This window comes from Furipterus horrens, unplaced genomic scaffold, assembly GCF_987537825.1.
Source record: "Furipterus horrens unplaced genomic scaffold, mFurHor1.1.pri manual_scaffold_4, whole genome shotgun sequence".
NCBI lineage: Eukaryota > Metazoa > Chordata > Mammalia > Chiroptera > Furipteridae > Furipterus > Furipterus horrens.
Window position 1 is genome coordinate 4,900,975 of NW_028327174.1, and position 216,642 is coordinate 5,117,616.

Genomic DNA, 216,642 nt, shown 5'->3' on the forward strand with positions numbered 1-216,642 from the left:
TTTAAAATGACCTTCCAACTTCCGGCCAAGATGGAGGCTTAGACGGACACGTTCGATCTCCCTCTACAACTAGAGAGGAATACAACTACTTCAAAACAAAAGATAACTAGAAATTCCAGAAAATAAAGCTACACGGAAGCCCAACGTACAAAGTTATAAACCAGCAGCGCCCTTTGGGCAGGTAAGAGCGAAAGGGGGCAGAGCAGTTTGTGGTAGCACCAGGGACAGCGGCAGGGAGAGCAGTCTCAGCTGCAGTCTAACCCCGGCAGCTTGCGACCCCAACGCTCGGAAAAGCAGCCACCACATCGCCCCGAACAGTGAGGTTCAGAGGGCGGGAAGACGGATCCCAGTCTCCTAGCAGAATAACTGCGGGAATCCATCTTGGACCCCCGCCCCCACACAAAGCGCCACAGTGCTGCGAAATAGGTTGCGGGTAGCCACTGGTTGCTGGGCAGTGACGACAAAGTGCCACAGCGCGGTGAGAAAGGTTGCTGGACCACCGCCGGTCGCTGGGTTGTGACGACAAAGGGCCACAGAGCGGCGAAAAAGGTTGCGGATCGCCACCGGTCACTGGGCCGGTCGCTGGGTTGTGATGAGTACACAGGCACTGCCCCCTATAGCCGACCCAAGAAAGCAAAACGCATCTGTCAAAATGAGGCAGACAACTATAGAAATCCCGGTGGCGCAGCTCACCAGGCAACAGATGAAGAACCTGACAGATGAACAAATAAGAAACCTGTCAGAGGCTCAGTTCAGGGCCATTGTTATCAGGTGGCTTACAGAATTAACAAAAGATCTGGAAAAAGATGAAAAAGAATTGAAAAACACTCATACTGAAAGGAACAAAACCTCATACGAGACAGATGGTGAGGAAATAAAATCCAGAGTTCAAATCAACAAACCAGAACATAGAGAAGGAACAAACAGTGAACGAGTGCAGAGAGGAAATGGGAAGCAAGGATGAGAGGATCAGAAACCTCTGGGACAGCTATAAGAGATCGAATATACGGATCATAGGATTGCCAGAGGGCAAAGAAGAAGAACTAGAAATTGAAAAATTAAGTGAAAATATAATAAAGCAGAACTTCCCAAACTTGGGGAAGGAAATAGACTTACAGGTCCAGGAAGCACAGAGAGTTCCAAAACAATTGGACCCAGGGAGAACCACTCCGAGACACATTATAATCAAAAAGTCAAAAGTTAAAGAGAGAATCTTAAAAGCAGCTAGAGAAGAAAAGAATCATGTACAAAGGGGTCCCAATTAGACTATCAGCTGACTTCTCAAGGGAGACCCTGCAGGCAAGAAGGGACTGGCAAGAAATATTCAAAGCAATGAAAATCCAAAACCTACAACCACGAATACTTTATCCAGCGAAGCTGTCATTCAGAATAGAAGGGCAGAGAAAGTGTTTCCAGGACAAAGTAAAACTGAAGGAGTTCATTAGATCCAAACCACTGTTACATGAAATATTAAAGGGACTGGTTTAGAAAAGGGAGGATCAAAACAACGAACACTAAAATGAAAACTGCATCACAAGAAACAACAACAGAAGCCAGGGAACTGAAACAAAGGAAAACTAAATAGGCAATGAGAGTGGAAAAAGAATTATAGGTATGGGGAGCATATTGGGGGGGAGGTCAGCAGGGAGGGGGAAGGGGGGAGAGGGAGGGAAATGGTATAGGAATTAAGAAACATCATAGGAGGGAATGGAATAGACAGGTTGAGAAGAACTATATGTACAACCAATGGACATGGACTAAAAGGGGGGGACAAGGGGAGGGAGGGGGGTCACCGGGTTGGGGGGAGCAGAGGGAAGGGAAATTGGAACAAATGTAACACTGTAATCAATAAAACACATTAAAAAAAATAAATAAAATAAACTATTAACTACTAAAAAAATAAAATAAAATAATAAAATAAAATGACCTTCCAGCCTCAGTTGAGCTTTCAGATGACTGCAGCCCTAGCCAACATCTTGAATGCCATCTCACGACTGACTCCAAGCCAGAACTACTCAGCCTATTCCTTCCCAAATTTCTTATCCACAGAAATGGTTAGTTCGTAACTGTTCATTGTTTTCAAGCCAATTGTCTTGGGGGTAATTTGTTATACAGCAGTAGACAACTAAAGTTGGGGGTAGGTGAGCAAAAGGTAAGGCTGTCTTGTCAAAACAGCAATAAATGGCCAGGTCAAAATTGCAGGGCCTCGAAGAATGCGGGAAGTGCTGGCAGGCCCACAGGTGAGCCGCCCCCTGCTGCTTCAGCGCACCCAGAAGTAAACCCATGTAGGACTGGCGGGCTTTCACGGGATGAAGTTGTAATAAGGTTAATGACATATTCAGGGACAGTCTGGGCTCAGACCTTGAAAGCTGAACAGTCATTGTGGCTCCTGCTGGAGTGTAACAGGTGTGTCTCCCCCCAACCCCGCCGTACCGGTTTGAGCTCCTGGTTCTGCCTGGTCCTGTGTTTTAATAAGACACGAAAACAAGACATTACAGAGGTTCCCCCTGCACCTGGCCTGGAGGTGTACACATATTGTGCACGTTTGTGTAATTTTGGTGAAATGAATTCCTGATTCGCGCTGTCCAGCTGTTGCCCAACATTCCCACCAGCAGCCCAGGCCGCAGGCCGCTGGGGCACCCAAGAGCCTCTGCCCCACCCCCGCCCCTTTAGCGACCTTGTGCCACTCCCAGGGCCACCCTTATTGAGGCACACATGTGCGGTCCGTTTCTCCACTCCCCGCGGCAGGTCACTGCGACCTGGCGGACTGAAGCGTGTGCGCAGCAGAAGTTAAAGGATCAGAGCTGGTACCTGTTCAGCACCATGTCCGTTTACATGTTTTCTCGTTTTCACCATTCCACGTTATTTTGCTTGTTATCTATTCCCCTTTATTGTTTTTAAAGTACTTGTTTGTTTTTGGAGAGGAGGGGAGGGAGGGAGGGAGAAAGAGAGGGAGAGAAACATCCACGTGAGAAACACTGATCCAGCCCATCCAATCGGTTGCCTCCCGTGCGCTAGCCCTGAGCTACCCAGGCAGGTATCCTTGGCCAGAATCAACCTGGGGAACTTCTGCTTTGCAACCAGCTGAGCCACACTGGTTAGGGCTTTTGTTTTTTTTTTAATTACATTTATTGGGGTGACATTGGTTAATAAGATCATACAGGTTTCAAGTGTACATTTCTATGATTGATACATGATCTATATATTGCATTTTGTGCCCACCGCCCAGAGTTAAATCATCTTCTGTCACCACATATGTGGCCCCCTTATAAATATGAGGAAACTGAGGTTTGAAAATGCCAGGTCCACTTCCCAGTCACTTGACGTGTGTGATGGAGTCAAGATGCAAATTTACTAAATCTGACTTGTGAGCTTACAAAGGCCAAACCAAATTACGTTTGGACGTGGTGTGGCTTCCCCTGGGCAGTTCAACAGCACAGAAGGCAAGCGTCACAGACTCCCTGGTAATTTTCTACCACCATTTACATTACGGTAGGCGTTTGTTATTTGACCCTCGAACTCTCATTCTCTCCGTTCTGAACAGGAGAACAGAGGAGAGGAGCCCAGGCTTGGGTGAGGGCCCTCGGGAGCACAAAGAACGGCTGGCCCTCAGCCTGGGGCTCCCCCTGGTTCGCAGGGGAATCCAGGGATGGAAACAAAGGTCCCCGGAGGACTTGGCTCACCTTCCCACGCGACTAGCCTGAGTCTAAGCTACCCTGGTAGTAACCAGGCTAGAACTCAGTTTCCAAGCTCGTTTCATTTAGGAGGGATGGTCTCCTTTCTCAACGTGACTGAGCACTTAACTCTGTTAAATGGTTTTGCATTATCCTGCAATTCAGTTTTTTACTGAATTGGTAGTCAATAAAAAGCATCTTTAAAAAAAATATTTTATGTTATTGGTTGTCCCCATTTTTGCCCTTTTTCCCATTCCCCCTAGCCCCCCCAGCAGCTAATTAGAGAATTATCTTCCCTCTCCCCCAGATAAGAAATCCAAACAAGAATATACATCTTTCCAAAAACAAAGCTAAAACAAGTTTAAGTAAAAAAAACTTATAAAGCTCAGAGGAAAGAACTCAAAACTGAAAATATCTTACAAGAGTCATTAGACGCTCCCTCCGCCCCCCGACTCTCCTCCTGAGATGCTCACTCTAGTCCTGAAAGACACAGGACCTAAAAACCCAGCATCTGAAGCCCTTCCCTCAAGCGAATTTTTCAAAAGCTGTAGCAGAAAGAGCAGGAATGGGGCAGGGAGGAAGAAGGGATGTGGGTAGCAACACAGAGACACTCCCCTCCAGTCCCCTTCTAATACCGGACCTCGCCTCATCTTCTTGGACTTGCCACAGCTCCCCTGAAAAATAACTGATTCCACTTACACTGGAACGCAAATTCTCAGGACGACAGAAACCGTGTATTGCTGTACACTCGAAGGAATGCACATTAAGAGGAATGCACCACGAGGGGACGGTACTTACTCATGAAGCGACTGGTGCCAGTATTGGAAACGTTACGTTCTTACTGCTTCTGAAATCTGACCTTTAGACCTTAATGTGACACAAAGGCAAGCAGGGGGGAGGGTCTTGCTTGGGCTTGTCATTCCTGAAGTATGTCCTCTGTCCTTATCCATCACATTCTCCCTGCCTTCACTGGTATTTATTTTGTTCACGTTGCGATGATTTGTGGTCCAAGTGGGAGAAAAAATTAAGCGAACAGCCAGTAGCAAGTGATATCTGGATGCGAGGCAGACGCATCTTTCTCTTTCACACGGAAGATCAGTGCATAGTACAAAATTAGGGCCCTTTATGCAGACAACAGAATAAGGCACTGCAAAGGGGGAGGACTATGACATCTCCACGGCAACAGAAAGTACCATAAATACAAACTTCTGGCTTCTGTCAGGCAGACTAGACTCTTCCTGGCTCAGGAGGAACGTTTTCACTGGATGAGAAGAAAACCAGGCGGCCTGGCTACAGGGCGGACAGGCGTCCGGGTGTCCGGGCTCGGGTCAGTCCTTCTGGAAGTGCCTGATGAGCGTATCCAGCAGTTCCTGCTTCCTCATCCCGCTCTTCAGTCCATACACCCTGCAGGCTTCCTTCAGCATGGGCACCGTGAGCTTGCCCAGCGTGCCATTGCTGACGTGGGCCTTCAGTTCCTCTTCGGAAAAATCCACCTTGGGCCTTTTGCTTCCAGAACCTTCATCATCTGGGGGGAAAGGTCAGGAGGGAATGATTGGAAATGCTACCAGTGAGTGGCATCCCAGCTACAGTGCATAGGACCCTCATAAGATCTGGCTGCAGCCAGCCATTTTCCATAAAGCTGGGACGCCCACTTAGAACACCACAGAAAAGACAGGTGTCTTGATAACGTAGCTTCATTTAAGCATAAAATCAAAACTGTATCTACCTAGGGGGGAGATAGGAGTAGTCTGAGTGCTGTCAGTTCACCTGAGAAACCTGCTCACTTGACATGAGCAAGTCATTCATTCCTTCCCTCCTGCCTTCCAAAACCATTCACAGAGCACCAGGTAAGTACCAAGGCACCACGCTAGGTGACAAGAATGTGCAGGCTGAACAAGATATACAAGTATATCATGCCCTGACCAGGTAGCTCAGTTGTTTAGAGCATCGTCCCGATATGCCAAGACTGCAGGTTCAGTCCCCGGTCAGGACACATACAAAAATCAACCAGTGATGCATAAATAAGTGAAACAACACATCGGTGTCCCTTCCTTGCTCTCTCCCTCCCCACCCCGCTCAAATCAACAAAAATAAAAAGTGAAAAAAAACAAATGCATCGCTAGGGCATGCAGAGATATGACAAGCTATGTTCACACGGGGCACTAGAGTCCCTCCAGATGCAAAAAGGGGGAAGCACCACAGCCACACCTGCCCTCTCACAGCTCCACTGTCCTCACTGGTCTTTCAGGCGAGCAAGGCCCAAATCTGACTTTATGTGACAAAGGTAGCCAAGAGGATTACAACCTAAGCCAGAACTATTCCCAAGTGGCAAGGAACTCACAATGGGTTCTCCGGAAAACTGAGTCATGCATGTACAGTACTTTGGATCCGGCAGTAAGGAAAAGGACAGTCCTGGCTGGTGTGGCTCAGTGGGATGAGCAGAGGTCTGCGAACTGAAAGGTCACCAGCTCGATTCCCAGCCAGGGCATGTGCCTGGGTTGCAGGCTGGACCCCCAGTAGGGGCATATGAGAGGCAACCAATTGATGTTTCTTTCTCACATAGGTATTTCCCTTTCTCTCCCTCCCTTCCTCTCTCTCTAAGAATAAAAAAATAAAATAACAATCTTTAAAAAAAAAGAAAGAAAGAAAGAAAGAAAAAGAAAAAGGACAGCCAATATGAAAAAGGGTTAAGGCCAAAAACTGGAAGTTCATAGAAAAAAAAAAAGAGTTGAAGAAAACTACATTTTACTCATAATAGGAGAACAGTAAATCAAAACAGAATATAGCCCTGGCTGGTGTGGCTCAGTGGACTGAGTGCTGGCCTGCAGACCAAAAGGTCACCGATTCAATCCCATCAGGGCACATGCCTGGGTTGTGGGCCAGGTCCAAGCTGGGGGCACATGAGAGGCAACCAATCGCTGTTTCTCTCACACATCATGTTTCTCTCTTACTCCCTCCTTTCCCCTCTCTAAAAATAAATACATAAAATCATAAAAATATATATATAATTTTCCTTTTATTGTTTTTTGCAAAAAATATTTTAAAGTATATAAAGTCTAGGATCGGTGAGAGTGTAAAGAAATGCACTCATTCCTTCTTGGAAAGGGTATAAATTATATCACTTTTTTGGAGGCGAACTGGCAACTCTTACCAGAACTTTAAATGTTTACCCCTTGACCCAGCAATTCCAGTGCTAAGAATTTATCCTGGTACACAGTGTCTGTGTTTACTGCAGCATATCCATCAGTAAAGGTCTGTAGCCTTATTTTTTTAATGATGTAGATATGTAACTGTGGATATAAATAACTCTCCAACCTATACAGCTAAGTAACAAACTAGAAAGGTGAATACTATTCCATTTATGCTGAAATATATTTTTGTATAAGTAAATACATAGGTTTGTATAGACATTTCAGAAGGTGGATAATCCTCTGTTACAGAACCATAAAGAGAAGTTTTCGAAATTACCAAAAGGACGGCCACACCCAGCTCTCACCGTGTTTTCGCCTGGGAACTTTTCTCTCAGGATTGTAATCTGGCGGGTAGACAAGCTCCTTAAACTCATCCACAAGGGAACCCAGTCTTTTATCCATTTCTTCCAGCTTAGGCACTAGAAAATCAAAAAATAGGAAAAGTGACCTGGTGATCACAAACCCTGGCTTCCGGTCAGCACCTAATGGGGCTGGGAGAAAGTGGGGACAGGGATCCACAAGGAAGACAGCTGACCTGGCCATGAAAACATCTAACGAAGTTTGTCTGCCACTTACCAAGTGCCTTCTAACAACTGCATTTAATGTGCACTTATTACAGCCAAGCACCCTTCTAAATGCTTTGTTAATTTCTGGGGTAGGTAAATTTGTCTCCCTGTTTTACAGAGGAAAAGAGATTAAATCAGGGGTCCCCAAGCCCAGGTCCGTGGCCTCTTAGGAACCAAGCTGCACAGCAGGAGGTGAGTGGCAGGCTCCCACCAGACAGCTCCCTGATGCCAAAAAGGTTGGGGACTGCTGGGTTAAATGACTTTCCTGAGGTCAAACAGCTGGGAAGTGGTAGAGTTGTAAACTGGGTTGGATTCTGGAGACTCCAAGAAGCCTGTGTCCTCAGCAGGCTTACAGCTGAGCAGGGAAAGGAGGTGGGCAAGACATCGATGCGATACGCAGGGCAATGCCATGACGCAGGGCCGGGTTGGGGGTGGGGGTCAGGGAGGACTTTCTGGAAAGCTGACTGCTCTTCCTCAGGCAGACACCATTCCAAGCAGGAAAAGGCATGGGGGTGAGAAACAGCAGGTAGCTTTCAGTGTGAAAACAGGGTGTGAGCAAGGAGGCTGGGAAGGCAAGCAGAAACCTGGGCCACCCGCCCAGGAACTAAAGCCCATCCTGAGAACAGTGGGAAAACACGAAGGGCTCCGTGCAGGGGGGCGGCACGGTCAGGCCTGCATTTTGCCAAGATCACCCTGACGGCTGTGTGGAGCAGGAACTGAAGGCAGGCAAGACAGGCTGACGCAGTGTGTGTGTGTGTGTGTGTGGTGGCGGGGGCAGGACTGGACTGTAAACATGAAAAGTGATGGAGCGACAGAGCTGACAGTACCTACTGATGGAACGAGGTGTGGGAGCAGGTGGGGGGAGGGGCTGGGGAGCCAGGAGCACTCAAGACAAATACAGGGCCTGGCTCACAGTTACAAGGATGAACTGGGTGAGCACACAGGCCCGTGCCTGGCACACAGCAAGCACTCAATAAGTGGTACAGATTTTGTTTTCTAAACGTTTACCCTCATGGAGCCACAGGGAGGCCTAGTTCAGAGGTGGGCCTCACAAACCTGGCACGTTCTCCTCCTCCTCCCACTGCAGGACTAGCCACATCTGTCCCCAGGCAGTCTACGCTAGTCTAGAAATCTCTCAGACAGAGACGGGCTGGACAACCAGGTTCAGTCTGGAGAGGGTCCTGGGAAATACATGCACGTTGCTTTCCAGGGTGAAATCAGTAAGAAAGGCTCCCGTGTCAAGAACTTCTCAGCTCAGTCACAGCCTCCTTACATGTCACATCCACCGCTTGTTCAGGCTCTGTCAAATCCAAGGCCAAGGCCTCCAGGTTCCTGAAGTGCTGCTGCAGCACCGGGTTCTCAAAGCTGTCACTTCTGTTAAAACAGTAATAATGGTTAATGTACATGAATTTTAAAATAAAAATGTAAACATTTTAAAAATTATTAATAAACTATCAACTCAACCCAGGTCCAAGGTCAGCTGAGAAACACACCCCAAATAAAGAGTTGGGAATCTTGTCTCTTGAATCAACTTCTCTTTCTCCACTTTTCAATCTATTGTCTGATACTAGAGACCCAAAAGCTAATTTAAAAGCAGACAACACCTGCCCTCCGTCGTCACTAGAAGCTTTCGGCAGAGACAGAAGTGGAGGAGGCAGGGCTAAGTAAGTACAGAGGAAAGATGGAGGGCAGACGACCGAAGATGAGGAGGTAACAGACAAAGGACTCTCCCCCGGTCCTCAGTCGCAGCATGGGAGTAAAAAGAGAAAGAATGTAGAGTCAGAAAGACCCAGCTCCTTCCAAGCAGCCTCACTCCGCCGGGCCTCAGTGTCTTCGGCTATAAAACAGGCGTGAGACCCAGCTTTCAGGGTTCTTACGAAGAACAAACGAGGTCACGTTAGGGTTGTATCTAGAACAGCGGCTGGCGCAGCACAGCGCCTTAGTAATGCCTCCACGTCCCAGTAAAGGCCCACATTTGGGGGGGAGGTATTACTTCGCCCAGAGGTCAGCGGAGATAGGGAAGTAGCCTAGAAACAAAGGTAGAATGTAAAATAAAAAATGTCTGGTACCTGTCACATTATGCAGGTTCTGAGAGATGGTCTATGTGTGTATGAAAGGGAATGACTTGAGATATACACTCATCCTAAAAGGATTAAAAATCCTGTGACCATGTACACTGGATTTACTTACTTTTACTCACTGTATGAGTAAGCCAGGGAAAAGGCCAACTAAGCACCCTCTCCTCGCTGCTGCTTTTTGAACTTGCCCCTCACCTGGCTTTCTAAGTGCAGCGCGACAGGTCACCCAGCTGTACGCATTTAGCACAATTCCAGGCTTCTGAACAGGCCGCGGCAAGAGCAGGGTCACAGCTGTTCGTATGGCACATTACGCACTAATTAATAAACAATGATCCAACAATAAACTGTGCTTGCACAGTCAGGACTGTAAACCTACTTCTGCCCCATCCTGCACAGTAAGACCTTCCAGGCCCTAGACTGCTTTTAAAAAGTAATCACCTATCAGTGAACTGAAAAGAGTAAAATCTCACCCTCTTGGTGTGCGCTTAACTCGAATTTCCACCAAGAGCTTCAGCTCCGGAGACAGGTCCGGAGGGAAGCCTGTGCCGGACCCACTCCTCACCTGTACTTGAAGCGGAGCTTCTGAACAACAGCCTTCATCTTGTCTACCTGCTCGGGGTTTGCCACGACCTTCTCCGTAAAGGGTACCTTCCGCTTATCTTCAGCATAGGGTAAGAAGATAAGATGGAAGCCTGAAGAAGGGAGATAAGATTTCTGAGATCTGACTTCACAAAAGGTGTCAAGTGACTAAGTGGCCCTTTGTCCCTCAGCTCCAGACTCACCCTTCTCAGTCCTCTGACACGGGCTGGGACCACTGATTTCTGTTCTCATCCGCCTAAGGAGATTCCCTCCAGAGGCGACCGCAGGCAGCAGAGGGCCTCCCCACACACTTCCTGCTCCTGTCACCCTGTCCCAGCCTGGGCGCTCACCCGGCAGCAGGAGCTGGCTCCCCCTCCAGCTTTCCTGATGTACCAGGGCCAGCCGGACAGCGCGCGCTCCCCGGAAGGCTAAGTCCCAGCTCCATCAGGCCCCCCTCTCGGCCCCCCTTTGTTTCCCACCCTCCACCACCCTCCACCACACGCTGAAAGGGAAGAGGTACGGGATTCCGATCATGGGATGGTTCTAGAAAGACTGAAAAATCTGGAGACTGGAACCAGCCGCTGCAAGGCCCCTCGTCCCCGCCGCCCTGCCGTCTCCCCCAGCCCCGGCTCTTAACAGAGCCAGCTTCCCCCAAAGAAAAACTGGGTTTGGAGCGTCTCAGCCTCAGAGCATTAAAGGGTGAATTGGGAGCTGAGCGATAACAGCTGAGTAACTGACACACAAAGCTATTCCTGAGCACTGTGAAGACCGGGGTTAGAAATGTAACATGTTCAAAGAGTTACTTTACAGAGTCAATATTTATCAGCATGGCTAAAGAAAAGGGAAAACCACTGTCCGGAGGCTACTCTTCCTAGGCACTTGTATGTTTATTAACGTATTTCAACGTGAAAGCACCTTGTGAGAAAGGCGTTCCAGAACTCTCATCTTTGCAGGTAAGGAGTGTACAAACAGAAAGGTTACATTATCTGCCCACACTGGCCGGCTAACAAGGGGCAGAAATGGGCCCCAAACCAAAGAAAGGAAGTAAGCTTTCAGATACATAGCACAGACAGGCTGCCTTCAAAACCCATGGTCCTCCCACGATGCCCTTCACTGCTTTCGTGTACAGCGATCCCCCACTTACCGCGGGTGTTACGTGCTAGACCCCCCGCAGTAGGTGAAAGTCTGCGAAGTAGGAACCTTTCATTTATTTTAGTATTTACTATACAGGACCGCAAAATCCTGCAATATAGCAAAAAATCCGCGATAATTAAATATAGTATTTTTTAAAATCCCGCGATACAGTGAGGCCGCGATAAGTGAACCGCGATATAGCGAGGGACTGCTGTAAACAGGAGATAAACCAGACATTAAAGCATTACAAGGGCGCCGAACAATGGCTTTCAGCAAAGAAAGTCACCAGCAGTGAGACCCCGTGACTTGTGCCGGGAACCTGCAGAGGCCCCCGCACAGCCAGCGCTCACCCCGGGCCGCGCACCGCGCGTCAGACTCACCGTGAACCCTTCCCGACACGCACCCCCAGGCCCCACGCCTGGAGACTCCCGCACAGCAGGCCTGAGCTGGAGGCCCGTGAGTGATTCCACAGCCTGAGCAAGGTTCCGGAGCACTGAAAATCTCTCTCACATACCTGGGGGAGTCACCTGAATGTTCTGGTCATCCAGCTCCTCTTCCTGGGGCATCAAAGCCACAAAGCACGGGGGGGTGTTCTGGCGGCAGGTGTACCTACACACTGCCACGACCTCCTTCTCCAGACACTTGGTGAGGAGGGCACAGAACAGGGTTGCGCTCCCTGGAAAACAAACATCCCAGGGTCCACACCTGCAGGGGTCTCCTCCGCTCTTCCCTCTCAGCCCATGCTGTAAGCCTACGATTTGTCTTCCTTTTTTTTTAAAGGGCTCATGATACCTCAGTAGGAACGGGTGATGACCCCGGGCAGAGGGGAAAGTGGGGGTGGCAGATGCGTGGAAAGAAATGAGATTGGATGCCTCAAAGACTTCATTTGGGAGCGTGAATTATTAATGCCACTTTACTTTTACTATCTTTAGGCTAATAACAAGAGCCCCGGTTGCTAGTGAAAACCAATCAGGTTAAATCAGGGGGTTCATTAGCTATAGTACAGAGGATAGACAGCAAAATACACACAATGGCTGAGTTCATATCATCTTTAACTGCCAACACTAGGGAAGAAGTTTTGCTTTGTTTTTTCAAACTCTATCTGATGCCTCAAATAAAGGAGTCCATAGAAAGTAAGTTTTTAAAATACTAATTCTGTATCCCCTTCTGGACATTCCCAACGCATGCCAGTGTATTACAAGTGCAAAGGAAAGCTCTCTCACTTACTATCGTCTAGCCCCCCGTTTCCAAACTTCACTCACGCACTGACACTTTCAAACCACCGCAGTAACACTGCTCACTCAGCAAGCGGCCCTCGGCGCTCCTCCCACACTGTCCTCGGCCTGTGTCACTTACCGTGCACCAGGGGCTCCTCGGGGTACACAAACAGCGAGGGCCTCACGTGGTGGTGCTTCTTCAGCATCACCAAGGGCTTGAAGCCGATGAGAACCAAACCGGGCTCGTCAAACCGTTTCAGCTGTTCCGTCTCCTCTTTCTCTAGTACGATCTGACGACTCCCATAGACCTAAAGACGGGGAACAAGGAGGGCCACATGGACAGGCTGCCGGAGATGCGGAATGGCTGCCACATGACACTAGCGAGTCAAAGCCGGCTTTCCTGCCACCAGACAGTAACATTTCCTGAGTGCCCGGCAGGCCCTGTACATCTGTCACCCAGCGTACCTTCTGTGACAGTCGTTGGTGGGAGACGTTGAAGGCAGAGTTACAGATAGCGAGCCGAGGCTCAGTGGTTGGTACCTTGCTCCACGTTATACAGCTGAGTTGGGCGTTAAACCCAGACCTGTCTGGTACCAAAGACCATGCTCCTCAAGCATTTATTCCTTCCCTCACTTAACATGTATGGCATGCTCATCCCTGACACATGTAGGATACTCAAACCACACCTGTTTTTAAAAAAGAAAGAAAGAAAAAAGAAAAGCCCACACCCACTTATTGAGAGAACGTGGGTTAGGGAGTGTGCTGGGTCTCAGTTAGTGTGGGAGGCAGATGCACACACACATGTAAGCGCTATGTCCGAACTTCAATGTTTGTCTTTTTGATCCTAGATATGCGATTAGTAACAGAACTTAGTAACAGAGTCAAATTTGAGTTTTATGAAAAACAGAGCCCCCAATTTTTTTTTAGTGACACTGACTCAAGAAAGAAACTCAGTGCCCTGGCTGGTATGGCTCTGTGGACTGAGCGCCGGCCTGCAAACCAAACAGTCGCCAGTTTGATTCCTAGTCAGGGCACAAGGCTGAGTTTTGGACCAGGTCCCTAGTTGGGGGCGTGTGAAAGGCAACCGATCAATGTAGTCATATTGATGTTTCTCTCCCTCTCTTTCTTCCTCCCTTCCCCTCTCTCTAAAAGTAGATAAAATCTTTTTATTTTTAAAGACTTATTTATTTATTTATTTATTTTTGAGCGAGGGGAAGGGAGGGAGAAAGAGAGAGAGAGAGAGAAACATCAGTGTGTGGTTGCCTCTCACGCGCCCCCAACTGGGGACCCGGCCTGGAACTCAAGTATGTGCCGTGACTGGGAATTGAACTGGCGACACTTTGGTTTGCAGGCCGGCGCTCAATCCACTGAGCCACACCAGCCAGGGCTAAAAATCTTTTTTTAAAAAAGCGAAAAAAGAAAAGAAAGAAACTCAGTGACTAGAAGAGCTTCCTATGAATAAACCAACATGGAAAACTACCAGGAATTACTTCCAAAATGGAAAAGAAAATTTCTTCTCTCCTTCAGAAAGCAGGGCACAACACAGAAAAACATCTCACCGGCTGGATCAAAATATCTAGTTTTAGTCACTTAGTTGCTCTTTCTAGGTCCTGAACTTATATAAAATTTCAGATTTTTTCCCCACATTTTTTTGCATAATCAAAAAAGGAGGAATGATTCATTTGATTTTAATTTCAGATATCAAACCCTTCCAAAGACTGACCAAAGGCGAGAGGATGAGGGAAGATATGTTCTAGTTCTAAGTTTGCCTTTCAGATTAAGAAAGGCATATGTGTATCGTTTCAAAGCACAAGAAAAATCTGGTTAGTTTGGCCAAACAAAAAAATTCTCTCCCTAAAAAAAAAGTACACTTGACAACTAACACACTTTCCCCAGCTCCCCACCTCCTTGGTTAACTATAAGCACTCTCTGCTATTGTACCCGAGCAAGGAATTAACCTGTTAAGACCCAGAGCGGCCTGTGCTCAGTGGTCAGGGGCTGAAGTTGCCACTGACACCCCTTTCAAACACTAGCTCTAGCTTTCCGCCTCTCAAGGTATCACATTGATCTAGATGCCACAGTTGCAAAGTTTTAACACTTGGCTAGAAAGATGCGCACATGAAAGTTAACTGGTTAGGCTGATCAGTGTCTCCTCTCCCTGGTAACCCTCCAATGGGACAACATCCGGTAAGCAGGCAGGCTTACCTGAGCCATCTTGGTATCGCTTGGCAGAAGCAAACCGCCTGTATCTACATTAAATGTCCGTGTCTTGGTTTTCACTGGTTCATTAGTTTCCCGATAAAGTCTGATTGGAGAAGGTTTGACAGCCTTCTGGACTATATTATAAATGCCGACAGCAAATGCTATATCTTTGTTGAGCTTAAACTTCAACCTGGAGGAGAGAGAAATAAAAAAGCACAGACTGAAAGATTATAGTTTCCTATCTAAAAATCCTTAATGGCACCCAAGCCTTAACTTGTTTTATTCTCTCTTCTAACCCTAAACAAGCTCAGAGTATAAATATATCTCATTTTAATAATACAATGGAGTCTGCTGTAATATCATCTCAGGGTCTATACCACAAAAAGTAGTTCCAGAATATATTAACTATTCAAAATGATGGTAAGGAAAATGCTTAATGGAAATAATGATTTTTTAAATTGAGCCCAACACTATTCCAATCCCTCTACAGCTATTCACTCACTTAATCGTCATAATAACTCTGTAAGTAGTGTATTGATTATCTGTTGTTTCTGCTGGTCTAGTATCCCTTTCCCCTTCTTTTAACAATAAATCCCAGTTTTTCTTTGGGAATCACCTTCCCACCACTGGCTGAGTGGGCGGCATATCGGACCCAGGCTCAAGCCATCATCCCTATTCTCTTCAGCATCTAGGTCTTACACAGGGACCCAGAAAGGACATGCTCAGAGGAAGGCTTTCTGACAGCGGCACCCCGAAGACACTGTCGTTAGTTCTTGCTGTCTAGATTTCTGGAGCCACTCTGGTTCCTAGACTATCCACCCTGTTCGGAATTTTGCTTAATTATACTGAAATTAGTCAAGAGTCAGTTTCTATTGCTTACCAACCATAAACCTTATTGTTATCCTTATTATAGATGAAAATGTTGAGGCTCAGAGATGTTATCTAACTTGTTTAAGGGTAGACAACATAAAAACTGGTGTTCAGACTCTGCTATATCTGATCCAAAATGCATGTACATATCTATTGTGACATGTTGCTCCAGAACATTCATACCAACATCTTAAGAAGCACTAGGACCTCTAAAAAAATGTGTTCTTTAAAAAAAAAAAAAAAGATTATATTTACTTATTTTCAGAGAGAGAAGAAGAAAGAAAGAGGGGGAAACATCGATGTGTGAGGGAAACATCAGTTGCTTGTCTCTTGCCCACCCCCAATTGGGGACCTGGCCCATCACCCAGGCACGTGCCCTGACTGCAAATCGACCTGTGACCTTTTGGTTCACAGATGGGTACTCAATCCACTGAGCCACACCAGCCAGGGCAAAAATGTTTTCTATAATAATGAGAATGTGTAAAATATTTACAATACAATACTGTAAAAAAAAGGCACAACACAAAAATAACCCACATTATGCATTCTTCTCAAGCACACGTGGGACATTTTCTAGGACAGACCATACTCTGGGGCCCAAAACACGTCTAAATACATCCAAAAGGACTGAAGTCATGCAAAGTATGTTCTTTAACCACAACAGGAAGAATTCTGGGAAAACCCCAAATGTTTGGAAATTAGACAATTTACTTCTAAATAACTGAGGAGGTCAAAAATGAAATCACCAGGAAGATTTAAATTATTTGAACGACATGAAAGTGAAAATACAACATATCAAAGGTATAGGATGCAGCTAAAATCTGTGTTCAGAGGGAAATTTATGGCTTGAAACACCTTTACCAGAAAGAAGAAAAGTGTCAGATTAATAACCTGATCTTTTCTGTTGTGGAATGTTTGGGAGCAAATATTGACTTTAGAGCAGAGAACATTTTAAACAAGTTACGACTAGTTCAAAGGTATATTGGTTCACACAGTGGAAAGAACACTGCTTTGGGACAGAGCCCTAACTAGAAATGTCGGCTCCTGGCACAAGCACCTAATATGTCTCTAGATCAATCTGATATTGCACGATGTAGCCCCCAGGTGAATACTAGTAACAGATGTATTACTAACAACACCAACCATTGGGTGGCTTCCTATTTTAACTTGTTCTGGCTGCCTCAGTTAAACTCAGTTGTGTAAAGGCTGCTGAAGGAGAGAGCTGAGAATAAGTGTAACCAATTGAAAACTGCACAATCTTCAAAAGTAATTTTAAAAAATTGTTGCCCCTGGCTGGTGTCACTCAGTGGATTGAGCACCAGCCTGAGAACCAAAGAGATGCCAGTTCGATTCCCAGTCAGGGCACATGGCTGGGTTCCCAGTTGGGGGTGTGTGAGAAGCAAACGATCACTGTTTCTCTCTCTCTTTTTCTCCCTCCCATCCCATCTCTCTAAAAATAAATAAATAAAATCTTTAAAAAATAAAAATAAAAATTGCTGTATCCTGCGGAAAAGCACTGGCCAATGTAGTCAGTCCACTATGACCTCAGGTCGCAAGTGACCTTGGTTCTATTTCTAACTCAAAAGAGTAAATCCAGTACTCTTCCCGCCCAGTCTTAAATGTCCTTCCTGCCTTGAAAATGTCCTAACTCTACGTTAACATAAAGTTACAGTATAACACCACAGTTTATATCACGGTTTTTGTCAGAACTTGCCAGGGAAAATGTGGAAGCCCAGAGTGCAAAACAAGATGCTTGATATGTTTAACTTCATTTGAAATGTCTCTAATGTTATTAATAGATATGTTTCAACCCACTTGAAAGGACTGTCATTAAAGATAAAATAAGTTAATATGTTCACAAAGAACTTAGGGCAGTGCCTGGCACACAATAACCATGCAATAAAGTAATTTTATTATTTGGTTATAGCAAGAACAAGTGCAATAATTTTCTAGGTCTTCCACCTAAGGCATTGTTAGTTCTCGAACAGCTCCAATGTGTTATTATTCATATCAAGTACCTCAGAATGACTTCCACAGAACAGTGAGAATAGCTAACGTTTATAAAGACTCATCATGTGCCGAGCACTGTGCTGAGATTATGCCATTTAATCATCGCAGCAGTCCCACCAGGAGCGCTCAGTTTTGCTCCCATTTTCCTGAGGCTCAGAGAAGTTACATGCCTTACCTCAGGCCACACAGCAGAAGGGCCAAGACTGGAATCCAAGCAATCTGCCTCAATGTTAGGCTCCCTGCCACCCTCACCAAAATGTGCAGCTTTCCACACTGTCATAGTAACAATACATCATCATTTCAGGAAGAGAGAAGAGGGGACTGGGGGCTTGTCTGAGGAAAGAAGAACAGCTCCGAAGGGGGAGAGCAATGACAGCGGCAGCGAAGAGCCGGGTCATGGTTCCCTTACAGTAATGTCACGGATCTTCAAGCGGAATACCAGTCATTCTCTTGGAAATTGCTCAACACCCACCGATGGCCACACTCCTCTCTATGGAGGAAACTACTCTAAAATGAAAGCCGGATGCTCTTTGGGAGGAAACACTGAGGAGCCCTGAGGAGCCCAACGCCAAAGTTCTCTGAAAGAACATAATCGAACCATCTGGTGCCTATGGGACTCCAGTTTATAAGCAGTCAGGATAACCCAATTTTAGCAACAATGATAATAACTAACATTTATTGAGTTTTTGCTCTATATCCAGTACTACTATTATCCCAAATTTATAGAGAAGAAAGCAGACAATAAACTAGTGAGGGCAACTGAGGATGCTATTTGGCCACAACTGTTTACCTCCGGAAAGTGGGAGGGCTGTGCTATTTTGAAGAAATACACAAGCTCTTTCCAGGGAAGGGAGGCACATAACTCATGCTGCCCTGAAATCCAGCAGGTTTTCAGAGCAGCACAGTGAAGCAGAGGCACAGCCCGGAATCAGGCAGCCAGGGAGGCCAGAGCCATGCATGGTTTTTGTTCCTGTATTTCCTTTTTATTGTTGTTGTTATTCTTTTTTTTTTTTAATCTAATGCATTGATTTTAGAGAGAGAGAGAGAAACATCAGTGTGCTGTTCCACTCATTTCTGCACTGATTGGTTGAGTCTTATATGTGTCCTGACTGGGGATCGAACCTGCAACCTTGGCCTATCAGGACAATGCTCCAACTGAGCTACCCAGCCAGGGCCACACACTGTTTATGATGTTCGGAGACCCGTGGGCAGTTGGCCCGGGCTCAATGCCCACCTGACGAGCGCACGCTTCTTGGTCTCCTTGGCGCGGACCCTCCTCAGCAGGTCCTCCAGCTTGCTTGATTCCTGCAGGTGGACCTGTAGGTCCTCATCTTCGGCTACGCTGATGATATCTCTGTAGAATAAGGAGACGTCAAAGCCCCCCCGTTTCTTCAGGTGTATCAAGTCAAGGAAGATACCTGAGGCAAGGACAGAGAAAAGTGAGGGGAAACAATTTCCAGCAAGAGTTTTCTTCTGTTAAGCTCAAGGATGCTTTTTAAAGCTCCCAAAGAAGTAGACTGATCAGTAGCATTTCAGGAATCAGAGAAAGTAGCTAAAGGAATCCGCCACTGTAATGACTTCAGATAACATATTCAAATAACCACCATTCGAATACAGGAGCATTAAAATCAAGAAAATCTTGCTCTAGTGAAGTCCTTCAGGCTAGCAGCGGCCTGGCCATGTTCACAGGGGATGTTACCCAGGTGTCTACTCCGGCTTCGCTTCATTCTTTCATTTAACTCTGAATGCTGAAAAGCAAATGTTTCACACCAGCTATAAAGAAGCAATAACATTAAGTAACAATTTAAAAGAGCAGGGAAAATGCCGACCTGTGTCACGGAGATCCCCAGCTTTGGTCCTGGCCCGACTGGCTTTGGCACTGTCACTGCCATGGGGGTCATCTTCGTTGGTGAACAGCATGATCCTCTTATGGCTCATCTTGACCTGGACATCACTAAAGAGGTTGGCACAGACCCACAGCACCTCACTTAGTGAGTAGTCGCAGCCACAGCCAATCTGGTCTTGGAAATGCTTCTGCCCCTGCGGCCCCTTAAACTGCGCAAGCTCTAACACCCGTTTAGCACCTGATCGGAGACAGGGGGTCAGAGGAACAGAGAAGTCAGAGCAGTGTCAGCAGACGCCTCAAAAGGGCGACAGGAGAGCCTAAGGTCCTGTTCTCACCCAGAGCTGTTTAACCCGCAGAGCAAAGTCCACATCCCAGTAAGAACCCCCTGGTGGAAGAAAGCATACTCTTAGTCAAGGTGGCACCTGCTTCCTTCGCCACATCTCTTTGTTCAGGGTTGTAACCTTCTCATTTGAGGGAAAAGTTAACCTTAGCCCTGACTGGTGTGGTTGAGCATCGTCCTGCAAAGTGAAAGGTCGCCAGTTCGATTCCCAGTCAGGGCACACGCCTGGGTTGCAGGCCAGGTCCCTGGCTGGGATGCATGCAAGAGGCAACCAATCAATGTTTCTCTCACACATTGGTGTTTCTGTCCCTCTCTTTCTCTCTCCCTACCCTCTCTCTAAAAATAAATAAAATCTTTTTTTAAGTTAATCTTAGAATACTACTGACCTGGATTATCCAACTCCTGTAAGACATAAATATTTTTGAAATTCACTGAGTTTTTGTCCTTCTCAGTACCATAGAACACCACTGCCAATAGATCACGATCACTGCTTATGATTTTATTGGTGTACACACTCTGGATACACTAGAAAAAGAAGAACAAAAATTCAATTAATGTTTAACTACTTGCAACTAAATTTAAACTCTGTTAAGTGTCTGGCACGTAGCAGGTGCTTGATATATACTTCCTGAATGTGTACATGGCATGAGAATAAGGTATGACCCCTACCTTCAGGAAATTCATTAATCAGTGAGGGTGATGGTCATATGTATTACGCTACAACAAAAAGCAGTGTGGTTAAGTATATAACAGAAGTATAAGTGGTCCTCACTATTAGATTAGAAAACTAAAAACATGTATATACTCTGAGAGGAAACTCTGCTATCCAAGAAAAGCCCAGTAAGGGAATGAGAAAACCTGGATATGAGTCTCATTGTCACTTACTTAATTGGCTAGGTTTGGACAGGTTCCTTCCTCAAGTAGCTTGATAGTAAGAACCAGAATTTACATTCATGAAATAATTACGTGTAGAAAAGGTTTAAGCTGCCCTGGCCAGGTGACTCAGTTGGTTGGAGCATCATCCATACACCAAAAGGCTGCGGATTCTGGTTGCAGTTTGATCCCTGGTCAGGATGCATACACGAGGCAACCAATCGAGGCTTCTCTCTTTGTCTCTCTCTCTACCTCGCTCTTTTCCTCTCTCTCTAAAATCAGTAGATATATCCTCGGATGAAGATTTAAAAAAAAAAAAATTTAAGCTAACGATAAGTATAAGTGACCTGAAAATAAATCTATAACTACTAACAGCATCTTAACAAAATTTACTTAATTATATAATTAAAGACATCAATATTCCAAGAAAGGTCTAGCTGCCTGTTTAAATTAATGCCAGCATCTGGTAAATCAGTGTCTCATAAGAACTAGTCGGTCCTGGCAGCCTATTTAATTCTGGGGACACTGACAAAATTCAGTTTCTGAAATCTGCAAGTTGAGAATAAACCACCCATGGTGACCCCCTCCATGTCCTGCCTGAGCTTCTGACCGGCCTTCCTGCATAGCAATCCTCTAATTAAATGCAGAACTTACAGTATGTTACTCATTGAATAATCTGTATGGCAAGTATTCTATCGTGGTTCAATCTAGTTTGGTAACTATAAATAGTTACCAAAAAATGGTGAAGGCTTCTTTTAGATTCCAAGAAATAAAAATGCACACAAAAGAAAACTAAATTAGAATTTGAAAAAAAATTTTTTCATGGCTACTTATCAAATACATGAGCTCATCTGTGAGTGTCTCACTTACTCACTACATAATACAACATTTTCCTCTGGGTTCTTTAGACATCGTGGTTCTAGGAATCCTTTGAAACTGCATGTAGAACTGTTTTGGGGAGAGGGTACATAGCTTTCATCACATTCTAAAGAGAGGCTCATGATCCCCAAAAGTTTAAACAGTGCTCCTTCAAAAGTGACCTCCAAACCAGCAATATCAACATCACTGGGGAACTTGCTGGAAATGCAAACTCTTGGTCCCGGCCCTAGACCTACAGAATCTGAGGAACAGCCCTGCAGCCTGTGTTAATAAGCCTCTGCCGGTGAGTCTTATGTAGGTTAAAGTTTGAAAACCACTCTTTTAGTCTACAGTCACACCACTTTGAATGCGCCTTATCTCGTTTTATCTCTGAAAACCACTCTTTTAAAGTAAAGGATTAGCCCTGCCTGGTGTGGCTCAGTGGGTTGAGCACCAGCCTATAAACCAAAGGGTTGCTGGTTTGATTCCCAGTCAGGGCACATGCCTGGGTTATAGGCCAGGTCCCCAGTTGGGGATGCAGGAGAGACAACCACACATCGATGTTTCTCTCCTCTTTCTCCCTTTCTTCCTCTCTAAAAAGAAATAAATAAAATCTTTTTTTTTTAAAGGAAAGGATTGTGCTTATTAATTCAGTTTTTAGATGCAAGATATTCTGATTTGCCAGCTCCAAGAACTGTCTGTATACAAATTAAAACATGAGAAGTTTGTTGGGTTTCAACTGTAAAAATAGGACACCTGAGATATACGATAAATCTTTAAAAATTCTTCACTATAAATAGTGATCTTAATTGAGGTGAAATTCACGTAACAAAATTAATCATTTTATTATTTAAAAAAAAATTTTTAATATGCTTTATTGATTATGCTGTTACAGTTGTCCCAATTTATTTTCCCTTTGTTCCCCTCAACCCAGTAACTCCCCCCTCCAGTTGTCCCCCCACCCTTAGTGCATGCCCATTGGTTGTGCATATAGTTCTTCCCAACATCTCCCTGTCTACTCCACTCCCTCCTACTATGCTTCTTAATTCCTGCACCATCTCCCTCCCTTTCCCCCTTCCCCCTCACTGCTGACCTCCCCCCATCATGTTCCCCATACCTACAATTCTTTTCCCACTCTCGTAGCCTTCTTAGTTATTCTTTGTTTCAGTTCCCTAGCTTCTGTTGTTGGTTGTTGTGATGCAGTTTTCATTTTAATGTTCATAGTTTTGATCCTTTTTCTCCTAAACAAGTCCCTTTAATATCTCATAACAGTGGTTTACATCTAACGAACTCCTTCAGTTTTACTCTATCCTGGAAGCACTTTCTCTGCCCTTCTATTCTGAATGACAGCTTCGCTGGATAGAGTAATCATGGTTGTAGGTTTTTGCTTTTCATTACTTTGAATATTTCTTGCCAGTCCCTTCTTGCCTGCAGAGTTTCTTTTGAGAAAACAGCTGATAGTTTTATTGGGACCCCTTTGTACATAATTCTCTTCTTCTCTCTTGCTGCTTTTAAGATTCTCTCTTTATCCTTAATTTTTGACATTTTGATTTTAATGTGTCTTGGTGTGGTTCTCCCTGGGTCCAGCTTTTTTGGAACTCTCTGTGCTTCCTGGACCTGTAAATCTATTTTCTTCCCAAAGTTAGGAAACTTCTGCTTCATTATTTTTTCACATAATTTTTCAATTTCTAATTCTTCTTCTTCACCTTCTGGCAACCCAATGATTCGGAAACTGGCCCACTTATAGCTGTCCCATAGGTTTCTGAGCCTCTCCTCACTTTCCTCACTTTTTGTTTTCTCTTTCTGCACTGGTTGACTGTTTGTTCCTTCCCTATGTTCTGATTTGTTGATTTGACCCCTGGTTTTCTTTCCCTCACCACTTGTTTCGTATGTGTTTTTGTTCATTTCAGCAGGACTAGCCTTCATTCCTTCCCTGTCTTGTTTAAGATCTGCTGTTAGGTCTGTAAGCATTTTTATAACCAGAGTTCTGAACTGAGCCTCAGAAAGATTTCCTATCTGCTGCTTCGTTAGATTAGATATTTGCTGTCTGGTCAACTATGTCCCCAGGATCTCTATCATGATCTGTGCCATCCTGACAGTTTTGTGTTTACCTTTGCTTCCTGGGCGGGGCTGTCACACCTCCTATGCTAGGGAGCAGAGCACCGTGTACTCGTCACAACCGGGCGACCCTTCTCACCACGCTGTGGCATTTTCTGTGGGGGTGGGGGTCCAAGATGGATTCCTGCCGTTCACTCTCCACCGAGAGACTGGAAGTCTCCTCCACCATCCCCACCCCCTCCGGGCCTCACAGTCCAAAGCAATAAGGGTCCGCCTTCCCCAACATTGGAATCACAAGCTGATGGGTTTGGTCTGCAGCTGGGGGTGCTCCCCAGGCACTTCTTGCCTCCCTTTAAATACAGGTGTCTGTGATTCCTGCTGTCCCACCGCCGTTGATGCCGGAAGCACAGCTTGACCTCTACTCCCCGGCCTCGCCCCTCCTACCCGTCCAGGTGAGCACCACTTGTTTATAACTTCATACACTGGACTTCCATTTATTTTCTGTTCCATTTATTTTCTGGAACTTCTGGTTATTTCTGGTTTTGCGGTAGTTGTATTCCTTCTTAGTTGTGGAGGGAGACGGAGCATGTCAATCTAGGCCTCCATCTTGGCCGGAAGTCACAAAATTAATCATTTTAAAGTAAACAATTCAGCCTGGCCAGGTAACTCAGCTGGTTAGAAGATTGTCCCAATATACCAAGGTTGTGGATTCAGTCCCTGGTTAGGGCACATATAAGAATCTACCAATGAATGCCTCAATAAGTGGAACAAAAAGTCAATGTTTCTCTCTCTCAGCCTCCTTCCTCTCTCTCTAAAATCAATAATAAAAATAAATAAAAAGTAGAGAATTCAGTGGTATTTAATAAATTCACAATGTTGTGTAATGACCACCTCTATCTAGTTCCAAAACATCTTCCCCCCACCCCAAAAGCAAATCCCAACCCATTCAGCCATCGCTCCCCGTTCCTCCCTCTCCCCTGCCCGTAGGAACCACCACCCTGCATTGTCTACGGATTATCAATTCTATATTTCATATAAATGTAATCACATGAGACTGTTTGTCCGGCTTCTTTCACTCAATATAAGGTTTACAATGTTCATTCACCTTGTGGCATGGATCGGTACTTCATTCCTATCTGAGTAATATTCCAACTATAGGGATAAATAGAATGTTTATCCCTTCAAAATGCTCTGGAATGAGACAGAGGTGGTTGTTACACAACACTGTGGATGACTAAATACCTTCGAATTGTGCACTTTAAAATGGTTAATTTTGTTATGTGAATTACACCTCAATTAAAAAACAAAATTATTTAATATTCACAACAACCTACGGGGAAGAAACGGTTGGGGACCCCTGACCTACAGAGATCCTCCAGGTGTCACGGATGAAATGAAGACTTCCCAGGCAACTTGTGCTTCAAAGAGTCCATACTTTTTTAAGTGGCATTAATACTTCAGGGTTTTTTTGTTTGTTTGTTTTAAATAAAAAGGTAATCTTACCTGGATGCTCAGGTCAAAAGGAGTCAATTCATCTTCACCCTCAGATTTAAACATGGCCTTAGAAGCATCAAGCAAAAAAATCAAACTGTCTCTTCCTGAATATGTATATTCTCCTACAGGGGAAAAAAATGGAAGAAAATGTTTGCCCTTGTGTTCATATTTATTATTTATATAAAACAGAGGGAAGCCATTAAGCAAAACTATAACCTGATGAATTATAAGGTGAACACCCTTAAAACCACCACCCATGTCAAATTTGGCAGTCACCCCAGAAGCCTTCTCCACATACCCTCTCCCAGTTAGAACGCCCACCCTCCTCCCAAGAGTAAGCACTATCCTGGACACTTCACTTCCTTTTTTAAAAATAGTTTTCTTACCCAAGGGAACACTACTCAACATTACTCTTTTGTTTTTTTATCTTCACCTGAGGACATGCTTACTGATTAGAGAGTCAGGGGAAGGGAGGGAGAAAAAGGAGAGAAACATCGATGTGAGAGAGACATCTATCAGCTGCCTCTCACACGCACTCCGAATGGGGCCAGAACCTAGGCATATGCCATGACTGGAAGTTGGACCTGTGACCTTTCAGTTTACGGGACAACACTTCAACCGAGCCACACCAGCCAGGGCAACGCAAGTTTTTATTTATATTTTTAATGTTTTGAAGTCTCTTAATCTATAGATAACCCCCTCGATCTTTTGTCTCGTAATTTATTTGTTGAAGAACCAGGATGTTGTGTCATGCATGGTTTTCCACCTTCTGGAGGTTGCTGTGCTCTTTTGGTGCAGATTAACAGAGTCCTTTGTGTTTCCTACTAAGGACCCAGAAAGGCTTCATCAGATTCAGGTTTTCTTTTATTGGCATGATTACATCATGGGTAATGTATTTTTCATATCTATTTTTTTTTCTCTTTTCTTACATGACTTTTTAATAAAATTTTATTTATTTACTTTTAGAGAGAGGGGAAGAAAGAGAGAAAGAGAGAGAGAAACACTGATGGGGACCTGGCCCACAACCTAGGCATGTACCCTGACCGGGAATCAAACCAGCGACCTTTAGGTTCACAGGGCAATGCTCAATCCACTGAGTCACACCAGCCAGGGTTGGTTATCTCCCTTTTTGAAACTGCTGCTTAATATAACAAATTTAAATACCCACCTCCTATTAAAACAATATAACCGTATGTGTCAAGAGCCTTAAACAAAATTCTACCTTGATCCAGCAAATCCTACAGCTTAAAAACCTATCTTCAGAAAGTAAGATATAGAAAAACCCTTATACAAAACTTTTCACAATGTCGTTTATTAAAGTAAGAAATTAAAGCCCTGACTGGTGTGACTCAGTTGGTTGGGCATCGTTCGGCAAAGTGAAAGGCCGCCTGCCTGTTCATACCCAGTCAGAGCACATGACGGGGTTGCAGGTTCAGTCCCCAGTTGGGGTGCGTATGAGGCAACCAATTGATGTTTCTCTCACATCAATGTTTCTCTCCCTCCTTTTCTCCCTCCTTTCCTCTCTCCCTAAAAATAAATAAAATCTTTTTAAAAAAAGAAGAAGAATGCTCTGGCATATTTCAAAAGTTTACTTTTCCCCTCCCCCAGCCAGGAGCAGGAGTGGAGTTTTTCAATATTCACTGTGAGAACCTGATATAGTCCCTGGAAGTAAAACTTTTAGTAGTGTGGGACCCTTTCTGTAACTCTGTAACTAGGTCTCTCTGGAATTTTGGGGGAAAAAAAAATCTTAAAAAGAAAAAGATACATGTAGTTAGGAAATATACAGAATGAAGTTGTACTAGTGTGGCAGATTATATAGATTACAGTAAACTTCCTCTAGCTTCAATATTTCCTATATGTTTCTCAATTTTAATAAAAACGCTTTAAAGTTTTTGACCCAAGACTTCAATTAACCAGTATGTCGAGTACTTCTGTTCATTCTTTGTCCTACGTGTTCCTATGGTGGCGGAACATAATACTTCTCACTAGGAGGTTATGGTGAGGAGCTGACACCTGTAACTGTGTGGCTAATGTTTACTCTTTGGTCGCTGCAATTATTGTTGAGTGAAGGTACTTTTATACTGAGGTCCTAAAGTGAGTAAAACTACTTTCCTGGGTGAGGAAGAGGCTTACCTGAGCCATCTACGGTGACCGACGATACCACTGTCAGGGTCATTTATTGGAGCCCCCACAGATGTCCATCTACTAGTGCCCAGCAAGTTTAAGGCTAGAAATGTCCCACAGACAAGAGCAGGACACGAATAAAAGAGACTAGGTGACCGCAAAGTGCAAAGGGAGAAAGCTATTGGAGGTCCTCTGGGGAGAGAAGGGCAGGCTTCGAGGGCTAATGAGACTGCAAAGGACAACCGGCAGAGACAGGCGGGGAACAGAACATGTTAACTGTCACCTACCACCTGCTTCGCCGCCCTCCTCCTGTTCTTCTTCTTCATCGCCCTCGTTTTTGTAATAGGACTCCCACTCTGACATGGTGGTAACTGCTCACTAGGTGAAAGAAAGTTAAACATCAGTAACAAGCAAATTTAAACCTAAACGTGTCGACTGCTTTGAGACCTGTCCTAAGGGCTCGCGGTTATCGAGAGGAATGGGTGTGCTGGGCACTGCCGCTTCGGGAGCTCTGGGGAATTGGAGACCCAGAGGTAAATGCGCCCAGGGGTCGTTCCAGCAGCCCCACCTTAGCTACCCCTTAGGAGAGGCTGCAGGGCCCGTGGGGGTCCAGGGTGGCCGCTCTAATCGGTTTAGAGGTCCCATTCCACCTTCAGCACCATCTAGACCTACGGGATTCCCGCTCCAGATATTCCGTCCTCTAGCGGACCCATTTGTCCTCATCCCGCCCCCAAAACTCCCTCGATTCCTCAGCCGGTCATGTCCAGTGGGGTCTCCAAAGCCGGGTGCGAGGAAGGAAGGGGAACCAGAGGCTGTCCCTACCCTCGGGCCGACACTCCTGACTGACGCTGCCCTGCAACGAGGTTAGGGGGACGCGCAAGGCTGAGTGGGCGACGCAGGGCCTGCCCAGCCCTTCCGGGCTAGCAACACACACAGCACCCAGCCGGTCTCTGCCTACCTCCCGCGCAGTGAAAAGACCAATTTGGACTGAACGTACAATTCCTCGCACGAGCGTGTTCCGGTTCTCGCTCCCCATCAACGTCCTACGTCATCACGCACAACGCGCACTCTTCCTGTCAAGCCGACACGCCCACTCCCACAACCTGCTTTCTATACAAGTCCCTACCACCACCCTGCCCGCGAAAGCTCCGCCCCCTCCGGCGAAACCCCTCCCCTCGCCGCCGTCCGGATAGTAGGCACATGCGCGAAAGTGCATCCCCGCCCCCGCCTCTCTTCCGCTCGGACCCTGCTGGCCCTGACTCTGTCACCTCACAGTAGTCGTTGTCAGTGGCGGGCGTGGGGGCGCGAGCGACGTGGGGGCTCGAGCAGCTCAGGGCGGCCTCTCTCCCGCCCATCTGGCCGGGCCCAGGCTCGGTTCCCCCACGCTCCTTTCGCTCCCCACCCGGGTCGGGTACGGGAAGGTCCAAGCCGCTGCCTGGTGCCAGAGGGACTTTGTGGCCGCCGCCGCCACAGGTCCCGATGGAGCCGCCGAATCTCTATCCGGTGAAGCTCTACGTGTACGACCTGTCCAAGGGCCTGGCCCGGCGGCTCAGCCCCATCATGCTGGGTGAGAGGGTTGGGGGCGGGCAGGAAGGAGGACCGGGACGGTCGGCCGAGGTGGGGAGGCCTGGGCCACGGCGCGGGGAGACGTGGGGCCCGGAAGACGGGGGAAAGCCCGGGCAGAGAAGGGAGGGGTCTGAGGCTTGGGCCCCTATGCCCCACTTCGCCGTTTGAATACTGGGGGAAGGGATGGAGAGGAATCGCGCCCTCATCCCTTCAGAGCCCCTTAAGCTGGGAGGTGGGGCGAGCCGGCCCTGGGTCCGGGGGGGTTCCCTGCCTCGCTTGGCGAGCCCTGTAGCTCCTTCCACGGCACGGAGGTGAGGATGCCTGCCGCGTGGTGCGCCGCGTGGTGAGAGGGACACTGCGGAGGTTATTCCCAGGTGGCCCTCGGAGAGCCTGCCCTCCGTGCCGGAAGGAAGCTCTGTCTGCAGTCGCTGGGGTGGGCGGGAGGAGGGAGCTCGAGCTGCACAGGGACCCGCCGCGGCCCCGAGATGGAGACGCAGCCGGGGCTGCGGAAGCCCGAACTCGGGAATTCTCCGAGTTCGGCCTGCCGCTGCGGGGTTGCTTTTGCCGTTCCGGGGGAGGGCTGGGTACTGCTGTGTCGGTGAGGATTAGTCAGGGAAGTGTTCCAGGTGTGCTCCACTAAACGGCTTACCTGCCAGGGTCAGACGTCAGTATAACCCAAATACCAAATGCCTTGTGTAACCGGGGTTTTCAGGTTTGGGATTTCAGGTGATCTTGGGCAGGAAGGGATTCCAGGAACTGAAAGTCGAACAGCTTTGGCAACAGCCATTTGAGTGACTGGTTTTGCCTGGTTTATGGAGACATTAGAGAATGTGTTGGTTCATGTGCATAAGACAAGGGGGCAGAGGTCAAGTCAGCAAGGCTGCTTTTGAGGGCATCTCTTCAATATCCTTGAGTTTCTAATGTGCTGTGGGGAGTTGAACTTCACCTCTTAACCCTGGGCCAGTGAGGGTTGCATACATTCAGCTTCACCTCAGAACCGCCTAGGGTGCTTGGTCATCTTCAGCATATATTGTGAAATGGGAATAGAGAAAACAAAATTGGAACAGTGCTTGCAATATGCAAGTGTGTCTTTAAAGCACAGGATGTGTTACATACTTGCTTAGGCAAATAATTATCTGGAAGAATACAAAAGAAATGGTAACAGTGATAGCTCATGGAAAAGTGACCTTGCCCTGACTGGTGTGTCTCTGTGGCTTGGGCGTCATCCTGCAAACCCAAAGGTTGAGGGTCAGGGCACAGGCCTGGGTTGTGGTCAGGGTCCCCAGTTGCGGGCGTGCGAGATGTTTCTCTCCTCTTTCTCCCTCTCTCCTCTCTAAAAATAAATAAATAAAATATATTTTTAATTGAACTTGAAGCTGAAAGGCAGGAGAATTGTATAGTATATACATGTATTTATTCCAAATAAACAAAGTTTTAAACATTCGGATTTTTTTTTTCTTTTAAGATTTTATTTACTTTTAGAGAAAGGGGAAGGGAGGGAGAAAGTGAGTGAGAGAAACAGCAATAGATGGATTTTAGTGGCCCATTACATGAATACTACATAAAACTTTTCTGGAATTTTGGTCCCAAAATCTGTATTTTTACAAAGCTCCTCGGAGAATTCGGTGTAGCCGATCCATTATTGGACAGAAGTTGGATCTAAACTGTTACAATTAATAAGGCAAATCTGAAAGCAAAACTTAGGAAGTCACTGTCTGGGGAAGGTGTAGTTCCTAAGAGATTATATCAGCAAGTTCTAACTAAACTTGGAATGGAGCCATTTGGCTAGTTTGATAATAGTGAGGCATTAAAGATTTCCTAGACCCAAAAATAAAAGCCTCCCCCTTTATAGTAGGTTTTTTTTTCTTTTCTATTACTTAATAGTTACTGATTTTAGCTGAAAGGGGCCTTATATATCATTATCCCATGATTCATTCAGCAGCTGTTTATCGAGTGCCTACTATGTGCTGTCCATGTGTTAAGCTTAGCTAAGGATGATATATTGAACAAAGATACTCTGTGCCTGGTGTGGCTCAGTGGATTGAGTGCTGGCCTGTGAACCAAAGGGTCGCTGGTTCAATTCCCAGCCAGGGCACGTGCCTGGGTTGCCCACCAGGTCCACAGTTGGGGGCGTGCGAGAGGCAACCACACATTGATGTTTCTGTCCCAGTCTCCTTCCCTTCCCCTCTCTCTAAAAGTAAGTAAATAAAATTTTAAAAAAATAAAAAAAAAGATACTCTGTGCCATCATGGACCTATTTAGTGTGGAAGACATTAAAAATAAATAAGCAGCCCTGACTGGTGTGGCTCTGTTGGTTGGGTGTCATCCTGCAATGCGAAAGGTCACTGGTGCAATCCCCAGTCAGAGCATGTGCCTGGGTTGCAAGTTGCTGGTTCGGTCCCCATTCTGATGGGAAGCAACCAATCGATTTTTCTCTCTCACATGATGTTTCTCTCCTTCCCTTCCTTCCCCTCTTTCTAAAAATAGATAAAAATCTTTAAAAAATAAGCTAATAAAATAATTGCAAATTGTGGTAAGTGCTGGGCTGTACAGGAAGCAAACTGCGTGCTGGAAAAGAAAATAATGAGACCTACTTTAAATAAGGGTGTGGCTTTTAAGTTGGGAATTTAAAGATGAGGAAGAAGAAGCCAAATCTAATTCTCCCTTCTCTCCACCCTTTTCCATGTTGCTTTTATGCCTTTTGCAAAAGTAATGAAGACTGTTATCAAAGCTAATAGTCATTACTTTCTAGAGTTGAAACTTACGAAACACAGGCATTGCCTTACTGGAGCGCCCCATCCAGACATCACTAACCCAATTCTGTTAATAGTTATTCCCATTCCTAAATATATTTGAACCCTTAAAAAACTTGTTTCCTGATTTTTCCAGTGACTTCTAGGAGCATATTAATAGCTAGCATCCATTGAAAGCTTACCATGTACCAGATCCTTTTTATTTTTCTGAGAACTTTGCATATGTTACCATCCTCACCACAGTTTTGTGAGGTGGGTCCTCATATTACCTCTGATCTTCAGCTGAGGTGGAGCTGGGTTATGAACAAAGACAGTCTGACCTCCAGAGCTCACATTCTGAGCCATTTTGCTACACCACCTCTACTGTGTAATGTGTTCCTCTACAGTTGATGCAAAGGAGGTGCCTTGTTGATGTTTGTAAAGGCATCTTTGGCCAAGTATTTCGTGTTTGGATGAGATAAAAATCTGGGCTTAACATGTATGTGCCACTTAAAATCATAGAGTTATGATCACCCCTCTTAGCCTTCATTTTCGCAAATTAAATTAGTGGGACCTCGTCTACCATATCCTCTTATTATTAAGGCAGTTCCTCACGATAAGACCCCATCTAGTTCTATTGCAGTCCTGATTGGACTATATAAAGCCCAAACCTCTTCTCCTCCAAAACAACGTAGACTCTACTGTTATACCCTGTCTCCTAGAACGCCTCCCATGAAGGTGTTCCAGTCCCCCGATCACCATGAAAATGGTCCCCAAACTGTCCTTATTGTTCTAATCTAGCAGTCAGCCTTATTGTACCTTTTTTTTCATAGGTACCATTTGCCTAAGATAATTAGCTATTATAATTGTCCTTCGATTCTTCCTCTTAATAATTTTGGCTGCTCTTTAAATTTCTTGACCTCTTTCTATGCTAAAGTACATAGAGATCAATGCAGAGGGTTTGGATTTTTTTAAGTTATAGTAAGAGATACGTTTATATTTGCTGATTGTCCTCTGATTTCACTTTTTTTGTACATGCATATATCCTGAGATTATCTAACTGAGTGCAATCTAATGAGTATTTGAGAGTTTACCCTATGCTCGGCTCACTTAATTCTATCATGCACGTAGTAACGAAACGGAAGACATGGACCCTGTTCTCCAGGAGTTCATTTCACTGAAAATAATGTACGTACGCATGTAACAGCATAAAAGAGATTATGGTCAGATGCCAAAATGAGTGGCGAAGCAATTATTTTAAGCCTTGAGAAAGGGGGGGCCCTGGGCAGGTAGCTCAGTTGGTTGGAGCGTCGTCCCGTACATCAAAAGGTTGCAGGTTCGATTCCCAATCAGGACACATGCCTGGGTTGCGGGCCTGGTTGGGGGCATGTGTGAGGCAGCCCAATGTTTCTCTCCCTCTCTCTCTCCCTCCTTTCCACTCTAAAAATTAATTAATTAAATATTTTTAAAAATATTATTATACGAATGATTGAGAGTTGACAATTCAGTAGCATTTATTTGAAGCTGAGGGTTTTTTTTTAATGTTTTAATGCCATCAATTGTGCTTTGTTTTAGGTTTTTATTGTTCATTGTGTAAACTGTTCTATATCCAACTAATGAATTAATTTAGTGATCATGCAGTTTCTTTATGACAAAATGAAAACTGATGTGGCTTACGAGGCCCTCTGTGATCCAGCTCCTGCTTTTTTTTCTGCCCTCACCTGTCTCCATGTACTGACATGATCCCTTCTCAAGAGAATTAAGCCCTAGGGAAGATGATCTGAGTCCCTGTTTTCTCCTTCCCCCAATAGCTTTTTGGGGCATTCGGGCTTGATTCTCTTGCAGAACCCCAGTGGAGAAGGGCTGCTATGCTCTGTGCCAGACCAAACCCGGTCAGGTCCTTTTTCACCTCTAGGCTTTCTGAAGGCTGTGCCCCTGCCAGGGGTACTTCCTCTCCTCGTTTCTTGGCCTCGCTGACTTCTCCTCAGGTCCCACCTGAAGTGTCACTTCCTCTGGCAAACTTTCCTTGAACCCCACTCCCCCAAATCTCAGCTGTGCGTTCCTATTCTGTGCTGGCAGCATCCTCCACTCTCCTTTAATAGCATCCGTCGTTCTGTTTTATACTTTCTCATTTTCTCGTCTGTCGTCCACACCTACCCCAACTGGACTGGAAGCTCCACTGGGGGAAGAACTCTCGATTGCACCCCCAGAGGTTAGCAGTGCTTTGCATTCAGTAAATACAAGCCGAGTGAGTGAGGGGGTGTTACACACCTACCTCAGAGCATTGCTACGAGGCCTGACCTATGAGAACAAGCAGCTATCAAGAGGGAACCCTCTCAGTGCTGAGGAAGAGAACTCACTCTTCGGGTAGTTTTACGCTAGGAAAGAATCCTATACTGACTCCAAGAAATCTTAGAGTATTAGAATATTAGGTATCAAAGTTTTAAATCTTTTTTTTTTTTTTAGGATTAAAGTTTCCTCTCAGTTTTCAACACTGTATTGCATTTTGATTTTGTGATAACCTTTCTCTGCCTAAAGGGCAAGACCCCTGCCAATAGGGTTTTTCGACAGTATTGTTACAGTGACCCACTTATGGTATACATGAACCCTTTTACTTTTCCCCACCTAGATGCAGTATTTATCCAGTGGTCCCAGAGAGGAATAAGCTGATTTTTTTTAAAGTTAACATTAATCCTTTCACATTGCTGGTAATCTGGCAAATGACTGAGCCAAACAGCAGATTAAAATACTTTCAGTTAAAAACACTTTGTCACTAGGGGAGGAGTCTGTGAGGCGAGCTGGGGCTACATTTGATTTGTACCGATGAGCTGATGGTGCCTGACCAGAGGCCCCGGCCCCTGGAGCCCCATCACTATCGTCCACGTTATGCTTATTAACAGACATTTATTTAGCACCAGCAGTGTAACAGCTGCAGATCTTGAGCACATCTTACAACCAGCATAAATGTCTATCTGCACAAGCTCCATCTGTCTTTTCTTTTTAAGATTTTATTTTTAGAGAGAGGGGAAGAGAGGGAGAAACAGAGGGAGAGAAACATCAATGCGTGGTTGCCTCTCATGCACCCCCAACTGGGGACCTGGCCTGTAACCCAATCGTGTGCCCTGACTGGGAATTGAACAGGCGACCCTTTGGTTTGCAGGCCAGCACCCAATCCACTGAGCCACACGAGCCAGGTCCGCCTGTCTTAATGGATGAGGAGGTAGATGGAGTATTTTCTCCTTGGCTTTTATATACTCGTTTTACTCTTACAGTCAGTGGAAAGCTGACTAATGTGGACCTCACTTTTTTGTTATTCATGATGGAAAACAAGGCTGATACGATATCTGTGTTTTCCGTTTTTATGTCCTTATTTCACAGACCTCAAAATCAGTTCATTGGATACACTGACAAGCTTGGAGACAGGCGGCCTTCTGACCGACATGCTCTCCAGCTTGCTGAGGAAATCCTGGTGGGAAAATAATCTGCTTCTGTACTGTGCTGATATCCACTGAGCCTACTTCATTGTCCCAAAATGGCCTTGTGCCCTAATTCAATCCCAAACCACCACCTCCTACTCACCTACTCTCACCCCAGCCCAGCCGGAAACATTTAAGGGTCAATTCAGTCCCACCTTCCATTGCCTGTCACCCTGTGCGGGAGGCCATGGCCCTCACTCTTCGCCTCTTCGGCACAGGCTGTCCGGCAGCCACCCTCACGTTTCTGCCTGAGCTGCTCCAACAAGCACCTCGTCATAGCTTGCCTTGGCTTGTGTTTATGCTGGACAGAACCCTGTGTCTTTACTTGTAAAATGATGCGAGTAAATATTTGCCCTACTCTACCGTGTGCGGAGGTATGAGAATCAGGATGGCTATGAAGCACCTTAACTTAAGAAAAAGAAATGTACATCCACTCAGTCCTCGTGTTTGGGCCTTTTTCCTCTGGTCCCTGTCGCCGCCCTATGAATGCTTGAGACCTGAGTGTCCCTTGATGTAGCTGAGTACGGAGGAAGCATCATGCCCAGCTTACAGCAAATTTAGTGATAAGTACAGTGGCTCCCAAGCGAGTAAAGCAGGGTTTGTCTCTTGCAACTTGTGACTCGTTTTTCAGGTGTAAAGTAACCGACAGGGTGGCCTCTGAGGCCCCTTCCCAAAACTCCATTCTTTTGGCAGGGCTGGGTTGGAGCTGCCGCACCTGCCCAGCTGCCTTCCCGGGTCACTGCGCGTGGGCGTCTGGGAGGGCAGTCGCAGACTCAGAGCGCAGTGTGCCCAGGTTGCAGAGTCAAACGAACAACAGGGCAGGGCAGCTAAGGTTGCTGTTAAGGACTTTGGCCTCAATAGCACTGTGTGTCAACCAACAAAGCTAATGAAACAGAATACCTCGCCCTGGCTGCTGTGGCTCAGTGGATTGAGCGCCGGCCTGTGAACCAAAGGGCTGCTGGTTCGATTCCCAGTCAGGGCACAGGCCTGGGCTGCAAGCCAGACTCCGCAGTTGAGGGCATGCAAGACGCAACCACTCATTGATGTTTCTTTCCCTCTCCTTCTCCCTCCCCTCCCCTCTTCTCTAAGAAGTAAATAAGTAAAATCTTTAAAAAAAAAAAAAAAAAGCAGAATACCTCATCTCAACAGATAGGGATGTAGCATCTCTGTTCCAGGTACTTTGCTAGGTGCTGGGATTACAAAGATGCATAAGAAACCGCCCTTGTCTTTGAGCCTCTTGTAGTCTACTGGGGGGAAAAGACACCAAAATAGGCAGTTCTGATACCAAGGTACTATGAGAGCAGCCATAAAACCTTCAAAGTCTAAAGCCTGAAAGAAAAGAACTAGAAAGCTTTTTTAGACATGTGTTACATGCCAGGCACTGTGCTGGGCATATTTCGTGTTATCTCTTTTAATCTTGGAAATGTTACGGAGTAGACACTATAATTATGGGTGGTAGTTGTTGTTGTTTTAACAGAATAGGAAACTAAGGTTTATCCGGCACCGTCCCGTAGAACTTTCTGCAATGCTGGAAGTGTTCTGCGCCAGCACCGCCCTGTCAGTAACCCCTAGCCACGTGTGGCTCTTGTGTCCTTGAAACCTGGTGGTGCAACTGGGGAAAGAACTTGTTCTTTTAATCATAACTTAATAATCACATGTGGCCTATTAGTGGACAGTCAAGCGATATTATATGTGTTATTATTACTTATTGACTGTCCCCTCCTGCCACCCCATGAGTGCCATAAAGATCTTTTTGTTACCTTTGTTTACTGATATATCCCTAGTGCCAGGAATAGTGCATGAAGTATAGTAGTTACTCAATAAACATTAGTTCACTGATAGGACTGGTACGACCCAGACCTGGACTGTCCACACCAGACCCTGTGTTCTTATTCACTGCTCTGTATCTTCTCTTACGAGCATAGTGTTCCTCCCAAAGTGAATGAGGAAAGGAACAGACAAAAGAAAGCAGTATCCCTAATCTGTCCAATTTCACTGCATTATTACATGTCTTCAGGGAAATAAAACAACAAATTGCTGCCATTTAGACAACAAGCTGTCTTATAAAGGCAGTCTAGAAGAGCGCAACAGCTCTATTTATTTTTTTTTTTTTATCCTCACCCAAGGATGTTTTTTCATTGCTTGTAGAGAGAGAGGGAAGGAGAAGATGGGAAAGCGAGAAACATCTGTGTGAGAGAGAAGCATCGACTGGTTGCCTCCCATGTGCGCCTGGACTGGAGATCGAACCTGCAACGTAGGCATGTGCCCTAATCAGAAATCAAACCCACACCTTCGGGTTACAGGAGGACATTCCAACCAGTGGAGCTACACTGGCCAGGGCCATCAGCTCTATTTAAAACATAATGTTATTCTCCCCATTTTACACTTAGTAAACAGGAAGGAGGAGACTTGGTGGTCTAGAGTCAGCTGGAAAGATGAGAATCCAAGCCAATTTATGTTCTAGCCCCGTAAGCCAGTATTTGAAGATTCTTGTCCTATGTGAGTTACCTCTCCCTTTTGGCAACCAGTCCGTTTCTGATCCACCTCTGTGGGATTTAGGCTCAACTTGGATAAGGGCAGAGTCTGCCCCACAGTCTCTGGGGGCTATCCCAGGAATCCCAGGCCAGAACCTCTCTTTCCATTTGCCATCTTGTGGGCCAGAGCAGCAGATCTATACATGGAAAGCAGACTGGCTTCTGGAGCTGGAAGAGTGGCAGAACTCTGCTACATTTATTGTCCTTTGTTATTTCATTTAGCCTTACTGCACTAACCGCAGAGAAGGAAACTGTTTATGTGTAAAACAGATACAGCATTTCATATTAATTTGTTGATGAGTCTGTTAGGTCTCATCCACCAATCCTGAAGTCAGATTTCATTTCTCTTTTGGAGGTTTTAACCCTTCTCCCCAAGGAGAGCATTGTACCTGATAGTAGTCTCAATTTATCACGCTTCTGTGTTCCACAACTGTGATGCCTTTATGCATTATCACTACTGGCCACAACAACTCTGCTGAAGAAACTGAGGCTCAGAGTGGTTGGGTAAACTTGCCCAAGATCTACCACTAGCAAGGGGAGAAGCCAGGATCTGAACCTATTGTACTTCTGACGACACTATCCTGAGGGGCCATGTTTTCTGTCCCATTTAAAAGGTTTTCTTAAAGGGACAATAAACATATTCCTAGGTAAGTTCCATACTTGTGTAACTTACACAAAGGGAGAAGCACAAGGATATCACTTCTTCCACATGGTGCTTGGAGTTCCATCCTTTAGAAAGTCACAAGGCTGGTATGACGGTAGCATTTAGCAATCACTAAACAATTAATGTGAGATTCTGACCAAAGGCGAGTGAGTGGGGTTGATGATGTTCTCACGTCTCTCGCTGCCCTTCCTTCCCATCCTTGGCACTGTTGTGTAGTAGCTCCCATGGGCCCCGCAGAGACCTCACTCTGGTCTGTTAGCTCCACTCTCTTCTGCCCAACTCATCTTCTATACCTGGAGTTATCTTTTTTAATTTCTATTTTATTTTTAGATGGAGAGAAACATCAATGTGAGAAACCTTGATCGGTTGCCCCTTGTACGTGCCCCAATCAGGACCGAACCCACAACTCAGGCATGTGCCCTGACAGGGAATCGAACCAGCGGCCTCTTGCTCTGCGGGATGATTCCCAACCAACTGAGCCACACCAGTCAGAGCTACAGTTATCTTTGCAAAACATGGGGATGATGCAGGCACTCTGCTGCCTACAGCCTGCAGCACCGCCACCGTGTGGGATGGCCTTCAGTGCAGGCTCACCCAGCTTTGCTAGTGCCCTGGCTGCCCACTTGTCCTCTGTCACCATCACTGTGCCCCTCGCTCTAACCTGCAAGGAATTCTTTTCCATAACTGTGCATTTGCACATGCTGCTCCCTCTGGCGGAAACAGCCCTCCTGCCCCTCTTTGTCCACTGGTTGAATTGCAGCTTATGAAGGTAGTTCTCTATCTTCATTATAGGCAGTCCCTTATTTTCAACACGTCCGAAAACCTAGCACTGTGTTTTAGTTGGTTGTGTGTGTCTCCCTTTCCATTTGACCTCGGGCTCCTTAAAGGCGGGATCGTGATCTCTTTCACATTTGCATTGTCACAACTGACATTGTTTCTCGCATCTACAGTTACAGAAGATACTGGCATTGGCTGTTTAAGTGAATGGCATTTGCGAAGTTTTGCTCTCTCCTTTCTGAAGGACTTTATCTCACATGTGCCCAGTGGAGAAGTGGATAATAGCTTCTGTATGCTATTATTTCATTACAGTCTCTGTAGATGAGACAAATTAGAAAGGCAAAGCTGAACTGACCCCAGAAGGGACAGAAAGGCAGGTGTAAAATCGGAGCACATCTATACCGGTGTTTTCATCTTGCATTCTAGTGGATTCTGATCGCTTTTCAACTTACTGAACACGGCCTACCTCTGTCGCGACCCCAGGACCTTCCTGGAGGAGACGTGCACTCCTAGACGGTCCCTCGGGAGAGTTGTTATGGGCTCCTCTGGGTTGGAGTGATGTTCTGAGTTGACTCAGGCTGGGAGGCCATTTAGTCCTGTCCTAGTCGCTAAATCTCTTTTTTTCTCCACAGGGAAACAACTGGAAGGCATCTGGTAAGTTGGGTGGGACTCCTACAGAGACTGGTTTATGAAACAAAGCTGTACCCGTGCATTTCAGGTTCCAGTCTGTGGCTTCCAGCCTGAAACCTGGCTCTCTGTATCAAATCTTCGAGCTGCAATGCCGAGGTTCTCAGCCAGGGGTTATTTGGGCCCCGGCCCCAGCCCAGGACGTTTGGCCGAGGCATTTTGGGTGGGTGGCTGGAGGCGGGGAATGCTGCTATAAACATGCTCCAGTGCACAGGCAGCCCTCCACAGCACGGAATTCTTCAGCCCCCAGTGGCAGCGGTGCCGAGACTTGAGGAAACCCCGTCCTAAAGAAAGGCAGAGCGATGAGCTGCCCACCCTGACCGAGGTTTCTAACTACAGAAGCCTCAAGGCCCCGCATGTCTGTCCTAAAACACGTCTACCTTGGTCTCTCCCCATGGAGCCATCCGTGTCAGACAAGACGATGGCTGAGCTCTCAGGTCCATTTATAAGGAAATCATGGGTCATTATTAGGTCTTGACTCCCAGACCCTGCTGACACTGGATTGACCAGAATGACCCTCTGCTTGTTTGACTCAAACCAAATAACGTGAACACTGTCACCTGAAACGGGCCCACCTTGACATCACCTGCCCGTGCCTCAGCATGCGCAGGTGCTCTGCTCCTGTTGGTGCACAAAGCCTGGGGACTTACCTTGGTCTGAAGTCTTTATTTCAGTAATTGATTTGTCAACATCAGGGTGAATCTCTAGGGGCTCCCCTCTGCTCACATGATCTCCAGCTGTGGTTCTCAACCGGGGACAGCTCTGAGACATTTGCCAACAACTGAGGGGACCAGGGGTGCCACTGGCTGGCATCCAGCAGGTGGAGACCAGGACGCTGCTAAACATCCTGTACTGCACAGGACAGCCCCCCACAGCCATGATCTAGCCCCCAATGTCTGTAGTGCCAAAGCTAAGAAATTCCCACGCTTTAGCTTGCCTTTGTTTGGGTAGTTTTATAAGGCTGTTGACCACAGTCATGTCCTGGGGAAGAAACGATTCTCACTGCAGCGTGTGGCTGCTTTTGCTCTTGGTGTTACGTTCTGGCTTATTCTGTCTCTCCTCTGCACTGCAGGCACACCTCCATAGTTGTACACAAGGATGAGTTCTTCTTTGGCAGTGGTGGTATCTCCAGCTGTCCCCCGGTGAGTGTCTTCCCCACACCCTCTCCTGCAGTCCCGGGTTCCTGGGGATTCCCAGAGACCAGGAACTTGGCTGACACTCTTATAATGTTCTGGCTTCTAGCCCAGTGTATGTGGGCCTGTGGCATAGTTTTCATAACTACCTTAACGCTCAGCTCGAGCCCTGGCTGCTGTGGCTCAGTGGATTGAGTGTTGACCTGTGAACCAAATGGTCGCCAGTTCAATTCCCAGTCAGGGCACAAGCTGGGTTGCAGGCCAGGTCCCCAATTGGGGCGCGCGAGAGGCAACCACACAGTGATATTTCTCTGCCTCTCTTTCTCCCTCCCTTCCTCTCTCTCTACAAATAAATAAATAAAATCTTTTTAAAAAAAGAGGCCCAGCTCAAGAAAACCCTCCTCAGACCCTCCCGCCAGTCACTCTCTGCTCCCGTGGCAGTTCCGGGTCCCTCTGTGTCACACGGAGCAGGTCATGGTGGAATGAGCTGTTCTTGGGTCTCCGCGAGGAGCTACGTGCAGGCCCCTCGGGAGCCGGGACCGCGTCTCCCCCTTCTGTCGCCAGGGCCAGCTCAGGGCCCGGCCCGTAGTGTGAGCGCAGCCAGCGTGAGGCTCATTGAAGGCTCCGAGGGGCACTGAGCTGCCCGAAGTTACAGGCCAGTGATGTGGTGCCGGGACTGAAACTCAGGCCTTGACCCGAAAGCCCATGCCATTTTCCAAAGTGTTTCTGCCTGAGCTCTCCGAGGCTCGTCCCCAGCTGCGCTCGGAGACCGCACAGCCATTCCCGGTGATACTAACGAAGGGGACGTCATTCCCAGTTTCTTCTCGCCGGTCCCCCGCCGCCTCTCCCGCGTCCCTCACTAAGCCCAGTCAGTGCCGCCTTGTAAACGCGACTTAAATCGGTCTCACTCCTCACCCAGCCCCGTTTCTCCAGAGCTTTCACCCTAATCCAGGCCGTGCTCGGGTCTAGGCTGGATTGCAGCAATGCGTCCCCTCTTCTCTGTCAGTCAGTTCTCCCCACGGGAGGCAAAGTGACCTTTTCAAAATGAAAATCTGATCGTGGCATTCCCCTGCTTAAGTCAGAGCTCTCCCCATGGCTCTTGAAGTAAAACCCAGAAAGCTCCAGGTGACCGCCAAGGCCGCAGCCGGTATCGGTCGCCCTCCATGGATGGCCTCTCTTCAAGTCCTGCCTTTGCCTGCGTCTCTCTCTCCTCACTCCTTGAACACGCCTTGGATCTTTAAACCTTTCCTCTGACTTCACTCCACCTCCCTGATCCCTCACCTTGTTATGCCTCTCCATCCTTCATATCTGAGCTCGACGTCACTTTCTCTGGCAAGGCTTCCCTGACCCTTTGGATTGGGACAGTCCCCTGTCGTATGTACTGACAGCAGAACATATGTAGTAGTTTTCCAGCAAGACCCTTATTGCAACACATAATAATACACTGGTTTATGGAATTATTTTTGTCTGCCTTCCCCTGAGGGCAAGAATTGATCTGTCTTGTCCACATCATACCCCCGGTGCCTAGCATAAGGCCTGGCACATAGTAAGTTCTCAATACGTATTTGTTGTATGAGTGAATAATACGGGGTTAGACAGTGACCTTTAGGCTCTCGTAACTCTGAGATAATTTTTCTCTGGCTACCGTGATTATCCTGCTCACCATGCCTTCCCCAGGGCCTGGAACAGTGTCAGGCACGTAGTAGGTGCTCCTTAGCTCGTGCATAAATGCATGGTCTTCGCAGGGAGCCCTGCTCTGGAGTACTCTCCCTTTTCCCCAGCTCATTCCCAGCTCTGCCCTCCCCAGTGACCCTGCTGCTTCCCTCTCGGCTGGTTTCCCCACTGGGCTCAGTCTCCCCCTTGGTCTGCTGGGCAGTCTGGTAAGCCATGGCCAAGGGTTTCCTGTAGGTCTCTCAGGGGCCATTAACTCCCTTGCCTGGGGAGCCCTCTTAGCCTCATTAGATTATCCTCACAGATTATAAAAGAACTGAATTGTGGAAATATTTGCCAGCCTGCCAGATTTCTCACAATCCTTCATGTTTCCCCAGTGTTCGAGTGATACCGAGTGTGTCGCTAGAAACACTGACTGCTTACCTTATGAACACAGGCACAGAAAGACGGCCTGTCAAGTGGGAGCCGTTTCCAGATGTCCCGTTCCGCCCTCATGATCAGGCATGTTGGGGACAAAGGGAGACTTCAGATTCTGGGTTCCTATCTTTATCAACTCAACGAGTGGACAGCATCCGGAGTCTGATCTGCATGAGGCTCGGCTTCCCAGAGCCCCCCAGAAACTAGAAGCCCGACTTCTTAGCCATCTCTCTAGCATGGCAATGGAAAGTCTCCAGGAAGCTCTAAGCTATTGTAGCCCTGATGCAGAGAGGAAATAACACTCTTCATCTGCCCTCAGTGCTATGCAAGTTAAAAAGTTGTTGGAACAGAGCATTTGTGGTCTTCCATGGAAAGCCACTTTAAAAAATTCCATGGAAATGGTAATTTAATGACTTTCTTTGGGTTGGCTCTTCTAGGGAGGGACACTGCTCGGGCCCCCAGACTCTGTGGTGGATGTGGGGAACACAGAAGTCACAGAAGAAATCTTTCTGGAGTACCTGTCCTCCCTGGGGGAATCTCAGTTCCGGTGAGTGGAGACGGGGTGGTGGTAAGTCGCGTCTGTCACCCCACTGGGTAGCCAGCCCCCAGAGCACTGAGCACGGGTCTGGCCCAGCACTGGCTGAGTAGCTGTGAAGAGAGGGCAGGTGCCGTCCCACAGAAGAGCTCGCCGTTGCTCTGAGGCTGATGCTCCGTCCCAGCAGACCTCCTGCCCACTCTTGGTGGAAGGGATGGGCTATTGATTCTTTCTGAATAAAGCCAGATGCTGCTGTTTTAGCAGATGCTTCTCTCAGTCCACACTGGCCAAGCATTTTGTCCTGAAAATCAAAAACAGGATTCGTAGAGGGGTTGGGATAAAATACAAACTTCTTCTCTTAAAGAAGCTTTAATTTCAATAAGTGCTAAACTCTAACCCTATAGCTCTGCTTCTGTGAATGTAAAGATCCTCCTAAAATTGTAGGGGAGCCTCATGTTCCTATTTCATCCTTCCCTTCAAAACCAGTTTTCAGTGGACCAGGGAGGCAAACTGAGCCGTCCCTTAAAGAGAAGGGAAACCACAGTGCCCCCCACCCCGCTGCCTGGCGTGACCTACCCCACACGCTGCTTGCTGACCACCCCCTCTCTGCTCCCCGACCCCCTCTCACAACGCACAGAGGCGAGGCCTACAACCTCTTCGAGCACAACTGTAACACGTTCAGCAACGAGGTGGCCCAGTTCCTGACCGGGCGGAAGATCCCGTCCTACATCACTGACCTTCCCTCTGAGGTTCTCTCCACGTAAGTGGCCCCTGCCCCTGCCTTTGAAGCCCCCTTCATAGTCAGCGCCACTGCTGTGCCCACGTCTGCCTGCCCCTGGTCTCGGCAGACTCCCCCCAGCCGGCCGGGCCCCGTCACGAGGGCAGCTGCGAGCATGGAAGGCCACCGTTTCCTCTGCTCAGAGATGCTCACCTGTCACCTTCGCCCTACCCTGCCCTGAGCGCAGTCACAGGACTGAGAGACCCCCTCGTACAGCCTAGCCCATTGCACGTGAAGCATACCACTCCCCAGGGGTGCCTACTTAAAACGCAGGGGTTTCAGCCCCGGCCAGGTAGTCAGTCAGTCAGAGTGTCACCCTAAGACGCCAGGGCTGCGGGTGTGACCCGTGGTCGGCACACATACAGAAATCAAACATTGGTGCATAAGCAAGCAGAACAACAAACAGATGTATCTCTCCCTTCCCGCCCCCACACCTCTCTCTCTAAAATCAATAGAAAATAAAATAAAAGGACACACACACACCCAAAGCCATCGCACCCCTCCCTGCCTTTGCTGTTGACTGCGTTCAAGCAGCCTCTTCCCACTCCAGGACCGTGTCCATTTGCTGATTGACTCAGTTTCTCCTGAACTGGGGCCCTGGCCAGTCAGGGATGCTGGCAGGTTGGGCAGGCTCAGCAAGGTGGGCTGCTCCGCCCTGCGTAGGAGCCCCTCAGGACAGGCTTGCGGAGGAAACAAGGCTGTCCTGTCCGGTCGGAGAGGAAAGCCCCATCCCCCGCCCTGGCCCGCCGCCTCCACGGGTGTGCTGGACGGCACCGCCTGACCAAAGGATCTAGGCTATGGGGCCTGGGGCAGACTTCAGCGGCTGGAATGTTCTTGCTGTTGTCATGTGACGGGCGGAGTCCCTGAGCTTGTCTAAGTGCAGGTTAATATTTCTCAGTTTCATCTGTGTGTGCTTCGGAATATTTCATTCCCGTTGAGCTTAAGGGACAATTTTCAAAAGTGGCGGTATCCACCAAAGGAAACAAAGCCCGGTAACGAGATGTGTTGTGGGCAGCCTGTTTTCAGAGTGAAATAATCCTGGAAAGGCTCTAAGATAGTGTCTGCAGTGTTTCTTCCAGCCAAGCTCCTTTGCACAGATAGGGAGCCCTTACGCAGTGTCACTAACACCTTCTGACAAGCTGCATTTGTCATTTTTCCTGACTCTCCCCGTGTCCCTAGCAGACCTCAGTTCCTGAAGGAATCTCACGCCCGACTCTACCTTTCTTGTGTCTTTTTTTTTTAAACTCAGCTTCCTCATTAAACTTTATTTTTATCTTCTTATACCATGAGAATTCAAGATACAAGTACAGAAAGTACAGGAAGCTCTAGTTCCTATATGTAGCCAGCCTGTTCAAGCCACAGCTAGCCAGGATCTAGAAGCAAACATAGTGAGATAGTAGCATCTACTGAGGAGGGGACCCCAGGAGTCAAAATGCAGAGCAGGCTATCTAGAGATTCCCCTCCCCTGCGCGTGAAAAACCACATGGGAGGGAGGTGAGAAACTGGAATGAGGTGATGGAGCCCTTCCAGGTGTGGGGTCAGCCGCAGCAGTCTGTGCCAAGAGCCCCCCGCAGCTCCTGCGTCTGTTTTCTCCGCAGCCCCTTCGGACAGGCCCTGCGGCCCCTCCTGGACTCCATCCAGATCCAGCCTCCTGGAGGGAGCACCGTTGGCCGACCCAATGGCCAGAGCTAACAGGACTGCATGGACCGCCCTGTCTCGCCAGGGCTTTTTCTTTTTAAACGAAACAAACCCTACCAGATTTCTATTTTATAATTTTACATCAGAGCTAACAACCAGGGGACAGCTTTTTAAATTTCCCAGGGAAGGAGATCATCAGGCTGCGTATAGGACAATGCTGCTAAGGAACAGCACAAAACGCCGCCCCTTCTAATAGTATTACACTAATTTATTAAGGCTGTCTTGTCTGTGAGTTCACTTGTGACCCTGCTTCCTAAGCGTCCTCCACGCTCGAGAAAGGGAGTGGGCTTGTTTAAGCAGAGGTGGAAGCACAGTTTGGGGGAGCCCCACCCTAGAACCTCTTTCGAGAACGTCCATGCTCTCTACCCAGGTGAGTTTACAACAGCCATGACCTGGAAGCAGTCACACCCTAGTGCTGAACAAACCAAAGGAGCTGGTGCACGCGGAACCAGTTTGAGGATGACTCACCCAATCTAAGTGAACTCTAGCCACAACCTGTGTCACCTTCCCTCCTGTACACCAAGCAAGGCCATGGGGCCAGAGCTGGAGCAGCCAGAAGCCTCAGAGTCGAGGGAGAGGGACAGCAAGTGTCAGGCAGAGGAAACAGCATAAAGCCACTCCTTCCTCCCAGACTGATGGCCAATCCTGACATCAGTTTTGGAGAACCTGCCTTGCTGCCTACAGGCTGCGCTTCCTCAGCGTAGCTGACCTGTCGTAATTAATGAAGGTCTGGGTGGAGCAGCAGAGACCCAGGCGTTTTGTCTGCAAGTGATGTAGGTTATGTGCAGTCACTGTACTCGGACCAATATGCAGCCTTCAGCCAGCGACCAAGGGGAAATGACTCCCTGCTCCAGGAAAATACCCCTGATGTAGAAAGAATAATCACAGTCAAGGTGGCAAGGACATTTAGAGTTGTTGCTGATGGGAATTTTTACGTTATCCTAGATGTGTTCTGAAGACACGTTTCCATTGTCATGCTGACTTGAAGGAAGCATGGCGTGTATGGGCATTTTTCTTACGAGCTACTGCTAAGAGCTTACAGGCAGGGGACAATCTGGAAGTTATCTAGGGAAGCTTTACGATTCCTTTTCTTTACTTGAGTCCCCCCTTAAGTTAGCTTTTAGGGAAGTGAGGGTGGGGAGAGGACTCAGCTGCCAGGGATCTGAGTCCCAGCTCTGGCATTCCTGGGCCCCTCTTGCCCCTCCTCCTGTCACTTCTCAGACTTGAATTATGTTGTCTTTCCTGGGGGTTGGCCTGCGGCAGGTGCCTTTCCTCTCCACAAAGCTGCTGCTCGCCCCTGGCCGCCTCTCCTCCTCTCTGTCCTATCAGCCATAGCAGTTGGCATCATCAGGGTCTCAGCTAAAGGAAAAGCTGTCATTCTGCCTTAGTGTTTGCCTGTGACCTGAGCAGGGGCATGTGCATGATGACCAGCTGTGATGTCAAGTGACATTTTGGAACTTTTAAGATTGGAGGCCAAACCAATGAGCAGTTTAGTTCTAATCAAGACCCACTGATTTGCCAGAGTGCAGGGTAATGATACATTAGAGCAGAAACTGGTGGGGACTCCTCTTCAATGTTGACCAACTGGCAGAACGGCCCACAGAGAATGAGGTGCAGTCTGGGTGCCTCCCAGGAGGGCAGCATATTGGTCCCTGCCTGTTCCAGCTTGCTTAGCCCAGGCCCCTCTCCCCACCCGGCTCTTGCTCCAGACCTCACCGCACAGAGCTGTAGCCAGAGGCGGGGCTTCACAGGCCCCTCTCCTCCCCTCCCCATCTCCAGGGCTGTACTGAGAAATGGCTCCCCTGAGAGACTTTGAGTCACTTGGTTCCTTGAAAGTCCCTTTCATGTCCAGCAGCCATTTGTGCCAATGCCTGTGCCCTGGGGGAGAGACAGAGGGCTCAGTAAATTGTCTCCTCTGAGCCCAGCGGGAAAGCAAGCTCTCCCTCCCTACGCCACCCAAGTCCCACCGGCACGGATTTGGAAGCCCAGGATCCGGCTTGGCGGCCCCCACAACCCACCCTTGCATTCTCTGTCTCCTGGCCCCTGGGGAGCGTGTTCATTGTGCCCAGCTAGCGCCACATGGGCCTGCACAGGCGAGCAGAGTGACAAGTGAGCCATGTGCTTAATTGTGGCGCACAGTGGACACCTCCTTAGAGGCTCAGCGGTTCAAAGGAGCAGGGAAGGAAGAGGGATGAGACCAGTGCCCCTCCCAGAAATAAAGCTTGTACCTTTGAGAGTCCTTTTTGCCCTTGAAGTCAAACTAATAACTGTTTAGTACGGAGGTGTTTGCTGGTTTTCTTTGATGTTTTTTCTAATGCAATAAACTCACTTCTGCCTGCTGCATTGTGTCACGCTTGAAGTTCTGGGGGTGTGGCCAACATGAAGAAGCCCCGGCTTCTCCATCTGTCTGCCCTGAGCTTGACTTTGGTGAGTGTGTGTATGCCGCCTTTGCTTGGTTGTAAGCCTTACAGGTAAGAAATGGAAATAGCAGCGACGAGTGTATGGCTTTTTCACTGTTGGTTTATAAAGAGACAGGGCCCAGAGAGAAAACCACTTGCCCTAGGTCACCTCAGCTGGTGGTGGCGTAAGACCCCAAAGCCTGGCCTGAGATCAGCTCCTAGAGGGCCTTGGCCATCCGGATGTCTGATCTCACCAACACTATTCACTTCTGGTTTCAGTGTGGCCCCAGGGATTCCCCCCACCCCCCCGCCCGTTACCATAACCTCATTGAACAAGTGCTGGGGTGAATGACAGCTCTCCAAGTGTCGTCTGCTGCTACCAGACACCCCAGCTTGACTGCAGGTGTCTGCATGTTCAGTCACCCTCCTTTGAGCAAGCACCTTCCATGGGCCCGGACTGTGCTGTGCGTGTTCACATGGACGAGAGATGTGGGTACTGGTCCCACTCACGGGCAGGGGCCTGAGCCCCTGAATCAAGGCCACGTTCTCACCACCTCCCCTCTGAAGCAGTGTGTCTTTCCACTGTGCTAGTTTAAGAGTAAAATGAGCTTCTGTCTCCAGAGTATAGGGCAGGTGGCTTTGACATGATAAGGCAAGAACCGCAGGGAACACTGACTGGTGTGGCTCAGTGGATTGAGCATCGTCCCACAAACCAAAGGGTCACTGGTTTGATCCCTGGTAGGGGCACATGCCTGGGTTACAGGCTAGGTCCCCGGATGGAGGGGTGGGGGGGTTACTGATTGGTGTTTCTCTCGCACATCAATGTTTTGCTCCCTCTCTCCCTTCCCCTCTAAAAATAAATAGAATCTTTATAAAAAAGAGCTACAGGGACTGCAGGGCCAGTCAGCCACTTCCCTGCTTCCATGAGCTTTTGCTGGGCTACTCCAGCTCTGATTTGGGGTGTACTTAGATTTCTTTTTTTTTTTTTTTAAATTAGGGCAGGTGCGGGGGGCGGGGGGAGGCAACTCCAGCAGTAGGAACAAGGGGAAATGGGGGAAGGGTGACTCCCGGTCCACCTTGTGGGCCTGTAGGAGCAACTGGAAAGGGGAGAGAGGGAAAGAGGGAAAGAAGAAAGGAGGAAGGAAGGGGGAGTGGAGACTCCCAGTCACCCATGCAGGCCCATAAGAATCACCTTCTTAGATTTCTTAATTTGTTCCAAAATGAAAATAAGTTTTTGGTTATATAAGTATAGATTACATATACTTAGAAAATAGAAGCACCCAATAATAATACAAAGATGAAAGGAAAAAGTCACCTAAACTTCTGTCATCCTGAGAGATGTTAGCATCTTGTGAACATCTTTACAGATGTTCCTGTGGATTTGAAGTCACACACGGTAAGCGTGCTGTGCGGTACCTGGCTTTGTCTTCTCAACATGTAGCGAGGCCCCAGCAAGGTGAGAGTAGGCTGCCCCTCACAGATGTGTGCACGGAAGCAGGACGCCTGTGGAGTGTGAGATGGTGTGGTAGGGCGCTGTCTGCCCAGGCTGGCCGGTTGCACCCCGAGATCCATGTGCCCTCGGGCTCCCTCACATAGGGGCTGTGGCCTGAGAGGGCCGGCAAAGAACCCAGTACGGGTCTGTCATGTTCCTGATTGTGTGCCCTTGGCTGCTTTGGAAGGAGACTGAACCCCTGGCCTGCAAGGCTGACCGGGAACGCGAAGTCGCCTGCAGAGAGCCCTGTCCCACGGTTTCCCCCGCTGGTGAGAGCCGCGCAAAGCCACGCTGCAGTGAGAGAGGTGGACGCCAGGTGGCGCTGTGGCACCCAGCGGCCCCGCCCGCCGCCAAACTCCGCTTGCCTCGGGGTACGGAGGTCCAATGAGCATGGCCTGCCCCCACACACCTCTACACTTCGTCGGTCCCCAAAGAGCCCGTGGGGCGACACATTTATCAAGGCCTTTCTCGAACTTGTCCCTGGACCTCTCCTACCCCCACACCCTGCAGCAAAAGCAGGTTCCTATCACGGCAGGCGGTTTCCACTTCTGGCCTCAATTCACCATTTGCAGGACCTGGATTCCCGCCCCCACCACCTCCGTCCCCGTCCTCAGAGCACCCCTTTCCCTGGTGGCAAAGGCCCTGCACCAGCACTTCCTCCGCAAAGCCTTCCTGCCCTCTGCTCGCCCACAGCAGCACCTTTCCTCCTGCGGGTGCCTCCCGGAGCACTCCCACTAGCTGGGGCAGGGCCTGGCACAGAGCTGCCATCATGCAGTGAAGCAGTCCACCAGCTCAGCCCTGGCAGGCCCACACTGAGGGGGAGGAGTGGGTCATGAAAAAAATCCTGACCTGCAGTTCCTGGGGCCTGGATTGAGCCTCCGCTTCAGATACCTTGATTTAAGCTTCCCCTTCACTGGGCTTCAGTTGACAACTATGGATCAGATCGTCTCTAAGGTCCCTCCTACAGGGACTGCTCCCCACCCCGGGCATGACAGGTGAGGCCTGACGTGCCAAGGTCTCAGTCCTCAGGACTCAGGCCTGAGCCATAGAGATCACTAACCCCAGGTGTCAAGTGGCTGCTGTCCCTGTTCTTCACCCCCAGGTGGAGCAGTGCTGGGGCCATCTGTCCCCACTGGCTTTGGCGGAGGGAGCCCCAAGGGAGCTCCAAGGCAGCAACAGCTTCCACCCCCTCCGCAAACCACCTCTGAACATGCGCACTGCAGCTTGTTTAAATCTAACACACTTGTTTACTGTGAAAACGGTGTAAGCTCTCCGGGCATTTTGGAAAATGAAGGAAAAACAGCTGACACCCGCAATCTCCCCAGCTGCCTACTGCTCAGAACCGGGATGGAATTAAAACCAGCAACAGCCCTCACCTGCTCTTTGCAGAGCCTCCTTAAGCACATCTCCTCTCCATCACCCTCATGGTAACAGCCCAGAGGCGGTAGTGGAGGTCCTAATTATAGATTAGGAACAGGCTCAGAGAGTGGGAGGGATCTGCCCAAGGTCACCCGGCTGGGAGAGGCAGCCCCAGGAATCATCAGTCTGACTGTACACCCACTACACCTGGGCTGCCCCCTCGGGCTGGGACTGCCCACCTTCAGAAGGTCACACAGGAGCTGGGGAAAAGAGGGTTAACACCCCTGTATTCGCTCAGCAACATGCTGACATTTGGCCTTCCACCAAGGGGCCAGGGACAAGTGTGGGCTTTAGGGGACTGGGACTGAATGTGAACCCTGACTGTTCTGTGTGACCCAGGAAGGCCACTTCACCTCTCTGGTGTCACTAACTACGTCTGGAAACTGAGTATAAGGGTCCTCACCTCAGGGCATTCTGGCAGAAGTAAATGAAACGCCCAAGGTATGCACTATACTTGCCCAAAGCAAACATGGAACTCACTGACCTGCAAACCTTAGCCAACGCCTGGCCCGGAAGAGCCCAATCTTCCTTCTTGAGCAAAATCCTGCCCGGATGGGGTCTCAGGCCTCCCTCTTTTCAGGCCTGGCTTCCTTTGGTGCTCTGGAAACATCCTTCTGGCCAGTCCTCCCAGTCCCAGTTCCCCCAGTCCTGCTCCTCGCTTTCCCCAGGGTCTCCCAAGGGCCCCACCTGAACGCCAGTTGCTAGGGATGAGCCTCCCTCTTAAAGGGACATACTGGTGGCTATACAGGCCACCCCATCTGGTTTTCCTGGGTCTATGTCTCAGGGCAGTTCATGTCCCCTCTCTAGGTTTTAGTGTCACATGACTGAAATGGGTTGTAGTGAGACTGAAACTGGAAAAGCTGGTGTTCACACTGCCTGTCACCTACCAGACCCAACAAACAGAGACAGGGACTGAATCTTTATGGACACTTTATTCAAATGGTCAGCGATCTGAAAAGATGGGGTGGGGTGTTGTACCCTAATAGACCATCTTAAATTCCATTTTAAGCGGGCCCTTTTTATAAGGAGAAGAAAAGTGTAGGTAAGGGGTTTGGAATTCAGGGGAAAAGTTAATCAGATAAAAGTTGCAGCATTCTTTCCTCTGTGTCCTGGGTGGTGGTCTTTGTGCCCTGGGCGGTGGTCCTTGTGTCCTGGACAGTGGTCACCCTGGAGTACAGTGGCTCAGATACCGTCTGGATTCCTTGCAGTCCTCCTGAGGCACAAAGGTCGAACTGCTTATGGTCTGGCCTCAATAGCTTTTTACATACATTGATTACTCAGCTTATTAGCTATTACCTGAAACTAAAGTTTTTCCAATGTTTGAGTTTTCCCTTCAGGGAGAGACTGTGAAAGATATTTGTAAGGAAACTGATTCGCTACAGGGCTATTGTTGAGAGCTTATCGTGGCTTGTCTGAAAAATTTGACCGGACCATGGGAGACAAACACTTGTCCTGCCCTACAGGCCCCATCCTACAGCTTCCGGATTCCAGTAACGGGTGGAGCCCAGGTATTTGAGTTTAACAATTCCCTAGGAATTCATACGCAATGGAACAGGTGTCAGATGTGAGATAGAGACTCAGTTACAGCACCGCCCACAGGTGGACCCTGGGGAGGGGTTTGCCAGTGGCCAGAGTCTTAGAGGCCAGAGTCTTAGAGACCAGATCCGGGCAGAGCAAGAGGTGCAGGGCAGAGTTCGGTCTTCTCTCCCATGGAGATGGTTCTGTTTCCAACAGAAAACAAAAGCTTCCTGTTTTTCTGGTGTTCCCAGGACTCACAACAGTGTCTGGCACAACACATCTGTCTAATGAATGCACCAAACTCTGATGCAGGGCCTGGAAAGAAAGATGTCTCCTTTTGCCTCTGGCTCCCGTATGACTCTTCAGCAGGAGTATTGATCCTGTCTTTTACATTTTTTGATACTTTGCCCATCACAAATTCTTAAGACAATTTTATTTATTTATTTTTAGAGAAAAGGGAAGGGAGGAAGGGAGAAATATTGATGTGAGAAGCATCAATCGGTTGGGTGCCTCTCCTACACACTCCAGCCAGGGACCAAACCTGCAACCCAAGCAAGTGCACTAAACCAGGAATTGAACCAGTGACTACTTGCTTTGCAGGACAACACCCAACCAGCTGAGCCACATCGGTCAGCCCTCATCACTAACTTCTTTGCATAAATTTTTATTTTTAAAAAATATTACATTAGCCCTGGCTGGTATGGCTTACTGAATTGAGTGCTGGCCTGCAAACCAGAAGGTTGCCGGTTTGATTCCCAGTCAGGGTGAAACAGAACCCACGATCTGCCTCAATTGAAGCAGGACCTATGGGCTGTTCAGTTATGAGAGACTCGATTACCTGCCGCCAAAAGCATAACTCTCAATACCAGAATTCGGTGAAAAGAAAAGGAGTTGTTTATTTAAAGGTTATACAGATTTAGGGTAATGGTGGATTTCTGCCGTTAAGTCTTACTTTCTTTAAAACACCCACAGACCCATAGCTCTGCCTCCCCCTGCCAAACCAGACGAGTTTTAGAATAGAAAAGTCAGAGGCACCGTCTCCCTACTTCCCAGACGCAGTTCAGTTTACCAGCAGCTTCCAATCATTCCAGCCTGATTGGGGAGGTTTTGCCTGTGTCTCAGCGCCCTCCCACTCTTAATTCAGAGTCATATGGTTCTCTTTCAACCACGTGCAGTTCCCAGCCTCCTTGCAAACCACGTGGCCTTCTCCTTTTCCCTTTCAAACCACATGGTTCTCCTTCCCATTAATGGCTGCCACTTTATTTTTAAATGCCTGACTATGGCCTATGATGCAGGCCCCATAAGCTTTTCATCACCATTCTATGGTCATAGCCACTCGCATCTCCTTGGGGGCCCCACTTGTAACAAGGGCACATGCCTGCATTGTGGGCCAGGTCCCCAGTTGGGGGCGTGTGAGAAGCAACTGATCAACGAATCTCTTGCACATGTTTATCTCCCTGTCTTTCTCCCTCCCTTCCCTTCTCTCTAAAAATAAATAAATAGAATCTTAAAAAAAATTTTTTTTAATATTACATTAAAACACTATCTTGATTACTGAGCTCTTTGGTGCCCGCTTAAATTTTGTGCCCACGACCTCATTCACCCACCTCACCCTGGTCTCAGCCCTGTCACCTGCTAAGTGCTCTGTGCAGCCAAGGGCACAACCCTTTCCTTTTTCTTCAGCAAGTGGAGACAAAAGTACCTTCTAGAGCTGCTTTGAGAGTAAATGAAGATGTGTGGTCAAGTATCCAGTAAGATGGCTGGCACATCGTAAGAGTGTCTCTGAGACACTCTCGCTCTCTGACTCGGGCTCTCACTCGCGCGCTGGCTCTGGCGCTCAGACTCTCTCTGGCTCTCGCTCGTGCTCTCACTCTGGGACTCTCTCAAGCTCTCCTTCGGGCTCTGGCTCTCACTGGCGCTCTGGCTCTCGCTCTGGCGCTCTGACTCGGGCTCTCGCTCTCTCGCTCTCCCGTGTGCTCCCTCCACGTGGCTTGGTGAAGGGGCCTTCTCCATGTGGCTTGGAGAAGGGGTCTCCAGGCTGCTTTAAGAGGCTCTCGCCATGTGGTTTTGAGGAGAGGAGATCCATGCGATTTGCAGGAAGAAGGCAGTTTGCAAGGAGGCTGAGAATCCAGGCGATCCTGCATTGAGAGCTGGAGGGCACCACAGCACAGAAAGGACCTCCCCAATCAGATTGAATGATTGGCAGCTGCTGGTAAAGCTGAACTGTGTTGGGAAAGTAGGGAAACGGTTTCTCTGGCTTCCCTAAAACTAGCCTGGTTTGGAAGTGGGGGAGGCAAGGATATGTGTTTGTGGGTATTTTAAAGAGCATAAGACTTAACAACAGAAATCCGCAAATAACTAAATCTATATAACTGTTAAATCCCTGGCTGGTTTGGCTCAGTGGATTGAGTGTCGGCCTGCGAGCTAAGTGTCGCTGGTTCGATCTTCCAGTCAGGGCACATCAGAGAAGGAAAACTCTGACTCCAAAAAACCTCCGCTGCCTTGCGGCCTACCTCTTCAGGGAAAGGCTAAGGGAGTAAACCCCGACAGAAAATCCGGAGCCGGAGTCCCTAAGGCGGTTCGACGTTGTAGTCAACACCGGCAACTCCTGCGGCGCACCTGAAGCCAAGCTGTATTGACTCCGTCTTTCCCTTGGACCCTTCAGCTGCGAAGAGAGGGGGGGTCTGCTGCATGGGCAACAGCAGACCCTCCATATCACCCTGCCCAGGCTCTGTAGCTTCAGCTTCACTGGAGAGGACACTCCAGCGTCATCGCAAGATGTCGATTCAACACGGGAGGAGACAGATACCGTGTCACTCCCGAGTCGGACTGCACAGCCATTCTCGGCGGTGCAGATAGACTCTTAAGAAGCTATACCATCGTCTCTCGAGATGGACGGCTGCCGACGACGCCGACGACTATCTCATCTTTATAGTCCTGTCAAAACCATAAAAGCCAGTGTTCGTGTTGCCTGTCAGAGACAGGGGTTGAATCTCTATGGGCGCGTTATTCAGATGGTTGGAGAGCTGAGAAGATGATGGGTATGTACCCTAACAGACCCTCTTACATTCCATTTTTAAACCAACTCTTTTTGTAAGTGTAGGAAAAGGGTTTGGAATTCAGGGAAAATGTTATTCAGATAAAAGCTGCACCGTTCTTTCATCTGTGTCCTGGGTGGTGGTCTTTGTGTTCTAGGTCATAGTCTTTGTGTCCTGGGTGATGGTCCTCTTACCCTGGAGCAAAATGGCTCAGTTATCATCTTGATTGTTTGCAGTCCTCCTAAGGAGTCAAGGTGGGTTATACCTTCCATTCCTGAAACAATAGCTTCTTACACATATTGATTATTAAGCTTATTAGCTATTACCTAAAACGAATTTTTTTTCAACATTTGAGTCCCCCATTACTATCAGGTGGGGATTATGTCCCCATTATATAGATGAAGAAACTGAGGCCCAGTGAGGGAAGGTGATCTGTTCACCCCCTATTGAGAGTCGGGATCAAACTGCAGTTTCCTGGACTCTGACTCCAGTGGTTTCCTCAGGGCAGCTACAAAGACAAAACAAAAAACAAAAAAACAGGCCATCAGAAACGTGGTGCACGGTGGTGCCACTCATAGGTACATGGATGAGTGTGTCTCTATATGACCAAAGCTGCCAAAGTTGATCACTAGAATCAGGGCAAGGGTGGCAAAGGCAGTGAAAATCCCTTCCCAAGCACAGCCTCAAGCTGAAGAGCAACCCCTGGGGGCAAAGAGGGACGTGGAGGTAGGCTTTTGGTTCTGGGATGTGGAAGGAGAAAGAAATAGAGAGCCCTGGAGAAGAGGAACCTGCAGTCAACACATTTCCAAGGGAGGGAAGTGTCTTTGAAATTCATGGTGATACTGACACCCAGGGACAGTCTGCTACTTTCCTGTAACAAAAATGGGATCACGCTTTTTCCATATTAAATTTTCTATAATACAGATTTTATGGCTTCATTTATAGATGGATCATAGTTAATTTAACAAATCCCCAATTTATTTTCCCTTTCCTTATTTTCTAAAAGTTGAATTGCTGGCTCAGAAGGTTTGCACATCAAAAAAAAAAAGTTTTATTTGTTTATTTTTAGAGAGAGGGGAAGGAAGGGAGAGAGGGAGAGAAACATCAGTGTGTGGTTGCCTCTCCCACGCCCCCAGGATCAAGCACATCTATACAAATTCTCCTTTGGAGTGAGCCTGCTGTGTGCCAGGTGTTTTGTGTGTTCTTTTACACTAAATTCTTTTTATGTCAAAGCAACCCTTTAAAGTAAGTGTTCTTCCATTCTTCAGATGGAAACACAAAGCTTCAGAGAAGTGGAATGATTTGTCCCAAGTCACATAGTAGTGGAGGTGGGAAGACAACCTAGAACTGACTCCAGAGTCAATGTGATGATTAAATAGTTGTGAATGAGAGATCTAAGAAGGCTTCTTGAAGGAGGTAGATCGTGCACTGAGCTTTATGGAGCGGACAGAATGACAGCAGGAGAAGAGAGGGGAAAGCCACCTGGCAAGGTCCAGAGCCTGAGCAAAGGCCATCAGATTTCAAGCTCAAGATTTTTAGGGCAAAGGCGTTAACAGGGAGGGGCGAATCATAGAGTGATTTATGGTGGGCGGGGTACAGTTAGGACAGCCCCGCCCTCGCCTCGCCCAGCCCTGCGGACTCGAGGCCCTGCCCACATCCAGCCCCTCCACCGCCAGATGATATCCGACGAATCACCCCACTAGGGTGCAACTCGGGCACAGCCCGTCTTCCAGGTTCTATCCCTCACTCCGCTCCGGGCCCAGGCACCGCCTCCGTATGGGCTGCAACAATCCGACTGTTTCTGCCGCGCTCTGCTCCGCCCCATTTTACGCCCCTTCTTCACCATGTGCAATCAGAATCATCTTGACGAGTCCCCTCAGGCCCCGCCCATGCCGCGTCCGGCCCCCACCTTCCGCCGAGACCACGCCCCGGACACGCCCCTTTCTAGTTTGGCGCAACCGGGCCTGCCTGGGGCCCCGCCCCTCTTAGCCCCGCCTTGTTTAGCCTCCGCGGCGCGGCTCCGGCCGCCACATCCCGCGACCCTACCGGGAGCGCGGAGCTGCAGCCATGGCTGTGACCACTGAGGGCGCCCGCAGGAAGGAGCGCGTGCTCTGCCTGTTTGACGTGGACGGAACCCTCACGCCGGCTCGCCAGGTAGGGCGCCAACGTAAGGAAGCTCGGGTCGGGAGTGTCACGCGGACACCCGGAGGCCGAATAGGAACCTGCAACGGCGTGACCCGGACCTCAGAGGCTGAGTGCGGGATGCAGCGATACTCGGTCCCTGGCACCGCTCACCGCCGCTAGGGATGATGGACACCCGGGCCCTTACGTCACAACCCGCGAGCGTCGGGGATGGGTCTATTACGGAGGCAGGAGGCTGCGTGAGAGAGCCTAGCCTCCCTCCCTGCCCCTCGGCCAGGCTTCCCCACGCCGAGGTTTGGCTCCCGGAGACCCCGGTCTCCCCTGCCGAGGCTCACCCCAGCTCGGTCCTAGGACGCACCGGTAGCCGGAAGCGCACCCAAGCGCCAGAGTCGCCATCTGGTGGGCGGTAAGGGGGTTTCGGAACCTTCCCATCCGACCTTCGCGGGCTGGGGCCTGGGTCTCCGTTCTCCAGCCCCTCTTCCACTTCCCACCCCAGCCGTGGAGGGCAGGAGGGAGAGCTTACTATGCCTTTTCGGCTGACTCTGGGCTCTGCCCACCTGGAGGTGGGAGTTCTCAGGCCTAACCTGGTCCCACCGGGGCTACGGTGGCACTGGGAAGCTGGGAGTGCCTTTCTTCTAAAGGCATCTCTCCATGCTGATCCTCCAACCTCCGCTCCACACCGCCTTTCTCCCTTTGGACTTCACCCTGGATGAGCCACCAGACCATGCTCAGTCGGATAAACAGGCCTCTTTCTTGCCTGCCCTGAGTGTACTCCACCTTCCAGTCTGGGGCCACAAGGACCAACTGAAAGATCTCCTAGAGCCAGGAGCCAGTAGGGCTGGGTTACAGGGCAGAGGCTGATGGAAACACACGTCTTCGCGTCCCCTCTGAGGTCCTGCATGCCCCATCCTCTCCCCTGGGGGGGGGGGGGGGCTGCATAGGCCTCCCTGCCCTCCAGCAGCTCCCACAGTCCTCAGGGATGGGAGAACGATGACACTGGGAACAGCCCCTTTCCTCTGCCTCCGTTTCTCTGACCCAACAGCCTGTACAAGAACAGTGTGTTAATGCTGCCCACCGATGCTATTGCCGGGCCCTGCCCTTGGTGCTTCTTAAAAGTTAATTTTTTAAAGATCTTATTTATTTATTTATTTATTTTTGATCTTATTTATTTTAAGAGAGAGGGGAAGCGAGGGAGAAAGAGAGGGAGAGAAACATTAACCAGTCGCCTCTCGAACACCCCCAGCAGGGGACCTGGCTGGAAACCCAGGCATGTGACCTGACCAGGGATCAAACTGGCGATCCTTTAAGGTTTGCGGGCCAGGGCAAAAGTTAATTTTTAATTATACAAGCATAATTTATGAATACTTCTGTAATTAAATATACATTCTCTTGTAATAAATAAAAACAACAGAGAAGGCTAATTCTCTTACTAGGTCAGGATCCAGTCCCCTTCTCTGAGTAACTTGGCTGCCTGTTGCGTGGCTTCCTTCCAGATTTGTATCCGGGTCTCTGTTTGCCCAGAGGAAATATTAAGCATTGTTTTATGAGGCTTTTAAAAAAATAAGCGGTATAATACATCATACTGTGTGGGCCTTTCTGCAACTTGTTTTTGTCAATTTGCATGTCTGGGGACTCTCCCATGTCAGAAGCACAGGCCTGACTTTTTCTGTGTAGCCAGTATGTGCCATTTTCTGATTGACGAGCATGTAAATTTGAAGTTTTCCACGGTTACAAATCCCAGTGAACCTCTATATACACATGGGCAAGAGAAGTGGAACTTCTGGGTGGCAGGACACGTCCATTTTAAGGCTTAATAGATTTTGCCACATTGCCCTCCAGAACGGCTATACCAATGTGCACTCTCACCAGCAGCCCTTGAGGGTGCCCGTTTCCCCTGCATCGTCGTCCACTTGACATTGTCAGCTTTGGATATCGGAATATTTGAAAACAGGGATTATAACTCGTTAGTTTACATTTCCTTAGTGGGGAGTCACCAGTTAATTGCTTGTTCATCTCGGAGCACTTCCTAACAGTGACAACGCCCCTCCCCCAGGTGTTTCGACTATGATCTCCATTTTATAGAATGGATAAAGAAAGCAAAGAAAGGCAAAGCCATTGACTCAAGGTCATCCTGCTATTGAGGGACTTGAGCAAGAGTTTGAACTCTAGTGCATCTGATTTTTTTTTAACATTTTATTTTTATTTATTTTTAGAGAGAGGGAGGGAGAAGGAGAAGGAGAGAAACATTGATATGTTAGAGAAACATCAATCAATTGCCTCTTGTATGCTCTCAACTGGGGACCTGGTCTGCAGCCCAGGCACATCCCCTGACCTGGAATTGAACTGGTGACCCTTCAGTTCACAGGCTGGTGTTCAATCCACTGAGCCACACCAGCCAGAGCTGATATTTTAAGACCTGTGTTCTGAACCTTGAACTGCCTCAGATCCAGGTGGAACATGGGCTCCCTGAGTGCAGGCTGAGTGGATGCCCCAGACATGCTGACAGCCAGAACCCTTTGCTTCCCTGCCCGCTGCAGAAAATTGACCCTGAGGTGGCTGCCTTCCTGCAGAAGCTGCGAAGTAGGGTGCAGATCGGTGTGGTGGGCGGCTCCGACTACTCCAAGATTGCTGAGCAACTGGGAGAGGGCGACGAAGGTAGAAGGGGCAGGCCAGAGCCAGCTCCACAGTTGGGCTGAAGGGTGGGGGTGAGTTTGGTAGACCCCTGGATCAGTGTGCCTTCAAAGACCCAGCCCTGCTTCTGTGGGGCAAAGGAAGTAGAGGGAACAGCCAGATGTCTCCCTCACTGTTTCAGCAGCCATTCAGGTGGGCACCAACCTGTGCCAGGCACTGGTTTTTGAAGAAACAGCAGGGAACAAAGCAGGTTGAATCCTGCCCTTTTGTAGTTTACATTCTCAGTTTTCCCTGCTGAGTCTCAATTTCCTCATCTTTAAAATGGGCATAATCAATAATGGCTACCATTTGTTGAAAATGACCGTGTGTTAACTTCTTTATTTTTAAGTATATTTCATTGATTATGCTATTACAGTTGTCCTAATTTTTCCCTCTTTGCCCCCCTCCACCTGGTACGCCCCTCCCCTCCAGCAATCCCCCACTTAGTTCTTGCCCATGGGTCGTGCATATAAGTTCTTTGGCTTCTCCCTTTCCTATATTATTCTTAACTTCCCGCTGTCTATTTTGTACGAACCAATTATGCTTCTTAGTCCCTGCACCATTTCCCCATTTCTCCCCCTTCCCCCTCCCAGCTGATAACCCTCCAAGTGATCCCCATACCTATGATTCTGTTCCTGTTCTGGCTTAGTTTGTTTTAACTTTTTTTCATTTAATTCTCACAACTGTGCTTCAGGGTAGACCTGATTATCCCATTTTACAGAGGAGGATTCTGAAGTCACCCAGATTCCCTGTTCTCAGCTGAGTTCCTGATCCTAGCTCAGGCAGATGCTTCAGCTCCTCAGACCAGAAATTTCCTTGAATTTCCCTTTTCCCCATCCCCTTGTTCATTCCATCAGCCAGTCCAGAAATATCTCCCTGTGCATCCATGTCTCCATCTCCACAGCTGCACCTTTGTCCAGGTGATCACCTCCCACTGGACCGTGCATCAGCCGCTGGCTGTGTTCCCTGTGCCTCCCCACTCCTGCCCACTCCAGTCACTTCTCAGGGCAGCCAGAGGTGAAAACTCCCTCATGCAGCCGGCCCTGACAGCAGTGATGGATGCTGTAAAACAGAACGGAAGACCCCGGTGCAGGACTGTGGGAGCACCGATGGCCAATGACGCCCTCTGCTGGGCAGTCCTGGAAGGGCTTCCAGAGGAGTGTAGGGGGAAAGGAGGGTGTCGTCCCAGGTAGAAGGACCCGCGTGACCGAAGGCCTAGAGGTGTGGCTGGCTTGTTGGCTTGTCTGGAAAAAAACAAAACTGCAGAAGGAGAGAAGTACAGAAAAGCAGGTTCAGGATGGAACAGATGGGCTTTGAATCCAAACCAAGAAGTGCAGGTCCCCTCTCCTTGGCTCTGGGTACCTGGTCTCACTCTCTCTTTCCCCTCTGGCTTCTCCGTGTCCCTGAAGTCATCGAGAAGTTTGATTACGTGTTTGCAGAGAATGGGACTGTGCAGTATAAGCATGGACGACTGCTCTCCAAGCAGGTCAGTGCCTCCTCAGGACCTTAGCCCAGGGACCCTTTTCCACAGTGAGTCGGACAGTTTCATGGTGCCCTCTGTCCTGGGTTGGGGGAGGGGCGCCATGCCCACCACGCCCAGAGCCCTGTGTTCTTTGCCCAGACCATCCAGAACCACCTAGGGGAGGAACTGCTGCAGGACTTGATCAACTTCTGCCTCCGCTACATGGCCCTGCTCAGGCTGCCCAAGAAGCGGTAAGACCCTGCCCAGTCTTGTGTCCATCCCCGCCTCCCAGTTCTGGGCCTGAGGAGGAGAGGGGCGGTGTCTGGTGGGACCTGGGGGCGCTCCAGCCCTGACTCACTGGTGGGTGGATTCTTGTCCCCTGTGCAGTCCAGATGGGGCTGGATTGAATTCAGGGCCTTTGTCTCCTTCTCTCTTGTTCCCGCCCTCCCTCCCACCCCCCTCACTACCAGCGGAACATTCATCGAGTTCCGGAACGGCATGCTGAACATCTCGCCCATCGGCCGGAGCTGCACCCTGGAAGAGCGAATCGAGTTCTCTGAACTGGACAAGGTGCCACCTTAGGCTGTAGGACCTCAGTCACTCAGCCTCTCTGAGCCTCTATTTTCTCGTCAGTGAAATGGATTGGCAGGGGAGTGTTCTCCTAAACCAGTACCCTTTTGGACACCTACCATGTGCCACGGTGGTGGGCATGTGTGCATTTTCCCAGCACTGCTGGTTTCCCTTGTCTGGTGACCGACACCACCAACCGCCTACTTACCTGAGCGCACACCTCGGGCGTCCTTTACAGCTTCCCCCACACGTGGGGTCCAGCAATCATTCCTGCTGATCCAGCCTCCAGAGCTGGTCTCAGATCTGTTCACCTGTGTTTCCCCTGCCCACCCCCTCAAACTAGTCTGCTCTCCAGCAGTTCCATTGAAAAGCACATCTGTGCTGTCTGTTCTCTGCTTACAGTCCTTCCGTGGCACCCCTTGCCAGCTGGACGCTGTCCCTGGCTCAGGCCCACCTCTTCAGCCTTCTCTCTGCATCTGTGCTTAGAACTGACCAAGGCCCCTCTCGCCTTTGGATGTGCTGCCTCTACTAAACCTTGACTTGCATTTTGCTTGTCATCCTCACCTGCTGCCCTCTTCCTCTTGGGGACAGACCGAGTCCATCCACCCAAGCCTTTTCGTGCTGGCTGGTCCCTGTCTCTCTCTCACCTGGTCTGCTCTCCCCCTTGTACCTTCTACTCTGGCCACGTCCTCTTTGCTGATTGTAGGATAGCAGGCTCCCACTCCAGGGCTGTGCCCTCAGAATCAGCTCATCCTTTCACCTCCTTCACATCTGCTCAGATGTCGCCTTCTCAGTGGGGCCTTCCCGCAGCACGACTCATAATGTTGCCTCCCCTTGTACTTCCTACTCCTCTGTTTGATTTCTCCCCAAGCAGCCATCACCACCCTCTTAACACACTCTCACCTGCTTTTTAAATCTTGGCTGTTGTCTGGTTCCCCCACCAAAGCTGTAAGGGCTAGGATTTTTGTGGCCAAATCCCCTATGCCCAGGACATGCCTGGCACATAGCAGGTGCTCAAGAAACTTTTTGAATGAATGAAATAGGTGGTATTACCCTCATTTTATGAATGAGAAAGCTGAGGCCCAGAGATGGCAAGTGACTTGCCCAAGGTCACCAAGGGAATTGGTTGCAGAGCAAAGATTTGAACTTGAGACCCGCTTACTGTCCTCTGATGCTTCCCTGAGGGTAGCTGTGACGTGGGACTCTCAGTGATGCTTCCCAGCTTTGTGAACCCCACCCCACTCTGTCCAGAGGCTTAGGAGACTTTTCCCACCAGCATGGAGACTTTTCTTGTTGAAGGAGTTAAGACTGACCATTGACAAAAGAACCCCCTCCCACACACACAGTGAGAGGTGGCACCTTCTCAGGCCATGCAGGTTTCCAATCCCAGCTCCACCTTCTATTTGATTAATTAGTTACCTGGAAAGGTGACTTCAGTACTATATGCCTCTGTTTTCTCTCTCTTTTTTTTTTTTCTAAGATTTTACTTATTTTTTTAATATGCTTTATTGTTTATGCTATTACAGTTGTCCCAATTTCTTTTCCCTTTGTTCTCCTCCACCCAGTGACCTCCCTCAAGTTGTCTCCCCGCTTAGTCCATGTCCATTGGTTGTGCATATAGTTCTTCAAGATTTTACTTATTTTTTAGAGAGAGGGAAGGGAGGGAAAAAGAGGGAGCAAAACATCAATTGGTTGCTTTACATGCCCCTAACTGACCTGTAACCCAGGCACGTGCCCTGACCGGGAATCAAACCAGCGACCTTTCGGTTCGCAGTCTGATCCTCAGCCCAGTGAACCACACCGGCCAGGGCTTATTTTCTCGTCTTTAAAGTTCCCATCTTGTGGGATGTAATGCGGACTGGGCAGGATGGAGGTCTAGCCATGCTCACTGTCCCCAAGACCCCAAGGAGGACCTTCTTTCATCTCTTTGGCTCTCGCTCACCTGCTTCTGGTGTTGCAGAGGGACGTGGGCCACCTGGCCTCCTGTGTGCCCGGCACTGGCCCAGATCTGATACGCTCTACTCTCCTTTGGTCCCTCAGACCCTGAAGACAAATAGTCTCCTTCTTTAGATGAGGTTACGGAGGCCAGAGGTCACAGTGCTAGTCCCTGCTGAGGCTGGACTTGGCACATGTGGCTGTTCAGGACCAGCCTGGTTCTCCAGACAGAAGGTACAGCCAGCTGGAGTCAGCTGGGAACATTCATACACGTTAGGTGACTTGCCTGTGGCCACACAGCCAGGAAGCAAAGCAGCCGGGCCTGGAACCCTAGCAGCTGCCTTGATCTCATAGGCTGGGTCAGCTCTGGCCTTACAGCTCAGGGCCTCCCGGGACCACTTTCTCAGCTCCATGTCCTGGCCATCGCCTGCCTCCCTTTCCTTTCTAGCTCCACCCAGGGCTGTGACTGGAGACAGCACAGTATGAGGCACCCCACTCCTGTGCTCTGAACCCCCCAGCGGCTTTTGGTCCCCAGGATGTGTCCAAATTCTCCATACCAGGCCTCGAGGCTCCCTCTGAGCTGATCATCCTGCCGAGCTGCTTGAGCCACATGGGGACGGCCCCGCTCCGTTGTGGCCAAGGGAGCCGCTCCTCCCATGGCGCTGGCTGCTATTAGTGCGGCAGCCCAGGCGGCCGCCCCTCTGGGCTCGGCATGGCTGTTGCCCTCTGTGGCCCCAGCAGGGCCAGGTTGGTGAGTGCAAGTCCCCTGACCGCATGTTTGTAGATACGCTGCTCAGGGGGCGGGGACTGGGGCCTCCGGGGCACTGCCAACCCCCCCAGCCCGCAGCACTCAGGGGCACCCAGCAAAGGAATGCTGCCTGGCCGGTGCTCCAGTCGCGCCCCGCGTCCGGCTGACCTCCCCGCGCGCCCACTGCCACTCATCCACAGGCTCTCGCGTGCTCCCCACTCCCGCCGCTCCCGCCGGCTGTCTGGGCCAGGGCTCGCTTCGTTGAACTGGGCAGAGCGCTGCCCTGAGGTGGACTCCGTGGCTTGAGACTCAGACTGCCCTTTCCCCTCAGCCTTCCTCCTTTAGCCTCTACTCCACGGTGTCCTTTAGAATACCTCCCACCGCCCCTGGCAGGCCCTGGCCCTGCCGCTGAGGCTGGGTGAGTTAGAACAGGCGCACCCCCCTGAGCCTCAGTCCCTGTAGGCCAAGAGGGGCCGCATCGTCCACCTGGGAGACTCGGCTAGTCCACGTGGGTTGTGCGCAGACAGCCCGCTGAGCTGTGGTCTGCTTTCTTCCCTCCTGCAGAAGGAGAGGATCCGCGAGAAGTTTGTGGAAGCTCTGAAAACTGAGTTTGCCGGCAAAGGGCTGAGGTTCTCCCGAGGTACGTCCGCCCGCTGGGCAGAGCGGGGGCGCTCGGCCCACACAGCCAGGGACTCCACGCCTTACGGCCTCCCAGCCCTCCCCACCCGAGCCCAGCCAGCCCCCGCCGCCGAGTTGCTCAGGCCAAAAGCTGGAGCGTCCCCTTTGAGTTTCGCCCTCACCCCTTCCCAAGCCCGGTCTGCTGGCAAGTCCCAGGGCGCTCTGCCCGGCGTGGCGTGCGTCTGGAATCTGACCTGCCAACAGCCCGGGGAGCCTGGCTCCCTCCTGTGCAGCCGCCCCCACTGCCGCCTCACCTTCGGCCCAGCCCTGCCGTGGCCGGAGGGGTCCTCCTGGACAAAGAGCAGTCACACCCCAGCGCAGTCCTCTCCTGGCCTCTGTTGCTGGGACACTCCATGCCTTGGGGACTGTACTTTGTTCCCCAGGGGTCGCCACTCCTTACATCTCAGCTCAGCGTCACCTCCTCAGAGAGGTCTCCCCTGGCCATGCTAGCTAGAGGTCCCACTGCCACCCCATTGACTCACCTGGACCCCAAGTCAGTCTGTCCCATGCCCTGTGCCTGGGCCTCCAGAGTCACTCAAGGGTGGTCGAATGAAATAACAAAGGGCCTTGCCCAAGCTCGCTGTGAGCCACCCCCTGCTGGCTCTGTCTTCCCTGCCCCTGCAGGAGGCATGATCAGCTTTGATGTCTTCCCTGAGGGCTGGGACAAACGGTACTGCCTGGACAGCCTGGACCAGGAGAGCTTCGACACCATCCATTTCTTTGGGAACGAGACCAGCCCCGTGAGTGCGGCTCAGCCCAGGTCCCTCCCACTCCAAGTCAGCCCCCAGGTCAAGGCCAGGACACAAGGTGACAGGACAGATCTGGGGGGACTCCCAGAGAACAGCTCGTGCTCACCAGCCCATGACCCATATGGGAAGGCTGGGGCCCAGAGCTGGCTGGACGCTTGCTCCATGTCAGTCACACAAGAACTCAGGGCAGACCTGGGAAAGGTGGAGGAGGAGGGTTTCCTGGGTGTTCTGAGGGGCCGTCCAGAGGAGGCGGGTCTGCAAGAGCCAGTGTGGGGGGAGACCCCATGCCAGGGTGGGCGCTGGTCCCCAACCTTGAGGCACCACCTCCTCTGTCCTCTCTGTGTGCAGGGTGGGAACGACTTTGAGATCTACGCTGACCCCCGTACTGTGGGTCACAGCGTGAGCTCCCCTCAGGACACAGTGCAGCGATGTCGTGAGATCTTTTTCCCAGAGACAGCCCATGAGGCATGACCGTGACTTCCGGAGACCTCTACCCAGGCTGAAAGGGCACCCCTGGCCCTGGTGCTGGGTGGGTGGCCCAGGATGCCTGTCTCACGTTACCTGCTGCAAGGCCCACCGTGACAGGGCCAGGGTCTGTGTGATTACTGTCCCCAGCAGTCAGCTCCTAGTGGGACTATCCCCAACCTCCACCCTGATGGCCCAGGCCCCAGCTGCTGCTTATACTTCTGAACAGAAGTTTCTGTCCACACTGGTAGGAGGTGTGCGTGTCTGGACGAGATAGCCCGCCCTGCCTCCTGTCCCCAGCGGGGTGTGGGGAGTGGGGAGTGTGTATATTTGCTAGACTTTACACAAATATTAAAGTTCCCAGGACAAGGCATGGCGTCAGTTCTGTCTGAATGGCTAATTGGTGCCAGTCACAGGTGCTGTTACAGTCACCTCTGCAGACAAAACAGGTGGCAGGGACTCCCCCGAGGTCACACAGGAAGTCTTTGATCCAGTCAAGGAGGGTGGTGTGGGGTGTCCTTCCCGAGCCCCTCCCCCAGGACCCAGACAGACAGGCAGCTCTGGGCCAGGCTGAGTCACAGTTGAAGGTTTATTGCCAGTGTTAGGAAGGATGGGGGAGTCCGGGTGCCTGAGGGGCTCGGGAGGGTTTGTGACGACACTGCAGGGCCGTGAGTGACAGGAGGGCTGCTGTCCCTGTCACCCAAGGTGGCCCCAGGGCTGACGTCCCCACATCCTGCCTCCTCGCCAGTGCCTGGAAAGGGGTCTACTCACAGGACAGGCGTTTGGGGGGCTCCCAGGAGTTAGCCTGTGCCAGTAAACCTACCAAGGCACACCCCAGCAGCCCTGGGCTCCCGGCCTCTGGTGGGGACTGAGGGCAGGGGCGGGACACACATCCCAGCAGATCTCTACCCCGGAGCCTTGGGGCATCTTCAGAGCTGGGGATCCTAGGCAGTCACTGACCCTTCACCTTGGACACTTGAATCCCCATGTAGCACAGACTGGGTCTCCTAAGGGTCACTGTCCTGGCAGCCCCTCCCTGAAGCCCCATTTCAATCTGCATCAGATCATGCGCTCTGGAAGGGGGTGGGGGTGGGGGAAAGCCCTCCTTCCTGGCCTCTGAGGCCAGGCCAACCCCTGACTGAGAGTGAATGCACACCACACACACACACACATGCACGCACATCCTTAAGGGACAGACAACAAAGGGATCACAACACACACACACTTAAGGGACAGACAACAAAGTGACCACAACTCAGCCACCAGCTTGTTGGGGGCCAGCGGAAGCCGCCGTCCCACAGCTTTGGGAAGAGGGGCCAGTAAGGGGTTTGCTGGGCTACTGGTCTCCCAGGCTGAGGGCCATCCTTGTGGGGACCGCACCGGGCCCTGCCTGAAGGGACATGTGTCCATCCGTGGCTGGGTCCTCAGCAGCCGTGAACAGGTAGAGCATCAGTGCAGCTCGTGGGTCAGGACAAAGGGGAGGCCTCCATCAAGGCTGGGGGAGACATGTTCCACCCACCCCCGCCCCTGAGACCCATGGCTCCTGGGGAGGTGGAGGCAGCCTGACTAAGCGTGGCCCAGGGAAGAAGATGTGACTTCAGTTTGGGGGTCAGAGAGCCATTGCCAGGCTGAGGAGGAGGGACAGGCAAAACAAGGGCCCCATACTCCCTCCAGTGTGTGCTGAGAGCGCGGGGAAGGCAGGCCGGGCCGGGGCTCCGAGGGGGGCCTGCCTGCCTCCACCTTTCACCCTCGCTACTTGCCACAGGCTGGGAGGCCCCCCAAAGTGCTCTCAGGCCTGGCTTCTGAGGGTGGGGTCCAGGCCACTGTGGGAGATGCCGGCCCAGGGGGAGGTGTATCACAAGCAGACCTGGCCTCAGGCAGAGGCAGGGCCCAGGGCCCCTGTGCCAACGTGGCAGGGAGGGGAGCAAGGAGAGAGAGGACAAGCAGAGAAGGCAGGTCTGGTGGCCGCCCCCTCGGTCCAGCTCACATAACAGTCATGGGTCACGGGGCTGGATAGAGGCACACGCTCACAGCCATAAGCACAGATAGACAGGCAGACAGACAGACAGACGAGCACACCGAGGCCGCCCAGGGGACTGAGTCAGCCAGTGCAGTGGGGCATGGATCCGGCTGCTGCCTGCCCTCCCCGGGGGGGGGCCCCCCATCCAGCCTAGGAGCCCACAACCTGGCCGGACCATGTCTCGTGGGGAGTGTGTGGGACCAACTGGGTGAGCACCACCTCCACAGCCTGGAACTTCTGGTTCTTGGGCGGGATGGGGCACATCTTGAAGGTCACCTCATCGCCCTCCACCGGGACGTACTCTCCCTCGATGCTGGAGGCAGGAAAGGGTCGTCAGCCCAGCAGCAGGCCCCACTCCCTCTGAGAACCTCAGCCCTCTAAGTGTAAAGTGGGAAGCACACACTTCCTTTCCTGTGTTGTTCCAGGATTAAGTGAGATGTGAGGGGCACAGGGACGTCCCTGAGGCTTTAGAGGATCTGTGACCTCCCTAGGTCATGCCTGGACTTAAGGCTGGGACACAGGCCTAGACACACCCGTCCCCTCCTAGCCTACCTGCCTGAAGGCCCCTTCCAGGCAGAAGGGCCCAGAGGCTGGCCCAGCCCTCCCAGCGCCGCTGATGCTGAGACAGGATCCCAGGGCTCAGCTGGTGGTTCCTGGAGCTCCAGGGGTCCGAGTGTCCCCCTCTAGCCAGCTGCAGCCCTCCTCCTCCTCCTGCCCTGTACCCCAGCCCTGGAGAGGAGAACGATGCCGGAGCACAGACCTCAGCCATGAGGGGAGAGAGCTGGGAGGCATTTCTTGAGGCCCTGCTGGGACGCTGCAGCCAAGAACCGGGAGATGGGGGAGACTCACTGAGAGGGGGTGGGGGGCAGGACTCACTCCGATACATGCACGAAGATGTCCTCGGATCCGTTCTCAGGGGTGATGAAGCCGTGGCCTTGTGAGCGCGAGAACTGCTTGCAGACGCCCTTGAACACGGGGCCAGCCGAGGCACGGGCTGTCCTAAGGACGGGGTAGGGACATTGGAGCTGCGGCCTAGGGTCACCCCCCAACCCCGAGACCCCCACAGCCCTCCTGGGCCTGCCAGGGGAGCCCGCCTCAGGAAACCCTCCCCAGGCCAGAAGCCACCTGCAGTTAACACTACTTCGGTCCTCTGTCCCACTGCAGAAAAGGAGACTGAGGCCCGGAGAGGGGAGCTGGCTCTCCTGGGGCGCACAGCAAGTGGGGCTCCTGATTCCCGGCCAGTGTCCCTCTCTGCACAGCACCTGCCCCTCCTCACTATCTCCTGGAGCAGTGGTATCCTATTCGTTCGTCTGTCACTCACTCATTCACTCTTCTTTACTTATTTATGTTTCAAATTATAAGGAGAAGTTTATTTAGAAAGTTACAGGGGAAGCAGAAGTGAGCCAGCTGGGCTGTGTGGACTTGGAAAGCAAGTTACAGAAGCAAACAAAGGGCCCTTGCCCTGGCTGATGTGGCCCAGTGAATTGAGTGCCAATCTGTGAACCAAAGGGTCACCGGTTCAATTCCCAGTCAGGGCACGTGCCTGGGTTTCGGGCCTGGTCCCCAGATGGGGGCACATGAGAGGCAACCAATTGATGCAGCTCTTACACATGGATATTTCTTTCTCCCTTTCTTCCCCTCTCTCGAAAAATAAATAAAAATAAAAATATTTTTTAAAAAAGGAATGCTTAGAGCTTAGAAGAGGGAAAGGCACAGGTAACGCACCTAGCAGGAAGGTGAGGGGGAAGGGAAAGGCGCGTGCTCTTTATTGTTTATTAAGCACCTGCTCTGTGCCTAGCCTCCGGTCAGACACAAGGGATACTCAGCACTTGCCATCAAAAAAAGCTAAGTCAGCCCTGGCTGGTGTGGCTCAGTGGATTGAGTGCTGACCTGCAAACCAAAGGGTCACCGGTTCTATTCCCAGTCAGGGCATAGGCCTGGGTTGTGGGCCAGGTCCCCAGTTGGGGATGCAGGAGAGGCAACCACACATTGATGTTTCTCTCCCTCTCTTTCTCTCTCCCTTCCCCTCTCTCTAAAAAATAAATAGAATCTTTAAAAAATAATATAAAAGCCAAGTCAATCTCCCTGTGAATCTCAGAAAACCCCTCCCCCTTTTGCCCCCACCCAGTGACTGTCCCCAAAGGCCCACCCCACTCCAACAGTCAATCCCATGCCTCCATTTTTGCCCAAGCTATTCATCTTCCAACTTCACCCTCCACCTAAGGTATCTTCCAAACCCAGCTAAGACGTCGCCGTCCCTAATGCCGGGTCCTCACTCCCACCGCTGCCGGAGGGAGTGAATGGTGGACAAATTCCCTCGGAATAGCATGCAGCTCGTGAGCTGAGGCTTTGTATAATTCACCACTGGACCCCACGGTCAGGAGCTCAATGAGTCTTCGTGGAATGAATGAATGAGTGAGTGCACACCAGCAGTTACTGAAGAGTTCATCCACAGCTCTCCTGCCCTTAGGGAAGGACGGCAGGGGCTGGAAGGGGCGGGCCTGAAGCCTGGGCGGGGAGCAGGTACTCACGCTGAGTATGTCCTGGTCCGTTTGGTGGGCAGGGGACTGGGCAGGTCCCGAGAGGAGACACTGCCCCGCTCCCAGACCCTGCTGCCCTCCCGGTGGAAGGGGAAGGTGGGCCAGACCGGGGACTTGGGGGAGTGCAGTGGGGGCACGACCGGGGACGATGTGGGCTCCGAAGTCATGGTGGGGCCAGCAGGAGAGCCTGGTGGGCTCCCGGGCACAGGGGCCGGTGAAGGGCTTGGGCGTCCTTGTGGGCAGGGCCCGGCCTGGCCCTGCTCAGAGGCCTCTCCAGCCACAGGCTCCGTCTAGAAGGGAAGAGAGAGGAAGAAGTGAATGTGGTCCAGGATCGGCAGCTCTGGACACTGAGCACCAACCAGTCTGGAGGGCTGGGCCTGCCTGCCCCACCTCCCAGAGTGGTATCAGACCATTCATGACCCTTCTCTGACTCAGTGTTCTTACCAAGAAGACAAAGCAATCATAGAACCTTGCTGTGGGCTGAACTGTATTCTCCTAAAATTCACGTGTTGAAATCCTAGCCCCAGGGGGATGGTATGAGATGGGCCTTTGGGAGGCAACTAGGTTTAGATGGGGTCAGGAAGGTGAGGCCCCATGAAAAGATTAGTGTCTTTAGCAGAGACCTTGGAGAGCTTGCTTCCTCTCCCCCTGGCCTGTGAGGCCACAGCAAGAAGGGGGCCATCTGCAGATCAGAACCAGACCATGCTGGCACCATGAGCTTGGACTTCTAGCCTCAGAACTATAAAATGCAATGTCTGTTGTTTAAGCCCCTGTCTGTGGTATTTTGTTATGGTGGTCCACACCAAGGAAAACTAACGTCAAAGTCCTTCCGGCTTCAAGTTCAATTCCTAACTCCCGGGGCCAGGGAGGGGGGATGGGTGAAGTGGCCGATGATGGTCAGGAACAGTTTGGCCCAAGTGTCAGCAGTTTCAAATCCACAGATCTGGGTTTGAACGTCAGCTTTGTCATTTGTAACTTGGTGACCTCCGTTCCAATGTGGTGGGTGGGTGAGTGGGCTCTGGGCCCAACCTGGGTTTGCATCCTGGCTTCTGTACCCAAAGGCCCACCAATTGGAGAATGGATGAGCAAAATGTAATACAGCCATATAGTAGAATATTATTCGGCCAGAAAGAGGAACGAAGCCCTGACACATGCTAACACAGAGGACCCTGAAACCATCATGTGAGGGGAAGAAGCCAGTCACAGGAGACCACACAGCACCTGCCTGGTTCCATTCACGAGAAATGACCAGAATAGGCACATCCGTAGAGACAGAAAGCAGGTTACTCTTTACCAGGGGCTGGGGGAGGGCAAAATGGGGAGTGACTTCTAATGGGTACAGAGTTTCTTTTGGGGGTGATGAAAAGGTCCTAAAATTGACATACACAACTCTGTGAATGTACCCAAAACCATGGACTTGTCCACCTTAATTAAGCAGGTGAATTACATGGCATGTGAATTATATCTCAATAAAGCTGTCACCAAAAAGGAATACAGGCAGCAAAGCCCCCCAAGATGACAGCCAGGAAAACACGAGATGGCATGCTGGGTGTCCCCTACCCCTCCTGGGTGGGGAGAGAAGCTCTGCCTTCCTCTCTCCAGGAAGCAGGGAGGCCCTGCCCACTGCAGTTTTCCAGGCCTGGTACTGTGCTTGGTGGTGGCAGTCAAGGCAGGGAGGTCCTGGGGTGGAGGGGAGAGGAGATGGCGGAGGGGCAGAGGCAGTCTGCAGTGGTTACCAGGGAGACGCAGCTGAGCTGGCCCAGGCTCTGGCCAGCCAGGCCTCCCAAGTCAAGGCCAAGGGAGCAAGGCTCCCAGGCAGTGGGACGAGGAAAAGATGCAGTGATTATCCAGGGTTAACACTGAAAACAGAGCAGCCCTCTTCCCCTCCCGCAAAAGGGCTCCCCAAATGGACCAGCAGCATCCAGCCTCCGCAGGAGTAAGTTGAGGCTGCCCCCCCCCCCTACATTCCCCCAGCGGGGGCAGGGCATCCTTGGGAGAAAGCAGGGAGTCTGCCTTTGGTCAGGAGGGGCAGCCTCCACAGTGGTGCGGCTCTGGGCCCCACCCCCGTTTCTTTCCTCTCCTGGAAACAAGACGCCCTCCTTGGAGAGCTCCTAGGAGGAAGAAGTGGGATGGAATGTGGGAAGCACAGAATAGGTGCTGGGTCAGAGGTTGCTCCTCCCAGGCAGGGCTGCTAAGTTGGGCATGGGGGGAGGAGGGAGCAAGGGGAAGGAGAGACCCAGCTGAGCTAAGCCAAGTCCACCCTTCGCTCCTTTTGTTAAATTTCTGCAACAGACCTTTGAGGCTGATACTATTATTACGTCAACCTGTAGAAGAGAAAACTGAGGCTCAGAGAGGCTAAGTCACTCACACAAGGCCACACAGCAATCAATGTCTGAGCCAGGACTCAAACTTGGGCAATCTAACTCTGCAGCCTGGAGTGGGAAGTCAGGGGTCCTGGGTTCAGGCCTTGCATTGTTACTGAATTGCTCTGTGACTTTGGACAGAGTCTTTCCCTCTCTGAGCCCTGCCAGAGCCCTGGACTTGAAGAAGCTGCACCATGCCCAGCAGCCTAGGCGGCCAAGGAGAAGTGATGCACAGAAAGGGGCGAGTAGGGACAGGCGTTTACTGTCTTTATGCCATAGATCCACAAAAGTCTTTTCAGAGATGACTTTTCATTTTTCAACCTCTCAGTTGCCCTGAGAGGCTGAAATTGGAATTGTCTCCAGTTTATAGATGAAGCTGAGACTCAGAGAGGACAAGTGATAGAACTCAGACTTGTCTGCAGGGAAACGGTGCTCTTCCTGCGAGATAAATTCTGTTCCTCGTTCAGCCAAGAGGAGGCTGGAGTTTTCCCAAAAGAATTTTCCCTGAGAAACCGAAGGGGAACATAAACTCCTCTGAGAGCAGAGGGACAGATGTGTCTGGGGAACATTCGCTTCACCTCAAACAGACCTGAAGCGCAGCTCCCGAAGGCCTCGGCACGCAGGTGTGGGGGCCTGGGCTGCCCGGAATAACGCCCTTCAGCATCGGCAGTCTAGCCGGAGAGGACAGCTCAGGCCCCAGACTTCCTGGCTCCACAGCGCCCTGGCTGATGACCGCCACCCCCCCTTTCTGAGCCTCAGATCCCTCATTTGTCAAATAGGCCTAATGGGAGCACCCTGTCCGGGTTGCTGGGGGAGCTGGGAGTGGGAGTGGGCCAGCCTGGGAGTGGGCAGCTCCCTGGCCACGTGTTCGCCTGTGACCCTCCCAGCTAAGCTCCTCTTCATCTGCCTTCCCGAAGGCCTAACCCCCGCTGACCCGTGATCCTGCAGATCAAAGGGACCCGGGAGCAAAAAAAAAACAGCAGAGCTGTTGGGAGATAGCATGAGGGAGGCCCTTGTGAGACAGCCAGCCTTAGGGGACCTCCGGACGGTGACTCAGTCCTGTCAGCAGGTGGCCACTGCCCTGCCGCTGGGGCTCCTCCGCAGGCCAGGACAGGAAGCGGCGGCCCGAGTCCTCTCCTGACCACGCAAACAGCCTCTCCTTCTGGGCAGATCAGAGGAAGCACACTGGCTCAGCCACCCGCGCTGTGTGACCAGGCCAGCGCCTGAGCCGGCTACCTCAGCTGCACGAATAACGGGGGGCCGTCCGGCTGTCCTCTGAAGTTGTCGAAAATACATGCATAAGTGACAGAAAACGGAGTGCCAGGCACCAGAGGGACAAACATGAGGGAGGAGCCCTGCCCTCAGAGAGGCCCCAGTCCAGTGTGGGGAAAAGACAGATGACCAGAACACAATGTGGGATGTCCCAATATGGAAGGTCAGGGCCACTACTACGCTATTGATTATTAACCATGTGCCAGGCGGGATGCCAGGCCCTTTGCCTCACTTCCTCATTCAGTCTTCTCAACAACACTGTGGGATATCGCCACCGGTACCCCCATTCTTCAGAAGAGTAAACTGAGGCTCAGAGAGGTGAAGAGCCTTGCTGGGGTCACACAGCCAGTCAGGGGCAGCACTTCCACAACCTGGAGATGTTTGGGGGGTGTAGATTCAACTCCCGCGGGAGGGGAGGGAGGGCCAGCAAGCCCCTGGAGAAGGAGGGACGGGGGTGTGGGAGAACTGGGGACTCAGGGCTCGGGGCTCTATTCCTGGCTCTGTGCTGACTCAGACCATGACCTTGGGTGAGTCACTTGCCAACTCTGACAAGCTTAAAAACAACTCCCCCAACAAATGCATCCCAGCCCAAGCCCCCACTGCGAAGAAGCAGACAGGGGAGGGAGGGTATGGTGGCCTAAACACGGGAAGGACAGGGGACACAGGGTGACAGTGAAAGGGCTTTCTGAATGTTGAGGTCTTGTCCCCGGTGAGCCCCAGGACAGTGGGGAAACAGCCCCAGGACCACCCAGCAGAAGCAGGCACTTTCCCGGCCCCTCCCCCACCCCGGCCTCCCAGACACTCCTTAAAATACATCAGTGCCAAAGCTGCTCCAGCGGCGGGAGGTGACCTAATTAAGCTTGGTTCTTTCCCCCTCCCCGCAGTGGGGGCAGGGACAGGGGGCTGCCCCAGCCAATATTAAGGTTAATTGAGACCCCTTCTGTCTGGTCCTTGTCAGATGCACACGCTGCCTGGGGGCCGCTGTGATCAGGCCTTTGGGCATCATTGGTATCAGTGGGAGCGGGATGCCAGGCTGGGCACGGTGAGAGCCACGCTCACATCTCGGCTCTGCCTGGCTCTGTAACCCTGGGAACGTCACTTTCCCACTGAGTCCCCCTAGAGAGGAACAGAGGAACAGACTGGTCAAAGTAACATGTAAAGTGGCTGAGCTTGAACTCCAATCAGCATGACTCAGAGCCCTTGACCTTCCCAGCGCCCCCTGCCACCTGTCATGGTGACCAGCATTTCACTGGTTTGGGAGCAGACGAAAAGACCCCCACTGCTTTTTGCCCCCCATACTGCATGAACAAAGGTCCCAACAGCCTTTCTACCAGGCCCTGGATCCTTCCTGGTCCTGCTGGTTGTGACTAGTGAACGTGACCTACTCAGCCAGGCCCTGAGCGCCCTCTGCTGGTGCCACTCTTGGGTATCTACCTCCAGACCAGCCTCCAGGTGTCCCCTCCCCACTGACCAGCTGTGTGGGACCCCCCAGAGCTCCCTAGCGAGCCCCCCTCCATGGCCAGTGGGCACCCCTGAACACACCTGTCCCTCTCCAGGCCTGGAACTGTCCTCTGGCCTCTCCCAGGCCAGTGTGCAGGCAGTTCCGGCTTCCATCTGTCCTTTTGTTGGAGGGTGGGTCAGACAGATCCAGAGGGGCGGGGCAGGTATGGGAACAGATGTTTTAGGGAAAGGCTTGAAAGAAATGGTAGCGGGGAGGCTGGGAGGAGGACCCAGAGGCCTCTGGGATGGAGGCAGATTTGGGGAACTGGCTCCCCATCCCCCAGGGGGCTGGAGAAAGCCCCTTCCCAGAGAGAGGCCTCTGCTGGAACGCAGCCAGGCTGGCCCGGTGCCAGGCTCCCAGAGGTTGCCCACCCCCCACTGGGGGGCACTTCCGCCTCCCCTCCCCCCTCCCAGCGGATGCAGCAGTTCACACTCAGTGTTTATTATTGTTCTCACTCTGCACCCCCCTCCCCTCTCCTTGGGAAGAGCCTGCAGCCTGGCAGCCTGGCAGCCTGGCAGGAACCTGCTGTCTCCCTCGGTGCAGCATCAGCACCCTTACCTCCGCCTGGGCTCCTTGTGCCAGGGTCTGGCCGCTCGGGCACTTGGCTGCAGCTGAGGCTGCCCTAGTCCCTGCGTCCCACTGCGGGGGGCCCAGAAGCCCCTGGCTTATCAGCCCTGCCCTGCAGGGGCTGCACTCCCGCAAGCGTGGAGGTCAGAGCAGGGGAGAGGAGTGGCCTCAGGTGAGGGAAAACTACGGGGCGGGGGCTCCAAGGTAAAAATAACAGCGGAGCTGCCTCTCCACGCCGGTGAACACACTTATCCCCATCACACGGGGCAGAAACAGTCAGGACAACACAGCTGATCCATTAGCTCCAGACAGTCCCTCCCCAGCCCCAGTCCCAGGCACCCGGGGACAAGGTCTGTTATGTCCCCTCCTGCACTTTACTTTCAGCATCTGGCAGGAGCACGATTATTTAGATGATCTCTCCAGTCATTTCTCTCCCCCTGGTTCCCAGACAGGAGGCTGCGGCTTGGCAGGTGCCTGCTCTTCTCCGCTCCTTGAGCCAGACACAAGTCCCAGACACGTACACGCAGACTCACGCTGTCTCACGGGGAGCCGCACAGCCTCAGCTTCCCCTGGGGGCCAGGGAGAGGGAGGGAGGCGCGTGGGCAGGGTGGGCTCCCCCCCACGCCCTCCCACATCCCCTCTGTAAGCTGGATGGCGCTGCACCAGCCCCGGGGGAGGTACCCACCTTCCCAGCCTCCTCGTATCTTCCCTCCCTCCCTCGCCCCTGCCAGAGCCGGTTTCTAGAGCCGCTGTGGCCTCGGTCCCCTCCAGCCCCTTACCTCTCCCCGCAGCTGAGGTCGGGGACTGCCTCCTGCAGCCGGCGTGGGCGCTCTGCCGCTCCCGGGTGCTCGGAGCGGGGCGCAGGGGAGGGTCTGAGAGGTGTGTTGTGCGTGTGAGCGCGTGCCTCCGGGTGTGTGTTTGTATGTGTGTGTGTGCGAGAGCGAGCGCGCGTGCGGCCCCTCGGCCCCCCACTCCCACACACCTCCCCCCTGACGTCAGGAGGAGCAGGAGGGAGGGGCTGCGGGGGGAATGTGTGCTCCCCGCTTAAAGGCACACGGGGCCCCGACGCCACCTCCGGAGTCAGGCACAGACCGGGGGAGAGTGTCAGCTGCGTCTCTCTGGGCCCTAAAGCTTCTGTTTTTGAAAAGCAGCTTTTATTGCCAGGCCAGGGTATAATTTGCCCCGCCGGGTGGGAGTAACCGCTGAGGAATGCAGGCGAGGAAGGGGGGGGGGGGGGCGGCGGCTTGCATTCCTGCCAATTAGCGAGTGGGATGGTGAGTGAGCCGGCGTGCGTATACCTGTGAGTGTGCGTGCTGGGGGGTTGGGGGTGGCGGCGAGTCTGGAGGGTGGAGGTTCCAGACGAGGGTAGGGGCGGGGTGAGCCGGACCCCCAAGGGCTCTCGTACTTCAGACCTTCAGAGTGTCCCCGCTTTCCATCAGCTCCGACACTGCTCAGGTCTGCCCCTCACTTGGCTCTGAGACCCTTGTGAGTGAATGAACGTTGGCAGGGCACAAGAACTCACCTCTTAATCAGGAAGCCCTTGAAATATTTGTACTGAGTTGAAGAGGACCCTAAGGGAGTGATAAGCTTGCTACCCGCCCCCGCCCCCCCCCCCCCCAGCCTGGGAGTCTCTCCCCACCCCTTCTGAAGAGATTCTGGGTTTCCATAGCAGATCAGCCCTGGGTGTGAGTCTCAGCCCAGCACTTTCAGGCTGTGCGACCTTGGGCAAGCCTCGTACAACTCTGATCCTCCACGGCCTCCTCTGCAAAGGAGGACAGAGGGCTGCTGGGGTTCAGGTGCAGTCGGTGCATAAGCTGTATATAAGTGGGGGGGCCATACGGAGGGGGCCTCTGCAAAGGGTTCCTCCTCCTCCTTCCCAGCCCTCTCCTCAGCCTCAGCTTGGGAAGAAGGAAGTCTTTCCCCATATACCCTTAGTACTGCTGAGGCAGGCTGGCATTTTCCAAAGAAGTCTTATTAACATAAAAAGAGGGGGATTTAAAAGGAAAACGCATGAAACATACGAATAATGAATAAGACAGCTAGTAAGGTGCATTGAGGGCGTCCCGCTTGTCAGGCAACCTGCTTTGCCCTCATTTAAAGCTCACAGCAGCCCGGCGCTTTATTATCCTCACCCCAGTTCTGCTGGCGAGGAAATGGCGGCTCAGACGGAGGAGTGACGGGCCTGCGCTCCTTACCTGGTGAGAGGGGGTATTTGAACCCAGAGCACCCAAAGCTCCCACATACCCTGCCCTTCCAGAACCTCCCAGATCCGGCTCACACAGCCCGGGTTTCTGATTCTACAAGAGAGATGGGGAGACTCGCTGCCTGCTGTTACCCCAGGCCCAGAGCTCTGACTCTATTTCACCCGTCAGAGGACCCTGCCCAGAGGAATCTTCCCCTTTAATTTTTTTTTAAAGATTTTATTTATTTATTTTTAGAGAGAGGGGAAGGGAGGGAGGAAGAGAGCAAGAGAAACATCCATGTGGGGTTGCCTCTTGCGTGCCCCCAACCAGGAACCTGGCTGGCAACCCAGGCGTGTGCCCTGATTGGGAATCAAACTGGAGACCCTTTGGTTCGCAGGCCGGTGCTCAGTCCACTGAGCCACAACAGCCAGGGCAATTTTTTCCTTCTTTGCCTTCCTCTCTTTCAAAGATAATAGTTTTCATCATCTCATCAGCTTCTTATAACAAGTCTATAAGGTTTACCTGGATGAGGAAACAGCAGACCCTCCATATCACCCTGCCCAGGCTCTGTAGCTTCAGCTTCACTGGAGAGGACACTCCAGCGTCATCGCAAGATGTCGATTCAACACGGGAGGAGACAGATACCGTGTCACTCCCGAGTTGGACTGCACAGCCATTCTCGGCGGTGCAGATAGACTCTTAAGAAGCTACACCATCGTCTCTCGAGATGGACGGCTGCCGACTCGAACCTAGTGGGGAAACAGGCTGGGAGAGAGGGTGGGGCTCCATGGAATGTCACTGGGCTCAGAAGTGACCATGACAGACCAGGGGCCTGAGTCGGGGGCTCCAGACCTGGCTGTGGTGGAGCCCTGCTGTTTTCACTGCCCACCACCCGCTGTCCCTTCTGCTGGGAACTACCTCCTGGGCTCGCCTGGGGACTCCCCTCTCCTCTTAGTCCACAGGCCCCCTGGCCCAGGCCTGACCGGGGAGAACCGCCGTCAGGACTTGGGCTGGAATCTCGATGAGAGGCTGGCTCTTTGCCCAATGGCTCCTGCGACAGTGCAGCGTTGGCCTGGGGCTGTTGGTGGCCGAGTGATGGATTACAGACGATGGGCCGGCCAAGGGGAGCAGCCAGGGAGGACTTCTCTGAGGTGGTGATGTTTAAGCCGAGCCCCGGCTGACCAGAAGGAACCAGCTTTGCCAGAATCTAGACTGAAGACATGGTGGGAAGGGGATGGTGGGTCGCAAGGCCCTCCTCCGATGGGCATGAGCTCCCATGTGCCAGAGGAGGAGGAAGGAGGCTGGTGCCGCAGGGAGGCCTGGTGCGCGTGAATATGAGGCCCAGGCAAGGGCAGGGGCGACCCTCCCTGCCCCTCCGCCATCCAGCCTTCCTCCTCCAAGGCTCCACCCCGCCAGCTGGCGAGCATGTGCTGCGGCTGCCAGGCAGCCTGAGAACCGTGAATGGAGGAGGCTGGGCCGAGGTTTGAAGTAGTGTTATGATTATTCTCGACAACGAGGAGAGGGCACAGCTGTTCATTCAGGAAATGAGCAGCCGGTGGCACAACCCACCCACCCACACGCAGTGAGTGACAAAGAAATTGTCTGCTTCAAACCAGGGGCTGTGCTGTAGAGGCTATTTTTGTGAAAAGCTGAGAATTCAAAAGCTCGTCTCCTTGAAAGCTTCCCTCATCTTGGAGAAGCCAAAGACGTGGGTCAGAGCCCAGCAGCCCCTGAATCGTATTCATTCCACCTGGATTATAATTCCCACTCCATTAGTGACTGTCGGCCCACCAACGGGGGCCAGTCCTGGACAACCATGGCTTTGATCCACATAACCATTTAAAGAACATACATCCCTAAGGTGTCAGTGCCACTAGACAGATGCAGAAACAGCCTCAGAGAGGTTAAGAAACTTGCCCAGCATCACACAGCTGGTAATGGAGCTGGGATTGAAACACAGGAATTCTGGCTTCCATTTAAAGAATAATTGCACTATTATTCTTTCTGCTACAGCACACTGCCTTTGAAATGGCTTTTCAGGTCCCTAGGTGCCCGTCTCCTCCACTGTGGCATTTGTCTCCAGCCTGTACTAATGCAGCTCTGAACACATGATCTGTTCATTTGTTTATACATGTGACATATTTTTTGATGACCTACTGTGTACCAGATGGTCTAGGTTTAAACACAGCAGTGAATAAGACAAACACCCTCCGCAAGTTTACAAAAATGTCTCATCTAGGAAGAGACGTAGTACCAAGTTCACAAACAAATAAATGTATAATCACAAATTTGAAGACAGCAAATCTGAGACCAAGGAGACTAGTAGGGCCGAGTCCAGCTGCTGAAATAGAGGGCTAGGAGGCACATGCTCCGAGAGGGGGTCCTATAAGCTAAACCCAAAGGATGGCGAGGATCCAGCCTTGTAAAAAGCAGGGAAAAGCATTTCCTGAGGAGGGAACAGCATGGGTGAACTCCCAGAGGCAGGAAAGAACTCTGCATTTTCCAGGAATGGAAAGTCACTGATGTGGCCAGAGCAGGGAGGAGAAGAGCTGGGACCATCCTGCGTAGCACACTCCTCATCCGAAATGAGATATGGAGGCATGACAGCCCTGTCTAGGGTAATGATCCATGTGGACAGGAGAATGAGGGGCCCCCTGGCCTGGGCCCCCCCTGCATCCTGCCCTGAGGACCTGGGGCTGGAGCAGCCAGGCTGACCCCCAGCTGACGCAGGACTGGGATGGGCTGTGAGCCAGGCCTCCACCAGCCATCTTTGTGTGTGCACGTGAGCACTCACACACGTACACTCCTGAACACCCCGGGCTGTGTGCTTCCACTTTCCTAACCTCCATCCTCACCTCCTGAGAGAGGCTGTCTCTGAGCTGCCTTGGCTAAAATGGCAGTCCCCGGTCACACGCTATCACTTCCATGTGACCTTTCTTGATAGCGATGCCTGAAATGACCTCCTCCATCTGTCTGTTCCCCATTTTCTGTTGGTCCCCCTTTCTGCTCCCCCAGAGTGGGGCCTTATGCACAGCAGCCCCAGCAAATATCTGTTGACTCTACCCTTTGTTTTGGCTCAAGACGAAACAGAGAACAATATCCTGGGACACTGTTTAGGTTCCTTCTAGAATCCCCGTTGCGTTCCCAATGGCACTTCAGCTGTGCCTTTGCCCCTATGGAGGGGCGTTTAAAAGTGTCCCAATGGGAACAGTTCCTGGGCCTGTGCAGACACCATCCAGGGCACCCTTCCGTCCCTCAGAGCCCACACTCCTTGCGAACCTGGAGAGGTCTCTGAGGGTCCAGAGTCAAGGAAATCTGGTTAATTTCCATTTGTAATTGAAATGTTTTTCTCTTTGCTTTGGACTCTAGAAAGCTTAGAGCCAAATTCTTCTTCTACCTCCGGCAAGTTTACAGGACCGTGAGTATCGCAGGTCCTGTCATCTGCTCTTTTCATCTTTTTGTTTAACCATCCAAGAAATATTTACCCTGGCCTACCTGTGTGCCTGGCACTGGGGAGTCAACAGGGAACAAAGCAGGCGAACCCCCTGTTTTCATGGCGCTCACAGTCAGGAGGGAGTGGCAATAAAACAGCCTAATAAGTACCTATGCCACATGTTGGAGGGCAATAAATGCTACAGAAAATTATTAAGTAAGGAAGGGGAGAGGGGGGCAGGGAGAGGGGGCTCGTTTGCAATTTAAAAAGGGGGTATGGGTGTCAGGGAAAACGTCACCTTCACCGAGGTGACATTAAAACAAGGACTTGGAGGAGGTGAGGGATTAGGCCATGAGGATGGTGAGAGGAAGAGTGTCTGCCTCAGGAGAGGGAGCAGCACCAGGCAGAGACTCTGAGTGCAGGGTCAGAACAGCCATCAGGCAGGGGAATGGGGCCTGTGGTCAGAGGGGTAATGGGGTGCGGGCCCCCAGGGCTACGAAGGCTCTTCCCCGAGTAAGACAAAGCTGGGCGGGGTCTGGAGGGGAGGACTGAGAATTTCTGAGCAATATTATGACAGCGTCTCTCTCTCTGGGCTCCGTGTCGAGTGTAGATGATGGGAGAGGGGGCGGGTGGGGGGCAATGAAGGGGGAGATGAGGACAGGACACGGGGCGGGGGGCAGGGAAGCTGCTGCAAAGACCCAGGGGAGGGGGGCTGAGACAGGCATAGCAGAGGAGGTGCTAGGGAGGCCTTGGGGTCCGGATGTGTCTCGGAGGTGGAAACAGCAGGGTTTGTTCAAGGGTTCCCACGGGTGTAAGACAAAGAAAGTCAAGGATGCCTCCCAGGTTTGGGGCTCAGCACCCGGAATAACGGAGAAGCCATTTTCCAGGGTGGGACTACTGTGATGGACGCGGGTTTGGGGCTGGGGGTGACCAGCGGGTCCGTTTTGGCCCGGGTTAAGCTTGAGTTGGCAAAGGGGCATTTGGCGCGGGCAGGATGCGTGAACCTGGTGCTCAGGGAGGGGGCTGGCCCGAGGTGGGCACAGGAGCCAGCGGCCTTGGATGCTGCTGAAAGGGGCGAGGCCCCGAGAGCTCAGCAGGCAGGAGGGGCACAGACCCTGGGAAGGCGTGTGAGAAACGCTCACAGGAAAACACTGGGACACAGTGTTTATTCACAGGTCTGCGGAGCTGGACGCACCGCCATATCAGGGACACGCGTGTGTGCCTGGAAGCAGACAGGCAAACTGGTTTGATACTAACGCGAGGAGCCCCCCCTTACCCCTTCTCCCTTCTCCCCTGTTTCTGCACTTGCTGGATAATTCAGAGTTACAATCTAATGCGATTAATTAAATTAACTGAAGGTAGTGATTAACTGAGGGTAATCTGGGTATAGGTCTGGCTCCAGCTCCCCTTTGACGTTTCCCTAACTCGTCTGCTGGGCTGCCCAGCTACATGTTCCCATTCCCCTGTGTTTGGTGATGACTATCTCCCCGCTTTGATCTCAGAGGCGCTTGTGCTGAGCTGTGGAATGCCCCCTTCCTGACTGGGACGTGTGCTAGGACTGCTGACTCTGGCTCGGAGGCCCCCTGATTCAAGATGTAATTACACTTGTCCTTTGCTGCTAATTATTTTTTACTGGTTTGAGAGTCACCAGTTTCTTGGTCCCTTAGAGGCAGGACCCGCCCACGTTCCCAGGTGCCCGGGGAAGCCAGGTGAGAGGAGCGTGGCGGTGGGAGCGAGCAGATGCTGCGGTTGAGGACTGAGAAGGAGCCCTGCGCACCGCGGCGTGGGGTGGGCAGGCAGGGCCCTGGCCTGACCGGGGCGGACCGGAGAGAGGACGGGAAGAGAGGGGCTGGGAGCAGCAAGCACTGACCGCTCCTTCAAGCAGTTTTGCCCGCCAAGGGAGCAGAAAGTAGGGTGGTCGCTGGAGGAGAAGGGGGCCAAGAGGTGTTTTTTTTAAGATTTAAAAAATATTTAATTGCTTTTTAAAATGTAAATTTTATTCATTTTTGAGTAGGTAGCATATTCCCATGATACCAAACATCAAAGATTCCATTTGGTATTTGGTTAAAAACTTTTTCCTCCTACCCTTGTCCTTCTCCCAAGCCCCACCCTGGGGACAACCGATGTCATCAGGTGTTTGGTTCATCCCGCAGAGCAAGCCTGGCGCACACACGGTATTGTTTTTCTCCCTTTTTGACACAAATAGTTACATCCCATACACACTGCTCTGTGCTTTTCTTTTTTTATAGTTAACGATATAATCTGAATATCATTGTATATCAATACACAAAGAGCATTCTCTTCTTTTTAAAAAAGATTTTTATTTTTATTTTTTAAAGATTTTATTTACTTTTAGAGAGAGGGGAAGAGAGCGAGAAAAGGAGGGAGAAATAGCAATGTGCAAGAGATACAGGGATCGGTTGCCTTTCACGCGCCCCCAGTTGGGGAACCTGGCCCACAACCCAGGCATGTGCCCCAAATGGGAATAAAACAGGTGACCCCTCAGTTTGCAGGCCAGTGCTCAGTACACTGAGTCACACCCACCAGGGTGAAAGAAGATTTTATTTCTTTTTAGAGAGAGAGGTGTGAGAGAAACTTTGATTAGTTGCCCCTCACATGCCCCCAGCCAGGACCTGGCAACCCAGACATGTACCCTGACCAGTAATCGAACCAGCAACCTTTCAGTTTGCAGGATGCCCAACCCACTGAGCTATACCAGTCAGGGTCATTCTCATCCTTTCTTTATGGCTTCATATTATTCCATTCTATGATATACTGTGTATTTTCATCCAGTCCCCCCAGTGGTGGACAGTCATTTGAGGTTGCTTCTATTATTATCCCTGTTTTACAGAGAAGCAGCTGAGGTGCTGAGAGGCTCATCGGCTTCCCCACGAGGTCTCAGCTAGCAGGCTGGCGTGGGAACTCCATGCCCTTAACCACACACTTGGCTCTCCTCTGCCTCCTGCATTAATTTCCAACCCTTATTTCTCCCTCACTCCTACACTCTTAGCAATTATTTTGCTATCCTTTTGTTCATGCAAATAACACATATTTACAAGCCCTGACCATGTGCCAGGCACAGGGTGAGGCCCAGAGGATGTGGAGGGACATGACAGAGAGGCCCTCTGCCTCCCAGGAGCTTGAAGTCTTTGTGTGTTTTTGTAAGCCACCTCCAATTTTCCATGAGTGACACAGAGAATTAATAAAGAAGCCTGGTCCCTGTTTCTCACTAATGAGGAAACCAAACATGCCAACAAATGACGGTGACAGCCCTGTGAGCTGAACACCATAAAAGAAGCCTGGGAACCCAAAACACCGAACTCTGCCATGCTGGCCCCAGCCTGGCCCTCCTCCACTTTCCCATCTCTGTGAAAGCCCCACCACCCAGCCAGTGGCTAAAGCCCTCTGGGATTGGCCCCTCCCACCTCTGTCCTCAGGTCATCCATGCTCTCTTGGGACCACTCGCAGTAGACCTCTGGACTCTGCCAAGCTTCCCTCTGCAGGGCTACCAAGCCTTGCCAGGGGCTTTCTCTGAAGGAGTCACCCAATAACTTCCTCTCTGGTCTTCTCATCTCCACGCCAGCCCCTTCCCATCCACTGTCCACCAGCTGGTGTCACTGTGTCATTTCCTGGTTCTAACCTTCTAGTGTCCTGCCCTAGGGCTAATGTCCTGGAGCAAGAGCCCAGAGTGTAGGAAAGTGGACTCTGGAGCCTGAAACCCAGCTCCGCAACTTATCAGTTGTGAGACCTTGGGCGACCTACTTAACCTCTCTGATGAGGCAAATTTTGAGATACTGTAATGACATTAACAAGAATGATAAATGATAATGATAAATTAGGTGATGATAATAATCACCCCGACCTTTTATAGCTGTTGTGAGGATTAAGTTAATGAGGCCCCTTCCCCCCTCCCACCATGCCCATGTCTTTCTTCCCTCCCAGGTGTGCATCTCCTAAACCCTAAGGGTCCCCAGGAGACTTGCAACCAGGAGTGCCATAGGTGGAGGCAACTTCTTCCGGCTCGCCCCCAGAACCTGACTCCAAGGCCCCCTTTTCTCTAGCTTTCCAGTGAATCATAGCAGCCCTCCTAGGCTCATTTCTTTCCTATATAACATTTCTAGGGGCCAAAGGAGCCCCACCTAGGTTCTCTCCTGTTCCTCCTATCCTAAGCCCTTCCCTGTTTCACTGTCCCCAGCCTTAATAAACATATTCTCAAAATAAAATAAAATAATTAATGGCCCTGACTGGTGTGGCTCAGTGGATTGAGTGTCGGGCCTACAAACCAAGGGGTCTCTGGTTTCATTCTTGGTCGGGGCACATGCCTGCGTGTGGGCCAGGTCCCCAGTTTAGGGCGTGCTAGAGGCAACTGATTATTCTCTCACACATCAATGTTTCTCCCTCTCTTTCTCCCTTTCCCCCCTCTTTCCAAAAGTAAATTTTAAAAAGTTAATAAATATTAGAATGATAAAGCCCTTGTGAACTGGACCATGTCCAGGTCTACAATCTCATCAGTCCTCATCTCTATAATCAGCTGAAATACTTTTGATTTTCTGAAAGCATCAAATTCTCTCTGTCCTCTCTCCAACCCCTCTGAGTTGAAACCAGAGGCCTAGTTCTTTCCCATTGGGTCTACAACAGCTAAGCACACAGTATGCTGAAAAAAACCAGTGAATGAGAAAAGCATTGGATTTGCATTCTAATGGCTATAAATAGGAGTTTTCCAGGTGAAGAGTGATGGAGGCAGGGCTATAAAAGGACTTGTTCCAGCCTTGGGGCTGAAGGCTCCCAGTGCCTGGAGAACAGAGGGGAGATGTGGTTGGAGAGGAAGGCTGAGTTCAATCCAGACCTTTCTGTGTGGGCAAAGCATATTCCTGAGGGAAGGCTTTTGTGACAGTGGCAGTTGTTTGCAGGAGAGACTGAGTCTGGAGCTGGATATGTTGCTAAGCTCCCAGGGAACAATGCAGAGCTCTGAACCAGGACAGTAGCTATGGGAATAGAGTAAAGATTTGAGAGAAAGAATATAATTTCCGAAACACTTTTACTGAATGCCTCCTAAGAAAGATGTTAGGGAACTAAGGGAATAAAGAGCAGAACTAGCATATTCTCCTGTCTTCAAGTAGCTCAAATACTAGGAGAGGCAAACAGACCTATAAATAAAATTACGGATGCAGGGAAGGTCAGAATCAGTACCAGTGCAGCCAGTCTCATAGAGAGATCTCTATATGTGTAAAATCAGCAAATTAAAGCATCGTCCATTTTTGAGTGCCTCTGTCGCCTACCCCAAGGCTCTTTTTAAGTTCTCAAATTTTTGTTAAAACACGCTATAGTATATTTTCACAACCCACCAACTTTTAGAGGCAGTGTAGTGTAGAGGTTTAGACCTAGCAGCCCCTGATCTTGGACAAGTTACCGAATTCTCTCAGCCCACGTTAGCTCTCGTATCAAGCTGAATGAGACTGGAGGACAGGGCAGAGAACGTGAAGGTGTGGGTATAGGGCAAGACCCTGCAGGGCCTTGTGAGCTACCATAAAGGCTTTGGGCTTTATTATTAGTCCAGTGGGAAGCTACTGCGCTGGTTTTTTTGGTCCCTACTTATTACCACGTTTCAATTGAGACGTAATCTGCCTACAGTAAGTGCAAAGATCCTAAGTGTTGAGTTCCATGAGTTTTGAGAATTTATACATTTGTGCAACCATCCCCACAAAAGCAGATACAGAACATTTCTATCACCCCGGAAAGGTCCTGCCTGTTCGTTTCCAGTCAATTCTCGGGTGTCCGGAATACTGAAGGGTTTAAGTACTATATTGTGTTTGCGTTTTGAAGGGGTCACTCTAGTTGCGGCGGGGGCAGAGGACACCCTGAAAGCAGCAAGGAGAGAAAGTCACAGCCTAGGTCGCCTAGCAACCAAAAAGCGTTGTCCGAGGATTGACATCTCCGCGACGGGGAAGGCCATCCAGGCCCCGCCCCACCAGTTCCGCAAAGGAGCCAGTAGGCAGCGTCTTCCCGCAAAGCGGGGCGGAAAGAGGCTTCTTATTGGTCAGTTTTCCGGAAGCGATAGGATTCGGAATCTTGCCCAAAGTCGCGCGTCTGCCGGCTGCGTGTGGGTGCGCGGTGCGTGGAGGCGGTACGTAGCGTGGGGGGACTTGGCCGGTCCACGCGGCGCGCGCTCGCGCTCAGTTAACGGTGCACTAAGATTCCCCTTGAGTTGAGCCTCAGTTTCCCCCGTTTGCAGGAGCGGAGCATGTCCCTCACGGGGCACCGCAGGCCCTACCGCGCAGCCCCTCTGCCGGCCAGAGGGGTGTCTCAGCTATCGGGACGAGACGGAGCGAGCTCGGGGATCCCTGCAACCCCAGGCCCCGGTGCGTGACCGATCCTCCCGTTCCCAGAGCGCCCAGCGCAGGCCAGGATGTTCGTCTTGGTGGAGATGGTGGACACTGTGCGGATACCCCCGTGGCAGTTTCAGAGGAAGCTCAACGACTCCATCGCCGAGGAGCTGAATAAGAAGTTGGCCAACAAGGTACCGGGCCCGTCGGATCGCGGGAAAGCCTTGGCACGGGAGGGCCCCGCACTGCCCACCCTCATGGTGCGGGCCGGGCCTGGGCCTGGGCCTTGGCCTTGGGCAAGTAGCTTATTTCCGAAATTGGTTTTCTCACCTGTACGTGGTAATCCTTATCCCACAAGGATGCTGGATGGAGTCGAAAGGGAAACAGGGTTTGAGAAAGGCCCTTGTAACTGCGAAGTGCTGGATTCCATACTTCGAGATTGCTCTGCAGTCTTGGGGAAGCATTTAATGCTGTCCAGCCACGCGCTGTTTTTGTGACGATGGCCGGTCAGCAGGTTTATCCATTCATTCCTGCAGAAAAAGTGCTCGCGCCCCTTCTGCGTGCCAGGCCTATCCCACTGCCTTTTCTGTAGTAACCCTCCCTCCCCAGTTACCCTGGGACATTTCACTCGTTCCTCCTTAGCGCTTCACTTACTATGCTCTATTTTCTTACTTGTTTCCTGGGTTACTGCTTTTCTCTTTCCCTCTCCACGAGGGCAGGGACCTTTGTCCATATTAGGCAGAGCCTGGCCCAGAGTAGATGTCCCATAACTGTCTGTTGATTGAATGAATGACACAGGAGGTTCGGCCCTGTAGTGTGGTGGGAAGAGCAGGTATGAATGAGAAGTCCCACAGTTGAGTGTGATGGCAGGTTGAGGTAAAGGCTTTGTATTTGAAGGACAGGTGTTCACAAGCCTGTGGAAGAAAGGAACTTCACCTACAGTGAAGGAGACAAGCTGCTTTGTTAGGGCCAGGAGGAGCTAGCTAGCTTTAGTTTTTTGTGGTGGGAAGGGCTAGGCAGAGAGAAGAGCTGTGCAGGCAGAGGTCACAGCATTTGCAAAGGCCCTGTGGCCTTTGGAGAGAATCTTGCACCTTCATGGCCGGGAGGAGGCTGGTTTGGCCTGGCAGGCTGACAAGGTGTGTGTGTGTGGGGGGGGGGGGTGCGGGCCACACAGGGCCTGCAGGACGTCCTGGGGTGTTGATCTGCATTCTTAGAACAGCAGGAGGTGACAGGTGGGAGGAGCCAGCACGGGGAAGATTGCTGGCTTTAGAGAGTAGGCAGGTCCCTTCCATAGAGGCTGAGCTTATTTGAGGGTGGAGTCCTTGGCAGATGGCTTCTGGTTACTTTGTGATGTAGAAAGCAAGGGGGCCTGTGGGGGGGGGGTGATGTGTCACTGGCATGGAGGGAGAAGGTGTGCAAAGGCCAAGGAAGGAATGTCGAGGCAAGTCTTTCAGTATCTGAGTCATTGAGTCATTTGAGAGGAGGCCGCACAGAGAGGTCCATGGTCCGGCTAAGGGCATAGAACTTGTGCCGGACTTCGTCTCTCCACGGTGAGGTCTGGCCAGGACTCTTGAGTTCTCTGAGCTTCTCACTAATCCCTGAGCAGCCGTACAAGGCCTCTAACTGGGAGGTGATGACTCTGGTTGCAGATTAGCAGACACCAAGCAAGCGGCCAGTTGTTTGGAGCACCATGGGGTGGGGGTGGGGCATGGGATGTTCTCTGCCCAGTCTTGGGACTTTGGCCATGTGTCACCCTGCCAGCCTCAGTCCCTGTGGCCATGTCTGTGTGTCTGAGACTTTGTGAGCAGAATGGAGATTACTTATGGTTCTGATGTTCACAGAGCTGTGAGCTCTAGCATGGACTTGGGGACCTTGGAAAGTGTAGGTTTAACCAGCGGTTCCCCTACCACTGATCCTTACTAGTAATAATAGTGATCTTTCATTGATTATTATTATTTCTAGCATGTGAGTCAGGTACTGGGATAGTGGCTTCCCATCCATCCATTCTCTTGTTCTACTTAACAATTCTGCAACCTGGTATGTCCATTTTTGCAGATAGGGAAACTGAGGCTCAGAGAGGTGACCTTGGAGTTGGAGGTCACACAGTTAGTGGCAGAGCTGGTATATAATCTAGATCTGCCTTGTCATCAAAGGCCCTGTCCTTTCCAGAGCTCTACTCCTTCTGAGGTTCTTCACCTGTGGTTCCTCTAGGCAGCGCCCCAGCTCATTTCTCGCTGTGCAATGGGGTGATCATACCTGCCCTGAGGTGATAGGTCTCAAGAGAGACTGCCTGGGAGCTGGGCCTCGGGGTCACCGTGTCTGTGTACACAGGTCGTGTACAACGTGGGACTCTGCATCTGTCTGTTCGACATCACGAAGCTGGAGGACTCCTATGTGTTTCCCGGGGATGGCGCATCACACACCAAAGGTGGGTACCTTCTTCCCCTGGGGCATTGGATGTTTGAGGCTCTGTTTTCAGTGGTGAGAGTCCTGGTCTGGGGGTTAGGAGACCTGGAGCCTAGTGCTGACTCTGTCAGGAATTGACTGGGTGACAATGGGCAGGATCTTCTCTCTGAGCCTCAGTTTCCTCATCTATAATAAATGGGAGGTGGCCCTGGCCTGGTAGCTCAGTTGGTTAGAACATAATCCCGATACGCCCAGGTTGCGGGTTCAGTCCCCAGTCAGGGCACATACAAGAAGCAACCAATGATGCATAAATAACTGGAACAACAAATCGGTGTCTCTCTCTCTCTCTCCCTCACCTCCTCTCTAAAATCAATCAAAACTTTTTTAAAAAAGAAAGAAATGGGTGGTGACAAGGCCGCTCCAGCTCTGAGATTGTGGCTCTGCGTCTGCTCCTGAGCCCTGCTCTGTGCTTGGCCCTCAGGCTGATCAGGCTGGGACCCTGGGGCGCTGGGGGCTGGGGCGGAGGAGGGAGCAGGCTACACAGCTTAAGACACTTAAGGAGCTTAAGTGTGGAGAGCGGAGGGGAGCGCAGCTGCCCCTTCTGGGGGAAGGCTGGTTGGGGGGAGGGATTTTGAGGGCCACTAGGACATAATGGTTAATAGTGTGGCCCCTGGATTCAAGTCCCAACTCTGCCACTTCCTCCCTGTGTGCCCTGAGCAGTGTGCCGCGTCTCCGCGCCTGTGAAGGGCATTTAACAGTGCTCGGTGCTCATTGATTTGAACTTCTCTCCCTGAGTCTGTGGGCCAGCCCTGCGGTTTCTTCCGCACCAGCCTGGGCAGGGCTGGGTGGTGTAGGGCGGCCGCACACGCCTGCTCGGCGGTGCGCTGGGGGCTTCCGTGGGAATGGCAGGCACACCGCTGCTGCGTGTGGTCTCGCCTTTCAGTAGGCGAGGCTTGGGGGGGCTGCTCATATCCCATTGGTCAGAGCAGGCCACGTGGCGGAGGGCCGCTTCCGGCGCAGCACTAGGCTCCGCCCCCCGTGCGGCCACACCGCCGAGGGTGTGCGCTAGGGGCGGGCGGCAGGGCCAGCAGCCCTGGGGGAGGACAGAGATGCCGAGGAAGGGCCGCCCTGCGCAGAGCTCTCAGGCGGGCGGGGAGCGCGCCGTCCCTGCCGGGCCCCAGCCAAATCAGCCGCGGGGGCAAGGGCGCCCCTGAGGTGGTTCCGGGCTGGTCAGTCTGGGCGCGAGGCCTGCCGTGTCTGCCCCAGACCCGCTGAGTCGCGGTCTCCGGGGGTGGAGCCCGACGACCGGGAGATCCTCGCACGGGGCCACGTCCGAGGGGCCCTGCCCTCGCCCGTACTGCTCAGCCGCGGCCCGGGCACAGGGCTGTCAGGCATTCCAGAACGTGCCGCGGGGCTGCCTGGTGGCCGTGTCCTGGGACCTGGACACTTAACTGGCTCCCACGGATGCCGCCGTGCGCTGCTGTCTGCAGGGACCAGGAGCAGTTTCATTAGCAGAAAAAGAAGACAGCGCCGCGAGGGCCTGTGTCTGCAGGGAAGGGTGGTGTTGGGGTGAGCCCAGTCTCTGACTCTGGGTGGGGGCCTTGGTTGTCCAGGAGACGAGTAGTAAGAGGCACTAGAACTTCAAGAAAAACTGGGAGAAAGAAGTTAAATTTGAAAAAATCTTGTTCATTCATTTGGTGGTTCTGCCACTGCCACGGGGTGTGAGGTTTCACTTGGTTTTCATCGTGCCCCTCCAGTCCCCCGGCCCCCAGTTTTCCTGGGAGTGAGGTAGGAGGAGTAAAGCACTGGGTTGGGCCCCTCATGCACCCAGATTTGAATTCTGGCTCTGGACCCGCTGCGTGGGGACCTTGGACAAGTAACTCCGCCTCTCAGCCTCGGTTTCTCCATCTGTAAAATGGGCAGCTGTAAAGCTCCTTGTGGCCCATTGATTTGTGGTGGGGATCAGTCACTCTGCTTCTGTGCTGACCCCCAGCTGGCCTCCGGCCCCCGTGTCCCTCCCTGTCCCGGGGCTGTGGCCGCGAGTGTGCCGAGGGACAGCTCAGCACCACGGCTGTACCTTTGCTTTGAAGGTTCATTTGCCAGTTGCTCTTCCTTCCGCTTCTGCTTCTGCGCGAGCCAGACTGCGTTACCTCCATGAGGCTCGGGTCCCACGCCTGGGAAATAGTATAGTCATCGTAGTAGCGGTCCCCATCTCCTAAATGGGTGTGAGGGGTGAATGGGAAAACCACGTGCGGCCTTTGGCACAGAGGAGGTGCGCACAAGGTGTCGGCCATTGTGATTTGTGGCAGTGGCCGATTGGCTGGCCTTCTCGCTTGTCACTTAGGGTATTTTTGCTTGGCACCAGCCCTGTGTCTCCCTGGTAACACATGGCCGCCCCTGGGAAGCCCCTCTTGCCCCAGGCTGGATTGGGGTCTAGGCTGAGCTCCACAGCGGCCTGTTGTCTTCATGCCTGCCCATTTGCTTTGTTCTTTTCTTTTTGAAGTTGTGGTAAAATATCGTCGTCGGCAGCCGTCCGTCTCGAGAGACGATGGTGTAGCTTCTTAAGAGTCTATCTGCACCGCCGAGAATGGCTGTGCAGTCCGACTCGGGAGTGACACGGTATCTGTCTCCTCCCGTGTTGAATCGACATCTTGCGATGACGCTGGAGTGTCCTCTCCAGTGAAGCTGAAGCTACAGAGCCTGGGCAGGGTGATATGGAGGGTCTGCTGTTGCCCATGCAGCAGACCCCCCCTCTCTTCGCAGCTGAAGGATCCAAGGGAAAGACGGAGTCAATACAGCTTGGCTTCAGGTGCGCCGCAGGAGTTGCCGGTGTTGACTACAACGTCAAACCGCCTTAGGGACTCCGGCTCCGGATTTTCTGTCGGGGTTTACTCCTTTAGCCTTTCCCCTGAAGAGGTATGCCGCAAGGCAGCGGAGGTTTTTTGGAGTCAGAGTTTTCCTTCTCTGAGTGGTAAAATATATATAACATAAAATTTATCACTTTAACCACGAGTAAATGTGCTATCGCCATCACCCAGCCCCAGAGCCTTTTTGTCATCGCAAACAGAAACTGCCCCCCAAGCTACTCCTGTCTCCCGTGCCCCCCGCCCTGGCAGCCTCCCCGCTCCTTTCTGTGTCCATGCGTCTGTCCTGGGTGCCTCACGAAGGTGGAGTCACGTGGCTTTTGTCCTTTGCAGAAACAGGCATCCTGAGGCGGCCCTGCCTCTCCTGAGAAAATTTTGCCCAAGCTCACAACTAAGAACAGGTCTTCCTTCTCTCGGTGGCCTTTCAGACCTGTCTTTTTTGACTTTCCAGACCTCCCATCTGCAGGCTAAACATTCCAGAACATCAGGTGGGCAGCCCCCAACGCAGCACTGCCCTGGCTGGTCCTCCAGCTGGTCTGTGGCCTCCTTTTTGTTTTTTAATTGAGATACAATTCACATACCATAAAGTTTATCCTTTTAAAGCACACAATTCAGTGACTTTTAGTATTTTCACAGAGCTGTGCAATCATCACCACTAACTCCAGAACATTCTCATCACCCCAAAAGAAACCCAGGGATCATTAACAGTTACTCATTTAGTTCACTCAGCCCCTGGCAATCACGATCTACTTCTGTCTCTGGATTTGTCTATTCTGGACATTTCATAGAGGTAGAATCACACAGTGGCCTTTGTAAGTGGTTTCTGTCAGGTAGCATGATGTCCACTTCGGAGCATGCGCCAGCACTTCATTCCTTTGAGACGGAATACTGTCCCATTGCATAGACAGACCGTGTCTTCACCAGTCACTTGTCAGCCTCCTGGATGGCTCGCCACGTGCTTTCAGGTGTGATGTGGTTGCTCCAGACTGGTGCGCCCCGGACACAGGATCCTGTTGTCCTGCCCTCTTCCCCGTAAGTCCAGGGCCTAACCCGGCCTGGCACAGACTTGGTAGAGGTTCTGTGGGGATTTCTTAAACTGAACTGATGTGTCATATGGGGGACAGGGTTTTTCCATCCTATGAGTGGGTGACCCTTGGCTGCCCTTGTCTACTTGCCCTCTGTGAGGTCAGATGAGGACCTGTCGTCTTCATGATGGCTTAGATGGTTCTCTTCTCCCCTGACTTCCTGCCCAGTGGGATCACAAGGATGCAGCCTGGCAGGAAGCTGGGGGCCATATGGGCCTTGCTGCCCCTTGGCAGACCAGGCAGCTGAGGGTGCTGGTGGCAGAGGCCTGTGTTTGGGGAGTAAACCTGTCTGAGGAAGGCAGATTCAGCCCCATGGTCCTGTCTGGTGGTTCAGAAAGACCTGGAGTCTCCCCGTGGCAGAACAGGGCATAGAACAGCTGTGTGTCGGTGAGCAGGTTACCCAGTCTCTGTGCTGTAGTGGCACGACAGCTGACGTGGTTAGATCAAGACAGTCGCTTGGCGGCTGGCAGGGGGCAGCCTCACCGTTTCTAGCCCTGGTGGTATTCGGGCCAGTGGTGGGCCTCCCCACCTTCAGTGCTTTAGGCAGGGGGCAGGAGTGACAGGTGATGACTTCTATCAGGCCTTGGGGTCCGAGTCTGTGATGTGGGCAGAGACCTCACTTGTTACTTTCCTTGGAGTCCAGCGAATGGGGGCCACCTAGGGCAGGGCCCCAGGACCCACAGAAGCATTTTTGCTAGGTTATCAGCTTGGTCCCCCTTAATTTCAGGGCATTTTTAGCGGGATTCTGTTCAGAGCCATGCCTGGGGACAGCTTCACCAACCAGTGGGATTCTTTGCCAGGTGCTGCTGCCCTTTTTAGAATTTAAAGGAGAGCCTGGAGGAAGGTTGGAAGTGACTTTGGAGTCATTGATGGCCCAGCATATGGGCTCAGGTGTGACTTGGCTGATGGATTTGGGAGCCAGCCCTCAGTTCTGGGGCGTTGCTGCTGGCCTCTTATGAGGGCCAAGCTGTGGCCTTGCAGGGGATGGCGTGAAGGTCCCTCTGGCTCAGCCGCTGGGTCTGGGCCCACAGAGGGACTCTGCCAGGCGGGCTCCGGAGCAGCCACGGGGCCTCTGGGTCAGCGTGCTGGCCAGCGAGGACCGCCCTGGCGCAAGCACCGGTTCCTCGCGTGCCTGCTCATCACTGACGTGCCTTCTTCGTTTCCAGTCCATTTTCGCTATGTGGTGTTCCATCCGTTCCTGGACGAGATCCTGATTGGGAAGATCAAAGGCTGCAGCCCCGAGGGAGTGCACGGTAATGGCGGCCCTGACTCCGCAGAGGAAACCTGGGAGCACGGTGGGACCAGTGGTTGGGGCAGTGGTGGTCAGGCCGCCTCCCTTCCGCTTCTGTGCGGGGTCCCGTGGTCAGGGGAGGGGTCTGATACAGAAGCGGGATCCCCCTCTCGTGTTCCTGTAACAGTGAGGACGTCAGCCAGTGTGGGGCTTCATGAGGCTGGACCTCAGGGCGGGCCCCGGAGCTGGTCGAGGTGACTCGCGGTCCATGGTGTGTGCAGTGTCCACCTCAGGTTTTGGGTGGCTGCTCAGGCTGTGTGAGTGGCATAGGCAGAGGCCCACGTGGGACTCCGAGGTTGACATCTGCCCCACAGGCGGCACGTGTTAAGGGGCCTGCCCCTTGAGTATCCAGGCCCCTCGTTGTTGAACTGACCACTGTGAGCCCGTCCCATGCCGGCACTTTCTTCCAGTCTCTCTAGGGTTCTTCGATGACATTCTCATCCCCCCAGAATCACTGCAGCAGCCAGCCAAGTTGTATCCTCTCAAGGTTAAAGTGGGCCACAGAGGGGCTCGGGCCTGTGCCAGGGCTGGTCCTGTCTCCTTGGGGTGGCCCTGGGTCCTGCGATCGGATGCCGCTGGCCTCTGTGCCCACCCTGGCCATGGTGTCCACATGCCTGTCTGCGGCCCGCAGGCAGGGTGCTGGTCCCTTCCGGCTCACTTAGCTCAGGGTGTCCCCGCAGGCGTCCTCTCAAAGATGACTTCCCTGAGAGCTCTGCCCCGACTGTCTCCCCGCCTCCCGGGTCTGCAGATGGAGGCAGCATCAAGCGTCGGAGGGCTTGGCCGTGCGGGTCCTGGGCTGGGTTGGTGCCCTCTGCCCGTCCCCCCGCCCCCGTCCCAGCCCTGCGCTTGCGCACTGGGGTTGTCTGTTGCTGCGCATCCTGAGACTGCTCGCTGGGGGGGGACCCCATCCCCCAGTGACTGTGCCCAGGGTGCCCGCCACAGGACCTGGCACAGGAGAGGCGGTGCCACTAGAGGGCAGTGGCTCCTCAGCGTGGGCTCTGCAGGGAGACCTCGCCGGTTCCACAGGCGGCTCTGGCCTGTGTGGGGCCAGGGCCGCCGCCTGTGCGAGTCCACAATTGGTCAGAAAACCTGACCCCGCCCTGCCGGTCCTCTTGCCAGCTGTGGGCCTGAGGCACGTGACCGCCCACCCCGCCATCAGCCCCTTGGGAACTGGGAACGTCCTTGCGCTGACTGGTCAGGGTCGGGGACGGGGACCCGCACTGTGCACGGGAGCAGGCCAGCTTCAGCTAACGTTGGCGGGCCGGCCACAGCCCTGCCAGGGGGGCCTTGCTGCAGTCCCTGTTTGACACACGGGGACCCTGAGGCACTGAGGTTGGGCCTGGCCCCAGGTCACAGCTGGCAGGTGATGGAGCTGATCTGCACTTGGCTTCTGAGAAGACCCACAGGCGGAGTCAGACCTGGCAGGGAGGGGACCCCAGGCAGCAACAGGCTGGGGTCACTCCCACCTTGAGAAGCGAACTTGAGCTCCGTCCTTGAGCCGCCCTCCTGCTTTTATGCGCTGAGGAAGCCTGTGCATGCCTGGCGGGGCCCCTGTGTCCCCAGCCTGGGCCCTGCCCCCCGGGAGCTCTTGCTCCTTTCTGGGGGACCTGGGCCTGGCCCAGCCTCACCACTGGCACATGGGCCCGCTTTCCCTGTGACTTCCCAGCCAAAGGGAGGGTGGGCGCTGGGGGAGGGGCCCCCATCCTCAGGAGCTCACCCGTGGCCTGACTGTTGCCTTGACGTGGTCCCCGCCCAGCGACGAGGCCGAGCAGATGTGGGTGTGGGAGTACGAGACAGAGGAAGGCGCGCACGACCTGTACATGGACATCGGCGAGGAGGTCCGCTTCCGGGTGGTGGACGAGAGCTTTGTGGACACCTCCCCCACCGGGCCCAGTTCTGCCGAGGCCGCCTCTACCAGCGACGAGCCGCCAAAGAAGGAGGCCCCATACACGCTTGTGGTGAGGTGTCCTGGTGTGCTGCCGACACCATGGGGACCCTGTGGTGGCAGAACCCAGCTGCGGAGTGGGAGCGGGGGGCAGAGCTGCTTCCTTGTGTGGTGGCCTGTGTCCTGCTCCTAGAACCCGCTCTCCCAGCAGGTCAGGGTATGGGTCCTGCGTGCTCTCGGGCAGTCACTTGTCCCTGGGGAGCCTTGGTTTCAGAAGGCTGGGGCAGAATCTTCGTGGTGAGGTGACAAACACCTGGTGAGGTCAGGAGTCAGTCCCAAGAGCAAGGATAGGGCTTCAGGGAAGGGGACCCTCATGGCACTCCCCAGCCAGATCAGACTTGGGTTGTTTCTTTTATTTTCATGAACTCAGACCATGACACGTGACAAAAGTGGGGTTTCAGAAGCCTTCTAATAGGGGTTTCTGGCGTAATGTGGCCCGGACGCCCCTCCCCCACGTTATTTGGTGGCTGGGCCTTTTTGGCAGGGAGGTGACAGGTGGCTTGGGAGGGCATGCTCAAAACGCCTGGGGGTGAGGAAGGACGCCTGTCCCCGAGGCATTGGGACCAGGGGCTGTGTCTTAGTAAACCAGCACTTCCCTTAAGAGGCCTGAAGAGGGGAGCAGGCTGTGTGCTCACACGCGCCAGCTGGGAGCGCCGGGCCTGCGCCGTACCTGCAGCAAAGGGCCCCCTTTGCCTCCCGTCCCACTTGGCCCAAGCCCTGAAGGTAGGTGAAACGGGCCTGTCCTCTCCCTTCCTGCCAGGGGTCCATCAGCGAGCCGGGCCTGGGCCTTCTCTCCTGGTGGACTAGCAGCTAGCCCTGGGGCTTGACGGTGGGCCAGCCGTGCCCAGACCACCCCCCAGCCGCGTGGAAGGTGCTCGGAGACAGCAGCAGCCTCTCAGATGCCGAAGAGCTGAGTCTGTGCCTAAGGGGACGCAGGGCGGGGCCCGCAGTGTCCTGCCAGCCTGGCCTCACTCCTTTTCCCGGAAGTCCTGTTCTCGGTGACAGCAAAGACATTTAATAAAAAATGGCAGCATCCATTGAGGACCAACCTGCGTCCCAGGCTGCTGTTGTGACCTGGGTCACCTAATTGCCACAGCTGGGACAGCACGTCCTTCCTCTCTTCAAATCACTGTGGAGAGGCGCCCCCTACTCACCCCTCCCACACCCCCCAAATAGCAGACCTTGGGGCCTGGGAGATCCAGGCTGCCTCAGGCCCGGCTTTGGGCTGACTGGCCGAGCGGCTCCCTAAGGTAATACTGGGAGTGAGACGTGGCCTGGGGTGGCTGCCTCGGGCCGTGGAAGCTGTCAGATGCCGAGGAGCCTGAGGGTTAAGGGACAGGCACCTTCCCTCCCCCCAGCATGTGGGAGGCAGAGGCTGTGGCATTCCCCTTCTCAGCAGAGCAGGAAGCCTGGGGACAGCTGTCACTCTCAGACCATGGTTACATCAGGAACTCCCTGCGGGTCTGCTGTGGACCTCCAGATCCTGGCATGTGGGCAAGCACCCCATTATTTATTCAACAGAATGGCCGTGCCAGGCTCCTCTGGCCCTTTGACTCAGTTCTGCTAGGCCCAGGACACTGGTTTTGCAGTAAGTCTTGTCTGGAGGAAGGGGCCCCCTGCCCTGGCCTTTTTGGCCTACGCCTGGCACCGGAGCATGGAGGTGTGGGTACCGCCAGTGGGTGTAGCTCCAGGGGTGCGAGCAGCTGTGGATCGTGCCTGCCACTGCCTCGTGCTGAGGGCCGGGGGCAGTGTGCATCGTGGACTAGCTGTGACCCTGGACAGGGTGGCCTGTGTGGAATTTGGGGCTGTGCCCACTTGAGTTTGGAGGACTGGGTGCCCAGAAGGAGGAGAGGCAGCATGAGGGTCCTGGTTTTAGCTGCACAGGAAGGGGAAAGCCTTCCCCTTGGAGGCTCCACCTGGGGCCCAGCAGACAGAAGTGGGTTAGGGCAGGGGAGGGGCTGAGAAGTGGGGGGTCGGCCAGCTCACATCTCCACTGCAGTATTGGGTCCAGCTGTGGCGTGGGCATCCAGGGCCTCCACCAACTTTTAGATTCCCCCGAACCCTGGAGCTGATACCAGCCCAGACACCACCACTGACACACGGGAGCAGTCTCTGAATGTGGATTCTTATTTTCCTTGCCAAGACCAAAAGGTTCTTTAAAATCCTTCAGCCACCAGTGAAATGATCAGACAGCAGAAAAACTTTAGATGGAAGTCTTATCATCAAAAGCACAGTTGCACGCAGCTGCTCAAGGTCTGAGCCAAACTGAAACGGGAAGGCAGAGCGACAGCCCTCCAGCCGTAGGTCACTCTGCGCCAAGGTAGGGGAGGGCAGAGGCCCGGCCGCACCACCTCAGTGCTGGAAGCCACGGACGGGCCGGATCAGCTGTGATTCTGATGACGGGCCAGAGGGTGCCCATGGCGCCCGAGCGGAGTCTAGAGGAGCAGGGCGGGCCCTCACTGCTGCAGCTCCTTCATCCGGTTGAGCGCGCTGCCGGCACGGAACCATTCGATCTGCGTCTCGTTGAAGGTGTGGTTCAGGAGGATGGTCTCCTGGGTCCCGTTGGGGTGCTTGATGATGCATTTCAGGGGCTGCAAGAGAGAGGGCGGATGTGGGGGGAATGGCCCTTAGGAGCATGACCCTGGGTTCTGCTGCAGGGTCAGGAAGGCAGGGTACCACCGAGGCCTCGGGGGCCGGCAGGGGAACCGAATTCTAGGCCAGGTCAGGTGCCAAGGCCTGGATAGTGTAACCCATGAGGCCAGGGGCGACCTGCTGGGCATGAGCTGTAGGTCTCAGTGCCAAGCCTGGGCCAGTGAGTGCACAGCAGGGGGGCCTGAGCTGGCTTCACACTCATCTCTGAGAAGGCACTTCCCACCCTCTGGCGGTTGCCTGGAAAATTCTAAGTATCCTTCCAGCTGAAACAAAGGCTCACAGGAAGAGGTGCAAGTGGGGCCGGGTGTAGAAGGGGAAGCAAGGTGGCTGTCCACTGTAACCCCCTCAGGAGGGCCCTTGGGGAGTTGGGAGAGCCAGCCAGCCTGCCCCTCCTTCCCTGGTTCCCTGACCTTGCCAGGAGCAAAGTCCTTCAGGCCCTGGATGGTCAGTTTGTCCACAGGGTGAATCTTGTTGTAGTCGGCTGGGTCAGCGAAGGTGAGGGGCAGCAGGCCCTGCTTCTTCAGGTTGGTTTCTGAAAGGCAGAGGGCACACTCAGTCCTTAGTTGGCAGGGCCCACCCCCTCCCCTGTGCAGAAACTCACCAGGCCCGAGAGCTTCCTGTCTTAAGTTTCGGTTATGGCTCTGGAGACACCCTAGTCCTACCACCCGAGACAGACCTGGGGTGGTGACTACAAGGCCTAGATCGGCTGCACTTCCAGTGACACACTGCCTTCCACTAGGGCCCTACACCAGTGTGCACTGGTGCTTGTGCCTTTGGAAGCACGATCAGGGCTTGCTAGAGACAGGATGCTATTCAGCACAGAGCTGGGGGCAGAGGCTGGTGAGTATGGAAGACAGGAGTTGTGGGCATGGCCTGGAAACGAGGCACGTGGCCCCAGCTCACCGTGGATCCTGGCGAAGCTCTTGGTGATGATGGCCCGACCCCCAAGGTGGCGGGGCTCCAGAGCTGCGTGCTCCCGGCTCGAGCCCTCGCCGTAGTTCTCATCTCCAATCACCACCCACTGGATGCCATGTTTCTGTCAGGCAAAGGAGGAGTGAGGTATGAGCGAGAGGAAGGCTCGTGCTCCTGGGCTTCCTGAGGTTCACAGGACAAGGGCTGCAGAGTCCCTCCCCACCAGCTCTCCAAAGGCAGGTAAAGTCAGAGGTGAATGAGGCCCAAATTAGGCCCCGAGCAGACAGGTGATGAGGCGCGGGCCCTGTGTGTTGTGGGCAAGGGAAGGTGCACCCCACCCATGGGTGCTCAGCATAGAGGCTGGCTGGTGTGGAGGACCACAGGGTGGGAGCAGAACCCAGAGCAGTGGGTGTACAATGGAGGGGACACACACAGGGCTGCATGTGTGGCACCAGACAGCATTCAAGTGCAGAGCTTCCGGAGTGGGCTCTGGGGTGGAGAGCACCCCTTCCCTGGACTACCCACCCTGCCCCACCTAGCCCCCAGGAGGTGCCAGAGGATCCCACCCCTGTCCCCACTGACTGACCCACCTTGTAGTAGCGGGCAGTGTCAGGGACAGGACCAAACTCCTGGGTGACGGCATTGCGCACGGAGTTGGCCTTGCCGTTTTCGATGTTGATGGCACCGATGAGCAGGTTGTTGGAGATATTGTCCAGGTGCCCACGGAACTTAAGCCAGGGGCCTGCAGCCGAGATGTGGTCAGTGGTACACTTCCCTTTGACCTTGGGTGGTAGGCAGAGAGGACAGAGGTTAGGGCCTGGCCCTGACTGGTGGATGAGGCGAGAAGCCCTCTAGAGGCAGGCAGCAGGCCAGCGGCTGGGACCCAGGAGGGGTGACAAGATAAGCAGGTGCGAGACCAGTCTACAGTCCTGGCATTGTCACCTCTGGTCAGAAGGGCTCAGGCAAGGCCGTCACCCACCCCTCAAAGGCCATGGGAGTGAGATCTCCAGGAAAGGACACTCAAAGTGGGCAGCAGCGAGACAGGGGACAGGTATGTCTGCTCACTCATCCGTCAGGCCTCCACCCCCAGTAAGAGAAGCCCAGGCCTGAAGGCCAGTGACAGACTTCATGCTGGACACAGAGGAACGAGGGGCGTGTCTGGGTCCTGGCAGGCAACTGATCAGTTTTGTCTATCATGTGGGCTTAATATTGGCAATGTTACTGCTTGGAGACCCCTTAGTCAACAGGACACGTTCATGTCCAAAATGGATCTGAGGCTTTTGGCCACATCACAGAGGCTTCTGTCGGCTCAGCTCCCAAACACATGCCACACCACTAATGCCCAACTGTGGGAACAGCCGTCGGTGGCTTCTGGGGCCTCTTTGGTCAAGCCTGAGGGGTGGGGAGCCCTGCTGTGCTGGGCCACACATGCCTTTCCTGCCCTCCCGGTGGTGCAGTCACTGCCCACACCCTCTGGAGGCAGCGCTCACCAGCCGCAGCTAGATGGCTGAGAGCCCTGACAGTAGCTGGCACGGGGCAGTGAAGAAGGGGACATTGGGCTATAGACACCCTGGCTCCCCCCTCCCGTCCCCCCCACCCCCTTAACTGCGCCCTGCTCCGTCCCCTGTGCCCAGAAGAGACCACGTGGTTTCTCGGCCTCCCCGGTGATCTGGGAGGGGCCCTAGAAGGCAGGGGTGTTCTCTCTCGTCCCCATGTTGCTGACCTTGATGAGGATTTGTAGGTCCTCCAAGTCTTTGCCATTCCATTTGTCAAAAGGCTCAAGAAGCTGCAGGCGCTGGCTGGTGGGGCTCACATCCACTCGCTGCCCACTGCTGTCCTTGGGGGGGTGCTGGTAGGTGTTCTGCCCAGGGTCGAACTCCTGCAGGGAGACAGACATGTCGGGCACTGAGTCCTCAGTCCCCTCTCACACAGAAGGCAAGCTCCCCAGGCCCCAGGCGCCCCCTCCCAGTGAATATAGCTGCTTCCTTCTCACGAAAGCAGGGCCGAGATGCGCAGATGTTGGGAAGCAAGTGTCTTGGCCACACAGCACCTGGCAGTAGCCAGAGGCACCCAGGCCAAGGCAGGCCTGCAGCGCCTGCTCACCGCGTGGGGGAGCTCATCCGCATCCGGAGCCTCCAATTTGAACTTCTTGCCATCCTTGCCTGTCAGGAAGTCAGTCTCTGGGTTAAACTTGAGGGTGCCAGCGATGGCCAGGGCTGTGACAATCTGAAATGGAGGTGGCCAGTTTGTTGGTTAGCACAGACCACCACTCCCATCCCCCAACCCCAGCCAAAGCCTAGATGAAAACTGGGAGGGAAGCCCAGGACATGTCCGAGCTCTCTGCGGAGGCCGGAGTGGGCAGGCAGAGCACAGCGGGGTACACTCCTCTCCTAAAGGGGTGCCACCCTGGACTGGGAGAGGCCCTGGCACAGAAATGCTGCTGTGATGAAAATGTCCCTAAGTGGGTAGCACACTAGAAACATGGAATGCCACCTCTTCACTCATTTTTAGCAAACAGAAGTATTTCTGAAAAAAAATTAAGTCAAGAAAGACTGGCTGTGTACTGAACCGCGGCCGAGGCTGAACCCCCAGTAAGTGCCTGGGCCGCTGGGCTCACTCCCTGTTCATCACAACAACGAGGCCTCCGCCCGGCTCAGGGACGGCGCCAGTGCTTTCTGCGCTCGTTTGCGTAGTCCTGACAGTCCTGGGGCCCGGGAAAGGGACCCGGCCGAGCCCACGTGGCTGCGTAGAGGCAGGGCTGGCTTTTGTCTCGGGTGCTGACTCTGAAGCTCCTGCTGGTGATCACAACTGTGCTGCACAAGCCCCCCTGACCCCTGGGGTGTGCTGGGCCAGGCGGGGGCCGGGCAGGGAGCACGGTGCTGGGTGCTGGCGAGGCCCGTGGCTCCTGGTCTCTGCTCCCATGGCCCCTTGCTGTGCAACGCAACCCTCCCAGAGCAGGCCCGCGGGGCAGACGCCCGTGCCCCAAGCCCCATCTGCCCCTACCTCCCCTGACTGGCCAAGGGCACTCCCAGGCTAGGGCCTGGCCAGGCCACCTCACCTCTGGGGACGTGACAAAGGCATGGGTCTCAGGGTTTGCATCGTTGCGACCCGTGAAGTTCCTGTTGTAGGAGGTAACGATTGTGTTCTTCTCCCCCTTCTTGATGTCCTTTCTGCCAGGTCAGAGGATTAGGGTTAGGGATGTCTGGCCTTGTCCCCGGGCCCATTCTGCCTAGCTCTTGAGAGAAAGGCTAACAGAAAGAGCCAGAGACGGGCCTCCACTGGGGGACTCACACAGGCAAAACAGGAAGGAACCCTGCGGATCACTGAGGTTCCCTTGAGACCACATGCAAGACCGAGGCAGCGCCCAGACCAAGGCCTGACTCGGCTGACCTGGGCCACCGCTCCCTTCAAATGGCTCTGTGGGAGCCCCTGCTATGTCCATTGCGATGAGGCCTACGTGGCTTCCTCCCACCAGCCGAGGCTTCAGCCAGGTGGCCGCTCGGCCCTGCTGTAGTGCCCTTCCACTTCACATCCGGCCCAGCCTCCCAGTCCTGCCTGAAGCTCGGGGTCTCCATTCTCAAGGGGCTGTCCCATCAAAGATGCGCCTCTCACCTGTCCCACTGGCCGATGCAGGGGCCACAGGCATTGGCCAGGATGACTCCACCCACGTCCCTCAGGACCTGTGCCTGCAGCGGAGTAAAGAGGACAGGGAACTGTCAGGGGCAGGGAAGGGCCGTTCAGCCGCCCAAGGGACAAAGAGCTGTACGGGAAGCCTGGGGCAGCTGCAGAGCCCTGCACGGGCCTGAAGCCACATTCCTCAGCAGGCGGGAGCCAGGCACAGGGGCACTCACGTAGCCATCACGCTCAATGGTGGCACGGATCTGCTCAGAGCCTGGTGTGATGGTGAACTGGGACTTGCACTTGAGTCCACGCGCCAGCGCCTGCTTGGCCACAGCTGCCGAACGCCCCATGTCCTCATAGCTGGAGTTGGTGCAGCTGCCGATCAGGCCTGGTGCATTATGGGGCGGTAGGGAGGAGGCAGGAGTCAGGAAGAGACAGTGACCAGAGGTCTCCACCCGACCTCAAATTATCCAGTCTTGGTCAAGTGTTCACCCTTCGTGCTAGGTCACGGGTCATTCTTAACAGAGACAAGGTGGAAGCAACCTAACTGTCCAACAGTAAAGACTAGGCCATGCGTGACCCAGCCAGGAAGGGAAGGCAGCGTGGCCACCGAACATGCCGCCACTCTTACACTAACAGAATCAGGGTGCGCACGCGCGTCAGCGGGCTCACTAAAACATGGACAGGCCACTTCTTTTAGACTTTCTAGAATTCTCTGGCTTTTTAAAATTGGTTTATATTCAAGGGGAAGAAGTAATTTTTTTTTAAGTCTATCGTAGTTACTAAAAAAGTCAATAAAGACTGGGTGACATCATGCCACCTAGATATCAAGACATACTCTTACCGATTCAGCTATTTGTGTTCTCATTATTAAAGCATTCAACATTTTATTGGCTTCAACTGGTAAGGGTGGACACATCACAGAGCACTGTGTGCCACACACTGCAGAAAGCTCCGCACATAGAGTTGTCACTCCTCCCGAGGACTTCCGTGGGTAAGTATGATTATCGCCCCCATTTTACAGATGGGGGACCAGCACCCAGGGAGGTGAAGTTATTTGTTCATCGTCACCCAACTATGAAGTGGCAGCGGCAGAGTCAGACCCAGGCCCCCTGGCTCCAAGGTCCATGCTCTCCACAGCCACACTGTACTGTGACAATGGCAGGTACACCCGTGTGTCCGTACATGTCAAGTGACATCGGTAATATGATGAAATGTGTGTGAGACAGATACACGCCTCAGTATGTGCGTACACACAGAACAGTATACCTCTCAAAGAGCTCCCACAGCTGGTTTCTGACCAGGGCTGAGATCGGGGGTCTTTTACAATGAGCGTATTTCTTTTATACTAAGAAAAAGTAATTTCTCTAAAAAGCCTTAAAGAAAAACCAAACAATTTCAGAAGGTGCCTGGTACCTTTAGGAAGCACCCCGTGGGGAGCACAGGCAACTGCCCACAGCCCTGGGCACACCCACCGGCCCCGAGGCCCACGAACCCAACAGAGCGGAAGGTGCTCACCCACTCTGATGTCCACAGGCCACCCTTCCTTCTCCGCCACAGCGCCCACGTCTGCCACAGGGTGAGCCAGGTCCGGGGTGAAGGGCCCATTGATATGCGGCTTCAGCTGCAGAGAGGAAGTCATGAGGAGCAGAAAGGGGGGAGAGAACAGGGCGAGGCGTGCGGACAGCCCCTCTTCCTCAGGTGGTCTGGCTCCTGCTCACCGAGCCCCTACGGAGGACCTGGGAGGCCAACTACTGTTCTCAGGTTCAAAACACATCCCAGGCACAGCTCCCGGGGTCCTTCTGGCCCTGCCACGTTCGCGTTTATGTCCAGTCTGCAGATGAAGGGCTGATGTGCCTTGCTCAAGGTCACACAGCTAGGAGGAGGCAGAGGCATGGACTGACTCAGGGCTGTCAGCTTCCGATACCATGGTGCTTTTGGAATCTTCTGACAGAACAGATTTAAGGCCAGATGCTCTGTGTGTGATAACACTTATCAACAAACCCGAGGCCCTTAGCAAGGTGCCTGGCACTCCGAAAGCACTCAATACATGTTGGCAATTGATGTTACATGACTGAGCTCATTCCACTCCCATGACTGCCTTAAAGTTTTACACATGACGGAGTGAGGGCCTCACAGGTTGACTAACTTCCCCAGGGTCACAGGCGTAAGTGGCAGAGCCAGGATTTGAACTCCTGAAGACTGGCTTCAGGGCCGAAACCCCTGACCACTCTCCTCTGCTGCTTCCGTCCCTAAAGCCTGCCTATCCTCTGGCCTGGTCTGCAGGTCTCAGGGTGCCAAACCCTGGTCAGGCCTTGACCTCTGAAATCTGAAAGTAAAACAAACTCCAGGACGTAACCTTGGCTTTTGCTAAAGCTGAGATGATTCAGCTTCTGAATCACCAGTCACTGCCCCCTCCACTCTCCCCTTGGCCATGCAGCCCTCCCGCCTCACTGCAGCCTGATTCAGGCAGTAGTTGGCGGGGGTGCTGGGGAGCCAGGGGCCCAAGAGCCCTGCTGGTGCCCAGGTCCGAACCCTTCCTGACCTCCTCCAGGGCACACCAAATGGGGCCTGAACCACCACCCCCCCGCCGAAACTCCTCAGCCCAATTCTCTTCCTCACCTCGTTGAGGTTAATCTCAACCAGTTGGTCATAACTGCACCCAGGGTCAGGTACCAAGTGATCCTTGAATTCCTCAGCGAGGTTGGCAATGTCTGAAATCAGCAAGGGAGGGAGACTGAGGCATGTGAGACAGAAACTGGTTACGAGACCTGATCCATCCACCCACCCAACCCACCCACCCATCCATCCATCCATCTGAGCCACAGTTATCCAGCACCTGCCAAACACTGGACCGTGGGCACTGACAGCAAACGAAGAAACAAAACAAACAGCACAGGACACTGTCCTTGACCTTGAGGAACTATAGCCTAGTGAAGGAGCTATCAGTGAGCCAGAAGTGACAGTACGATTTGACAGATACATGGGGACACAGGAGAAGCACCAACTGAGGTTCAGTCAGGGAAGGCTTCCTGGAGGAGATGAGAAATGCTGAGTTTGGAAGGAGACGTTACCTGGCAATGGAAAGGAGGTGAAGGGCCTTCCAGGAAGGACTCATGTGCTCAGAGCTTGGAGGCAAATTGACAAGTTCTCCAGGCAGCCGCCAGGCCTCGGGCTCCAGCAATCACCCTGCTCACCTCCCTGCAGAGGCTCCAATGATCCCTCCCACAAGCCCTACTCCCAACTCCGAGCTTCAGAGAAGCCAAGCTAGAACTTTAGGGGAGTGAGGGAGGCTGGGAAAGTGGTTCTTGTTCTAAACGTTTTTCCTCCCTTTCTTAGGGCAGGAATTATAAACAGAAGCAGGCCCATGTCAGTTGCAGAGCTTCCTGTAGGGGGCAGCAGGGACCAGGCCAAGAAGGTCTGACAGCCACCCTCTAGGGTGAAACTCAATTCCAGTCCTGAGGGAGGGAAATCTCAAACTTAGACGCCAGGCCCTTCCGAAAGCTGGTGAGAACTAGACACTCAACTCTGAAACAGTAACACACACACAACTTTCGTATCCTCTCAGGGGCTATTCAGAGCCCTGAAGCCAGTGTGGAGACACCAGGTTTCGGACTCCTGCCCCAAGGGGAAGGTGTAGCTGAAGACTTTGTCCCCCACCCACCCCCACTGCCCCGCTGCTCACCTGCCCGGCCTGTCTTGCTCAGGTACTTCTTCATCCTGTGGTTGTAAGGGAACACTGACGTCGTGGCCCCGATTTCTGCGCCCATGTTGCAGATTGTCGCCATGCCTGGAGGGGAACAGAGCCCACGGGGCTGGCTGAGCGGCGGGCGGGGTCCCACACACCTGCCCGATGCGCTCACCATCTTCACACCAGGGAGCAGGCATCGCTCCTTCCCTCGCTCCCATGGCCACCTAGAGGCAGCGGGCAGACCCCTCCCTGTGCCCAGGTTCAAGCCGGGGCCAGTGAGGAGGCCGCAGCGGCCAGAGCACAGTGTAGTGGCGCTCAGAGTAGCTGCTGTGTGGCATGAAGAGGACACAAGATTCAGCCCCACAAGCCGAGCTCTAGTTCTGGACCGGCTGTCCTGCCCAGCAGGGGCCGGTCAGGTGTACTGAAGGCTGACCCAGCCAGAATAGCCCTGCAACTGGGTCCACTTTGCAGGGAAGGGAACTGGTTCACAAAGGCCCAAGGCCATGTCATGAAGCAAATGCAGGCGTGACACTCAGGTCTAGGCCCACCTGCCTGGTGTCCAGGCCTGCCCCCTTGCAGCCACACCGTGGCTCCCAGCTTTCCAGCAGTAACACTCAATGCTGGCCACTGGCTGGGCCGCAGGGCCCCACACAACTGTCAGGGCTTACCAGGTGTCCTGTCTGCTCTCAAACTCCTGGCCTCACAGGGCTGCTGGGACAACAGGCCTGAGTTTATTATCAACTTCCTAACTGAGCTGTCAACAGTAGTAAGGGCGATGGTAAGAGTGGGTCCCTGTCACTGGGGGGATACAAGGGCCAGCTGAACAGTCGCTTGTGGCGCTGAGCAGGCAATGGGGAAGCTGGACCGACTTCCTCTAGGGCCTGTTCCAAGTCCCCCTGGGTTCTCAACGCCCAGGCACTGAGGCCGGGCCATCTGGAGGGGTGGGTGGCACCGGGGAGGGGGGGGTCACTAACGCAGGCGAGTGAGCGAGGCTCCAACCCCAACCAGCGGAAGACATGGGAAAGGGACTGCTCTGTGGTTGACCGCCGCCTGCCTCCACCCTCTCTGGGACCCTTGTTCAGGATCACCCCAGGTGGCCCACTGCCATGGCCAGAGCCTTGCAGCAGACGCTGGCTCAGCCCCTCGTTCTGTGTGGCCGCAGGGAAACTCCCTGCCCTCCCCGAGGGGCCTCTATCTCCTCTGTGTAATGAGGGATCTGGACTAGCCATCTCCCCTCTCCTCTAAACGTCCACCCCAAGTTCCCAAACCGACCAGACAGATTCTCAGGGGAAGGCCAGTCACTGCTTCTAAGGCTCAACTACAGGCCCCATCAGGCCCCACGCACGCTGAGGGCCAGGTCACGTGGCACCCTCCTCACCAGTGCAGGAGATGGAGTCTACGCCAGGCCCGTGGTACTCCAGAATAGCGCCTGTGCCACCTTTGACTGTGAGGATACCCGCCACCTTTAGGATCACATCTTTGGGTGAGGTCCAACCAGAGAGTGAGCCCGTCAGCTTCACACCGATTACCTGAATAGGTGGGGCAAGACAGCAATTATGGGCCCTGTGTACCATGTGTCAACCAGGAATCCACCTGCTGGAGTTCCCATTTCTGCTTAGTTCTCCCCGCCTCCCCCCAAGGCGGTGTGAGGCTGGCCTACTCATGCATCCCTTTTGGGTTCCACATTTCCCAGTCCCCCAAAACTGCCCCTCCGCAGCCACCCGGGGGCAAGCCCTTCCCTACTGCTTACCTTGGGGCATTTCAGCTCCCAGGGGATCCCAGCCATGACATCTACTGCATCAGCACCCCCAACTCCAATGCAGATGCCTCCCAGGCCACCACCATTGGGGGTATGAGAATCAGTGCCAATCAGAAGAACCCCAGGGTATGAATAGTTTTCCAGAATGATCTGAAAAAGAATCCAAGATCTTAAGCTTTAAAAGACTTGAGCAGAGAATGAAGGTAGGATCCAAAAGGGGTCTGCAAAACTGTCCCCTGCTGACGGTGGGCCACTGGCTCATTCCCAGGCCCCCCCAGTGGGGCCCAGAAGAGCCCCAGGCTTGGGAGACAGGTGGCCTGGGAGCATGAATTGCTGACCGTCCCTGGCGGTATGACTTGGGTTTATAGGTGCCTCCCTGCAGCTCAGCTTCCTCACCTGCTGGCACAGTGATGAGAATGCCCACACCCTCCCGCCCCCAGGACTGTGGTGAGAACCATACACATAAGCTGAGATACAAGAACGTAGTCTGTGACAGGCCTGGGGCAAAGTGCGACCACTGAAAGGTGTCCTTTCTGATGATGCCCTGCCACATGTGTGGATGTGCAAAACGTGCCTATCTGGCCTCTCATCAGGGCAGACGGCTCTCTAGCTCCCACGGGAAGCCCTGGGATCCGGGGAGCACACAGGCCATGAGCTTTTCCACTGCTGAGCTCAGGTGCAGACGGCTCCTGACCGCAGCAGCTGGCGGTGGCTGAGAATCGAAAGGCTCGCTCGGGGAGTGGGGTGGGGGGCAGGGTATCTCGTCTCCTCACTGCTCCCGCAGCGCGGCGTTCCCTTTGTCAGCCCTCCTCCCAGCTGGGGAGGGGCTGGCAGCGAGCGTGTCCCCCAGAACATCTGACTGTAGCACAGGGCCAGCCAGCCAGTGTGGCCCAGAGGTGCTAGGCACTCTGAGGGACGCCGGACAGCACTGGGCAAGCCGCGGCCGGGAGTCCACATGCTGAGCTGTGGCCCCACATGAGGGCCTCTGCCCCTCCGAGCCTCGGCTTCTCCTGCACAGAAGGACGCCGACAGCAGCGCTCACCATGCTGGATCCTGGTGATGGCTCGCAGGGTGGGGATGGGGGGTGGGGTGGTGGTGGTGTGTGTGTGTGTGTGTGTGTGTCGCACATTAAGCTGTAACAGTGCCTGGGACATGCGCTATTTCTGTTTATTATGTTGCAGCAAGAGCCTTTATCTGAGTTTCTGCTGCTCATCTGTCAGATGGAATTACTCCCCCAACACAGACACATGGATGCTGGGGAGGACAAATGAGATCAGACATGAAGGCTCTATGGACTGTCAGGACTGACGGAACGGTGGGTAGGCTCCCTGCAACATCACAGAAACCCCAGGGCCTCTGCCCCGGGCCAGGCCCCTGCCCAGCAGACTCAGCAAGGTACGAGGGTCTCCCTTTTGGGAACGCAGAAAGTGAGATCTGGTTCCTTCCCCGGAGGGCGGCAGCCGGCCGGGAGGACAGGCCAGCATAGAGGAAATCTCTAACAAAAACACCTGCTGGAGCGAACCCTAACAGTTTTCTCTCCAGCCCTCCTTGCCTCAGCCAGGTACAAAAATTTAAAACTAGTTAATCTCTAAATCCCCTTGGGGTTGTAAAAGACTAATCCGTGAAGACCAGACACGTAGGATTCAATGTACCCACGTGTGGTCCATGGCCAAAGGCGAGAGGCCAGTGCAGACCCAGGAACTGCAGAAAGTGTCACAATGAGGCTGCTTGTGACGGTGACCTCAGCAGTCAGCTGGATATGGTGGGGCGAACGGGGGTGAGGGGTGACGGCGGGAGAAGCATATTTTAAACTGAACTGACATCCGAACAGAAAGCAGGAGATTCAGTCGTCCATCCACACAACACACATACTGAGGACCTACTCTGTACCGACCTGGCCGCAGGCCCAGAGCTAGAGGATGAATAAGCCACAGTCCCTGTCCCCACAGAGCACACGGTCCAGGCGGGAAAGCACCTGGCACACACGGGGGTCATACTGTGAAGGGGTCCCACAAGAAAGTGCCAATGCTGGGCACGGGGGAGGACCGGCAGGCAGCCAGAAGGCGGAGTCACGGAGGAGGTCTGCCAGGGCACTCGGGGAGGGAAAGGAGTAAGCCTTGCCTTGGACACGGCGGAATAAAGCTGCTGACGGCCAGTCATCAGGGGGAGAGGAAAGTAAAGCTGCACAGGATCGCATGGTCCCGAGCAATTTTCTTTCTCTATTTTTTAAATTTATTTTTAGAAAGAGGGAAACGGAGGGAAAAGCGAGAGCAAGAAACGATCAGTTGCCTCTCTCAGGCCTCCAACCAGGGACCTGGCCTGCACCCCAGGCGTGTGCCCTGACTGGGAATAGAACTGGCGACCGTTTGCTTTGCGGGCCAGTGCTCAATCACTGAGCCACATGAGCCAGGGCTGAATTTTCTCTTTAAAAGAACAAACATACCAGGCTGTACGCCCAACTGGGGACCAGTAGCAGGTGTGGGCTGCCTCACTCACAGCCCTACATTTTGGCCCAGGAGCTTCCAAAAAGGCCTGGGCATTTGTACTGAGGTGGAATGGGGGACACCCGGATTGGGGTACCCTTAGCAACCAAAGGCCAAGGCGGGGCCTCCTCCCTCCGCGGCCCTGCGCTGGGAGAGGTGCCCTGCCCCATGCAGCCCCTTCCTGGCGGGGGCCATGTTGGGAAAGGGCAGAGCAATGATCCGTGGGCTCTGGTTCCAGAAGGGGGTGGCGCCAGGCGCCCACAGGCTCGGATTACAGCCTGACTCAGCTCACCTGAGGGAGGCCTGGGATGGAGGCAGAGAGTAGGGTCACCTTGGAAAGGTGCAAAGAGGCCAGTTTCACACGTACGGTGGATTCCAAGTGGACACACAAACCAGTGCACAGTCCCAAACCACATCCGTGGCCCCTTGATGAAAAGCTCAGCATTCTCTCCCCAGGAACACACACACACAAACGCACCCGCACTTACAGAAACGAAACTGCCAAGCAGGAGAAACTTCCTGCTTGGAGAGACCCCAGAAGAACTCCTGGCCAGTAACGACCACGTGGCCTACAAATACCAGGCAGGGGCCGAAGAGGCTCAGAGGGGCACTGCGGGCCCTGGCGGGAAGTGTCCCGGAGCCACACACTGGCGCCAGGGCCGGACGCCTGGATGCAAGTCTGGGCTCGGCGACTGGCAAGCTAGGTGTCCCCGGGCAAGCAGAGCAGCTCCTTGGCGCCTCAGCTTCCCCATCGGTAAGATGTGGCTAAGAAAACACGCCCCTCACAGGGCCCCGAGGGAGTTACTCTGTACGGTGCTAAGTCTGGTGCCTGGCGTCCGGCGTGTGCCCCTGTGGGGTGAGCGAGTCACGCGGCCCGGACCGGCACTTGTGGGAAAAGCACAGCGGGAAACAACGCAGCCCTACAGTGCCCAGACGAAGGTACAGCAAGAAACACATCAAACTTAAAACGTGGGTTACCGAAGTGATCAGAGGGGACTGTTTTAGTTTCTTACATGGAGAGTGAGAGTGTGTACCTTGACATAATAAAAATTAAAATTAATTTAAAAACGGAGGAGGAGGAGCCTAAGGGCTGACGGAGACCCATCCTCCATTCCCCCCCCCACCTCCCGAGCCCCCATTCCCGCAGGCCTGCAGGCGCTCGCGGGTTCCCTTGGGGCAGCCCGCCACCCCCGTCACTAGAGGCAGGCCAGGCTCCACTTTACCTGGTGAATGATTCCCGAGCCGGGCCGCCAGAAGCCCACGCCATACTTGGCACCTGCAGTTGCCAGGAAATTATACACTTCTTGGTTTATGTCCTATTGAGACAAATCAATAATCAGGGCATTAGTAACACAGTTTGTGTCTGGGATGACCCTTGCCCATGCCCGCCTCCCTCTGTCCCACCTCCCCCGTGACTCTGAAACGCTGGCTCTGTGAGGACGGCCCTCTCCTGGAGGCCTTCCACAACACAACCAAAGGGCTTGGATGTCAGCCCAATTTCAGCTGGTAGGCTGGGAGAAAACAGGGAGTAGAGGGAGCCCCAGTTCTATGCTCCTGGCCAGGGAGTGGGACCAGAACAAGTTACTTCCCTGCCCTGGGTCTCAGTTTCCTTATCTGCAGAAGGAGCTGGGCTACACCACCAAGGCCAGCAGTGAGGGGCACGCCAGAATAGGGGTGCTGCTTCTCCATCGGAGCCTCGGATGCCTCAGGTGTAACCCTGGCTGTTACCACCGAATGCCCCACTACGGAAACAGCATCATGCTTAAACATCCTCCCAACCCGTCACATGAAGAACAGAGGCACTGCCATCGAGCCCATTTTACAGATGCGAGAACGGTGAAAGGGAGAAGCCAGGGCTTGAATCCAAGCCTGTTCAACCCTGGAGCCCGAGAGCTACGTTCTGACACAAAACAGCGCTGCCTCCTGGACCTCAGCACACCTGCGCCGGCGTCCGGCACAGCACGGTGCTCAGTGCTCGGCAGGATGTTTGATGGTCCCCAAGTGAAAGCCTGCCAAACGGACCACGTTCTAAAACGTGGGTTTCAACAGAACAGTGGGGTGGGCTATACCCACTGTGTCTGTAATTCAAAGGCAGCTTCCTCAGAGGGTAGGACAGGCTTCCTAGCACACTCCTGTGAGGCCAGGGTTTGTCTGGAAGCCATGGCCTGCCCCTGGACATGTGAGATCCCAGTGTCAAAAGAGACGGGACCACCACAGACTGCGCAGGGTCCTGAAGGCAATACTAGGAAATGAGACCTACCAGCCTCTGGGTATGGAACAGACATGCTCCAAGGCAGAGGGACCCACTGTCAGCTCCCCTGGGCCCTCAACAGAACAACCTCATGACCACAAAACCCCTTCACGTAAACTCCAGACCAACAATGCAACCTGAGGGCCCATCTTGTTCTGCCAGGTAAAAAACAAGGCAGACGAAGAGCTTGGGTCCCGAGAGCGGTCTCTTTCTGATTAATTATTAATAATACTGGCTTTTTGATTTACAAACCAGTCACTTATAAAACTGGTACCGAGGGCAGGAGGCAGGCGGTCATGTGTCTGGGTACAAACGCACGTGCGTCTGCAAGTGGAGGAAGAGGCGGTGGGGTGGTCCCAGAGCGGTGGCAGTAGTGTCTCAGCCTGAACTCAGCCTAGGTCCCTCTGGCTGGCCGTGTGACCCTGGACAGGCCATGCTGCCTCTCTGGGCCCCAACCATGCACATCTGACTATCCCCCGCCCCTGCCTAAACCCTCCAGTGACTCCCAGGATGGGGCTCACTGCCCTCAAGGCCCTGCCCACACCGGCCTGGCCCACCTCACCCCACCCTCTCTTCCACACACACAGTTTCCTGCCTTGGGCCCTTCACACACATTCTTTCTAGCATGTTCTTCCTCCAGTCACCATCATCTTATCTGCTCAGGTAGCTCTCAGCCGACACAGCTCATCCTCAAAGAGGCATCCCTTCCCCACCCAAAGCAGAACTTAGACACCGTCCTTATTCCCAGAGCCCCAGCTTCCCCTTCATCGCACACACAGACTGGCGTTACCTGGGTGCTGGGAGACTAGCTCTGTCTCCCTATTAGACTCTAAGAGCCATGAAGGCAGGGCCTGTTTTGTTCACACCAAATCCTCAGCACCTAGCACTGTGCCTTGCATATAACTAATGTTCAATAAACATTTGTTTAAAAAAATGCGGGAATGAACTCTGAAATCCTATGATTATGTGAATCTCATCCACAGAAGGCGGGGGCGCTGCTGTGAGCAGTTGCCCAGAGGGATGACAAGGCCCCAGGTCCCGGCCAGGCCCCGTTCCCGGCACTACCGGAGGCCCTGTCACGCTGCCATCACCGCTGTAGCGCTAACATAGAAACCACGGGCCAGCAGTCCGGGCTCTTCAACTGAGTGGGAAACGAGCCGCTGTGCAGCCAGGCTGGGAAGAAAGGGCTTGAACGGGAAAGCTGTCCCGAGTGTTTCCCATGGGTCTCAGGGGCCCTCTGAGCTGCGCTGGCCCTGGCAGCCGGAGCACTTTCAATGGCACGCCATGCTCTGTGCCCAGCCCAGCCGAGGCCCTGCCAGCATTCAGTTCCTGCCAAAAGCCCCCCACGAAGGGCGCCCACTTCCACTGCGGGGGGTGGAGACCTAGATCTGGGAGAGACCTGCTGTTGCCAGGAGCAAGCACACACACAGGTACAGCGAGCAGAGCCTGGGGGAAGGAGCAGGGACGTGGTTCATGAGAGGGTGGGGGGCAGAATTCAGCATAGCACACAGCCCCTCGTGTCTTCTTAAACAAGGGAAGAAAGCCCCCAAAGGCGGCCAGTCTCACGCCCCGCCCCCACGCAGCTACAGGACTTGACTGCACGGTGCCTTGGGTACACAGCCTTCAGCCTCCCTCTCTGATAGGGTCTTCGGGGGTCAGACAAGGGCACGTGAGCACACACGTGATGCTGCGGGCGGAGAACTGAAACTGCCCTCTCCAGAGCAACGGGCGATACTACCAGAGCCTGATGCCTGCAGCCTTTTTCATATATAACAGAAAAAGGACCAGGGCAAAAATACCTTTAATGTAGTAAGATTAAAGATGATTTTGTGTTTAGGTTTCCTCTGTATTTTCTAACATCTTCAAAAATGATATTTTAAGAATTAGAAAAGAACAAAAACAATTTTTAAAAATAAAAAGACTAACCCGAAGAAAGCCCGTGAGAATTGGTGGCCATGCCGAGCGGGAGGGCTTGCCTCTCACCCTATGTCACGGCCACCGTCCCCCCACAAAACCTTCAGCTCACCTTGGCCCGACGCAGGTCCTTCTCACCCCCGAGCTGGGCCTCGATCAGGTGGTCACAGTGGATGGTGGATGGCACAGCCACCTTGGGCAGCCCACTGCTGATGAACTGCAGCATGGCCATCTGGGCTGTGGCGTCCTGCATGGCCACGCGGTCGGGCCGCAGGCGCAGGTACGTCTTGCCCCGCTCGATATCCTGATTGGCAGGGTCATCCAGGTGTCCATACACAATCTTCTCCGAGAGGGTCAGAGGCCGGTTCAACCTGCGGGGAACAGGAGGGGCTGCCTGGTTCGGTCCGCACAACCCCCTGTCCACCCTCAGCACTCCCCTCTGTGCACACGCCCACCCCGACAGAGGGCAGGACACCGCTCCACGAGAGTGGGGGCGGGACAGTCCTGCTCACTGCGGCGTCTCCAGCACACGGCACAGAATCTGGCACTTACTAGGTACTCGAGAATTACTTGATGAGTAAGTGAATGACATCATCACAAGAGATGGCAGGGATTTTTTAAAGGATGTTTGTTTTTTTTCCAGCATATTAACTGCTATTCTCTGACGAGCATCTATTATAGGTATTTTGCACCCTATAACCCTCACTGCCACCCTGGCATTTAATAGAACCACCAAGAGGGAGTGGCAGCCCAGCAGAGCGGCGCCAACAGCCCCAGTGCGCAGCCAGTCCCACCCTGAAGCCTCTGCCTCTCTCTGTCCACGAACAGCTCCCCTGCGCCGCCAGCCCCACAAAGGCAGGACCCGCACGGGCACCCCCTCGCCCAGCCCGCCCGCCCTCCACAGCCTCGCCCGTGAGCTGCACTTGCACGTGCTCTGGCCCCACGCAGAGGCACGGCTGTCGGCACTCAGGAACAGAAACCCCCATCACTGCCTCTAGCCTCTCCCTGGTCCTCCTCTTTCCACACCCCGTTTCCCTGAAGGTCTCACCCTCCCTCCTCATCAGGGCTCAAATGGCAGTCCACGTCTGACCTTTGGGGAGGTGCAGCCCCTGCCAGGACTCGCTGCCTCATACCCCCAGGGCCCCCCCATGCAGACTGAGGTCAGCGCAGGGCAACTCCCCACCGCCCACCCGGGGGCGCCCTGCTGACACCCTGCTGCTCGCCCCTCGGCCTGGCGGCCCGCACACTCGGCCTCCCACCGTTCGCAACGCTTATGCCAAACCCGAGGCCTCCCGGGAAAGGGCAGAGTTCCACTTACACCCAGTAAGTCAAGGGGAAAAAATATCAGATTAGGATTCACAGGCTCTCGGTCTAGACCTGACCCCATTAGCTAAACACACTGTAGAACCAGATGAGCAAGCGCCTGTGCAGGCAGCCGACCACCCCGTCTCTGGAGCCCAGGGCTCGGCTGGAATGAGGCGGCAGAGGGCACTGATAACACAGCTGTATCGGGGGACAGCTGCACAGTGAACCACAAGGATCTGAAGCATACAACTTGATTGGGTGCTGACATATGTCTACACCTGCAAGATCAACACCGCATCTAAGATAACGGACACATCCACCCCCCAAAAGTTCCCTGTGCCTCCCACCCGCCCCATCCCCTCCTGTCACTAGAGACTGGCTCTGTCACAGCACCCACTTAGCTCAGCACCGCCCCAAGCACTGGACTGTATGTAACTCACTGTACCCGCACAACGCGGACCAGGAAGCTGAAGCACAGGGGACGGAACCTGCCCAGGCCACAGAGCCAGCAAGTGGCAGAGGTAAACGCATGGGTGCGTGCTCGCCACGCTGCCCTGTGCTGTCTCTCAATGAGCCCTGGACGCTACGGGTCGGGCCGCAGTGAGCACTCAGCTGTCATCACCAACACCCTCTGCGGGGACAGCAGAAAACCCTTCTGCCGCCGGCCTGGGCCCCCGCCCCGCACCCCCACGTTTCCCTAATCCCCGGAGAGCAAGGGTTCCCTAAGGCGCTGGCTCTCTGGGCATCAGCAGAGCCACTGGCGACACTGAGAATCCCTGCGGTTCTGCTGTCCTGAGAACACTGAGTAAAAGCAGCACTGGCCTGAGGTACAGCCTGTCCCCCCAAGCCCACCCCCGCCCCAGTGCCGCTGCAGTTCCAAGGCTGGTGCACCGGCAGTGACTCACTGAGAGGAGCGCAGCCCCCGGGGGAGACCAAAAATAGCACATGAGCTTTAAAACTAAAGACCTTGACAGCAAATGCCTGAAGTTGTATAAAAAAGCCTGACAATGACAAAAACCTAAGGACCAGTTCAGCATGGCATTTCCTTGAGGATTAACTGAGGACAGCGAAACGGGTCCTCCACGTCCCACCTCCCCTCTGCGTCACCAAATGACAGGGAGCCAGTTCCCCGGAACAGACTGGGCCCCTCATGTCACAGACACAGGGTGGAGGAAGAGTCCCCCTGCAAGTCCCCTGGCTTTACAAAATATCCTTAAATGTATTTTAATTCATTACCATCACTTTAGAACAGCCTCACTTCTGCCTCCTTTTTCTACCTAAGGGTTTCTCAAGCTGACAGTTTGCACCAGGTGACTCTTGGCGGGGAGGCTGTCCTCTGCATTGTAGGATGTGCAGTACTGTTCTTGGTCTCTGCCCACTAGATAACACTAAACCCCTCCCCACCCTGGGTTATGACAACCAGAAATGTTTCCAGGCCTTGCCAAATTCCCCTGAGGACAAAAGTGACACCCCCACCCTAGGGAGAACCCCTGCTCTATGGCAACACTGAAAATGTCACATTCCTTATCTGCACTAATCTGGAAAAGGCTGAAAATTTGTGGACTCTTCTGGTTAAAGCAGGATTGGAATAAGGGGGCAAAGGAAAAAAACTTTTGGTGAATTTTACTGATACAATTAAAATCAGAAATACTCCCAGTGCCTTAGAAGGCAGTTTTGGTTAATTTTTTTAACGAAAAGACTAGAAGGTGAATTTGTCACATCATCGTAAAGCAAACTTCTATGTTAATGCTCCTCCCAAGAATAATGAAGATCAAGGTGGAAGTGTTTTGCAGTTTTCCACTGAGCGGTGGTCTGAAAGCTCCAAGAATAAATAAAATTGTTTCCAGGGGAAAAAAAACTGTACAAGGTCCCATGTCAGTGGGGACAGTGGTTTGTAACCCTGACCACATATTACAACGAGTGGGACCCTGGCCAGTGCTCCGCGCAGTCTGAGGGGTGCTCCAGCCCCCGGAGACGCCGTTAACCAGAAGGCTGTGACTCAGTGGGCCTGGGTGGGGCCCGAGGCTCCGCACTGCTGACCGCCCCCCGGGGGCGCCACCGCTCCTGACCCGTGGCTGTTTCCAGGAGTAAGGCCTTCACGACCTGCATCAGAACCGTTGGGGCCAGTGTGGGCAGTTTTAAAAGCTGCCCAGGCGAGTCTCACGTGCGGCCCAGGTGAAACCCATAGGGACGCTGGAACTCGCCAGCCGGACAGACCTGCAGGTATTTCCCCAATCTGATACTGGATTTTCTTACCTGCAAAATGAGGAGGGGGCGTATCTACAACCTACAGAGGCTGCTGAAAAGCAATCACGTGTGTGACATGTCTAGACCAGACGGGACACTCCGGTAGCTCCTGTCACTGCGGCCGCCCTTGCCACACATGCACAGGCCCCGCCTACGACCAGGTTAGGTCAGGACTAAGGTAGCCCCTGCCCTCAGAGCTGAAGTAAGGGCACAGTACAGCGGGAACAGTGCTCCGGAGAAGGAGGCGAGCGGCGGTGGCTAGGGCACTGGATGAGGACAGAGAGACAGGTCCCACCGCTCACTCACTGTGTGGCTGTAAAAATGGGTGCAGTCATATCTGTTTTCGCTTATGCCTAGGTCACTGTCACCAGGTGGAGGGTTGTTCAAGCTCCAGGAGCTGTGCGGGCTGGGGCAGACTACCAGCCCCACCCCCATCCTCCCGTGGCAGCTTATTCACCCTTCCGGGGCCAGCAGCCAGCCCGGGCCCTGGCTCACAGGAGAGCAGTGCAAAGATGGCTGCCATTCTGCCAAATGAGGGAAGGGAGACCCCCCAAAAAAAGGTGTACTCAGGATCCCACCCGAGCTCGCCTCCGGGCCTACTCACAGGAGAGGAAATACAGACATTTCTCCAGTAATTGGGCCCGGAGGATCCCAGAGGGCTGGCCCGGGGTTCATGGCCCCTCCGGGAAAGGGTGTCTGGAATGGTCAGGCCTAAGCACCACCAAGTCTCTGAGGCCTTCCCTGCGGTCCACATCACCGGGCTCCTGGTTAACAGATTTTCCCTTAGCAGAGAGGGCGGAGGGGCCACCACTGATCTGGAACACCTTTCCTCAGCTGGGCCCTCTGCACCCTAAAGGCCTCGATCCCGCCACCATCACCAGCCGTCCTTTGTCAAGCTCCCCGTACGCCCCCTGAGTGGGGCAGGTAGCGAAGAAACAGCTTTGGCCTTCACCCCAGCCCCCGACGGCAGCCTTACCGTTTGCGAACGATGTTAATGTTCTTTTCTAGCAGGTCGTAGCGGATGTAATCATTGGGCTCGAAGTGGCTCATGGCCACCTTGGCCCGCTGGCACAGTGCCGAGGCCACATGGTACTGCCGCACGCCCAGGGCTCTCTGCGAGAAGAAAGACAACAGCAGCCGTCAATGGAGGACCGAGGGCGGCTCATGCGAGGCGTCCATGTGGGGCACACCTGAGAAATGATAATGTCAAGAGCTCTTCAGTGACTGCAGCCTCAGCTTCTTCACCTGAGGCTCAGGGGTGACAGAGACGAGACAGCGGCCACAAGGAACACAGCTTGTGGCAGCAGAAAGGGCAAGGGATCTGCAGTCAGAATTGCTGGATCAAAGTCACGTTCTCTCCACTTAAGAAAACCCCCCATCATTTGAGCACCAGAGGAGATGGAAGTGGGGACACGACCAGCTCTGGGGGTCACAGGGCGACTGGAAAGGTGAACTGAGGCCGGAATGTGGACATTCTCGCCGAGCTGTGAAGCACTACCCACGCCACGGCTGCTCCTCCACCTGCACTGTAGGTTCCCTGAGGGGGGCAGCAAGCTTTTGTGCCTTATCTACTGCTGTATCTAGACTGCCTGGCACATACTAGAGATTCAATAAATAACTGAATAGATGGAAGAATGAATGAGGAAAACCCCATGCGTGAGCTCTGGGTATTCCCTCACCCCACCGACTAGGTCATAAGCAGGATGGCTTCTCCCTGGCCCTCTTTACCTTTGATGGCTCTGGGGGAAGACAGTCCCCACGTATTACAACAGGCAAGCAGTCCTGGGGGAGGCCCACCCGGGGAGGAACTGAGGCCAATACCCAGCGCCACGCTGCCAGGCTGTGAGCACACCGTCCTGCAAGCAGGTGCTCCATCCCCAGCCCACACCTTCAGATAACCGCGGCCCTGGCTGACATCTGGACAGCAACGTCTTCAGTGGGCCCCAAGCTCCCAAACTCCTCGCCCACAGAAACTGTGCGAGAAATGTTTGTGGTTTTAAGCCTCTAAAATCGGGGGCAACAATCTGTTAGGCAGCACTGGGCAAACGACTGTTATGATGGGGCCTGTTAATTTTAAACTGTGCATGACAACCTTTCCAGGGTTCATTGTGACCAGAGAAGAATAAAGGAACCCAAAGAAATGACAGAGGAAAAGGAAAGAGCTGCTTCCCTTCTAGGTGGAATACGCCCTTGGGCAAGGACAAGGCAAAGCTCAAGCCACTGCCCCAGGAGTCCTTCTTTGTGTCACCCGGGCACTTAAATCCAACCCCTGCCAACCTCAGCATCTGAGCCAACAGAAGTGCACAGATGCCACTCCCTGTTGAGGTCACCCAGGGGTGGAAGCCGACCCCACTAGGCACAGCACCCCAACCACCACCCAGCTACCCACCACAGCAGGACTGAGCTCCCAGTGCAGACTTCAGAGCCACCTGCCCCCCAGCTCCAAATCCACCAAGGGATCCCCATCGTCTGCCTCACTGAGTAGGGGAGAAGGACCCACCGACGACCCCTCCAAGGACTTTCAATAGCCTGTGTGCAGAAGAACGTGGTACGCTCGCTGCAGCCGCAGCTACCACCTGCCACTGCCCTGAGGGGAGGCCTGGGCTCCAGCCTGGCACGCCCCTTACCGAGTCACCGCCGAGAATTTACCCTTGCTGAACACTCACTGCCACACAGGGCCACGGTGACGACGGGAGCGATGACACAGAGTACTTGGCACAGTTCCTGTTATTACCCCTGTGCATTGATGAGCGCACACTCAGCCCCCTCTGGGTTTTTCACACAAATGAGACACTGGACAAGCTGTTCTGCAACTGGCCTTCAACATCTATCAACTCACACGCCTTCCCAATGTCCACATACAGAGCTATCACTTTTGTAAATTAACTGCCCTCCCTCTTCACAGTCTGCTCCTTGTCCGTACAATCCCCACTGATCCTTTGAGTTCTGAATTAATTTCACTTTCTCTGAGAATCACTCTTCGACATCAGCCCAATCAGAGCCCGTCACATATCCCCCCTTATGACGCCCTGACGTTCATCTGAGCTGTCTGCCGCAGCGTGTGAGCTGCAGAGGGGGAGGGGCTGCGCCTGTTTATTAGTAACTGGACTCCCGGGGCCCGAACGCCAGCCCTGACACACCGGAGGTGCCAGGAAAACACCAGTCAAGCAGAGCAATGAATGTTGCTTCTCCTTTATCAACCAGATCTCTCTCGCTGAGCGGGGTTAAACACAGAGCAGGTTTGGTTAACCTTGTGAGAGCCATCTGTTAACAAGACGAATCAATAATTTGCCAATCTCAGATGCTTTTGGTTACAGTGTAAACAGGTTCAACAGTTTTGAAAGACAATTAATTAGGTACTATCCATTAAAATGTAAAATGTTTGTACAGTAGGCTTGCCCTTATCCAATTTTACTTTCCATGGTTTCAATGACCAGAGGTCAATCGCAGTCTGAAAATATTAAATAGAAAAGTCCAGAAACAAATTTTAAGTTTTAAATTGCACGCCACTCTGAGTAACACAGGAAGTATCTGTAGCATTCGAAGAACAGCAAGTGGAGAGATCTGTACGCTCACACTGACAGCAGCATTATTCACAACAGCCAAAAGGTGGAAACAACCCACGTGTCCGCTGATGGATGAGCTGGATAAACAAAACGTGGTACATACACAGTCAATGGAATATTGGTCAGCCTTTAAAAAAATGTTAAAAGCCTAAAAAATTCTGACACATGCTATAGCATGGATGAACCTTGAAGACATGCTAAGTGAAATAAGGTAGTCACAGCCCTGTCTGGGTAGCCTCGCTGGTTGGAGTTTCGTCACGAAACACCGAGGTTGCGGGTTTGCTCCCCGGTCAGGGCACACACAGGAAGCGGTCAATGAACAATAGGCGGAACAACAAACTGATGTCTCTGTCCCCGTCACTCTCCTCCTTTCTCGCCCTCTCTCTAAAATCAATAAAAATTAAAAAGATAAGAAAAAAGAAAATGGACAAATATGATTACAGTTACAAGAGGTATCTAAAGTAATCAAGATCAGAGAGACAGAAAGTAGAATGCTGGTGTCCAGGGGCTGGGGGAGGGCGGTGGGGAGTTATTATCTAAGGGCACAGAGTTTCAGTTGGGGATGATGGGAAGTTCTGGAGATGGATGGTGGTGATGGTGGCACAACAGTGTGAATGTACTTGATGTGCTGAACTATACACTTAAAAATGCTTAAAATGGTCAATTAAAAAACTTTTTTAGCCCTGGCTGGTGTGGCTCAGTGGACTGAGTGTGGCCTGAGAACCAAAATGTTGCTGGTTTGATTCCCAGTCAGGGCATGTGCCTGGGTTGTGGGCCAGGTCCCCAGCCGGGGGGCGTGTGAGGGGCAACCGATGAATGTCTCTCTCACTCATCTGTATTTCTCTCCCTTTCTTTCCTCCTCCCTTCTCCTCTCTCTAAAAATAAATAAATGCAAATCTTTAAATTTATTTCTTAAACATACGGGGGGCAGGGGGGCGGGAAACAGGAAGGAAGCCATTGCGCCAGAGCAGAATAAACGAGGGGGAGGGAGGTAAGAAATAAGATGAAGAAGGAGCAGAGAATCAGTTGAGCAGGACCTTGTAGAATACAGTGACGACTCTGGACTTGACTCTTAAGTGAGATGAAGCTAATGGAGAATGCCGAGCAGGGATCACATGACCTGCCTTATTTACCAGAATCATTCCAGCTGCTGTATGTAGAACAGGAGGAAGCAGGGATACCAGGCAGGAGCCAACGTGACAGCCCAGGGAAAGACGGTGGTGACTTACACCAGAGTCACAGGGGTGGAGGTGGTGAGAAAGGGCTGGAGTCCAGATGCATTTTGAAGATCGTTAACAATAGGACTTGCTGACAAATTGCCAAAGGGCATGAGAGAAGGGTCAAGAATCCCACCAAGGTCCTGGGCCCCAGGAAGCGGAGCCCAGAGGTGCGGTAACCTGAAAGGGGAAGGCACCTCGAGCGCAGGCTCGGGGGTGAGGTCAGGAGGCCGGCTGGGAACCTTTGCCCACTCACACGCAGGCAGAGATGTTAAGAAGGCGGATGGATTCTAATCCCAGGACCCATCCCTCTAGAACTCTGCCCATTAAATGGTTCATCTGGAGCCGCAGATTATGAGCCCCAGGTGACTCGAGATCACTAATCTTTTTCCTTCACGCGACAAATGAAGAAAGGAATGCCCAAGGTCACAGACCTAGTTTACAGCCGTCTGCGGCAGATCAAGCCCCTCGTTTCTCAAGCCGGTGCTTTTCCCACTGCACTACCACCCTCATTTACACGAAGATGTCACAGATTCATTCAACAAATGTTCTCCAGTCCCAGACTTCGTGCTGTGGTGCCTGGATTACTGAGACAGACCCACCCCTGCCCTTGCTGAGCTTACACTCTGGGGAAGAAGATGGAGAGCAAGTGCTCACTCCAGGCTATATAAGCCACTGCGTGGGAGAAGGGCTATGAAAGAGAAGTTAAGCAGCTGTAACAGTATAAAGTCGGGAAAATGAATCTAGAATAGGGCAAGAGCTCCTCTAAGAAAGAGATATTTACTCTGAGCTCTGAACCATCACTAGGAGTCAGCCAGGTGTCCGGGGAACGTGGGACGCAGAGCACAAACAGCACGTGCAAAGGCCCCACGGCAGGAAAGCACTTACAGCTGAAGGGAGAGAGAACTCCAGCCTGGCCGGAGCAAAGTGAACAAAGTGCAGTGGAAATGGCAAGAAAAGAAAAGAAAAAAGCTAAAAGGTGAAACGGAGCCAGGTATCACTATGGCCCTTGTAGCAGGAGAAAAGCACTCTAGCACCCCCGAACCACAGCTTATCTGAGTCTCGGTGGAACACCAAGGATGTGGGGGCCTCTAGGAGCTACGAGGCCACCTCTCACTTGCCTTCTGACCTCCCCTGGGAGGCTGACAGGAGACAGCGTCCCGTGGCCCCCAGGATCTGAGGAGGTGTGGCACTTTCTGCCCTGGGCCCTTCAGACCAGAGCTGCAGTGCGGTCACCAGCTCCTGTTTTCGTGCTGCCCTTTTTGGTGTGTGGGACAGGGACCCAGGGAGCTGGCACCGTGGGCCTATTCTCCTCCCTCTGTATGTAAGTAATGAACTATCTGAATATGTAAGGCTTATTGTGCCTTTACCAGTTCAATTAGTCAGACTTTGACCTTGTCTTGTGTGTTTAAGGTTCACAGTAGGAGATGCTAAATTTTTAACTTGACCCCAAAAGGAATAGGAAGCCAACTACGGTTAAGTGGGATTGGGACAAGAGCAGATACACGTTTAAAAAAAAATCCCTGTGGCTGCTACATAGATAATGCATTTGAGGGGGCAAAAGTAGAATAGGTTGGTGGTGCCTTATCATGTAACCTCTTTCCTGTAAGCACATTTGTATTTTAAAGCTTCAGCACCTATTCTGAATCGAGCAATAGGACAGCCCTACACTAACACACCTTCGTCTGGCCAGGATCAGCACATAAATGCGATGCACCGTGACCTCTGCAAAGAAGAAAGCACATGGAGGGGCAGGAGTGCAGCAGAGGGAGCAATGAGCTGTCCTGGGGACCCCTGCCCCCCGCAAGGCTTCGCTGCGCAGGACCGCGGGGGACATAAAGGGGTGTGCAAGGCACTCGGAGCACAGGCAGTGTGTACGAAGAAAGCCACAGATTAGCAAGGGAAGCGGCAGGAGCTGCAGACCACTGGCGAGGGGAACTCAGCTGGAAACCAGGCAGGCCCCGGGGGCTGTGGATCGCCATCCCAAAGCCTGAACTGCAACCTGTGGTCTACAAGGGGCAACGCAGCACAGCGAGGAGAACTTAGACCTAGTTCCAGAGTCCAGCTCTGCCGTTCACTGGTTGTGAGTCCTCAGGCAGGTTTCACCTTTGAACCCATTCCCTCATTTAGGAAAAGGGAGTAACACCTGCAGTACTACCTGGGGGATGAAATGACATGATGGGCCCCAAAGAATAGCAATTATTATGTAAAATGCTACAAGCAGGGTTTTTTTTCCTTTAAATATCATTTACTGAGTTTTCCCTCCCATTTCGAAAAGCTGGATATATTTTATAGGAAATATTTAGAAAATACATAAAACGCACACTTCTATAGCTCCCTGAGGCCCATGCAGGGATACCTACCACCAGCAGACTCCCTGGCCTACTACCCGGTACCAGGTAACTCCAAGACAGACACCAAATACTGTTTCCACGACGAATCTACCCCTCCCCACATTCCCTGGTACCACGGCACCCACAGCTCCCACACTGAACAGGTATCACGGCTGAGGTTTTAAGCAAAGGCAACGGTAATAATCGTTAGTAACATTTAATACTTCCTACTGAGTGCCAAGTTGTAACACTTGACATGGACGAACAGCCCTACTGTGTCAGCCCCACTTAACGCGTGCGGAAACTGAGGTCTGGAGAAGGGCCCTGACCCGTCCACGCTCTCCCAGAGACTAATGAGCAACGCCAGCACCCAAACGCAGCCCGAACACGGGGCCCTGCCAGGGTCTCCTGACAGTTCGAAATCCTGTTCTGGACAGGGATGAATTCAAGAAACCGGATGAATCTAGCCACTATGCTGTCACCTGAAACAAATATAAGTAACACTGAATGTCAGCTAAAAAAGCAAATCAAACTGAAAAGGGGACAGATCACAGTGGCTACCCCCGGGGGGCGAAATTATGGAGAACTTTTAACTTTTTATATTGATGTAATTTTGACCCTTGACTATTGTACATACATTAATTTTAGAATTAAAAAAATGTAAAGAAATATATATTTCTTTCTAAGCGCCATGCTATTTTCTATAATTTGCAGTCTACTTCAGATTGTTAAAAAGCAAAAGAATGAAAAAGAAAGAGTTTTCTAAAGAACATGAATATTTACCCCCTATTATGGAAAATTAACTGGCAAAAATCTTTTATAGATTTACAACAAAGTGTGAGCAAGGGTTTGGGGGGAAGAGTGACCTTGAACTTTGACATTAGGGAACACCAGTAAAGTCTTCTCAGTGGGAACTGACAACAGCTACTAACCTTACCCACAACACACACACCGAGCGGGCAACCCCATTTCCCCACAGCCATCCACGCCACACCTGTCCACACCAAGGCGGCTCCAAGAAGGCTCACTGCACCATTCAGTGAAACATTTTAAAAATTAGAAACAACATAAACCTCTGTTCACTTTAAGTTATATTTCATCCAATTTATGGATACTGTACAATGATTTAGGAAAAAAACCCAAGATTCATTAAGTCATAGATCAAACGTAGGATGCAGTGCTTGAACACTCTGTCCTTCTGCACGTATGTTTACGTATGTAGACAAGCACCGAAGAGGACACACCCCAGTAGATCCGCTGCTGCTCCTGGGGAAGGAGGAAGTTCAGGCAAGGGCTGGGAGGGAAGGAGTTCAGCTTTGTCAGTCGTCGTCGGCAGCCGTCCGTCTCGAGAGGCGATGGTGTAGCTTCTTAAGAGTCTATCTGCACCGCCGAGAATGGCTGTGCAGTCCGACTCGGGAGTGACACGGTATCTGTCTCCTCCCGTGTTGAATCGACATCTTGCGATGACGCTGGAGTGTCCTCTCCAGTGAAGCTGAAGCTACAGAGCCTGGGCAGGGTGATATGGAGGGTCTGCTGTTGCCCATGCAGCAGACCCCCCCTCTCTTCGCAGCTGAAGGGTCCAAGGGAAAGACGGAGTCAATACAGCTTGGCTTCAGGTGCGCCGCAGGAGTTGCCGGTGTTGACTACAACGTCAAACCGCCTTAGGGACTCCGGCTCCGGATTTTCTGTCGGGGTTTACTCCCTTAGCCTTTCCCCTGAAGAGGTATGCCGCAAGGCAGCGGAGGTTTTTTGGAGTCAGAGTTTTCCTTCTCTGATGTGCCCTGACTGGAAGATCGAACCAGCGACACTTAGCTCGCAGGCCGACGCTCAATCCACTGAGCCAAACCAGCCAGGGTAGCTTTGTCAGTAGTGCTCAAATATTTATAAGAATGTTCTCATTACTGCTTGTATAAATACGTGTATTATTTATTGTATGTTTTAAACTTGAAATGTAAAATTTAAAAATCACTGGGAGAAAATTTACCAGAAATGTTAACAGTAGTTATTTCTGGGCGAGGTGAGATATTACAAATAATTATAGATAATTCTTATGACAGTCTTTATACTACTGTATTTTCCAAGTTTCCTATAAGAGGTACCTTTATAAACAAGAAAAAAGGTAATGAATAAGGTGAAGGGATTAAGGGAAAAAAACCAAACTCATCGATACAGACAACAGTATGGTGAGGACCAGCAGGAACTGGGAGAGCGGGACGCAGAAGCGGGTTTAGGGGGACAAAGGGTGAGGGAAGGAGACCTGACGTGAGATGATGTGCCCTAGGATTGCACACCTGAAACCTGTATCATTTTATTAACCAACGTCACCCCACAACTCAATAACAAAGGAAAACAAAATTTTTTTAAGGGAAGAAATTAATTTTACCTTAAAAGTAGATATTACTGAGTCTTATAAAACGCTGACCACTGTGGTTGGGGTATGAGTAGTCCAGATTATCATTATTTAAAAAAGAATGATGACTTGGGCTTTTTTTTTTTTTTTTTTTTAAATTTATCACTAGGGTTTTGTTTTTATTTCCTCAATCAAAAAGCAAACCGTACCTGCCTCGAGGGCACAGAGACATCCCTGCGTTTATCCGTAAGGCCACCCAACCCAGCTGTCGCAATCAGGAAAAAATGTTCCCGGACTTGGAACCCAGGTCTCAGGCCTGTGACACTCTCACAGACAAAAATACCAGGCCCTTCTCTAGAAGGGAGACTGACTAAGCACCCACATTTCAGTTTCTCAGGAACCACGGGCTGAGGGCAGCTTCACGGCAGGAAACCTCTCTGGCAAACTCCGGAAGCCCAATTCAACAAGATCAGGCTAAGAAGCTCACTTTCTCTCAGAAAGCCTGTTCCACCACCAGACAGTTCTAATCCTTCACATCCACAAATGCTCTATGGAACGAAACATGCCTGCACGTGTCAGAGGGCAGATCCCAGCACTGCCCTGACAAGCTCTGTAACCTTGTGTGGCTGTTTTTTTTCCCCCCACAATATACACAGAATTTAATTTTAGGGGTATCCCTCGTGTGGTTTCAGTTAAACCTCTAAACACTGCTTTTCTCCTCTGTACGTGTGCTACCACCTCCACGGGCTGCAGGGAGGACTGAGGAAGAGCACTGACGTGAAAGCGCCCGGCCCAGTGCCTGACACACGCTGGGCCCCGCTTCCCAGGCCCACCCTTCGGAACCAGATCACGGAGCTTAACCACTCCTCCACCCTGCAGCCCTTCGGATATTGCTGGGCACCACGTCACGCCTGCTCCATTCTAGGCGATCCTGTAGCGCCTCCTCTGCTTTAAAACAACTCCTGAATTCCACCCTCGGGTGGGAGTCTCCCATCAGGGTGACCAGTACCGCATGCACTGAGAGCTGCTGTGGAGCAAACAGCAATTAGTCCTCCACTGCTCTGTGCCAGCGACACGACAGCACTCGGCCTCCCTGCCTGTCCCGAAGCTGCAGAGGCTCAGAGACAGGAAGCGGCCTACCCAAGGCCACACAGCCGGTACTCCGCTGAGCCCGTGCCCTTCTCCCTGAGCTCCAGGCGGTGTCTCCCGTCCTCTGCTCGGTGAGCTCAGCCCTCCCCGGGGGCTCTCAGAGAGCCTCTGGTGGAGTCTGGCTCCCTTGCTGGATGGGTTATAGATCCCCCGGGTCCCCAAGGATAAATGAGGGCCCTGCTAATCCTGCATTTACTGATACAGAACAAACTGTGAAGGAAGGAACAGACTCAAAGTAGACCCTACAGGGGAGCCAGAGCAGAAATCAAGTGAAGATAAACGAAGGAAAAGAAAATGAAAGAAACAAAGCGGAACTATGCCAGGCAAGATCACAAAGGTTACCTTACGTCACCATCCCAACAACTGTGCTAAGTGGGATTATTCCAGGGCATGGTGCTCCTTGTTTTGAGGAGAAAATGGTGACTCAGACCGATGAGAAAGCCAGCCCCATTAAACGTAAGTTCCACGAGGGCAGGAAACTTGTCTACACTGACCACCTCTGGACACGCAGTCTAGGAGAACGTCTTGCACAGATCGGTTGTTAAAGAAGTGCCTGCGGGTAAAACAAGTGAAGGCAGAGCAAGCTTCTGAATGCAAGTTCTTCCCCGTGCTTTCAAACTCAAGTTGGGGGTGCCCCCGGAAGAGGCTGCGCTGAGCCCCCGGAGCCTGCGCAGAACCACAGCACGTGGGAGGGCGGTCCACCCGCAGCCGTCACAGGCACACCTGCCCACAACTCTGGCCTCCCGCTTGGCCAAGGTCAGACACGCTGCTCTCTCTTCACAGAGAAAAGGTGCCTTCCCTTGGATCACTTGTATCCGGAGAACAGCCCAAACCAAAGGGCCTGACACCTTCCCAGGCAGGAGGCCAGCCTGACCTCCTGTCCAGCCCGTGAAGCAGAGCATATGCCAGCCCTGCCCTAGGGAGCTGTCAGGGGCACTAACACTCAGCAAGTGAGTTGTCCAAATAAGCTGGGCTCCGGAAGGAAGCCTGGTCTCTTGAGGCAGCTGCTTCAGCAAGAGACAGACAAGTCACCAGCCACATCTGACCTGTCCAGTGTCATTTAGAAACACTTCAACCCCAGTGCCAAGTCACAGAAAGGGCATCCACTCGAGAGCTGCATCGATCTGGTCCCTAGATATGGGACCTGGGACAGTTTTCACCTCACTGAGCCTCAGTTTCCTCTTCTGCAAAATGGGGATAAAAGAGCGAATATTTTGTGAAGAGTAGAAAGAATGTATTGCTTGGAAATGCAGAGAAAACAGTCTGGAATGATACATACAAAATTCCCATCAGTGGCTGCCTCAAGGGACTGGAATGGAGAGAAGGTAAGAGAGCTTTTATGAATATATCGCATTCTTTAAGGAAAAAAAATACGAAAAGTACAAAGCTCAATAGCTGGGCTCCTGGCAGGCATTCAATAACTGTAAGGTGCTGCTACTCGGTTTTCCTGGGACAATGAGCTGCCACCACTAATAGGCCACTTGCCCACGTGCTGGAAAAGAACATGGGCTGCTGTTCCCACCATGCCTTCTACTCCCTTCCCAACCTCCGAAAACCAGGAGCCCCAGAGCAGGTCACAGGCACCAGCACAGCACATCTCAGAACGGAAAGACTGCACGGTCTCATCTTTCCACTCTTTCTGCCCTAACATGGAGTCATCCAACCCACGCAGGCCCTTTCCAGCTGTGGGGAACGCGCTACCTTATGTGGCAGCCCATTTTACCAGCAAGATGACTCCAACGTCTTGGGCAGGGTAAGCCCCTGGTTCCTCTGACCATGACCCTTCAGGATCACAGCTCAGAGCCACCTGCTGCCTAGCTCTTCCTAGCAGGGAAGCCTCAGGTGGGCACCCTAGGTGGACAACACAGGAATGCATGTCGGTCAACACCCTCCTAAAAAAAAGCATCTTCCCACACCTCCGCTGCTCCTAACAAATGTCTCCCATCCGCGGTAGGCAATGCCTGGCACCTGTCCTAAAAATCCAAGCTAAACAATTCCCTCCTGCCAAGAGGCAACCAGCTAGCTTGGTTGCTAGGCAACGGGTAGGCACAAAAGTGATGCAACCCTTTTCAGAGGCGAGGAAAGAGAGCCAGGAGGGGTGTCTCTCCCAGCACAGCCTCTAACGGGCTCCACGGCAGTACAGGGGTTCCTTTAAGGAACCAGCTGATACATTCACTCGTGTGTCTAGTTCTCCTTTGCTGCTGGCATCAGCGGCAGACTCCAGGCACATGCAAGTCCCTAGCGCTGCTCTGCCTCCGGGCAGCAGCTCTGCACCAGCACGTACCTGCGACTGCAGCCTGCGACGCTGACCCCACAGCACAGCCTCCCCACCCCCTCCAGCTCTGCAGGTAGTTTGAGCAGGAGGCATACACCGCCCAACAGACATACATCCAAATAGGGCATGGAGCCAACCGGAATGTGTCCCCTCTATTCAGCCAACTCAACAGACATCCAGTTTCTTCTCTCTACCCACAGGAGAGGACCCTGGGAAAACAGTCTGGCTGAGGAGCGGAAAGCCTGCATTCTGCAGCCAAACAGATCTGCACGCAAAATCTGGGGGTTCCATGTCGCTGTGACCTCAGATAACTCTAACCTCTCTGGGTCTCAGGCTCATCATCTTGAACACAGGCCAATGATACCTATTTCTTAGGTGGCTGTGAGGGACAAGCAGGCAGTAGTTATGAAACAAGACCTAGTTCCGTGCCAGCGCAGCAGCCTGGGGGCGCAGGGCAGGGCCCCCCCCCCCCGCCCCACTTCAGCCCAGTGTGTCAGTCACCAAGTGGCCTCTTCCGCACCAGCACACGCGCTTTTTCACGGGCCACAGTCAGCTCCGTAGCTCCCAGTAAACAACAAAAGTAACAGCAGCCACACAAACACCCAGCGGGAGGCGAGGGGGCCCAGAGGGTGAGTTGGTGGGCAGGAGCTCCGGGAATTCCTGAGGCCTCTTAGGCACCTCCCAGGACTGGAGCTTCCAATCAGAAACTATCTCAATTTCCGCGTGGTGAAAGCAGAAATACTCCTATTGGGCCTCAAATCCCCAAGGAATTTAATAAAGATTTTTATTCATTAATCTTTAGAGAGGAGCGGAGGGGGAGGGAGGAGAAACACCAGCGTGAGAAACGTATTGGTTGCCTCCCACACAACCTTCAGCCCAAGCATGTGACCTGACCTGGAACTGAACTGGTGACCTTCTGCTTTGCAGGATGCCACCCAACCAACTGAGTCACACTGGTCAGGGCAGAATTTAATATTTAATGATGAAAATACTGTAAATATAATTCTAGAGCTCATTTTCTCAATGTTGCCCTTCAACTTAAGAGGAAAAAAAAACAGGAAGCCCATGATGATGTAATTTTAGGAAGGAACTCCTTATAATTTTAACTTATGTTTAAATTGTGAGGGTTTAAAAAAGTTTACTTATAAAGCTGTGTAAAAAATAATCTTTCCCTTCAATAATTTTACCAAGTAGTGCCAATCCAGAATTTTTAAAAAATAAAAAAGACAAAAAAAACAAGAAGCCAGTGGATTTATTTCTACCCCTTCTCCCAAATCTCAAAAGCAGCACCCAGAAGGTTTTTCTGAACATTTACTACATACGCAACAGCCACGGAGATTACGGGAGGAACAAGCCATTTCCCCGGAACCAGTCTTTCTCAAACATACACGCTGAGGGTAAATGCTGGGCTCATGGAGGCGGCAGGCTCCCTCCAGGGTAGGGACTGAGACTAACATTCACCCAGTGCCTAGACCCTGGGCCAGATCTGCCTCAAGTACTGTATCCACACGGTCCCATTTACTACAACTACCATCTGCGGCAGAAGACACTGTGCCCACTGTACGGATTACGAAGCTGAGGCTCTAGAATATTAACTGTTTTGCCCAGGACCACACACAGCCAAGGTGAAATTCCAGTCTTGGCTCCAAGCTGGAGCCCTTTCCTTTGGCTCCAGTTTTGCAGAACTAATCCAAGAACCATTCTCCATGCCTTTTAGGACCCCATCCCCCCATCCCTCAATAAAGAAGAGCTTCAATAGGTTCATTCTGGAACAATCTGAAGAAAAAGCCTGTCCCTATTCTCAATGTTAGAAATGACCTGTTCCTAAAATAACACCAGAAACTATTCATAGTTTTTTAAAAGGTTTTATTTATTTACTTTTAGAGAGGGGAAGGGAGGAAGAAAGAGGGAGAGAAACATCGATGTTCAAGAGAAACATTGATCAGCTGCCTCTCTCACGCCCTGAACTGGAGACCTGGCCCGCAACCCAGGCACGTGCCCTGACTGGTAATCAAATCAGTGGTTCACGTGCCAGCGCTCAATCCACTGAGCCACACCAGCCAGGGCTAGTCACAAATTTTTATAGCACATTAGAGTTTAAAGAGCTTTTCAAGTGTTATTAAGCTGTCAGGACCCCCCCTTCATGGGAAGGTAGCTATTAGTGGTCCCATTTTGCAGATGCGTAACCTGAAGGCCACAGAGGGCTTTCCAGAGCCTACATGACCCTGGCTTCTGCCTCTTGCTCAGATCGCCCTCTCCTTTCAACAGCCCAGCCACCCGGGCCTTATTTCTTATCCTCAGCATACTAAACTCACACCTATCTCGGTGCTTTGCACATGCTGTTCCTTCCACTTGAAGTCTCCCCTTCCAAAATGCTGACGGGCTACCTTCCTATCACTGAGGTTCAACTGAAACGTCACCTCCTCTGAGAGGCCCTCCCTAAGCACCGGGTTAGAGCCATGCGGCACCCCCACCCTATTCCACCACACTATCCTACTTTATCTTCCTTTTAGCACTTGGTAGCTACAATGTTCTCTTCTATTTGTTTATCTTCTGTCTCCCTAGAACTTCAATGTAAGCTCCACTATGCTTGTTTACTACCGGACTCACAGTCTAGAACGGCGTTAGGTATGGAGTACGCTTTCACAAACATTGGCGAAGAGCTGGTCCAAAAGGCCATAGTGTTTCAAGACAGTGCTTTGACTCTCTCCCAAATCTGAGATTGGGAGTTTGTTCACTCGTCCATTTAATCATTCATTCATTCACTCCGTTCAAACCAAGCTGACTACAGGACACCTGAGAAGGTACCACAGTGAACACGCAAAAGCGGAAAACTTAGGGCAACTGTAATAGCATAAACAATAAAATAAAACTTAATTTTCTTTATTCAAAAGAGCACTGTTCACAGGTTATGGAGCACTAATGGTACCTTGGGCAACAGGGTGAATCATGATGCCAAAGGAAAGCAGTACAGTGCAGGGGCTAGGGCCTCAGGCTTTGGAACAGAAAGGTGCCGATTCAAATGACATCTGCTAGCAATTATGCCTGAGGCAAGTTTATTTTATTTTACTTAATAAGTATATAACATTTCTTACATGCCGGTAGGGTTCTAAATACATAGCAACTATAACATGATTACTAGAGAACTCTGAGGTACTATTTTTATCTGTATCTTACAGGTGACGAAACAGGCAGAGGCGCAGTAACTTCCCTAAGTCACAGCTGGTGAGCATAAGTCAGCATTCAAACAGGGTAGTGGGGTGCAGGAGTCCATGCTCCTAACCAGCACACTAGGTTTTGCTCTAATCCTATTTCTTAGTCGATAAAACAGGGCTAATAGGTCTGCCTTATCTTGCAGGGTCATGTGATTGTTGGTACATTGTAAGGTCAATGTTAGTAACTTTTAGTGGCAGTAATACTTCTCATTCTATCATCTACCTTCACCTTTGGTCCAGCCAAGGGCATAAGAAAAATATTTTGGTTGAGAGAGATCTCCAAGGCTCTCTGGAGCAGAATACATTAGAATCTAGTGGAAATTCTGCGAGAACAGGAATTGTCTACTTTGCTTATCATCGTATCCAAAGCAAGCCATGGGTGCTCAGTAAACACGCTGTGGATGAGATAGGAAAAAATTTAATGCCTATACAGGGTTCTGCAGAGATGACAACCAAGGTGGTACCATCACAAATCAAACGAAGCTAGGTACAAAAGAAGTAAATTTACCAAGTTTTCAGAGGACAGCGTTAGCCGGCAGCTTGGCTATTACTTAACACAGCCTGGCTATCAGGAGCCAATGAAGTATAATGTCGTTCATTCATCTTAACGCAGAAAGAGATCTGCATTTTAATCCTGACTCTCTTCCTGGAACTCACCCAGGCTCTCAAAGTCTTGGACTGTCTCTTTGTACAAGAGGAAGTTAAACTACATGATGATCATAAACAAATATATCCTACTGCCTCATAACTTTATAACAATCATCATAATAATATGAATGGGAGTCAATTACCACAGTGTTCAATAAACATTTGTCAATGAAAGCGATCCTCAATTAACAGGTGAAGAAACTAAGATACAGAAGTAACTTGTTCAAGGTCACAGGGTCAGGGCTTAGTATGAACTATAGCCCAGCTCTCTTTTCATATTGGTCTAACACCTATGCTTTCTAAGACCCTTTTGCAGTTCAAAAATACTGTGATGTTAGTCCTCTCTTCTAAGCTCAATAAATCTGTAATCATTTAATTGAAATAATCTTTCCTGGCTTCACTGCAGCATGGGATTGCATGATCAGGAAGAAACAACTACAATTTCCACTTAGTTAACATGGAGATTCAAAAGATCTGAAAAGGGAGTTAGGGAAAATCCTTTGTCTTTGCCCAGACTTGAGAGATCAGAAGTATTTTAAGATAGCCCTGACTGGTGTGGATTGAGTGCAGCCTGTGAACGAAAGGGTGGCTGGAAGATAAGTGATTTCACTTTAACCATATGGTTTAATTTAAGCAGTGATTTAAAAAACTTCTAGTAACACTATGCTTCCTCAGAGTACAGCATGTAACAATTTCTTTTGAAATCAAAGTTGTGTCACTTGATTCGAAGTAGATTCACAAAGTTAAAAGACTGTCAGAGAATGTAGAAATAATTGCTTTATTTTTATTAACAAAATGCATACTCGATGTTGAACCTTTGAGTACAGCACCTTCCTAGCGCTGATATTGGGAGTGAAAAACCCATTTGGCAATCAGTTTTCTTAGATGGTTCATAACAGGAGAGTCAAGGTCAAACTGTTGAGTCTCTTCACCCTTCCCTCTAGTAACTGAAAAGCAACTAATTGTGAGCTCAAAATACTCCATTCTGGTAGCTCAAAAATACAAATGTTGGCTCCAAAAGCACACTCTGACTCCGAAAGTTCTGTGAGGACAGGTTGACATGAACAAGGAGAACAGAGGGGCTATAGGACAAGATGCTTGGGCCACTTCAATGACAGCAGTAACTCTCACCTACTTTCTAAAGGTTTCATTACTTATCAAATGAGCCTAATCATGTCACCAAATGATTACATAACTCAAAATATGATAAGGAGGTAAAACAGTCACCCGGCCCTGCCACTCCACCCTCTGCTACAATGTCTTCTGGGTCACAAGTGCCTTGAGGCCTTCTGGGAAAGCAACTTATTTTCTCCCCTCCCCCTTCTCCTGCTTTCAACCAACCAGCCTCGCGTCAGAGAGAGACGTAGGCACTGCTTTTTGGGAATATCAGTGTCTGCCTATGGGAGGTGGATAATGAAGGTTATGTGGCTTACAGACAACATTTTTAAATGACAGACACTCAAGTTCCTACTGGAGTTGACCCCTGGAGAGGGACCCAGCAGTTTTTCTAATCCAACATCTTGGTGTTACCTTCCTGGAAAAAATTCTAACCGAAGCTTTACATTTTTGTGTGCCCTTTAACCCAGATACCACATTTTTGTAAGTTTCTTCTAAGTGTATTATCAAGAATGATTTTATCGTAATATTTGAAAACAACTTAATTGTCCTATGATAGTTCATTAAATGTATATTCACAGAATCAACTACTGTGAGATAATACACTATTGAATACACACATGCACAAAATGTAACTGGAGGTCATCTTTTAGTGTAACATAATAGGCGAATTTAATTTTAATTTTTTTTTTTTTTTACTTTCCCATATTTTTACAGTAAGGATGTATTTCTTTTGTATTCCAAATTAGTAAACAAATATATATATATATTTAAGTACATTTTATTGGTTATATTGTTACAATAGTTCCAATTTTTCCCCTTTGCTCCCCTCTGCCCAGCACCCCCCTCCCAACAAATAAATATTTTAATAAAGCATTAGCAATCCAAAAGAATTAAACGGTCTCGCAATCTTGGGCAAAGGTGAGAGATGACTGTTATCGCTATTTCCTACTCCTGGGCCCGGAAGACCCCCTTCCGTTTTTGGCTATGTGTTCCGCAGGAATCCCAAAACATGGGACAGGATACTAGTTCCTTCTCCAGATTCCAGGCCTGGCAACTGCATAGGGACCTGGCTGGCAAGTCTCTGCTGCTGAGAGAGGAGTGAGGCCTTCAGGCCCCGGGCCTAGCGGGCTCAACACCGACCATCCCCCCTAATCACCTTGTCCTCACCTTGAGGAACAGAAAGAAACCCTACGGGGAAGGACAGTGCGGCCCTCAAAAGAGAAAGAAGTGCCTCCATTCTCCACTCGGCCGCCACTGCTCAGACCCACACTTCCCGCGGGGCGGAGACTGTGCTGGGGAGCTGACAGAGCCGGGACGGCTTGACCTCGGGCACTGGAGCACCGGGCACGGGCACGGGGCCCACGGCTGGGACAGGTACACAAAACGTCACCGCAGGTCCAGCCTGCCTCGCCTCGCCCACAGCCGCAGGCTTACTGGGTGGCACCCCGCCCCCATGAACCCTGAGGGCCCTAAGCTCGCTCACCTGCAGCCGGGTCACCAGGAGACTGTAAGGCGCCATTTTGTGCACTGACAAAGATGAGGTCGCGTGGAATTGACGTGCCAAAGTGCTTACTTAAAGCCTTTGGTAGTGGGCGTGGCCTGGCGAAAGGCGTCACGGCGAAGGCAGGACTTCCGTCCAGAGCCGTTGAGCGCAGTGGGCGGGGTTCCTGTGTGAGCAACCAATGCGGAAGAGGAAAAAGCTGCATAAAAGCGTTTGTGAAAGTAAACACCTTCACAAAGATGTCTTATCAAATGCAAATTTCATATTCGTACTTCAGTTTGTCTATTCCATCCAAAGCGGGAAAGGCACTTTTTTTGTTACTCAGGGATCTGCCAGGATCTGGCTCCCCAGCTACGACAGAAACTGGTCTTTAGAAATTAAGGGTTTTGATCGCGCGAGAGCGAGCGGGGCTTGGTGCAAAAAATGTGACGGCCGAGGGGAGCCAAGAGGACCAATGACGGCGACTAGGAGGCAGGAACAATGGGGTTAAAGGTCGGACGGAAGTCCCGAAAGCTTCCGGTGACCAGCTTGAGCGCGAGATATGGCTAAACATCATCCCGACTTGATCTTTTGCCGCAAACAGGCTGGTGTTGGTGAGACGGTTTCCATGTCCGCGGCTCTCTGGATGGGGGTGGTATTAGGAGTTGGGCAATCGGGGATTCCCATATCTTCCTTGGGTTTTGCCTCGAAGCGCCACGTTTCCCGCCTCTCGGCGGGTAGCGTAGGAGCGTGGTTTGGGGCCTCCAGTAAGAAGAGGGCGGGGCGTGCGTGCTTGGAGCCGAAGGTGGGTGGCAGGGACGGGGTCGAAGAAACTCGGATTGCCCAGGACCTGGGAGGGGCTTCAGGAAGGTGCTGGTTTGGAAAGTTTATGAGGATGAGGTGGATGAAATCGCTCAGGGCTCACAAAAGTCCCCGCTTCTGTCCCCACCCCAAGCTCGAGGATGTGTCTCCCCGTGTCTCCCCTCTTCGTCAAAGTTCTAAAGCTAACACTACTCTTTACCATCTTTGATCTTGCAGCCATCGGAAGACTGTGTGAAAAATGTGAGTGGACCATGCCCTCCCGATACCCCGCCCTTGCACTCAGTTTCTGTGGAGCCAGCAAACAGGCATTTCCTGCGGTGCCACCAAGAGGGCACCACATGCAAACCCTGAATGCCAGACCGCCGCCACAGGCCTCCTCCACCTCCTGCTCCAACGTGCGCGTTTTAGACACTGTGTTTAGGTAGCTGTGAGCGGGAAGTAGCATGACCCGTCTCCAGCACACAGTTTCTGCCAGTAATTATATGTACTTACCATGTACCACGTGCTGTTCTAAGCGCTTTCCTTGTTAGCTGATGAGCCATTTCCTGGGTGTTGGGACTGAGATGGACACTGAGTAAACCAAGTTTTGCAATGCCAAAGTAAGCCAGAAGTCACTCTCAGAAGGGGATTGGTGTTTTCCCCCATAGCAAGAGGAGGGCAGAGGGCTTGAGGTTCTTGCAAGTGGGCATAACGCCACTCTTTTCCTCGCAGGTGATGGCAAGTGTGTGATCTGTGACTCCTATGTGCGTCCCTGCACCCTGGTGCGCATCTGTGATGAGTGTAACTACGGCTCCTATCAGGGGCGCTGTGTGATCTGTGGAGGCCCCGGAGTGTCTGATGCCTATTACTGTAAGGAGTGCACCATCCAGGAGAAGGATGTGAGTGTATTCTGAGCTTTGCATCTGGTCTTCCTTTGATTTAAAAACGCTTTGCTCTCCGTGGTAAACTCCTGTGGTCTGTGGAGATTACCGTGTTCAGCTAGTCACCTAGGTTGTAATTTCTTCAAATTCTGTGAGCCAAAGTGGGTGTAGTCCAATGAAAGGCACTTATTTTCCATCAAAGATAAAAATGCAAGAGAAGCAAGTCTTTGTTAACACCAGCAATTTGGAGAGCCCTCTCTATTCCTTTGCTGTCTCTTGTAATTATTTTTATTTGGAAACAACACCCTACATTTTGTAAGTCCTGGCACAGTGCATGGTGTGTAATAGCCACTCAGTAATTCTCTTTACTATCATTAAAGACTGCTTGGGAGGTTATAGCGACATCTGAATTTGGGACAATTCGAGTTGATGTCAGCTTTAAGTGGTTAAAGTATGCCTGCCTTTGGTTTGCTATTGTAGAATTGATTGTGATTCTGTCTCGTGACATTTTTGCCTCTGGACATGTGGTATCAGCGGATAGCTATTCAACTCCTTACACCAAATTCAGGATAGAGGGCTTATAGATCTACAGTAAGGATGAGCTTTACTGTCTTTCTTTAACAGACATCTTGGTGGTGTTTTCTTCTTGTGACACAATAAGAGGAAGTATGACACAGTACCAATAGCTAATAGAAGGTATCTGGTTACCTAATCCAGGAGAAGACAAAGGATGTATAATTCTTAATATACCCACAAGCAAAGAATAGGTAGTTTATAGGTGTTAATTCCCTTATTCTTCACAATAACTTTGTTAGGTAGGAATTATCATTATCATCCCTATGATACAGTCCCTCACCCAGCTAATAAGTGGCAAGCCCGGACTGTCTGATTAAACCTGGTGGTGTCTCCATCACCCTGAGTTGTCCTTCCGTAAGTCCTTTTGGCAGGGTGTGCCCGTGTTGAGGAGAAACACCCCAGCCACCTCAGCAGTCTGTGCATTTGGATTCCTTCTACACCCAGTAAGTGCGACACATCCGGCCAGATAAGACTGTTTCTTACACAGTTAGGTCTGTTATTTAGGGAGATGAGAAGGGTCATAGATGGAATATGAAAAACATTTCATTTGGTGACTTGTCAAGTCATATCCTGCTTGAGTCTGATCCACCAGGTAAGTTCCACTGCTTTAGAGAAAGGACGTTGGTTTGTGTATTTGTACCTCATTTTCCCCACTTCTTGATACAGTGCCTGACGAGCACTGTAAGCATGGGACACATTTCTGGTGCTGCCCCTGCAAGTCATCCACAGGAGCTCCCCCTACGGACTGTCTGGTACACAGTTGGTGTTTGGTAATTATTATAGTGTATAGCAGTGACACCGTGGTAAGACAACAGCATTAAATAGAAAAGTACAAATGGTCTTAAACTAGCTGAAGAGTCCATTAAGGACATTTCCTTGAACTCTTTCAAGGTTGTAGCTAGAGTTATCTGGCATAAGCTTGCAACCAGAGAGTGCATAATGTTAATTGCTGTCTGACTCGTCTTCATGTGGTGTGTGACCTGATACCTTTGGATCCTCATGCCTCATTCAGTCCCTGAGCATTATTGTAGATGCCACTTCCCTTACTTCACATTATACAGGAATGTTCTGAGGATATTTGAGATAGCAACTAGTCACATCTACTCAGCAATAGTTTCCAAGGAACACAAAGCAGTCCAGTGACATGATCCAACCTCTCAGCCTTACAGATCGGCATGTAGATTAAGTGCCTAAGACTTTTTCCTATGCAGAAATCTTTCCACAACCAAAGCAGTCCTCGTTATTGGTCTCTTCCTGCAACTTTAATCATTTTTAAGGGAATTAGACCAATAAACTAAGCTGGCTGTTCTCTATAGTTTTTCAAAGCTTAAAAAATATTCAGGAGTCTTCCCTGGCTGGGTAGCTCAGTTGGTTAGAGCGCCGTCCCGGTAGGCCAAGGTTGTGGGTTGGATCCCCGACCAGGGCACATATGAGAAGCAACCAATGAAGGCATAAATGAATAGAACAACAAATCGATCTCTCTCTCTCTCCCTCCCCCACCTTCCTTTTTCTTTTTCTTTCTCACCTCTGCCCTTCCTCTCCCTAAAATCAATTTCTTAAAAAATTTTAAGAAGAACACTCAAGAGTCAAGGATAATACCTGTGGGCATTGCTGCCGGAGGAGTAATTTGTAGTTTCTTCTAATGCAGCATCATCTTTATCCCTTGGAACCCTTGATTCCTTTACTCCTTTTACTTACCCTTTCCCTCAGCTATCTGAATTAGAAAACAGAATAGCAGCTAATATTTATGGAGTTCTTGCTATGTGCCAGATACTATGCTGAACATTCTTTTCCCAAAATGCTATGGCTATAGATGAGGAAATTGAGGCTTAGAAATGTTAAGCAACTTGGCTGAAGGTCACACCCAGGTCTATCGAATTCAGTGTTTCTCAACTTTTTTTTTTTTTTCATTATTGCCCCCAAGGAGAAAAGTTAAAATTTAAATTAAATTAAATTTTCTTCCTAACAAAAGGAATTAAATACTAAGGAACAAGATTTTGTTGGGTAAGGAGGAGCTTTAGGTCATAAACCACTATAATGTCAAAGATGTTTCCACCCCCTTTGAAGATGCTTGGCCTTAACTCAAAGCCCGTGACTCTAACCGTCTCCCTGTATTGTTCTTAGGGTGGTTAGGGATGTGCCTCTCTCTTCCTCTCTCGTTATTTCTTCCATTCAACTCCCCATTTCAGTGAACAGCAGAGCATTTAGAAAGATGCAAAAGATAAACTATACTTTTTATTTTATTTATGTAATTTTGGGCGGGGGGTTAGATAAATGATACTTTTTAAAGTTAATTCTTGCCGTAGCTGGTGTGGCTCGGTGGATTGAGCACTGGCCTGTGGACTGAAAGGTTGCTGCCGGTTCAATTCCCAGTCAGGGAAAATGCCTTGGTTGTAGGCCAGGTCCCCAGTTGGGGGCGTAAAAGAGGCAATCAACTGATATTTCTCTCACACCTTGATGTTTCTCTCCCTTTCTCAAGCGTGTCAATAAAGCAGGTCTTGCCCTGGGTGAGTAGCTCAATTGGTTAGAGTGTCCTCCGGATACACCAAGGTTCCAGGTTTGATCCCTAGTCAGGGCACACAGAAGAATCAACCAATGAGTGGAGCAGCAAATCGATGTTTCTCTGTCTCTCCCTTCCTTTCTCTAAAATCAAAAAAAATTTTTTAAATAAAATAAAATACAGCAGGTCTTGCCACTGGCCCCTGGTCATATAATTCTTTGCTAACGTTTATAAGAAATAGAGATGTGATCCCATTGTCAGTGATTGTGTTTTTCTGATCTTAAAATTTTTAAATTGCCTTTTCCTGAATTTTAGTTCTGTACCGATTTCTCTTTGGTATGTGATATGTTGGTACATGATTAGTGTTTTAAAGTTTTACTTGAAAGTCCTGCGTTTTTGACACTGGTACAGTAATTTTTGTAGTTTGCTTTCCTGCCATAGAAATGAACTTGACACACAGCCATTCTTTGGGAAGAAACTCAGAGGCACTGAGTTCTCCTTGGTGGCTGCTACGGAAGCCCGGCCTAGGGTTCCCCTGTTCATGCGTTAGTTGGCATGTCGAGTATAAGGGAAGCCAGCACTTGGCAGTTCAATGTCTACATTTCTGTGTGAAGTTTTAGCAAAAGTGGTCGTAAAACATTTACCATGGGCATTCAATTCAATATGCAGCTGCCTAAAATAATAGCTCCCTGTGCTAGGAATGGGGAAATCTTAGAGGACTGACAGACAGTGACATTTTTAGTATTCACATGTACAGTTGCTAAAAGAGGTACTGCCATGAAACAGGTAATTTGCAAGGTTTTTAAAAAATAAGTTTTACTTATTGAGAGAGAGAGAAGGAAACATTGATTTGTTGTTCCGCTTATTTATACACTTATTAGTTCATTCTTGTATGTGCCCTGATTAGGGATCGAACCCATAACCTTCACATATTGGTTCGATGTTCTGACCAACTGAGCTACTCGGCCAGGGCTATAGGTATTTTTTAAAAGGCTTGTAGCTGAACTCACAAATATTCTTCTGGGCCCTCCTCCAGAGTTTTTTAATAGTCCTTCCATCTTCCTTTCCGTGCTCTCCATTCACAGGCGTTCCAGCAAAAGCCAGTTCCAGTGTCCACATCCTTACCTTTCACAACATCGGTAGAATTTGGGAACGACCGTGAGACCTGTAGGAAATAGGTAGAAAATAAAACAGAGGAGTTTAGGCAAGAAAACAGGAAACCAGTGAGTCTGAGAGAAAATGCCATAAACCCCAAAGATCTAATAATCCAGTGGATTGGTTTACCAACTTTTTAAAAAACATGTAGAGTCCTGTCTTCACAAAAGTATCTTATACAGAAGCTGTGTGCGTGTGTGTGTGTGTGTCTGTTTGAACCACTATAAAATTACTGGTATGCGGTTTAGGCAATTTCTTTTTTAAGTATATTTTATTGATTATGTTGTTACAGTAGTTCCAATTTTTTTCCCCTTTGCTCCCCTCTGCCCAGTACCCCCTTTCCCTCCAGCAATCCCACCCCTCTTAGTTCATGTCCATGGGTCGTGCATATAAGTTCTTTGGCTTCACCCTTTCCTATATTATTCTTAGTTTCCCCCTGTCTATTTTGTATGAACTGATTATGCTTCTTAGTCCCTGCACCATTTCCCCATTTCTCCCGCTTCCCTCTCCCAGCTGATAACCCTGCAAATGATCCCCATACCTATGATTCTGTTCCTATTCTAGTTTGCTTAGCTGGATTTTGTTTTTATTTTTTAGATTCAGTTGTTGATAGTTGTGAGTTTGTTGTCATTTCTGTGTTCATAGTTTTGATCTTCTTTTTCTTAAGTAAGTCCCTTTGACATTTCATATAATAATGGCTTGGTGATGATGAACTCCTTTAGCTTCACCTTGTCTGGGAAGCACTTCACCTTCCCTTCCATTCTAAATGATAGCTTTGCTGGATAGAGTAATCCTGGTTGCAGGTTGCCTTTCATCACGCTGAATACTGCTTGCCAGTCCCTTCCTGCCTGCAAAGTGTCCTCTGAGAAATCAGCTGATGGTCCTGTAGGCACCTCCCTGTAGGCAACTCTCCGCCTCTCTCTTGCTGCCCCCAGGACTATGTCTTTATTTTTCACCTTTGGCATCTCAATCATGATGCATCCTGGTGTGGTCCCCTCTGCGTCCAGCTCACTCGGGACCCTCTGTGCTTCCTGGACCTGTATGTCCATCTTCACAAAATTTGGGAAGTTTTCCTCATTTTTTTCAATTCTTGATTCCTCCATTCTGCAATGATTGACTTTTTTTTTTTCTCTTATATTCCAAATCATTGATTTGAACCCCGGTTTCCTTCCCTTCACCATTGGTTTTGTGTGGATTTTCCTTCATTTCACTTAGCATAGCCTTCACTTCTTCCCTTATGTGTTTGCCATACTCAAGCATATCTGTCAAGTCTGTGAGCATCTTTATCACCAGTGTTTTGAACTCTACATCTGTTAGGTTGTCTATCTCCTCGTCTGTTAGGTTGGCTATCTCCTCATCGCTTAGTTCTCCCATTGGAACCTTGATCCATTCCCCCTTTTGGGCCATACGTCTCTGTCTCCTCATTCTGACAGGCTCCTGTGTGTTTGCCTCTGAGTCCCAGGTAGAGCTGTTGCTCCTGTTACGTTGTAAGGGGCGGGGCCTTAGGGATTCATCAGTACAGGGTGACCTGTTTCACCAGGTTGTGGCGCTGTATGTGGGGGAGGGGTCCGAGGGAACAATGCTGTCTGCCCAGCACTCACCCCTTTTCCAGGCACTTCTCCCACTTCCCTATGGGACTGGCGCCCCTCTAGCTGCTGCCCCAGCGTCGTTCCCAGAGTGGGTAGGTCTGGAGATGTTCTAGGACCGTGGGGGCCCTTTAAACAAGCGGACTCTGCTGAGAGACCGGCAGTTTCTGCCTCCACCCCAACCCCCACTGGTCTGCACAGTCAGAAGCAATGAGGCTTGATTTTCCCCGGTGCTGGGACTATGAGCTGCGTGGTCTGGTCTGGTGCTGGGAGCGCTCCCCAGGTGTCCCTCCTGACTTTAAAATGTGTAACTGCACTTGCCACTGCTGCCGCTGCCACCACACCACGTCCTTTCCACCCGGGCTCCGCCCCTCCCACCTGTCTGGATGAGTATTTCTTCTTTATATCTTCGTTTGCTGGACTTCCATGCAGCTCGATTTTCTGGAACTTCTGGTTGTCTTTAGTTTGGAGGTAGTTGTATTCCTTCTTAGTTGTGGAGGGAGACGCAGTGTGTCTGTCTACACCTCCATCTTGGCCGGAAGTCCTGGCAATTTCTTAAAACTTACTAAGAGCTGACTATATGCCAGGCACTGTTTTATGTATATTTATTGATTCTTAATTCCAGGAGGTAGGTTCTGCCAGTGTGACTGAAAAGAGACACAGGGAGGTTAATAACTTACCAAAATCCGGTTGCCTAGATTCAGAGCTTGCCGCCCTAGCCTAGGCTCCGAGTGAGGATGGGGCTGCGCACTTCTCAGGTCTCTCTAGGGCTAGAAAAATAGAAATTTGTAAACATTGGCCAGTCTGCTCTTTTTACTCTTGCGGAACATGAGTTCACAGAGGAGCGATTGGCCTGCAGTCATGCGAGTCAGGAAAGCACCGTGAGCCTAAACAGGTTATCATCGTTCCACACCATCGCACAGCACCTCTACGGTTCTGAGAGCTCTCTGTGTTCAAGGTCAGGCTGCTCTGACCAGGGGAGAGGCAGCTGTTCCCTCATTTGTACCAGTCATAAATACAAATTACAAGGCTTACTAGCGTTCACCCAGCAAGCCGCAGTTGGGGCTGGGCCCATAGCCTGGCTCCCTCAGCACACCAAACTCCATAGGTGGTAGTTCTCCGTGTAATACATGATACGTGTTTTCTAGAAAATAATGAAATGTTAGTGTTGGCTTTGTGTGTGTGTTTTTTAATTGATTTTAAGGAGAGAAAGAGAAACATTGATTCGTTCCACTTCTTTATGCATTGACTAGTTGATTTTTCCTTGTGTCCTGACCAGGGATTGAACCAGCAACCTTGGCCTATCAGGATGACCCTCTAATCAACTGAGCCGCCCAGCCAGGCTTCAGATATTTTTGTAGTGTTGCTCTCAGTCCCTGAAAAGAGAAATCAGCCACATTAGAAAGGAAGTGACTTAAGGACTTCAGTGATTCATTCTATAGCCCACTGTCACAGGAAGCAACCTGTTTTGACATGGATGTTTAGTAAAATCATCAGACCTGGGAAGGTTTTATACAATAGCAGCTCCCCCAGTTTTCCTGCTATCATTCCAAATCAACTGATGGAATCATCATGTCTGCAGAGCACAGCTTCCCAGGGGCTTCACTGAAACCTCTCAAGCTCACTAAGTGGCCAGGCGAGTGTGCCATTACAAATCAGAGCAGGGACATCAGCAGCCCTCTCGCACAGAAACACCCTTCCCCCAAGACCATGTGTCACATTGAGTGAATTGATAAGAACACATCAAATCCAGTATTCTGTGAGACTTAAAATGTAAGGTACTATTTCCTAAAGTCTTTAATAAGTATTTTTCCTCTCCTTTCTTGGGTTAGTGGAAGAGAGCTAGAGAGCTTGATTTGTAGATGATTGTTACTTTTACCTTTCACTAGAAGGAAGCCCTTGGGACATTTTAAGATTTTTAGATCCTGCCTCAACTATATCATATTAGCAACGGATGTGGGCTAAGAATCCAACATTGTAAGTGCAGGTGACTGGATTGAAGGTAGACTGGCCTTGGGCACATTCTAAGTGCTTGCTAAGTTCTTGACAAATGATTAAATAGGATAACTAAAATAGGATAATCCACAAGTTATTTTCATGTTAAATCCCTCTCAATATAGGCTCAAAGACTTGACAGCGTCTCTATTCTGTTTTCCAGAGAGATGGTTGCCCAAAGATTGTCAATTTGGGGAGCTCTAAGACAGACCTCTTCTATGAACGCAAAAAATATGGCTTCAAGAAGAGGTGATTGGCGGATGGCCTCTTCCTCCCCTCATGCAGCTGCTGCATTTGCCAGAAGAGACGCCTGCTACTGCCAACAGAACGGGACTGGAGCGCAGAACACCGCCTGAACTGCCTCTCAGCACACCGGCACCTCCCTGCCCTTTCCTCTCCTCTCACCCCGACACAGTGGGAGGAATGGAAAAGGATTCTTCCCAGAGTACCCTGGCAGACTGTATCAGAGAAGGCATGATAGATTAGCTCACGGCTTTTCTTGAATTCAAGAAGCAAGACTCTTATTTTCCACATTGATAAGTTCTCTCTGCACCAAGAGTTTCTAAACCACAGATAGTATCGCTTCAGCGTTCTGGAGGAGTTGCCTGTGAAGCTCCCGTGTTCTTGCAGCAGCTCTGCTGGCGGTGGTCTCTGATGAAGCAGCAGCGGGGCGGGAGGAGCTCTGGCAGGAATGGGCATTCCAGCCTGGTAACACTTACAGGTGGTGCTGCTTCCTGTTGTTATTGTCCTGAGAAATTGGAAACCCTTTCTGTTGCTGTGTTATTAATAAAGTAGGTGTTTATTTTCTGGTAGTTGATCACTGTCCAATTCAAATTTCACTCCAGGAATTTATTGTAGTCACCCAGTAATTTGTGATTCAGAATAGAGGTATTGGGACTTACTGAGCACCTCATTCTCTTAGTACTACCGGAAGGAATTCAAAACTAGCCATTTTCTTTATTATAGGTAGACCAGAGGCATTTTTGGGAACTTACACTGGTTTTTCTTCTGGTCCAACTTGAATTTTGAACTGAAGAGATAGCTGAGTTGGTTTGTTTCATATGTGCGCATAGATACTCAGATTAAGGATTTTTTTTAAGTAAATTAATAGACTGAGGACAAATGCAGCCGTTTTCCCCTAACTCAGCTAGCTGTACTTTGTTCCACTAGAGGTGATAAGCAGGTTAACCTGCGGAGGTGCATTCATAATTTGAGACATCTGGTCAGGTAGGTCTCCAGACACCATTGCTTGGAAAAGGATACGAGTCTCGATCCAGGGCCGTGATCCAGGGTTGTGCTGCGACTCGGTGGCCAAGCCAAGGGAAGAAATGAAGGTGTTCTGACTTCTTTGGTTTGGATCAACAACACTCTTGATTATTTGTGACGTACTGCCTTGCCTTCAGGAATTTAATAAAGGGGCCCGCCGCGGACAGTCCCAGTGTAGCCCTGAGGCTGCACAAAGGAGGGGTTCTTGACCCAGCTTGGGGTCACCTCAGGAAAGGTAGGGGAAGTTCATGGTCACAGGGGTAAAGATAATCCTTAAGGCTTTCCCATCTTGTCTCCTGCCACCAGGTCCCTGCACCCCAGCCACTGGGCTTCCTTCCAGTTCTTGAAACTGCTGCTCCTTCCCACCTCAGTGCGTTTTGCCCCCTTGACCCCTAATCCGTCTCCAAGCTGGGCCACCCTGCTGAGCTGACTCCTGCTTGCCCGTCAGGCCTCAGCTAAATATTTCCTCAAAGGTGCCTCTGGGCCCTGGTCGAATACTTCCGTGTAGCACCATAAGCATTTGCTAATTATTGACTGTCAGCGACTAGGGTGTGTGTTACGGTGGCAGGGACCCAGTCTGTCCTGCCCAGCAGTTAGCAGGTGCTCTGCATTGAGTGAATAAGATAAGTTGGGCTTCGAAGCGCATGTCTGAACCTCTGGGCAAGGGGGGCGGGGGCAGATGAGCGCATTCGTGAGTGTGGGGATGGGATGGGGTGTCTGGGGGCTCTGTAAGCAGTTCTGAAGCCTCAGGTAAGCGTTAGGGTGTGTCAAAATGTTGCAGAGAACGGGTCATTTTCAGATTATAGAGTTGTCATTGATTCTATAGTAATTTTAATTTTAAAGTATATGAGTCAAAATGTTTTGCCAAAAAAAAATTTAGTTTTTAAAATTTGCTTATTCACTACCCTGGTTGCCATCATATCTTGCATCTACACGTTTCCAAAGCCGCCTTAATTTCAGCAAAACACCCAAGTGCTCTGTCAGCCTCCAGTGAGTGCCTCTGAAACTTCCTGCAGGGAAACTTAATGATGCCAAGTAGGGTGTCAGAGGGCATACCTCCCCCACACTGATCACCAGAGCAGCAAGTTCAACTCCACTCCTCTGTCACCTAATTTCATTCTTGGTTCATTTCTTTAATAAGAGACCAAGAAAAGAGTTTAATGCAATGAATGAGTTAAAAACCACCTGAGATAAAGTGGTTTTGATTTTAATTAATTTTTGTCCACCTTGGACTTTAGAAATTCTTTTTTAATTGTAAAAATTGGCATAACGATAGTACAGATTCTCTGTGGGGAAAACAAGCTGAATTTTAACCTCTTAACAGTATACAGTTCTGTGAGGAGAATTAGAATAGAATAATGACCTGTGTATGGCCACACAAAATTAGAATGGTCTTCAAAATTACTCATTTTTCTCCATTGTTGAAATAAACACCACCTACATAGAGAAAGTGGTTCCATTGCCTGGATCTGATTAATTAAGGTCCTTCAAACATCGCACTTACTACATCGCTCTTGCTCACACACACACACAAAAGATAATGAGAAATGTGTGTCAGCTTTATAATGAGACCTTGATTTCTGCTCAGCTATTGACCTTTAGTGAGTCATTTAGCCTTTCTGCTTTTTTCTTATCTACTAAATAAGAATGGTAGTGCTTATTACCTTTTTGGGACATAGGATTAAATTTGACCTTGTAAGCCCTGACTGGTGTGGCTCGGTTGAGTGTCTTTCTGCAAAGGGAAAGGTCACAGGTTTAGTTCCTGGTCAGGGTACACGCCTGGGTTGCAGGTTTGATCCCTGATCACGGCACGTACAAGAGGCAGCCAATGGCTGTTTCTCACATCGATGTTTCTCTCTCTCCCTCCCTCCCTCTCTCTCTAAAAATAAATAAAATAAAATAAAAATTTGACCTTGTAAGCAAGCACCTGACGTTCACTGGGAAGGCTTTACATGAATGGTAGTTCTTCTGCAGTGGGTCCCTAGTTCTTCAGAGAGAAACATTTAAGTCCTGGCACTGAAGGTCCTCCAGATGGTTCCTTCTCTCCCCTACCCCCAAGGTTTTCCTCTTCTCTCTCTGCTCTTCATTAGGCAGTTGAAGGGACATCCTTGCACACGGCTGTGGTCTTGGCTGTTTTCCTTTGTTTGAAATACCCTTCCGCCTTCACATCGGCCAGCCAGCTCGGTGCCTCTTCCTTATAAGCTCCTGCATCTCAGGAATGCTTCCAGGTTCCCCACAACTGCCTCTCACTTGGGCTATTTGCGTGCCTAGTATATACATACAACAACTTTATAAAACAATATTGTGTATTGCACTGCAATGTTTTCATTTTATTTCATTCTAAAGATTCTGGCTGAAATCCATTAAACTAAGTGATTTCATGACCCCACTAATGGATCACGACCCAGTTTCAAAACTGAATTAGAGCGAAAGGTCCTTGAGCTCCTTCAGCCTCTCCCACTACTACAGGGCACACAACAGGCAGCCCCTCAGACGTTTATCACATTGAACTGGCAGAGGGGTCACAAACTCAGGCATCTGGGTAAATAATGTAATCGATTGAAAGGAAGGGGCATAAGAATAGCTCAGACATGATGGTCAATGGTATGTAACCCTTGGCTTCCCAGTCTGGGGGACAATAGGGAGGTGGGGACCTTGGGAGAACCAGAGCACAGGCTCTTGTTTTAAAGGAGAGGGCTGCCATTCAACTCCCAAGAATTGTCACCGTGAATGCCCCAATCTTTTGAATTAAGGATAAGTAGCAAAATAAGATTTTTGTGCAATCTTCCAATTTTTAAATGTCACTTCATGCACTGGTTGGTGTGGCTCCATTGGTTGGAGTGTTATCCTTAACTAAAAGGCTGCAAGTCTGATTCCCAGTCAGGGCACATACCTGGGTTACTGGTTCAGTTCCTAGTCTGTGCATGTACAAGAGAACCAATTGATGTTTCTCTCCTTAAAAGCAAATGAAAGTATGTCTTTGGGTAAGAATTAAAAATAAATGTCAGCTCACTTTAACATTTTTAATGTGTCAGTCTCTGCCAAGACAATACTACCTTGGCCTGTCAGCAGCGGGTCTTTTTGTTTGTTTGTTTGTTTCGGGAGACAGAGAAACATCGCTTTGTTGTTCCACTTACTTATGTATTCATTCCTTGCTGCTTGCATAGGCCCTGACCTGAGATCAAACCCGCAGCCTTGGAGTACTGGGACAATGATTTCATTAGCAGCTTTTAAATTAAGAAAATTAACTTCCCAGGGAATCAAACTGAAATGACTAGATTTCAGAGAGACTGTCACATTGTTGTGACCTGTAGCTGCTTAACAGTAGTTTGAAGCTAGGACATGAAGGTGAAAGATTCTTTGGCAAGGATTCCAGTTCCCATCTTTTCCCGAGTTTTTCAGTTCCTTGTCAACTCTATCCACCACCAAGACGAAACCATTACTCTTTGAAAAAGACAGGTCTGTTCACTTGCTTACTGAAATTCGCTCACATTGGTTGTGATTCATAAACAACAAATGATTTGCTGTATACATCCACTCACTCTTCCCCACAGCCGGTTTGTGCTGTGGCTTTCTTTGCTCCTGCCCCACTGCGGCAGTGGATCTGAAGCATCAAATTGAGGAACTGTTTTCTTGGATAACAAAAGAAACCACAAAATGTGTCACCCTGGCATGTGTATGAGAGCGACTCACCTCTGACAGTTAATTGGTCCTAATCATGACCAGCTTGACTTGTCAGAGGAACAAAACATCTGGCATAACTTGCTTACTCTCAGGGGAGCTGCCCCCACCTCTCCCCTCTACACATGCCTTCAAACTCACCGTTTTTAAAACATGGTGTGTGCCTTTGAAGGGATGATGATTCAAAATGGGAAGGGCCTGGAATGCTTGAGTAGGGATTCAGCTCACAAGCCCTGGCAAGATGAAATCTTGTTGGGAAGAGGAAGAAGCATCTTCCTCCCATCAACATAAATGGAGACATCAGCAGTTAAGAAGGGTGATTACCTATTCCCCTCTGTTTTATCTTCTACTGTTTGTATGCTAACCCTTTACACAGGACTCCCATTTGCGAAGGATGCTGGATTTCTCAGTTTGTGTTTAGTGTCGTTGCTCAGGGCTGCTGTGTTTCCAACAGTGCAGGGGAAGATACGGGGAAAAAGCATGAACACACGGATTCAGCGCCTGCCTTCCAGGGGTTAGTCCACCCTCTCAGCCCGCATTGAACGGTAGGCGTCCGCTCTCCTTGTACCTGACTATACGGCCCCCACTGCCCCCTTCCTGAGATGCCCTAGGAGAATTCCCGTCGGCTCACCCCCGCCTCTCTCATCATTCTGTCTTGTAAGGTTTCGTACCGGGGAAAGCACCCTGAACTGAACACAGGATATGTAAAGCGTAATTTGCCATTATGGTTGTCTTTAAGAATAGTAACTATGTGGGTCAGGCTTTGCATACAGTATCATGTTTAATCCCCATACGACCTGCAGTTTAAGGATGAGAAAATAAGTTTGATGATGTAAAGAGATTTACTGCCACTAAATCAAGATAGCATGACTGGTGGCAGAATTAGGATTCAAACCCATGTATTTCCACGGCCACCCTAACAGATTACTACAAATACCAGCACCCCTCGCAACGCGCCACTGCGCAAACGCTTGCTCTGCCCAAGGGCCTGGTTCCTCCGCTCTCGGCCCCCAACCCTAGTCCCCGCGGTCGGGTTGAAAACCCAATCAGATGCCGCCTCTCCCCTGCACTCGACCAATGGGAAGGCTGTTGCTAACACACCAGGTATATTTTTAGCTATTCTGTTCTCTGGAACTGTGCGCGTCGGTGGGGGCCCTGCCCCGGCAGGACGTGCTGGGGGAAAGGAGCACAAAAACGGGAGTGGAAGGAAGGGATGGGGAGGAGAAGAGAGGCGAAAGGAAGGGCGGGGAGCGGAGTGAGGAGAGAGGGGGGGAAGGAGGGGCGGGGAGCAGTGGGGCATGGCCGAGGGGGCGTGTATGTGACGCTCTGCCTCTCGCTGACGCACAAGGCAAGTAGTCCCTGGAGGTGCCCCAAGAGCTGAAGCGCGCAGAGTGGGGGATGGGGCTCTGGATCCCGGGCCCTCGCACCTGCCTTCCCCCGAGGAGTTTGCCCTCTAGTCCAGCATTTCTCTGCTGCAGTCAAGGAAAGTTCATTTAAACCCTCACGCTGCTGTTGGTCTCTGCCCTTGCCAAAGGAAGCGATCAAGGAAAAGTGCAAACTGTTCGTAGTTGGAAACGTTCGGGTCTCATCCACCCCACGTGGGCTCGGCGGCTGCCGAGGGGCTGGAGCCGTCCGGGATGGGAAGTCAGGGGTGGGAGAGACCTGGGGAATGCCGATTAAAGGAGGAACAGGGTAAGAGACTTGACGCTCAAGCTCCCACGAGCCCCGTGCCTCGCCATCTGACAGTCCGGGCACAGGCAGCCTTCTTCCTTTCTCCGCGTTGTTGTCACGCCCCCGCCTCGTGCCTGCGTGGCCAGAGCCCGGGCAGGAGGCTAGAGCGCGCGGGCCTGTCACGCCACGTCCCGGGTTCGGCGAGCCTCGACCCAGAGCCCGAGGGACCGTCGGGTGCGCGAGCCCGACGTCCCGGGCACTGGCAGGCGCTACCATCCGAAGGCTGGGGCTGTCACTAAAAGAAATGTGACTTTATAGTGTCCCCTATGGGCGTCGCCAGCCGGGGAAAGAACAGGGACGTCTGCAGAGGGGCCCTTCTCCGCCGCGAGGTAACAGGGCGCCAGAGGCTGTTCCTTGTCCTGACCGCCCGGCCTCTGCCTCGCCTCCCCCGTCTCCACCTCTGCGTGCCCAGCCCCGATTTCCCCTAGCCCTCCCGAAGACGTTATGGGCGTTCCCCAACGAGGCACGAGGCGCCGGGGAGAGTCGGACCAACCCAAGCTGATGAACGTCCAAAACGTTTCCAGAGCTTGAGTCTTTACCATCAGTGCCCCTCGCCCCCGCCAGCACCACCCAGAAACTGGGGCTGTGCTAGTGCTGCGGGAACTGCCGGATGCGCAGAGGTGGAGGGACTCGCCAAGATGGTCTGGGGACAGGTGCAGGGCCGAAGTCACGGCGTAGAGGTTTCCCTCCCCGCAGTATTCCTTCATCCAATGCACCCCAAGCGAGCAATGCGGTCCCAGTCCGAGCCCCTGCCCTAGCGGAACACTGTCCACCTGGGGAAACGCCTTACACGAGCAGAATTTGGTTTGGGGCGTGAAGAAAATAACTATGAGAAGGTGCCGTGCTGGGAAGGACAGAGGGCCTTGCTGACGTTTGAGCTGGGATCTGAGTGATGAGAGGGGGCTGTCCGCGGGGTGCGGGAGCCGCGGGGTGGGGGTGTCGCCAGGTCCCCCGGGGGTTCATAGTGGGAGGGGCTCGCCACCCCAAGGGTTAAGCCGCCCGCCCGGCTCGGAAGTAGTCCCGGCCCGGCGCCGGCCCCGCCCCCGCAGGGCGGAGGGACGCATCACGCAGGGGTGGGGAGGTTGGATCCGTGCGCAGGGTTGCCAAGGGTGAAACTTTTCATTGACTTTGCTCACTTCGGACCGGGGCGCGGGGAGGAGCTGGTCGTTGCGGGCGGACGTGAGCGGCTCGGCAGACTCGGGGCTCGAAGGGCAGGACCACCCGCCAGCCACAGCCCAGCCAGTCCTCCGCCCCGCGACACGAGCCGCCCTGCGGTCCTCCATCCCAGGGCCGCGGTCGCCGCCGGACCGACCCGCCCGCCGCTAAGCCCGACCTCCAGAACCCTGAATTATTATTGAGAGCCATAGCCCATACCCCATCAGCTCGCCCCCACACCTCAGACACATTGGCCCCGGCTGGCGGCGCCCAGGAAAAGAAGGGAGAGTGACCTCCGTCCCGCGCCCCGGACCACCCTGGAGGAAGAAGCCGCCCCGTGGTCGGCAGCCCGCCCCGCCGCCGCGGAGACCCGAGTGAGTGGGGGCGGGGGAAGCGAGCGGGTGGGTTCCCCCTGAAACCCAGCAGCCCCGACAGCTTCTCCCACCCCACTCTGGCTCTTTGCTGGACCACCACGTTGCTGTCGCGCCCCCGCCCCACGCCTGGCCCGCATTTTTCTTTCCCCCAGGTCTCCACCCCCCCCCCCACGCTCCTGCCATCCTGGGGTACCCCAGAGCTTCCTTTTCTCCCTATTGCAAGTGTATCCCTCTCTTGGGTGGGGTGCATTTCCTCCCTGTCCGCCTCCCTCAATTCTTATGTCCTAGAGACTTGCTAGATTTTTCTTGTTCCCCAACTCTCACCACCATAAAATAAGTCAGAGAAAAGAAGGGGATCCAGGCGTTGTTTTCTGCTTTTTCCCCCGTGTCCGGGGAAGGGGGGCGGTGGTAGTAATTAATAGGGTTTGTTTCTGGCCCTTTGAAGCCTGAGGGATGAAGGGTGGACACCCCTTCTCACCCCCCTCTTTTTGGACCGGTCACTGGTGACTGTCCTCTGGCTGCTAAGCCTGAATTCACCATTTGGGCTTAAGCTCTTCATCCTCTTTAGTGTTTTCGGGGGGAACTGGGAGTGGGGGGGGGAGCACTTTTAGAGCAATACCATTGAGTGGATCCTGGTTGATCCTGGTGAGGTGCCGGGGAAGGAGAGCCCTACTCCTAAGCTCCTTCCCCTCCTGTCCAAAGGATGAACTGTGTCCTTGACCAGAAGCGGGGGGGTGGGGTGGGGGGGACAGAGAGGAAGGGCAACTGGCAGGCCCTTTTCCACCCCCCAAGAGAAACCAGAACCCCACACAGCAGGCTTCAAGCTGGAGGCCAGCGAAGGGGTCTTGGGGGCCTGTTTTGTATACTAACCTTTTTCTGCTTCCTATCCGTCCTATTCTTGGGAGCGGGTCCCTCATCTTAGATTTCCCAGCAGAAAAAACACCCCTATTGCTTTCCTGGGCACCTGTCCCCATCCCCCTCTTAAACCGAGGGTGAGAGAAGCTAGTGTGGGAGGAGGGATTGGGGAGGTTCGCCGCGGATCTGGTAAGTCTGGTCATAGAGCAGGCCTTGCAGTGGGAGGAGACTCCGTTTTAATTATTGGGAGATGATGTTCAGGTGTCAGATGTACAGTTTTCCTTGCCCGGGAACCTCTTCCCATGTCCCTCACCGGGTCTGGTTACTCGGATTTGGATTAGAAGAGACGTGAGGCTTGGGCTCTGCTGGCGTCTGGCCTTCTGGTTGCCGGCCGGCGCCTCCCCACAGCTTAACTGGGAATTTCTTTGGCTAAGAGGACGGGAGAGCTGGCCTTTAATTACTGCCTTTACTTCCCTGGTTGTTGGGGTGCTGGAGCCGAGCCCGCTGGTCCTTAACTGAAAAGGCTCTATTCTCTTTGAATCCATCATCCCTACAGCAACCCCAGACGGAGACCACCAAGCCTCAGGAATACAGATTAAGCGGCTGGGGTGGGGATGGGATGGTGACCTTATTTATTCCAGGCCACCGCCTTCAGCCAGGAAAACCTCGTTTGAAGCAGGTCCTTAACTCAACAGCCATGGGAGGCGGTAAAGAGGAAAAAAGTTCAGCCTCTCGGGAAACCGAGACAGGGTACGGCGGGGTAGTAGGCCTTCGGGGCAGACTATATAAAATGTATCAGGCGGTGGGCGGGGGAGGGGCCGTCCACCGCAGCGCGCATGTGCCTCGGAAACTTTTCCTCGGTGCTCCGAACCTCGGCCGGCTGCCCTTACTGGGCATGCGTAGTTTGCCGGCGGAGCCTTCGCAAAGTACGCAGGGAGGTGTAGTGTGCAGGGAAAGTAGGTCACTTGGTTCAACCTGAACTTGAGGTTTCTGAGGACTACAATTTCCAGAGTGCAGGGCGTGACTTCGCCGCCGGCCTCCCCGCTTACAGCGGGGCTCCGTCAAGTCCTCCTGGGTTCAGAAGACCCCAGAGTGCCCTAGGAAAGGCACTCTTAGGCCGAAGGAGCCTTGCCGTCAGACTGGGACCGAGTCAGCCAGTGTTTGGGGGAGATGGTGTGAGACCCTGAGCGGGGTTGTGCAGTCCATCAGCACAAGTCCTGGAAGCCTTTCAACCACACCTGCCCCACGGGTGCGCCAGGAAAGGGGGTTTGTCTGTCTCCTGTGGCCTTGGAGCTCAGGGCTTACTCCCTGGCACCCAGTTTGTGACACCTACTGACCTTCTCAAAATTAAGGACCCTGACTGCTGTCCACACTCCAGTCGTGCTTGATTGTAAGATGATTTGAATGTTAAGGCTTTGGGTGCTTGAATATTTTTTTAAAGATTTTATTTATTTTGAGAGAGAGGGGAACAAAGGGAGAAAGAGAAGGAGAGAAACATCAATGTGTGGCTGCCTCTCGAGTGCCCCCAGTGGTCCATAACCCAGGCATGTGTCCTGACTGGGAATCATACTGGTGACCCTTTGGTTCTCAGGCTGGTGGTGCTCAATCCACTGACCCACATCAGCCAGGGCTGGTGCCTGAATATTTTTATAGGTTCTCATGGTTTGGGAGGCCAGTGGGTTCCCTTGCCATTATCTTATTTTATTTTTTAGAGGGAGAGAAAGAGGGAGGCATTGATTTGTTGTTCCACTCATTTATGTGTTCATTGGTTGGTTCCTGTATGTGCCCTGACCAGGGATGGAACCCACAGCCTTGGGGCATCGGGATAATGCTCTAACCAATGATATACCCAGCCAAGGTTTCCTTTTCTCCTTTAGTATATAACTATTTTTCTTCTAAAAACTCTTCCTTTCCATTTTTGTTAGGCATTTTCTCTGGAAGCTCCATTACTATATCATTGACTGTAGCCACCCCCACCCCCATTTTTGTCCTTTTATGCACTTTTCTTTAAAACACATGTCAGCACAAGGGAGCTGATTAACTATTGCTGGAAGTAAACAAGTGAAGGAGGGAGGATAAGATTCTAAATAAAGTTGGACAGAATTTGTTCTCACATTTGCAACTTTTTAATATATTGACAAAAGGTAGATTTGCTATTGTTAAACACTTAGCCTGCCCCACCCCCTTTTTGCCACCTTCCTGGCCTTTTGCTCCTGAGTCAAGGTTGGAAAAGTTCTTAGCGTCCTCTGCTGCTGCTTAACCCAGATCTACTTGTGTCTTTTATTGAAGGGTAGTTATTTCTAAGCTTTCTAAATCTTACCACATTCTATGAATATTTTATATATAAATTCTAGAATTTGTTCATCACCTTAAAAAAAAAGAAAAGAGCAAACTCATCAGAGTGGTCACTTCTATCTTTAGTTAAAGACAAGACAGCACTAGTGCTTTAATCCTCTGTTCTGTAAACTTCTTGAAGTCAAAATTAGAGCCTGAGCGGAGAGTGCAGAAAATCTCATTCTTGTTGTCCGGCATTTTTGTGAGGTTCCACCCCACAGCCATCTGGCCTGGCCTGTTCTCCAATTAAACAGGCAGAGGTGGCATTCTATACGCTTCCTTACGTGTGCAGCAGCATCGCTGAGGTGTCCATGGGGGTGCGGCTTTAGTTCCTTGTGCTGCAGAAAATGGGTAGCTGGGCAGGGCTGGTGACAGCAGCTCTATTGTATCTCAAGGTGGGAGTCCTATTTCCCAATGACTCTGGCCTGCATTTAAAATGCTCTCATTTTCCCCCGGCTGGTGTGGCTCAGTGGATTGAGTGCCAGCTTGCAAACCAAAGAGTCGCTGGTTCGATTCCCAGTCAGGGCACATGCCTGGGTTGTGGGCCAGGCCTCCAGTCAGGAGTGTGGGAGAGGCAGCCGATCAATGTATCTCTCGGACATCGATGTTTCCCTCGCTCCTGTCTTCCTCCCTCCCTTCTCCTCCCTCTAAAAATAAATGAAATCTTTGAAATGCTCTCATTTTGAGACTGAACTGTTTGGGGGAGGTTAACTTGGAAGGCGAATATGCATTAATGTTGGAGGAGGGCTAGAGACGCAGAGGATCCCTGTGGTCTGTGGAGCATAGTGAGAGGCCATGTGATGCCTTGAGAAGTCTCATACACAGGATTCAGGTCTGCTTTACGTTTCTGAAAGCTCCGTCTTTAACTTCAGGCCCATTCTTGGAAACCAGTGCCAACTTTCTTCACAACATTCTGGCCTTCTCTGGGTTGGGCACCTCCAGTGGGCAGCTGAGGCCCTTACGTACCTCCATTCCTGAGCAGAGGCCCAAGTCCCTGGCGAACCTGGTCCTCAGAAACAGAAAGCCCTTTATCTTTACCGTTCTTACTTCTCTTAAAACTGGAAAGACCCCTGGAATTGATCTGTGGTGACTGTGAATAGATACTTGAAGCAATTTGGAGATTACGTGTTTGTTAGAGGCTGGGACAGAGGGGAGAAGAGGGTCTCCTGAACCCTGAGTGCCTGTGTGGGGGCTCGGGAGAGGCCATGCTCATGGCACCTCTGTTGCCTCGCGCACGTGACCCTCTTGCCTGCTCAGACCTGAAATGAAGGCAGGACTAGACCTCGCCAGTGTGTGTGATGGTCCAGATCGACCCAGTGCGTCTTCTCTGAAACTCCCTCAGGGAGCTCACTTGAGAAGTCAGTCCCAAAAATGCCCCTAGGAGCTGCGGCCTAGGTCTGAGAATCCCAGGGAAGTGAGTTCAGGCAGGTGTTCAGAAAATTCAAGATTCTCAAGCCTAGAATTAGTCCCTGGAAACTCTGTGCTAGGCCAATACGGGATAATAACCAAATTCCAGCTCCAGGCCTGTCAGAGGCCAGAAGATGCCCTTGACGGATTCTGGATCAGTCTTGCTTCTTTGCTGAGCTCAGCAGCAAGTCTCACCCAGAGGTCTGGCTAGGAACGGGCTCTGGCCTTGTTGCCCCTAGAGGCTGGCGGCCTTTTCAGTTTGGTTCTCCCAAGGCAGGAGCCTGGAGCTGTCCTTTTGGAGAAAGTGAGGAGATAAGAATTGCTGGCCCTTAGTACCTCACAGATTGTCTTCCAGGGACATGAGGCTGGCCCAGAACTCGGCAATAAACCTCTTTGACCTCTGTACGATCTGGCTGTGAGAGAATCCCAAAATAACAATCGGGAGTGTTTATCTTGGGCTGCCTCCTCTCCAGGGATCTCCAAACACTTAATAAATCTGATCTGATGCCAAGGACAGGTGGTCACCCAGTCCCTGGGAGACTGAGTGATGATGAATCCCCAGCTGGAAGCTGCAGGGTGATGGAAAATTTCTTCCCTCTGCCCTCCTCATCCCCTACCCCCTAGAGGTCTGTGGGCCAGCAGGACCCTCCTTCCCTCTCCTTTCCGCCGCAGCCCCGGGGCAGTCCTCGTAAGCAGTTCCATTGTGGGCCCAGGCCTCTGGTTTTGACAGCTCTTGACTTTTTCCTGGGGATCATGCTCTCATCTCTGTTCTTGGAAGCCGCCTGGGTGGCAGTGCTCGCCTCGGTTACATTGCACAGTTCTTAAGTCGGTTCTGCAAACCCAGAGTGCGCCAGCGCACATCCATACCTGGGAGCCCGGGGCAAGAAATTGGATGTGACTGGAGTCCAAGCCTGCAGTGAAGAGCTGGCAGTGACCCTTCTTCAGTGACCTGTACCCCTTTCCGTTTAAGGAGGAACAGGAAAGGTTTTATTATTTATTTAGTTATTTATTTTATTATTTTTTTTTATTTTTCTCTTTTTCAATTACAGTTGTCCCATTTTTCCCCCATTGCTCCCCCCAACCCAGCCCACCCCTTCTGCCACAATCATATCTCTCCCCATTGTCCGTGTCCATGAGTCATTTATACAGGTTCCTTGACTAAACCCCCTTACTTATCCCCCTTTTCTTCCTCCCCCCTCCCCACTATTGACTGCTATTCTGCTCCTTGTCCTATTTAGTTCATTTGTTTGTGTTCTTTAGTTTCCTGTATTAGGTGATACCATATGGTATTTTTCTTTCTTTGCCTGGCTTATTTCACTAAGCATAATTCTCTCTAGTTCCATCCATGTTTTTGCAAATGGCAGGAATTCCTTCTTTCTTTCTGCTACATAGTATCAGTAAAGGTTTTAAACTTACACCTTGGCCTGTGACAATTTGGGAGCACGATTTCACCAAGATATTACAGAGACAAATTAGTAGGAGTCTCCTTCTCCAGCTGAATTAAGGACTGTTTTGTGTGTGTGTGTTAGTTGTACAGTGGTCTGAATTCTCAAAATACTGGAAACCACAACATCCCTATTTCTTTACAATTACTTAAATATTGCAAATTTTATCAAGTACCTACTGAATACCAAGTGTAGCATGAGGCAGTTTAATCCTTGCACTAACCTAACCTTCATGATAAACTCCAGCCGTTGATGAAACTGAGGCTCAGAACAAGTGACTTGCCCACAGTCACACAGTAAAGGCGGTCACTAGTAGAGCAGAACTGGGACATTGGGTCTGCATGATCCAGAGTTGGGGCTCTTCTGTCCTTTGCCATTGATCGGCCCTGGCTTTCTGCTTATCTGCTCATGATGCCTTCTCTTGTTTCCCAGAGCCATCTGGAGCCCACGGCTGCCTGCCCTCCGTCTCTGCCTTTGGCTTGTGCACGTGCCCTGCGCTGATTATCTGCCTGGGAGAGGACCATGCAGCTGGAGATCAAAGTGGCCCTGAACTTCATCATCTCCTACTTATACAATAAGCTGCCCCGGCGCCGGGCAGACCTGTTTGGGGAGGAGCTAGAGCGGCTCCTGAAAAAGAAATATGAAGGCCACTGGTACCCTGACAAGCCACTGAAGGGCTCTGGTTTCCGCTGTGTCCACATTGGGGAGCTAGTGGACCCCGTGGTGGAGCTGGCCGCCAAGCGGAGCGGCCTGGCAGTAGAGGATGTGCGGGCCAACGTGCCTGAGGAGCTGAGCGTCTGGATCGACCCTTTCGAGGTGTCCTACCAGATCGGGGAGAAAGGGGCTGTGAAAGTGCTGTACCTGGACGACAGTGAGGGCTGTGTGGCCCCAGAGCTAGACAAGGAGATCAAGAGCAGCTTCAACCCGGATGCCCAGGTGTTTGTGCCCATTGGCAGCCAGGACAGCTCCCTGTCCAGCTCCCCGTCACCGTCCTTTGGCCAATCTCCGAGCCCCACCTTTATCCCGCGCTCCACCCAGCCCATCACTTTTACTACCGCCTCCTTCGCTGCCACCAAGTTTGGCTCCACCAAGATGAAGAAGGGGGGTGGGGCAGCGAGTGGGGCAGGGGTGGCCAGCAGTGGGGCGGGCGGCCCGCAGCCCCCGCAGCAGCCGCCGCGGGTGGCCCGCTCTCCCACCAACAGCCTGCTGAAGCACAAGAGCCTCTCTCTGTCTGTGCATTCACTGAACTTCGTCGCGCCCAGCCCAGCCCCCCAGTCCCAGCTGTCCCCCAACGCCAAGGAGTTCGTGTACAACGGCGGCGGCTCTCCCAACCTCTTCTTTGATGGGGCCGACGGCCAGGCCAGCGGCGCCGCGGTGCCCTTCGCGGGCAGTGGGGCCAGCGCCTGCAACAGCAGCGGCTTCGACGTGGCCCAGGTGTTCGGGGGCGGCGCCAACAGCATCTTCCTGGAGAAGACGCCCTTCGTGGAGGGCCTCAGCTACAACCTGAGCGCCATGCAGTACCCCGGCCCGCCCTTCCAGCCCGTCGTGCTGGCCAACTGACCGCCCACCGCCGGCGGGGCCAGCAGCGCCCGAGGCCACAGAAGGGCAGGGAGAGGAAAGACCAAAAAAAGAGGAAAAGAAAAATACACAAAAGGGGTTCCAGTCTTCGCACCGTCGCTTCTAGGGAAAAAGGTGCGGCCCCGGCACGGGGTGCGGGGGGCTCCCGAAGCACCTGACGGTGTTTAACCCCGCCTCCCTGCTCTTTTCCCGCCTGCCTCTCATTTATTCGGTTGGTTTGGGTTTTTATATTTTTTCTTTTTCTTTTTTTTTTTACATGTAGTTTTCTATATAACATCTTTAATTAGTGGCTTCCTGTGCTAAGAACGGTCCAGATGTGAATTGCTGCTCCCTCTCGCCCTTCCCCCCCCTTCGCACACCTGCTTTGGGATTGGTGTGTCCACGCGCGCAGGGAAGGAAGAGCCGCAGCTGGGGCCTGGCCCTCCTCGGAACAGGTTGAGGCTGTCCCGTGTCACTGCACCAGTCACCCAGCTGTCCTCTCACTCAAAGCCATCCAACCTCAGCAGGCCTTGTGTCCTGCCACCCAAATAGGTCTGATACTGGCCCCCACTCCCTCTCAGGCATGGGTCACAGGGGGCTGCCCGCTGGCCCCTTACACTCTTCCCCCAGAGCTGACGTCTGCTAGAATTCCTTTCATCTCTGTCCCATGGCCTCCATGCCGCCGCCGCCGCCACCACTCCCCCCACCCCACCCGCCGCCCCGGCATACCAGATTGTCACTGTGGCTCTGGAGACCCAGCCATTGACGTGTGTGGCCTCATGCAGTCCCTTCTTCCCTGGGCCTGAGGTGGTGGGTGGGGAGGTGGGGCCCGTGGGGGGGGGGTGCGTGCACACGCGTGGCTTGCTGTCCTATTTTAAAGGATTCCAAGCCATGTGAGACTGGATGTGATTCTGGGTTGTAGCGAGTGCTTAGTTATGCTCGAGGTAGGGCAGCGGGCCAGGGCGGGTTCAGTCCTTTTGTAGGGCTGCTCGCATGATGGGGTGGGACTGGCTGAGCCTAAGACACTCCCAGGGGAGGGCGCTGCGGAAGGAACTGGTTTCCAGACTTTTCGGAGGGATCTGCACTTTTGTTTTTGACCAAAAAATGTTTAAGGGTTAGCTGTGAGGGGCTGAGGGAATACCCAGCCTCTGATGCCTAAGAGAAGTCCCTGGACTCGGACCCTCCTGTGGTGACCTTATCCTGGCGTGGGAGCTGCTCGCCTGAGCGCCCTGCGGGGTGAGGGTTTTTGGTCAGTGCCTGTAGCGGGCTGTCCTGAGCCTCGAATTGAGACCTTTTGGTCCTTTGGTTGTAGATGTTTTAGTACATTTCTGCCCCTGACTGCGGGGGAACCTTGTGGTACCTCTTGCTGTCCCCTCTCACTGCCCGACCCCACCCCGTGGGCCTCCTCAGGGATACAGTCGATGCCACCGTGCAGCAGCAGCCCTGCGAAGTGGGCCGGGAGGAGCGGTCTTCCGGGCAGCCGGGCTCTGCCATTGCAGCAGGGGTCGGATTGTGGACGGGCCTTCACTCCACGCCCCCGCCAGAAGAGAAGCTTTTTCCCCAACCCAGCCCGAGCGGGCCAGCTTCCATGCCATGATGCTTTGGCAAGCGGGGCACATGGCATCAGGGCCCCCATCGCCGGAAAGTACCAAAGCCTTTGGCACCCCCGCCCCATCCTCCCCAGAGACCCCAGGTGGGCAGCTGCTGTGGCAGTGGGTCCAGCCCAGACAGACACTGCCAGCCTGCCGTCCCTGCGCTGGGCACCAGCTCTACCTCTCCCCGCGGGGCAGTGCCCTGGCCTCTCAGCCTAGCACCATCTGTTCCCCTAGATTTCTCAGGGGCCAGCCCAATCCGGGCCACTCTCTCTCCCTAGCCCTTGGCTCCCAGACAGGTAACAGGCGCAGGCAGGTTGCTGCTCTCTGGGGAAGGTTGGATGCCGCCTTATGCCCCCTCCCAGCTCCCTCCTCCCACACTCATGCACAGTCACCCCCACACCTGGTCAGCTGGTTTTCTTACCACATATAGGGGGAGAGGGAGACCCATCCCTTAGTGTCTTGAAATATGAAGAAAAATGTATGTTCAGGAGCATGACTCCAGCAGTCTGTCTCGTCTCAAATCTAGGCATTTTGCTTCAATTTTATTTTTTTTAAGAAAACAAAAACAAAAATCTGCACTAATTTACCTGGTTTCGTAGGAAAACTTTTTTTTATTTTTTACATTTTTTGGTGTCCGTTTGTATTGAATAATTTGCTACATTTGTAAAATGTAAGAGGTATAATATATGTATATTTCTAACGTAAAACGTAATTTTTTTCTTTTCAAGATTTTTTCTTAAAAAGGAGAGAAACAAAGATATTTTTTCAGGAAAAACAAACTTTAAAAAGAGAATAAAACTTTTCCCTCCTTTCCCCATCCTCTATCTACCCCTCTTTCCAGGAATGAATCAAACGGTGGATTGTCTTATAAAGAATGTAAACTTTTAGTCCAGAATGATGTATTTTTCTCAATGCAGTGAGCTGTAGATTCTCCAGTGTGACCCTGAGGGGTGGGAAGGGGGCATTGAGGCAGTGTGGAGAGGGGCTTGGGGGAGCAGGGCAATGAACTTGTTTTCTTTAGTGAAGGAGGAATACAATCAAGCGTTTTGTATTCAGAATGTTGTGCAATATTTTGGAATGGGACATTGGTGTGTTTAGAGATTTAGTTTAAAAACAAAACAAAAAGATTGATCAAATCTGTACAGTTTATATTGTTCCAGATTTTTTTAAGTTTGTATTAAAAGCATGATATATAATAGCCGCCTGCTTGCTTCTGGCTGGTTTTGTTTCTGGGCTCCCACTGGGATGGAGAAACAGGGAGCGACCTGGGCCCTGTCAGTTTTAAGAAATAACTGCTCATCCTCACCCGACGCTTGGATGAGTCTACGCGTCACAGGCTCCTTTCTGACCACCTCTCCCGTCAGCACAGGACACCGCAGAGTGCCCTGTCCCACAAGTCCTCCACGTGGGAGACAGGTTCCAGGAGGTCGTGACGTGCCCCAGCCCCCTCCGCTCATAGGTGCTGGGGCCAGAACTGGCAGCGGAGCCTTGAGAACAAGATGATGCCTCTCTGGCTCTTTTAGGAACAGCCTGTTTCTTGGAGGCAGAGGGATGGACCAGCCCCAGGCAAGCTCTAAATCCAGCATTGGTGACTCCAGACCAGGAGACCTTTAGGAGTGGGCAGGGGTGTGACGGGGGCCCCCCAGTGCCTGGGGCTGGGGAAGAGCCAGCTTCCCACCCGATTCCCCTAGGAGGACGGCCACCCCTTCACTCCCCCAGGCCCATGAGGTTGGCAGGGGGCAGGGTAGGGGTAGATACGGACAACCTCCTTCAGTACCTTCCTAGCAGTGATTCACATCAGCCCCAAAAGGCCCCCAGGAGCCAGGAGGTGTTCTTGAATCTTACTTCTCCCTTACAGAAATGGGGTGATACAAGTATTACCCCCACAATGCCACTGAGACATGGGCCCCAGGTTAGGTTACCTGCTAACTCACAAAGCTAGGAAGTGCGGAGGCCGAGATTTTGATCTGTGTGTGGCTTTTCTTCACGTATAAAACTGGTAACAGCCTTGGAAGGGTGGCACTGGAGGCAGCCAGGGAGGGGCTGGCCTCTAGGCTGGGCGATAGGCAAGCAGCTCTTCTGGGCATTAGCGAGACAGAGTTCTCCTAAAGCCCCTCCCCAAACAACCCAAAACTGATGGCTCCCCTCCAAGCGTATGACCTGTGCCTAGAATCTCTCAGGCCAAATGTGCAACTTCTGCTTAGGGTCCTGTCGCTTGATGTCCTGTCCCTCCACGGGCCACTTCCATCCACAGCATCTGTCAGGCAGAGGGAGGCCCTGGCTAGGGTGCCTGCCAGACATAAGGCCACTTCCAGGGGTTTCACTTTCCTGTCCTGCAAGGGAGAAGCCCAGCCTATCCCTGTGTCCCTGTGTCCAGGCTGCTGGGCCCCAGGGCCCTTGCACTCGTTCCTATTTATGTTAATATAACAAAGCACCGAGCATAGGCACTTTAGCTGCCCTGGAAGCACCGGTGAGACAGCAGTCACAGGACAGGTGTGCACAGGCGGCCTAAGAGCCCGGGATCAGGAGGCGGAGAGAGGAGGAGTTAGCCAGGAAGGAGAAAAGTGAGGCCACGGGCCCTCCCCAGGGATCCTGTGAGCAAGGCCCCTGTCAGGGAAGCTTCTGGGCTCTGCTCCTTTACACGACTCAGGTTCCAGTCCCACCGCTGCCACTTCCTAGCTGGGTGACCTCAAGCAAACCACTTCCCTACTCTCACCTCCCTTCTTTCACCTCTAAAACGTACCTACTCCTGAAATTAAGTGAAACAATGAGTGGGAAATGCTTAGCACCGTGGGAGGCCTGGAGTAAAAGACAAGGATCGTTGTCCATCCTCAATGCCACCAGCCAGCCCAGTCCAGGCTGTGTCCTCGCCTCAGCACACAGGCCGACACCCAACCCTGCCTGCAGCAAGACCAGGGGAAGGAGACTCCCTGCTCGGAGCCACAGAGCCTCGGCTGCCTCCCGCTCTGCCCACTGCCAAGGTGGGAGGCTGCTTGTCCCCCAGCAAGACAGCTCCTGTAACTATGCTGGCCGCCACGCCTCCTCTCCAGGGGCCCAGCCTTCAGCCTCGGAATGGGAAGGGCCCTCCCTGCGTGTTGGGAAACCTCCTGGGAGTCTCTCCCAGAAGAGGCTCATGGGCGGGTGGGGGTGAGTCGCCAGGGCAGCAGGACCTTGCTCTGTCCCTCACTGCCTGCCTGAGTCAATGCTTGCCCTTAAGCCAAGTGGATGCCACTGCCACCCCTGACCCCCGGGATTCCCAGAGTGGAGGGGTACACTCTCACCCTCCCGCCTCCTTTCCATGGGCCTGGCCAGTTCTGCCAAGTCCTGCCTGGGCAGGGACTAAGGGTAGGCTGGGACCAGCCAGGAAGTCTCCAAGCCCCTGGGCGATAGAAACCTGCTGAGCTGCTGGTTTTTATTTATTTAGTTTTTAAACAGGAAGAGGCATTTTTTAAAAGATTTTATTTATTTATTTTTAGAGAGAGGGAAGGGAAGGTGAAAGAGAGGGAGAGAAACATTGATGTGTGAGGGAGAGACATCGATTGGTAATGAGCCACACCAGCCAGGGCGATATGCAGATTTTTAATTTAGGGAATTTCACTGCTGGTAAGAGAAGTGTGTTCTCAGTCCTTACAGCTGTGGACTCTCTGTGTAACCTCAAACACCCCTCTGCCCTCTTGACATCTGTCCCACTTGTATGAGGCAAAGTGGGGCTCAGCCCCTGCCCAACTAGGCCCCTGTCTAGCCAGGCCATCGGGCTGGTCCCTGGGCTGGCACCTCTTCCTGCCCCATTGGCTTCCAAAACCTGGTGAGGACCCTGGGGGGGACTCTGTTCTGTGGCACCTTTCCTAGGGAGGGACGGAAAGAATGATGGTTGGAGCCCTGGGCAGGATCACAGGGGTACTGACAGAGACCTCCCTAGACAGGAGACCCTAATCAGAATCCTGCTGAGCTATGGCCGGGCTGAGTAAGTCCAGGCAGAAGAGGCCTGACCCAGCCATTGGAACATCTGGGTCCTTCAGCTCCTCTGCCTTGATTTACTATATTCAACATTCAACATGGAGCCCCTATAAACGCCAGACACTGTTCTAGGCATGAGGAAAATAAGAGCGACAGCAACAAAATCCCTGCCCCTCTGAAGATGATCTTTTTTTAACCATAGATGAGCGAAAATGTCAGACAGTGAGGATGTGCCATTAAGACCATCACAACCGGTGATGCCAGCTGACCAAGTAGCCCCTTACATTGGGCAGTTGGGGGGGGGGCGTGGGGGCCTTCCCAAGGTGAGGGCTTTCAACCTGCAATCTGAATTAGAAGAAAATTAGCAGAGGCAGCAGCCAGGGGGTCAGCCACGTCCCCGGGCAGGCAAGGCAGGAAACAGCATGGCACGCTCAGGGAATGAAAAGGCCTTCTGAACCGGGGCAAGTGGCCCAAGACAAGGTTCGGAGAGTCCTCAGGGCCACATCGTGGGCCCTGCAGCCTAGATGGTGCGTTGGGATGTTATCTTAAATGTGAGAGTTAAGTTTCTCACCCCCAGGTTGCCTCATTTGCGGCCAGGGGCAGGGAGAGAGAGAGAGAGAGAGAGAGAGAGAGAGAGAGAGAGAGAGAGAGAGAGAGAGTGTGTGTTCTCTCACACAGTCAATTCACGGACTTTCCTGGGGCCCCTCCTTGCGGCCAAGGCCCTGAGCTGGGCCCTGAGCACGAGCCTGCTGGAGGGGTGGAGGTGCTTTCAGGGGCAGAAGGGGGTGGGCGGAAGACAGACCCAAGTCGTTACCATGAGGTCCACAGCAGAAGCAAGCCCAGGGAAGCACAAGTGCCGGGAGGAGCCTCCTACCCAGCCCACGAAGGCTCTTCAGGGGGTTGAAATGAGCTAGAGCGGGAGGGGTTACGGGGTTACAGCACAGCACACAAGCCGATTTCTTTAGGGTGGGGCAGCAGGATGACACCTGGACTCAGCACTGAGGGGACTCCTGGGGGTCATCAGGGAGCAAGCAGAGAAGTTAGACTCAGAGGAGTGAGGTGGGAAAGCCCCTCAAGTGCCAGTGGCCCCTTCGAGAAGCCACAGAGATAACCAGAAGACAGAAATGTGAAAATAAACTATAAAACTTCTGAAAGAAAAGAAATCTTTGTGTTCTTGCATTAGGAAAAGATTTCTTAGTAATGACTCCAAAAGAATGATCAAAAAGAAGAAAAGACTGGTGCCCTGGCTGGTGCGGCTCAGTGGATTGAGCACTGGCCCGTGAACCAAAGGGTCAACGGTTCAATTCCCAGTCAGGGCACATTCCTGGGCTGCAGGCCAGGTCCCCAGTTGGGGGCATGTGAGAGGCAATCAAGCAACATACCTCTTGAACAGTGATCTTTCCCTCTCTTTTGCCCTCCCTTTCTGTCTCTCTAAAAATAAATAAATAAAATCTTTTTAAAAAAGAAAAATAAACCCAATACAAAAATAAGGAAAAGATCTGAATGGGAATTTCACAAAGAAGATATATGAATATCAAATAAGCACATGAAAAGATGTTCAACATCATTAGTCATTAGGAAAATGCAAACTAAAGTCACAAAGAACATGTACAGAGCGGGTCCCCAAAATCCCCAGAGCCTGTGGTTTGGGGATGGCAGTTGAAGGGGACAACTTTCAAGATGCCTTTGCATGACTATGGCTGGTAGCTAGTGTCTTAGTATGCAAATGGTTTGGCTCTTCCAAGGCCCCAAGGAGATGGGAGGATTGACAACAGAATGATGCGGAAAGAGCACACAGGACCTGCACAAGTTTCTGTGAACGGTCAGAACCGGTTACCCTGCCCACTGCGTCACAGGCAGCAGTCAGGGATTTAAAAATAAGGCGGCAGCCATTTTAGGGAAAGTGGAGGAGATCCACACAGTAAAGCGAGGGAAGAGCGAGAGAACTCCAGGTGCTTTGCAAGGAGATAGAAGAGGGATCCATGCGGCTTTGAAAGGGCAGAGAGAGAACCATGCGTGATCCAGTGCAACACAGCACAGGTTTTCCTGGACTGTTATACAGAGACTGATGACCTCGTACCCCAGATCCTGAAGGAGACAGCTGACAGATAAGGGATGGGGAACTTCTGGGCATGGTTTTGCCTTCTAGCCTTTTGGGGAGCAAGGGAAGTGCTGGGTCTCGTGGGAGAAGAGGGCTCTGAGCTGAAGTGCTCACTGCCCCCCCAAGGTTGGAATATTGTAAATATAGACCTGTTTTCCTCAACACTAGTTGTTGGGTTTTACACCAAGGCGCCATGTGAAAGAACCCCCTTTCACTCTGTAACAAACACACCTATGAAACAGCTAAAATTAAGAAGACTGACCGTGCCAAGTGTTAGTTAAAATGTATAGGAATGAGCTCTGGCTGGGTTGCACAGTTGGTTGGAGCGTTGTCCCATACACCAAAAGGTTGTGGGTTCAATACCCAGTCAAGGCACATACCTAGCTTACAGGTTTGATCCCTGGTCAGGGTATATACAGGAGGCAACCTACCTATGTTTGTCTCTTTCTCCCTCTCTCTCTCTCCAAAAACCAGTTAACATACCCTCAGGTGAGGACTAAAATCAACAACAAAAAGGTGTAGAGGAATGAGTAACTTTTATGTACTACTGATGGGAATATAAATGGTCCAACAACTTTGGAAAAAAATTTTTTTTTACTTTCTTTTAAAATTAAACATACATCTACAATGTAATGCAGCCATTCCATGCCTAAGAATTTACACATAAGAAAAGGAAATATATGTCCACACAATGACTTGTACACAAATGTTCACAGCAGCTTTATTTGTTAGTCCTAAACTGGAAACAAACCAAATGTCTTTCATGGCCTGAGTGGTTGAACCAACTCCAAAAAAGCATTACTGTGGAATAGTACTCAGCCATTAAAATAAATGGACAAGTGATACATGCAACCACATGCAGGACTCTCAAAATAATAATGCTGAAGGCTGCCCCCCCCCAAAAAAAATATGTACTGTTTGAATCCATTTATAGAAAACTCTAGAAAATGCAAACTAATCATGTAGCAACAGAAAGCAGTTCAGCAGCTGCCTGGGGACAGGAGAGGGAGAGAGGAAGGGACAGGAGGGAGGGATTAAAAAGGGGAACAAGGAAACTTTTGGGGGTAAGAAATATATTCATTATCTTGATTGTATTATGATGGTCATAGGTGTGCAATATGTCAAAACGTGTCAGATTATAATCTTTAACTATGTGTAGCTTATTGTATGTCAATTAGTCCTCAATAAATCTATTTCAAAAACAGAAAGAAGAAGGCGAGATGTGTCTAAAATACTGAAAGGCACAATCAAAATTCAATCGTTTATTCAATATATTTGACCTCCTACTCTGTGTGAGACCCTGTTTTTGTCAGTGGAAATACAGCAGAGACAAAATGAAGCCTGTCCTCACCAGGCTCATGCTCTAGAGGCCAAGATGAACAATAAATCCGACAAACAAGAAATTCGTGCAGAGAAATGTCCACAGGGAAACAAAATATGAATGGGGACCTCTCCGCTACCTGGGTGAGGGATTGAAGGAAGCTGTCTCTGGGCAGGTGGCGGTTAAACTAAGACCGGAGGGGTCTCATGTACTCCTGCCTGTCTGAGACTGCCCCTGCCCCCACTGTCACGGGCCCTCAGCCCCACTGGGTGTGGGTCTCAGCTTGGCTGTGTGGCTTTGCACAAGTGCCAGCCTCAGCTCTCTCCGGTGGGGCGGCAAGGCTGGGCCCAGCTCCCGTGGGCACGCACAGCTGGTTCTCTGCCTAAGCGGGCCTCTCACCTCGGCTCAGCTGGATTCAGAGCCGGGCAGAGCAAAACTCCCAAGGACAGGAGGACTGGCAACTCAGGAGCCCAGTTGGCTCTCCAGAGAGGCTCCCTGGGGAGCCAGTGTCTCAGGATTGGGTTACTTTGTGGGGGGAGAGGCAGAGGACTGGAGCGGGCGGCACTGTCCCGGCCTCTGGGAGGGCAGCTCTGGCGTCCTGCTCATGCCAGGCCCAGGGCCAGGCCAGGCTGGCCTGAGGCCCAAGGGGCGGGGTGGGAGGTCAGGGGCCAGCAGTGGGGGGGCCCACTTGGCCCTCTCTCTGGACACAATGTCCTGGACTGCTCCACGACTTGGCTGGCTGACAGGGAACAGTGGCTGGCAGAGGGCATGGGCAGCCAGCCGACTAGGGGGGAGAGCAGCCTGGTCTGAGCAAAGGCCTTCTTCCTGTTCCCTGTCCTGCCCCACCTTGGACAAGGAGGGGACCAGCTTGTCTGGGAGGCAGGCAGGGGGCTTGGCACCATCCTGTGGGCACCTCAACAATATCTCCCTCCCCCATGCCTTAGTTGCCCCACACCACCACCAACTGCCATCAGTTGGGGTAAATTCTACAAGAGTACAGAACCCTGCCAACACTGGCCCTGACCCTGACTGCTGTGACCTTGGGCAGGTCACGACCTCTCTGAAACTCAGATCTTCACCTGAAAAATGTGCTCTGCTTCTTTAGCCTTGAATGTGTGGGAAGCATTTATTGACAAGTATGGTTGCCCTCACAGAGGAAGCCTCGATGGAGTAGTTTGCTATAATGACCACGTTAATAAGCAACAATAACAACGATTTTCTATGGAGGGCAGGCTCTGGCTCCCTCACTTTGTAAGGAAGGAAAATGAACTCCAGGAAGCAAAGTGACACAGCTGATGTTAGGTGTCCCCAGTGGGAACCCAGCGGCCCCTGTAGGCAGGAGGATGAGGGGCTGACGCGTGGACCCTGGGGGTTCCCTCAGACTGACCTGAATCAGGAGGGACCTGGGGAGGGGTGTCCTAGGATCTCAGCCGCCAAACCCAGACACCTCTCTTGCTTCCACTGGACACCCCGGCAGAGTCCAAACTAGATCCACACGCGCGAGCGGAGGCAGCCAGCAGTGGCCGGGGGCAGGTGGGGCCGGGACGCCCCTGGTCACCCAGGAAGTACTGATTGAGGGAAATACGGTTTGGTGCTGCTGAGCATGGCCTCCGGAGCCCAGCGGCCAGACTTTGGACTCAGACACTGTTACTTGTAAGACGCTTGGCCTAGAGGCAGGGTGACTCCCAGTTTCCTGCTGAAAGTACTGCCTTGCGGAAACCCCTCCGTCTGGGGCACATCAGGGCAGCTGGTCACCCCACCTGTTGGAGTTACCCCATCTCTGGTTTTCTCAGCTGCAGAACAACACCAATCACCTGGAATTGCTGTTTGAAGGTAAAATCAGCGTAAAGCCAGCAGGGGCTCCCAGTTTAGTGGGCAGGGATACCAGTATTGACCTCTCCCTGGCAGAGGCCTCGAGCCCCCCCCCAACCCCAGGGGAAGGAGGAAGGTGGGATTATCTCCACTTTGCAGATGCCGAGACTGAGATTCCCTTGGTTTTTCAACAGAGCAGGGAAGACCTGGGCAGGTGACTCCCTCACCCTAAATCTAGGAGCTGCTCAAAACAGGTGTAGCGAGTAACGCCATGGGTGTTACTGCAGGGGACCCCCCAGGTGCTCCAGCAACCTCGTGCAGAGGGCAGCCGGGCAGGTCCCCTGCGCTGCACCGACCTGCAGGAGCGGCTGGACCCCCCAGGCCACAGGGCAGGACGGCACCACGTGCGTCCTGGGCAAAGGCCAGGGCCCACAGGGAGCTGACTGGCCCAGAGGGGCACCTCCCACCTGCCCAGAGCCAGGCCCAGGTCCCGCACTGTTCCAGGTCCTGGGAGGGGTGAAGGGAGGGTTAGGATACTTCGGCTTCCTTGCTAAGTATTCAGCAGGCGCTGGCACGTCTTGGTTCTTCCCTACAACATTAGAAGGAGGACCCACCATAGTCCCATTTAATAGGTGGGGACAGCGAGGCTCCGAAAGGCCAAGTTTGCCCAAGGTCACCCAGGGAGTAGGAGGAGGAATCAGTCACCACTGAGCTTCAATGCCTGACTTTAAATTCAAGAGACCTAGTGCGCCAGGCGCAGTGGGGTGGGCGGCGCAGCTGTGCAGGGTTTCCCCACACGCACGGCACCTCCAGAGCCCCCAAGTGGGAGCCAGGCAGGGTATCTTGGTTCAGATGAGGGAGCCATGGCCCTAGGCAGAGTTGGGGCCCCCACAGCAGTCCGGGTTGCCCTGGAGACGCAAGGATCCTATCGAGGGATGTAACCCCCATCCCCGCCGCCGCCCCCTCGCTGGACAGTGGCCTCAGTTTCCCCTTGGCCCGTAAGCAGAGGTAGGGTGCTGGGCCAGGACAGGCTGCGCCAATGGAGGGGACAGCCTCTCCTTTTCCCAACCCCCACCGCAGCGGGGGCGCGAGAGGGAGGGGGAAGGGTTATGTAAGGGGCGGCTGGGAGGGCGGGGCCTCAGCGCCCGGGGGCGGAGGGAACCAATGGGGGCGCTCCCTAGGAATAGCCGGCTGTTCCGTCCCGGGGACTCAGAACAGACCCCTCCGCGCGCGCAGCCTGCGGGAGCCGGAGCGGCGCGCCGACTCCCGGGGGGCGGGGCTCGGGGCGGGCCGACTCCCGGGAGGCGGGGCTAGGGGCGGGGCTCGGGGCGGGCGCGCAGAGGGTCTGCGGCCGGGGTCCTGGCCGAGCGGTGGCCTGTGTGCTCCCAGCCGGCGCTCCTGAGCCTCCTTGCACCGCGTTGTCACCCCTCCCGCTTGGGGTCCAGGTGGAGGCAGCTCAGTCTGCTGCCAGGTTTCGAGGCCCGAAGGCTCCGCCTTCTCCTCGAAGGTCACCGAGGACCCGAGGGAGCTCCGGCCCTCGCCCCCTTCCCGCCGGAGCGTTTTGCAGACCCCACTGCCCAGCGGCGGTTCCTGCCTCGCTCCTCGCACTTGCCTAATGTGGCCTGGCCCCGTGGTTATTTATAACCATGTCTGCCTCCCAGCAGGCAGCCCTGAGGCCTGCTCGTGCACCTCGTGCAGCAGACGCCGGTGCTGTGGGGCCTGCCTTTGGCCGGTGGACCGAGGAAACCCCTTACGCTGAAGCCCTGGCTCACCTTAGTGTTGGGAAAGGAGGAAGGATGCAGGCAGCTACCAACTGAAGTCATGCCCAGCCCCCAGCCCCCAGCCCCCAGTCCCACCCACGCTCACTGGCTCTCCCTCCCTCCCCCTTCCTGGTCATGGCAACGTTTTGGGCTCCCATGTTGCCTGCCCCCGTGGGAGGTTCCTAAAACAAAACTGTGGTCACTGGGAGGCTGCTTCACAATGCTGATTCCAGGGTCCCACATCCTCTGTGGGCCTCCCAGGGGATGAGGCCGATCCTCCGCACTTAAAAAAAACAGGTTGCCGAAACTGGGCCTTCTCAGGTCTGGAGCTTGTGGCTGCCTTTGAGAAAGGGAGCACGCAGGCATCAGGAGGGAGGCAGGCTGGGACTGCCGCTGCTTTGGTTTGATGGGTTGGGGTGGAAAGACAGCCGAGGGGAGAGTCGGGGCTGAGCAAGTGAGGGTCTGGAGGTGGGGCTGACAGGGGACTTGACTAGGGAGTGTCTGCACTGTGGCCCACTCAGAGCAGCAGCCCCGTGGGACAGCCAGTTAATACCTACTCAGGGGTACAGTAGATCCCACCCCAGCAGTCAGCAGCAACCCTGCAAAGTGGGCCTGGTCCCCACCTCCCAAGGCTCACAGAGGGGATGTGACTTGTACAACATCCCTGGTGAGAAAGGAGCAGGATTAGGCCCAGTTTCATTCCTCCAGCCACTAGCTAGCCACTGGGCACAGAGAGAGAAATACAATACAGTGCTTGTCCCCCAAAGAGCTGTGGATCCAGGAAGAGAGGTGGGCAGCAAACAGCAGTCACATTCACAAGCACAATCGTGGTCTGAGAAGCCACGACGCTCGGAGCTGAATTATGCGGATGCATAGGAGTTTGCCAGGAAGATACAGCAGAGGCATTCCAGCCAGCCAGAACAGCTTGTTCAACTACTCAGAGGCCTGAAATAGCAGTTGCTACAGGCATCTGAGAGCAGTTTGGTGACGGTGAGGCTTAGAGTGTGGCACGTATGTGGTGAGAGATGAGGCTGGATGTGCAAGAAACGCCTTGGCTGGGACAGGAGGCTGGACTTTGTCCTGAGTGCAGCGGGGCACTGAGCCCCTGGAGGAGGAGGAGGAGGAGGAATGGCTGGGAGGCCAGAGCCAGGTGGAGGAGAGGTGAGGAAGAGGAGGGATGGGGGTGGCCTAATGAAAGGGGGCACCCCAACAGCAGAGGCACAGGGCCTCCTTCCCACTCCTCTGTAAAACCGTGGCAGCCCCTCTTTGCCCACCTGCCTACACCCAGCTTGGCTCCACCTTAGATCTTTCTCTATCAGCAGCTCAAAGTGGGGACTGCCAGGGGGTTTGGACCCCACCCCAGCTAGGCATGATGTGCTGGCTGTGCAGCCTGGAGTATGTGATTTTGTCTCCCTGGGCCTCAGTTTCCTCATCTATAAAATGGGGGTGGCATTAGTTCCTGCCAGTCCCTCCTTGTGTGCAGAAGCTGTGGATGGGCAGGAGGAGCTTATTTGTCTGACCAACATGGAGCACAGTGCTAGCCATTGCTCCTCTGATGTTCCTCCATCCTCCATCCAGGTGAGCCTTCTCCCCAAATGGTCCCCCTCCCCATGCCCACCGAGCTTCAAGGACCAATACTTGAGAGGCAGAACTGGATTTGAGTAGTGCAGCCGCCATGTTTCTCAGAGTAGGGGCCTCAGACAAGCCAAAGGCTCCCTAGTCCTCAGTTTTCTCAGATGCAAAAGAAAATGTTGGGGGATTAAAAAGCAAATGAGCTTGAACTGAAAAAAAAAAAATATTGGGGGAGGCGGGGCCTGGGCAGCCCCTCTGGCCCAGGACAGCCCAGGCGGGTTGTCCCCAAACACAAATAGCTCCCAGGCGCAGAAAGGGCAGATAGGATCCCTCTGCCCTCCCCCTTGCCATGTCCCCTCTGCCACCCCTAGCCCCTGCCAGGGACATCCTGTGCCCTAATGATGTCACCAGATCCTGGGAGCCGTGGCTGGCTGTGGATGACAGCCCTCAGACAGGATTTATTTTTAAACTCTCAGGTCTTGGTCAGCTCCCTGCCCCCTCCCCTCCCCACGCACCTCATTCTGCTTCTCCAGCTTCCCACATCTCAGCTGAGCCCCGAGGCCAGTCCTCGAAGGTTCTCTCCACACATACTCTGTCGCCTGACCCACACACACTGACCAGGCTTTGAGGGGCCATGGGGCGCCAGGCCCTGGGCCGAGCGTCTCCCATCCAGACCTGCCGAGGTAAACAGATGGGCTCCTGGAGGTGGACTCCAGCCTCTTGTGCCTCCTGAAGCCCAAAGAGGGCAACAGACTTGCCCACAGCCCCACAGCGAGGGCTGGAGTCATCCAATGGGCTTTGCAGGCACCTAGATCTCCTGGCTGAGCTGTCGCCCAAGCTTGATTTGAATTCATCTTTTAAAAACAGCTTTTTGCCTGTGGGCCTCAAGGTTTCTTGATGCCATGCAGCTCAGATAAGCTGCAGAAATAGACGGGGTGCTGGGGTAGCTCCCAGCGGCACCCAGCCCTCACCCACACGCCGGGCAAGGCATGTTTCCATCATAGTTGTCAGACTCCCTCTCAAGTGACTTTCGGCTAGGGACCTGTCAGCACCCTGAGCTTGGAAATTGATGCTGATGAGACACGCCCTTTATCTGTTTCTTATGTTTGTCTTCTAGGCTGAAAATGAGATTCTCCTGGAAAAACCCATTTGAAAATGGCAACCTTTGACTCCTCTGTCCTCACCACTGTCCTGCAAGGCGGGGCGAGGGCTGGAATCCTTTCAGCAAATGGGGAAATGAAGGCTCAAAGAAGCGTGGTTTGTGCAGTGGCTGGAATCCAGGTACTCTGGCCTCCAGCCCTGTGATAGGTAAGATGGGCCTGCTGTGCCCAGCCTAGCCCCTGTGGGCCACAGCGCCCAGGGAGGGTAAGACCTTAGGATCTCCATTTCTTTTCTTTCTTTTTTATTTTTAGAGATTTTATTTATTTATTTTTAGAGAGAGGGGAAGGGAGGGAGAACGAAAGGGAGAGAAACATCAATGTGTGGTTGCCTCTCGCGCGCCCCCAACTGGGGGCCTGGCCCACAACCCAGGCCTGTGCCCTGACTGGGAATCAAACCTGCAACCCTTTGGTTCACAGGCCGGCGCTCAATCCACCGAGCCACACCAGCCAGGGCTATAGAATCTCCATTTCTTGACAGTTCACTTCAGTGCAACACAAACTCTGGACCCAGGTAAACTCATTTTGAAAACTTCTTGTGGCATTTCTTGGCTGTGTGATCTTGGGTGAGTCATTTCGCCTCTCTGTACCTCAGTTCCCTCAGCTGCAAAATAAGGATAATAATAGGAAGCATTTCACATGGAATGTTGTAGAAAAGACTGCTTGATAAACTGCCTGAAGAACACTTAATGGCTGGACACCTAGTGCTCAACCGATAGTAGATTTTATTATCATTATTATTATCCCTAAAGAAGCCGTCATTGAATCTTTACCCAGATAGCTCTGCTCTAGGCTCTGGGAATCAGACCTGGCCTCTGCCCCCAAGTGGCTCCAAATTCCAGAGAGATAAGGGGCAACACTGAGGGAGAGGCATCCGGGAGGGCCTCCAGGAGGAAGTAGCCTTGAAGCTGGGCCTGGGAGGATGGCTACTTTGGGCAGTGCCTGGGCAGGGCTGTTAGGGGTTGGAGGATGGTTGGCTCAGTTGGTCTGGGAGAAAGAATTGCAAAGAAAGTCTCCTGCTAGACCAGGGTGGCTGTGTGGGGAGAGGCTGACTCAGCTCATGAACCCCCAAACTTCAGCAGCATCTTTGCTTCTGCCACTACCACTGCTACCACCCTCATCTCTCCAGGGTGTCACTTGAGCCAAAAGAGCAAGAGCCAGGTGGCTGGACAGATGGCTTGCTACCAGGAGGGTAGGAATCAGAAAAGAGGGAGCCTGGGCCCTTGCCAGAGCCAGTTCCAACCCCTCTTACTGTGTGATCTCAGCCAAGTCACTTGATCTCTCTGAACCTCTTTTCTCCTTTGTGAAATGCATGTGAAGCTACCTTAAAGGGCTGTTGGGAGGACAAAATGAATAGGCAGGTAAAGCTTCTGGCCCACAGTAAGTGTTTAATAATTGTATCTCTTGAGAGGGTTAAGAGCCAGGCTGACTCTCCACGGGAGGAAGTGGGGAGGCTGGGGACTGGGCCCCTCCAACTGAATCCCTGGGCCCCTGACCCTCAGGAAGTCCACAGCGTCCAAGACTGGGCTGGCAGGAGTGAGAACGAGGGAGAGCCTTTGGGGCTGAGAGCAAGTGAATGCAAATCCGGAAGCACAAGGTTCTGGGGTGGGGTGGGGGGAGAGACGGGGAGAGAAGATGCAGCCACCGCGTGCTGGGCGGCCGGAACGGAAGCTGGTTATGTAAGGGCCCCAGCCCCCCTCTGCCAAGGCGAGAGGCAGCCTGTCCTCACTCATGGACTCCCAGGTGTGGACACACACAGACACGCGTGCACAGACACACACTTATATCCAGGGACACTCAGACATCCCCTGCAGGTCACAGGCCTCAAGGCAGGGGAGGCCTCGGGAAGCCAGTGTGATGGAGCAGGAGGCTGAGGCCCTGGGGGCTGCTGATTTCTTGTCCACCTGCCTTTTCCCCAAACCCACACACTGCCCACCTGCACACACCACCCACACCACTGGAGATCCCCCTCAAAAACTCCTGAGCCTCATTTTAACAGAGCAGCCACACGGGGTTTCAGTTCTTGTTCATATTTTTGTCCCCTGTGACAGATGAAGAAACGGAGGCTCGGGGCCAGAACCAAGCTTGTCAAAGGCACAAGGCGGACTGGAGGAGGGGGGAGGTCCAGCCAGGCTCAGCGCACAGACTCCAGGCTGGAAGCCTTCCCCGAGCCCCTCATCCCAGCTCTCCCTGCCCATACGCCCACTTCCTCCCCAGAAAGGGCCCAGAAGTACAGGCCATGGGAGGCAGCCAGCCCTCCCGTCCTCCCAAGACGTCTGTGGAAACCCCGGACCCACGTCCGCCAGTAGCCACTGGGGGCCAGGCAGGGTGGGGGTGAGCCAGCTGGTGCCCCACAGCAGGGCCTGGCACAGCGAGGCTTTGCTGAGAGGACAAATCTGGAGGCTGGATCCCAGGTCACCACCCAGAGAGGTGTCTGCAGCGCCATCTGGTGGCGATATGGCACTGCTGTCACACCTGGCCCTGATCCTGTCATCTAGCCCTGTGAGTTCACCTGAGCGGGCCAGGCACTGAGAATGGGACTAGGCTGAAAAGACCGGGGACATCAGTCTAGGCAGACGGAACAGCTCTGAGATGGGAAGGAGGTGGACATGGTCCAAGTGGTCAACCGGGTAGACCGGGCACTGGGGCGGAGAGGGAGGGGAAGTGGACCAGGTTGGCGGCCGGGTCTCGCAGGGCCTTTTAGGCTGCAGTGAGGAGTTTGGATTTGTTTCTGAGAGTGATGGGAGCCATAGGACATGATGGAGGGTTTAAAGGCTGCTGTGAGGACAGATAGGGAAACTGAGGCCCAGAACAAGCAGCACTGTGAGTCCTTGGTGGGCTGGGCACTGGCTTCTGGCTCAGGACTCCCCAGCTTTGGGTACCTCCCCTTGCCCTGGTCATATCCCTGAGGTTCACATGAGGGGCCTCAGCAAGGCTCTAGGGTTAGATTTCAGGGCGATTTGAGATCAGTCCAGCAGCTTCTCAGATGGAGTTCTGGGGTTGGGGGCATGGCCCAGCCCTGCCACAGAGAGGGGTCAAAGCAGTCCTGAACCCACACTCAGGAGAACAGTCACGGTCTTCGGCCCTGAGTGGCCTGCCCCTGCTGACTTCTGGCCCCATCTCCCGCCTCTACTTACCTCACTTTACCCTCCAGCCAGCTTTTCTAAAAGTAGAATTGCAGGCATCGGCAAGTCTGTGGGGCAGGTGATTTGTGTGTGGTGTGACAGGAAGGTGGGGCGAAGCACCTTTCATCACCTTTTGGGTCCCAGATGTGCTGGGCTGGGACATTGTCCCATTTCTCATCCCTTGCAATTTACAAGGGGCTTCTATTCAGCATCTCCTATGAACTTCACAGCAACCAGGAGAGAGATCCTGATCCCCATGGCACTAATGAAGAATAAAGGGCTCAGAGAGGGGTGCGGCTTGCAGAAAGTCACACAGCAAGTTGGAGATGAGGCCTGGGATGTGGCCTGATTTCTGCTTCCATGTGAACCCAGGTTTCTGTGAACAGCTCATGGTCTAGTAGGAGTAGGAGCAGCCAGTGCTGTCCCTGAGTGAAGGGTCAGCCAGCTCAGTGTGATTCCAGGGAGCCGGGAAGTGTGCAGATGCAGGCTCCCTTAGCTCACATCTTACTTTGCTGTATGACCTTGGATAGCTCCTTTTCTTCTCTGGATCTCTTTCCCATCCATTCAGGGAGGACATGGATGTGATAACATCTAAGGTCCTTGTTGTCCAAAGCCTCTGACCCTGGCACCCAAGAAGAGAGGGGGTGCCACGATGGAGGGAGGGAGAGAGAGATGGGTCCAGGGGTGGGTGGGGACCAAGGGAGAGGTTGGAAGGAAGGTAGAGTGGTGAAGAAGTATGGCCTTTCCCTCTGAACCACCATTTCCACATTTAATGCAGTCACTGTGGAGGTCCTGGATCAGCATGTGGGGCAAATGTCAGCCTTTTTTATTTTTATTTTTTAAAGATTTTACTTATTTATATTTAGCGGGGGGGAGGGAGGGAGAGAAACATCAATGTGTGACTGCCTCTCTCATGCCCCCAACTGGGGACCTGGCCCACAACCCAGGCCTGTGCCCTGATCGGAAATCGAACCAGCAACCCTTTGGTTCACAGGCTGTGCTCAAGCCACTGAGCCACAGCAGCCAGGGCCGGATGTTCGTCTTTTCCTGCCCACCACCAATCGCTAGGCCTGGGCCTTGCTGCTGCTGACCAGAGTGGCTTGAGGAGCATTGGTCTGGCTACTTTGGCTGGCTGATCTCTGCTGGCCCGAGGAAGATGGAGAGTGGGGTGTCCTTCCAGCAGGACAGGTCCAAGCAGCACCATCACCTTGGTCAGGAGATAACTGAGATGACAGACAGAATTTGGGCTTAGGCCTCAGTTTCCTCTGTGAAACAGGAGTGCTTGTCCTTGGGTGCTGTGGGGCTGGGACAATAGAGGAGCAGTGGGGAACGGTGCACCCAGCTCAGGCTTAGAGCACCGGCTGAGAGCCCTCCTTCCTCTGCTTGCACTGCAGCCCCCGTCTGGACTTGGAGTCAGGCTGGACTCCGGGCGCGAGTGGATGTCCCTACCTGGCTTGGAGACACAGGCAGGCTCGGGGCTGGGGGAGGCGCAGCATGGCACCCTGTGCAGCCCAGCTCCTGCTGACAGAGGAATGGCTCACAGTAATCCGCTCCACCGGGTGCAGGTGTCAGCCTGCGCCGTTAGGTTTGCTGAAGTGAGAAGCTGATGAGCGCTCAGGAGGGGCCGGCTGAGGGTACCCAGCCCCAAACCTGTCTGATTTCCTTTGCTGCTCACCCCTCTCTCTGGCTGGCAGTCTTCCCAGATTAGCTGCTGTCAGGAGCTGCCAGCTGGGCAGCCTGGCACAGCCGCGGGAGGTGGCTGAGGGCTGTCTGGTCGGTGGGAACACTCAGGGAAGGGGGTCCGTGGTGAGGTTTGGAAAATTTGTCCTCCAGGGAGCTGGGAGGTGGGAAAGAGAGCGGAACTGCGTCAGGTGCTCACGTATTATCGTATTATCAGAGTAGCACATTCACACTGGCTGGTTTGGCTCAGTGGATTGAGCGTCGGCCTGCGAGCTAAGTGTCGCTGGTTCGATCTTCCAGTCAGGGCACATCAGAGAAGGAAAACTCTGACTCCAAAAAACCTCCGCTGCCTTGCGGCATACCTCTTCAGGGGAAAGGCTAAGGGAGTAAACCCCGACAGAAAATCCGGAGCCGGAGTCCCTAAGGCGGTTTGACGTTGTAGTCAATACCGGCAACTCCTGCGGCGCACCTGAAGCCAAGCTGTATTGACTCCGTCTTTCCCTTGGATCCTTCAGCTGCGAAGAGAGGGGGTTCTGCTGCATGGGCAACAGCAGACCCTCCATATCACCCTGCCCAGGCTCTGTAGCTTCAGCTTCACTGGAGAGGACACTCCAGCGTCATCGCAAGATGTCGATTCAACACGGGAGGAGACAGATACCGTGTCACTCCCGAGTCGGACTGCACAACCATTCTCGGCGGTGCAGATAGACTCTTAAGAAGCTACACCATCGTCTCTCGAGACGGACGGCTGCCGACGACATTCACACTGTAGGGAGAAATAGCTCAGGGAGGTGGAGCAACTTGCCCAAGGCGGCACAGCTGCTCTGATGCTGCATCCCACACCCCCGGGTGGGCCCACAGCTGCTAGGCCAGGAGGGCTCATCTGCTGGCAGGTCAGTACCTCCTGCATCACTGCCACCGCGGCAGCTGCCATGGGCTAAGCACCTGTGAGGCCGGCGTCCCGTCCTGCAGAGAAGGATGTAGTCGGTGCTTAAGATGCCAGACCTAGAATGGGGGGGGGGGGGGGCGGGGGGTGCTGAGTTGGAGGCTTTGTCGGCTACGAGGAGGTAGAACATGAGACTGTGCCCTGCCAACAGTCTGCCTGCTGTTACCGTTTTGGGAATTGTGACTTGAAAATGTGAAACCCACTCTGGGTGTGCACTTCGGCTCTGCTGCTGCGACAGGGGGCCTGTCACTTTGCTTTTCTGAGCCTCGATGTTTATTTGTAAAATGGCCATTTTAAAAAGTCCATCTTGCCGGCTAGTCTCCAAACTCCAAATGTATGTCTTTCTCCTTAGAAACAGAATTACAAATGGTTCCCAGCCCCTCAAGCCTGAGCGCTGACACCACGCATCGTAGGGGGCAGGACAGCAGTCTTGGTGGTAGGGGGGCAGCCCTTCCAGGCCTCGCTGAAGCAGGCCCTCGGCTCCACACTCAGGGCAGCAGAGCGAGAAGGGAGGCGGTGGGGGGGGGCGTGCAGGGGCACTGCCAAGGCTGATGCACCCTATTCCACCCCACCTCTGGGTGAAACCCGGGGGTGGGGGGCTGGGGCCAGCTCTGAGCAGGGGCCCTGGGGACACCAGTGCTGAGAGAAGCAGGAATGACGGCGCAGGTGCCCTGCACATGGCTGTGCCTGTGCATAAACTTGTTTTCTAATTGGGACTCTCAGGGCCAGAAATCTGGCAAAAGGAGAAAAGGCAATCTCCCAGAGCCCCACCCAACTCTTCCAATTTCTTTTTTTTATGTAGTGGTCATCAAGGGCTCCCTGTTTGGGAACACTTTTCAAGAGCAGTTCCCTCTCTTTCTACCAGCTGTAGAGCACTTGTATTTGTTCAAAATTTCTTTGGTCTGATGGTGTCTTTCCTTGGTAAACTGTGAGGTAAGCAGGCAGGAATAACTTCCAGCTGACAAATGAGGAAACTGAGGCACAGAGTAGTTAGGTGACTTGGCCAAGGGTGTCTGGCTAGTGACGCAGGGTGCGAGAGATGACCCGCAGGCTCCTAGGCCAACATGCACACAGAGAAAACGGGGTGGGGCTGGGGAGGGAGGAGGACAGAAAAGACAGCTCACAATTCTCGTCTCAAAATATTTAATTTTGTTTTGAAAAGGTTACATTCCCGGCTTCCCTCCCCACATCACTCCGGCCCACCAGCAGTGACACACTCGCACGCACACACGCACATAAGGCCAATGGGCTACAGTCTGCTGCTGCCCTCACCAGCTGGGAAGGAGGAATTTTCTCCTCGCCTCCTTTCCCCAACAAAGAAAGGGGGGCTCGCTGGAATGCCAGCTGCCAGGGGAGGGCGCGGAGCCCCACACACTCTTATCACATCTCATGCACCTAGAAAAATAAAACCAAGTGGTGTTCTGGCATCCCCAACACCCTAAGATAGCAATATCCACCTGGAAGTCATCTTTACCATTTTCTAGAAAAATTTATTGCACTTAATTAACAGATGTTAAAGGAGCTTGGGGGGCTGGGGTTTGCCATGAAAACCAGGGCTCTTGGCCCTTTGCGTGTGTGAGCAGAGCTCCCAGGGCCCTGGGTGGTGAGCTGCCCAGCACAACGGGGCCCCCCCTCTGCTGGCTCCCATGCTGGCCACCCCGCCTCAGGCTGGAGGCCTGCAGAAGCTGCCCACCCAGGGCCACAGCATAGGGATGCTGCAAAGTGCCTTCTCCAACCTCAAATCGACAGGCAAACCCCTTTCTTGGGCCAAGGGGGAGTTACCCAGGCTCTTCACAAGGCTGTTGGCCATCGTGAAAACTCTCCCTCTAAAAACCTATCTATCTATGTCTAGATATACACTTATTATATGTATATCCTTGCAACATTCTATCTCATTCATGATTTGTCTGTTCTGAGGCTGCAGCAAGGCTGCCATGAAACTGCAGACAGGGCCCTTAGGAAGGGAGGGCGCTTCCTAGCCCGTCACAGACCCGTGTAAAGCCCTTTAAGCTGGCTTCTCTGGCCTCCAGTGCTTTTTAGGACAGGTCAAAGATTTGAGCAGAGGAGTCTCAGTCTTTGGCTGTCAGTCCCAAGATGGAGAGGGGCTAGGAGGGGGTCTCCTTGATGGAAATTTCAGGCCCCAACCCCCTCCTGCAAGGATTCGCTTCTTGGGCCTGGGAAGGAGACATGCTTCCCTGAGCACTCCTTCTCCCCAACACATCAACTCCCACGGACATCTCCCTCCTGTCCCTGCTAGACTCCCGACTCAAAGGGGCTTTTGTAGAAGAGGCCAGAAGCCACACTCTTTCCAAGTAAGCACTTTGGGAAGGAACCAGACACCCACTGCCCAAGGGAAGAGGCGGGGTGGGGTGGGGGGTCACTGAACAGGCAGAAGATGCAGAAGGTGGACAAAAAGGGGAGACTTTAGGCCATTATCCCAGCCACTGGGGTCAGAACATGGACGCCATCCAGAAATTAAGTCTCCATCCTTTTAAAAAAACCAAAAGAACACTGACCATACACTTTCTGGCCAAAGAAAATGAAGAGCTTTAAGCTGGAGGCTCTTTCACCAATAAAATGAGAACTGCCCTCCTGGTGGGCAGCCAGACCAGAGGGGGAACGGCGGGCGGGCGAGCGGGCGGGCTGCCCGGGGCAGGACACTGACATGCCGGATGCAACTGCCCTGTTGTGGTTACAATAGAGTGAGAAGTGTGAGCATGGGTTTTATAGAACCGCAAAGTAAAAGTCAGGGGCCTGGAGGGGGGGCGGTGACCTCCCTCGGCCTCAGGCACCCTTGTCAAGTCCCCTGGAGAGGCAGGTCCCCGGAGGGCCGTGGCATTCTTCTGGGGTATGGTCCCCAGCCAGTGGATGGCTTCCCAGGGGCTTAGTATCTTATAAAGTCTTTAGGGGTCAGAGTCCGGGTCTTGGAGCTACCACTTTAAATAAAGCTGGTGGTAAGCATGACAAAGCACGCCCGTCACCTCTGACCCCTCCTAACCACAGGCTGCCTGGCCCTGAACCAATAAATACACCCATGTGCAGGTGCCCCAGCTGACCACAATGAGCAGAGGGTCCCATGGATCTCCCAATGAATCTCCCGGGCAGAGCAAAAGGACGAGTCCAGCTGGACACCAGAGAAAGCAGCTGTGACGTAGTGAAGCCACAGCTGCAAGGGCCCCTCCACGTACCACAGCCAGGTTTGTGTGGGTGGCCCAAGTCTCTAGGGCCCCAGACTGAGGGGACTCTAGTGTGCATATGTCCCGAGAACCTGCCAGTCCATGAGCTGTGCTGCAACCCTGGTGACCCCGGGCCGGGTGTCCTGCCCGGCAGGTCCCTTCTTGGCAGCTTGCACAGCGGAGGGATCCTGAAGCAAGAACTGAGAAGCCCTCTTCTGCTTTCGTCTGGGCTGGCCCACATGGGAGAGCATGGAGGACGACGTGGAGACACACGCCCAGCTCCCCGCCCACAGAGGGGCAGGTTTTCTGCCCACCATGTGGTGGGTGCATCCTGCCTTCAGGAAGTTAGGCTTCCTAGACAAGGGGTCTTCCTTTTAAATCCGAGATCTGCGATTGGTCACTGGGTGAAAAGAAACAGTCTAGTGGGACAAATGAGATTCAGGTGGCCTCCACAAGTGACCTGGAAAAGAGGTGATATCAAGGCTGCTCTCTGCACTGTGATCAGGGCTCAGAGGCCAGCCGACCCGGGGATCTCTCCTTCACGACAGACAAGACGCAGAGAGCCGACTGCCAGCGCCTCCTCCCTGGCTTCCAGGCCTCAGAGTCACAAGAGTAAAGGGGGTGGGAACTAAGAACGGCTGGGTGCACTTCCGCTGCAGGCCCCAGACCCCAACCCCAACCCAGGCTAGCAGAGACCCCGCTCGGGTGGCCTGGTAACCATGCAGACGCTACGGAGGAGCTGTGTCTTCCTACCTCTGAGGGACATGGAAACGACGTTTCCCAGACTTCCGGTGAGGGCGAGGTGGTCCAGACACAGCCCACCTAGAAACACGCCCCGCTACCAGAGAAGACGGAGGGCGACAGCGATGGGCTCACAGGCCTGCACAGCGCAGGGTGAAGACTGAGGGAGAGCCAGGGCAGCCTGCGCACCCCGGGAAAGGAGGTCTGTACTCCAGAGGTCCCCTTCCAATTCAACTGGGACATCCAAGAATAGAAGCTAAGGCTGATGCACCCGTCTACGTCGATTCTCTCACGTCCCTGCCAGTGAGCAGGCTGGCTCCCCAGGGAAGTCGCCACGTGTGCTGGCCATGGGATAATGAAGCTTGAACGTGACAGCTCCTGGAGCAGGTGCGTCGCCATTCGCCCGTGACGAGTCATAAGTCTCCACATGTGTGGGGTTTCAGGGAGCCCCCAGGCAGAGGGCTGAGATGCAGGCAGCGCGGCCAGGGCGGGGCGCGGGTTACAAAGGCCCGTACTTGGTCTCATACTTGGACACGATGGTCTTGCACTTGCCCACCTCCTTGCGTAGCTCAGCCACCTCCGTCCGCAGGGCCATGTTCTCCTTCTCCAGGAAGGCTGCCCGGATGGTGATCTGGTTTTCCTTTAGGCGCCGGGCGTCCCGGGACCGCTTGGCTGCCACGTTGTTCTTCTTGCGTCTCGTCCAGTACTTTTCATCCTGTGGGGAGATGTCCTCTGTTGGTCTCTCCTCTTTCCCCACAAGAAAACTCAACCTTTCTCCTCCTGCCAGCACTCCACACCCCAGATTCCTATCACTCATCTGGTGCAGCCAGAACGAAAGCTGGGACCCAGGAAAGTGAGGCATGTGCCAAGGACAGGAGGGGGCCCTACTCTTTCCCCAGGAGGAGAAACAAAGCCTTTCCGTATGAAGAGGCGGGGTGGAGGGGACGCCAGTTGCTGGGAGCCTGCTCTGTGATGCTCCAACGTAAAGCACTGTCATGCTGGTGATGGCTAAGGTCCAGTCCCCTGCGTTCAAATCTTGCCTCTGCCCTTTACTAGCAGAGGAACCATGCTACTTTAACTTGTCACTGTTCCAGGTCCTTCATCTTTACAACGGGGGACAGGAGTGACTACCCCATAGAGCCATTTGAGGAGTAAATGGTGCTTATTACAGTAAGGACCACATAAGCGCTTACGGTTTTCACTGCATCATGAAAGCCCCAGAAACCTCTGATAGGCAGTACAGTTATTCCCATTCTACAAAGGAGGAACCTGAGGCCCAACGGTGCTCAGTGGCAAAGTGGGGCCTGGACCAGGCTCTACCTAACTCCAAAGCTTGGGTGAAAAGTCCTTCCTGTGAATTTTCCATAGATGAGGATAGAAAAGCTGTAAAATCCTCCTCTCCCTCCCCATCCCAACTCCTATGAAACCATCAGCTTGAAAGCTGTTTGCGACATACAACTATCTTTTGTCCTTCAAAGCCAGGGCTTGTTCAACTCAGTTCCTGTGGCCTACTGAGCTCTTGCCCAAAGGCTGGGTTAAAGCCAGGGAAGCAAGGACACCAACACAGCCACTGGCCAATAAGCAAACAGAGAAACTACAGGCAGTCACGCTGGGGACAAATGCCACCTGATTCCCTTTCTTTCTGCCAGTTGCTGCAGGATATGGCTCTGTGCTCTGAACTCATGCCTTTCTAAACGGTGTCCGTATGGAGGGAGGATCCTCCAGATAAAACCCAATGTGAGGAAGCACCGCCCCCCAGCTCTTGAACCAATGCTATACCCTCACTTATACAAACAGCAGATTACCTTCTGCTCATCTGGGACAAACACCTTCTTGGCCTTTTTGATCATGGGCTGAGGCTTCAGGTCCTCCTCTGCAAACTTGTGCTTCCGAGGGTTGAAGAGTTCCCCGCCTGGCACACTGGAAAGGACCAGGTCTGCGGGGTCAGGATTGAAGTTCACATCCACCTCCACACAACTGGGGTCAATGGGACTGGGTGTTTCCCTCTCTTTTTCCAGGGAGGATTCTGAAAGACACAGAGGCAGGTGGTCTCAAAGCAGCCCACTGAACAGCAAAGACATGGCACACACTCAGATACCTGCTTGAATCTCAGTGTCACATAGCCACGGCCACCTGGAGGGAAGAAAAACCACACAGCACCAGCCCCCAAGTCAGACTGGCATATGTGATTCAAATCAACACCACAAACATGGAAATAATCCTTTCCTTTAGGAACAAAATGGTGAAAAGTAAGCAGAGGCCCTTGAAAAAGACAGGATTTTCTGATTGTTTTTCCCCCCCAGAAATATTAAGCAAAACATTAAATCATTATCCTCCTTAACTTCCTGTGATCCCAAGCTCTCAAGTAATGAGAAACAGCTGCACGTCTCCGGGAACTACAATGGGTTAGGGACACAGTCTGAATGATGAAATGGCTTTCACTTTTGAGTCCTTAGAGACATACTGGTCACAGTGCTCATTTAATCTCAAAACAACTCTGAAAGCAAGATGGGCGTTAACTTTATCTTACAGATGAGGAAACTAAGGCTCAGAGAAAGGACATCATTTTCCCAGGTTCACTCATAAAGTAAATGACTGAACTAAAATTTAAGTCTGGGTCTGGCTGACTCTGAATCCTTCTTCTTTTCTGCTCTACTTGTCTGCTACTTTATAGTGGATATTGGATGAAAGGGACGCTCATAATTCAAAGGTTATCAGAGACCAGTTATTTAAAAAACCTACACCTTTGGCCTACTCATTCAATGCTACTGATAGGAGTGCACAAAATACGTAATTATTCAATCAATAGCTATTTACTGAACACCTTCTATATGTCAGCTGCTGTCCTGGTAAAGACAAAGCAGTGAACAAAATGAGTAAAAATCTTGCCTTCATCGAATGTTATTCTAGTGGGAAAGGCTGACATTACACAGCTAAAGCTTAAATATCTATAAAAGCATGAGATGGCCTGTGAACATCTGCAAGAAAACACTTCAGAAAGAGTGACCACCAAGTGCACGGCTTGGTGCCCAGCCAAGCACGGGTTTGTTCAAGGAACAGGAAAGGAGGCCGGTGTCGCTGGAGTGAAGGGGAGGGAAGAGTGACAAAACAGGAGAGGAACAGAAAATATAGGGCCTTTCATGCCAATAAAGCAGTGGTTCTCAACAGGGGATGATTTTGTCCTGGAAGGGACACATGGCCATGTGAGAATTATGCAGAGGTGGGGGAGGCCCTCACCGGTAGCTCAGTTGGTCTGAGCATTGTCCCAATATGCCAAGGTTGCGGATTCGATCCTTGGTCAGGGGTCAGGGCACATACAAGAATCAAACACCGAATGGATAACTAAGTGGAACAATAAACTGATGTTTCCCTCTCTCTCTCTAAAGTCACTAAGTAAAAATAAAAGAAAAAAAAAAAGAATTGTGGCAGGGAAGGGAGCACTACTGGCATCTAGTGGGTAGAAACCAAGGATGCTGCTAAATATCCTATAATGTATAGTATAGGCCCTCCCCCAACTGCAACAACAAAATTACCTAGTCAAAATGTCAATAGTGCCACTGATTTTGACTTTCACCCTGACATGGGAGAAACCACTGGAGGGTTCTGAGTAGCGATGTGGCATGCATGATCAGAGTTAAATTTTAACTGGATAATGCACATAAACTCATTGTATCCTATTAGAGGGGATTAATTACAAAGAGGGCTAAGCATCAGAAAGGAGTAGCCAGGGACCAATGTGGTCACTGTAGGGATACTGAGGCCGCCAAACTCTACACCTGCAGAACTAACAGCCAAGGTACCAAAGGATGACAACTAGAACTCCCATACCCCACCGCTGGGAGTATCAACACTACAACCACATTGTACACTGGTAGTATCTATAAAAGCTGAATGCATGGCCCTGGCCGGGTGGCTCATTTGGTTGGAGTGTTGTCCTGTACACCAAAAAGGCTGGGGGGTTCGATTCCCAGTCAGGGCACATACCTGGGTTGTGGGTTCAATCCTCAGCTGGGGCATGTGTAGGAGACCACTGATCAATGTTTCTCTCTCACACTGATGTTTCTCTCTCTCTCTCTCACTCACAAATCAGTGAAAAATATCCTCAGGTGAGGATTATAAAACAAAAAGCAAAAAGCTGAATGTACGTATGTCCGATGACCCAGCCATTCTACTCGTATATAAACAACCAACCAGAATGTACACATATATTTACCAAATAACACGTACACAAATATTCATCCCATTGTTGTGCATAACCCCAAACCAGAAGCACTAAAATGTCCATCAACTATAGAATATATATGTGGTATGGTCATACAGTGGAATACTATACAGCAAAGAAAACGAACAGACTATGCTACAGGCAACATGTATGATTCTCATAAACAAAGTTGAGGAAGGAAGGTAGACACAAAAGAATGCATATTACTAGTCTTTCCTATAGAAGAAACTGAAAAATTAAGAGGGAAAACCCTACTTTCATTTTTACCATGTATACAATTCTTCAATATAGATCTTACTTTATCTGTTTTGTGGTTCTTCTGTCACAAGAGTATTCCTTAAGCATGTTCTGTAAATCTATGTTGTTAGTGTAAGGAGATTCCAATGCCCACTTAATTTATGTGTGTACTATTAAGCTAGCTATAGCCTTGGCTGGTGTGGCTCAGTGGACTGAGCGCTGGCCTGTGAACCAAAGGGTCGCCAGTGTGATTCCCAGTGAGGGCACATGGTTGGGTTGCGGGCCAGGTCCCCCAGTGGGGGTTGTGCGAGAGGCAACAACACATTGATGTTTCTTTCCCTCTCATTCTCCCTCCCTTCCCTTCTAAAAGTAAAATAAATTTTAAAAATCTTAAAAAATAGTTTTTAAAAAGCTAGCTATAGAAAGCTATAAATGTAACTGAATATAAATTAAATTAATGTATAATAGTTAAGAAAGAGGACATAATATACAATTCCATTTCTAGAATATTCAGTTAGAAGCAAAAGGAATCTTTGGTGATGGAAATAAAGTTAGTGGTCACCTCTGGGGAGTAATGACTGAATGGGGTCACAAGGCGCTTTGGGGACACCAATAATGTTCTATCTCCTGATTTGGGGGGGAGTCATAGGGGTGGGTTCACTTTGTGAACATTTATATGATACGGACACTGCTGTGTGCCATACTTAAGAAGGCTGACTTAAAAACCCAATCAAAGGCAAATGTCATCCAGGTGATCTCAAGTACAAGATGGGGGCTCATTTCTAACTCTGCCACCTACCCACACATAAAAGCAGCCTCTCGGGCAGCCCAACCAGCACAGAAATAAGCTGCCTTTGAACAAGAATTTGGCTGGAATCAGCTGAAGCCTCTACATCTAACCCATTTACAGGAAAAAACCAAAACAAAAAACCTGATAAGTGACACCACGGGGTTATGTAGACAGAAAAATCCAGCATGTGCTAAACTCTACAGGATAAATGAGTCCATTTCTTCAACAAATAAATTGGAAAGAAAATAAAAGGAGGGAGAACCCTATAGCTTACAAGAGATTTAAGAGCCCTAACTGAATGAAATGTGTGAGTCTTGTTTGAATCCTGGTTCAAACAAACTATAAAACAGTAGCATTTATGAGACGACTTTTTGGAAATCTGAATGCTGATGAATTTATTGTCAAGCTCAGATGTAAAGCTGGTATTTTTGTTATTTTTTAAAATAACTCATATTTTACATACACATTGAAATATTTATGAACTATAATATCTAGGATATGACTAAAAATTATCAGGTGAGGTGAATGGAAGTGGTTACAGAAAACAAGACTGGTTAAGAATTACCAAAGCTGAGTGATGGTTACATGGAGGTTCATTATAGTAATTTTCCCTTTTGTGTTTGAAAATTTGTCCATAATGAAAAGTAAAATTTTAAAAAATAGAGCATGAGAATTTTTTAGGTATGGGTTCCCCGAGTTCCACATCAGCTCCTGGGACCCCTCCAGGAGCCACCAGCCTGTCGGCTTCTCACCGAGCCTGCAGAAAGCTTTGCAGAGACCCCTGAAACAGTGGCCATGCCTCCCCTGAACGGTTCATGTCCAAAGGGCATGAAAACCAACCATCCAAGCAACCCACCCATCCCCAGAGGTAAAACAGAAAATGGGCAGGAGGATGAAGGAGGAATCCCAAAGATGCCTTCTTTGTGCCAGTGCCTAAGCAGTACCTGGATATGGAGCCAGACAGCCTGGGCTCAAGTGCTGCCTCCACTACCTGCCAGCTGTGTGACCTTGGGCAAGTTGCTTAACTTCTCAATTTCCTCACCTATAACACATGGGAAATAGTATCGATCTGATAAGATTCTTGTGAGGATTACATGTTAAGGCCTGGCACAGAGTAAGTGCAAAGTAAATGCTAGCAGGTACCATTATTATTATTACTGCCCGAGCTTCCCAATAACCTGTGGCAAAGGGCATGCGGGGAAAAGAGCTGCGCAGAGAGAACGCAGAGTGGGATTTCTGAACCGCAGAGCCTCAGACCGGAAGCCCTCGCTCCACCGCCCTGACCAGCCGCAGCACGCCAGCCAACAAAAAGGCTCCAGCACCTGGCGTGACTGCTGCTCTTCCTTCAGCCTTGGGAACTAGGCGGGAGGGGGGGGACCAGAGGGGTTCTGCACACCAGGCCTCCCCTGAGAGACGGGGCTCACTGGATGTGTGGACATAAGAAGCCTGCAGTGGGAAGCAGACTGCCTTAAATGGGACAAGTGGCCCTGCCCCAAGGCCCGTCACCAACCTGTGCTGGACACGGTCTCAGAGGGCTGAAAGACGGCGGTGGAAGAGGACGGCGGGGACGCTGTGGAAGAGCTGGCCGACTCCTTCCCTTCTAGCTCGGCCACAGGCAGCAGTAGGTTCTGGGCCAGGTGGGTGGGGCTGGCGGGGATGCCGTTCTCCAGCAGGAACTCGTCCAGGTCCATGTACTCCAGGTGGAAAGACTCGCCATCGTATGGGATGGTTTTGTCCCAGATGGGTGGCATGAGGGAGGCTGAGACGGCCATGGTACTGGCTGCTGCGGCCTCGTCTTCCTCCAGTTTTTCCTTCCCCTTTTCCTTATCTGCAGGCACAAAATCTGTGATGAGATGCCGCACAGGAGGGTAATTCGATCCCAGGAGGGGAGCACTGAGCTTCACAGGGCTGGCCCATCCCTCTGCGTCCTGATCTATGCCATGCATTTTAGAGCTCACTGTGTTCTCCATTTACAACCTGGTGCTGGACCTAGGCCCACTGGTCTCCTCTGGAGTGGCAGCGTGTCCTCGTCCATGCCTGGGCTTCCCAGAATGCTCACCACAGCTCTAATGTGGTTAATTCAGAATGGGCTGTTGGATTAGCATCTGGAGGAGAGAGGCTACAGAGAGGAAAGGGAATGTCTGAGCCTTCCTGGTATCTTTTCCCTGTGGTAGGAAAGGGGTGATTCCTCAGGTCAAGAACTTTTGTGTTCTCCTATCCTGTCCCCTCACCCCCTCCAGCTATGGTTCTCCATAGCAACCCACCCCGGGGCTTGAATCCCAGCTCTGCCACCTAGTTGCTGTGATGTGCAACCTTAGCCATGTTATTTCACCTCTCCCAGTCTCAGTACCATCCACTGTAAATGAGGATAAAGCTTCCTCTTTGGTGTAAAGACAACATTTAAAAGTGTCTTAGAGAGTTCTGGAAAAATGGCAGGCACTCGTTACTTCTTGTGAGCTCACTGAAGGCAGGGACTGTGTCTTAGTCATTTCTAGATCTCAGGGCCAGCACAGGAGCAGGATGACCTGGGCCACGGGAAACTGTGTACTCGGAATGAAGGCGGCTAGGTTGGCACAGAGATTCCCTTAAGGCTTGTTATATACCGAGGTGTGGAGCTGTCTTTTCAGGACCTTTTTTAGACCAACAGTTTCAAGAGAAGCCTATCCCGGAGTAAGCAGAGAAGACTGAAGGCAGGTTTTCAGGGAAGGAGGAGAGGGTGGAGATGAAGCAAGCTTGCTCCCATTCAAAGCAAAGTTCATCAATTAGCAGGGTCTGGGTCTCACCTAATTGACTCAGTCAGAAAGTTATGTGCATGGATATCTAAGAAAGGGCAAATTACAAAAAAAAAAAAAAAAAAAAAAAGACGAGGGAAATGTGACAAGGTTGGAAGGAAATCAAAGTGACAGGGAGGTTAATCGGGGAAGTGGGAGATAAAATCATGACAAGTTCATAATGGGTTTTCAAATTGAGGGCGACAACTTGGAACTCTGGATTCTGGAGTGAAAAAGAGAAATCAAGTATGATTATGTTGGAAATAAACCAGCCATGCATGGACTCCCAGACCATTGCTGGCCGAATAGAAGCCTGTTGGTCCGATAAAAATGGGGTAAGAAGGTGGAGGTTTTGGCAAACAGAATATGGCCACGGCTTCTAATATGAATTAACCTGAACTCTTGCAACTGCCTTCTGTACCCAGGCTTTGGCTGAAAACCAAATGGGAAGAAAGCCGAGCTCTGGTGGGCTGAGTGGGCCAGATAGCCTCATTCTCCTCTCCACGATCTTCCTGTTTTTTTAAATTTTATGCACTGATTTTATAGAGAGCAGAAGAGGGAGAGAAAGAGAAACACCAATTTGCTGTTTCACTTATTTATGCATTCATTGGTTGCTTCTTGTATGTGCCCTGACTGGGGAATCAAACCCAGAACTTTGGCGTATGGGGACTGTGCTCTAACCAACTGAGTACCCGGCCAGGGGTCTCCTACCCAAGATCTCGACTATAGCCTGTTCAGAAATGACTGTGACCCACATTGGGATCAAAGGAGACAGGAGAAGAAAGGAGAGAGAAAAACAGCCACACTGAAGGACAAGTAACAATTAGCTCCAGGTTTTGCTTAACCTAAGCAATTAAAGGTATTTTTAAAAATTATGTATGCATTTATTTATTTATTTAAAGAGAGGGGAAGGGAGGGAGGAAGAGAGGGAAAGAAACATTGATTGGTTGTTTCTTACATGCACCCTTACCAGGGAGTGAACCCTCAACCCAGGCATGTGCCCTGACTAGAAACCGAACTGGTTACCTTTTGCTCTGCAAAGTGACCCCTAACCAACTGGACCACAGAGGTCAGGGCAATTAAGGATATTTTTAATCAATGTTTTTATAAGATGGAGTTTCAATTGTAAGAGACAATAAAGAATTAGGACCCTCACCCAGGTCACAGGAATTAACATTAGCGGTTGCCAGTGATACAGTCAAAAGCAACAGATGGAGAGTTCTAAGGTCTAGCTGTGTGACCTTGAGGAAGTATCCTCACCTCTCTGAGCTTCAACTTTCTTCCTCTGGGAAATGGGGATCATACCCTCTACAGGACTGCTGTGGAAGACTAAATTAAACAAGATTCTGTCCAAGTGCTTTGTGAGCACCCGCTAATGTAAAGTAGAATCACTGTTATGGATAGTTTTTATTTGGCAATCTTGAACAAGAACTTGACAGATGTGTACCCCTGTCCCAGCAGCTTGTCTCAGCCCCAGATTTGGAACAAAGCATCGCCTTAAAAACAAACAAAAGGGTCTTTGCACATGAGGTCCTGAAGCAGGAGAAAGCCTGGCCTCACCTGATACGCTCAAGCTATTTATAATCCAGCGGTGACAAACCACAGGACTGGAAGCCTCAGAGCACACCCAGGAAAGAAAGAAAACTGATTCCCCAAGACGGGTCATCCACAGAAGGCCTATTGCTTCCCAAACCCCTCAACTACATTGATGGTTCTTGGAAATTCAAAGGTCTCGGATTGAAAGCACACCCCCGTGCACCTGAAGCCACAATAGGTGGCACTCTGCCGCTCTCTGAACCTCGTGTTGCCGGGCCAAAAAAAAAGGCCAAACCTGCTTTCCACATAGGCTCTAGGGACCTTAGTGCCCTAGGAAACAAGAGGAAGCCTAGCGCTGCCACTGTGGCCCCCAAATTCTAGGGTCAGCCCAGAAAACCAGAGGAAGGCCCTCCGTGGCCTTATTCTGATCTTCACCCCGCTAGCCGCCCTACCCCCTTCTCCACTTGGGAAGGGGCCTTGCATCCCTTCTCCTGACCCCCCTCCCCCGCCTCAGCAGCAAGCCTGGACACACTTCCAGGGCACCTCCCGTGTGCGCCCAGTAGCGGGGATGAAGACAGGTCCTTCTCCCGGGAGGGGACAAGGCGAAGAGGGAAGACGAACTGCCGCGTCAGTGAGCGCTTCCCAAACGGCAGTGGTCTTCGGCATCACGGAGGGGGGCTGCTCCTTCAGATGCAGACCTGCCCCAGGACCTGCAGGTCCGGTAGGCGAAGGGTGGGGCCCAGGGACCGGCATTATAAACAAGCCTCCCGGGAGAAGGCGCCCGGGAGCGTAATTTAAGGGGCTTCTACGACCCCCTTCAGCCTGCTCAGGAACCCCTACACCTCGCGCGCGCTGGGGCGGCCCCAAGGACCTCCTCACGGCGACCCCACCCCACCCTCTCCCTCCTGACTCTTCCCCGCCAACCCCCACCTGACTTAACCTCTCTCAACTTGCCCCAGACCTCCCCTCAATCCTCTTGCCTCGCCCACCAAGCCCTTCGTCATGTATGGGCCCAGCCCCCTCCGCCGGACCACATCACCCAGACCTCCGACCTTCCGGGCCCCGCCCTCGGAAGGCCCCGCCCCCGAAAACCCCGCCCCCTGGCGCGCGCGGACCCCGGCTCCTCACCGAGGCGCGCCTCCCGCGGGGGGTTCTCCATTAGCTTCTTCAGGACCAGAGGGAAGGACCCCTGCAGGCCCCTTTCCCCAGCCGCGCGCCCCGGGCCTGGCCCCGCCTGCGGCTCCACAGGCGGTTTCTTTCCACTGCCCGTGTCGGACATCGTGCCCCACGCTCTGCTCTCACGCCTCGGCTCTCCCGCCCGCCCCCCAAGAAGGGCCGGAGTCGTGCGACCCGCCGCAGCTGCCGACAGGGGCAGCTACTGCGCAAGCGCCCAACAGCTCCCCCGCCTCCTTCCATCTCTACCCCGCCTGCGAACTTGCTCTGGAACATTAATTATTCATGAGGCCAGGCCAGCTTTCCCAGACCGCAGCCTTGGATTGGTCACCTGGCGAGGAGGGCGGGAGCAGCCTTCCGGACCGTGATTGGTTAGGCTGCCACGATAAGTGAGACACGTGCGGGGCCAGGTGAGGATCAACGCCGGAGGCCCCGCCTTGTCCGCCCGAGTCACCTGATTGGTGCCTGCTGGAGTCTCTGTCATAGGTCTTCTTCGGCGGTAGCTCCTTCCCTGATACCAGAGGTTTCACCTTCGCCTTCCTCTTCATGACCCCCGCTCTCATCCCAGACCACCGCGACCGTTCTCCTTTCCCTCTCATCTCAATCTCGCCACCTTCGGGAAAGGCCACTGAAGGGAGGTGGGCTGGGAACTGCCGGGAGAGCCTATCAGGGAGCCCGTTGGGGACGCACGGCCCACCCTCCGCAGGTCACATGGAGCCCCAGCCGAGTCTATTCGCGCGGGGTGGGGTGGGGGGAAGAGAAGGAAGGCGGGGAGCAGCCAATGGAGGGTGGGGGCGGGGCCCGGGCGGTGCACGAGGCTCAGCACGTGCGGGCCTGCGGCAGGGAGGGGAGGAAGGGGAAGGGCGGGCCTTCTTGTACCCGGGACTCTGGTCTGGGCCGTGGGGCCGGGACGCAGAGTTGAGCCTGCACCCCTCCTCCCCAGAGGTTGGCCGAGGGCAAGGCGGCGGACGGCGACCTGCTCTTTCCGTAGGGATGGCCGGAACAGGGGCAGGCTTGGCCGCCGCTGAAGGGGGTGTCAGGTTCCTCACTGATCCCGGGTGTCTGGCGCGGGCGTGGCGGCCAGATAAACACTAGCGTGGAGCGAAGCATTCTTGAGGCCGGGGCGGGGCGGGGTGGGGGTGGAGAGAACGGGCCCATCCGGGCCAGGGCCGGGGTACGCGCTTCTGTCCTCCCACTTACTAGCTCTGACCTTGGGAAAGTCCGGTTACTTCACTTGAGCTGCTTTCCCCATTTACAAAATTAAGGAACCGGAGGAGATAATCTCTGGAGTCCTAACTCTGCAATGCTGCTCCTCTCTAGGACTTTTCCATCCCTTTTCTAGGGACAAAAACCAGAAAACCAAACTCCTTTACATAGGGTATCGATTCCACGTTGTGTGGGAGGACCACCTCCTCTCTTAAAATGTAAGCACCCCCGGGGAGCTCCTCGGGAAAGGTGAAAACGTAACGTGTGAGCGCCGCGCGGACGAGGAGACGCTGCAGGAAGCCGCTCCCGAACGGCGCCCGGACCTCCCTCCCTCTGCGGCACGGCTCACGCCCGGCCTGGAGCCCGACCCACACGGGACTCCGGCTGCCTCAGCTCCCAGCGGGCAGGGGCTGGGGCTTGTTTGTCTCGTGTCCCGGGAATGGCGGGATGGAGACCGGGTCCCGGGTAGGGCCGTGCCTGCAACACCCAGCTGGCCGAGAGCTGTCAGGCTGGGGCGACGGGCATTTCGCCGGGAGCCAAGAGGGAACAAGAAATTGGGCTCCTGCACAGGCCTGGAAAGGTGGGGCGGCGGGGCGGCGGGGCGATGGAGTCTGACTCCGAAACTCTCGTTTCCTGCCACGCTCATTTGTCCTCGGTGCCTGCGGTCGCTTCCCGCTCCAGGCTTCCTGTCCTTACGGGTCACATGGAGACGTATGTACGGACCCGCCTCGTGGGGTTTCTGCAGGCCGATGCGCGACAAACGCGCGATTGCAAGCCTGCAACAAGGGGTCGTTTGCATCATTTTCCAAAACAAACAATACTACTACTGGAACTAATGGGCACAAAGCCACCTCCTGGCGTGTCCATCATCCTGGAGGCCAGCCCAGTGCCCATGTCACTCTCAGTTCAGTGGGAATACTGAACTGTGGACACAAAACCTGTGGTGTTGCAGAGTTGTTAGTGGGAATTCTGTATGCGCCTGACATAGCTCTGGGCGGAACTGACTAGAGGTTTTTAGAAATAAATTTTAGAAGACTTTCCAAGGGAGAGTGATTAAAACAACATATATAAAGCTTTTTAAAAAATGGCTAGTTTGGGGGAAAATGGGACAACTGTAATAGAAAAATAAATCAAAAAAATTTTTAAATCGCTAGTTTGGCAGTGGAGAGAGAGACTTACTGGATTAGAATCAAATGTATATTTTCATGGCTAATATGGCATTGTTGAAGGGGAAAAAATCTTCAAGTATTAGAGAAGGATTTATGATAACAGTGGAAAGTTCTAGCATTTGTTTACAGCCAAGGTGGGATACAGTAAGGGGGAGTAAAAGATTTAGATATTTTTAAGGCTAGTTATCAAAAGGGGAAAATGTCGACTCCACTCATCACCCACCTGGAGCAAGTCACCTGCCAGGCAAGCGACAGTGGGGAGAAGCCAGACAAGCAGCTCAGGGCTTCAAAGTTAGTTCTGATTTGGCTTTGTTTGCGTCCTGACACTCCCCGGAGAGGGATTTTCCCCCTGGATAACCACAGGGTAAATGGTGTGGCACAAACACCGCAGGAACACTGCAAACGTGTTCTCTCTCGTGCCTACTTGCAGGCTGGGCGGTTAGCCCCGTCGCCGCCTGGCAGCCTGCAACAGCAGCATCCTGGAGGCGGGAGCCATTATGTTCTAGTCTCTCTCTGGGCCATCGCCGCCTCCCTCTGCCTCCCGCCCCTGGCACTGAAGTGGGATGGCAATGCAGCCTTGCCCCTCCTCTTAGCGGAGAGGCAAGTGTTGGGAGAAGTAATTAGCTCATTGCCACAGTGCTGGTGAGCCCTACAAAGAAACAAATTCCATAAAAAGGACATGTTATGTGGTTAAGGCTTTAAAGGTAGGAGGTGGTACCTTCGTGCTCTTTAGTAATAGGGTTTCTATGCAGCCACTTGCAGAAGGCATGGTCCTAGGGACAGCGGTGGCTGAGGGGGCAGGCCTGGGTAGGGTGTGCCCTCAGAGACTGAGAAGCCATATGGCCCGGGCAAGTGACTTCTCTTGCCTAAGCCTTCGTTACTCTTCTCTCGGAAACAGAGATGGATATGCTTCCCTCACAGAGTGGGTATGATGGTTACGTGTGAGAAGCAATGCCAAGTGCCCGCCTGGGACAGTGTGGCATGGAGCGGGGGTGCCTCCACCCTTCTGCTTCCACTCAGGTTGTGTTGGGTCTGGAGTGGAATTGTTTGGGGTGTAGGGACAAGGCTGTGTGGTGGAGGGTGAGCTCTGGAGTCTGTGCTGGAGCCTTCTCCAGAGCTGGGCTGGCTTTCAATTCTATTCTCCCCTGTTCCGGAAACCTGCTAACCAGCCCAGGTTAAAAAGTTAATTCAGTTCATTTGAGCACATGCAGAACACGTGCCTTTAAGCCATCCACCCAGAGGTTGGAGTATTATCATTTAAACTTGAAGTTTAGAAGAGCTACAACTCCAGCATGGGAGCCTTTGGCCAGATACCCCATATTGGTCTCTTTGGCCACACATTCAGTGTCTAGTAGGACAGGACCCTTCCATCTTTCGACTTAGTGTAATATGTGACATAAGCCTGGTGTCCGTAAGACCAGGGTGATGCTAAGGCTTCCACTGAGCTCTAACAGAGCCCGGTTAACTGTGTGTTTTGCCAATACCACATGCAGGAGAGTACAAGGCTTCGTTCAGGGTAGTAACTCAGTAAATATTTGCTGGCTCATTTGTTGTTGGTGCTGGTGGGAGGGTTAACAAAACCTTTCAGAGCCAAGTCAGGTACATTTGGAACGTTATTAACGTTAAACAACAGTCATTGTGTTTCACAGTCAGACCCAGAATAACAGACCTGGCAAGTGCCCCAGCACTAGGCTGACCAACAGCTGCCTCCTTTCGAGCCCACATACCTGGGGGCTGTGGTTTGTACCTTGGCCTCAGTGTGTTCTAGGGTAGAAGGGGTGGGTGGAGGCTCTTCACTAACTCTTGCCCATCTCTTCAATACTCTCAAGAGTACTACTTTCCTGTTCAGCTTGCGTTTTGCCCGCTCCCAGGATTCTGATTGATTACAGGTGGAGAGCTGCCCGAAGGGGGCTGTTTCCAGAGAGAAGCCCTCAGTTCCAGTCTTTGTCATCTCAACAGCCACGGCCTAATGGCCAGGGATTCTCCTGTGAGCCTTATTGGTTGTGCAGTGGTAGGGTCTGGGCTCTGGAGCCAGCCCATGTGGGTCTGATTCCTGCTTCAAGTACTTCCTGTGTGGGTTCCAGCAAGTTACTTAACCTCTCTGTGCCTAAGCATCAGAAGTAAAGGAGTCCAGCACTTGGTGCATAGCAAATGCTCAACTGAAGTTAACTCTTACTATAATTCCATCTTGACTTGTTCTTGGACTACCTCATTCTTCCTCACTTGCTACCTCCCCTCAGTGAGAATAGGAGGGGGCAGTGAGGGGGTGAGGGCCTTGCTTCACTTCCTGTATGACCTTCAAGGCCCTGGAGGCTCTCCCTGGTCTATGTCTCTCCAGCCTCACCTCTTCCTCCTCTCCTCCTTGTTCACCTTCTGCAGCCACAGTGGTCTTTTATTGCTCAGACATGCATGTCTTTCCTGCCCCAGGAAAGGCCTTTGCGGGTGCACTTCCCTCAGCCTGAAAGGTCTGGGTGTAGCTGGTTCTTCCTCTCCCTCCAGGCCTCAGTTTACATGTTACCCTCTCGGACAGGTTGGCCCTGACTGCTGATTGCTGGCTGTCTTCCCATGGAGTGCAGACGCCAGGCAAGTGGGACCATGCCTGTCTCAGTCACTCCTAGCCACCAGTGCAGCAAATGTTCAGTGACAATGATGACAAAGCAAAGGATGACTGAACAGGTCCTGCCCTGACCCGGATTTCAGAGACCCTGGGATCCTGTGGGCAGGGTCGAGCCTGGAAGCAGGCAGAGGTGAGTTGGAAGCCCTGACAACTCTGAGCCTCAGTCTCCTCATCTGCAGAACGGATAATTACACTCCCCTGGCAAAGCCAGTTCACAAGCAGCGATGTCAAAGCACTTAGCACGACACCCAGCTCAAACTCAGGAACAGTGGCCTTTCGATTCAGGACGCATTCCTTAAGCAGCCTGGCCTTGGGTCGGAGCCTGTCAAGATGCAAAGCCACATGGAAGCGGTGCTCCTAGACACTGCCATCAGTTTCTGGCACCCAGTGAGAATGAGTTCTCATGGTTCTCTGATTGGTGACAGGGGACAGGTAGTTCAATCCTCCAAGAGGAGGCTACCCAGGCCCCTCATCTGCACCACTGCCTCTGTCCCAGCAAGTCCCCTGACCTTAGGCCTGTTATCGCTCAGCTCTCTCCCTGGCCCGTCCAGCTGGGCTGTGCAGCTTGGTGCAGGGCTGATAGCCCCCACCAGCCTCAGCATGCATTCCCAAGGAGACAGCACAAACTCGCAACATTCAGTTATTTTAAGGAAAACATTCACAGGAAGGAGGGTAGAAAGAGGGGAAAGAGGGTCAGATTGCAAATGTGATGTTGGTGGAAGGAGCATAATGCCAGGCCCAGCTGCTCTTTGCCTTTCACAGAGAAAACAGCACGGGACTTCACAGTTTGCAAACGCTTTCACACGGGAAGCTCATTCAATCCCGGCAACAAGCCTGTGGAGCAGGTATTCCTTTTCCCAATTTTTACAGACTGGGGGTGGAGAGAGCAAGCTATGTCTAGGATACCCTACTTGGTGGTCCACTAGAGATTCTAGTTAGGAGCTCCCTGAGGTGTGGACCCTGCCTGGCCAGCTCAAAAGGAAGGCCATGTTCAAACTTTGGGTGTGTTTCGTGCTATATGGCTCTTTGGAAGGCCTGAGTGGCCAACGCTGTCATAAAGATGGGGACCGGCCTCTAAGCACAACCAAACCCCTATAGGGTGAGGGAAAGAAGGAGCATAAGGAGCTAACAGTGTGGTTTAGAGAAGCAAGGTCTTTCCAGAAGCCAGAGAAGAAAGTGAGAAAAAGTGAGCAGTCTGGAACAGAATTGCCTTTTAGAAGAGGATCCTGGGGAGGAGGGGCAGGAGTGGAAACAGCAAGAATAGTCCTTAGAGATCAGGGCTCAGAGACAGAGGGGACATTGAGTCAGGGCTTGGGGTGTAGACCACCCTTTTGCTGGACGTGGATTTCTCTACCCACAGGAAAGCTGGCCAAGCTGGTGGCCCAGAGTGACGGGCTGCCAGGTGGACATTGTAACCTGAAGCCAAGGGAGGCTGGAGCCTAGTCTGCTCTGCTGGACAAAATCTGCTTACCTAGGGATAGGGAAGAGATGGAGGTCTGTATGTGCAGGCTGGGGTGGAGAAACCCCAAGGTCCGCCTTAGGGAGCGTCTTTGAACTAGAGACTGGAGTGAGAGGCTGCAGGAAGAGCAGTCCCGTGAGAGCACACCTGGAATAGCTCACGCTCTACGCACTTTCCTCTGAAATGCCCTCACACTGGCACCAAGAGAGGCTCTGCACGTGCCCTAAATGTGTGCTGAAGCACAGTCAGCGGGCGGGAGAAAGGGGGGAGTCCGCAAACAGGTCTCAGTCCCCCGTGAGAAACCTGTTCTCATTACATCAAAGCAAAGGGCAAGAGATCCTACGGGCAACTGTTTCTGGGGCAGTTGGCACCTCAGCTGTCTTCCTCCCACTGAGGGCCAAGCCAGGGAGAGAAGCTGCTTCATCAAGAACTTAAAAGTACTTGCTACACGGCTGCCAGAAATTCTAGTTCTGTATGGTGTGTGTACTCTCTTTTCACCGAGGTATATGGCTTTTCAGGTAGATATTTGTAGATGTTTTATTTGTATAAAACATTTGGAGTCTGGGAGCTTTGGAAGTGCTGATTGCAGGTCGGGCAGTGATATGAGTGCGGTCTCTGGGTGCACTGGCCTCTCGTTTTATCTACCCATTGGCATCTGTCAGTCCCCCAGGGCCTCGTGCTTCTGACCCTCAGTGAAATACCACAGAGAGAAGTGACAGGAGGTGGCCTGAGACACTTGGTCCATACCCCTTGGCCCTGACTTTGCCCATCCATAGTGAGTGATGGGGCTTTTCCGGCTGTCACAGGCTCTGTGGACCAGCTGGGAACCAGCGACCAGCAGCTGCTGCCACACTTCAAAGGCTTTGTTATCCTCATCGGTGGAGGAGCAGCGCCCTGAGTTGCCCCCGAGAACCCTTCCCTGTCCAGCTGGGAGCTGTCCCAGCAGGCGGCTAGCAGCCTTGCCCTGGGTGCCCTGGGCCGTCCTGGACACCCCAGCTGTCCGGGGTGCCTGGACCAAGGGAGCCCCCTACCTCTAGCTGCTGGAAGGACTTTGGCTTCATCTACCCACAGATGCAAGGAAAAGTCTGCTGGGACTCATCCACCAGGCTGGGTGGAAGGTGTCCTGAGGAGCTCAGCTTCTCCTGCTGAGCAGCTGGGGTCCTGAGTACGAGGAGCTCCGAGGGTGGCCTGGGCTGCCCCAGTGGGAACCACAGGGTGCAGCCTAAAGCTCAGTGAGACCCTGGGACCCACCTTTCTTTCCCTGGACAGTATCTCCATGGAGTAGAGCCTGCCACCCCTCTTGCCCTGAGCCAGGCTCCCCGCGAGGTGGAGGCAGGGAGGGCCTAGACTACGGCGTCTGTTCTCAGGCTCCAGAGTTTGGGAGTGGGCTGAAGTCCTGCGGCACAAAGTTCTGCGGGCACAACCAGGGCTACCTGGTGATGAGATATCTCAGTTGCCAGCACTGCAGGTTGAGGGAGAGGCCTGAGAAAGTTCCCCTGGGGGGACACACCCAGGGCTCCTAAGTGAGACTCAGGCAGCAGAGGACAGCTGGGCTCCTTTAAAGGCCCCTGGGTGTGTGAGCAGTGAGGGCCTAGGTGTGAGTCCCTGACATCTTAGAACAGAGGAGATGGGAAGAAATACTTATCAGCGGGGAGCACCCTGAGCAAGGGGCCCCCGAAGCTAGTCGTGGCCTTGGGCTGCTCAGACAGGAGCTGGGAGACACCTGGTGCGGGCCACTGGCTCTGCCCCTCAGTCCACGGTCCACACCCTCCTCTACGGGCTCCCGCGCCCCGTGTTTGCCTGCGGTATCCTAGGAACCCAGGCTTTGAGCCTGTGGTCCTGTTACATAACAGCTTCCCGCCCATCCGTGGGTTCAGCCCTCCCGCGAGCGGGAGCTGAAGCAGGCGCACGGAGGGAAGGCTGTTCTCCCGACAGGAGGCTGCCCAAATCCACCGTCTCTGCCAGTCCTCTGCCACCCCAGTGTGCAGAGGGAGGCGACTTAATAAGCAATCTGCATCCAGCACGTTCTCTCTGGTCCTGTCCTCGTCCCACGTGAGCACAGCACCTGTCAGTGGCCACACGCTGGCCATGGTGTCCCCAAGCTAGCAGGCAGAGGGGGGCAGTCCCTGAGTTGCAGTGGCGCTCCCCACCTTGCACCCCAGCCCTTCCTCCTGCCCAGGAAGGGACCAAGGACAGACCTCTGCTGGCGACCCTCCCTAGCTCAGAGATGCCTGCCCCGTCACTGTGCCTGTGGCTGCCCCCAACCCCTCGGGCACCTGGGCAGCCAGCCAATGCGAGCCACCTCCATTCCTACCTGTCTTCTTCTCTGGCCAAGGCAGAGAGTGCTCCAGCAGGGACTTGAGAACCTCAGGCATGTCCATGGCAGGGGCCACTCCAATCCGGTCGCAGCTCGACATGGCCTGGCAGGAGGAGCTTGCTCTGGGAGTTTAGAAGCAGCTGGAGAGGCAGGAGCTGGCCCGGGAGCCACAGGCTCCGGAGGCGGGTGGGGCGGGAGCCGGAGGCAGCCAATGGGCAGCACGGACCCTGGCCCGCCCGTCCACCCCCAGCTCGGCCACCTGCCAGCTCCGGCTGCAGCCGGGCCTTCCCTTCCCCGCCGCCTGGCAGGGCAGGCCTGGCCCCGTGCCAGCTGCAGCACGTGGAGCCCCTGCGCCAATCCTCCGCCAGACAGCCTGTGCTGTTATCTAACTTTGCAAAGGGAAGTTCTCCCCCAGGCTGGGAGCCATGACCAGGGCCTGCCAGGTGAGAGCTGTGAGTCGGCTCCACGCCCACAGCGAGCGTGCACCGGAGCCCCGGCCCCGTGGAGGGCAGGGCCTGCCATGGAAACCAGCTTGGGCTGGGACTTGAGGCCCTGGCACTGCGGGCAGCTCAGCACAAAGGATGAAGCCTGTGTTTGTGCGCACGGGCACGGGAAGGCGCCTTGCACAGGCACCTGCGGGCTTGTGAGCCTCCAGGGGTTGTGTGTTTTGGTGCCTTGCAAGGTACATGGGTGTGCACGTGGCATGCATAATTGGGGCTTTCTACCATCTGCAGAGCCTGAAGTCTGTTCTCTTAGGGAAAGTGACAAAACCTACAGCCTGGGGTCCCTTTGGTCTTCCAGAGAGGGAAGAAGAGGCAGGTGCCTGCAGACAAATGCCAGGAGGCCAGGCAGAGCAGGCACCACTGAAAGGGGGCAGCTCTGCAGACCTGGCTCAGGCTTGTCCTGGGTGATGTCCTGCTTTCCAGGCCGTCCTAGGAACCTTGGTGGATACTGGCCTCTGTGGTTCCCTGACCACCTGAATGTGTGGTTGAAGCCAGGTTTCTGTAAGTCACCTTCCACCGAAGACCAACATCAGATTTGGCCAGGGGGTTGTCAGCTCTCAGTCATGCCACAGACTGATGGGATCTTGAACAAACTGTGCAGATCTGGGTCCCCAGTCCAAAATTACTGAATACTGTGACCCAAACCACTGAATGTTGTAACCACCTTCAGCTCTGACACTCCCGGTTGCAGGCAATGAGCAGTTGCTTCCTTTACTATAGCAATGTCTACACAGTCCTTCGTCGCTCCTCAAAATCCCGTTTTGCACAGATCCAAACATACTCCAGGAACCTCTTCTGGCCTCTTCACAACAGCCCTCACCTTGTCTTCTAATTACCCTCCCTCCCTAGTGACCCTCTTATCCCCAAAACCACGTTCTTTTCCCAAATTAAAATTAATTTTAATTTTTGAATTAAAAAAGCAGTATATGGCTCCAAAGCTCAAAACTTTTGATAGACATTCTTTAAAGATTTTATTTGTTTATTCATTTTTTTTTGGAGAGAAGGGAAGGGAGGGAGAAAGAGAGAGATATCAATGTGTAGTTGCCTCTTGTGTGCCCCCAAATGGGGACCTGGCCCACAACCCAGGCATGTGCCCTGACTGGGAATCGAACTGGAGACCCTTTGGTTCGCAGGCTGGCACTCAATCTACTGAGCCACACCAATCAGGGCGATAAAAGATATCCTTTAGAAATGTCATTTCTAAGCCCTTGCTGGGTAGCGCAGTTGGTTAGAGTCTCATTCCAATACGCCAAGGTTGTGGGTTTGAACCCCATCAGGGCACATACAAGAATCAACCAATGAAAGCATAAATAAGTGGGACAACAAATCACTGTTTCTCTCTCTCTCCTTTCCTCTCTCTAAAATCAATCCATAAAAAGAAAGATAAAAGGAAGTATATATATATGTAATGAAATCTCATTTTAAAAAAAAAGATTTTTATTTATTTTAGAGAGAAAGGAAGGGAGAAAGAGAGGGAAACATCGATGTGAAAGAGATACATCAATCAGTTGCCTTTCACACACCCCCAACTGGGGACCTAGGCTGCAACCCAGACTCGTGCCCTGACCAGGAATCGAACTGGTGACCGAACTCTTGGTTCACAGGTCATCACTCAATCCACTGAGCCACACCAGCCAGGGCTGAAATCTTATTTTCTTAAATGAGATTCTGTATTTATCCTTCTAGCACCCTTTACCTCTGTGACCCCGGGGGTGAGGATGTGGTGGGCCTCCTGTGCTGGCTGCCTTGATTTGCACACTGGGGTGACTGAGGCTTAGCTGGTACATTAACCATTCCTTGGCCAAAGAAGGCTGTTGTGTGCAAGGTCGGCTGACCACAAAGGTGGGGTGGGTAGGTGCCCATCGATTGCAGAGGCAATAGGAAGCACTCTACATGTCTCAAAAAAAAATTACCCACCTGCTGCTCATGACACGTCATTCTCAGAGGTGTGTTCCTGTGAGCTCTCTGCAGAGCCCTTTCCACGTACAAAGGCACTGAGCCTCCAGGGCTGGGAAGGAGTGCTTACAGCATACCTGGCATGGCCTAGATCTTGTGAGGGATGGCACCCCTGGTCAGCTGCTTATTTTACTCTTTGGTTTTCAGAGTTCAAAGAGGTCCTGATGTAGGCCCACTATCTCTCCAGCCCAAGGATGGGTCTTCACTTTCCCTTTGGGAGCAGTACCTTGTCACTCCTCTTTGGGTTTTCAGTGTGTGGCCAGGGATGCCAAGAACCCAGACATCAGCACTGAAGGAACCTTTGCCGATCAGCCAGTTGCCAGTGGTTCTTGATCTTTTTTCTGCCCCCTTTCCGAGGGTCCTTGGAACCTTCACTGAACATGCAGGGTTATTGTGGAGAACAGGTGTGCTGCCTCCACAGTGACTGGTGCACAGAAGGTCCTCAATCAAGTCGGTGGCTGTGCTTACTCATCTGGTCATTTATCAAGCAGCTTAGTCCCTACTGTATACCGGGCCCAAATGATTCCCTGTCCTTGGAGAACTCACAGGTCTTGGATCTCTGCTCCTGGGGCCACCCTGTACTGTAGTTTAAAGCTGTCTGGTAAGCTTGCTAATGAACCTGTGTAGCTCCTCCCACAGGACCCCCCTCCGTCCCCTGCAACCACACAAAACCCGCGATCTGAAAAAGTACCTCCGGCAGATACAGATGTCCTTCCTTGAGAGTTCCTGACCTAATACACACTTTTTTTAACGATGAGGAAGCCCATGTGACTTGGATCACCCTGGGCTCAGAGCAGTCCAGGTTGCAGTCAAGATCATATTCCAAAGCATGATATGGCCCTTCATCTTTCTGGAAAAGCCGCCCCCAGAAAGAGGACAGAGCCAGCTCTCTGGAACCCAGTACAGTGCACATGGTAAAAGCAGGGAGGCGTGGGTGCTCTTGGACTGCCCACGTGGAGGACCTCGAGCAGGCAGGCTGCAGAAGAGCCAGCAAAGGATGGCTACTGGGGTCACTTGTGCAGAGCACAGCTTGTCCCTGTCAGCCGAGGTGCTGCCTGAGCCAGGGTCAGCTGAGTTGCCCTGTTTAGATAGGGAACCAGACCTGCCCCTCACCCCTTGGAATGTCTGCTTTGAGGCATTCCCGGCGCCAGCCAGCCCTGCCTCATGAGTACAGAGCAGCCCAGGCACAAATGCCAGGCAGGGAGGAACAGGAGCGACACCTTGGGGACAGAGGTCAAAATGCGCACATTTATTTTCTAGAACAAAGGCTAAGAGAAGCAAGTTTCTTTCATTTTATTTTAAGGACAAAAATTGTTATTAAAACATCTACATTGTTATCAAGATACTAGACCTTATGAATATTTAATATTAAAGTGTGGTATTCTTAAATTTTTAATACAGACATTTTAAAAGGACCATTAAACTGATTCCTGCCCTGCTGAGAAATGCAGCATCCCTCTTTGCCCCACCCAAAGGGACACTCACATCAAGGGTGCCTGTCCCTCGTCACCATGTTTGCCATGATGTCTTGACCCTGCCTGATGGTGGTGGGCACAGGCCCCGGGGTCAACCCTCCCAGCCTCCCAGTCAGGGCCACAACTGAAATGGCCACCCTCACCGTCCAGGGGCTACTCCTGCCCCCACCCTCTTCCTGCCTCTTGCTCAGAAAGCCCAGGTGCCAGGGCCCCCGGATGGATAGCAGGCTGAAGAAGAAAAATCGAATAATCCTAGTCCCCTGGGTGGGAGGCAAACACCAGTCACTGCCTGTTCTTGAGCACGCTCAGTCTCCCTCCACTAGGGGTGGTCTGGAAGCCACCAGGCAGAGCCAGGCCCAGGCAGGGCTACTTCTACCCCAGTCCCCTGACCACAGCTCTAGTCCTCGAATCCCCCCAAATGGCCTGATGATGCTGAAAACCTCTCCAAATTACATCAGGATGACTGCATTTTCTGACCAAATCTTTACCTTTAGCCCTCGTTAGAAGTGATTCGTTGGATACCACACACATATATAATATTATATAGAGCGATATATTTAATACCTGTGTATATATGTATCACAGGGGCGACATATATACACACTAAAAACAAGGCTGGTGACAAGACTGCAACACCACGAATCAGGGAAAACAAGTGTCATTGACATTCATGGCCACGCCCCCACCTTGGGTGTGGTCTCTCCTCCCCTCCAGCCAGTGCTGGCCAGCAAGGGGTGGGGAGGCGGGGGGAGGGGTGGGGGGGAGGGTTCAGGCCATGATTACTGGGGGAAGTTTGGGCAGTGGCGCCGAGGAACAGGGTTCTCTGCGGCCTGGGATGCCTGTCATCATATCATCGGACACTATCAATCCTTGCTTGAGGAGAAATATGGGGTACTCTATACTCTCCATCTCACCCCCCAAACCAGCCTTGGTCCCTGGTTCCTTTCGGGGGCCCCACTTCTTGTGCCAATAGTGTGGGGCATTCTGGAATGTCTAGGGAACCAGGGGAGGCTGGGTCTGCCCACAGGGGGTGGGGTGGAGAGGAAGGGGTGCACAAAGACATTAGACAAGGAGGACATGAGAGGGGCTCGGTGGGGGGGCAGGGTGGGGGTGTCATCTGGGGTCCTAGGCTGGGCAGGGCTGGGGAGCAGGGAGGGGCCAGGACAGATGGTCATAATTGTATTTGTGGGTCTAGGGGAGAAGGGGGAGAGGACCGTGCTGGGTCCCCAAGAAAGAAGGGCTACACCTGGTCCTGGAGTGGCCCATGGTGCCCAGGGTCATATCCCCCTTCTTTCCGCATCCCCCCGTACCCCCGTACCTGATGCAGAACCTGAGCCCATGGGTGCCCTGCCCATTCCCACCTCTCCCTACCACCTGTCCCTGAGTGGTATGGGGAAGTAAGCTGCTGCTACACTCCCCACACCCATCCTCAGGAGGGGACTTCCCCTCCACAGTGCTGACACCAGCCCTCTGAGCCTCCCTGTCCCAGCCCTGGGAGCCCAGCCGCACACTGAGTCAGAGGCTACCTGTCACATTCCTACCCAGAGCCTGGGGGCTCCAGCTAATCAGGGGCCCTGAGTCTTCTGACTAGTTTGCACCTCAGCTCTACCTCATGCCGTGGGATAGAGACTCTGGGCAGATAACGCTTCTCTTTCAGGCCTCAGTTTTCCTATCTGCGAAATGGGTTTGGGCCGGATCATCACTAAAGTCTTCGAGGATCTACAATCTACATTCAATGGCTCAGGAGCGAGAGGCTCTGGGCTGGTGGCCTCACCAGAAAGCCAGACACGCACAGGTCACTAGCCCAGCCCCTCCCATTCTCCCAACCATAGGGAGAACTGAGGCCCCAGAGGGTAAGTGACCAGTCCAGTGTCCCAGCCCCATTCTGGGGCTGCATGTTAAAGCTAATTGGGGCTTCCTGC

General features: G+C 52.2%; 9 protein-coding genes and 1 long non-coding RNA gene across 19 annotated transcripts; 6 read left to right on the forward strand and 4 right to left on the reverse strand.

Annotated features, from left to right (window-relative positions):
* Positions 1–4,909: 4,909 nt before the first annotated feature.
* XRCC6 (X-ray repair cross complementing 6) lies at positions 4,910–28,167 on the reverse strand. 3 transcript variants are annotated; one of them, XM_090272346.1, is made up of 13 exons: positions 28,112–28,167; positions 27,402–27,492; positions 25,000–25,112; positions 20,094–20,232; positions 19,351–19,605; positions 18,756–18,939; positions 14,645–14,831; positions 12,579–12,747; positions 11,737–11,898; positions 10,072–10,201; positions 8,705–8,805; positions 7,171–7,284; positions 4,910–5,199 (listed from the first exon to the last, which is right to left on the reverse strand). In XM_090272346.1, the coding sequence occupies exons 2-13, from the start codon at positions 27,475–27,477 to the stop codon at positions 5,003–5,005; spliced, it is 1,827 nt and encodes a 608-aa protein (XP_090128472.1). In that variant the 5' UTR covers positions 27,478–27,492; positions 28,112–28,167; the 3' UTR covers positions 4,910–5,002. The 3 variants fall into 3 exon arrangements, with proteins under 3 accessions (XP_090128472.1, XP_090128473.1, XP_090128474.1); XM_090272347.1 differs by having other exon boundaries at positions 28,073–28,140; XM_090272348.1 differs by lacking the exons at positions 27,402–27,492; positions 28,112–28,167 and adding an exon at positions 27,124–27,187.
* Positions 28,168–28,347: 180 nt separating this feature from the next.
* Positions 28,348–48,123, forward strand: DESI1 (desumoylating isopeptidase 1). Its single transcript, XM_090272349.1, has 6 exons — positions 28,348–28,681; positions 39,496–39,517; positions 40,623–40,692; positions 43,209–43,318; positions 43,944–44,066; positions 45,683–48,123. Exons 1-6 carry the CDS (start codon positions 28,594–28,596, stop codon positions 45,774–45,776), a joined length of 507 nt encoding a protein of 168 aa, XP_090128475.1. The 5' UTR covers positions 28,348–28,593; the 3' UTR covers positions 45,777–48,123.
* Positions 48,124–57,632: 9,509 nt separating this feature from the next.
* Positions 57,633–67,438, forward strand: PMM1 (phosphomannomutase 1). Its single transcript, XM_090272350.1, has 8 exons — positions 57,633–57,802; positions 60,328–60,445; positions 61,870–61,946; positions 62,082–62,173; positions 62,393–62,492; positions 65,740–65,815; positions 66,478–66,593; positions 66,951–67,438. The coding sequence occupies exons 1-8, from the start codon at positions 57,716–57,718 to the stop codon at positions 67,071–67,073; spliced, it is 789 nt and encodes a 262-aa protein (XP_090128476.1). The 5' UTR covers positions 57,633–57,715; the 3' UTR covers positions 67,074–67,438.
* A 1,279-nt stretch (positions 67,439–68,717) lies between these two features.
* On the reverse strand, positions 68,718–78,320 carry CSDC2 (cold shock domain containing C2). 2 transcript variants are annotated; one of them, XM_090272351.1, is made up of 5 exons: positions 78,110–78,173; positions 77,709–77,899; positions 71,619–71,917; positions 69,964–70,086; positions 68,718–69,400 (listed from the first exon to the last, which is right to left on the reverse strand). In XM_090272351.1, the coding sequence occupies exons 2-5, from the start codon at positions 77,715–77,717 to the stop codon at positions 69,238–69,240; spliced, it is 594 nt and encodes a 197-aa protein (XP_090128477.1). In that variant the 5' UTR covers positions 77,718–77,899; positions 78,110–78,173; the 3' UTR covers positions 68,718–69,237. The 2 variants fall into 2 exon arrangements, with proteins under 2 accessions (XP_090128477.1, XP_090128478.1); XM_090272352.1 differs by lacking the exon at positions 77,709–77,899 and having other exon boundaries at positions 78,110–78,320.
* A 10,685-nt stretch (positions 78,321–89,005) lies between these two features.
* POLR3H (RNA polymerase III subunit H) lies at positions 89,006–99,908 on the forward strand. Of its 3 annotated transcripts, none has more exons than XM_090272355.1 (7): positions 89,006–89,070; positions 89,179–89,463; positions 91,601–91,697; positions 96,791–96,877; positions 97,326–97,389; positions 98,672–98,873; positions 99,621–99,908. In XM_090272355.1, the coding sequence occupies exons 2-7, from the start codon at positions 89,353–89,355 to the stop codon at positions 99,672–99,674; spliced, it is 615 nt and encodes a 204-aa protein (XP_090128481.1). In that variant the 5' UTR covers positions 89,006–89,070; positions 89,179–89,352; the 3' UTR covers positions 99,675–99,908. The 3 variants fall into 3 exon arrangements, with proteins under 3 accessions (XP_090128481.1, XP_090128482.1, XP_090128483.1); XM_090272356.1 differs by having other exon boundaries at positions 89,333–89,463; XM_090272357.1 differs by lacking the exon at positions 97,326–97,389.
* A 1,058-nt stretch (positions 99,909–100,966) lies between these two features.
* ACO2 (aconitase 2) lies at positions 100,967–141,134 on the reverse strand. The gene is made up of 18 exons (XM_090272354.1): positions 141,051–141,134; positions 122,672–122,808; positions 118,256–118,514; positions 115,202–115,294; positions 111,487–111,645; positions 111,115–111,265; positions 109,731–109,835; positions 108,668–108,759; positions 107,564–107,669; positions 106,276–106,433; positions 106,037–106,110; positions 105,483–105,594; positions 104,528–104,650; positions 104,148–104,303; positions 103,015–103,206; positions 102,416–102,548; positions 101,923–102,044; positions 100,967–101,451 (listed from the first exon to the last, which is right to left on the reverse strand). The coding sequence occupies exons 1-18, from the start codon at positions 141,084–141,086 to the stop codon at positions 101,317–101,319; spliced, it is 2,343 nt and encodes a 780-aa protein (XP_090128480.1). The 5' UTR covers positions 141,087–141,134; the 3' UTR covers positions 100,967–101,316.
* A 421-nt stretch (positions 141,135–141,555) lies between these two features.
* On the forward strand, positions 141,556–151,213 carry PHF5A (PHD finger protein 5A). The gene is made up of 4 exons (XM_090272358.1): positions 141,556–141,661; positions 142,086–142,109; positions 142,581–142,747; positions 150,705–151,213. Exons 1-4 carry the CDS (start codon positions 141,610–141,612, stop codon positions 150,792–150,794), a joined length of 333 nt encoding a protein of 110 aa, XP_090128484.1. The 5' UTR covers positions 141,556–141,609; the 3' UTR covers positions 150,795–151,213.
* A 7,094-nt stretch (positions 151,214–158,307) lies between these two features.
* TOB2 (transducer of ERBB2, 2) lies at positions 158,308–167,178 on the forward strand. The gene is made up of 2 exons (XM_090272359.1): positions 158,308–158,748; positions 165,222–167,178. The coding sequence occupies exon 2, from the start codon at positions 165,312–165,314 to the stop codon at positions 166,347–166,349; it is 1,038 nt and encodes a 345-aa protein (XP_090128485.1). The 5' UTR covers positions 158,308–158,748; positions 165,222–165,311; the 3' UTR covers positions 166,350–167,178.
* Positions 167,179–180,966: 13,788 nt separating this feature from the next.
* LOC150010958 (uncharacterized) lies at positions 180,967–182,156 on the forward strand. Its single transcript, XR_016510630.1, has 3 exons — positions 180,967–181,147; positions 181,582–181,772; positions 182,042–182,156. It is a non-coding gene; the product is annotated as an uncharacterized LOC150010958 (long non-coding RNA).
* Positions 182,157–190,912: 8,756 nt separating this feature from the next.
* TEF (TEF transcription factor, PAR bZIP family member) lies at positions 190,913–210,943 on the reverse strand. 5 transcript variants are annotated; one of them, XM_090272364.1, is made up of 4 exons: positions 210,784–210,943; positions 198,049–198,366; positions 193,095–193,315; positions 190,913–192,004 (listed from the first exon to the last, which is right to left on the reverse strand). In XM_090272364.1, the coding sequence occupies exons 1-4, from the start codon at positions 210,884–210,886 to the stop codon at positions 191,789–191,791; spliced, it is 858 nt and encodes a 285-aa protein (XP_090128490.1). In that variant the 5' UTR covers positions 210,887–210,943; the 3' UTR covers positions 190,913–191,788. The 5 variants fall into 5 exon arrangements, with proteins under 5 accessions (XP_090128490.1, XP_090128486.1, XP_090128489.1 ...); XM_090272360.1 differs by lacking the exon at positions 210,784–210,943 and adding an exon at positions 202,350–202,764; XM_090272363.1 differs by lacking the exon at positions 210,784–210,943 and adding an exon at positions 202,473–202,756.
* Between the last annotated feature and the right edge of the window lie 5,699 nt (positions 210,944–216,642).

Coding starts and splice junctions, on each gene's coding strand:
- TOB2 (XM_090272359.1), top strand. CDS start 165,312: ATGCAGCTGGAGATCAAAGTGGCCCTGAACTTCATCATCTCCTACTTA.
- TEF (XM_090272360.1), bottom strand. CDS start 202,617: ATGAGAGGGAAAGGAGAACGGTCGCGGTGGTCTGGGATGAGAGCGGGG. Junction 198,367..202,349: donor GCTCCCGCCCTCCTCGCCAG/GTGACCAATCCA, acceptor TTGTGCCTGCAG/ATAAGGAAAAGGGGAAGGAA. Junction 192,005..193,094: donor TTGTCCCAGATGAGCAGAAG/GTAATCTGCTGT, acceptor ATCTCCCCACAG/GATGAAAAGTACTGGACGAG.
- ACO2 (XM_090272354.1), bottom strand. CDS start 141,086: ATGGCGCCTTACAGTCTCCTGGTGACCCGGCTGCAG. Junction 122,809..141,050: donor TCCTGGTGACCCGGCTGCAG/GTGAGCGAGCTT, acceptor TTCTTCTCGCAG/AGAGCCCTGGGCGTGCGGCA. Junction 108,760..109,730: donor GAGCAAGACAGGCCGGGCAG/GTGAGCAGCGGG, acceptor TGCTGATTTCAG/ACATTGCCAACCTCGCTGAG.
- XRCC6 (XM_090272346.1), bottom strand. CDS start 27,477: ATGTCAGAGTGGGAGTCCTATTACAAAAACGAGGGCGATGAAGAAGAA. Junction 12,748..14,644: donor GCGATACCAAGATGGCTCAG/GTAAGCCTGCCT, acceptor CCCCGTCTTTAG/GTCTATGGGAGTCGTCAGAT. Junction 10,202..11,736: donor CATTCAGGTGACTCCCCCAG/GTATGTGAGAGA, acceptor TCCCTTCTTCAG/GCTTCCATCTTATCTTCTTA.
- PMM1 (XM_090272350.1), top strand. CDS start 57,716: ATGGCTGTGACCACTGAGGGCGCCCGCAGGAAGGAGCGCGTGCTCTGC. Junction 57,803..60,327: donor CCCTCACGCCGGCTCGCCAG/GTAGGGCGCCAA, acceptor TGCCCGCTGCAG/AAAATTGACCCTGAGGTGGC. Junction 60,446..61,869: donor ACTGGGAGAGGGCGACGAAG/GTAGAAGGGGCA, acceptor GTGTCCCTGAAG/TCATCGAGAAGTTTGATTAC.
- DESI1 (XM_090272349.1), top strand. CDS start 28,594: ATGGAGCCGCCGAATCTCTATCCGGTGAAGCTCTACGTGTACGACCTG. Junction 28,682..39,495: donor GCTCAGCCCCATCATGCTGG/GTGAGAGGGTTG, acceptor TTTTCTCCACAG/GGAAACAACTGGAAGGCATC. Junction 39,518..40,622: donor AAACAACTGGAAGGCATCTG/GTAAGTTGGGTG, acceptor TCTGCACTGCAG/GCACACCTCCATAGTTGTAC.
- PHF5A (XM_090272358.1), top strand. CDS start 141,610: ATGGCTAAACATCATCCCGACTTGATCTTTTGCCGCAAACAGGCTGGT. Junction 142,110..142,580: donor CGGAAGACTGTGTGAAAAAT/GTGAGTGGACCA, acceptor TTTTCCTCGCAG/GTGATGGCAAGTGTGTGATC. Junction 142,748..150,704: donor GCACCATCCAGGAGAAGGAT/GTGAGTGTATTC, acceptor TCTGTTTTCCAG/AGAGATGGTTGCCCAAAGAT.
- POLR3H (XM_090272355.1), top strand. CDS start 89,353: ATGTTCGTCTTGGTGGAGATGGTGGACACTGTGCGGATACCCCCGTGG. Junction 97,390..98,671: donor CTGCAGCAGCCAGCCAAGTT/GTATCCTCTCAA, acceptor GTCCCCGCCCAG/CGACGAGGCCGAGCAGATGT. Junction 98,874..99,620: donor AGGCCCCATACACGCTTGTG/GTGAGGTGTCCT, acceptor CCTTCCTGCCAG/GGGTCCATCAGCGAGCCGGG.
- CSDC2 (XM_090272351.1), bottom strand. Junction 70,087..71,618: donor CGGACCAGGACATACTCAGC/GTGAGTACCTGC, acceptor CCCCGTCCTTAG/GACAGCCCGTGCCTCGGCTG. Junction 69,401..69,963: donor ATCTTCGTGCATGTATCGGA/GTGAGTCCTGCC, acceptor TCCTGCCTCCAG/CATCGAGGGAGAGTACGTCC.